Source organism: Ambystoma mexicanum, chromosome 3q (genome assembly GCF_040938575.1).
Source record: "Ambystoma mexicanum isolate Mex_15411 chromosome 3q, UKY_AmexF1_1, whole genome shotgun sequence".
NCBI lineage: Eukaryota > Metazoa > Chordata > Amphibia > Caudata > Ambystomatidae > Ambystoma > Ambystoma mexicanum.
This window is the reverse complement of record NC_090926.1, coordinates 1,263,718,603-1,264,006,960: the sequence shown is the minus strand read 5'-3', so window position 1 is coordinate 1,264,006,960 and position 288,358 is coordinate 1,263,718,603. Positions and strand designations below refer to the sequence as shown.

General features: G+C 47.1%; 1 protein-coding gene across 1 annotated transcript; it reads right to left on the bottom strand.

Moving 5' to 3' along the window:
- Positions 1 to 101,375: 101,375 nt before the first annotated feature.
- On the bottom strand, positions 101,376 to 262,463 carry AP1M2 (adaptor related protein complex 1 subunit mu 2). The gene is made up of 12 exons (XM_069604294.1): positions 262,283 to 262,463; positions 211,209 to 211,365; positions 201,054 to 201,121; positions 199,607 to 199,737; positions 199,214 to 199,361; positions 184,562 to 184,688; positions 163,532 to 163,674; positions 162,961 to 163,032; positions 142,450 to 142,608; positions 140,883 to 141,008; positions 108,373 to 108,448; positions 101,376 to 105,677 (listed from the first exon to the last, which is right to left on the bottom strand). The coding sequence occupies exons 1-12, from the start codon at positions 262,322 to 262,324 to the stop codon at positions 105,655 to 105,657; spliced, it is 1,272 nt and encodes a 423-aa protein (XP_069460395.1). The 5' UTR covers positions 262,325 to 262,463; the 3' UTR covers positions 101,376 to 105,654.
- Between the last annotated feature and the right edge of the window lie 25,895 nt (positions 262,464 to 288,358).

The following is a 288,358-nucleotide window of genomic DNA, read 5'->3' as shown; positions in this document are numbered from 1 at the left end:
AGAGGAAACAGACAAGGTTGCTATCATACTAGGTCCAGGGACAATTCTGATAGAGTAAGTGCGTAGAAGAAAATAGGATAGGGAAAGGGAGAGGAGGAGAGAACAGAGAGTAAGCAGTCAAAAAGAGGGGAGAGCAAATACAATTCCAGAAGTCAGTAGTAACTCATAATGTTGCAAACCTGGATACAAGATGAAGATGGGAACAGCATGATTCAGGGCCACCATGAGAAAGGGTGACGCACCGTCAATCAATGAAGACCATAAAAGTCAAATGTAGCATTGCCTACAAGACGGTGATGGTGAAACCACAATGTATCAGGACAGACTCCTGCAGAGGTAGGCTGGATGGCAGCACAGCACACAGCACTTTTGTAAATAAAAAACACACATATCAGTGTAAGAAACACTTAGATTTAGTTATTCAGTACATTATAAATGCCCGGGTCCCTGGTGCGTCAAAAGTAGATTATTATTCTAAGATGGCTGTGCAAAGCAGGACCTCTGTGCAAGCCCTTCTTTTATCTCTTCCGCTATCGCTTTGCCAATGCGGTTTCTGTTTATTTTCTAGGGCAGGCAGCCCACCAGATGACAACCAGTTTAACCCGGCTCGCTCCTCCCAGAGATCGCCTGGCCCTCTTCTCCTCGCTCACACCCGGCCACTGAGCCACTTCACGACGCCACTACATTTTACAGCTACTGTCCCTTTGAGCGGAAGGATCTGCAGTGAGTGCGCGCCTCCACTGCCCATGTCCCTTGCTATATAAGAAGGGAGATGAAGTCAAAACTCCTCTTTCTACCACAGTCAGCAGCAGCAACATCGCGAGACGGTTTGGTCGGGACAACTATCAGTCACAGAGACTGTCACCCGAAGGCCCTGGATGGGGATTGCTCAGTCTGGAGTTAATGATCTGGGGTCCTGATTCCGGTTACTTGTGTAGTGGTGCTACACTCTAAAGGCGCCGCGCAAGCCTGTCTGTTCAAAATGGCTGTGTTCCAAGTAACCCAGAGCTACTTGGACTAGATCAGTTCTGAAAGCTGTATATTTGAACTGAGCAAAGGCCTTGGATGATGGAAGTTGTTCCAGTGAAGTACTTAAAGGGAGCAAGGGCCCAGTGTAGGAAGTAGTTTCATGGGGCGTCAGGCCGTTTTTCCTCAGAAGATGTATAATCCCGTCTGCCCGTTTAGAGGTGGAGAGATTACCTGTGTGTTTGGGCCTCTGGCATGTCAGCGTTTCGTCCGCTGTACATCGTTGAGGTAAGCTGCGCGGGTACATTGGACAACTAGCTCTGGAAGCTTCCAGAAGCTGGCTTGTTCATGGCTTGTGACGGAGAAAGGAACTGAGCCCGGTTGAGGAGGATCCGGGGTGCACCATGAGTCATCCGAGAAAGAATATTGTCTAAACTGGAAAATGGGGATTTGAGCCCGGAAGAGTGGGATCCACGATACTGACTGTGATATAAAAAGGGATCTGAGCCTGGCTTAGGGGGATCCAGGGTGAGACACCCAAATTGAACACTCAAAAGAGGAGAGGAACTTTGTGTTTGTTTTGTTCTTGTACATCAGGCCCTCTGAGTCAAGAGACTTCGGAAAAGCAAGAGACTGCAGCACAGAAGGCCCTGATGCTGGTAATGGAACTGTGTCCTCGTGCCGAAGAAGCCAGAATGTGTGCTTTGCTCGAGTGAACCGCCTTGTCCCGTTCCCAAAATGTGGGGAAGGGAGGCCAACGGCCTGAACATCCTGACATATCATTTTGTGAACACTTCTTTCTTTTTCTTGAACACTATCCCTCACTATGTATGTTTAGCAGTAAGGATTGGCAATATTATTTTAGTATAGGCCCTTTTATTTGGACGAGACTCCACTAGGACTGCATTTTTATCATTTGATGGTCGTAGCTTGCTCCCATCATTAGATTTAGGTTTAGATAGGCGTTTATTACACCCTTGTTAAAGTTCAATAAACACCCTTGTGCTGTGGTCACTTGTGTTTGTCTTACTGTTGATACCATGCCTTCCTTACACTGGCCTTACCTTAGTACTTGCCAGGCCCATGGGACCTCTTCCCCCTTCCCCCCTCCCCACCTCCAGCGATTGTGCACTCACCACTCTGACCTGCACTTCCTTTCCCTCTTTAGCATTAGCGCATTCTACTCTGACCACCACTTCCCCCTTCTCACCACTTTTTCTTCATCCCTTTTCCTGCCCCTTTTGTCTTGTTGCACCTTGAAACACCATTTTCTGTATAGGCGCATTATAAATACCCAATACATAAAATAAAAGCCTTATGTTAGAGTCCCATCATCACTATGCCTAACTTTGATCAGGAATTTGTTCTTCATACAGATCATGGGCTAATTTAAAAGAGGGGGACAGAGGTGTTTGTCCCCCTCAACTTTGGTGGCACTGCAGATTGTACCCCAACCCCTCATTATTCAGCATACCTGCCAAACGAACCATGACTCACAAGAAAAGTTTTGAAGAACATGCAAAGAAGTCAGGCTAAAGAAAATGACGTTACTATGCAAAGTTGCAAAACAAACCTGTTTTCAGGTTGCAATGGCTTTAATGATGTAGGCTTCTCTAAACAAAAAACAAGGGAGGTCATGGGAGTCCCTCTGCCGGACATTAGTCCTGGTTACAAGAGACTTACCCAGAGTCTTTAGCTCACTATCTTTCACAGAGGAGAAATATCTAAAACTTATCCCTTTTTGCCCTGCCCTAGGGCAGTCCAGCACTGAAATGTTAAGCAATTCTCCTCTGAACAAGAGTACCAACACCATCCCCAGACACGTGTTTCGGTCTGTTTGGACGTCATCAGTAGGGTTTAGCTGTGCCTCTCTAAGAATAGTGAGCAAATGGTCCACGCCTGGATTCCCCTAGTCACTTAGGGTGAGACCCAATGTGTCACAGGTTTCCCCCCTTCTCACCTGTTTGTGTTCTTTCTTTGATGGAGTCTTCCTGCGTACGGTACGGGTCTTATATAAGCCAGCGCAAATGTCCTCGGCTCCCAGCTTGCGTACCGCGATCCGAGTCCTGGATCGTTCAGAATGTCCGGGAATCCTGGAAACTGCAAAGCTTACACTCGGCAGAGTGTACGTGGAGATCCGGGATGAAAAAGAAGGCAAGGGAAAGGAGGTAGGTGGAGGGTTTAATGGAGCCAGGAACCAGGAACAAGAAGTTAATGAGAGCGAACTTCGGCAGCACACGTCAACCACAGTAAACAGTAGCATTGAGACGCGCAGAGCCGCAGGGGCGTGGCTGCTTTATAGAACGTGATGCGTGCAACACGGAAACTGGTCCGCAGCGTTCCGCGGTCGGTGGCCATGTTAGATGTACTGCTGAGTGTAAGCCTCTATGGGTCAGGGACCAGGAAGTCCAGAAGGGACGAGTCCGATGGTTCATGACACAAAGTTACTTAAATATGCAAAATAAAAGGGGGGTCCTGGGAGTCCCTCTGCCGGACATTAGTCCTGGTTACGAGCGACTTACCCAGAGTCTTTAGCTCACCATCTTTCACAGAGGAAAAATATCTAAAACATATCAGTCTTTGTCCTGCCCTAGGGCAGTCCAGCACCGAAATGCTAAGCAATTCTCCTCTGAACAAGAGTACCAACAGCAACCCCAGACATGTGTTTCAGTCTGGTTGGACCTCATCAGTAGCGTGGAGCTGTGCCGCTCTAAGAATAGTGAGCAAGGGGTCCACGTCTGGATTCCCCTAGTAACTTAGGGTTATACCCAAAGTTACTTAAATATGCAAAAAACAAGGATGGTCCTGGGAGGCCCTCTGCTGGACATTAGTCCCAGTTACTAGAAATTTACCCAGAGTCTTTAGCTTACTATCTTTCACAGAGGAGAAATATCTAAAACATATCAGTCTTTGTCCTGCCCTAGGGCAGTCCAGCACCGAAATGCTAAGCAATTCTCCTCTGAACAAGCGTACCAACAGCAACCCCAGACACGTGTTTCGGTCTGTTTGGACCTCATTAGTAGGGCGGAGCTGTGCCTCTCTAAGAATAGTGAGCAAGGGGTCCACGTCTGAATTCCCCTAGTAACTTAGGGTGAGGCCCAAAGTTACTTAAATATACAAAAATCAAGGGTGGTCCTGGGAGTCCCTCTGCCGGACATTAGTCCTGGTTTTGAGAGACTTACCCAGAGTCTTTAGTTCACTCTCTTTCGCAGAGGAGAAATATCTAAAACATATCAGCATTTGTCCTGCCCTAGGGCTGTCCAGCACCAAAATGCTAAGCAATTCTCCTCTGAACAAGAGTACCAACAGTAACGCCAGAAACGTGTTTCGGTCTGGTTGGACCTCATCAGTAGGGTGGAGCTGAGCCGCTCTAAGAATAGTGTCTGGCAGAGGGACTCCAAGGACCCCTCTTGTTATTTGCGCTTCTCTACACAGTCACACACTTTGACCTCATGTGACCTCCTTAGCCCATTGCCATCTGTGGACTGGCCAGGCACTCACTTTTCCCAGGGACTTTGCATCCCCTGTTTACCTCCACACCATGAATAGATAGGAGGATACAGTTTCACTAATGGCACTCCCTCAGACCTGCCATTAGGGCCATGCAAATTCCTTAACTTGTCTGCATCTTTGTAAGGGCAGAGGGTTGTCTGCTGTGACTGCCAGCAATTCTTCTGATTTAACATTTGAGTGATGAGAGCTCATCGGGGCTTTTGCGTCAGAAAGCCCCCACATCCTACACCTGTAAATTTGCATCTTCTCTCAAGACACTTAAATATTGAGTCGCAAAATCACCCAGTGCCACATTTTTAAACAAATGTATTTCCATGATGTCATGGACAATGTTAGGGAGTATTACATAAGTTACTGTCTGTGACAGAACTTAGAAAAGCCCACCTTGGATGTACAGGGTTCTAACTCTTAGGTTTGGCCTGACCCACACAAAGGTTTGGTAGAATGGCGGAGCAGCCAGGCTTAGTCTAGGAGGCGAAGAGGGCTTTGGGAAGGTACAAAGAACTCTGAGCATACACTTGTTCAAGAAAACACTAACACACTTAAAGTTGTATAAAAAATTGTTATTTAATATATTAAATAAGGCACACTTTAATATGTGCAAGGTACGTAAGTACTAAATACAGCAACATACATAGAACACAATTGCAAGATTCTTAAGTAATAGACCATAGTTGTAGTAACTTTCAGAATAATTTGTACAGAAACACATCTCTTAGAAAAACCATCTGAAACATACATGCAAACATTTCGAGTTTATAACTCTTTATAACTGTGTTCCAGCTGGTCTAAAAGGGCTGGTTCACTCAAAAATGTTATTGTTTATGTCCCATTACTTGACTATGACCTAAAATATCTGGCCCTCACCTACAAAACCCAACAGGCCAATAAGTTCCTAAACAATGGAGGAGGGGGAGAAAGGATAAAGCAGGAGGGAAAACCCCAAACTCCTGAGACCCCGATCCCGGCCAGCATTCACAATGGGGGTGGAGAGGGAGGGAAGAATTAGACTGAAATGCTGAGTTGATGTATAACTGTATTTGTTTTGCGGCCATCCTGCCTTGGTTTAAAATAAACATATTTAAAAAAAAAAAAGGTGGGTCATATTCAATATGAAAACTATTTTGAAAGTTCCTATGTAACATTTTAAGGAAATGAGGCCCAGTCAGAAATGTTAAGCACTAGGAGGCATTAATTTTGTGAAATGAAGGAGCCTCCTGTGCGTATGCTAAGCTCTGCTCTTGCAGCAATATAAAGAAAGCACCCCTTACTGGGAGCTTTTGCTTATTACAGCTGGATGTCAGCTCTTGCCCTCTGCTTTTTTTCTTCTTTTGCCCACTTTCCTGGACTCCTCCAGCCCGGGGGAGCCCAGGAGACCTAAAGCGAAAGTCCTGGCAATCATAATAACCCCGCTGCACGCCGTGATGAGCGTGCAGCCAGCTATTTATAATCGCAGTGCCTTTTGTTTTTAAGTCTAAGAACTAAAGCGAAAGTACCAGCAATTATAAATACAACATTGGTAAATTTATAATTGCAGCGCCTTTCGTTTTGAGTTTCTCGGGCTCCCCCGGGCCGAAGAGCCCGGGAGACTCAAAACGAGCCGGCAATTATAAATACAACATTTTTGTATTCATAATTGCAGCACCTTTCGTTTTCAGTTTCCTCTGCTCTTATTATTAAAAGTCCACCGGCGGCCAGAGAAGTATTTATAATGGCTGAGCCTTTCATTTTACATTGTCTGTGTTTCCCTGAGCTTGGGGAGCATAGAAAACGTAAAATGAAAGTCAAGGCAATTACTGTGGCAGGCTTCTCTCTTCATGTTAAGATCTGCTCTCTGGCAGCAGTAAGCAAAAGCTCCCAGTAGAGGGTTTTTTGATTAGTGCTGCAAGAGCAGAGTTTAACATGAACAGAGGAGGCTGGTTGTTTTCACAAAATGGATGCCCCATTAAACAACTTTAACCCTCATTTCCCCAACATTTCACATAGGAACTTTCTTTAAAAATATTTGTTGATATATTTTTGATTATGGCACATCTTTTTAAACAATAACATTTTTGAATGAGCTACCCATTTAAAGAGTCCAACCCTAGCTTATTAGAGGCTTACAATGTTCAGAGGGGGCCCTATGCCACCAAAGGTTAGGCGTTCAGCAGGATAATCAGTATAGAGTATTCAGGGTTCAAAAGTGGAAGAGTTCAACAGGATCTCTTTTGGGTTTGCAGGTAGGTAAAGTTAGGTTTTTCAAGTCAAGGAAGCCTAGGGGTTTCCTTGTGAAGTTGCCTCAAGGACCAGTACCCTAAGGCAGGAGAGGGTACAATGGGTTGTCCACCCCAATGTATCACTTTGCCCTGGAGGGGTGCGAGACTACAGCCCCCAGGAATGCAGGATCAGCAAGCAAAGCTCCAGGGATTTACAGGGAGCAGGACAGTAACTTAAAATTAAGAACGTGTTGCTGCAGAATGGTTCCAGTGGAGAGGCGACAGCAGACCCGGTCACAGGTTTCCCGTTCTTGGCGACAGAAGAAGGGACTTTGGTGGATCTGGCAACAGCTATCTTTCAGTCGGACACACAGCAACTGATGTTCTCGGTTCTGGCTTGTTGGCACCTTTTCCAGGCTCGGGTGAAGGATGGATGTCACAATGGTAGACTCTTTTCCTTTTCTTGGTCCTCGTCTCATGTGAGGGGACTTTGGGGAGCTGGATCGAGTCTCTGCAGGTCAAGAAGATGCAGATTCATTCTTCGCGTGAAGATGCACAGTCCAGTGGCACAGGACCTCGGGTATTTGTAAATTGTAGGCTGTAAAGGTTGCAGCTCTTCCAGGGAGGGCACAACATGTAGTTTGTCCTGGGACTGGTTAGGCCCACCAGTCCTAGGGAGGAAGTTATCTCACTCCTGCTGCTCAGAATTGGAGGTCGGGACAGTAGCGGTTATTAAGCAGCTCTAGTGTTTGCTGGAAGCGGCTAGTGTCTTCTTCCTTCGGGCTTCTTCTTCTGTTCCACTGGTCGACTCGGAATTTAGACAGGAACACTGGCTGAGCCCATCAATCCTATCCCATGCAACATTCAAAACTTGGGGGTGGCTGTCCAATGGGAACTGCCAGCATCCCAGTCAGAACTGGTTTCTCTCAGACACTTTGTAGGACAAAAGACTTGGGGTTTTTGGTTGACCCTTCGCAGGCTTACCCTGGAAAGTCTGGCGAAGACAAAGGAACCAGAGGACCCTCCCCCACCCAGGTAGGTAGATGACCTAAGAAAGGACAAGCCATCTTGTTCAGGATTTAAAAAGTACAGACACCACTTTGGGTGAATGGTGTCCCTTGTGTCCCTTGTGTCCCCGACAGCAGCCGCAATGACAGCCTGTGTAAAAGTTCACAAAAAGTTGTGTAAAAGATACACTGCCGCCAGCCTGAAAAGAAGGACTTGTCACAGTAACTAAAGAGTTACTGGAGAAGTGAGAAAGGGAAGACAATATTTCTCCTGAGCACTACACATCAGGTGTGCTGATCTCACAAAAGAAAGCACAGGTAGGATACATGGTATCTTCTTGCCTTGGTAACAGGGTGTCCAAGGGAAAATAAAGAAACATTACAGTGGAAGCTTTAGGAGCGTCCAGTAACACTGCACACAGTAACACTGCACAGAAAGTGCTGTGTGCTACTTCAGTAAAATGTAGATGCCAGAAAAGATGGAGGAAAGCATGACTCCAAAACAATATACAAAAAAGAGGTAAAAAGGGTTCCCAAGATCAGAGTTAAAGAATGAGTGAGTGTGGAAAAAGTTTCCCACGCACTCAGGAGAAGACAAAAATCCAAGAGTCCATCAAAAAGAGCTCGGAGACTCACAGGTGGAGAGAATTTCACTCAAGAAGGAACATCTACTCCAACACTTGCCTGTCCAGCCCCTCCTCAAGAAGGAACATCTACTCCAACACTTGCCTGTCCAGCCCCTCCCAGCCCCCCCCATAATAAGGAACAGGAGAATCTAATCTACTCTTGGATGGATCACATTCATCCTGGAGAGTCCATCAGCATTCTTATGTTGGGTTCCTAGCTATGCATTATGGGGAAGTCAGACCCTTGCATGCTTTCTGACCACCTGAGCAGCTTGGGACTATCCCTCTTTATGTGCATCAGCCATTTCAGAGGTGGTCAGTTTGACTCCTGAAACTAGATCCATATAGGTATTGTCTAAACTTTGTCAATGACCACACAAGGGCAAAACATTCACGTTCCATTGCTGCCCACCTCTTTTCTCTATCTTTTGGTTTCTTGCTGATGAAGCAGATGGGGTGCTCACTGCCATCGTCATCCATTCTGGCTCAACACTGTCCCTGTCCCTGTATTGTTTGTATCCGTTTGCACCAGGAAGGGTTGTCCATATCTGTAGCTCCCAGGACTGGAGCTTGGCACAGAGCATCATCTTTCAGCCAAGCAAAAGCTTTCTGGCACTCCTCTGTCCATTTCACCTTCTTTGGGTACTTTGTAGAAGAGATGAAATCAAGGGAGCTGCTATTGTTCCATAGTCAGCTATGAAATTCCTACAGTAACCAGTGAGGCCTAAGAAGGCTCTCACCTGAGTCTGAGTAGTAGGGGCCTCCAGTCTTATCGTGCCCAAGGTAAACCACTGAGCTCTGACCAACTTGGCACTTGCTTGCTTTGATGGTCAGATTGCTGTGTTGAAGAGCCTGCAACATTTGTCCAAGATGGGAAAGATGTTCTTCCCATGTATTCACCAGCCTTTGGAAAGTAGCAGGTGCATTCTTCAGTCCAAAAGGCATTGCCTTGAATTGATAAAGGTCCTTCTGGAGTACAACATGCCGTCTTCTTCCTGGCATGGTCAGTCAGAGCTATTTGCTAATAGCTCAAGGTTAGTTCAAATGTGCTGAGGAATTTGGCTGAACCCAGCTTATCCACCAGCTCAACTGTTCTGTGCAATGGATGTGCATCAGTGTTGGTGACTGCATACACAGCCCTGTAATCCACACAGAATCTAAGTTCCTTAGTTCCTGCCTTTGGTACCAGCACCACTGGGCTACACTATGGATGGCTGGAGTGTTTGATTACTCCAAGGTCAAGCATTTTGTTGACCTCTTTCTTTATGTGATTTCTCACAGTACCGGACATCCTGTAACCATTGCCTTTTAGAGGCACACTATCAACATTACCAATGCCATGCTGGCTCCAAGGAGTTAGGCCTGGTGTAGTGGAAAACATGGGAGCAGGCCGAGTTAACATAGCTTTGCACTCCCCTTGCTGTTCCAGTGTCAGATTAGAAGAGAGTTTCACTCCTTCTATTGAGTAATCAGAAGGATGCTCTTGTACAGTGTCAGGTAGAGGTACACTCTCATCTTCTACTTGGCCAGAGGCTAGGAGCAAAGCACCTATCTCTGCCCTGGGGACATATGCCTTCTGGCGTTTGGTTTGAAAGACCATAGGGACCTCTTGGGGATTGGCCAAGTCCACCAAATAGTTAACCTCTCCATGTTTGCCGACAACCTTGAATGGTCCAGTCCACTTATCCTGTAAGACGTTGAGTCTTACTGGGACCATCACAATAACTTGCTTTTCTGGAGTAAACACCACCACATTAGCCTTCTTGTCATACCAGTATTTCACCAGGGCTTGTACAGCTTTGAAATTCTCTGTGGCTTCTGACATCATGAGTGCCATCCTCATCCTCAGGCCTAGCACATAGTCAGTGATGTTCACTGGCTTTGAAGGTGGAGATGCCTCCAGGACTTCCTTGACCAGAGCCAAAGGGCCTCCGACTTGATGTCCATAGAGAAGCTCAAAGAGGCTTAAGCCCGCTCCTGCTTGAGGTACTATGCAGTAGCACCTTGGAGCGTATCTCATGTGCAGAATGGAATTACCATAATAAATTACCTTCACCCAAATAACCAGACAGACTCAAAGAATATGGCAAAGTACTACTTTATTGTCAGCTCAAATAAAGTCGGGAAATCTGGTGACCATATGAAATGCAGCTCACTCACTCTCATCTAAGTTTTGATTACAAAAGTATTTATACTTCGATGTATGTCAACTATGATGTCATCCTACGTGGCAAATAATAAAACCTATCGAGCGGAGAGTTTAAGGGAGCATATATACCTATAGTATGCATAAGTTTATTAACATTAGTGGTTGCCCCTTATCTGGTAAATGTATGGGAGGAAAAGTCCTTGAGACTCCCTCCCCTCCATTCAACCCACGTGCAGCTTCCGATTTGTCCACCGGCCACCCATGCGCCTGTGGCCAGGGATGCGGGATGGCTGCGGGACGACCCATATGTATGTGCACATAGATCAGAATGCTGATCCCAGCCTCCATTTTGTACCACAACCAGACTCCATTTTGCACATGGTACCACAGGCATCATAGACAAAGGGTGCCTGCAGAGCTGCAGCTCTCCCCTCGAGACCGCGCACAGCGAGCCAGTCATCTCCCTCACCCTCCTCCCCTCGGAGTCCCTGCCGAAGGCCTGTTCCCACAGGAGTCTAGTCGCGAACAAGCTACATGACAAACACTGTATCTTTCACCTTCCGCAGTTCATCACTGACCTGGGAATGACAGGGCAAGGGCTTGGGTTTGAGGAAAACAATTTGTCTCCACAAACATGTCCCCACATTTATGGAATATATTGTGATTAACCCCTCAACCCTGCTCTCCTTTTGAAGTAACAGATATTGATCCTCCACCTGTGTGCCACCCTGGGTCACCCATACTGCTACTCCCTCTGTGAAGGGTATACACCCTCTCATGCAGGTGTGCATTAAGGGGCTAATTTCAGAAAATGAAACAAGAAGATCCACACCTATTTGTATTGCACACAAAGCTATTGGTTATATGTCTAGGCCCCATATTATTGAACAAATCTTGTTCTTCTCAAAACACTCACTGTAATGTATGATATGCCAATTCATTTGTTCAATGTAATCCAAGGTACACAATCCACTAGCCTTTCAAATATACATGTGTTCACAAATATGCCCAACTCGCATACTGTTCCAAATGAATATAATGCAAGATAGTGAAACCACAAGACTGTTGTAAATAGAATTTACTTTGTAACATGGTGCTCATGATAAACGTGAACGTGTAACCTATATTGTGATCATAACCTACCTAACACCAAGCGGTTTGCATACCGCGAAACGTGTCGTTTTTACCCAGGTTGTTTCCTTTTTTCCTGTCGCACTTATACTAATAAAGAAACTCTGTGCTGCCAGGATCTACAGTGGTGTTTTTTCCCCTTTTATTGCTGCAAGGACATTTGTACCCCACAGCTGCTCTCTGGAGTGCACTCCATTTGCTGCTTTTTTCAAAAGCTTCTCTTTGGAAATATATATATATATATATCAGCCACATTCGTTTACAAATGGATTCGTTTACAGAGATCAAAGGCTAGCACTGCCTGTTGGAGTACTCTGCTGTTAACACACTCAAGTATGCAGGTCAGAGGACATTATACCAAGAGTTCTGCATTCATTTAAAGGAACGCTTTGCTGCTTGAACGTGTGCTTTTTACTGCAGCATTTCCTGTGCCCTGTTTCTCCTCAGCACTGCGAGCGTAGCTCTTGCTGAGGCACTGTTTGCTTCCTGGAGGAGGCGGACCTGACTGCAGTCACGTGACGGACCACGTGACTTTGAAGGTCCTCTTAATCCCGGCACAACCGCCCGAGCGGGGGAGTTCTGCATTCATTTAAATTAACAAGGACTAATGTCTGGCAGAGGGACTCCCAGGACCCCCCTTGTTAATTTGCATATTTAAGTAATTTTGGGTCTCACACTAAGTTACTAGAGGAATCCAGACGTGGACCTCTTGCTCACTATTCTTAGAGAGGCACAGATCCACCCTACTGATGAGGTCCAACCAGACCGAAACACGTGTCTGGGGTTTCTGTTGGTACTCTTGTTCAGAGGAGAATTGCCTAGCATTTCGGTGCTGGACTGCCCCAAGGCAGGACAAAGACTGATATGTTTAGGATATTTGCTGGACTGCCCCAAGGCAGGACAAAGACTGATATGTTTAGGATATTTCTTCTCTGTGAAAGATAGTGAGCTAAAGACTCTGGGTAAGTCTCTCATAACCAGGACTAATGTCTGGCAGAGGGACTCCCAGGACCCCCCTTGTTAATTTGCATATTTAAGTAACTTTGGGTCTCACCCTAAGCTACTAGAGGAATCCAGATGTGGACCCCTTGCTCACTATTCTTAGAGAGGCACAGATCCACCCTACTGATGAGGTCCAACCAGACCGAAACACGTGTCTGGGGTTTCTGTTGGTACTCTTGTTCAGAGGAGAATTGCCTAGCATTTCGGTGCTGGACTGCCCCAGGGCAGGACAAAGACTGATATGTTTGGGATATTTCTTCTCTGTAAAAGATAGTGAGCTAAAGACTCTGGGTAAGTCTCTCGTAACCAGGACTAATGTCTGGCAGAGGGACTCCCAGGACCCCCCTTGTTAATTTGCATATTTAAGTAACTTTGGGTCTCACCCTAAGCTACTAGAGGAATCCAGACGTGGACCCCTTGCTCACTATTCTTAGAGAGGCACAGATCCACCCTACTGATGAGGTCCAACCGAACGAAACACGTGTCTGGGGTTTCTGTTGGTACTCTTGTTCAGAGGAGAATTGCCTAGCATTTCGGTGCTGGACTGCCCCAGGGCAGGACAAAGACTGATATGTTTGGGATATTTCTTCTCTGTGAAAGATAGTGAGCTAAAGACTCTGGGTAACCAGGACTAATGTCTGGCAGAGGGACTCCCAGGACCCCCCTTGTTAATTTGCATATTTAAGTAACTTTGGGTCTCACCCTAAGCTACTAGAGGAATCCAGACGTGGACCCCTTGCTCACTATTCTTAGAGAGGCACAGATCCACCCTACTGATGAGGTCCAACCAGACCGAAACACGTGTCTGGGGTTTCTGTTGGTACTCTTGTTCAGAGGAGAATTGCCTAGCATTTCGGTGCTGGACTGCCCCAGGGCAGGACAAAGACTGATATGTTTGGGATATTTCTTCTCTGTGAAAGATAGTGAGCTAAAGACTCTGGGTAAGTCTCTCGTAACCAGGACTAATGTCTGGCAGAGGGACTCCCAGGACCCCCCTTGTTAATTTGCATATTTAAGTAACTTTGGGTCTCACCCTAAGCTACTAGAGGAATCCAGACGTGGACCCCTTGCTCACTATTCTTAGAGAGGCACAGATCCACCCTACTGATGAGGTCCAACCGAACGAAACACGTGTCTGGGGTTTCTGTTGGTACTCTTGTTCAGAGGAGAATTGCCTAGCATTTCGGTGCTGGACTGCCCCAGGGCAGGACAAAGACTGATATGTTTGGGATATTTCTTCTCTGTGAAAGATAGTGAGCTAAAGACTCTGGGTAAGTCTCTCGTAACCAGGACTAATGTCTGGCAGAGGGACTCCCAGGACCCCCCTTGTTAATTTGCATATTTAAGTAACTTTGGGTCTCACCCTAAGCTACTAGAGGAATCCAGACGTGGACCCCTTGCTCACTATTCTTAGAGAGGCACAGATCCACCCTACTGATGAGGTCCAACCAGACCGAAACACGTGTCTGGGGTTTCTGTTGGTACTCTTGTTCAGAGGAGAATTGCCTAGCATTTCGGTGCTGGACTGCCCCAGGGCAGGACAAAGACTGATATGTTTGGGATATTTCTTCTCTGTGAAAGATAGTGAGCTAAAGACTCTGGGTAAGTCTCTCGTAACCAGGACTAATGTCTGGCAGAGGGACTCCCAGGACCCCCCTTGTTAATCTGCATTCATTTAAAGGAACGCTTTGCTGCTTGAACGTGTGCTTTTTACTGCAGCATTTCCTGTGCCCTGTTTATCCTCAGCACTGCGAGCGTAGCTCTTGCTGAGGCACTGTTTGCTTCCTGGAGGAGGCGGACCTGACTGCGATCACGTGACGGACCACGTGACTTTGAAGGTCCTCTTAATCCCGGCACAACCGCCCGAGCGGGGAGTTCTGCATTCATTTAAAGCATGGGTGCACAACATACGGCCCGCGGGCCAGTTGCGGCCCGCCATGCTCTTTTGTCCGGCCCGCGAGGCACAAAGACTTTCCTAATGGAGGGTGGCCCGGGCCGCCCTTAGGAAAGTCTTTGTTGTCTTCCGGGCCGGACAAAACATTGGCCCTCATTGGCTCAGCACACACACGCACCACGTCGCTCCTACGAGCCACGTAATGCGTGTGTGCTGCACCAATGGAAGGCCAGCACTACGGCTGGCGTGGTCCATAAGGCTTGATGCCGGAAGGCATTTCAGCCTTGGACCACGCCAGCCGTAGTACGATTCCAGCGTTCCAGCTTACCCGCCTTCCAGCCTTCCAGCACGTCTCCAGTAAGTGCTCTGTTTGTGTTTGTGTGTCGGGTTTGTTTTGCTTTATGTTTGTGTGTGTATGTTGAGATGCGGGGGTGGGGGGGGTGTCGGATGTGTATGAATGTTTGTATTTGAATGTATTTTGTGTGTATGTTGAGATGCGGGGGTGGGGGGGTGTCGGATGTGTATGAATGTTTGTATTTGAATGTATTTTGTGTGTGTATGTTGAGATGCGGGGGTGGGGGGGTGTCGGATGTGTATGAATGTTTGTATTTGAATGTATTTTGTGTGTATGTTGAGATGCAGGGGTGGGGGTGTGTGTCGGATGTGTGTGAATGTTTGTATTTGAATGTATTTTGTGTGTATGTTGAGATGCGGGGGTGGGGGGGTGTGTCGGATGTGTATGAATGTTTGTATTTGAATGTATTTTGTGTGTATGTTGAGATGTGGGGGTCGGGGGTGTGTCGGATGTGTATGAATGTTTGTATTTGAATGTATTTTGTGTGTATGTTGAGATGCGGGGTTGGGGGTGTGTGTCGGATGTGTATGAATGTTTGTATTTGAATGTATTTTGTGTGTATGTTGAGATGCGGGGGTGGGGGGGTTGTCGGATGTGTATGAATGTTTTGATTTGAATGTTTTTTGTGTGCTGAGTTGGGGGGTGGGGGTTCGGGTCTGTATGGGTGCATGTTTGTGTGTGTGCTGAGTTGGGGGGTCGGGGGTTTGGGTCTGTATGGGTGCATGCTTGAGAGTGTGTGTGCTGAGTTGGGGGGTGGGGGGTTTGGAGTTGGGGGGTGGGGGGTTCGGGTCTTTATGGGTGCATGTTTGTGTGTGTGCTGAGTTGGGGGGGTGGGGGTTCGGGTCTGTATGGGTGCTTGTTTGAGAGTGTGCTGATTTGGGGGGTGGGGGGTTCGGGTCTGTATGGGTGCATGTTTGTGTGTGTGCTGAGTTGGGGGGTGGGGGTTCGGGTCTGTATGGGTGCATGTTTGTGTGTGTGCTGAGTTGGGGGGTGGGGGGTTCGGGTCTGTATGGGTGCATGTTTGTGTGTGTGTGCTGAGTTGGGGGGTTCGGGTCTGTATGGGTGCATGCTTGAGTGTGTGTGTGCTGAGTTGGGGGGTGGGGGGTTTGGAGTTGGGGGGTGGGGGGTTTGGGTCTTTATGGGTGCATGTTTGTGTGTCTGCTGAGTTGGGGGGTGGGGGTTCGGGTCTGTATGGGTGCATGTTTGTGTGTGTGCTGAGTTGGGGGGTGGGGGTTCGGGTCTGTATGGGTGCATGCTTGTGTGTGTGCTGAGTTGGGGGGTGGGGGGTTCGGGTCTGTATGGGTGCATGCTTGAGAGTGTGTGTGCTGAGTTGGGGGGTGGGGGGTTGGGGGGTGGGGGATTTGGGTCTTTATGGGTGCATGTTTGTGTGTGTGCTGAGTTGGGGGGGTGGGGGGTTCGGGTCTGTATGGGTGCATGTTTGTGTGTGTGCTGAGTTGGGGGGTGGGGGGTTCGGGTCTGTATGGGTGCATGTTTGTGTGTGTGTGCTGAGTTGGGGGGTTTGGGTCTGTATGGGTGCATGCTTGAGAGTGTGTGTGCTGAGTTGGGGGGTGGGGGGTTTGGAGTTGGGGGTGGGGGGTTTGGGTCTTTATGGGTGCATGTTTGTGTGTGTGCTGAGTTGGGGGTGGGGGGTTTGGGTCTTTATGGGTGCATGTTTGTGTGTGTGCTGAGTTGGGGGGTGGGGGTTCGGGTCTGTATGGGTGCATGTTTGTGTGTGTGCTGAGTTGGGGGGTGGGGGTTCGTGTCTGTATGGGTGCATGCTTGTGTGTGTGCTGAGTTGGGGGGTGGGGGTTCGGGTCTGTATGGGTGCATGTTTGTGTGTGTGCTGAGTTGGGGGGTGGGGGTTCGGGTCTGTATGGGTGCATGCTTGAGAGTGTGTGTGCTGAGTTGGGGGGGTGCTTGTTTGAGAGTGTGCTGATTTGGGGGGGTGGGGGGTTTGGGTCTGTATGGGTGCATGTTTGTGTGTGTGCTGAGTTGGGGGTGGGGGGTTCGGGTCTGTATGGGTGCATGCTTGAGAGTGTGTGTGCTGAGTTGGGGGTGGGGGGTTTGGAGTTGGGGGGTGGGGGGTTCGGGCCTTTATGGGTGCATGTTTGTGTGTGTGCTGAGTTGGGGGTTAGGGGGCCATGGGGTGGGGGGTTTGGTTGGGGTGAGGAGGCCATGGGGCATAGTGTTTGGTTGGGGGTGAGGGGGCCATGGGGCATAGTGTTTGGTTGGGGGTGAGGGGGCCATGGGGCATAGTGTTTTGTTGGGGTTGAGGGACATGGGGCATAGTGTTTGGTTGGAGGTGAGGGGGCCATGGGGCATAGTGTTTGGTTGGGGGTGAGGGACATGGGGGATAGTGTTCGGTTGGGGGTGAGGGGGCCATAGGGCATTGTGTTTGGTTGGGTGTAAGGGGGCCATGGGGCATAGTGTTTGGTTGGGGGTGAGGGACATGGGGCATAGTGTTTGGTTGGGGGTGAGTGACATGGGGCATAGTGTTTGGATGGGGGTGAGGGGGCCATGGGGCATAGTGTTTGGTTGAGGGTGAGGGGGCCATAGGGCATTGTGTTTGGTTTGGGTGTAAGGGGGCCATGGGGCATAGTGTTTGGTTGGGGGTGAGGGAAATGGGGCATAGTGTTTGGTTGGGTGTAAGGGGGCCATGGGGCATAGTGTTTGGTTGGGGGTGAGGGACATGGGGCATAGTGTTTGGTTGGGGGTGAGGGGGACATGGGGCATAGTGTTTGGTTGGGGTTGAGGGGGACATGGGGCATAGTGTTTGGTTGGGGGTAAGCGGGCCCTGGGGCATAGTGTTTGGTTGGGGGTAAGCGGGCCCTGGGGCATAGTGTTGCACTCCAAGAGTGAACCCAATAATAAAGCTAAAACAGGCACGGTTAGGAGATGGTCATCTTTGGCTTTTTGAGGAAACCTGACTCAACGAAGGCCATACTCCTCTTGGGCAACACAAATAGCAAACTGTAGCAGTCCAAAATAACGGCATGTCCAACCTAGGGTCAATAAAATATATATAAGTTAATTAAACAGGCGAGATACAATAACTAAATAGAAATAAATTATAACAATGGAAAATGTGTAGTACAAAATGTAAGTTTGAAATGCAAATAAAAATCGTTACCCCTCAAAAACATTCTTTTTCCATGTGTTTAGTACAACTTAGGGGTTTAAAAAGCCTCCTGCCACGCCCCGCCTACCGCCCCGCCCACATTTACTTTTCGGCCCACTATAGCCCTCATGTAAGGTCATGTCAAAATCAGTTGTGCACCCCTGATTTAAAGGAACGCTTTGCTGCTTGAACGTGTGCTTTTTATTGCAGCATTTCCTGTGCCCTGTTTATCCTCAGCACTGCGAGCGTAGCTCTTGCTGCGGCACTGTTTGCTTCCTGGAGGAGGCGGACCTGACTGAGGTCACGTGACGGACCACGTGACTTTGAAGGTCCTCTTAATCCCGGCACAACTGCCCGAGCGTGGAGTTCTGCATTCATTTAAAGGAACGCTTTGCTGCTTGAACGTGTGCTTTTTACTGCAGCATTTCCTGTGCCCTGTTTATCCTCAGCACTGCGAGCGTAGCTCTTGCTGAGGCACTGTTTGCTTCCTGGAGGAGGCGGACCTGACTGCGGTCACGTGACGGACCACGTGACTTTGAAGGTCCTCTTAATCCCGGCACAACCGCCCGAGCGGGGAGTTCTGCATTCATTTAAAGCATGGGTGCACAACATACGGCCCGCGGGCCAGTTGCGGCCCGCCATGCTCTTGTGTCCGGCCCGCGAGGCACAAAGACTTTCCTAATGGAGGGTGGCCCGGGCCGCCCTTAGGAAAGTCTTTGTTGTCTTCCGGGCCGGACAAAACACTGGCCCTCATTGGCTCAGCACACACACGCACCATGTCGCTCCTACGAGCCACGTAATGCGTGTGTGCTGCACCAATGGAAGGCCAGCACTACGGCTGGCGTGGTCCATAAGGCTTGATGCCGGAAGGCATTTCAGCCTTGGACCACGCCAGCCGTAGTACGATTCCAGCGTTCCAGCTTACCTGCCTTCCAGCCTTCCAGCACGTCTCCAGGAAGTGCTCTGTTTGTGTTTGTGTGTCGGGTTTGTTTTGCTTTATGTTTGTGTGTGTATGTTGAGATGCGGGAGTGGGGGGGGTGTCGGATGTGTATGAATGTTTGTATTTGAATGTATTTTGTGTGTATGTTGAGATGCGGGGGTGGGGGGGTGTCGGATGTGTATGAATGTTTGTATTTGAATGTATTTTGTGTGTATGTTGTGATGTGGGGGTGGGGGGTGTGTCGGATGTGTATGAATGTTTGTATTTGAATGTATTTTGTGTGTATGTTGAGATGCGGGGGTGGGGGGGTGTGTCGGATATGTATGAATGTTTGTATTTGAATGTATTTTGTGTGTATGCTGAGATGTGGGGGTGCGGGGGTGTGTCGGATGTGTATGAATGTTTGTATGTGAATGTATTTTGTGTGTATGTTGAAAAGCGGGGGTGGGGGGGGTGTCGGATGTGTATGAATGTTTGTATTTGAATGTATTTTGTGTGTATGTTGTGATGTGGGGGTGGGGTGTGTGTCGGATGTGTATGAATGTTTGTATTTGAATGTATTTTGTGTGTATGTTGAGATGCGGGGGTGGGGGGTGTGTCGGATGTGTATGAATGTTTGTATTTGAATGTATTTTGTGTGTATGCTGAGATGTGGGGGTGGGGGGGTGTGTCGGATGTGTATGAATGTTTGTATGTGAATGTATTTTGTGTGTATGTTGAAAAGCGGGGGTGGGGGGGTGTGTCGGATGTGTATGAATGTTTGTATTTGAATGTATTTTGTGTGTATGCTGAGATGTGGGGGTGGGGGGGTGTGTCGGATGTGTATGAATGTTTGTATGTGAATGTATTTTGTTTGTATGTTGAAAAGCGGCGGTGGGGGGGTGTGTCGGATGTGTATGAATGTTTGTATTTGAATGTATTTTGTGTGTATGTTGAGATGTGGGGGTGGGGGGTGTGTCGGATGTGTATGAATGTTTGTATTTGAATGTATTTTGTGTGTATGTTGAGATGCGGGGGTGGGGGGGTGTGTCGGATGTGTATGAATGTTTGTATTTGAATTTATTTTGAGTGTATGTGGAGATGCAGGGGTGGGGGGGGTTGTCGGATATGTATGAATGTTTTGATTTGAATGTTTTTTGTGTGCTGATTTGGGGTTGGCGGTTCGGGTCTGTATGGGTGCATGTTTGTGTGTGTGCTTAGTTGGGGGGTGGGGGGTTCGGGTCTGTATGGGTGCATGCTTGAGAGTGTGTGTGCTGAGTTGGGGGGTGGGGGGTTTGGAGTTGGGGGGTGGGGGGTTTGGGTCTTTATGGGTGCATGTTTGTGTGTGCTGAGTTGGGGGGTGGGGGTTCGGGTCTGTATGGGTGCATGTTTGTGTGTGTGCTGAGTTGGGGGGTGGGGGTTCGGGTCTGTATGGGTGCATGCTTGAGAGTGTGTGTGCTGAGTTGGGGGTGGGGGGTTTTGGAGTTGGGGGCGTGGGGGGTTCGGGTCTTTATGGGGGCATGTTTGTGTGTGTGCTGAGTTGGGGGGGTTTGGGTCTGTATGGGTGCATGTTTGTGTGTGTGCTGAGTTGGGGGGTGGGGGTTCAGGTCTGTATGGGTGCATGCTTGAGAGTGTGTGTGCTGAGTTGGGGGGTGGGGGTTTGGGTCTGTATGGGTGCTTGTTTGAGAGTGTGCTGATTTGGGGCGGTGGGGGGTTTGGGTCTGTATGGGTGCATGTTTGTCTGTGTGCTGAGTTGGGGGGTGGGGGGTTCGGGTCTGTATGGGTGCATGCTTGAGAGTGTGTGTGCTGAGTTGGGGGTGGGGGGTTTGGAGTTGGGGGGGTTCGGGTCTTTATGGGTGCATGTTTGTGTGTGTGCTGAGTTGGGGTGAGGGGGCCATGGGGTGGGGGGTTTGGTTGGGGGTGAGGAGGCCATGGGGCATAGTGTTTGGTTGGGGGTGAGGGGGCCATGGGGCATAGTGTTTGGTTGGGGGTGAGGGGGACATGGGGCATAGTGTTTGGTTGGGGGTGAGGGGGCCATGGGGCATAGTGTTTTGTTGGGGGTGAGGGACATAGGGCATAGTGTTTGGTTGGAGGTGAGGGGGCCATGGGGCATAGTGTTTGGTTGGGGGTGAGGGACATGGGGGATAGTGTTTGGTTGGGGGTGAGGGGGCCATAGGGCATTGTGTTTGGTTTGGGTGTAAGGGGGCCATGGGACATAGTGTTTGGTTGGGGGTGAGGGACATGGGGCATTGTGTTTGGTTGGGTGTAAGGGGGCCATGGGGCATAGTGTTTGGTTGGGGGTGAGGGACATGGGGCATAGTGATTGGTTGGGGGTGAGTGACATGGGGCATAGTGTTTGGTTGGGGGTGAGGGGGCCATGGGGCATAGTGTTTGGTTGGGGGTGAGGGGGCCATAGGGCATTGTGTTAGGTTTGGGTGTAAGGGGGCCATGGGGCATAGTGTTTGGTTGGGGGTGAGGGACATGGGGCATAGTGTTTGGTTGGGGGTGAGGGACATGGGGCATAGTGTTTGGTTGGGAGTGAGGGGGACATGGGGCATAGTGTTTGGTTGGGGGTGAGGGGGACATGGGGCATAGTGTTTGGTTGGGGGTAAGGGGGCCCTGGGGCATAGTGTTTGGTTGGGGGTGAGGGGGCCATGGGGCATAGTGTTGCACTCCAAGAGTGAACCCAATAATAAAGCTAAAACAGGCACAGTTAGGAGATGGTCATCTTTGGTTTTTTGAGGAAACCTGACTCAACGAAGGCCATACTCCTCTTGGGCAACCCAAATAGCAAACTGTAGCAGTCCAAAATAACGGCATGTCCAACCTAGGGTCAATAAAATATATAAGTTAATTAAACAGGCGAGATACAATAACTAAATAGAAATAAATTATAACAATGGAAAATGTGTAGTAAAAAATGTAAGTTTGAAATGCAAATAAAAATCGTTACCCCTCAAAAACATTCTTTTTCCATGTGTTTAGTACAACTTAGGGGTTTAAAAAGCCTCCTGCCACGCTGTCGTGATAAGCTGCTCGGCGCTTGCAGTAACCTGCATTTGCACTAACCCACTGAGCTATCTTGTGTGTATTAGAGCCTATTCGAAGCGTGGAGGAAAATGCTGACATCAACCAGGACTCTCGAACTGGGTGAGCCTGCATGCTTGCAAGGGGTTAATTGCGAAGGCCTTTTCTGAAGACATAAAACATCTAGCATTTGCAAGAGGCTCTACGCAGCCCTTGGGAGCCAGGCACAGCTTTGCTCATCTTCGCTCTGCGAGTCAGGTGCACTGATAAGGCAAGAATGTCTGATCTTTTCAAAACACAGTGCCCGAAGCCTGGGAGCCAAGACTGGCTGTTTCCAGTCTTGTAACTTTCCAAGCAAAAAACATGTTTACTGCCGGGAAGGGAGAGCCTAGAAGCTTCTCGAAGAGCTGACACGTCATGATGATTGACGTGCAGCTCCTAATAAGAGAACTATACTTGGACCAGGGAAGGGGGGACTCATCCTGGGCTGTTGGAAAGACGCGCGTATCAAGAAGAACAGTGCCTGGACGACCAGCTGTGCACTATCAGGGCCGAGACTCCTAACATCACATCCCCGTTCTGGTGTAGGACTGTGGGGGCTTGGCCAGTCCTCCCCTCCTTTTCTGAGGAGTGCCGGGCACCTGTAGTGGCGAGGGTCCTGGGTGTAATCAGATCGTACCTTCATCTACATTTCATTAGGAGCGTAAGACCAAATAATTGCATATTCATCTGTGATTGATAATTGGCATTATATAGCTTGCACTTTCTATTTCCACATTATTATAAATTGCTGCTTAGTTTTCATTAGCCACTGTAGATAATAAATGCAAGCATCATATATTCTGTGATTGGCTTTTTTCCAGACTGAGATCATTGTGCGTCTTAAACCTTATTTGTGTGGGAAGGTAATTAGGAGTGATTTACTTTGCACAAAGGGCTGGATCCCAGGGAGGTGCGGGTACTGCTTATCACTACATTTGGCGCTGTGAGCAGGGTTTACGAGCACAATGCCATTCTGGAAAAAACATGCAAAAGATGAATGCAATGGGGAAGATAGTGCACTCTGTCACATTCCAGGATGGCCGGCATCAAATGCTTGTTCGGGTGTGGCAGATATTTTGCATCGGTACTCGGCACCGAGGGCATAGGACATGCTTGAAAATGATGTTTCCCCGGCGGTAATTAGTAAGTGCTTGGAGAGTTTACCGCTTGAGAGATGCAGAAGGGAGCTAAAGGCAGCAGGAAACATAGGCTGGTTATTCCTGCAGGCGCTCAGAAAGGTGCATGAGAATGAATTGCTTAAAGATGCGCAGATTCGCAAATTAACAGATGAGATTTCCCTGCTCAAAGAGCAACAAATTATTATGAGAGAGACCCTTGAATCGTCCGTTAAACGGGCTGATCAGATGGAGGACAGGTGTGCCTCTTTAGCTGTGCGTGTAGCCACGCACAAGCGCAGACAGCGGCGGGGCAATCCGTCAAAGATAAGGATTTGCGCGCTAATTAGGAAAGATAACTGGGACCCAAATTTATGGTCGGGTGAAGTCAGTGATAGTGAAACTGAGCAAGCATATGACTGGAATGAGTCTGTTGAAATTAGACTTGCTGAATTAAATTGTTCTGATGAAGAGGAGCTGGAATGTGCTCCAAAGAAATGTGTTTATCCAGCGTGGCCGTTAATCACTAACAAGTCAAAAGGCCAAGCTGAACAAATATTCAGAATACAAGGATTGTCCGCGATTATACACAGACAGAGCTTTTAGAGATTGCTAAGTTATTTAGACAGAAGCCAGGTGAAGCACTTCTGAGATGGTTCCTTCGCCTCTGGGACACGGGTGCCGATAGTATCTTCTTAACCCCAGAGGAACTGTTAAAGATGGGTTCACTCACTACTAATGTGATGTTGGGACAGATAGTGCGCGGTGCGCTCGGACAGCAAGGTTCTCATTCCTTGTTTAATTGGCTTCAGACTGCCTTAATGACTCTGTATGGGAGTCCAATGGATATGGAAGAGAGTTGGGGCGGTTGGCAATCACTAACTGAAGCAACAGATCAGCTTAGAGAGATGGGTTTGCAGTGTACACTGTACAGTCCAAATTTTGCAGGGCCTGACATGGAGTTGTTTACAGCTGGCATGCGTGCACGTTTGTTAAGAAATGCACCGAGTCACATGAAGGGCGCATTGCTTTCATTGCTGGGTCCAGCGCAGGGCAAAGCCATTGGTGAAGTGGCAATTAGAAAGGCTGGATGTGCGTAAAGCAGCGCGCCTAGTGGCTGCAAACAATGATTCAGAGAAAAAGCATGGTAAAAATGTAAAGTCTAAAGAGAAAGCTGATACTGTCGAGATCACACGCAGACAAATGTGGGTGGACCTGCTAAAAGCAGGAATTCCAAGGGAAGAGATAGATGGTAAACCCACATCTGTGCCGCTTGAGAAATGGAAAAAATTAAAAAGACAGGGATTGGAAAAAACTAAGCCCTCTGCACCCTCTGAAGAGGAGGTGTTGAAGCCCAAAGTGCGAGCAAAAGGTTACCCTGATTTGGCAAAGGACAAGTGGGAGGTCCCAGACCCCATTTTTGATTGAAGGGCTGGCTCTGTCTTTGAGGTACGGTTAATAAAGAGAACTAGTCCCAGATACAGACGCCCTTTTGTGCCACTTACCTTGTACTTGGATGAGAAAGTAAAACATGTTTTGGCTCTACTAGACACAGGAGCTGAGGTAACCATTCTGAATGGCAATCCCAGTACATTATCTGGTCCCAGAGTTTTGGTCAATGGTTATGGGGGAGCAGAAACTGTTGCAAAAGTCTTTAATGTAAAAATGTCAATTGGCGAGGGATTGCCTTTCACAGCAAATGTTTTGATTGCAGATATACCGGAGTACATCCTTGGCATGGATGTGTTGTTGGGCAAAAGTGTGACTACATATTTAGGCAAATTTGTTTTTGGCAATCGAAAAATCCATGTGAGAGTTATTAACCCCGTTGTGGTTGGGCATGCCAAATGGTCCCCCTTGCATTTACCTCCTCCTGCTGACCCAGTGTGCGTGAAACAGTACCGGTGGCCAGGAGGACATAAAGAGATTGGTGAAACTATTGAGTCATTGGTGAAAGCTGGCATAATGAGGCCGGCAGTCAGTCCATTCAACTCGCCGATCTGGCCTGTCCGCCGCCCGGATGGGGCATGGCGCCTGACAATTGATTACCGCATTTTGAACAAGAAGGTGCCGCCCTTAGCTGCGGCGGTGCCAGACATCATCACCCCGATTGAAAACCTTACGAGAGAAGTGGGTGAATGGCATGTGGTCCTTGACCTGGCCAATGCATTTTTCTCCATTGATATTGACACTGAATCACAAGACCAATTTGCTATCACGTGGGGAGACAGACAATTTACCTTTACTAAATTGCCCCAGGGGTATGTGCATAGTCCCACTCTGTGTCATGGATTAATTGCAAGAGACTTAAAGATGGTGCAATTGGATAATGTATTTATTGCTCATTACATTGATGACATCATGCTGACCAGTGTTGAGAAAGAACATGTAGAAAACACTGCTCAAAAGTTGATCACACACATGCAAAATCAGGGGTGGGCCATAAATCCCAAAAAGGTACAGGGGCCTGCTCAAGAGGTGAAATTTCTAGGTGCAATCTGGTCTGGGTCAGTTAAGAAAATTCCTGACCCGGTAATTGATATGGTTCAGCAGATGGCTCCACCAGCAGATAAAAAAGAGGCACAAAGATTCATTGGGTTAATGGGGTTTTGGAGAAATCACATACCTCATTTAAGCCTGATACTGAAACCCATTTACAAAGTCACCAGAAAGAAACATGACTTTACATGGGGCCTAGAGCAACAGACTTCCTTCACACAGGCTAAAGACGCATTGCAAAATTACATCACGCTGGGGCCCCTGACAAAAACTGATCCTTTTGAATTGGAAATTCTTGTCTACAATGACGTGGCTGTGTGGAGCTTGTGGCAAAAGCAAGGACAGAAAAGAGTGCCACAGGGGTTCTGGTCAAGGAAACTCACAGATCCTATGACAAGATACACTCCGCTTGAGAAACAAGTTGCTGCAGTGTACTGGGCTCTAGTTGAAACTGAAAGAATCACAGGCGAGCAACCAGTGACAATTTGCACAGAAATTCCAATCATGGGCTGGGTGCGTGACACTGCTGCAAATGGGAAAAGTGGCAGAGCACAAGACGCCACTCATGTCAAATGGAAATGGTATTTACAGCAACGTGCGAAAGCTGGCCGCACAGGGGTTTCCAGACTGCAAGAACAAATGCTGGAGGCGGTAGATCTGGAAGCGATGCCTGAACCAAACACCCCTGTGGCGTTGCCAGAATCTCCCTTCAAAGTCGCACCCGCCTATGATACATTGACAGAAGAAGAACAAAAGTCTGCATGGTTCACGGACGGCACCGCAAAGTATGATAAATGGCAAAGACACTGGCAAGCTGTCGCATTCCAGCCCCACCGAGAAACACTGCTAATGAGAGAAGGTGTGGGAGGATCAAGTCAGTATGCTGAACTGCAGGCAGTGGCCTCCGTGATTGAACAGGTGAAGGAAACAGAGACTGCATACATATACACAGACAGTTGGGCCACATATCAAGGCCTGACACATTGGGCACCGGCATGGAGAAGAGATGGTTGGCAGATCAAGAACACACCGATCTGGGGAGGGCCAGACATCTGGGAAGAGATGTGGTGCAAAGGTGAGAGGTGCAAAATCTGCATTGGGCATGTCGATGCACACATGCCCCCTGACACCTCACTGGCTGCCCTGTTCAACAATGAAGTGGACCAAATGGCAAAGATTCGCCCAGTGACAACACCGCAAGAAGCTGAGGTGCTGCAAGGGATGGCGGATTGGGCACACCAAACCTCAGGGCATCTAGGGCAAACAGGAACTTATCAATGGGCAAAAAAGAGACAATTGCCCATTACCATGGATCAAGCCATACAAGCTGCCTCCCAATGTTCCGTGTGCAGTGAAGTGAAGCACTACCCTCTGGAGAGGAAGCCTCAAGGCCCTTTGAGAAGAGGTGAAAGAGCTGCTAGCGTATGGCAAGTTGACTACATTGGCCCTTTACCGCCCGAGAATGGAAAGCATTATGTGTTGACCATGGTAGACACATACTCTGGACTGCTGTTAGCTTATCTAGTCGCCCATGCAGATCAACGGGCTACCTTGCAAGGCATGGAATACCTCATCAGACACTATGGCATCCCGGATGAAATCCAATCAGACCAAGGCAGCCATTTTGCTGGACACAATGTGCAAGACTGGGCACTAGAGCAAGGCATAAAATGGACACTGCACATCAGCCGATGCCCAGAATCCTCTGCTCTGGTGGAACGTAGCAATGGGCTGCTCAAGCAACAAATAAAGAAGCGGACTAAGACTCACACTCTCAAGGGGTGGTCCAAACATCTGGCACAAGCACTGTTTGAACTGAACAATCGTCCACTGGGAAATCGCCAGACACCCTTTGTGAGACTGACAAGTGCGAAAGTGGAATCTACAAAGACTCTTGTTGTGTGGAAAACCGACAAAGAAGCTAAGCTGCCTGTGCAAGCGACTGCAGGCAGCATTGGACTTGATCTATCTACCTGTGAAGATGATGTTATACCGGCGGGGCAAACCAAATCCATCTCACTGGGTATTGGCATCAAATTGCCGGCTGGCACTTATGGACGCATTGCTGCACGATCCAGCCTGGCAAAACAAGGCATTGACATATTGGGAGGTGTGATTGATCCTAATTATAGAGGGACTGTTTCGGTACTTTTACATAAACCTGGTGCATCTGCAGTACCATTAACCAAATATGACCGAATTGCACAATTGATTTGTGAACGAGCAGTTGTCCCCCTAGTAGTAGAAAGCAAGCAATCCCCAGACACTACATTGAGGGGGGAAGGAGGCTTCGGTAGCACGGGAAAAAAGGTGTGGGTGCACCATCCTAACAAAAAGCCTGAGGCTGGGGAAGTGTTAAGTCAAGGTGTTGGAAGTACTTATGTTGTACTTTTGCATAATTCTGATGTGCCTGTTTATATTCCCGCTACTAGGCTCACACCACGAACGTAGAGCAGTATGAAGGGGATGGGACTTGCCTTGCTGTGGGTGCTCCTGGCCTGCCAAACCAACGCTTTCTCTGTAAAGAGTGGGTTATTGCAAGACACTACATGGACTCTGAGAATCGCATGCACTACACCTGATGCTCCAGTCCTGCGTGATAACTACAACCGCACCGTAACCTGTGAGAAAAGCGTTACAAATGAGTATCCACATGGAACTGCAAGAGTTCTAGATTGGCACATTGTCGGACACCTTTTATCACTAACTCATATGACTGGCGCTTATGAAATCTTAGGTCCAAAGATTTCAGTGAATGGATCAAATAATTTGTTTGATGTTTCATGTTTCTTTTGCCCCAAGAACTGCAATGAGTGTACTCGCCAAGATTTTCTGGACTATAACTTTACCAAATGCCTTTCATACAATTGTACGTTGAAACAGCCTCTACCAGATGGTAGTATGGTGTTTGTATCAAAAACCAATATTGTATATGGTAGGCATCCCACTTGGAGGATGGTGTTTTTCAAATCACACAAAGTAGAAACTGTGAACATGCTAGATTTTCCAGTAGTAAGACAACAGTTAAATTGCAGACATGTGATGCAAGCTTCCATCATTTCAGAGGTACACTTAGACATAGACTTGTCACGGGGCAATGTCTCCTTAGTACTACCAAGCTGCTATAAATGGAGTCGATTTCTATGGCCCATCACCAAGTTGCGCGTAGCTAGGGGTTTAGATTAATTGATTGCGGGTGCAGCGGGAGTGGGAACGGGGGCTTTAAATGCTTTTGACATAGAAACTGTGCGCAACAAGTTAGCCACTATGGGTTCTGATGCCAGCGGCGCTATAAAACTTCTGGCCCAGTGGGGCCCATTGATAAGTCCTACCCTGCGCAACACTGCTACAAGTATTGGCAACCATTGGAAGTGGCAGAATTTCAGCTATGAAGACATTTCCTCTGCCATAGGACAGGTCAACAAAACTGTTGCACTGACACACGATGCATTTTATGGCAAACTTTGCTAAATCAGCAGGTGTTGGCTTTCCGCTCCGAATGGGGGCGACTATCTTCAACCCACTGGCACACAGCTTGCTTTTGATTGCATGAATAACACCTGCCATGCGTTAATGCAAGTTAGTAGGACCGCTTATGCTCTAGAAATATGGTGCCCTTTTATAGTATTGCCTATGAAAATCAATGGTTCCTGGTGGGTTCCGCAAATACGAGGGGAATGGTTAGAGAGCCAAAACTACACCATCCACAGTCACACCTGCATGCCCTGGGATCAGGGGTGGGTGTGTCCCCTAACTGGGAGGGTTCCGGACCCATGCATACATCCCGTAGCAGGGGAGTGCACCTGGATGCAATACCACATAAATGGGACTGACATCTTCCAGATAGATCAGCATAAAGCTTGCCTAGTTACTAATCATTCCTTGCTTATTAACACTTATAGGTTATTAGGGAATCCTCAAGTATTTTGCGTAGATCAAGTTGTGACTATCTTAGACATTGTTACTCATACCCTATATTCTTTAACCCAGTGGTCTCACACTACTCTGCATGCTGAGCTCACGCATTTCCTTAACTGGACTCTATCCTATGGAGTGATTACTGCCCGGCTTCAAGCTATTAGACAGTTTGCTCAAACTGCTTGGAAAGATTTCCAGACGCTAGCTACCTCAGTTATTTCTGCAGAGTACAAGCTAATAATAGACAGAAACCAATTGATCAAAACTGCTGACCATCTGCAATCAGTTACTACTCACCACTGGTGGGATATATTCACTGGATGGTCTCCCTCCTCCACTAAGCTGCTTAATATAATACTGCACCCATTGCTGTGGTTGCTGATTTCCCTAATATTCATACTTATCGTCTTCATTGGGCTCTTGCGCAGAATGTCTTTCCTTTATACTAGAATGACTGCGCTAGAGAAACGCTTAATTGGCCTACAGCACACTGTGCATGCTTCCAGATCATGGAACTGAGTCAGCATTTTCAGGCCTCACTTCGAAAGGGATGGAATGTCGTGATAAGCTGCTAGGCGCTTGCAGTGACCTGCATTTGCACTAACCCACTGAGCTATCTTGTGTGTATTAGAGCCTATTCGAAGCGTGGAGGAAAATGCTGACATCAACCAGGACTCTCGAACTGGGTGGGCCTGCATGCTTGCAAGGGGTTAATTGCGAAGGCCTTTTCTGAAGACATAAAACATCTAGCATTTGCAAGAGGCTCTATGCAGCCCTTGGGAGCCAGGCACAGCTTTGCTCGTCTTCGCTCTGCGAGTCAGGTGCACTGATAAGGCAAGAATGTCTGATCTTTTCAAAACACAGTGCCCGAAGCCTGGGAGCCAAGACTGGCTGTTTCCAGTCTTGTAACTTTCCAAGCAAAAAACATGTTTACTGCCGGGAAGGGAGAGCCTAGAAGCTTCTCGAAGAGCTGACACGTCATGATGATTGACGTGCAGCTCCTAATAAGAGAACTATACTTGGACCAGGGAAGGGGGGACTCATCCTGGGCTGTTGGAAAGACGCGCGTATCAAGAAGAACAGTGCCTGGACGACCAGCTGTGCACTATCAGGGCCGAGACTCCTAACATCACATCCCCGCTCTGGTGTAGGACTGTGGGGGCTTGGCCAGTCCTCCCCTCCTCTTCTGAGGAGTGCCGGGCACCTGTAGCGGCGAGGGTCCTGGGTGTGATCAGATCGTACCTTCATCTACATTTCATAAGGAGCGTAAGACCAAATAATTGCATATTCATCTGTGATTGATAATTGGCATTATATAGCTTGCACTTTCTATTTCCACATTATTATAAATTGCTGCTTAGTTTTCATTAGCCACTGTAGATAATAAATGCAAGCATCATATATTCTGTGTGATTGGCTTTTTTCCAGACTGAGATCATCGTGCGTCTTAAACCTTATTTGTGTGGGAAGGTAATTAGGAGTGATTTACTTTGCACAAAGGGCTGGATCCCAGGGAGGTGCGGGTACTGCTTATCACTACACACGCCCCGCCTACCGCCCCGCCCACATTTACTTTTCGGCCCACTATAGCCCTCATGTAAGGTCATGTCAAAATCAGTTGTGCACCCCTGATTTAAAGGAACGCTTTGCTGCTTGAACGTGTGCTTTTTACTGCAGCATTTCCTGTGCCCTGTTTATCCTCAGCACTGCGAGCGTAGCTCTTGCTGAGGCACTGTTTGCTTCCTGGAGGAGGCGGACCTGACTGCGGTCACGTGACGGACCACGTGACTTTGAAGGTCCTCTTAATCCCGGCACAACCGCCCGAGCGGGGAGTTCTGCATTCATTTAAAGGAACGCTTTGCTGCTTGAACGTGTGCTTTTTACTGCAGCATTTCCTGTGCCCTGTTTATCCTCAGCACTGCAAGCGTAGCTCTTGCTGAGGCACTGTTTGCTTCCTGGAGGAGGCGGACCTGACTGCGGTCACGTGACGGACCACGTGACTTTGAAGGTCCTCTTAATCCCGGCACAACCGCCCGAGCGGGGAGTTCTGCATTCATTTAAAGGAACGCTTTGCTGCTTGAACGTGTGCTTTTTACTGCAGCATTTCCTGTGCCCTGTTTATCCTCAGCACTGCAAGCGTAGCTCTTGCTGAGGCACTGTTTGCTTCCTGGAGGAGGCGGACCTGACTGCGGTCACGTGACGGACCACGTGACTTTGGAGGTCCTCTTAATCCCGGCACAACCACCCTTGCGGCGTTAAGCCCTGGAGGCAGTTAGGGCTGGAGCCGCTGTTGTGCTGTTTGGCTGTGACCTGTGAGTAACTTGAACTTGGGTCTTGCGCTGCATATTTCTTTCTCAAGCACCTCTTCATCTCTAAGGGTTTGGGGTGGAGAGTCAGACTCTGGCAGCTCCACAAGCTGTCGGGCGTTCCCTACCCTGAGATTGAGCGCCCCTCTTGGTTCTTTTGACAATTATGGCTATTCCTAAAATTAATATATTTTGATTACGTATTGACTAAGAACATTATCAATTCTAGTTCATAATACATCTGTTTTTACTATTTATTTTGGGGGGGTGGCTGCATAGATCCATTTCTTTCTGTATTTTTTATCTAAGTGTTTTTGGGACAATTGTCATTTTTGCCTGAGGTTGCCTCTGGTTTTTTAGTGCAATATTTTTAGATCTCAGTGTTCATAATTTTATCGACTGTTGTGTGCGTTGTTTTTGTGTATTTTAAAGAAAAAATGAATCATTGTAATTCAGGTTTACTTTTAGCTTAACCCTTTATTGTTATTTTCTTAAATCCCCTGTATTTCCCTCTTGGGTCTTGGTTCTCTCTGAATGACACGCAAGGGACTGCGAAGTCAGACAGCTATGGAGGCCTCACTGGCTTCGACTCCGTCTGCTATTTGTAATTTACCCTCCGTTTCATCAGTTACTACTCTGTTAGATGGTCCCTCTCCGGCTATACTGGGGAATTTACATCATGCCCCAGTAGATGCCCCTTATAACCCTTTACTCCTTAAAACCCTAGCCCAGGCTCAAATTCATGTCAGCGATAGGTCTGAGGTACTCAATGCTATGGGTATTATTCCACGCAATACAGCTTACAATAGCTGTATCTTTAATGGAACTCATGATATCTCGATAGATACACAGGAAGAACGTCTAGCAGCTACCTTAGACTCTAATCTTGCGGAAGGTGCTACTCTTCAAAAGGATAAGGGCCATTTGGATTACTCCAACAACAATATGGTTAATATTGTTCTTTCAACACCTGCCCACCCTCATCCCAGGACGCCTATATTATCTGTTATGGCAGCTGACTCTGGAGCTATTGCCTCTGCATTACCAATGGTGACGGTCAATGGGAACACTGTTTCTCCTCCCACTGAACCTTTGCCAGAGGTTAATTCCGCAACTCGGGGCATTAATCATACTTCGACTATCCATGTTAATTTGTCTACTAATGTGGCTGGAACTCCATACACTCATATACGGAAATCTATACCTATTTTGTTCAAAACTCCATTCAACAAATCCCATAATCCCACCCTCAAAACAAAATCCAATCTGGGTACCCAAGGGAAACCAATTCAAGGGAAAAATATTTCACACTTCTTTGGAAAGAGGACTACATCTAGTGCCCTTGTTAAATCTCTATACTCACTTCCAACAGTGTCTTCATTAGATCATACTAATCTAGTTGATGTAGTTAAGAAATTGGAGATTGAAGGCCCTTTAGCTCAGAATATTGACGACATCAGCATTATAGAATGTGCAGATAAGGCAATTGCTGATAGTCACCTGGGCTCCAATTGTAATAATACAAATAATGTCACCCAGCAAATCTGTGATGATTCCTTTGCAGGCTCTCCTTCTGATCTCATCAACTTTATTGATGAGTACACAGAGAAACAAAATTGGTTGAAAGAAAGGGGTCTACTCCCAGACTCAAAAAAGGATCAGGGCAGCGAATCTATCTTACATCATACTCTTAAAGAGGCAGATGAAGGAATTAAACTTTCTCAACCTACTATCTCGGCTCTGAATATGGTTCTGAGTTCCTTTGTGAGTTTGTATGATAATATATGGTCTGAGGTCAGATCTCACTCTCTCTTCCTATCGGAAATCTATTCTAGGTTAGAGGGCCTTGACAGATTTGAAGAGTTAGTTGAAATTATTAAGGAAGAACATCCACTTTTGTCCACACACAGTCCTGACCCAATCCCTTCTAATCAACTACCGTCTGAAGCCCAAACTGTACATAAAGGGCTCACTGTGACCACGCCAAGTGTACAAGAGGTAGTTTTAGTTAAGGGCCTGGGTCCTACGGTCCCTCAAGGCCCAGATTTGGATTCTTGTAGCCAACCTTCTATGATTTCGACAACTATTTCCGAGGGTATGCGAGAGGTCACTGGATCGAAGGCAGTAAATCCTACCCCTCACACCAAACTTACTATGGTATTAATGGAGGAGAAAGTCCAGGAGGAATCGGTTGGTCCACTTCATAATCTTATTGTTCAAGGTCTTCCCCTTGTGGGAAGGTCTTTAGAACCGGTAGATACATCTAAGGGTGCCCTTATCGCCTCTTCTCTGGAGTTCATATCTATTCCGACTTTAGAGAATCCATCTATTCCCATTGAACCCATCAAAGAAATCTTACATCAAAAAGTTTTGCCCTGTATAGGAAGGAAAAGGAAAATTACTCAGCAAATGAAGAAAACTAAAAATCAGAAGAACGTGAAAAATTTAAATTCCTATACGAACCAATTTTTTAAAAATCTCTTCTTGGCAAATACTTTAGCTTCCTCATCTACTACTCCCGTTCCAAAGGGGACCGGGAATTATGTTGAACCAGTGGTTTCTCTGACCCCTATTCCTACTACAGTGGCTACTGCGGCCACAGCTGATTTACTTCCCACTACAGCAGCTCCATCTCCCTTACCGGATGGTTTGGTTGATGGTCCCTTAACTAACAACATTCCTTCCCTAGTAGTGGGACCTAATATTGAGGGGGTTGTGGATTATGTGGCTTCTAGTACCTTGACAACAGCTCCAACTTTACTAGAGCCGACCTCCACTAATGCCTCTACTGTGCTAACCGCTAATATTATTGTCAAAGCAAAGGATTCCTCCTCTGCTGCAGTACTCCCAATTACTCCATCTAACTGCATATCAGGGTTAGATCAGAGTCATTCAGAGATTACTCTGCCAACGATTACAGCAAGCTTGGTTAACATTGATATGGTCAAACACTTATTCCGGGAGATACTGGCTCCTAAAACTGTATGTGGGGCAGTGCCGAAATCTAATATATGCCCGTCCCAGGATGGGGCTTCTTCTACCCCGCCCCTACCTTTGGAGCCATCGCTCACTGCTGTTACTGAGGGTCTCCCTGCTAATATTGAGCTTATAACGAGGGACGGTGATATGGGAGCTCGACTTGAGAGGGGTTCGTCTGCCCCTCTCTCTTTTAACCCAGCCTTTCCAAGTCTGCCTACTGTCGGCCCGATTATGGACCGTGAAGGTGTCCCCTCTGGGCCAGATTCTGCTCATTACAATACTTCCTTCAAATCATGTGAAAGATTTCCTGTGGGTCCAAATGTTATTCAAAATAGGACTATACTAAGAGGTGCTAGGGACCCCGACTTGGCGGTTGATTCTTTAACTCAGTTTACTAAAAAGATCTCCGATTCTCTACCTGATTTATCAGAATCAAAAGTTCCTCAGGATATTATACAGCTTACCAGCCTTTGGGGCCAAGATATGTTTAAATCGTGGTAATATTTTAAAGATCTTCCATCAACTCCCCTCGCTCTCGCTCATCTCTAGCTGTGACATGGATAGCATTTTTTTCCCCCCATTTATGATCGGGTAGATGTAAGTAATATCATTCTTAAATCAAGAGTGGTTTTGGACTTGATCATGGGGCATAGGGAAGGGTTAAAGCAACTTGGCTTTGAAGCAAATTTACTGGAATCCACTCAGCTCTCCAGTAATAATGGAGGGGGTGCAGAATATAGGGGTAATCTCACTATGGTATATCATCCGGAAAGAACCCCACAGCCCCAACGGAGGCAATTTATGCCCAAATCAAATGGAAACTTTCACAACTGGGCACAGGTCACCGCAGGTCTGTGGAAATTAGTACCTTCTGATTAATTCAGAACTTTCTCCAGATGTTCTTCCCGTGAATAGCTTTGGGTTTCTCTCCTGGAATTCTAGAGGCAATTCTCACCTCTTTACGAACTTAGACACTGTCACTCTGATTAGGGCTTCACATTGTTTCTTTCTCCAAGAAACCTGGATGCTCTCAACTCCCGTTTTAGATGGGTTTGATACCTTTTCTCAAAATGCTAAACCCAGCTTGGGAGGGAGACCATCGGGTGGTCTTCTTATAGGATTAAGAACTTCTTTAGGTTTTAGGACTAAGGTGCTTTTGGACATGCCTTTTGGTATCCTGGCCCTGGAGGTGTTCTCTCTTGATATAACGGTTATTCTACTTCTGGTTAATGTATACTGGCACAAGGGAATCTCTCCTCTTGTGCCGTTTTTGCAAAAGTTAACGGATATGCTTCTTTCTTGGAGATCTTTGTACCCTTGGGGTAAACTGATCCTGGCAGGTGATCTTAATTCGGATTGCTCTATTTCTTCCGAATCCAAATATGACGACTTGGGATTGGCTATAGAGGATGACTCTTGCCTAGGCCTGAAATTCGCACGGGGTCGTTGTTGGAATTTCGCCTTGGATTCAGTGGGTCTAACTTATCTGAATGGTTATTATGACGCTATTAATTTACCTCGCCCCACATGGCGTAGATCTTCATCAATATCTACCTTAGACTACGTGTTTGTAGATCACTCTCTCATTCCTTTCTCGTCTAATGTCGAGGTTTCTTTCAATTCATGGAGTGACCATGGTATCCTCTGGGTCTCATTTCTCTGTCCCTTTCCTACTAAGTTTGAGCCCACAGAGGGTCATACCCATCTCCAAACTGTGGGACAAGGGACAGGTGTACATTGGACTCCTCTCAATATCAGTGTACTTAATCGTAAACTGATTTCTTCTTTTAACCATACTTATTTCTGTTGGAAATTAGCAGTTTTCAATACAGTTCATTTTGATAGCTTTCTCAATGCTCTCCAGTGTAGTATTTAGGGCCAGTTTAGGAAAGGTGTTTCTAAAATATCTCACCCTCATAGATGTGACCAAGAATTGGCTAATGTAAAGGGTCTCACTAGGAATCTCATTAGAGATGTACAAGCCCTAGATATTGAATGGGCCGACAGAAAAACAAAAATTAAAACTATCCACCAAAAATATAAAAATTATTGTAAGTCTAGAAAAGCTACTATGCTACAAAATGACGCAGAGCATATGCTTGCAGTGCTCATAAAACAAGATCTGAGGGCATTTTGGGTTACGGTATCCAGCTTAGACAATGCGGCGGTGGCCGACCAGCTGAATGCCATCCCTGAGGTTCAATGGGTTGAGTATTATACTAAACTCTTTGACACTGGGGGTGAGGGATTAGTCTCCTGTCTTCTGGGGAACAACCCTCTAAGGACTCATGGAAGCCTCCTACTGACTCCGAGACAGTACTAGGACTCATCTCCAAAGCCAAGAAATCTAGGGCTCCAGGGCCTAATGGCCTCACTAACACATTTAAAGCTGAGCCAGATCTCTGGGCTAACCTTCTTTCTTTGCTCTTTCAAGATGTCGTTAATTCCGGGAAGGTACCCATTAGTTGGCAAACTGCTCATATTGTTCCAATCTTCAAAAGAGGCTTGCGTAACGAGGTCATAAATTATAGACCTATCTCGCTTATTGCTGCGGATTGTAAGCTTTTTGCCTCTTTGTTGCTCTCCCACCTTAACGTTTGGATCAGGGAAAATCATATTCTCCCCAAACAACAAACAGGCTTTAGGGCAGGCCACTCAACTAATCTCAATGGTCTTATTCTCAGCGCCCTGCAGACTTCCTCCTGGGGTAAATATGATGGTTCTCTTTACGTCGCGTCTATCGACCTGTCAAATGCATTTTACCTGGTTATCAGGTCAAGACTATGGGAAAAATTAACCAAATGGGCCATTCCAGCCGGGCTTTTAACTCTTATCATGGCTATGTATGAAAATTCTGGGGTCCATATCAGGCTGGACTTGGCAGGAACCCTTTCCAGAAGGATACGGACACGTATTGGGGTGAGACAGGGTTGCTCGTTAGCTCCCTGTCTCTTTATCCTCTATATGGCTGATGTTGATGACTTCCTGAGAAATGCAGGCTTGGTGAGTGCTAAACTAGGGGATCTGAGGCTCTCATGGTTGGCTTATGCCGACGACTTTCTTCTTTTTGATCAAACTAAAGTGGGCCTGCAGAGGCTCATTTGCAAATTTGAAGAATACGCTTAATGGGCTTAAGATTAACCCGAGCAAAACCCATACTATGGTCTTCTCAAAGGGGAGAATGGGGAATAACAAAGTATGGAAAATAGGTGGTGAAAATATAATTAGAGCAAATAAAATCGTCTATCTTGGTTATTTGATTTTGGCCCGATCCTTGGCGATCGAACTTAGACGATTTCTTAGACACAAATTGCTCCCTCTCATCTCCCAATCCCTTAGACTAGACAATAAATATGGCATGTTCTCCCTTAAGCCTGTAGTAGATTTCTTTAAGGGTAAGGTTACTCCAAAGCTTCTGTATGGAATGGAACTCCACTACTCGGCACTTCTGATTTTCTGGGACTCTCTTGAGGGTATTTATTGGAGGAAAATTCTGAAACTGCCAAATTCCATTCCAACAGTGGCTATTAGGTATGAACTAGGGTTAGTCTCATTCCGAGCCAGGATTCTCTGGAGGTTTCTTTCACTTTTTTCAGCTTTGCTTTCTCCTAAACCTGATACTCTCTATGCTGATGTGGGCCACATGATTTCTTCTCAGGGACCTTTAGTCCAGAATCTATATATTTTTTTTTTAACTTTGTTTATTTTAAATCAAGGCAGGATGATAATTACAGACAGTATAAGCAGTGGTTATTTAGGCGTGGTGAACCCCAGTCCTCTATCCCCCCCTGCGATTTCTCCCTCCCTCCCTCCCTCCTCCCCCTGTTCCATCTGTCCCATAGGCCCTGTAGGCGGGGTCCTCTCTCCCGGGCGGTCCGAATTGGGCCTCAGCGACTATGTGTCTTCCTCCGGGATCTCCTGATTTTTTAAGATCCAGCGAGCTCTGGTGGGTTTGTAGGTCAGGGCGGGGAAGCGCTGGTCGAATTCCAACACTGGGGCCCAGATATTCTGGAAACGATGAAGCGTTCCCGCTGGTGCTGCCGTCACCTTCTCCGCTATCAGAATGTCCCAAAGTTTGGTCCACCATTGGGCTATGTGCGGGCCTTCCGGGGTTTTCCAGGTTCGGGCCACCACCGTTTTCACAGCTAGTAGGCAGTGAATCACTAGTTTCACCCTGGGTCCGGAGCGCGGATAGGTCCCGGGAATTGGAGCACCCAGCAAAACCAGTTCTGGTTCCAAGGAAATCGTTGCTCCGGTAATTTGTGAGATGGACCCTAGGCAAGCTTTCCAGAATGGTTGGATCTTCGGGCAGTCCCACCACATGTGGAAGAAGGAGCCTGGGTGGCCGCATCCTCTCCAGCAAAAGTGATCCACCTGGGGGTTCATATGGTGAAGTCTGAGGGGCGGATAGTACCACCGCAGCGTGATCTTATACGCACATTGCCTATTGGTGATGCAGGTGGACGAGGTATGTGTTCTGGTCCATATGTCAACCCAGGTTTGGTCCTCTATCGGGTGACCCAGGTCCGCTTCCCATTGGGCCATGCAGCGGGTTCTCGTGGTCAGGAAGTCGCTTAGAAAGCGTCTGTACAGGGTGGATACTCTGCCGCGGGTTGGAAGATCTCCCAGGGTGAGTTCTAAGGCAGTAAGAGGGCGTGTTGCTGCTTGCAGGGTTTGGGGATGCGAGCACCAGTGGCGTAGTTGAATATATGTGAATCTATCCCGTTCCTGGAGTTGGAACTTCTCCTTGCATTGGGCGAATGTGAGAGGTCTCTCCCCCGTATACAGCTGGCCTATGGTTTCCAGCCCACCTTTGATCCAGTTACGAAAGTTGCGAGGATTCATACCCGGTGTGAACGTTGGATTATGAAAGACCGGGGAACATGGGCTCAGTCCTCTTGGCACTCCCTTTCGTTTTAGCGCCCAGTCCCAGGTGCTGAGGGTGTGTTTAGTTGATAGCAGGAGCTCTCCCCAATGGGTCCTGAGGGGGGGCGGGATGTGTGGTAGAAATCGCAGGGGTAGGGGTGCTTGTGATTGTTCCAGCTCCACCCATCTGGGGCGGTTTGTCATATTTTGCCAGGCCTGGACCTGGGCCAGTTGGGCTGCCACTCTGTAGGCCTGTAGGTCTGGGACCCCTAGCCCTCCCAATTTGGAGCTCCTCAGCATAGTTCTGAGAGGGATTCTCGCTTTCTTACCTCTCCAGATAAAGTTCAGCATTTTCCTCTGGATCCCTCTGAGAGTTGGCGTGGGGATTGCCACTGGTAGTGAAGCGCATGTGTATAGGAATCTCGGAAGGAGGTTCATCTTGCATGCAGTGATGCGCCCGAGCAGGGAGATCTCTTGGGTCTCCCAGCGCTTCAAGTCGCCTTCCAGTTCTTTGAAGAGTCGGGGAAAATTGGCTTTGTACGTATCCCTCGGGTCCGCCGGAATGTAGACCCCTAGATAGGGGATGGCGCTCTTTTCCCATGTTATTGGGCACATCCTAGTCAATGGTTCTCGTTCTGCTGTGGTGAGGCCAATACCCAAGGCGGATGATTTATCGAAGTTTATAGTGAAGCCTGAGACTTTGCCGTAGCTGGCGATTTCGTGTATCGCATGTTTGAGGGATGAGTGGGCCTCCAAAATCGTGAGCAAAATGTCATCCGTGTATAGGGCGAGTTTATGGTGCGTGGGGCCACTTTGTATGCCCTTGATGTGGTCATTCCGCCTAATTTTTTGTGCGAAGGGTTCCATGGTGAGAGCGAAGAGCAGGGGCGACAGTGGACAGCCTTGCCGGGTTCCGCATGACAAGGGGATTGGGGCCGAGTTGTGGCCGTTGATCCTCAGGCTTGTTTTAGGGCTGTCATAGTTGGCTAGCACCATCGTTTGGAAAGCTGGTCCGAAGCCGAAGGCCCCTAGGGTATGTCTCATAAATGTCCAATCCACCCTATCAAACGCCTTAGCTGCGTCGAGAGCCACTAGGACTAGTTTTTGGGAGTTCCGGGAGGCGAGGTCCACCAGGTTCAGGTTTCTCCGGATGTTGTCACCTGCCAAGGTCGGGGTGGATGATCTTCGGCAAGATGCGATTCAAGCGGGTTGCTAGAATTTTTGAGTATATGTTCGCATCGATATTTAAAAGTGCGATTGGTCTGTAGGATGTTATGCTTCTTGGGTCTTTTCCAGGTTTGGGCAGGAAGATGGTGGTTGATTCCTGCATCGATGGGGTCACCGCACCCGTTTCCCTGAAGGAGTTGAATAGGGTAGCCAGGTGGGGGGTCAGTTGTGCTCTGAACAGTTTATAGAACCTGGTTGAGAAGCCATCTGGGCCGGGGGCCCGTGTTTTCAGTGATTTGATGGCCTCCTCAACTTCCTCCCCTGTGATGGGCTCCTCCAGTTCATCTCTCGTTGCGACGGAGATCCGGGGCACTGCTGCCTGCTGCAGGTATTCCTGCTGTTGTGATAAGTTTCGTGGAGTTGCTTTCATGATTTGGGCCAAGTAATGTATTGCAAGGCGTTGCTTTTCGGGCTCTGAGTATAGTGTGACCCCGTTGGCATCACGCAGGCCCGTGATTGCGTTGATGCGTCTCTGCTTGGCTAGTTTGGCCACCAGAAACTTGTTCGCCTTGTTGCCCTTCGCGTAGTATGACTGTTTGGCCTTCGCCATTAGCTGAGCGGTTTGTTCCGCGTAGTGGGCTTCCAGTTTTTTCCGTGACGTACGGATGATCCTTTGTGTTTTGGGGGACCAGCCTTTCTCCTTGTGGAGTGCCTCGGCCTCTCTTAGTTCGTTTCCAGGGCCGTCCGGGTCTGACATCTGTCTCGATGGTAGGCCGCACCTTGGGCTATTAGGGAGCCCCTGATTACTGCCTTCATGGCGTCCCAGTTGTTCGCTAATGAGGTGTCTGAGGCTGGGTTTTCGTTAAAGAAGTTTCTTATTCCTGTTGCAATCTTGTCTCTGGTGGCCATGTCGTTGAGGATCGGGTCGTACAGCATCCATTTACGTGGGATGTTTCGGTTAGGATTATGAACCCGGAGTTCCAGGAGCACTGGGGCATGGTCGGATATCGCTCTTGTGCCGATGGTGACCTCTTTGACTAAGGGGAACGTATGCGGGGAGATCAGGAACAGGTCGATCCTTGAGAAGGTGCGATGCACAAAAGAGTAAAAGGAGAAATCTTTTTCGTCAGGGTGGAACACCCGCCAAGAGTCTATTATCTCCAGCGTCCTGAAGAATCGAAGGAGGCTGAGTGCTTGGACGAAGTCGCTTGGAGTCGGGGGGTGTGATCGGTCTTTGGTGGGGTCAGGAACCCCGTTGAAATCCCCGCCGACAATTGTTTGGCCCTCCACAAAGTTAGCGAGAGATGTGCCCAAGGAGTCAGAGTGACTGTCCAGTGTTGGGAGCGTATACTGAAATGAGGGTATATAGGTCTCCCATTAGGAGGCATTTAATCGCTGTAAATCGGCTTTCTGGGCATATTTTCGTTTCCAGAATCTGTGGGTTCAGATCTTTCCTGAAGAAAATCGCCGTACCTCCTTTTTTATTTGTGCCAGAGGCGAAGAATTGGAGCGGGAATAACGGGATCGAAGGCGGGATACATCTGCCGACAGCAGGTGGGTCTCTTGAAGCATAGCTATCGCTGCGTCTTCGTCGCGAAGTTTCAGTAGAATTGACTTTCGCTTGTTGGGGGAGTTCAGGCCGTTAACATTCATGGAAAGGATCCGAAGCGACTGAAGGTCCTCTGAAGACTCACTCCCCGTTCCTTGGGTTAGGGGGGGGGGTCAAGGGGTGGAGGCTCAACTGCCATGTCTGTTGGGGAAACTCTTGATATCATCCTGCACTTGAGGTTTTAACGCGGAGCCCCAACGGGGGGCCGCAACTTTAACAGGGAGGTAGACCGACATTGTCAGTACGGTCATACCTAAGGCCAACAGGGCCAACTGTCCCATCACGTATCGTGTACTGTGGGTTTCCAAGGAACAAAGGGTGGAAAGTATCCTTGGAGTGGGTATGAACCATGGGTGTGGCCCGCCGCCACCGTGTTCAAGGTTGGTGAGCTCGAAATCTAGGTGGCAGGTCCTACTACAAGCAGGGGCATCTATGTCCAGGCTTACTTGCTGATGGAGCCTGAAAATCGTGGAAGCGTCCCCGTTCATCTCTTTCTGTTGTTCCGCAGGGTCGACGACCATGGCGTGTGTTTGGGCTTTGGAGAGGGAAGCGGTCCAGAAACTTCTGTCCCCTCTGGGGTTGGCGTGGAAGGATCTTGGGGTGAGGTTGGGTGTAAGATTTTCTCAGCGTCCTCCAAGTGGCTGATTCGACGTAGGGTGCCGATATATGTAAACTGGAGAGCTGTCGGAAACAGCCATCTGTAACGGATCTGTTGCTCCTGGAGGAACAATGTCAGAGGCCGAAGTGCTCTTCTTTTCTGGAGGGTGAGTGGTGAGAAGTCCTGGTATATTTGAAGAGGAGTGCTCTGAAAAGTGATCTCATCTCCTTGGCGGCTGATCGCTGATATTGCCTCTTTCATCGTGAAGAAATGGACCCTGGTGATAACATCTGGGGGGGGGGATCCGAATCTGTCCCACGGCGCGGGTGGAGTCTGTGGGTCCGGTCCAGCAGGAGCTGGGATTTGTCCAGATCCGGGAGTAAGGCCTCGAAAAAGCTTCCCACGTAGTCCGCTAGTTTGTTGTCGGGGATAGAGGACGGGACGCCCCGAATGCCGAGGTTGTTTCGACGTGCCCTATTTTCCAGGTCTTCATGTTTGAACTCCAGGATCTCGTATTTGTGATGCAGGGAATCGATAGACTTTTGCACTTCCCCCAGTGTGGTAGCGTGATCCTGGGAATGGTCCTCCAGAATCTATATCTTAACGCTTTTAGTGATCTCTGTGACAAGACCCTGTTGGATATTTCGTCTGATAGGGACAGACAACTAACGAATCCTAACAAGGTCAAGGTGTGTCTTTCAGTCACGACTGGAGTAACACTATTGAAAAATTACATTCGTATCCCTCTTTGAGAGACTTACAATTTGACCATAAGAAAAGAGGCCTGCTGTCTTTTATTCTGAATCAATTTCCCAACAGATATTATCGCTCCATTCTCATTAAACTCAGATGGACTCTCCTCCCCACTCGGGAAGTTCTACATAAAAGGAAGGAGTTTTCTGATCTGGTCACAGTGTCTCTCTATTTCAAATATTAAGGATGGACTTGCTGTGGCTGGTTTTATCAAAGTTTTAGATTTATACGCCCCGTTGTTATGATTATGCTTGTTATGATTATGCTTGTCTTTATGAAATTTCTTTTTCAGTTTCTGCAGGTTTATTTCTAGTTTAGAATTTTGGAAATTTTAAATTTTAATGTTGGCATATTCTTTAATGCTGCACTGTACTTCGTACTGAACCTTTCAAATCTAAATTTTAATTTGTCCCTTATTCTCTGGAAATTTTAACTGGAAATTGGATCTATGTTTTAATGCTTGTTTGTATAATTGAAATTTAAATGTAATGAACGTCTTTCTACTTCTTATAAACCATATACAATAAAAAATGTTTTTAAAAATTGTGATCATACCTCACATATTATTCGATGTACCTGTAACCACACTGGCCTAATCCTACCTCGCGTTTTAATGATTTGTATGTAACCCCGCAAAGTAGACCAGCTAGAGGCCACAGGACCCTCTCTCCCTTCTTCTACAGCGTTGCATACTCAGTCCCCGCTAAACTCCCCCCTAAGGCTGGGCTGACAGCGAAAAGCCCTTGTTTTACTGATGCTGTAATGTTACAAATGTACCCCCCTCACCCTTTTGCTGAGCCCGCACCAAGTATCCACCTTCCCCTGACACATGATGCCACCATACAACTTGCTCTGGACCTCCCTACTCCAGTTAAAGAAATATGGTCAGCAAGCCCCTCATCCCACTGCCTTTTTGATGTACCAGCTATGTGCCCTCTGACCCGATAGTATCCCAGTTCACCCCAACCCCGACTGACCATGGTGGCAGTATATTTACTCTTGGACTAACATGCTATAAAGATGTCCCCCACTAGATCTAACAAAGCAGGACAATAGAGTTATCCCTGATAAGGCACCTGAACTCATGAAGCAGTCCCTTTATTGTATAATGTTTTTTATGATGATGAGATAAAAGCACCTATAGTTATGTGTTATTTCTCTTGCGATGTTAGACTGACAACCTTTAGGATTTGCAGGGCATTATGAAGTATAGTTAACACTGAATGAGTATGTGTGTGGCCGCAAGGGCAAATGTTAGTGCAGCCAAGATGTTCTCAATTCAGACGTCTCTTGATCCGGGACTCCACCCCGATGAGCCCAGCTGACCTACAAGCATCACCATGACACCACGCTGATCCTCACCAATCCTGAAGCTTCAACCCTATACATTCTATAATGCTTGCTCCCTTTTGCCCAATCTGATCGATTCATGCAATCCCTAGCCCCCACGTCATAGGTGACATGGTTTTGTAACATGTTTGCCAGAACGCTCTCGGAGTTTGCAGAGTTCTCTGCTTGCCCTATTTTGGTTTTGGATAAACTTGTTTTTTATCTTCATCCGCACTTCGTCTTGGTCTCATTCCCTCCTGGGGTGCGTCCAATATTGACGCTCATTGGGGAGCTTGGCGTTACATTTTTGGGGGACTCTCACTTTCATAGGCACGTCTCAAACTACCTCCAAATACATATAATACCGATTCTGAAAAATAATAGCAGTGTGTAGGCCTTTACAATGCTGTATAGCCTGCCGCTACATAGCCACTCATGATTGGTTGGCATACTCTCCCAACCTTGGACATTCGGCTTGCTAGCAGCAGGTGAACAGAACAAAACCCGGGTGCAGAGAACAACGTCAGACTACTGCCCACTTTGGTTAATTAGCCTACCATCTCTCATCAGTCAGACCATGAGCCAAGGCTTCTCCTTGTAGTTGACCTTGCAGACTGTTTTCTTCTCTGGGATTTCTAAGGGAGTCAGAGTACACCACTATCTTCGTCTGAGGCTTAATGAATAGACCTTGTTTTCGAATCTTGCACCATGTGTCAGCAGACCACGAATTTGTCAAATTTTGACCTGTTATTTGATTTAATTATGCTGGGTGCTATTACTCCTCTTGGCCTCTGGAGACTTGGTTGCTCTGCCGTGCATGTGTTTTCTTCACCTTTGATTGTCCACTACTTGGCACTTGCAAATGTTTTCGTTTCTGCTTAATCTAAGAGAAATGTGCCCTTCGTTCATGGCTTATCCTCGTTAACGCCCTTTGTACTTTGCAATTATGTCTTGCTGTGTAATCCTTAATCTCAGCAAAACAGATATTCTTTGTTCCTTGCATGAAGCTGTTTTCTGCAGCATTTCTGATCTGCAGCCCTGGCTTGTCTCTGAGGTAGTGTTGACACCATCCGACATCCATCTTTTCATCATGGCCGCTTTCCTCACGCTATAGTTGCTACTGCAGCAAGCTTCTATTTATTTCACCTACCTTGCTTTTCTGAATATATGCATTCACTACTCGTCTGGTTACTTATCTTCTTTGTATATATGGTTTCTTGGTCTCTGCATACATGTTTCTCTTGTTACTTCATTTACATTTTCATTCTTTAAGTAATCGCAAATCGTGGGAGTACGTCTTAGTATCTTCCCTTCTTGATGTCACTTTACTCTGATCTGACTTAATTTACAACTCCTCTATGTCCAATGGCGTATGCTGACATCCTTCCACCACATCAGTGCAAGGGTACTGTGAGAAACCTAGGGGTATTATCCCATGTAGGCCCCGATAATCCTCTATTAAAGGTGGCAAGGAGAGGGCCATCGGCTTTGGATACCAATCCTGGGGGTGGACAAGCGAGGGAGGATCACCTGGATAGTTGAGGCCCCTGTTGCTCTCAGGAGAATATCTTCAGAGAGACGAGGTATTCCAATGGGACGATAGGGGAAGATAACCCAGAAGCCTTTATGGCTTATGCAGGTCCCATTACCCCTAACCTAAGAGGGAGACACACTGATTATCCCAGAGCAACCACTTGGAAACGGGAAAGCAAGGTAAGACAAAAGACAATCTCAGTTCCAATGTTCTTTATTTTTCCCCAGTTCATATCATGGGATGGGTTATACAGGCCCAGTGTTGCATGTCTGGGTTGGTAAGAAAGGGAGTTATTTCATACAAAGAAAATCACCTTTTGTCTACCAAACTAGGGCCTACTACTTCTGCGAATTAACAAACTACCAGTACTGTCTATATTGGGACCTGCACTTTCTATCCCCAGACAATCCAGGATTTGTCACCTATGCCTTGTACCTAGCAAACCCGAGGGAGCTCACCATGTTTTGAACAAATGCATAGAATTCAGTCCTTTATACATGAACCTTCAAGGTTCACATGTCAGAAAATCATAATATGGTCATATTGCCTAAATACGGGGAACAAACCTGCACGCGTTTGTGGAAGTGCTTTGTTCAAGTGCTGTTGCGATTGTAGGACTCCAGGAGGAATGAATCATTGAATTGATGGACTTGATCTTGCATACAATCCTTTTCATCTCAGTGATAACGTACCTTTGTCCTTGTTCATAGGTGCTTTAATTTGCTGTTAACTCAAACAGTAAGTCCCGCCCACCACTCCCAGCATTCCAATTAAGCAAAGCGCGCGCACATTTGTGAAAGTGCTATGTTCAAGTGCTGTTACTGCTGTTGAGGCTGGGGGGTTGGTGGCTGAAAATTGAATGATAAGACTATCCTCTGTTGTTAATGCGCTAAGGTGCCGTCCCAGTGACAAGCTTTCGTGTTGTGTAACCTTATAGCTCGAAATACTGACTGGCGAGTGACTTTGTATAGACTAACAAGTTGGATCGGTTTGACTTACAACCACGTGTTTCTATAACTATTATTTCTTTGCTGGTTCATAGAGTGCCATCTGGACGATGCAGCGATATCACTGACCAATTGTTTACAATTTGAAATCTGATTATGCCATCTAAAAGAGAAACGTTAACATTGGTAGAGCGTCTGAAGCAGACGCCGTTGAAGGCTGCTCAAACTATGGGCCTCATTGTGAGTTGGGCGCAAAGGGATTACCGGCACCGGTAAGGACCCCGGTGCCGGTAATCCCTTTGCACCCTATTCCGAGTTCCCTTAGCGGGTCCCTTCCTTAACGCCTGGTTTGACCAGGTGTTAAGGACGGACCGTTAAGGGAATTTAGAGCTAATAACGGTACCGCAAATTGCGGTACTGTTATTAGCTACTTCCCCATTCCCATTGAGCCCTATGGGGGCTGAAATGGGAATGGGGAATGTTTTTTTCAGTGGGGACTTAACGGTCCCTCCAAGGTCGGAATGGACCAGTAAGTCCCCATTGAACCAGGTCGGACTCGGTACCCGTATAGGAGGTAGTCATGGCGCAAATAGCGCCATGATTACCTCCATACTCGGAATGAGGCCCATGTCTCCCATAAATCCTGGTCCTTTGAACATACGTGTACGAGACCATTCAGCGATAACAGACATTCAGCTGTTTTAAACAGCCGACATAGCAAAGATGACAACCAAAGGTGATAAGCCAATCGAGAAGCAACAAAAACAAGGAATGGTCAGTTCGAATACTGTCGATCATCAACGAATAATGGACATAATGATGGCAGGGTATCTGTTTGGACCCCAGGATATCAATGATGTCACCATGATCTCCTTGACTGACAATGCTATACCGACACAGCAATCAGAAGTAACATCAATACGAATATAAATAAAGATTTAACACTAGAAGTATTGCTAAAAGGCGACTCAGCATTTATGGCAGTAGCTGACGATCTAATTGAGATTAATTCGCCTACAAATAATGGCACTGACAACGTTATTGGGCAGGTTGAAAGTGCAAATCCTGCTGGGATTGTGAGCCAAGGGGCTGCTCATGGCACACAACAAGGTCATAGACAAACTCCAGTGTAGCTAGACGCTCCAGTTTCTGTACCAATGTTGAGTCCTTGACGTATTGCAAAGCAGCTAACTATGCGATCTTAATAGCCTATAATGTGTGAGACGTCTCCTAACAATTCTTCGCCTTTGTCCTTATCCTTTTCTAATCCGTCTGCATCAAAACAACTAATGCTACACAGTACGCATGACTCAGTAGAAGCCGATCCTAATGCCCTTCCACTGATATAATCCAGGCTGGTTGCGATGAATTTGGCCCTCACATCATTGATGAAACTGTGTGATGTAATGGACAATAAGCTGAAGATGCAAACAGAACCTTTAGATAAACTCAGGCAACTACAACAAAGTATACTATCCCACAATGCACATCAGGCATTGGGGGGTATTACAGAGCAACCAGTGAGGGAACATGGGCGTAGAAGTGACTAACCAGAATGAACCGAGGAGCCAACAGGCATGCAGTCCTAATCGGATAGAAGATAACACGGAAGTGTCAACACTGATTAACACAGATAACAGGAATAAATCTGTGACAAAATAAAATTAACCACAGGCTATTGAAATGGCCAGAGGACAAGGCCACACAAGCTCTCTGCAGCTCCGCTGCGAGAGAGACGCTCGAGGACCCCATGCTTCTTCCATGAAGAAGGAGAAGCCTCCGCAGCCCCTGCCGCCATTGTTCCCCACGCGGCCCCCTCTTCAATACACACAGCCTGGCAGTTGTGTCTGGGCACCATGGCAACGGCCAACATCCGCACCAGAGCGGAGTCACATGACCCGCGCCTGCAGCCCCTCCTCTCCCGCTTTAAAGGGAGAGGAGGACGGCTGCCAGGCGAAGCCGCACATCGGCGATGGCCAGAGGACAAGGCCACAAAAGCTCTATGCAGCTACGCTGCGAGAGAGACGCTCGAGGACCCCATGCTGCATCCATGAAGAAGGAGAAGCCTCCGCAGCCCCTGCCGCCATTAGTCCCCACGCGGCCCCCTCTTCAATACACACTGCCCGGCAGTTGTGTCTGGGCACCATGGCAACGGCCAACATCCGAACCAGAGCGGAGTCACATGATCCGCGCACCCGAGCCTGCAGCCCCTCCTCTCCCGCTTTAAAGGGAGAGGAGGACGGCCGCCAGGCGAAGCCGCACATCGGCGGAGGCCAGAGGACAAGGCCACACAAGCTCTCTGCAGCTCTCTGCTGCTCGAAGGCGCAGATGGCGCCCTTACGCCCTGCAGAAGGTAAGGTCAACAGCACCAATGCCCTCATGCTATACCCCTCATGTGCACCTACCCGGCTAGAAATTGCACGCCCCCCGCTTTACAACAGCAGGAATGCACGACTATGGTCTTGCACCCAGCCCACCAACCCTATAAGCCTTACCCCTACCCTGGGCTACTGAAATGCGAGGTTGGGCATAAGAAGCCAGCCGCCAGCGCACACGTGCGATGCCACCAAATGCGCCCTGAGCCCTAGGGTTGCCCCGCACTCCTCTGCCACGACAGATCATCAAGGGTCGTACCAACAAACATTACCTCATGACCAACAACCCTACCAATAACATTAATTTTGCCACTCAACCCTCGCCCCTCTGTCCTACTGCACTCATGCATGTAGCGCATACCGCTGACGCCCCCATGGCCACACTTGACCCTGTGCAGCTCAATGATGTGTGCTTATTGATCCTATTGTTGGCACCCCCAGTGATATTGTGCAGCTCAATGATATTTCTGTGCCTACTGACCCTATTGTTGACGCCCCCATGGCCACAACTGATTTTGTGCAGCTCAAGGATGTCTGTGTGCTTATTGATCCCACTATTGCCGCACCCTTGACCACACCACCTAGTACTTCTGACCCTCCATCATCACCCACTAGCCCACCTGTCCCCTTGCCTCCTACTATCTACACGCTAAGCTGCGCCCTGCTCAATGCCCACTCCGTACCAGCCCACGCCCTCGACATCAACGACCTGCTCATAAACGACAAGCTCGACCTCCTCATCCTCACCGAAACCTGGTTGAATGAAAGCTCAGGCCCGGCCTCATCACTTGCCATCCCCCCTGGATATTCCATCTTTAGGAAAGGCCGCACTTCTCAGAGAGGTGGAGGCATTGCCCTCATCGCCAGGGACACCCTTACCATCAGAGAAGCTGAAGGCATCCTTGATAGCAACAGCGACTACCTCCTTCTAAAAATCAATGTCTCACCTAACTGCACCATATCCATGCATTGTCTACAGACCCCCAGGCCCGTGTACTGACTTCCATGACACCATTATCCCTGCACTGTCTCACAACATCAAAAAGACCTCACAGGTTCTACTCCTCGGTGACCTCAACCTAGGGCTGAACGACCCCAAAGACTCCTCTGCGAAACACCTCAAGAAGGCACTCTCCAACCTCGGCTTTGCGCACTCTATTTCTCACCCCATGCACATCAAAGGACCCACCCTTGACTGGATCAGCCATCACAACTGCTCCCTTCTCATCACGGCCAACATCCCTATCCCCTGGTCTGACCATCATTACATCCAATTCAACCTCGGAACCAAAAAAGTGGCTCTCTCTCTCCGCCACCACCGTGCCTCGCCACCTACGCAAGGAGCTCACGCCTTCTCACAGTCGAGAACCTACCACCTTACCTCCTTAACCCAGCCCTTCAGGCCCCCTCATCGAATAACCCTGATACCTTAGCTGACACCTTCAAGGATGTCATCACGTCAGCCGTGGACGCCATTGCTCCCCTGACTCTCAAAAAAGCTAAGAAAGCTAAACATGCCAATTCATGGTTCTCCAAAGAACTCCTCGACCAACGTGCGCAAAAGAGGATTGCACTATCCACTTGGAAAGCAAACCCCTCTGAAGCCACTAAACAGAAGTTCAAAGCCATCTCCAAATCTTACAAGATTAACATCACTCTGGCAAAGGCTGCTTCCTTTAACGCCAGGATCGCTGATGCCGAGTCCGGATCTAAGGAACTATTCACCATCTTTAGGGAACTTGAAAAACCATCTGCCCCCCCCCACCCCCCAGTCATCAAAGATGACAAGTGGTGTAACAGCATTCAATCTGCCATGCTAGAGAAGCTCAACACCCTCCAAACAAAAATTAGTGGCGACCAAAAAGCTCTCTCCCACATTATAGCGAACATGCACACCAAGCCACCCACCAAGACCACATCATCCCCGTTGTTCGAATTCAAAGACATCACTGAGCAAGAGGTCATCACCCTGCTCAACTCTATCAAACCTTCCAATTGCAAAGGTGATGCCTGCCCAGCCAGCCTCATCAAAGACTCCGCACCTACCCTAGCCCTCTTCCTTACAGCCTTTATCAACTCCTCCTTCCAAACAGGCCATGTCCCAACAGGACTTAAGGAGTGGACGTACCCATGCTTCCTTAAGAAACCCTCACTCGACCCAACCGTCCCGGGGAACTACAGGAACATCACGACTGTACCATTCCTGCCCAAAATTTTGGACAAAGCAGCCTACCTGCAAGTCCACAAGTTCCTAGAGGACAACCGTCTCCTCGGCCTGCGGCAATCTGGGTTCCGTCCCCGACATGGCACTGAAACGGCCCTCCTAGACCTAAAGATCCAAATGGGTGATCTCAGAGATGCAGGCAAACCTGCCCTCCTACTACTCCTTGACCTATCCGCAGCGTTTGATCTGGTTGACCACAATATCTTGTGTCACCACCTAGCCACCCAAGCCAACTTCTCCCCTAAAGCCTGCCAGTGGATCACTTCCTTTCTCCAAGAAAGGGCCATGAAAGTCTTTTCTGAAGTTGCCGCTGCCACCCCTAGCCTCCTCACCTGTGGTGTCCCTCAGGGATCCTGTATCGCACCCACACTCTACAACCTCTTTACTAGGCCCCTGTTCAGCATCCTGGACTCCCTTGGCATTTCATATACCAACTATGCGATGATACGCAGGTACTCATCCCACTTACGGGCGACTACCTAGCAGACACCGACACCCTCACCTCAATCTACTCTACCATCCAATCCTGGATAGTGAGAATTGGCTTTGCATCAATAGCGAAAAGACCGAACTCCTTCTCATTGGGTTACCCTTCACTCTCGGTAACCTCGGAGATCAGTACGCCTCCTTCACTATTGACAACATTCCAATTAAGGTCTCGGACCATGTTAAGACACTCGGAGTCTACCTTGACTCCGACCCGTCGATGGATAGACAGGTCAATGCTATCGCTGCATACTCAGCATACTATTCCAAAGTCCTCAACGCAGCTAGGCCCTTCCTGGCCCGTCAAAGCTGCCTCACAATTGCCAGGACAATCATCGGGTCAAGACTAGACTACTGTAATGCCCTTCTTGTGGGGACATCCAACAAAAACCTGGCCAAACTCCAGCTAGCCCAAAACAATGCACTAAGGGCAGCCACCGGCACCGCAAAAAGAAACCATATCTCCGAAGTCAGAAGGCAAGTACACCCTGTCAAAGAGAGAATTTTCTTTAAAACTCTTGCCCTCACCCACAAATGCCTTCACGGACTTGCCCCTCCTTACCGGACTAACAGAATTACCAGGCACACCGCCACAAGACCTCTCAGATCCCTTTATGCCAACTCAATTGTTACGCCTACTACACGTAAAGTGCGCGCTGGGGGCTCCAGCTTCCCCACCCAAGCAGCCACGCACTGGAACGCTCTGCCACCTCACCTAAGACTCATTGAGTCCCACCTAGCCTTTCGTAAGGCTATCAAAACTAGACTTTTTGTCTAACTTGCCGAAATTGTATCATCTACTGCATATATGCCTGCCAATCTGTAACTAAGAGCCCTCCTGGCACCTTCCTGTAATCTTAAATCTGTGTATCCTCTGTAACAGCGCCTCGATGCCGTATGGGCTGCAAGTGCGCTTAACAAATGCAAATAAATAAGGACACAAGTACAGAAATTGGAAAAGCAGTTGAGGGTAGTGATCTTGCCCAAAAGAACTCTAAAGGGTCTAAACATAAAAAGAAAAAGTCCAATGTTAAGGAAAAAAATAATTAGGAGATTTTCACCATCACTAAAACACAATCTGTTGCAGTAAAGGGGTCAGTTGATCAGAAAAAGAAAACTAAAAACATTAAATCAACTGAAAAACACAACCAAACCCTCCTCAAAATTATTTCTGAAAAATCTTTCTAAACTGAAGACTCGACTTTCTGATGCAACTCAAGCAATTGGTTAAAAATATGCAACATTAGCAAGGACGAATAAAACAACAAAACTCAAACAGAACAGCAAGACTAATTTAGGAGTTATGAAAGAACCAGTAGATGAGCTGTTAGATGAAATTCAAATAAAAAAAACAATGTCAATGCAGAAGGGTGGTAAAGCAGAACTTGATCCACCATCAATAACGCAGACTGGTATAACAAGTCAGGGATTTAGGACTCTTGAACAGAGAAGGGAAAAAATAGCCAAATCCATGTCTCTATATTTTCAAAATTTTCAAGTAAGAACTTGATGTTGCAGCCACCTGTAGTTAATCAACACTTCCTCTAATCAAATGGTCAAAGGTTGCAGAATTTCAAATGGGGCCCTCTAACTAAAGAGGGCCAAGATCCCACAAAGGACAACAACAAATATAGAAATACTATACCGTTCCACAACTTGGTAATTCATTGCAGATCCAAACCAAATCCAACATATGATTTGAATAGGACCTGTATACTTAATATATTTAGCGACATTCCGAGTTTGGCTGACTTAGTTTCTGCTGATATAAATAGAGTGGAGTTTCTCAATTATATGGATTTATCTGCAGCCAGGTTGTGGATACAATCGAGGATTGTGCTAAACGCAATATGGCTAGCAAAACATGCCCTATATGACCTTGGCTTTATCCTGACCTATGAAGTGTCTCCAATGAGAAAGGTGATAGGTGAGAATGAAAACAAACAATTGGGCATCAACAGAACAAAAGAAAGATCATTGGACATAAAGATGGTATGCATACATAAACCAGCATAAGAGAGACAAGCAGTTGAATCCAGTACAAAATATCAAAAAACCGGCATCACACAATACTGGCCTGATGAATCGAGTTAGCTATTACAAGTTCAAAATCTACAAGAGGTTCAGCTAGTGAGTTGGAATACTAGAGGGCTCAGCCATCTTTTTAACTCAACATCACATGGATTGGAACAATATGATATAATAGTGTTCCTGGAGACTTGGAGACGCAAACCCCAATATGGAACAACTTTACCATTTTAGCATCCCAGGCTAAAACTCAAGCCATGGGTAGACACATGGCAGTTCTCCTGGTTGCTACAAAAGTATCATCTGGTTGAAAATTAGAGCGATGGGCTGAACCTAATCACTTTATACAACTGGTTAAGATATCAATGCAATCAAAGGTGATTGCCCTGGTAAATGTTTACTGGAACCATATGGGTATAGCAGTAAATACATTCTTCAAGGATATTTCAATGATACTTGATATGATCAATTCCAATGCACTATTATAGCTGCCATTTTAGTAGGTGATTTAAATATTCATTGTATGGTGGACAAAAAAAACATAGAAACAACTCAAAGATGGATATCACTGATGTCCGAAAGACAACTCTTAATGCTGAATGGAGCATTTTCAAATGATATCCCCCCACATCCCACATGACGCAGAAACAACCAAAAGGGAATTATGGACTATAAGTATATACGGATAGGGACATGTTTGCAAGTGAATCAGGTCCATAGTGATCATGACCACTTGACTGCATTGTGGCTGACTGTAATGGGAGGCCGCAATTGGTTATGATTTACGACCGACCACCTAAAATCCTTTTACAACTGTCTCATAAGCAAACCTAAATTACCATCTAGCGTAGTCATCAGGGATGGTTATTATGTGTCAACACTACAAATGTTCAAAGAAAAAACCCAGCCTATAGCAAAACCACAATTTAAGTATATTCACATACACGACAAAGCAACAAGGGAAGAAAAAAAGAAGTATCGTAGAGCGGTCAGAATGGATAGAAACCTACCTCTGGTCTGTAGATTGGAGAGACTAAAACATTTAAGAACAGCACACAAAAATTGGCAAAAAACTGATAAGGCTTATCTGTATCAGCAAGACGGGGAGGAAATGTTGCGAGAAATTGCCTCAAAGAATTTAGGGGCTATATGGCAACTTCTTAATCGAGCTATGTATATCACTCCGGCCCTACTGCAGATAAATGTAGTCACAGAAAAAGACTGGCATGAATACATTTCCAATTTATATGCATCCATTGATTAAAAACAAGTTGAACTAGTCTATCCATCAGATCATAAAATGGTGCTGGAGTTTAATCGTGAAGATTTTATATACTACATATCCAAACTTACTTTATCTAGAGCCCCAGGGCCTGATGGTTTGTCAAATTAGGGATCGTTTATTACCTAAGGCTTCTCCATCAGAATAACACTTTCTCCCTTAAACTCGATCTAAAAGGCAACATGAGTCAGCAAGAGGATCAATGCAGAGGTGTAAAGCAGGGTTGCGTTACAGCTCCTACCCTTTATAATCTATTTACTTATGATTTGCCATTGGCAATTGCTCAGGCACACAACTGTCCCCCGAAAATAGGTGATAAGCATTGCCCAGTCCTTGCATATGCGGACGACTTAGTGGTACTAGATCATACTTTCGGCGGCCTGAGGAGATCAGCTGAAGCGCTATGGTCTTACGCAAATCGCAATGGTCTGGAAATTAACCTGCAGAAAACCCAACTGATGCTATTCACCAAGAAATAAATAGCTCGTATTAGTCTTAAGATACATAATGTGGAAATCCTTTATACTCCAAACTATAGGTATTTGGGAATTGATATTGAAACTGTTGGTGAATTCCTACGCTGTAGACAGCACAGGAAGATCCGGGCAGCCCAAATTACATCTTTGGCCTACCGTTTCATTATCACTCAGTCAGGCTTTACAATCTGGGCGGCACGGCTTCTATACCAACAGGTTCTGGTTCCTATGATGATCTACGGCATAGAAGCCCTCCTTAATATGGACTTGAACTGGTTGCAGGTTATGGAAGGGAAATATTGGAGAAAGATCTTAGGTCTCCCAACCTGCATACCAATGGCCATAATTAGGCTGGAGCTTGGACTGATCTCATTAAAATACCTTGTACTTAAAAAAAAAAGGGCAGAGCTATATCTGAGGATGCAGAGTAGAAAGGGTAATCCTCTGGTTGACACACAGAGTGGAAACTTGTAAAGAAGCGGGTTCCTTTCCTCTTAAAGACAAGGTTGACATCTATTTGAAAGACACTGGGTGGTTCACGCGATCTGAAGGGTTTACGCTTAAAACTAAGAGGGCGCTTACAAAAAAAGCGGAGCTGCATGACTGGCTTGCTAATTATGCCCATCTGGAGAACCTAAAGTCCTACCAATTCAGTAGATTCATACTGTACTCTTACAAAGAACCGCAGTTCTACCTTAATCTCTGCCCTGCAGTCAGACTTAGGCATTTTATAACGTTACTAAGTGTGAACCATTTGCCGGTCCTGGTATGCATGGGTGTTATCAATCATCTACCTCAGTCTGAAAGACACTGTCGATTATGTTTAAGCCAGTCAATTGCAGAATCTGGGAGACATGTACTCACTGGCTGCCCGGAGTTACGCAGGACATACCAGGTTCACTATGGGAAATACATGCATAATCTTGAATCTATCTCAGAACTGGCTTTCTGGTGGAGCAGTGTAAACTCGCAGCATATAGGCCGTCTGCTGGCAATGTATAACGTATGGTTAGTAGTTGAAAGCCGACTGGGTATTTCTATCTGAAGTATTAGTGTCCAGTGGCTATACCTTCTCAATAGTCCAATAGGACTCCATAGGAATGGGGAAGTGAAAACACCAGAACCATGCTGTAATGGTGCTGGTGTTTCGACGTCCGTCTGCAGGCGGGTAGTGTTACACCTCCTGCCTGCAGAACTCTCAATCAGCCGGTCCGGAAAGAACAGGGGCGGCGGTTTTACCACCACCGTTCTTTCCGGACCGGCAGGGTCATAATGAGGCCCCTAGTCTTGACCACCGCCAATGCTACCTTGATTGGTCTGGCTTGTCCAGAAGGTTACCCTGTTCCAAGAAACTAGGCTGGCCATCAGAACCTCTGCCCACCAGGTCAGAGTTCAGAAATCCATCTTAATACGTGCGGCTCTTTCTTGTTTTGATGTTTTCCAATTTTCGAGTCAAGGTTAGTACCACAGGCTTGGCCTCACCTCCCCAACTCTGCCGTGCACACGGAAGAGTCACTGGCGTCCTTGAAATACAATGCAATCTTCACTTATGGGATCCCGCCTTTCTGCATGTCTTTCGCGTTCTGTCGGAAGCAACAACCTCCCGTAAGGGAGCCTTGGGGTTTTCGGCCCGCTGTTCTCGTCCCTGATGAGCCTTCATCCCAGAAGTTCTGCTCATTCTCGTTTTTCACCTTGCTCAGAGTTTCTCTTTAGGTGTAGCCTTTTATTCGTGTGAGGAGAGTTAAATGGTATCAGGTGTATGCACTTAGGGCAAAGTGCCTGGCTTTGCCTGACCCGATTAACGGTACTTGTCCATTACGATGTGAGAGAGTAAGTCTGGTTACTCTTAGTCACCCTCTTCCTCGGCCCAGTGTTTGTGCAAAAAAGGGAGGGGGGCGAGGGGAAGTTGGGACTTCACTAAATCCTAAGAAAATAGGATGGGGTAGATGAACAAAAGAGGGGGGAATACCGTGTCTCACCATTAGCTATCCACCCTTACTCTCCGAAGACCCCTCACCCAGGTGATCCTCCTACACTGGTCCACCTCCACCTGAGAGATTGATACTTGGGGACTAGCGGGTGAGACACCCTCTGGTTTCTCACATGTGCCACTAGCACAGTTTCTTCTGCCTTCTTACTCTGTTTCTTAAAACTGTCCTTCTTGCTTTCCACTTCGTGCCATTTTAGGAATCTTGCTTTTTCCTCCCTTTCCTGCTCTAGCCTCCTGCATGCTCCTCTCTCTCTCTCTCATGAGAAACTCACTGGGTAGCATAGCGCTGGCGAGCGGTCTCTCCGGGAAGCTATGGGTCGAGGTCAGGGTCTCACCACCTGCCCCTCAGACACCTTTGGGCCCGGCACATCGCCCAAGGGAATGAGCAATTGCACGGACACCGCCAGCAGGGTCCCATCTGCCTCACTCCGGCTCTCAGGAGACACGGTTCCCCAGCTGTTAGGAAAGATTTCGTAATTGTAGGTAATTTTCCTTCCATGTGGCAACCCCTAAATTTTTTGCTGTTGTTTTTCACCTTGTTCTCGACTTTGCCAGAGAAGTGCAGCCTTCTGCCGCACTCCTCTGGGCTTTCACTCCTTTCTTACGGGGAAACTGACATGCCGTTAAGACACTCAGTACTGGGAAACGCTGTTTTCCGTAGTTTCTTTTATCATGTTGCGGCTTTCGTGCAACATGACACAAGAGGGCACTGTAAGCTAAGTTACAGCTCTCTTGGGTCTCCAGCCTTCTACAGGCCCTAGATACTCGTTTAGGATTGTAACTGATCGGTGCAAGTGATTCAGGGATGGGAATGGTGGCAGCGATCGTTTCTTGTGTTTTGAGCTCCTTTTGGCGTTCTAAGCGCGTTTCTCGCGCTTAACCCAAAATGGTGGCCTGGCTCCCAAAATGGCCAGACCACGAGGCTCCTTTGTCCTGTCCACTGACCGTCTTGATCCCTTCACCTTCCCCAGGTCGAGCCGACCCGGGGCCTTCCTTATTTGGGCATGTACTTTCCCGTGAAACACAGATGCTTTCGCGGGCTTCTACATGTCTTGTGTGTGCCTCCAGGATGTGGGCTAGGATGTCTGGTCCCAATACACATCCTGGGTGCCAGAGAGTCTAGGGTGGTGTGAATGCCTGCGACCACCGTGGTCCGTGATTGGTCCACGAATGGTGTGAGTGTTGATGAGCGGATCTCCCATTGGGTCCCCTCCGTTTTGGCGCAAAGGGAACCATGGATAAGAGGGGGCTGGAAACACCACTACCATGTCGATCTCCTGAGTTCTCACGAACAAAGAAATACAGGAGCCAAGTATCCTGCAACCAAGAGGCTGAACCGAGGAATCGCTGGTGACCCGCTGAAGGACTGCTCCTCTGCACTGCTGTCGCCTTGTGAAACCCTTTTCACCTTTGATCGAACCAGAAGGCCTGTACTGGTACTTCGACCCTTGGAATAGCGGGGACAGCTATTTTCGGCATCTTCACCGTCTCCTGCTAGTAAGCCTTCGGAAGCGTCTCTGGGCCATCCAGCTGACTGACCAGCGTACACAGGAGTCTTGCTCTGTAACCGCCTCCAGGTTGTGTAGTATTTCAAGTCCTTGTCACTCTCACACGCTTCGTACACTTGGCGTTCCCAGGTCTGAAGTGAGTAGTGTACATTTGGCTCAGATACACACGGCTGCTCCGTTGCCCTGCTGTGGTAACAAACTGTGCGGGTTTCTTCGATTGGGACGTCTTTTACTCAACTCTGCTGCTGCAGACTCAACACGACGACGAGACGTTCCCTGCTCTTCTGAACCTGCCAGCTACTGAAACTGACGCGGCGAAGCCTGGGTCTGCTTGCATCGGGGACCGGTGAGTAGCTTAGCTAGGAACTGGTCGCCCTCCTGCAGGAGCCCATAGCTTTTCCCCGCTGTGTCAAAACAGCACCCTTTTCCATACTCGCGCTCTGCTTCTGCCCACAGTGGAGGCTGCGCTTGAGTCGCGGAACTTGTTCTTCATTTGTGCACTAAACTGAACAGCCTGATTTCCCTGGAAGAGATTCCCCTTTTGCCCGTTGGCACCAGCGTGTGCAGGTACTTTTGAGCACAAGGCTCCACTCTTCGCAGGGCTCGGACTTCCTTTTAGTTAGGTGCCTCTGAAGGCGAACTAGGTCTAAGCATTATTTCGCACTGCCTGTTTTCCTTCCCTTTTAGGTGGACTACACATTTCGTGCATATAACGCTTGAGACCTGTTGTATTTGTATATATATTGTATTGGTATGGTATGTGTTGGTTTACTAGAGTTGTATTGTGATTTCTCGCTACGGTCATAGTTTTAAAGGCCTTGGAATAAATGTGTATATATTTTTAATATAGCACCTGTTTGGAGTAGTTTGTAAGTGTCCTTGCTTTGTGTGCTCATTGCGGGCTTTCAGTCACCCTCACCCCTCTTGAGACCTAGTATTGACCGCCGTGATCGCTACCTTGATTGGTCTGGCTTGTCCAGAGGTTACCCTGTTCCAAGTAATTAGGTTGGCCTTCTGAACTTCTGCGCCACCAGGACAGAGTTCAGAAATCCGTCTTAACACCAGCCACACTGCAGCCCTCCTCAAACACTGGGCCAGCGTTGCAGCACCCGCACTCCTCCGGATCCTTCTTCCTGCAGCTCTGCGCTTCGTGGCTTCTCTGGTCCCGTATGCCTCCCCTGCTCGCTCATCCATTTGTGTAAAACAACACCTTTTATAGTGAAAAAACCCATCAATTGGAGTCAGGTGTAATTGGTCGCTATTAAATGGCTGAGCCTGCCTGGCTCTATTAATGGGACAACCCAAGCTCTTTCTAGGGTAGGTTGCCATTTTTCCCATGTTATTCCTATAGGTAATCTTTACTTTTAATTTTTATTTAATTTATGTGTATAGTTCAAAGAACTTTCATATAGTAAAAGTAAAAGAAAGAACACATCAAATGACTTACATCCATTATATACATTCATCATTTCAACAGTTCATTTCTTTTCCATATAGTATACAGCCATGTGTGCGTACAATTAATAATCCTTCCTTAGACGGCTATTTTCGAATCTCCTCTAGCCTGGTTTAGAGGGTCTATCAAGCTTCCCCGTGGCCACCACTAACTTCCAGACCTGATATAGAGCGATATGTACAGATTTTTAATTTTTTATTGTTATGGTTAAGTAATTCAACCTTTCAATATAAAAAACTATTCATTTCCTTTTTCCACACAAAATTAATACAGACAACATAAAACAATCATATTTTGCAAATTATAATTCAGAGAGTGTTTCAACATCATCTTATAACATTATTTTCAGATTTGCAGTTAAAATGTTGCTATCGATATGCATAAATCTAATATAAAATTCAATTATTATGTGTCTTTCCAGGGGGTTCAGATTTCTTAGACTTTACATTTTATATCCTCTTCCAATTTCGGCTCAATTATAAACTTTACAATTACAATTTGAACCATCAGATGTTTAGAATGATAAAGTTTGTGCCATAGCGATTCCACTGTCAATGTTCTGAAATCCTTAAAGAAGGGCCAGAAGAGTCTCATTCGTAATTTTTTCCAGCCATGCCATTCAGATAATAAATGTGACACAATAACGCTCTGATGTTGATTACAGCAAAATTTACCGAAATTGTCCATATTTAGGATTTCACCTGTTCTTGCCCGAATCTCTCTAGTCTGACACAACTTCAGTCGGAATCGTAAATAAATACATCTGTACTTCGGGCTAGGAAACTTTGTCAAATACGTCTCTGTAGATCTAAAAACAAATTCAACCAATATATTGTCTTTGAATTATTTCTGTTTTCTGCACGCTCTAATGGTGCACAGCCAATCAAATTGCCATCGTTTTATCTTAGCTCTTGTTGGATTTTTGATCAACAGATCCGTAGTGTCATCCGCTTCAGCCAACAGCAACACAATTCATGTTCTCCATTTTCTTGCAAAACCTTGTGCAGAATTCAACATATAATTCGCCAATGTTGATAAGATTGCAGTTGACTTATCAGCAAGTAAGCATTTCCTATAAAGGCAACATGCTTTCCAATCGAACATAATATGCAGCAAGGGCAAGCCTAATTTGAACCTTATTATGGACATAGGTTGACTCTTAGGCAGCTTTAAGACCGCTTTCCAATATAGCCCCTCTTGCCTGGTCCATGTTATCTCTGATCTGAGAGCTTTAGTGTCTGATCCATATAGGACAGTGGAGACCACTTTTTGAATATAATATGTTAGAATTCCTGAATATGAAAATTTACAGTATTTTGATTGGATTATATGCGATTGCGATATAGCAGATCTAATTTTGCCCTTCAGATCATCCAAATATGGTTGATCTGCGGTGTCATTATTTATCTTCACACCTAGATATTTATATTCACTTACATTTTCCAGGGTCAACCCATTCCTCGCCCACCTTTGTGTTCTCTTGTTTTTCGATCCTGGTGCTTTGCATTGCAAGTTCTTTGTCTTTTGCGTCTAAATGATTCAGCTTAGCATATTCACCCACGGCCGATAGCATGTTTTGTAGACCTCTGGGTGACTTGGAGAGTAAACCAAGATCATCCGCATAGAATAACCATGCAACGGTTGAGCTTCCTAGTCTTGACTTTCGCCAAGAGGGTGGAATAATACCAGTTTGCATTACCTCTTCGTAAATGTTATATAAAATATCAGCCCATATTTCAGGGTTTGCTTTTATGATGTAATTTGACAAATAATATTTTTTAATGTGATACAGTTCATAAATAAACTTTACACATAAAAAAACAAGGAAAATTAAAATAAAATAAAACAAAAATACAAAAAAGAAATACCAATACATACTATTTACACACATACAATTGTGCATTAATGTTGTCCCAATTACACTTGTTATCAAAAAAAGAACTATATGATCATATACACCAAGAGCAGGTACAACTTATAAGAGCATAAGCATTGAGTTGTGTTCCTTAGCACACACACGATGATACAAATAACAGCATGCCTAAGCGTCGAAACTGATAAAACCATAGCTCCATGAACACAATTCAATGTGCATTCCCAAACTCATAATGGGTAGTGACTTAAAAAAGAACAAGTACCAGGCCTATTGGACTCCATGGGAATGGGGTCTTACAGAATTCTGCCTCCGTAATTCCTGGGTCACCGGGGGTCGTAATGCCCTGGTGATTCCGGGAATCACAGAGGTGGAATGGTAATAAGAGTCCGGCGGTAACCTGCCAGTTTTTCCGGCACAGTTACCGCCGGACTCGTAATGAGGACCTAGGTCTCAGGAGGATAGCTCAGGGGCAATGTGCTCACCTTGGAAGCAAGACGACACAGAGCAACACAGGTTCAACCCCAGGTCTGCGCTTAGAAACCTCTGGGTATTAAGCGCGTTATAAATAACCTATCAGATCATATCAGGAGGGGTGTGGGTGATCGAAAGCCCACAATGAGCACACAGAGTAAACAACACTATAAATTACTCTCAGTCAGGTGTATATATCAAAAATACATATACAGTTATTAAAGGCCTTTTAAATCAAACACAAGCATATATCAACAGTAATAACTAAACCAACATAACACTACTTTGAAACATATATACAGTTACCAATGACCTAAAGGAATAGTGCACAGGAAGGGTCCACAACCTGTGAAGAAAGGGAGCAAACAGTGCAAATAACGTGTAGACAGTCCTCCACTTCTCAAACCCTGAGAGGCAGTCCATCCCCTACTAGGAGTGGAGCCTTGTGCTCAAAAGTACTTTCGGTGCTGATGCACGCTATGGTGTGGTTGAGCCAAAACAGGGTCTCTTGCAGGGGCTGTAGCAGCTCAGGAAGGTGGGTGAGGTGCTTTTCAGGGGCTGCGTTCCAGGGATGATTCTGTGGCGGGACAGTGGCAATTTTTCCACTCCTGATAAAGGGATCAGGCCAATTTGGCTGCAGCAGTCTGAGGGCACAGCAGCAAGGCACCCTCGAAGTTTGTCACCACAGCTGGGCGACATGTGACCGCGTATGCTCAGGTTCAGGGGTACTCTCCTAATTCCAGACATAGGAATTCTAGGTGTACGAAACTTGGCGGGAGAGTGCCTTATACCCAGAGCCTACAATCTCCAAATGCTCAAATGTCAACTCGAGGCGACAGCGGTTCCAGGGCAAAGGTCCCGTGCAAGCTGGTCAATTCACTGGGTGGTCCAGGAACACTTCCGAAAAGGCCTGCTTACAGGTTAAGGTGGAGGTGCCGAGAATAGTTAGTCCCACTATTTCAATAGGTCAAAGTGCCTTTGCAGACCATCCAAGTTCGATCAGAAACAGGGGGTCCAATGGGATGACAGTGGGCTCAGGATGCCAAACCTTCGAGCACCAGTGGTTCCTCTGCTCTGCTTCTTGGTTTCAGGATACTTGGCTCCCATCGTAATTTTGGTGAGCACTGAAGAGATCGACCTGGTTTTGGTGTAAGGGGCCTTCTCTTATCCAGAATCTCCTTTGCGCCAAAACAAAGAACCCAATGAGAGATCTGCTCACATACAGCCATCCCAGACGTGGAACAATCACGGACCACAGTGGTACCAGTCATTCCTAGCACACCAGACATCATGGCACCCAGGATGTGTTTTCGAACTAGACAGTCGAGCCCACATCCTCGGGGCACACACACAAGGCATGCAGAAGCCAGTGAAAGCTTCGGTTTGCGCAAAGATCTGCATGACCAAATAAGGGTTTTCCCAGGTCTGCTCGACCTGGGGATGGCAAAGGGACAAGATGACCAAAGGACAAAACAAAGGACCTTGTGGAAAGGCCATTTTGGAGCCAAGCCACTGTCCTGGGCCAAATGCGGTCAACGCTGTATGGACCACAAGAAAGGGTTAAAATATATGAAAAATAACCGTTACCACCAGCTCTGTCCAAAGGCACATCTGTAATTCTGCCGAAAAAACCTTTGAAGTTGTCTAGGGCCTTAAAAATGAATGGAAGACCCCAGCGCACTGTACTGTAAGGTACTTTGTGCACTGTAAACATGTTGATAACAACTAGCAACAAAATGAAAGACTAAGGGAAACAAAGTCTCCCAGTACTGACTGTCTTTAAGGACATATCAGTTTCCCCATGACAAAGTGAGCGAAAACCCAGGCGAGTACAGCAGAAGGTTGTGCTCCTCTGGAAAATGTCAGGCTAGGATGGTCAGACAACAGCAAAAAGTTGGAGGGTACACAACTTGAGGGAAAATTACACATAAATGGAAATATTTCCTAACACTCGCACAAAGCCGGGTGAATTGGCGAGCGACCTGAGAGACCAGCGTGTGTCAAAGTGAATCAAGTAGCAATATCATATCACAAGTGAAGGCTGCATGCATGTGGATGAGACGCGTAGAAAGGCAGACTCATGAGTGAACTTTAAAGTAAAATTCAGCGTCAAGATCAGCGATACAAAGTAACTGAGTGGTCCGGTGAAAGGAAGTAGCCCATTCGAAAGTGTTCATGAAAGGTGCATTGTATGAAGCTGAAGGAACCTTAAACAAGAGTGAATGTCAATAGTGAACCTTGAGTCAAAGTGGTGCTGCGGTGGTCTGTAACAAAACCCACGCACATTTGAAAGACGACACGGAGCAACACAGGTTCGATCCCTGGGGCCGCGCTTAGAAAGCTCTGGGTATTAAGCGCATTACAAATAACCTATCATATATCATACATCCGAAAGTGGTCCAAGCACAATTGAGGTAGACCTGAGATGTATTAAGCATGGGGAAGAGAGCACATTTGCAACTTGGGAACTGTATCATGGGAGGTCTGTGCCTGGCAGAGGGGGACTTAGGAGAACTATGTGGTGAAAGGTCTGAGCCCATTTTGGTTGAAACATTATTTTGGAAGTCAAAGAAAGGAACTTTAAATGTGGAAGGCCAGACGGGCCTCGATCCACGGTTTTGAACTGTGTACTGTTGGAAGTCAAACCAGAGTGTGCCATCCTGCCTACAAGGACCGCATTACCCCATGAGGCCTAAGGTTGGGAGGAGAGCTGGTTTAGCCATATTATCATTTGAACATTGACTTTTACTTTTGCAGACATTTTCTCCTTTTTACACTTTTTGTACGAGATAGGGCAGGCATTTGGTTTTTACCAGCATAGGCCATTTTGTTTTGACAGATTCCACTAGGACTTTTTTATTTATCGTTTGATGGTCGAGACTACTGAAGGTTTTAAAAATTGTATCCATTGTGTCAGTGTCAATACTTGTGATACCTTTCCTACACAGGAAGAAAAAAGAAAAAAACATACGTTAGCGGCGCAGAAGTAAAAGTGAAGTCCAGAAAAAAAAGGAAAGGGTGCGATCGACCCAGAAAGAAGGAAACAAGTGCAGGTATGCACGGATGAGTGAAAGAAGTGTTCAAGAGGCAGGATAAGGAAAAGACAGTGCATGTGTGCAGCCCAGAAGTAGGGGAGCGTGCAAGAGGCACAACAAAGTGAAAGGAATAAAAGACAGTGCAAGTGTGCACGACAAAGGGAAAGGAATATATGAAAGTTGTGCATAAAGCACCTGAAGATACAAAGTACAAAGGAAAGTAAAAGTAAGAAATAAAGAGATGGGTAAAGGATCAGAGTGGTCACGCTTAGGTAAAGCAAAGAGCCTGCCATTTTTTAAAGCCTCTGATTCTACACATCGAGATGTGCATGATTTTATCCAGGTGTATTCTGTCTGTGCTCAATGTAAAACCACCCCCGCTAGACCCGTAGGTCTTTAACAGCCATTGGCAGTACTCCAACGTCCCTGGACGATGTTGTCTATGGACTTCATCATGGAACTCTCATGGTTCAGGGGTACACAACACGATTTGGGTGGCGGTGGACCTTTCCTCCAAGATGGCCTTGTTTGTGCCCTGTTAGGATCTCCCTACAGCACCCATCCTGGCAGACATGTTCCTAAAACAAGTCTTCTGTTTTTTTGCTCTCCCGTCCATTATAGTTTCTGATCGGGGTTCACAGTTCACCTCCCATTTCTGGACTTCTCTTACCGCTGCTTCTGGGATAGAGGATTGGTACTCCATAGCCTACCATCCGCAAACGGACGGCCAGACTGAAAGGCTCAATGCGACTTTGGAGCAGTACCTCTGTTGTCTTCTCCTGCAGCAGGTGTTAGGTGCAGCAGAGTTTGCCTACAACAATTCACTGCACACTTCCACTGGTGTCTCGCAATTTTATGCTATGTATGGACAACACCCGCGGTGTCTGCCCATGGATCCGTTATTGCCCCCAAATCAACTGGCTGTTTCCGATTGCATCAGGGTACTCATGACGCTCCACAAGAACATTGGTGTCCACTTGCGTGAGGCCCGAGTCAAGACTTATGCTGATAAACACCGGTCTCTGGCCCCAGTTTATGAGTTGGGTATGAAGGTGTGGTTGTCCACAAAAAAAAAACCTACGGATATCTGGGCACCGTCCATTGCTTCTGCGATTTGTGGGTCCCTACTCGATCGTCCATGTCATCAGCCCTTTAGTGGTAAAACTGGCCCTGCCCCAGACCTGGAAAGTACATCCTGTGTTCCTTGTGTCTTTAGTGAAACCCTGTCATCTTGCTATGTGCGCCTTTCGTCTTGCTCCCCATTATTGCCTGTTCAGGGTTCAGAGGAGTTCGAGGTCAAGGCTATCCTGGATGCAGAGTTACGGGTGCTGTCAGATACTATCTTATTGACTAGAAGGGTTATGGACCGGATGTGGGAGCCTATCAGTAACATCAATGCTCCTCTTTTTTTGGCCTGTATTCATGCAAAACGGGGAGTGAATGTCCATTTGGGGGAGGATATGATCAGGAATCTGGGCAATGACATCCACTCACAAGGGCGTTTTCCTGTCGGGCGTCCCCGTACGGTCTCAATCCATGTTGCATAGGTGCATGGGAAATCATACACATTCAGTATTGAAAAGATGCTCTCCGTTCTGGTTTAGACTAGATACAGGTCATCATGGTGACCAGTCAAGCTTGCACGGACACAGCTTTCACCCAAAAGTGACTTATCAGCTGTCTGTCGCGTTGTACGGAAACGCATTTGTAGGGTTACTTAACCCCACCTCCAACAGCTGACGGGCGCTTCTGAATGAAGTTCTGACCCTTTTGGAGTTCTGCTATTCATAGTTCTTGTACTCTGTTCACTTGCTCAGCCCCTCGATTTCCGTCTTGTTGCCTTTCTGCTCCCCATCTGTCCCTCCCCGTTCTGCTGCTGTCTTCAGTGTTTGGACTCGGAATGCTTCACGGACCAGCCCTTTGAACTACATTTTGATTTGTTACCGCTTTCTTTGCCTGACCTGGAACTCCTCACGGAAGTGCTTAGAACTACGCTCGGATATGGTCTCTGCCTGCACGTTACATGACTTGGAACGCCACAAGGAACATTTTATTGGACTACGATCGGTTTGTCATTGCCTGCACGTTGCTGACCTCAGAAAGCCTTGCAGACTTCTTTGTCTAGCGCCTGGTTTCTGGACTTACCTTTGCATCCTAGGACATGGAAACATCATAGCCTGCATACTACATCCAATCAGCTGAATCCTGCAACACGTTATTGCTTCCTTGACCCCAAACTCCTTGCACCAGGACTGGAGATGCTTGCTGCCGGTGCTATAGGCGTCCTTGTTCCGCTGGAATAGGGTTGGTACTTGGAACTGGGCGTGCCTAGGTGTCCTCGTGCAGTCGGGCTAGTCCTGGATTACCTACTCTTCTCCTACCATCTACACTACGGAACTGTGTATGGACAACAGAAAGCTCCCAGGCTGGGATAGTGGTAAGAATGGTTTGTCTTCTGTATCATTATAGAGCTGTTTACCCTCTCCCTGTTCAGGTCCTAACTTTTTGATATTTGTCATAGAAACCGGTACTGGGACCCTGGGGACATTCCACCTTGATTGACCGGCTATTGATACAGGACTCCTTTTCAGGTGGCTCTGTTTCCTGTGGGTCTAGGGTTGTCAGTACACCAGTTACAGTTATTAATTGTTGCTCATTTCTGTCCCCTTCAGCCTGTGTATCCTGGTGTTGTCTCCTCTTCCGACTGCTTGATCTCTCAGTCTGTTTTATACCAGCAGAGAGTTACAACAGAAGGAATAATTCTTCTGCTACTGCGGGCATTCCAGACATCTCCTCCTTTCCTGAGGGAGAGCCTTTCATGCTGTGGGTTCTAACACTATGCTGATCTCCCTCGTTGGGGCTCAGGCCAACTTTATCTACTTTGTCTTCAACTTTCTTTATTAACATCGAAGACTTTCGATTGTGCACAGGATTTTGCTTGACCCGTTTCAGGACTACTTTGATTCACAATCCTTTGTCGCTTTTTCCTCCTCTCAGTTGGATACCTTACGGAGACCTCTGAGTGAGCATGCACGCGGTGCCGGACCACTCTGTCTAAGCAATCATATCTTGATTTCAAAGTTCAATCACTAATCTGTTGTCCAATTTTACTTGCATTGGTTATCACATGCGCTTCATACACTGTTCGCTTCAGCATTCACCATACAATGTTGCTGCTTGCAATCTTGGCTTCAACAAAGACCAGTCTGGTATCTGCCTCCCCAACTCACTGGCTGTGTTGATTTCACTGGCGCTGCTTTATTGTATGAGCCAAGGACAGTACCACGACAGCAGGTGATTCTCCCCGCCTCAATTATCAAGGCGGGAGATCCTGGGGTACCTCCAACACACAATGCAGGATTCTTCAGCCTGGTTTCCTGGTCTTACGCTTTCTATTCTCGAGGTTTCCTGAAAGTAACAGTTCCTTGTCGAAAAGGTGAAGGGCACTTCCCTCCTTACAATCCCCTTCTGTTTTGCCAACTTTTGCCTTGTGTCAAACTGGCATCTTGGAACTGCTGCTTCCTCATATGCTTTGCCTCGCTCAAAGTGTGCTCTCATGCTCCGCCTTTTATCCATGTGGGGAAATGTAATGGAAGTCAGGTGTGTGATGGTCAGTAATTGCCTGCCCCTGCCTATCGTATTGGGACATGTCAGGTATACGGCTCGGGTGTTAGTCCATTTTCTATCATAGTGATCTGTCTGTGAGAAACTGTTCATGTTGTGAAGGGGGGAGGGTTTGAGTTCCTAAGTATCCTACCTGGTAGGGTTGCATAAAAGGGTTACAGAGAAGGAGATGGCGTGTCCCAAAATCCAGTGTCTCACTCCTACTCCCCCAAGACCCCTCACCCTGGTAATCCTCCCACATTTGTCCACCCCTAGGAACTGGATCTAAAAGTGAATGCCGTGTCCTGGCCACCTGGATGACAGATCCCCGGGGACTAGCGAGTGAAACACACATCCACCTGATTCTGCTCCACCTGCTCCTCTACAACTCTATATAATAGTACCTGGCAGGAGAGTGAACCAGGCCTATTAGGATTAAAGTACAGATAAGAGAGCAGGATCTGGGACCCACAGCCCTAGAGGGAGAGCATCACTAGTCATCTTCGTGGCAGTAATGGCAGGGTAGTGAACCAGGTCTGCCAAAACAAATCACTAAAGGAACTGTGATAACGGGTCTGGGTCAGTATATGAGTAAGGTCAGGGGAAGGGAGACATTGCCCCTGTCATTGTGAACTGTGAGGCTAAAGCCAAGAAAGGCAAGGGGAATGGACACATTCCCCTGGTGTTGTGAAATCGTAGAACCAAGTTAAAAGAGTCCAGGGGAAGGGAGTAATTCCTCTGGCTTTGTGTCAAGATACCTGGAGAAGGGAGGCCTTCTCCAGGAACCCAATAATGAAGACGCAACTATGGACAACAAGGAATGTTCATGTTTGAATTGAGAACTTTACTGCTTTTTGGCATTACAACCTGGAACTTTGTTTTGTACCTTGGAAAGGGATTGAGACCTGGGGTAGGGGGGCATTCATTCAGGTAAAGATCCCACCCAACAAGTGGAACTGTGATGCACTGTTCAGAAGAAGGCAGCCATTCTTCTGGACCAAGAAGATCCACTACCTCTTTAGTTATATGTGTGAGGGACAGAAGGATTCCATATATCCATATATGTGATGTTAACGAATCAACAAATAACTACAACTTTTATAACAAATTAAAAATAACTAAAAGATATGGAATTCATGTTTTCAATTTGGGGGGGTCTCTCCCACAACCCCTGTTTCCCCAGCTTTATTATCCAACTCCAAACCCCTCCCCACCACTTTTAATCCCTTACCTCACCCGCCATATATATATGATCGATTTGTTGAATTCACTGTATACCGGACAGAAGTAGGGTGTTGACAAAGGACAGTGGACTATTTAGTCGCAACGGCATCCTGACAGATCCATTAGCACTTTTAATTGAGGTAGGGCAAACCCCTCTTAGAATTTTATTTATTTATTTAGTGGACATTTGTATAGTTCACATACAGCAAAATGTGTTTCCAGGCTCCAGAAGAAAAAGAGGGGAGGCAGAGGAAAAAACAGTAACGGTCCTACTAGGCCTTGTGACATTTGGATCGTGCAAGTGCAGTATCAAGAAGTGCAGGGGGTTAGATCAGGGCAAGGGGATGGGATAGGCGGAGAGTGAAGAAGAAGAAGTGTAGGGGGGAGGGGCCCAAGGGGCTGGGCAAGTGCTAAGGGGTCCCCAGAAATGCAAGTGCCAGGGGGAAGCAGGGTAGGGGGTAACTAGTGCAAGGGCTGGGGTGCACCATCCTCAGAAAGGCTAGTTGGGGACGGGTGCCCAAGGGCAAGTGCTGGTAAGAAGGGGTGAGGACTGTTCGAAGGAGGGCCTGACCCAAGGGATACAGGCAACCAGTCACAGTGGCAGGAGGAGACTTGCAGTGGTGGGGTGAGGGAAAGAAGAGGAGAAAAGGAAGGTCTTAAGAAGCTTCCGGAATTTAAGGAGATCCGGCTCAAGCCGGAGAGGGGCAGGGAGGGGAATTAAGTGAAAGAATATTTTTAATTTTCGCAAAAATGAAATAGACCTTTTAAGAAAGGCTGCCTTTTTAGAATGCTGAGAGTGGTCTTTCTAAATCTTAACTGTCACACCCCTACCGTACACACGAGTGTGGCTGACAGGCTGACCGATATGGGCAGGGGAAGACGGTTTCAGTTAAGTGTGTATTTGCATGCGTGTGTGTGTGTATGAAAGGGGACAGTTTGAAGGACTGTCTGCGTGTGTGTTTGCTTGTATTTGTATGTGAGGCAGGGGTTGGGGTGGGGCAGAAGTTGAAGGGGGAGTTTGGGGGTGAAACAGTCAATTTCAAGGGGTGGGAGTGGCTGATGTATTTCAAATATTAAAGGCCGAAAAAATCTGTCTTTTTTTTGTGCGCCCTTTAAAATTCGAGTGTGAGGAGCAGTCAGGGGCATTAGTAATGCTGACAGCAATCAAGCCAATGTTAATGGTAACTTCTTCTCACGGTATCCCCAGTCAGTTAATTCACAGAGAGTGGGAGAACAGGAGGGCATAGGGTGGAGGTGTGAGACAAGGACAGTACCATGGCCTGGTCAGGAGGGGAGCCAGGGCCTGTCCTAACCCTGAGGGGTACAGCCTTTCCAGAGGGGGACCCAACCCACTTTCCCAACCGTGGTACCAGCAGGATAGTTTGCAGACCCTTATCTTCAGCCTTGCCTCGAAGTACAATCTCACCAGTGGTTTTTCTCAGTTCCAGCTATCGCCAAAGCCAAAGGACGAGAGCAGGGAAGCAATGAACAGAACACCTGCTTGTGTGACATACAAACAGAAGGAGACAGCAAAGGCAACCACAGCAGCATGGAGACCCAATAACGGTAGCAAGGCAAGAAACAGACGCGGGCTGCAGCCGTGCACCGCTACAATGTGGAAATTCTCCACCAGGACAGGTACAATCTGCCAGTCAGTCAGCATCTGGAAGCAGCTATCCCCTATTCCACCAAGGACTATTCCCTCAAACTTCACAAGAGGGTCCCGAGGAGCAGACCCCGAAACACAAATGTGGACATTGACTTTTCAACGTCACTCTGGCCATTACGAAGCAAGGCCGCATGGATGAAGTGGGCAGGGCTTAGCTCCATTTTGAAGACTTCCTCATGCACATGCATATCCTGGAAGGGGAAGACATGTCTGGATTTGCTGATGAAAGCTTCCCAATCAGGATAGAGGGAGGGTACATTAAGTAAAGGGGCAGGAAACAGGAAGTGTGGGTTCTTCGGATGAGGTCAGCAGTGGGTTAGGATCAAGAGACCAGCAAGAGAAAGGAAGGAGTGGCAGCTTTTGGAGAAGATTATTGGTGAAGGCGAGGTATTGGTTTAGAAGTGAAGTGGTACTGCCGTATGCATTTTATTTGTGGCGAGTAAGGAGAGTGGATGTAAAGTGAATGGCAAAAGGTGAAAAGAGAGTGTTTGTGTATTAGGGCTGAGAGGAGAGTAGAAATGGGAGGAGAAGGGTAGTAGTGTGAGGGAGAGAGTAGTAGTGCGAAGAGGAGAGTAGTCGTGGAAAGTATACAAGTGGTAGTAGAGTTGAGGAATAGAGAAGTGTGGGAGAGGAGAAGTAACAAAGGGTAAGGACAAAGGGTAGGAGGAGTAAAAAATCAGACAACCAAAAAATTGGAGGGGGAGAAAGAAGAGGAGTTGAGAGAAAGAGCAGGAGGGAAGTGGCAGGCATGAATTAATTTAGCCGAATCCAAATGAGTACGTGCATGGCACTAAACCCCAATTCCCTATTAGAACATTTACTTGATTAGACCTGGGAAAGTTAGGAAGTCCCTGAGGGATATTAGATAGCTGGCATCTTAAGGAGACCCTTCTAGCAAAAGGTTAGACGGTATTGATTACCATTCAGAAGCATTAACTAGGGTTGCGGACACCTATTTTACCGAGGAATCCCATGGGAGATAAGCGAGAGCGGGACAGTCCTAGATCCCACAAAAAATAAAAAGCTTTGAACCATCCATGAGACTCAGATTGTTTCAGTGCCATCTATGACAAATGACAGTGTACCACTTCTAGCAGTGGTTTTAGCCCTAGAATAAAGAGATAGGCAAATAGGGAACTGAGACTAGTATCTCTACAAAGGGGTAAATGTAGGAAGTTTCTCGATTAACAAAAATACATGCCTTGAGGAGGCAGGACTCAGACATTCAGTTAATTCCCGCAAATTTACCAGACAGAGAACTTGAGAGCCAATTCCAAAGGGACTTGAAGAGCAGATCACCGATGGAAAGAGTCAATACATAACTGCCTATCTAACATGGTGGGCACACATACTAAACAAATGGAATGCTCTGCTCACCTAGATTTAAGGAGAAGAGGCGTTGCCCACAAGGAGAGTCAGTGAGCACACAAGGGCTTGTGAAAACAAAGAGAAAATATCAAGGCTGAGTACCCCCAAAAGGAAATACACCGAACCCGGGTTACAAAGGAACATACAAAGTATACAAAGATCTTTATTTTATACTGAACAGTTTCAAAGGACAAAAGTAACAGATAGCGATCGGCCCTCAGTACAACACAGCGAACTCCAGCATGGTTCGGTGTGCTCAGTGAGTGGGACTGTACATTAGAATAGTCGCACCTTATATAGCTTTGAAAACATGATGTCCAACCCCACTGTGGGTTACTATTCATTAATACATTACAGATCTAGGGTTTGTGCCGAGTTCACACATCTACACGTTTAGGGTTTAATTTTAATGTATTCACCAACAAGCCTCAATGGGTACAGTGTACTTTAGGATTTCTTATATAGACCTTTTCAAACATATATACAATTAGTTTAAACAAATGTCCCAGTTCAGTATTTGAATACATTGTTTGTAACATATGCTCGCGGATTAGCTTCATTGACATGAGTAATCCTTTACACACAGGTCAACGAAGGACAAGGTCTCAGTTCATGACCCTAACAAGTGGCCTGCAGGCAAGTTACACATCAGTTTATACATAGAGGTCAAGACGGCCATGTTACATTTTCGGAGTGGCACCGTCCACCATTTTAGGGTGACTTTGCAGAGAGAACCTAAAATGGCGGATTGACCTAAAATGGCGGCTTATATTGATTCTAAGGTCGGGACCTTGCAACACGAATTTCTTCGCAAGTGGCTTACAAGCAGCTTGGCGTCGGCCAATATACATATATTGATTATAATAGGAGGCACGGTATAATTTCCCATTTGACAAACCCTCCTTTTGGCCTATGTCACGTGCTAAACTACTGCTGATCTACTTGCAAACAACTCCATGTATCATCGTCCATGCACCCTGAATCACTGTAAGAAATATCTATTGCCACTAGATCAATTGCTAAGATTTTCTTTCTTTGGAGCTTTTATCTGGGGCATGTACCTTATGTCCTATTGTACCTATCGCCTGTGCGCAACATCCCCCTAGCATCGAACATATACTAGGCAAACACTTGGAAAAACAGCAAAGAAACAACAGAATTCCCAAAATGATCAGTAAGACCGACAACACCTTCCAACCAAGATCGCAAGAAGTCCCAGAACCAAGCGCCAAGATCCCAGTTTCCCTCGGGAACATGCACTTCTGAAATGAGGACGTGCAGATTCTGTATTGCCTTGAAGATAGTTGGGGAGGAATCTGGTACGAAAACACAGCAAGCGGTCCCCACTTATGTCACACTCCACCACATTCAGCCAGAATGACATCTAATTCCATCCGGTTCTGAAGTGCTACTAATCTTATTGCCTTCTGTTCTAATGTCATATTATAGAGCATGTCCATGGTCTGGTTGATGGTTCTCTCCAGTACTCTCGCTAGTCTTCTGATGTCCTCGGAATTTGCCATCTGTCCCCAAAATGGCACAAAGGATTTTGCTACATCTCCCAAGACCTGTGCTGCAGTGTCACCATTCTCGTCCCGCGGAGGACGAGCCTTTGAAACCTCTATAGTACTAGCTATGAATACCCCGGGTAACAGGATCCCTAAATAACAAGTTCCCTGCCAATCCCTGGGTAACCATGGAAATGCTACATTACCGCAAACAAAGTAGACAGGTTCGCCTACATACAGAGATCGGTCTTCCCCAGTCAAATTCGCAACGTTGGAACAGCCTTTAAACTTTCCCATTGACTGAGTACCATTCCTCTGTATGCAAAAAGAAACTGAATCGGGGCTATGGTTAACAGTGTACGAAGGAGGCATGGCATCCTTATTGCCCATTGGGCCCATCTTGAAGGACATCAAAGATTGAAAGGGACGAGACAGTCTATGTTGTGTCTTGACTGTCGTGTAGGCAGAAGATACCTCCGTCCACAAGTGTTGCACAGAGATAGTTCAAACCACTATCTGTACAACCTTTGAGGCCACAGGTGGGATGTTCTTCCGGAACCGCAGACTTCTGGGAACCCCTTGACCACTGCAAAAAATCACTGGTTAAGTATCAAGCCAAAACAACATCAACAAACCAAACAACAAAGAGTGGAGCGGTCTTACCAATGAATGACAGCAGCGATTCAGTTGAACCTATGAGGGGTTCCGGGACGCACCAGTGTCTCGCTCCCAGTATTGGATAGTAAGCTCAGGAGGATAGGTGGGGTTCCGAGTGAGCCCGGCCCATCTGCAGTTAGAATCCAAACAAGAAATCCAGGAAACGCAGTACCAAGGTATGTAGCAAAAATGGAAGTCCAAAATCAGTCCGTGATCCGTAACAAGAGTTCCAAAATTCAAGAGCTAGTAATCAGGGTAATCCAAAACAATCTTTGAAGCAATCCGAGGTCAGTTTCCACATGATCCAAACCAAAACGAACATAGCGCCAAAAAGTGTCCAAGAGAAACAGCTGTAAAGCACTAAACACTATGGTGCGAGTGTTTAAATAGTGGCGCTATGAGTGCCTTCCAGTCACGTGACCTGCGTCCGTATCAAGTGATTGTGTTTTAGTAACACGTGAGTGGGAGGCGTTGGTCATGTGCCACGGAAGCAGGAAGCGGGGCCAATCTCGCAGCCACCACAGAATGCGCCAATGGCATCTTCAGGGATGGGAGGGCTGTTGAAACACCCCCCCTGGAACACAGGAGTTCGAGGAGAGCACACGTGGGTCCCAGATCCGGGCAAAAGGATGGGGCAGAGTGGAGGTATGGGGACTGGAGGTTTGGGGAGGGACATTGGAAATACCGGGAGCCCCGAGGGACGTGACAGTCTATCAGAGGGCCTAATAGAAGCTTGCTCCTATTTCCAAAAAGCGAGCATCTCAGGGGAGTCAGAACATGCTTCTCAAAACTATTCAAATTAGTACCATCAAAGTTCCCCGAGATGCTATTGTTCCATCGGCCAAAGAACAGTGCTCTAAGAGAAGCATAACAAGCAGTTGTCAAAGGTAAAGGATGAATATACAACCTAGTCCCTTATCCCCATGTTGCGGTAAATGCGAGCAGACCCAACAGTTGGACCTATTAAAAATGGCATGTGTAGCATTCATGATAAGTAACAATGTATTGTTATGATATCTTTGTCTATGCTCGGAGTCTCTAGGAGACAGAGCTTGCAAATACACAAAAGGAGTAGGGACAGTGGGTAAATTTTCAGTTGGTAGCAAGGTGTTGAATGGATGCACTTCTTCCAGGTACCAGAGACTTAGCACAGTTACTATTATAAAACCAATCGACATTATTAAAAGACAGCAATATGTTTTCGGGGCCCAAGAGATTTGTCCATTTTCCCGGCAGGTCACACGATCATTTATCAGTTCAGTACGAGCAGTACCGGTTGCAGGCATTGCCGTCTTCAAACGAGAAACCCCAATGTTATTAGCTGGCGACCTCCCAGCCGCGTGACTTCTTAGTCCTTCCACAACCCTAGCCAACAGAATCCCCTTTTCCCAAACAATTACTTGGGCAAAAAACACGCCCTTGATGAAATTCCTTTCCTCTTTGAATGCACAGCCGAACCGTGCTGTAAGTCTATTTCCTTGGACGTAAATTGTACCTTGCTGTTCCCGGTACTGATTGATCCGAGAACAATGTGTCGTCACTTCCCATTGGAAGCGGTGTATCAAGAGCAAGTGAAGGCTCAAGATCCGGAACTACAGTTTCCGGAAGCAAAACTTTTGGAGAGTGTGGAGACGAAATGGCAGGTTCCCCAAGCCTCACGGGCTCAGAGCGATTCTCAGATGAACTCTCAACGCTATTTAATGCTTCGGGATCCTTGGTTGCAGCGTTAGTGAGGGCTTCTGTTTCCTCTTTATCGTGTGGCACTGGGTGAGGAAGTTTCTTGAGATGGATCCAATGTTTCCTGCCTGCGACACGCCCCGCCGTCTGCATGACCAGCAGGACCTGGAATGGGCCCGCCAACAAGGTGCAAGGCAAGAAGAACGCTCAAATGCCTTGGTGAGCACCCAATCCCCGGGCCGAATGCTGTGGCCCGGGCCGTCGTATCGCACAGGTACAGCCTCTCGCACCTGGTGATAAATCAAATACAGATGTTTAGTCAACTGGCTACAGTAGTCTGAAAGAAGTACATTTTCGACATTTCTTAAAGATCGACATTTCGGAAGGTTCCAGATATTGGCAGGTCTCCCCATTACCACCTCAAATGGAGAGAGCCCAGTCTTAGTTTGAGGGGTTGTACACGATCGGTAAGGCGTCCGGTCATTTAAGTTTGGTGCCGGCACACGTCTTAGCGAGCTTGTCTTGATGATGCTGTTGTGTCTGTCTACTAGTCCGGCGCTCTAAGCTTATCTGCCGAATGGAACCGTGTGCCGATCCGTAATGCCGCACATATCTGCAGAATTACAGCAGCGAAAAAATGTGGACCATTGCCCAACCAGATGACTCTTGGTAGCCCGAACCTAGGAGAATATTCTTTTAACATGGTTTTTGCAGTAGTCATGGCTGTAGCATCCTCAACAGGGAAAGCCTCGACCCATTTGCTAAAAGCACAGATGACAACTAGCACATACTTAAAATTATTGCAAAGTTCCATTTCAATAAAATCCAAGTGGATGACCTCAAAGGGGACAGAAGGTGGCCCGAAACCTCCCCTTGGAGTTGATGTTCCCTTTCCCACATTGTTCTGTAAGCAGATCATACAGTCTTGGACATAGCGCTGAGCTATTTTTGAAATCTTATCATTCGCCCAAACATTTTCTAACATTTGTAACCTTCTGGGCACATATATGTGTAGGGCCATTGGCCATAATGACCATCATTATCACGTATGCATCAGGAAGTAGCCATTTTCCTTCAACCACATCCACCCAACACCCATCATCATCATCATCAGGTTTCCCCAAGCCTCAGTCCACCTCTTGGATTCTTCTAGTGTGGCATCGGCTTGGATATCCCTTACGGACCCGACACCCTCATCCATTGCATAGGCATTTACAGTCTCTCTTGAAACATACATCTCCGTAGATAGATTGGTGGCGGTCTGTTTAGCTATCTGATCAGCGAAAGCATTCCCTTTTCCTATATCATCTATAACCTTTCGATGTGCTGCACATTTCACGACACCTAACTGAGTAGGGAGTGCAAGCGCTGAGAGCAGTTGTACTATTAGGGAGCCATGCTGGATCTTGGTACCATGTGAAGTTAAGAACCTTCTCTCTGACCAAAGTCTCCCAAAGTTGTGAACCACCCCAAAGGCATACTATCAGTATAGATGTTGACTAAGCCCTTCGGAAAATTCACAAGCTCGGGTCACTGCTAGAATCTCTGCGGCCTGCGCGGAGCTATGCGTGATTCTCTTGGTTTCCACGACCGTGCTCAATGTAGTGATTGCATACGCAGCTGTGGATGTACCATCCGAAAGTTTGAAGCAGGAGCCGTCACAAAACAGCTCCCCTTGTGGATTGTTCAAAGGAATGTCTTTCAGATCAATTCTACCCTTTGTCTCTTGTTTGGTAGCATACAGACAGTCATGTGACCCTTCATCACTGCAAGCAGTATCTTGCGGGAAAGGTAAGAGGTCAGCTAGATTAAGAACACAACACCTCTTAATTTGTATGCGAGGAGCAAACAAGATCAATTCATATCTCGTCAACCGTACGGAAGTGAGGTGTTCTGTTCAGTAGAACATCTACAGAGTGAGGCACGATCAGGGTTAGATCATGGCCTAAAACCATTCCCTCACTCTGTTTGATAGACGCAGCAGCAGCAGCAGCAGCGACAGCTCGCAAACCTCTCGGCAAAGCGCATGCTACAGGATCAAGGGCGGAAGAAAAGTAACTGCATGGCCTATTCTTCCCTCCATGTTCCTGCGTTAATACAGCCAAAGCACATACATCACATTCATGCACAAACACAAAGGCCTTTTCATAATTTGGGGTGCCCAAAACTGGTGCTGAGCATAATGCAGTTTTGGGCAGATCAAACGATTGCTGGTGTTCCGCGTTCCACGGCAATGGCGAAGAAATGCCCTTCTTCGTCAAAACCAACATCGGTTTGATCACTAGTGAAAAGTTTGGGATCCACAACCTACAGTAAGAAGCCATACCTATCAAGGCTCCAACTTCCTTCTGCGTATTTGGGACAGACATGCCAGAAATGTGTTTTATTCGTTCAGGTGTCAATCTTCTTCCCTCCTTTGACAGGAGATGGCCTAAATAGGCGACCTCCTGGCAACAATATTGAAACTTTTTAACCAAAGCTTTGTGACCATGTTTAGCCAGGTGAATAAGCAATAACAGTACCCCCTCCTTACAAGCGCTCTCAGAGTCAGCAGCTAAAAGCAAGTCATCAACATACTGAAGCAATGTACAAGAAGAGGGCAATTCAAGGGTAACAAGCTGTTCTTTCAAATCCCTACTAGAAATGCTAGGACTTTCCGTGTAACCTTGCGGTGCACAGGTAAAGGTGAACGAGCGTCCCCCTAAGGTGAACGCGAACATGTATCTACTGTCCTTGTGTATAGGAATACTAAAGAAAGCATTGTTCAGATCCACAACACTAAAGTAAGTAGCTGAAGCCGGAAACATAGTTAATATTGTCATCACATCAGGCACAATAGGAAATTGCGGAGCAACAACCTTGTTGATGGCACGTAGATCAATTATGAAACGAAATGGAATTGCATTATCGCCTTTTTTGTACACTGGTAAAATTGGACTATTGCACAAACTACCTGCAATTTCCTCAATCACCCCGCGGTGCACAAAATTGGAAACGATGCATTTCAAAGCTTGCTCGCCCACAACTGAAATCTTATATTGTAGAATACGTGGCAGCTTTATTCCATGCTTCAAGACTATCTTAATAGGCTCAATCTGTAAAACACCAACATCATTATTGTCAATTGCCCATAAACCTTCTGGTACATCTCTGAGTTCTGGTGGCAAAGGTCTGGTTAAGAATTGAGAGACAGAAAGTTGCTGTGGTGAAATCGTCAAACGCACTCCATCAGAAGAACAATGAATTACCGCATTTAATTCCTTCAACATATTTAACCCCAGCAAATTCTCTCCACAATTCGAAGTCAAAAGGAATGGACAGTGGTCCGTAAAGGGACCCAAAGAAATAGGTACCAGCGAAGAAACTGGACAAACAACTCGTGTGCCAGAAAACCCTAAAGAAACATTGGTTTGCCCTGACAGTGGAATGTTTGGAACCCGAGAATGATCAATGGAACACTTCTGTGCCCCTGTATCTACCAAGAATAGATGTTTCCTATTTCCCACTATCATTTCAACGTAGGGACCTTTCTGATTGACGGGAATAGGCGTAGGTTCCAACCCTGCTTCGGCAATCCTAACAAAACAGAATATCGTCAAAAGGAAGCTCTTCAGAGAGGTAAGCAGCAGAAGGATGATCAAATATGTTTCTAGTATCCACACTGGGTACCTGATTATCCTGTGAAAAAGGTTGCTGTGGATCTTGTGTAAACTGACCTCTACCAGGGCCCCCTACACCCGGGCGACCTCTGGATCGTCTACCGATATTTCCGAATGTGTTATTCGACCTTTGTCGAAGACGGGGCATTGTGCACGCCAATGACCCTCTTGCCGACAATAGGCACACTGGTTAATGTTCACAGAACCCAAGGGCACATTCCCTTGTGGAACATACGGCCCTCTAATCTGTGAACTACCCCCTCTAGGGCCTCTAACAATTTGCGGTAATAATACTTTAGTCTTTAAATCACCTTTTCTCTTCTCTACTCTTTCCTTTTCATTATTGACACGATTCTCGTAGTACTGAGCCATGTGCTTTGCCTGCCAAGCGCTCTCAGAAGATATAATTTGTGACTGGATGTCAGGCAGCAATCCACGCACACATTTGTCCACAAATAATCTTTTCCCAGACTCTGTGCCTAAGTTTTGTCCACTGAAATCCGAGAATACCTGTTTGAACCGATTAAAGAACTCGGTAGCACTCTCAGACTTCCCTTGGACACAGGCCGTAAGCCTGTCCCAAATAATTATTTTTTCGGGAATTATGGTTTTCAATTTTGCAATGATTCTATCAGGCAAGGTTAGTATCACCTGAGGCGGTCTCTCACCAGCTGGCCTTTCTCCATCGAGTCTAATTAGGTTAGCCCATGTATCCCCCAACCCTGGTATGTCATCTATAGTCCTAACCCGTTTCCACAAATCTACGGGCAGGAGTACAGGAAATAACAGATCAATATCACTCAAGGTAAATACTGAGGACTGTAAAACAGACTATTTGTTTACAGAATCCTGTCGGATTTTTCTTAATGTCAGGAATAGATTGTCTAATGGTATTCACTTCCTGTCTCGAGAACGGGATGTGAAAAAACTGTGATATATAATGTGCATGAATGGTCACAGCAACCGCATTCGTTGCAGGATCGGCAGCAATCTCAACCTTTGGGACAAATGTCGGAGGAACCTCTCTCATAGGCAACTGAGAAGTAGGCAACTCCGAATGCTTACTAAGCAACAGAGCCAAGTCGAGCGCTAAAGCAGTCGAATAAGTGTCAAGTGAAAAAGCTCTCTTATAAATACTCAATAACTCTGTGGGACAACTAATCTTTCTCTTTACACATTCATCCTGCAGGTACTCTATCATTACCTGTATCACTTTCCTCTGCATTTCTGGCATATACTGACTATATGTGTCATATACCTCAACTGGGGTTATCAACATGTCCAACATCCATCTAATCGCGTCTTTCGTACAAATCCGTACTTCCTCAGATATTGATTTACGACAAGGAAGGAACCGTTTCTGTACATACATACTACCCTCTTCGTCATCCTCATTCCGTAACCTTTCCAATTCCTTTCTATACTCAAATATCCTCTCAGCATGCTCATGTACTTTCTCCACAGTGTCTCTTGAAAACGCTAAAGTGTTCAGGTCCCTCAGCCCTTGTGGGAGATCTGCATTATTTAATTTTCCTCACATTACACATAAATGAATCCCTAAACCTTCAATGAAAACATTTTTCTCAGGAAAATTATCTATATTAGAAACAGTGGCAAGAACATTAGTTCGATCATCCCTCTCTATACAATGCTTAGCCCATGCAATCAAATCATGTTTCTTTTCTGGAGGTACAGTATTGCGATTAACAACCCTTGACCCTGCATCCTGATCGACTACAAGCGGTACAAGATCACTTGGAAGAGGGGGAGCAGGCAAATTCAATGGAGGTACGGTTACTGGTGCAATAGGAACAGGTGGAGGAACAACAACTAGAGGAAGGGGAACATTAGGAGGAGCAGGAACAAGAGGAACAACAGCAGGAAGAACAGGCATAGCAGCAGGAAGATGCAAAGCGGCAGGAAGAGGAATATACGGAGGTGGCGCAGAGGCACCAGGCCTTCGTTCATTTAACAATTTATCAATAAGTTCATCAGAAACATGGAAGTCTTTAGAAGGATAGATTTTCTGAATGCCAAGTGAGAAAGCCCTATCCATATTTCTAGCTGACTCAGACTGTTTATCTTGGTCATACAACGCTTTTTCGGCGTTCGTTTTATGACAGCGTGCATGCTTTTCTCCACTCTTAAGTTGCTGTAACGCTTCTTTTATCCAATTCTGCAAAACATCAAATGCTGCAGGTCTAGCCTTTTTCTTTAATAGAATTTACTCTAAATACTGAATACGAGGGATTTCAAAACTACCATTGATTGACCACTGAAGTTCGGAAGCATATCTGGTTTGTCTGTGCCAAATATCATTAAACACTATACTTCCAATGCCATGCTTACAGTACATAGTACAAGCTGGCTACCCCTCCTGTGGTGCCGGACGGCTAAATTCCAAAGATTGACTATCACTGCGGAATAATGACCTGAAGCAGGTAGACAATTTCCCAGGCATATCAAAATATTGGTGTTACCTGGTCAATAATTGTATTTGCAGATACAATACTCCAAAACAAATTATCAGGATACTTACGAATCGGGTCACGACTCACCTAATCAATCCTAAGGAGGTCCGATCGGATTTCAAAATTCTTACCCAACTAATTTTACCTTGTCTTTGGTGATTTCGGCAAATCTGCCCGCCTCGATAAGTGGACCCTCGTCAAGATGCCGTCTCGACCACACGCTAATCATCCAGGGATCGGGTCATGCAGCGCTGCTGAGGTGTCGTTTCTCTTTCAGAAGGGGCCCCTTATTTTGTCACACTGTCCGATCCCGGTCCAATAGCGTGAGTCAACCTTCGACAATCCGGCATCAATCTTGAGGGTCCCTGTTCGGGCACCAACTGTGAAAACAAAGAGAAAATATCGAGGCCGAGTACCCCCAAAAGGAAATACACCGAACACGGGTTACAAAGGAACATACAAAGATCTTTATTTTATACTGAACAATTTCAAAGGACATAAGTAACGGACAGCTATCGGCCCTCAGTACAAAACAGCGAACTCCAGCGTGGTTCGGTTTGCTCAGTGAGTGGGACTGTATATTAGAATAGTCGCACCTTGTATAGCTTTGAAAACATGATGTCCAACCCCGCTGTGGGTTAATATTCATTAATACATTACAGATCTAGGGTTTGTGCCGAGTTCACACATCTATACGTTTAGGGTTTACTTTTAATGTATTCACCAACAAGCCTCAATGGCTACAGTGTACTTTGGGATTTCTTATATAGACCTTCTCAAACATCTATACAATGCACTTTAAACAAATGTCTCAGTTCAGTATTTGAATACATTGTTCGTAACATATGCTCGCGGATTAGCTTCATTGACACGAGTAATCCTTTACACACAGGTCAATGAAGGACAAGGTCTCAGTTCATGACCCTAACAAGTGGCCTGCAGGCAAGTTACACATTAGTTTATACATAGAGGTCAAGACGGCAATGTTACATTTTCGGAGTGGCACCGTCCACCATTTTAGGGTGACTTTGCAGAGAGAACCTAAAATGGCGGATTGACCTAAAATGGCGGCTTACATTGATTCTAAGGTCGGGACCTTGCGAACACGAATTTCTTCGCAAGTGGCATACAAGCAGCTTGGCGTCGGCCAATATACATATATTCAATATAATAGGAGGCACGATATAATTTCCCGTTTGACAGGGTGGGACAATCACAGCCAAGGAATACCAAAAAGGAACGGGAAAGCCAATCAGACTCCTTATTGCTTCTATCAATCAGTCTATAACACATAGGATAAAGGCAGGCACAGTGTGGGAGTGGGTGGCATTGAGAGCTGGTGTTTGAGAGAGCGGGAGGAGGATGACGAGTGAGAGGGACACCTAGACGAGGACAAGACCTGGAGAATAAAAACCTGGAACTGACCAGGAAGGGGGCTGGTCCAGAGACCACTGGCATCCACTACCCAGGTGGAAGGGATCAGGCAAAAGGCATGTTGAGAATCAGCAGACAGCAGCTGACAGTGGCCAGTCCGAGTACTGCAAAGACCACTGAAGTGAGTCAGGAGTGCCATGTGCCCTTTGTTAAAATATCAGAAAGATGGGGCGGGGTTATGAGATGGATGCCCATTAGCAGCCTTAGTACCCTAGTGGGGTGCGAGTGACTGCACTGGATAATTCCCTCAGGGCAGCCCCCATTAGGCATTCTTTATAGAGCAGTGCATGGTCTTTTGGACTCGGGACAGGTGGTCCATTTGGAGCGGAGGATAAAAGTGTTTGTTTGGCCCATTTATATACTTAGTTTATAGAAAACATCCCCTCTTCCGTTGCATAAAGAAATCCATTCTTTGTTATCTTTAGCGTCTGGGTGACCAGGTCTGCAGGATGTCAAGAGACAGAACCTGGGCAGAGAGAATGTGCCCACCAGAAGCTGGACACTTACACCTATGACGCCTTTGGAACGGTTTGTTTTGCCTCATCTAAGATGGGGGCCTGTGTGAGCATAGCAGACTTCCGTTTCCACCGTGATGCTAGGAACACAGAGTTCATTTAGCTGGCATCCCCGCGGGCGCATACTTGTGCCTCAGTGTGCATGCGAGTTTTCACCTGGACGCATGGCAGTTTGCCTTCTGCTCTCAATTCACTTACCTGCAGCTTGGCCTCTCCCGTACCTCCTTGTTCATTAATCTTGATCCCATATTCTCCTCTTTTCACTGCCATAGTCTCCCGCTTTACATTCTGAACAGGTGAGATCTCCCGTGCTCTACTTCGCCATCTCTGAGGTTCCTATGCAAGGTATCAACACTCTACAACAAGGATTTCCCCCCAGGCTGGAGTTTTTTCTCCCTCAAGGTTAGGCACCCATCTGACACCATATGCCTCGTGGGTTTACCCCCAAACACAGTGGCTTCAGCCAGGGCTATCAGGAGATGTGGTGAGGCCTGGGGCAAAACATTTGGTGAGGCCCCCTTACATTTTTTTGGACTCAGCCAGCGGCGACACCTCTGCAAACAAGAGACTCGAGAAATCTCCCTTTGAGTTTGTGTGCAGGATCCCAAATATGGTTTATTAATACAACTCCAAATCAACTACAGCAAAGTTAGATTTATCTACTGAAGAAAGGTTTATTCCACACTAACTTTTGTATCATATGCATAAATATATATAGGATGGCATGAGCTCTCCACGCCGCCATCTCAAACTCTCTGAGGGTCAGCCACTTTTCCAAGCAAAGAGTTGTAGGCAGATCTTTCTTCTGCTGGGGCCTCCCTCTGAAAACAGCCTCCCTGCCGCTCTTAAACCTGAGCAGAACCATCTCCGGTTCTGGAAGCAACTCAAGACCTATCTCTGTGCTTCTGCCTTCTCTCTTCCTCTCCCTTGCTGATCACCTGCCTGATCCACTGGGCACTTGGTCAAGCTCTGAAGTCGGGTCCAGGGCCCTGTCTGTCCTGTTGCAATCCTGCACTGCCTCTTGGCTCCCCTGCACTTATGGTCTATATCTGTAACCCTACAGATACCCAGTATACCCAGTATACCCAGTATATCCTGGGTATCACTGATCTGGCCTGGCTGACCTCTTTCCTCTCTGATCGGCCCTCCCAGGTCCAACTTCGGTCCTTCCTTTCATCTATCTTCCTCTCTACCTGTGGTGTTCCCCAGGGGTCTAACCTCTCGCCCTGGCTTTTCATCCAATACCTGACAAGTCTCGCCCACTGCATTGCCACTTTCTGCTCAAATTTCCAGTGCTACACTGACAACACTCAACTCATTTTTAGGCTGCCCTCTGCCACCTCCTCTCCCTCCTCTGATTGCCGAACTGCCATTCAAGATTGGTGTGCCGCCAATGATCTTTGTCTGAATGCCAGCAAGACAGAGATCCTCCTCATTGGCACACATTCACCATCCTCTCCCCCCTCACTCTCAGCCTCCCTTGGACCTCCTCCTACCCCCCACCTGCGAGGCTTAGAACCTCAGGGTCATCTTTGACTCCACCCTTTCCTTCTCCGCCCACATCTCTGAGGTCTCTAAAAAGTCAAATTTCCGACTGCTCCTCCTCAGAGGTAATCTGCCTTTCCTCTCCTTCCCCCAGAAGCTCATGGTATCCCAAGCTCTGGTTCCGTCTAGCTTGGACTATTGTAACAGCCTCTATCTAAATCTACCTGCCTCTACTCTCCACCCTCTGCAACTAATCCAGAACAGGACTGCAAGACATGTCCTTGGCCTCAAGCCCTGTGATTGTATCTCTCCAGCTCTGAAATCTCTCCATTGGCTCCCAGTGGATGCAAGGATTAAATTAAAAACCTTTTGCATTGTCCACAAGGCTTTCTGGGGCCTGGGTCCAAAATACCTTCAGCTATCCCTCCGCAAATACCTCCCCTCTCGAGCTCTTCGCTCCTCTACCTCCAACTCCCTCAGCGTCAGTCGTTTTTCAAAGAAACAAGCTGGGGGTAGATCTCGGTCTTCGGCTGGGGCCGCCCTCTGGAACAGCCTCCCTGCCACTCTAAAACTTGAGGAGAACCATCTCCGGTTCCGGAAGCACCTCAAGACCTTCCTCTTTTCTTCTGCCTTGGCCCCCCGTCTCCCCTGCTGATCTGTTCTCTCTTGGCACTGTGCACCAGGCCGCCCTCTGTCCTTCGGGCCCAGGTACCTACTCACCCTGTCACCCTCCCGCACTGTCTCCGGGCCACCCCTTGCACTGGGGTCTGTATCTGTACCCATACAGCCACCCCCCTTTTCTTCCTGCACTTATCAGACCTACCCTGTCGGCTGCCTTAAACCTTGCACTTGGAAATTGCTGGCTGCACTACCACTGGTTGTTGCCTCTATTATTTATTTATTGTTATTTATCCGTTTCTCCTCTGCTTCGCACTTTCCACTCCTCCCCCATTTCCATGCACCTTTCCCCTCCCCCTCTCCCATGCACTTGCACGTTCTCAATGTCACTGGGCCTAGTAAGATCGCTGTTTCGTTCTCCCCAGTTTCCCCTCCCTTGCCTTGTTGCGCTCTGAAACACTTGTGTATGAGCACAATAGAAATAAAATATCATATCATACAGTCCCTCTCTTGCACTTATTCTCCACCGATTGGCTACAATTATGAGTACCCACACTTGCCACCCGTTGGCTGCACTCTTATTTTTCCTTTGTTCCTGCACTTCTGCTTCCTACCCCACCCTCTGCACTTCGCCTCTCCACCCTTCCCTGCTCTTGCACGCTCTGAAGGACACAAGGCCTAGTAATATCTGTGTTTTGTCCTACTCTTGTTTCCCCCCCTTACCTTGTCGCACCTAGAAACACTTGTGTATAGGCACGTTATAAATGCCATATCATTAAGGAGCACGCTGCCCCTGTGTGCGCATCAAAACACACATCATACACATTGACAAATGATGTACAGTGGAGGCTGGTACATTTCTGAACTTAAGAGGCTTAAATGTTTGTGCCAATTAGGCAGGATCAACAGTGCATAGTGAGGGAGCGCAAACCAAACAAGATAAATGTTTGAAAAATTGGGTAAAATTATGTATCTTACAGCACTTTCTTTGCAAAATTGGGTAGAAATCCATACAGTTTGCAATTCATTTTGTCTGGAAGCACATGGAAAATCCCAATAGTTGCAAATCACAAACCGTGCACAGGAACATTTTTCAATACATTTCATGCCACCTTTCCACACAAGATATGCTAGTATAAAAAATATATTCATGCTGGTTGTTCTCATGTATGTCCAGGCAGGCTGCATCAATATATGCCATTGTTACCATGTGCGGACTCCCAGCCAGTAAACATGTCATGCCACAGAAAGTATATCCAGGCTGACTGTGTACCATAAGTGTTATTACTGGATAGATTGGCCTACATTCAATTTGGGCAAATTTAGCCAAGTAGTATGTTTGCTTTAACCTTGATGCATAGCGCTGTGCATCAAGGGTAAAGCAATCAAAAAGAGCATTGGCAATGCTAACAGTTTGGGCATTCGTGCAGGCATGGGAAAGACACTTCTGTATTGGTAATAGCTGGCCATTAATAGTACCAGTGCAAAATGGTTTGAGTACCTGAGCAGCTAATAGCAGTGCCTGGCAAATGCCTAATACTTATACACAAGCCAAAACTGTTGGCTTTGCCAATACTTGTTTTTAACAGGACTTCAGCGAAGGACACGCAGGGTGTTTTTAAATCGAGTGGCCAAAGGCAGACCTGATTAAGACATTTCTATTACACGAGTTCCGTGTTTACAACTCCAATGAAGTCATGAACTCTCAGAAGACTCCTTTGAGAAAACACTTGCAGGCACATTGAGGGCAAAGTTTGATGGCAAGGCATGTTTAAAGGTAACTCAAAGAGTTCCAGAGGGGAGGTGTTTTGGGTGGGGAGGGCAGGAACTGGGTGAGGATGGACATAGGGATTATCATGGCTTTGAGAAGTCAGTGGGTGGGCAAATAACTAAACATCTACAAGTCCCTCCTCATATTGCTTTACTTCCTGTACTCGATGCGGTCATTGGGACGGATCGTCCCAGACCCAGCATCTGGCAAATAATTACTCACCAGATCGAAACTACAGCTCCACAATCTGGGAAATCTGTGCACTATATGTTTATTTTAGAATGCTCTGGTGTGTTCGTGCTGTAAACTATAGTGGGCAGGGATTTGAACCGTAGCCGCTAGGTTGCAAAGTGAGCACTTCCCCACAAGACCACTTGAGGATCTAAGCGGGAGCGCTGTGAAATCCCGTGTCAATGTTGCACTGCACTGGAAATATTGATGTGCATTTTTTAAGTTTAAAAAGGGGTGCAGATTTTGAACTTTGCTGATAAGTGGAAGTGATGAGTGGAAGAGGCTAATGTTCATGGGTGATTAAAACACCTGTCCAACACCCTCCTAATCCCCCCGTCGCTGGGCCCGGCCTCTTTCACTGCAGTAGGAGGGATGCCCCAGAAAAAACTATTTCCACCACTGTCTGTTCGCTAAAGCAATCGTTTTGGCTTATTGGTGGCACACCTAATAACCCAAACAAAAAGAATGCCATGTAGTGGCAGCACATCATTGAGCAGATCGGGCTTCAGCCACCTCCTGAAACGATGGGCTTTGTTGACTCGACCTGGCTCCATGGGCGACACCAGCCCCTGGCCACTTTGAGGCAGAAGGCCTTTTTCGATGTGTCGCCAGCCCGTGGCACTCGTTAAGGCGCAGCATCAGCATCAAACATGCAGAGCACAAAAACCTATCCATGCGATATCAGACCTGCTTTAATAAAGCCAAAGTCTTAACTTATGGTCTCAGCTTTTAGATGGCCCACCTCTCCAGAGGTTAGCATAGCACCATGAAAATAAACAGCCTCTGAATTGGGGTGAAAGGTACGACTAGTGACCAAAGGGAAGGTGAAATAGCTGTTCAGCTTCCTAGCTGGGCTCAGGGAATTCAGAGGGAAATGGGAGCAGGGCTGGGTAAAGATGTCTCAGGGCTGGTGGGGTCCCATTTCTTTTTTGATGTTTGGGGCACCCCTTACTGATTGGAACAATGGTCCAAGGCATCTGTGGAGGAGTGCTTAAATCAATAAGGAAGTCAAAATAATGCAGCAAGGAGTGATTAGAAGGGAAGCTGCAGATTGATCAGTAGCTTTCTGTGTCATAAGACTGCCAACATGGGGGTAGCTACTCGGGGGCCCATTTCAACTGTAAAAGGCGAAAGGCCCAGATGCCATCCCTCAGGGGGGAGACCGAAAGTGCAATGAGTTTATTGGCCCCACTCACTATCCGCTTTCAAAACGGTCATCCAGCCCCTGCCAGGTTGACCGCCAGAGCCGTGGTCAGACCGAACAGGACACAAACGTTAAATGGCACCTGGGCTTCGCTGTTAACAAAGGCCCTGCAATTACTGACATAAAACATTTCACTGTTAGCACCTGCTTCATATGCATACATTTTTAGGTCATTGAAATCGTGATGTGGGGTCAGGACTTGCATGCTAGGGGAGTGATTAGAAGGGAAGCGGTGACACGAGACATCTCATTCTCACAGCAGTCCTTAAATGTGATGTTTGAAGGAGAGAGTTAGCTGCTTGTAACATCGTAGCTTCACCAGAATAGTCTCATTCGAATGTGAAAAGATGTTAGATGCCCCTACACAAGGAAGCTTGCCCCTCCCTCACAGCTTCTGATGTGAACGTCACTCCCAACATTTCAAGTGTTAGTCCCCACCACCCGACATTTTAGCATAGGTGCACCTCTGATGCCAGGTACCCACCCCTTAATGAAGTGGCCCCCAGGGCGGCTAATTGTAGGGGTGGGGCTGAACACATTCACATAAAACAATTTCACCCAAGCATTTATCCACCAGTTACACAACTCCATACATACATGCATACATAAAACCAAACACAGCATTGACACAAACACCAACATGCACACATGCATTCATGCATACACATATACATACTAACTTAATGTAAATACACATATATACACATTTAATTTAAAATAAAAAACACTTACCTTACCTCAATGCACCCTTCAAAAGCATCCACGCAGCCAACACGTAGACATGCTGCCAGACAAGAGAGAACTCCTCTCCCATCAGCCAGCGTGATCATGCTGACAACATGAACACACTGACAGGAGAGGAGTCCTCGCCTGTCATTCAGCATGTCCACGTTGTCAGCTGAATAACGGGAGGCAGCTGACAAAATCAGTGCAGGGGCAGAGAGCAGACAGCACAGTCCCCTGTGTGAATAAAGGACACAGGAGACTGTGCTGCCTTCTCCTTAGGAAAGAGGTCGCGAGGCCCCAGTCCCCCCCCCCCCCCCCCTGCACCCTCCTCGTGGCAGCCCAGGCTTCAGCAGAATGTGGGCCGCATTGCTGCAGAAAAGAGCCAAGTACGCTAAAGGCACGACTTGTGCTTGATAGGTTAAGATGCCAAAAAGGAGTCATTCGATCCAGAGGCGTAGCCAGGATTGTTTTGCAAATGGGGCCTGAAGCTAATGTAGTTGGGCCCACTGTAGTGACATTAACATCTGCAAATGCCCACACAGCACTTACAGATTTTGGGTGGGCCTTGCCCACTCAGGCCCTACCCTGTCTACGCCTCTGATTCGATCTATTACAGAAATGGATCATGTGAACAGCTCTTGGGAGCCGTACAGACCCTAACCCCCAAAGTACAAGCGTTGGGACAAGAAAGTCCTAAGCTGGGGCAGATGGTTGAGATGCAAGACAATGTAATGTTGAATCCTCCCCTGGTTGGTCCCTTCGCTTGGCAAATTCGAAGGGGATTCTAAAAGTTGGAGCACATTCTTGAATCTCATTCAGTTTACCTTTAAATCTCTCCAATTCATGACACAAAGCCATGGTTGGCTATATGATCCCACTGATGAGCGTGGGAGCTCTGGCATGGGCTCTACCTCTTGTTATTGCATCTAGTCTCCTCCTTGAACAGCAGGGCCCCTTCATACGTCATTTATAGGGCATGTGTGTACTCTGTAAGGGTGCAGAAGTAAGGTTCAGACACAAAAGGTGACCGTTTATAACCAATAAAAGGATAGGAAAAACAACCTCTTTATCCTTAAAGTGAAGAGGGGGTTCCCTGCCTCAAAGGAATTTTATGTAAATGTCAGCATGTCATATAAATAGTCACTGCCGTGTCTTAAAACCCTGCTTCTGTCCCCAACACTAATATCTTAAACCTAATGTTCAAGGTTAATATATTCACAACAAAAAAAAAGTGATAATGACAGTTCTTGACAACAGAAAGTTCCCAATATCTCGGGTTGTCACATAAATAAAGCAAGTGCTCCTTTTCCACAAAGTAGTATTTGAATGACCTGGGATTAGATCCTTTCCACCTGAATTCCTTCTTGTTTCAGTTCACAAGACAGGACCTCATCACCTCCTTAGTACATGGAAAAAGAACACCAAAAGTATCCACAGTGCACACTCAGCCACGGGACTTGTCTCCCTTCCCTGAGATTTCCGAGCTTACACAAAGTTGTATAAAAGTTCAGCTTTTCACTGCTTTTTTGACTGAACTTTATCTTATTCTCAGCCTTTCAAATGGGTGCAGGCTTCGGAATCCACTGAGGGACTAGACTAGCTTGGTAAGCTCTCCTGCCAAGCATAAGTGGTTTTCTGGTCTGTCTCTGTTTCTCTCAGGGTCACACACACTTATGTGGGTGCCGGTCCTAGACTCGCAAAAATGTCTCTTGTCTGCTTGGTTTATTCTCTTGCCAAGCATACACCCGTTCCTTTCTCTCTGTTATTCTTAGGGTCCCAGACCCTCTTTTCTCTGTAGTTGATCACCTGTACCACCTGTCGGTCTGCCTTGTGTACCTGTTTGGGTGGTTCGTGTCTTCTGAGTCACAGTGCTCTGCTGTGAGGCTCTGGCAGCGTTCAGTCCCTTTTCGGGACGGGGGCAGCTCCACCAGTTACTGCTTCCCTCACGGACTGGGGATTTCACTTCTAGCAGCGGTCAGTTTATTCCCTTCCTCACCGGTAGCTTCTCTGGTCACCGCGTCCTTTTAGAGCTGTGGTTTTGCTCTGTGGCAGCTAGCTGGACTTTGGGACACCCGGAAGCTTTTTTGGGCAGCGGTCAGCGTAGTCGCTTTGTCCTAGACTACCTTTGTGCTCTCATTTGCCTCTGTGCACAGCATCTGGAAGTTAAGACTCCCTGCTGGTCGGGACGGTGTCTCACGGGTTTCATCCTCCTCCGAGGTCTCTCTCCATGTTGATTTCCCTCTGCTATTTTGTATTGCCTTTGACCAATCAAGTGCCGTGAGAGAATAGACTATTCACTCGAGTTCTCTAGAGTGATTTTTGTACTCCTGGTCAACTTCGTCACAGTACTTGCTTTGGAAGTATATGGAAAGCAAATTGGATTTTCAGTCAGGTCTAACATATTAGGTTGACTGACTTTACAACAAAAGATTTAGCGCTGGAGGGAATTATGGTTGAAGGGTTTAGCTTTGGAAAAAAGTGAGTGTTTACTGAAGCAGAGGCATGCCATATTCTCAGGGAATGTCCATCCCATATCCCATAAGGTTCTTTCTTTCCCATGCCATCCTCCCCAGGTGGATTATTGTATGGTGGATGCACTGCCCTGGCCCCATGGGAAATGTCTCCCCATAGGGAAGAAGGGATTATATCAGATTCATCACAACAACCAGAGTGGGCATGTATGGCACAAGGAAATCTACTAAATTGTTAATGAGTGACATCATCCCTGTCTCAGTATATAACCAGGTTAAAAAAACTTGCAGAGAAGACCCCTTAGATGGAAGAATCCTGTTTTTCATTATTTCAAAAGGCCCTCTGAGAAGAACTCAAAAGATTAGTTACCCAGAGTTCCATAACCAGAAAGGTTCCAAGAGCTCCTCACTATGGTCCTTCAAACTGAATTACAGATTTCAGGATTGGGGTTCGCCAACGGTCACTTATTGGAGAAGAAAGAGCCCATTTTAACAGCTAAGGTCTATGTATCACACAGATTGCAGAGTAATCTGGCTGAATCTTGGGAATTAGCCCCTCACCCTAAAACCAGGACAACAACCCATAATCCAACTAATAGAAGAGGCCAAATTATGGGTGGTGGGTAGGAATCACGCGCTCACATCAACAAAATCTATTACCTAAATTGTAATAATACTTTGAAGACGGACATTTCTACAAGTGCAAAAATTATAGTATAAAGAACATAAGTTTATTCGAAGGTTGGATAGCCGACACGCATTTCGATCTACGGGTCGGTCTGAAGGCTGCATTCAGTCCCATATACACAGTTTAAAAAAATAATACAGTTCAAGTTTGAGTTACACAACATATGTGATACAGACAAAAAGAATATAAAACAGTTTTATTTCAGTTCAGAAGAGCAGTTTCCGTGCCTCTGGATGCTCTAAAGCCAGACTGATGGTCCATGGAGGCAACCAGCAGATTCAGTGTGGAGGGTGAGCTGAGAGATAACCAGCTTCTCTAGGAGTTTGCCCAGGAAAGAGGCCATAGAGATAAGGCAGTAGTCCGCCAGAATAGAGGGGTCGGCAGAGGGTTTCTTAAGCAGAGGGTGCACAAGGGAGTGCTTAAGAGAAGTTGGGAAAACTCCAGTAGCAAAAGAGAGATTGCAGAGATCAGCCAAGACTGGAGCGAGCAAGTCAATGTTGTCCTTAATAGTTTTGCAAGGGCATGGGTGTGATGGTGGAAATGCATCGGATGGACAGGGCCTCCGTATCCTTGTCCTTTACTGCTTTTTATCGTGTGTTCTGTCGTGTTGTCCACGCAGGAGTTCCTGTGGGACTCCTGGCGCTGCAGCTCTCTCTCCTTTTGGTTTGGTGAACGGACCCGTGGGATACCCTTATGGCACACATGGGTAGGGGTACAACCCTGTGCCCCTAGTGTTTGTTTTTGGGCACCTGTGTGTGACCCACAGGGCAGGGTACGTGCTGGTGGCAGCTCTGTGCTGAAATGACTGGTGCCCTGAGCATCCTCCATTTTGGGATGTCCAGGCCCCGTCATTGGAATTGGTAGATTCCTGATGGAGACAAAATGGCCCCCGTGGCCTCTTGCCTTCCATCACCTGTTACCCTGATCTTCCCAAAGTCTCGGGAAGCCCTGCCTCTGTCCCTTTCCCGACTGGCTGTTGGGTGGAAGTTCCGTATATGGTAGTGTGAGGGAGTGCCGACCAGACTGGCTGGAGCCTAACAACCGTATGTTGTGGGTACGCCTGGGGGTGGGACCTGGGTGAATGGAGTGTGTGACGAATATACATTCTATGTTGTGACTGTCTAGTATCTGGTGTTTGACACAATGGTTGAGACAGCCCTGCCCGAAATCGGTATGAATGCAGCTTGGAATGTTGAATGGCTCGCTACTTGTCCCAATACACATAACTGGTTGTGAGTGTCTGAGAGAAGTGAATGGCCCGAATACCTTGTGTGCCTGCCTGCATGAATGAATGCCCGTAGTGCGACCCAGTGGAATGAATGGGAGATCAACAGTACATCTGGGGACCTCTCACTGCTAGGAATCGTGTTCAGAAGCTGAAGTCCACTACTACGAGTAACTGGTGTGAAGCTTAACCTTGAGCCCTGCTGGACAAAAAGAATTGCTGTTGCTCTCCTTTGCAATCTGAAAGCTGCTGTGCTTCAAGAACTGACCCAGAGAGGATCTGGTAAGGCGCCCTCTTCCCGAGCTACGAAGGACCATCGTGCACAGCTGATCTTTGCCTAAGCTCCCTGGTAGACAGACCTTAGACAGGCTGCCGACCCGATAAGGGGACTGCTGCGGAACTCCAAGGAGAAATGCCCGGACTGTTGTCCGCCACTGTCGCCGAAGGACGCTCTCGTCCGCATCGTCGCCGCTGTCTCCTGCTGGAGAAGGCCTGACGGTCGACGCGCCAAGGAGCATCCACCGGTGGGTTTCCCGCCACCCACAGACCAGAGATGCAGACGACTCGATGCCCTTGCTGGGCCACAGTTCTTCAACTCTTTGCAGTCCACAACTATCGACACCGAGGTGCCCCGCACCCCTCTTCCGGGCAGGACGTTTACGCTTCCCCGTCTGCTAGGAACGACGCGGCCACTTCACCGTCGTAGCTCGACCTGTTCTCCGGACGTTCGACGACCCGTGACTCCTGCCTGAAAGGGAGGACACTCCAGAAGGGTTGTCGATTTCCCCGACGCAGAACGCTACAACACCAAGGTACTTTGGGGTTGCAGAACTATGGGAAGTCGAAGGGTGAACAATATATGGACTGGGCTTGTATCTTTCTTCTACAGGTTGCCCAGGTGGGGGGGATCTTCACACAGAGCTGTGTTTAACGGTAGTTACCAGTATTCTGCCTATTGCTCAACCATCCTGCTTTCCTTCCTCTCTCTACTGCTGGTTTCCTCTTTATTTTGATCTGTGTGTCATTCTGACCATGTGCACTTTAATAAGATCTAATAACGTTAGTGGTACCACTTTAGAATTGTACATATTTACCATTGTTGCTTTTTGGAGTACAAAGTGAGTTATTGTGATCATGTATATGACTTTGAATATTAATTATATAAAGACTGTTTTAACCGATACAGTGTGTGGACATTCCTTCGTGGGTGCTTAGGGACTACACTGTACTTAAGAACCGTCTCGCATCACCTCCCGAGAAGCTAGGCCATGATTGCTCGACTACGTTACCATAATAGAGAATCTTGGCAGGGGTCTCTGTGCCTCCCCTCTACCATATAGAGAGCGGAAGTGTAGACCCTCCCCCTCCGGTCTTTACAATGGGTCCACCTCTTTGGATGAGGCCTTCAAAGACTGGACTTGTCTGGCGACCTCATTGGGTGCGACGGGAGTGAGAGAAGAGAGGGGAAGTAATGGAAGGGCAAAGGGAGGCTCCAGAGGTGTTGGTGTATGATGTGGTGTGGAAGGGAGTGAGGAAAGGAGGTCTTGGGTTTTTGCTGTGCAGTGTACTGCCAGGGCCAAGCAAAGGTCTTGGCTGGGTGTGACAGAAGAGGAGGCTGCTGCAGGATTTGCCAGTTCATTACAGACTTTGAAAAATGTGACTGTTTGATGCCGCAGAGATGTAGGCTTGAATAAAGACTCTTTTCTTGGTGTGGATGCAGAGTCGATATTGCCCTTGAATGAGGCGGCAGGCCAGTTTGACAGAGGGTCCGCCTGACTAATTTCATTTCCGTTCAGCTGCCCTACACTTGCGTTTAAGGGCAGCCAGATCAGAGTCATACCAAAAGTCGCACTTTTTAAAAGCCTTCAGTCGGACCCTAATGACAGGGGCAAGAGTATGAAGGGTGTTCGAGATAGAGAGATTGAAGTTAGCGAGGGCTGTGTCAGGGTGTGAGTCAGCCGTAGGAGTATGAGGCGGAGAGTAGGTGGAGGCAAAGGCAGCCTATGCCTCCCTTTCCATGGATCTGGTGACTTTGAAACAGAGTGGCCGCACCGGGTGTGCCGATACAAGGGGAGAGGAGAGCTTCAAGTGTGAAGAGAAGAGAGTGGTCCGTCCAAGAGAGAGTTTTAGTGAGAGGGATAGAGAAAGGGATGTTGCTGGAGATGAGAGCATCCAAAGAGTAGTCCGCTGTGTGCATGGAGCCATTGGGTAAGATAAAGAGGGAGAGAATTGTATAGGTTGCGGAAAGGTCCTGAGGAGTCAGAAGAGTCCATATGGCTGTTGAGGTCACCCAACAGGAGAAGTTGAGAGGAGGAGAGTAGAGAGGAGGCCAGGTCAGCCCATTCCGAGAGGAAGAGAGTGGACTGTCCTGGTGACCGATAGAAGGTGGCCATAAGGAGAGAAGATTTAGGAGCGAGTGAGAGCCTGCAGACTAGGCACTTGAAGTAGGCCTGTGTAGGGATGATGGACACTGGTATCCATTCTGGGAAGATCAGAATGGATACTCCCCATCCTGTCCCCATCCCCATCCTGTCCCCTTGGGCGTAGGCACAGAGAGAATCTTGTATCCTTCAGGGAGGAATGTGTCAAAGCTCTTGATAGAGCTTTCCTTAAACCAGGTCTCCATGATGGCGAGAACATCAAGATCCATGTGTTCAAGGAGGTTGCAGATGTCAGATGAGCGTTTGACAGCAGAGCGAGAGATAAGCATGGCAATATGGAGCAGATTGCAATCTTTGAAGGCCTTCTGCGGGGGCACATGGGACTGTCTCCACCCCCCCATTCCGAGGGTAGCAAGAGAGCCAGAGGGATAATGGAGGATGGCAGAGGAGCCAAGGCCGGCAAGGGTCCCGGGACAGTGAGGCAAGGCAAGGGCGCCTGTGCAGGGGAAGAGGAAGGTATAGTGGGCATGGGAGCCTGTCCAGGGGGAGAGGTAAGGTTTGAGAGGTGAGCTAGGAGCCTGTCAAAGAGAAGAAGGTTGGGTTTAGGACATTAACCATAATGGTTCCATTCCAATAGATATTAATGATGACCCTGGAAATGGCGAAGAGGTCAAGGAGGACCTCCCAGCGGGTGCCACCATTAATTAGAGAAGAGGAGATAGGAGAGAGAGGCGACCATGCATCAGATCCATAGGTCAGGTGAGGCAACGACTAAGAGGATGTCTATGAGAGTCTCTCTGGCAGAAGCCACGACATAGGTGTATGCAATAGGAAGGCATGGGTTGGAGCCCAGTATGTCCTTCTTAAGTTTCTCCCGTCCAGATTTATTGATCGGAGAGGGATAGGAAATAGAGAAGCAGTTAGATAAGATATGAGAGATAGTGACATAGCTAGCTGCAATGGTGAGGAGGACACTTACCAGGCTGGTGTACTCTGACAAATGGAGGGGGCTAGGGGTGGTGTGCAGGGCAATATACAGGGGGTGGGGGACAGAGGGTACGAGGGGGAAGCACTGAGGACAAGGTTGGACGTACAGGACGTTAATGCAGGATGTACTCAACAGCAAACGCAACGCTGTTTGTGAAAAGGTAGTAAAGTAACAGTTATGCACCCAGCAAAGAATTATTTAAAAACATAGTAGCAGCAAGTACACGGCCAAGTTCGATTTTCGCTAGGGCAGAAAGAAACAGTGCAGCATGTGCACGCAGCCAAGTTCGATTTTAGCTAAGGCAGAATGAGAGTATTGTGAGCAGAAAACAGGTGAGACGGAAGTGGTTGGGTGGAACAGTCAAAGGTGTGGAGGGTAGAAGTGCGCGTGTGGTTGTGGACGATGACCCTCAGGGAATTAGAAAGATTTTCACCTGGAATTCAGTGGACCATGAAAGCATAGTTGTGTTGCACCTCCTCTATATGATCACGTTGGTTAGGAGGGATGAGGGAGACCCCCAGACCCGGCCAGGCAACAGACAGGAACAGACAGGAGGCTTTAGAAACGGGGCCAGCTATCGCCTCATGGTGAAGCCCTATGGCTTTTGTTGAAGAGGAGTCAGCCAATCCCAGTCAGGCAGCAGAGCAAGGTATTCCTTTGCTTATTGTGACAAGGTGCGTTCGGCCATTTTGGAGGGTCTAATCACAAAGGCACTGATGTGTGCCACAAGAATTTAGTATGACAGTAGGCAACTCAGGGACACGGCATCCAAAGGTTTTCTTTTCAAAGATGATGAACACTGTTCTGTGTCGGGCGCACGCTCCGCTCACTTCGTTAAATGAAGATTTGTTTTAATTAGATTCCCAAATATGCTGAATAGCCGTTTGCTGTACAATGGCCTTGCATGACATTCCACTGCAACCCCACCACGGACCCAAAGGGAATCCCCCCCCCCCCCCACCCTAAGTTTCTTGCTTGGGGCAGTTTTCCCAACCAGAACACCTTCAAAAGACTCAAGGCAACTTGAATGCGTTTTAACTTCCTTTAATTAATCAACCATAATAAAACAACCAACGGAAACCCATGTGAGCTTTGCATTCCCACCGTCATAGCCTCTGGTGCCCACGACCATCCACGAGCCAGAGTAAGTCAGGTAGTACAGTTAAAAAAAAACTGGTGCGATGGTGGTTCCTCATTGTGGTTTCTTTTGCAGGCATCTTCGGTATCCCTGGATTGGTACCATCTACCACAAGGAAGTCCACATGTCCACTTCTCTATCAACTAGCACTTGTTCTCTTGTGGGGATTCAGCACGGTTTTCAAAAAAGAAATTCCATACTTTTTATTGCTTAAATTAAACAATTATGTACACAACTATTGTTTCACCCTCCTCGTTCGGAAAACAAATATATGCACAATTCTGCAATGGAAAGCCCAAAGGAAGGAATTCTGTGATTTTTCTGCATAGGAAAAGTGAAAAGTCTTTAGATAAAAAAGGACATTATATGACATCAATATTATTCAATATAAAACACATTGTACCTTCCTATCTCCCACACACTATAATGCTGAAACACAATTGTGAAGACCTACTACTACCTTGCGCTGCGATCATCTGCGATGCAACACCTATTTTCCCCAATCAAGGTACTCAAAGGACAATAAAACATCCAATATATTGCAATTTAATCTTCTCCAAGTATTCTGCAGTACACATTAGTAACACTACCCAGTTTACCCCAAACACGTTTAACTCAACCTAAATAAATCTTGCTAATCTATATAACTGGACGGTATTGAGGGACTGTCTTGTAATTCTTGCACTGAGGCCACCAGATGAAATTGATTTCTGTGTTAGTGTAGTATGGAGGAACATTTATTTCAGGTTGCAAGTTACTTGGTGTGGAGAATTATTTAAACAAGAGGTAAAATGACAGATTATTTGCTCACACATGGACATGGTCTGCAGGAAGGGCAGGCCTAAATCCAAAGCGGGAACAATATGTCCAACCTAATGCCGTCATCAATAAAATGGATCCAATGAATTTGAAAGGATATCTAGAGGCAACGCCTGCGCAACTATCATGTCATAGAGTGAGATATCGCTCCACTAAGTCCACTCGGTACAGGATGTTTTCATCCCTTTTGTGCATCTACAGGACGAGAAGGACTTCAATAACAAACTGGTTCCCTTACAAATTCTACTGGCCAAGCCAACACTATGTGCTGTACATGCCTTTTAGGAGCAGAATATGCTAGAACAAGTTATTTTCTTTCCATAAAGACCTATGAAAGTAAAGGTTATTTTAAACACCAGCTTTCATTTCGAACTATATCCAGCCAAAAAGAGTTCATGCTCGTAAACTGCAAGCAGCTCTGTGTAATTAAAGGGTGAGGAAGACCCATCACTGCAAGTAAAGGGGGGGGGGGGGTTACATTCTGCTAACACACGCCTATAGATAGTAGGATGCCGCACTATGGAAGGAACATGCACAATGAGAAAAGGGACATCAAAACCCACACAGTTTAACATAAGTGGGCACATGGAGAAGGATCACAACTATGTAATTGTTAAAACAAAAATTCTTCCATAAAAAAAGAATAATCAGAAAATTGACATATTTGTCTAAAGTGCTAACTAACATATCACCATTGCCCCAAGAACGGAGAGAAGTGGCAAGAGTAACACCTTTGTCATAAGAGAAGCAATGGGGGCTCCGAACCCTCCCAAGGGAGGGATTGAGCACGGATCCCCCCTAAGGGAAGGATTGCGCTCAGATCCCTCCCAAGAGAAGGATTGCGCTCTGATTCCTCCCAAGGAAAGAATTACGCTCGGATCCCTCCCAAGGGAAGGATTACGCTCGGATTCCTCCCAAGGGAAGGATTGCGCTCAGATCCCTCCCAAGAGAAGGATTGCGCTCTGATTCCTCCCAAGGAAAGGATTACGCTCGGATCCCTCCCAAGGGAAGGATTACGCTCGGATTCCTCCCAAGGGAAGGATTGCGCTCGGATCCCTCCCAAGGGAAGGATTGCGCTTGGATCCCTCCCAAGGGAAGGATTGCGCTTGGATCCCTTCTTGCGCTCGGATCCCTCCCAAGGGAAAGATTGCGCTTGGATCCCTCCCAAGGGAAGGATTGCACTTGGATCCCTCCCAAGGGAAAGATTGCGCTTGGATTCCTCCCAAGGAAAGGATTGCGCTCGGATCCCTTCTTGCGCTCGGATCCCTTCTTGCGCTCGGAACCCTCCCAAGCGAAGGATTGCGCTCGGATTCCTCCCAAGGAAAGTATTGCGCTCGGATTCCTCCCAAGGAAAGGATTGCGCTCGGATTCCTCCCAAGGAAAGGATTGCACTTGGATCCCTCCCAAGGGAAGGATTGGACAAAGTATCTTGAAGTGCAGAAGCATCAGGAAGAAGAGGCTGGCATTCTTGTCAGCTCTCTGAAAAAGGAGTTATGAATTCCAGAAACAGAGTAAATGGACAGGGTCAATCTTCTGGAAGAAACCCTCCTTAATATTGTTATAGCAGCAACAAGACAGGACTTTATTGGACACTGTACTTGCAACCGTATCCGAGATCGATCAGAGACTAAAGAAACATCACTATTTTTTTCTGTATTATGGTCTGCAATATAAACCCCACTCTCTAACTTTTTATTTGTCTTTCTTAACCAAGAATTTCCAGTTGTACTATTTCTGAAAAAATGAAAGAGCCTTGGTGTTTTTCATGGTGAAAAAAGACAGCGCTGAGAATCCTGATCTTACAGACCCTCCTATATAGGGTTTAAACCAGTGAGTAGTCAGACGGCCACAAAGGTAAAGGGAATCGTTTGAGATCCCCGAATATAAGAAGCAAAGGTCTACACCCAGATGCTAAGAAACAGGGAATTCAGGCCACACTGACAAAATGTGGCCCAATTGACAGCTTAAATAAGACAGAAGGATGAGGAATCAGGGTGCGATTGAGGACATTGTACAATTAACAATCCTGCAGAATTCTCTTCGCTTTGGGCCGCAGTGTAGTGCTGCACTAGTAGATTGCCTAGGTAGGAATTTATAGTTTAAAATTGTTGTTGTTCTAAATGACTGAAAATAGATATTCACCTGTTAACGAACCTGAAAAAAAGAGGGCCTGAAGCTTCATGAAATGGGGAGATTTCCCCTTCCAAGCGTGTGTCATGAGATTTCTGCAAACACTGGCTGGCTCTTGAAAAGCAAGGTGCGAAGAGAGCGAGACAGAGGACCGCACAGACAATTTGCCATCATCTTCCGGCTAGCAGTGCAAATCAGCCAGTTCAGCATGCTTACATGAAGGGAGGGGTGGAAGGGGGGGGTGGTTGAGGGAGGCAACTACTGCACACCTGTAAGAGGACAGGGGTAGGTCAGCTCATGATTGTGGGAGATTCTATGCTAGAGTGCAAGTGATACCATGCTTGGTACTACCGCTACCTGACCATAAGGGAAACCCAGCCGGAGGTTTGAGAAATTAAGGTTAGAAGGAATTGGGCTCTGTTGGTGCCGGCCTACTTTGGCTGCCCAGAGAGTTGCATCCAGTTGTTCCAAGGCGTTCTGTTGTGAACCACTGGCATATTTCACCTGAAGGACACATTGCTTGCTAAGGATAGTGATTAAAGCCCACTCACGTGTAGAGAGAACGACAAAGCAAGAGAAGTATACCACTCCTCCATGTACGAAGTTACAGCATCAGGCAGAAGAGACCTTCCCAGAGGCGGGGATAGACCCCCGCCCCCCCAGTCACCCTGTCCCCCGAATCTACAGAGCTTTTCCGTGCAACACAGAATACAGATTATAGAACTCTGCAAAAATGACATGTTTCAATCCCTCAACTTTCCAAATGTGTTCAAAAGTGCAGATTGAGGAAAAAGTCTGATATTCCAAACGTGAACAGAAAACGTAGACACATACGAGTTGGTGGATAAAACAGCCAACCCGACGCTATTTGGTATCATGTCATTTTGGTGCAGATGTGAAAAGTGCTAACAGTGTTTTTGAGTGCTCATCCAAACCCCTCCCAAATGTCAGGATAGCTACAGTATACCAGTAGAAAACATAGAAAGAGGACAACGTACGAAGAGTGGACATGCATCTGTACAACAGGTTTTCAACACTCCATTTTCACAGCACTCTCACTGCACACTCCAGGACAAGGCCTGGAACTACTGCAAGGCACCTGTAGGAAAAGAATAACATTCTTTAAAAAGTGCCATAAATACAAATGATGTGTCTGGTAATCCAGTTTATCCGAAAAGTCCAAGCACCAGATGTCACTTCAGTGCTGCCGCAGGGCTCCTTTAGTTTGTTCGAAGCTGATAATCTGTAAGGGTACAAAAAGATTAGGGTCAGAACACAGATAAGCGCGCCTAGAGGCTGGACAATCAGCACAAAGCAGTGCATGCGGTCTGAGGCTCCAAAAGGGACATCTGTCGGGGCAAGGATGGACACACTCCATCTGAAAGCAGGTCACTGGAATTAGTATGGCGCCAGGCTTGGCAGCCCTGTTTTCTGGGTCTGATGGCATTATTATTCCATTAAACAAGAGCGGCTCTTTCCTGTTCTATGGGAGGATGCGGAAAGCTTCACCACACAGAGGTCAGAAAGCCGCAAACACTTGAACAGCCTTGTATGAAGATCATTTCACAATGTCAACCCCTCCTCTGCCACCTGTAGGTGACCCATGTTGTGGGCTTGCTACTGGGCACACGGGCCAGCCCGATTATTGCTGGGGGCACACAGCAAGTACCAAACTTTGCCGGGTGCACCCAGGCTTCCAACATATGGCCATGAGCACACGGCTGGACAGTGGCCAAGGGGCACCCAGGCTACACACCCGGATCTGTGGTCACTGGTGGCCAGGGATGGACAGCATGGTTGAGAAGAAAGTGAGGGACTGTAGGGAGTGCGACAGTGCAGATAAGGGTAAAGTTGTTAGAGAGGTTCCGTTGAGTCCTGTCCAAGTCCCTAGTGAACCCTGGAAGAAACTCGCTGTTGATATCATTGGTCCTGTTCAAGGTTTGGGTGATGGTTTCAAATTATTGGTGGTGTTGGTGGACTACCACACCAAGTGGTTGGAGTATAAGGAATTAAGAGAAGCCACCACCAGTGAATTAATCACATTTTTTGAGGAAGTTTTTTTATAAGGAAGGTTTCCCCACAGATTATCACTGATAACAGGGTGCAGTTCTGTTCTCAAAAAACGAAGGAATTTTTACAGTGCTATGAGATCAAACATTCAAGAACACTTCTTTACCATCCTAGGGCAAATGGCATGGTTGAGAGGGCCAATAGTTTCATTAAAGGCGGCATTCAATTGGCTCTTAATTCCGGCATTGATTGGTCAAAACTGTTGAGGGAGATGGTTTGGAGTGATTGTATTAAGCCACGTTCCACTACCAAAATTTCACCATTTGTTTCATTGAAAGGGAAACAACCTGCCTCCAGATTATGCCCAGGATGGTTGGAGTTGGCCGGGGTGTGTGGAGGTTGATAGAGAGAAGATCATGAACCTAATATCCAAGGCTCAGAATGAAAATAAACAGAGGTTTGACACCACATTCCATGTCAAAGATGTGGAGTTTTTTTAAGGGGACTTTGTGACTATTAAAAATGCACTGAAAGCAAATTTCTGGGTCCTAAGAGAGTTACAGAAGTCAGAGGCAGTGTAGATATACTCGAAGGTGGGGAGTTTTGGTCAATATCCAGATTGGTGAAGAGCTCCATTAAATCCTATGATAAAGGTAGGGTGGGGAGTGATAAGGAAGAAGAAACCAGTGTTGACCAGAGAATGGTTGAATCACAAGTCACATCACAGTCCGATGAGAATGATTCAGGAATTGTTGTGCATTCAGACAAAGATCAGTCAACCATAGAGGGACAGAGCAAGAGAGCGACAAGAATGCTGCATCGATTCAAAGACTTATCTTGAGTAGCTTAATTGAGTTGTGGTGCATATGTAAGGGGGAAGGTGTGTTAAGTAATGGTTAATGCCTGATGTACTTAGAACCTGTTTGTGTTCATTTTGTTTCAATTGAAACTTGTTTGCCTTCCTTGTTGTTTCGTCTTCTGCCCGATGTGGATTTCACTTAATAAATTAATCTTAACCTTCATCGGTGTCCTGTTTAACTCAACACAGGCCCAAAATGAGATACGAGACAGAAGTGTCATTCGTGGAGTCTGCTGCCGTTCCAAGGCACATGCCGGCCGAGGCTCCTTTTATTGGCAGCCAGCCATGACACACTCTCAAAGGGGACATTACCACAGATCAGTCATTCAGGACTGGTTAAGCCTGTTTATAGGCGGTGGAAGCACAGGAGATCGGGGTGCATGGAATGTTTAAGAGCATAAGAAACATGAATACTTCCATGGCAAATGCAAGACTGATAGAAAATAAATACCAACCAATCTCAAAGATTACTATAATGCTGGGAGATATTTAGCTCCTCCTGTAGACTAATAGAGCCCACATTCCTTGCCACTAGCTCCACGCAACTCCCCAAGCCAACTGGTGTTTTTGTGCATTTGGGAGGGTGTATAAAAGAGCATTAGGGCATGTTTGGAAGACAAAGCATGTGCTCTCTACAATGGACAGAAAGTCATAGTTTGCATCTCGTGTGGAAGTTAGATTTGAAGAATGCTGTGTGGTAGCTCCTCGTGCCTTAGAGGTAGCTCCTCGTGCTGCTGAGGGAGCTCCTGCCCATCACAAGGAGCCGATTATACCTACCCTCATCAATTCCTCATTTCCATCCATCTAATGTCTAAAACGGGCTACTGTACTATGGAGAATACAAACATCAACAAAAGAGGTTGGGGACATGTTCCCCCTCTCCCACTGTCACCACCCCAAAAAGGAATCTGGGAAGATGATGGATGTGGGGAACTGAGGGGTCAGATCTCTCTTCGGGAACTCTGTAGAAGAATGGTTGGGCGTGTAGGACACAGAAATCGCTGACAAATCAATTGCAAATCTACCAATTTCCAGAAGAAATCCACATCCATGCAATATCCTGTCTCACCTCCACTCTGCGTGATGTACCGCACCCATGGCAGTGCTTGGTACCCACTCTTTTCAATGATCTTCATGTACCGGACCTAGAAAAACAGGAGGAAAGGAACAGTTAGTGCATTTCCTCCAAAACCATACACTTGACAGCCTTACTGTAGAGCAGTGGTTCTTGAGGAGATTGGGAGGTGGGGTGGAGAGGTAAAAGTTTACATATTAAAATCGGGTTAGTCGGAGTGTGCTCCTACATACAACGCTTCAGTCTTTGAAGTTACGTTAATCTTGTCCTCCCCCCATAGAGGACATTTCAAGTCCTGGTTCAGGTCCTCAATACACTTCATGATCTTGGGCAATTAGTATGTTGCTAAGAACGCACATCAAAACACTCCTTAGCCTATAAACCACCCCAGTCCTAAGCCGAACAACTTGCCCCTTATAGGTCTCTCCCGTATTCCTCCAAGCATCAGCATTTAGCGCTAGATCACACCTTAGCACGAGATTATACCTTTTGCTGGCGATTCCTCCACATTTGGGTAGGTCACACACCCCTTACTAGCCAAGCCTGCACTTTCACATTGCACCCTAGGTGTCAAACTAATCCTTTCTCCTGGCCGCACATTTACCCACTCCACTCCACTCCACTCCCTTGTCCACACCCGGCGGAAGACTGATTCAGGGCGATCGCAAAGTAGTTCTGAACTGTGGGACATTCTTTGAGGATTGCTTTTTTGGAAGCCCCTGCATTGAACGTTCTGGACTTTTTCTGCAAATATGATTTTATAGAAGGTGAAATCCTTGTGAACACAGGGCTATGGGACTACTCCACAGCTCAGTGACATGACGGAATGAAGGACAACCAATCTCAGGCAGTAGCCGACACATGCACCGAAATGCAATTATTCAAATATGTTCACGAAAACACCACCTTCAATTAATGTACATGTTCTGTGAATATAGGACAAGTAGATGAGGTGTTAAATGTTCAGCGACATGAATGGTGCCAACATTGTATGGCTTACACTGCATTCAGGGCCACTGGTTAGGCACCTTTGCTTGCCACTCGCAGTCAACAGGCTTCATCCAGTACCATTGGTTAGGCAGCAAATAAGCTACTGGCGAGTGATTTATAAGATGAAGTGAACAAATGGCACAATAAACTTCAATACATTGGCACAATAAAGACTTGTCATCTTTGTATTCGGGAGCCCACCATTTACCACATTAATGTAATCGTTGCTGGACTGCGATCAGACTAACCTGGTTTGGAAGCCAGGAAAATTGGAATACGCCATAGACCATTCGCCTTCTATGGGACTCGAGCAGAGCAAGCGTTGGACATGTGTATTGAGACCAATGTTTGGCCACCCAATCGCTACCAGTTCTCCGCCTGCCCAGAACAGTGGGCGTTGCAAAGCAGTCCCGGTTCTTCCCTTAGCAATCTCCCATTCCATTCCTTTGATCTCTTGCTGGAGCACCTTTTCCAGCACCCCATGCTTTCCCTCTGGTTGCCATTCACCTTGCCTTCCTCACACAAAGCCCTCCTCTTACGCCAATCTGCACAGTTCCCAGCAGACAGATGCAGATCCCATTGGCCAAAACCTTCAGCCAGTGTGTAACATCAAGGCTCAAGTTGAGTGGCTCCAAAAGTAACTGAGCCCAGCGAAAGGCCCCCCACACAGGTAGGTGGGGATCTTTGCTACAGTTGCAGTACTAGCTAAAAAAAGCAGATATAACTTCAGTACATTATTCCTGCCCAATTCTTCACCTTAGAAAGTCAGTTCAGCGGCAACTGGATTAATTTGCTACTCACAATTTTATCTGGCAGCATTACCGGATACATTCTACAAGCTAGGTTAGCCAACACCACTATATCGTGTGCAAAGAGGTCACATGCAGTCAGTAGAGAAAGGAAATTGGGGAGGGTCTGGAACACGAGTTGACCAGATGAAATGGCCCAGGAGATGGAATCTGGGAGAAATCCTTACTTCATGCTTCTGCATATCTCCTTATCTGTTAGGAGCCTGGTGTGGCCCAGGAAGGAGAGACAGGCTACTGGGATACATTTCGGGGGCCACAGGTAGAGACAGTAGTGGGAGCCCGCCACAGCATAAGAGCTGGATAAACATTTCTGCCACACCATCCAGAGGGCCCATTATTAGGAAGGACCGGGGAGAGAGTGCACCAGATCAGAATCCTGGGAGAGCAAGGAAGTCATGCAGCATCACTACACCGGCCACCTGGCGCCAAGAAGGTGGGCCCGGAAGTGCAGCTTTGGCAGGAGTAAAACAGTCAGAGGCTACTTCAGTGAGGAGGGAGACTGGGTCAGTGGCAAACGGTCGATCCCAGACACGCAGTGCAACCCGAACACAGGAGGTCCAGAAAGGGCAGGGTATAAAAAGGAAGGAGGAACGTAACGCAAGGTACCAGCTCGATAGGTGGAATTCTCAGACAGCATGGAGCAGATTGGAGAAGGAAGACCGAGATGGAAGGAGCGGTCGAGGTTAGTACAGAGGAAAAGGAAAGTGAAGAGGAGGAGCACCCAAGAGCACACGAGTGCGGTGAGTGCAGTTGGCTGCATCTCACTTTTGAAGGCAATTGCTGTCCTGGAAGTGATCGTGGAGCAACGGAGAAAGGAGGAATGACCAGAGAAATGCCTGCACAGTGCAGAGTGCGCATGGACGAGTGCGGTGAGCGCAGTTGGCTGTAGTTGTATGCAATTAGTGCAGAGATCTAGCCTCCCAGTAAAGCCTTCATGGTAAGATCTGTTTTTTCTTCTGTTTTTCTCCCCATCAACAGAATGGCTTACAATTTGAGAATGCCACAAAGACACTTCCGCCATCAAGATGCGCCATCAAGATGCTTGCATTCGCCAAGTCCCAGCTATTTGTCTGCTTTGCACCACCTCAAACTATCTTCATCCATGAGAGATCTGGTAAACAACGTGCAGGGGGAAACTGTAGCTGGCCTGGCTCCCAAGACTAGGCCCAGCCAACAGCCACTCTTGCACACCATCTCCTCCCAAGGGTACACTGAGTAACTTGGTGCTGGAGACAATTACAAACTATTTTCCCAAACTCCGACAATTGCAAACAAAAGCAGGGAGACGTTCGAACGGAAGGGGCAAATCATTCCACACATAATAAGCAAACTACAGCTCATGAACCTTGGACTCCTTTTTAAATGTGTTGAAATTTACTGTTACACTGATCATACAGCAACAAAAGAGACTGGATGGGAGTCATCCAACATCAAGGGATCTGCATATACACTTGGCAATTCAACGCATCAGAATGGAAGATAGCTAGACTCGCCAATCTCCTCTGCTTAGGTAGCTCACCCAATGGATTCTAACCAAACAGAAGTCAATATGATAGATTATTTATAATGCGCTTACTACCCAGAGTTTTCTAATCGGGGACCCAGATATCGAACCTGTGTTGCTCCGTGTCGTATTGCTTCCAAGGCGAGCACGTTGCCTCCTGAGATATAGCCTCCACATCAGCAGTAGCTCTACCCCAGTATTACAATTTCTAGTGGGGCTATACGATACCGTAAATAATAAGGTCACCTTTCATAGACAAGTGCTGAAGGATGTCTCAGCAAAATTAAACAACTTCATTATTATGTCACAGAAACAAAATAAAGATCAAACTGACGCCCATGAAGTCTTTAAACTTGATAGAGTCCGACAACTCATATGGAGAAAAAAACCTATAGAAGCCCACTCCAAGCATCAACCCTGCACCGTGAGGAAAGACTTGAGTGTTACCACCAACCTAGCCCTTCAGTATGAGCAAAAAGTCACTACGCCTTTGCTCAACAAAGGAAAGGTACACAAATGGAAAAAGAAAATATATACAAATCTAAAAAGGGGGAAAAACAAATCTATATAGAGGAGATCCCCCCTGAGCGACCTAAAAAGGGGAGGGCCCGGTTGTGGGTCAAAAGAAGGTCGAGGACTCTTGCAAGACATTTTCAATGTGTTTTTATTAAAGAAAAGGAAAATACCTACCGTTCCCTACTTTTATGGGGTGTCCCTACCTAACAAAACTAGCTACAGTGCTTGTCAGTTTTTCACTGGAAGGTCTTAAAAGAACAAGCCCACCGTCCAAACTAACCCTCACTGACTCTACCTATATTTTAACAACTAAACACAGGAGAGTGACTCCTTTTGCCCGAGTTTTGCCTTTAGCCAACGTTTGTTCAAGGTCTGATCTTTAAATAGTCTCTCGTGACTTGGTTGATCAATTCATACAGTTCTCCCAAGACTAAGCCTCGGTTTCGTCTCAAAATGATATTTTTTTGTATTGACAATTTCTCGCTTGACAGTGGTTTTCCTTCGCTTAAGATGATCCTCTGGTTTTGTTACAAAACATTATTCACTTCTTTTCCCAGGGTACGGTTATCCAACCATCAGATTCTCCCTCTTAAAGTTCTTTTCCTTCTTATACAGTTCACTCTTACCTCTGTGTTATATCTTTCTTTCAACATATATTACAGTTTATTCAGTTTTTCCTTCTCCTCCAAGTTTTCCCTCCTTCTTACTGGCATTCTCTTTATTTGTACTGTGACGAGTATGAATGCTTTAATAGCGATTCTCATTTACTTTCTTTCACTCACTGTTATCGTCTCTTTAGTTTGACTGTGCAGAATATAGAAACTCTCATAAAGATTCTTTCACTTCTCTTACTTCCAGTGGGATCGCCTCTTTATCGTCACTGAGATGAGTATGAACAATCTTGCAATGATTTTCTGTCTCCTGCTTTCCCCGTTACCAGACATGGGGGGAATACCTCACTGTGATTTCTATTTGTTCGGGTTTGAATTTCCCACTTGAAGAGAAGGGACAAATTCCCAGGATTCATCACACCCCCCATAGATGAAAAGGTGGAAAATCGTGTAGCAGCAGCGAAGTACCAACGGGGATAAAAAATGACATCACTACTTGCATGATCTGTCATCAAGAAACAGTTGACACCTCTGGAGGATCCATCCCAAGTCTAACAGACAAATGACCAGGGTTATTAGACCCGGTGTACACACTTTACACGATTTTCACACAATAATAAACAATTTTCAGATTAAGTTAAGTAACACAATATTTGAAGACAGAAGGAATTTTTCCAGTGATTTAATCCGAATAACAATTCTTGTTAAAATATTTATAAGACTTATCAATTTCCAAAACAATATCTCCACATAATACATTAATGTTTTGCCAGGTTAGTGTGCCTGTATCACCGTACAAAACAAACGCCATTATATCCATGAGGCATTGTATTGGGACAAAATAAAGACATCAACAAAGTGTAACAGGGGGAGACAGCGCATGCGCGCGCGACGCATGCAGACCTAATCGCACCAGCTCCTGGCGGCCGCGGCAAATATCCTACAATTCATCCCTCTTTTGCTAGAAAGGAACACCCCAGCGGCACAGAGGAGGCGGCAGACACAGCAGTGAAGCAGTCGCCACGTCCCTGAGGCGAATCGGTGCAGGGGACGCGAGAATCGACCTGAATTCGTCAGGCGGCGATCCACGGCCATTGTGGTGCGGGTGAAGCGACCGCCTACCCCCCTCCGCGGCACGGCAGACACTGGTGATTCCGAAAGCGGGGACGGAGGGCACACCCAGGAAGCAGCGTTAAGAGGCGGGCGGAACAACGCGCCATACTCCCTCCACGAACTTGGACGGCAACCTGCCTGTTGACCCGTGGCCACCCCCCCTGGAGATCCGACCCCCCAACCCCCATCAGCGAGACGCCAACGCGCAGGGTCAAGCTGCAGCACGACAGAAGGACCGTGTGCTGGGCTCCCCTGTGGATGGAAGTTACGCTACACATGTGCCCAGCAGTAACCAGGTACGAGAGTGAATAAGGTGGGGGAAATCGCCATATCTCCCCCCTTGGCCCCTTATACACTTGGGACAACAATAATACGGCTCTCCCCACGTGGCCTACGTACAGTGGAGCCGTACTTGAAGTGCGGTGGCAGGAGGCACCTCTCCCCACGAACATCGGAGCCACCTGCCCACGGTGGGCCCCCTCAGTCTCTTCTCCCTTGCGGTGCAACGACCGCAACTAGGGTAGACACGCAGCAGAACGACCCCCACGGGGCACCAACAACATGGGGCTGAGTCCCGCCCACGCTGCCCCCCCTCTCCTCCCCACACACCCGGCAGCTTTCGTGGAAAGGCCCATACCCACAGAGACTACGCGCCTTCCCACAGGGGAGCAACCATGAACACCCCCCCCCCCCCCACGGACTCCTGATCCTCCAACAGGCGCACCAGACTGGCCAGAACAGGGGATCAACAAACACTGATCTACATAGCCCCGCCGAGGCCCGGGAGCGAAGACAAAGTGGTGGAAGGTAGACGCCCGGCAAGCCCACCTCACCTTGGTTTCCACGTCAATCCCTGTGGGGCACCCACACGACCCACCCGGGCCCAAATCCTCATACTAATTACTGACTCGACCATGGGCAAGGACAAGGCCAAGAGACCCTGCAGAGTAAAATGGACCTGTACACAGTGGAGGGCCCCCCCCTCGCCAGGAGACACAAAGCTTGGCTGAAGCAAGTGTCGGAGTAGAAACTCAGGACCCCCAACTCTCCTTGAATGACCTAATGAAGGCAATTGGGGACTCGAGAACATCGCTAGAACTCAAGATAGGTGGAGTCTCCACGGAAGTATCTCTCCTACGCCAGGATCTCCGCAACCTATCGTCTAGGGTCGGAGAAGCAGAACAAAGTGTCGGACACAGAAGATAACGTCCGCCAGTTGGAACAACAACTCGCCATAATTGCCCAAAAGGTCAACCAACTCGAATACCGAGCCGAAGACAGTGAGGGCAGGGCACGACGCAATAACCTCAGGATTCTCGGGATCCCGAGAATCCTGAGGTTATTGCGTCGTGCCCTGCCCTCACTGTCTTCGGCTCGGTATTCGAGTTGGTTGACCTTTTGGGCAATTATCCCGGAGAAAGAGGAAGGCCCCAGTGTCGAACTTTTCCTAGAAGACTGGCTGACTCACATCTTTGCCCCCAAGAAACTGTCGAAATTCTTCTCCATTGAAAGAGCATATAGGTTACCCACTGGGCGACCTACCGCAGGAGCCCCGCCCAGAACTATAATTGCACGCCTCCTTAACTACCGGGACCGAGACGCCATCCTCCAGATGGCACGGGCCTCCGGCCCAATCACATACAACGGCTACAAAGTGGGGTTTTACCCGGACTATACTAAAGAGGTCCAGAAGGCCCGCCAGTCGTTTGACTCTGTTAAGAAGAAACTACACTCTGTCAATTAAGTTCGCCCTCTTCTTCCCGGCGTTGCTCAAGGTCCACCATGAGGGTACGACACCTATTCCACAACCCCAAAGAAGCATGGGATTGGCTCGAAACACAGATCCTCAATGGGCCCGCGGCCCGACGCACGCCCTCTGGACCGTCCGCTCGCAAACCCGTGCCTGGGCAGAACTCGCCACCTCTCACTCCGACAGACCCCGAAACAGAATCACCAAGGCGTCCCTCCAGGAATACCACAGAGAACGGATGAGGCCTGGGTATCGCAGCACTGAATTTGCTACGGGACACCATTGAAACTACACCACTGCGGCCGCCACCGCCTGGGCACCGCAGTTTCAGGCACAGTCCAGGTAACTCGACAGGAGCTACCACCCTAGGTCGGATCATCCCGACGAAGTTTAAGTTCACCAAGTTATAAGTTCAATGTTTGGGTGACAGGTGCTCCGAGTTGGGGAGGGAGGGGGGGCGGGGAGTACAGGGTGGGGGGAGTTTTGGGGATTCGAGGAAACGGAATCACGAGAAAAGAAAGCTGGAAACCGACGAGAGCAAACAAACACTGTTTTGGGCCAGGACCAGAGACACAAGTATCAGCCAGTCTTCAGGCACTCCAGTGCGAGGCAGCCCCCGGATGCCCCCCCCCCCCCCCCGAGAGGAAAACGACATACGCCCCCGGGAAAAATGCAACTGCCATTAATCCTCCCAGATACCCCAACAAATAGACTCACGATGACAGGATGAACTCCAACAAGGTGACAATACTGTCCTGGAACGTCAATGGCCTCGGCTCCAGCATAAAGCGGAGACTGGTGCTCCAGTACCTAAACCAACATTCACCGGACATTGCCTCTTAAATGAAACGCACTTGATAGGCAAAAACACCAACTTTTTCAAAAAATCTAATTACTCGAATGTCTACCATGCCGGATTCACGAAAGGAGCTAGGGGCACAATGATACTCGTCCACTAGAGAGTCCCTCTCCAGGTTAGGAAGATCAGGGCAGACCCCCGGGGCCGCTATGTACTGATGCTGGCGGACATCTGGGGTGAGACATGGGGCCTGGCAGCAATCTATGCCCCCCCCATGCTGATGAAAGAACTGCTCGCCGAGCTACAGAGCTTGCTTCTGGAGGAGGAGGCTGATATGTGGGTGCTCGGAGGGGACTTTAACGAAGTAATGGACATCACAGTCAACAGAACCTATAGGAGAGCTGGAACACGCCCCACCTTCACGCCGCTCGCCACGTTCCCCGAGACCTCAGGAATGGTGGACGCATGGCGCACACTTCATGGAGACGAGGCAGGGTTCTCCTTCTACTCAGGTGTCCACAAATCATTCTCCAGGATCGATTACGCCTTCATCCCCCGCAACATAACCCACAGGCTTCTCGACGCTGCATTTCCCGCGAGAGGGATTTCGGACCACTCTCCGCTTCTTTTAACTCTCAAGAACCCCTCCTGCCGCCCGGATCGTAATTGGCGCCTAAATACATACCATCTCCGTCTTCCTGAAATTGCGGAGGAGCTAGAAAAGAGGACAACGGAATATTTTGAACTTAATGAGGGCTCAGTGGACTGCCCGATTTCGATCTGGGAGGCATACAAAACAGTCCTACGAGGGGAGGTTATTTCCACAGTTTCTGCCTACAAAGCCAAGTCCAGAAGGTCAGGGAAGCAGAAGCACGCGTCTTGGAGTGTGAGCGACAAATCCTTATACAAAATACCCAAGAAGCAAAGGAAGCGATGCTCGCGGCGCAAGACGCCCTCAGTAACCTGTCCCTAGACAATGCAAGAACTGCTCACCAATTAGTCCGAAGCCAAATATATGAAAGGGGTGACAAAGCTCACAAGACTTTGGCCTGGTTGGAGAGACGCGTGCAGAGCAGGGGACACGTAAGGACAATCAGATCTCCGGATGGGACATTATTGACAGAAGACTCGGATATTGTCGAGGCATTCGCTACCTATTAAAAAAATCTTTATACCCCACCTATTGGGAATCCATCAGTCGAACCCTCGCGATACCTCGACCACATCGAGATTCCGATACTCCTGCAGCACCAATCTGATCTCCTGAATGCTGACATCACTGACACCGAGGTGCAAGATGCACTGGCAGAACTCCAACCCCGGAAAACTCTGGGCCCCAATGGATTCCCAACAGAAACGTGGAAATGCCTCGGTAGCACGCTACCTACCCACATGCACCACATGTTTCTACGCAGCAGGGAACTAGGAGTACTTCCTCCAGACCTCAGGAAGGCATGCATAGTTGCCATACATAAGCCTGGGAAACCCCCGGAGGAATGCGCCTCCTATCGTCCGATATCCTTGATCAATGGCGAAGCGAAGGTTCTCGCCAAAACACTCGCTAACAGACTATTGCAAGTGATTGAGACCCTCGTCTACCCAGACCAATGTGGTTTTATGCCCAATAAATCAACTTAGATGAACTTACGCAGAGTCCAACTGGCGCTGTCCGGGGCAAAGGAAACACCAGCCCCACTCGCCCTCCTGGCGGTGGACTTCGAAAAGGCGTTTGACTCTGTGGGGTGGGATGCCTTGTGGGAAATCATGGCTAGGATGAACCTGGGGCAGACATTTATATCCTGGGTAAAACTTCTATATGCAGCCCCGGAGGCCACGGTGAGGGTGAACAGCAGGTCCTCCAAATCATTCCCCCTGGGCCGGGGCACGAGACAGGGATGCCTGCTGTCTCCACTCCTCTTCCTCCTGGCCATCGAGCCACTAGCGATTGAGCTTAGAGCTAACACCAACTGGACCGGTTTCGTCTGGCCGGGAGGGGGAGAAGCCCGCCTTTCGCTCTATGCGGATGACCTGCTCATATACCTCAGTAACCCGAGGATCTCGTGCCCAGTGGTCTCCCTCATACTCAGGGAATACCAGCACTTTTCAGGCCTAAAGGTTAATGATGCCAAAACCATTTTCTTCCCGATTCAGGGTGGCGAGTCTGTGATCCCGGAGACCTGTCCATATCACGTCTCTATCAGGGAACTCAAATACCTGGGTATACGGCTCGACCCGACGCTTGATGGGCTCCCCCGACTTAATATACAACCAGTAATAGAGCGGTTTAACAGAGACACCCCCCATTGGCAATCTCTTCCCCTATCGCTAATGGGCCGGGCCACACTATTCAAAATGATGACCCTTCCCAGACTGTTGTATGTCCTCCAGAACGCCCCATTCCCCATCCCCCGAGAAACCTTTGCACTCATTGACAAGAACCTGCGCACACTGCTATGGGGTGGGAAACAATCCAGGATCGCCCTTGACACGCTCCAGAGATCGGTGTGGGAGGGAGGCATCGGTTTACCCTGCATACGCACCTATTACCTGGCCACACAGATAGGAGTAGTGAATGACTGGATGCACGCGGACCCCACACTGCCACACACCTGTATAGAGCTAGAGACCATGTCCCCGCTAACACCGCTCCAAATCCTTTATGTCACCCACGATCAACTCCCGGTGCTGCCCAAAATGACCCACCACATCCGGCGCGCTTGGCGGGCCGCACACAAACTAATCGGCTGGGAAGGACAGCCAACACTGTCGCAACCCATATGGCACAATGCGCTCCTCCCGGAACTAGTAAAAATGGGCTCCTTCGGTCACTGGCTGACAAAAGGAATACACACATTAGCACACGTGATACAAGAGGGTCGCCTCCTGAACTTTGAGACCATGCGCGAACAATTCGACCTGGCACCCATCGGCAGGTTTCGGCATGCGCAACTGTCCCACGCCATCCGCACCCAATTCCCCGACACGACGGTCGTACCCCCCCTGCTCTCCCATCGAGACCAATATTCTCCCGCAGCACATCTCTTCTAGGGTCACTTCCACTCTCTATCAGGCTCTTAACTCATTCGGGGCTGCACAACTCGACGGGCTAAAGGCAAAGTTGGAAATGGATCTGGGCCCCTTGGAACCTGAAGATTGGGTGGAGGCGTTAATGTCCCCCAGAGAAATCGGTATAGAATCCAAGCTCAGACTAATACAGCTGAGGATCCTCCATCGTTCATACCACTCACACTGCAATGGCCAGATGGGGTGGAATAGAAGACGGGACATGTGTTTGATGCAAAACTGAACCCGCTACCTTCTACCATATGATATGGGACTGTCAGGCGATACAGGCCTTCTGGGTGGGATGTGTCAACACAATCTCAGCCGCTCTGGCGACACCAATCCCTAGGGACCCCAAGATGGTACTCTTGGGCATTGGTGGTGAAGTAGACCTGTCCAAATATGAGAAAATGTTTTTGGCAATTGCGTTGGGGGCAGGCAAAAGACTTATCGCGGCCAACTGGGGATCTGCCGATCCACTGAGCCTGAACCGGTGGAGTAATGAGCTGGACAGGTGCGCAACATTAGAGCGCCGGATCTATAATGCAAGGGGCTGTCCCCGCAAATTCAAAAAATATGGGGTAAATGGCTGGATGCTCAATGAGCCCTGCGGGCGGGGGTACATCGGTAACGCTGCTAGCGTTGTTTGCCTGCCTTGTCCTAATTGATGTCTTACGGTCCTTGGCCCCGCGGGCCCTGTTATGGTTAATTGTCTTCAAAATGTATACCGCTGATCCATGTCTTATTCATGTACGTTTCTTTGTTATGTTGTTTAAAATCAATAAACAGTTATAAAGAAACAAAAGACAAAGTGTGACAAATCACAAAACAATTACAGTGTGTGTATTAAACACTGGGAAGGGGAGTCCCCTTTAATACACATTGATCCAGGCACACTAATCTAGCTAACTTGTGGAAGGTTCACATGATACTCCCTTTTGCCATCTTGGTCGTGTCCGATTCTCGACCCACTGCCACCCCGCACCCTCCCTCTCGTCGTTGGGCCAATATTTCCCCTCCTATGATTGCGGCCAACCTCGTGGCGACCTGGTCTTCTGGTCCTCCAAGAGAACTTGACTCATTGACCAAATCTCTTTGCATCGCAGACTATTTATTGACTCTGTTGAAAGCTTCAAAGCCCGGGGCTCGTCCTTCGGAACCCTGGTTTTCGGATGCACTCGCTGTGCTTCGCCGGCAGCACAGACAGGCTGAAGGTGTATGGCGCTCAGCTTACTGCCCCCTAGCACATCTGGCCTTCCGTAAGGCCATGTCTACCAATTGGCTATTTTTAAAACCAAGCAGGTCTACTTCTCCTCACACATAGTCTCGGGAGGATAGCTCAGGGGCAACATGCTCGCCTTGGAAGCAAAACGACACGAAGCAACACAGGTTCAATTCCCGGGTCTGTGCTTAGAAACCTCTGGGTATAAAGCACGTTATAAATAACATATCAATCCACTGTTAACTCTCCTCGAGAGCAGTTCAAAGCGGTGCAGGGTCCCTCGCCCTTGCCCTCAGCTAACAAGGTTACTCCCTCCCCTCAGCTTTGTAGTTCACGCTCTGTTTTTGAGATAAAATTCTTGCTATTCGACAGAAGATCTCTGATTCTCTAGCCACTTGCGAGCAGGAAGTTATCACTCCTGCAGGAGGATTCACCCAGCCTTATGGGAGGACCTCCCTTGGTTCACTGAAGCAGATATTATTACGGCTACTCTGAATTTGAAGTCCATCTCTCCAGCAGACCCATCCCTCTTAACACCCTGAGAGAGATTATTCCTTTTATCGCAGCCCGGGTGTTGTCATCGGTAAACTGTTCTTTAATTAGCAGTTCCATTTCTTCTTCACTTAAGCATGCTTTGGTGATCCTTTTTTTAAAAACTAACCTGGATCATCTTCTGCTTTCTAACTTTTGTCCTAGCCCTCTTATCTTTTCCTATCAAACTGGTTGAATCTCTGGTCACTCCTTCGCTCCTTTCTGGAGAGCTCTCACTTTCTGGATCCTTTCCAATCTGGATTCTGACTGGGTTAAGACATGGAATCTGTTTTGGTGTCCGTTACTGACAACTCTGAACATATTGTCGTTCAGGGAGTTACCAGTATTTTGATGCTCTTTGATCTCTATGCAGCGTTCGACAACACTGACCCAATCCACCTTGGTCCAGAGACTTGCCTTAGTGGGGAAATCGCTGGCCAGGTCCTTGATTGGTTCCGTTTTCTTGTTGACCGTTCTCAGTCATTCTTTCTCTCTCCTGTCCCCTCTGCCCCTCTGCTCCTCTTCCCCTAACCCGTGGGGTGCCCCAGGGCACTGCTGTGTCCCTCCTTCACTTTAATATCTACATCCTGCCTCTGATCTCTGCAATACACTCATTTAGCTTTCTGTGTTATTCATGCGCTGACGGCACCCACATCCTTACATGCTTGGATCTGGCGCACCCCTCTGTGACTGAGCGCTGTTGTCACGGCCTTTCTGCAATCTCTGCTTGGATGGGTCGAAATTGGCTCAGAGTTATCAGTAACAAGACTGAGGTCTTGATCGTCAGGGCCCCGCAGGAGGCATCACTGTGGTCCACCAGTTTTTGGTCATTTGAATTGGGCCCGCTACCGCAACCTTCTGCAGTAGTTAAAATAAAAACTGGTGTTAAGCTCTCAGCCTCCCTTTCCATGCTCCCCAAATAGGATCGTCTGTCAAGGGGTTCATTTTAAACCTCACACTTTGCGGAAGGTTCTTCCTTTTCTCCCATCGGGGCTTCGTCTCATGGTATTGTCAATGCTGGTTGCTGGGACACTTGATTATCGCAACTCCCTTTATTTGGCCCAACCAGTGTACCTTTTGCATCTCCTGCAGCTTTTGCAGAACTTGGCTGGCAGGCTAGCCACGGGAGCCTCTCGCTACACCTCAGCCTCCGGCCTTCTGCAATCGCTTCACTGGCTCCCTTTTACAAAACTGGTCCGGGCTTTCAACAGGAAAAATTCTGTTATATTCTATCATGCTCTTTTAAATCAGCCAGCATGGCTTGAATTGCTGTACCTCACGACAGGCAAGTCTGCATGGGGGGGGCATGTTCTTCCTCTGTGGTAGTAGCCCGGCTGTGGAACTCTTTCCCTTGTCTCTCCGTCTCACTGAGGACCACTTCCTTTTTCGGCGGGCCATTAAAACATGGTTGTTCGCAACCTAATCTTCTGGTGCCCTTTTTTGTCTCCGCTTGTAAGCTTGTGTCGGTTGCCTAGCGCCATGATACCCTTTGTGGTGAACGTTGCGCTTTATACATGTTCATAACATAATAGAAAAAACATCCAAGTCAGCCCCAATGATACACTGAACAGTTCTTTGACAAAAGACCATTATTAAGGCCAAGAAATGGCGGTGCTATTATATGCCCCAACATTAATATGAAGGGCAGAGCGCAACGCATTTGCCGAGAGGCTCTATTTGATGATCAAGATGGATCTCCTTTAAGCAAGATGAAAGTGTTCAGCATTTTTCACTCCATACCCACACTGTGGCAAATTTAGTGTTCAGACCGAGCAAGAGGATTTTGCATTAGATCTTCTTGACTCAATCTTACATGTAAAATCACAGTGAATCTCTAATGTAATTTTAAGAAAACAGAAGCCTTCTATCAAGAGGGTTGGACTTATACAGATTGAAGTTACAGGAAGGAGGACATCCGATAAGGGATCCTTTTGATGGGACTGTAATAGGTTCTGCATGAACCGTCTAAAAATCCACCGCCCTCAGAATCAACCCGGGTCCAGAATTGAGATGAAAACCTTTTTGCTGCATGTATCCGAGCCCACTATGAACAAATGACTTGTCTCCCATCAGCGTTGTCATTTTCTGGTGCCTCTTTTGTTTCAAGTCACCTTCAGCGAGAACACCTATATATTGTCAATATTCCCATGCATTGCGAGGTGCGACAGTTTTACTGCAGGAAACCTGGCTGGTTGATAGAACTCCAATGGAAGGCTAGAACGCTTTCTACCAACCAAAGAGGGAACAGTGAGCAGATCTTTGGGGGTTTATTACATCAGGGAACGATTAATACAATGACAACATGCCAGCAGGATTTTAGTTATTACTGGGCCATCTTTAAAATGAATTGAAGAATAACGCGTCTCTCTTGATTGAGTTACCACATCTCCCCGACAGCCATCTGCTCCCATGTGATCCTCCCTCACAACACCACACCCAGGGTAAGGATCAGGTAGCGGTTGCCGTTCCCTGTGCACATCGGAGGAGATTGTAGGTTGGGGGTGTGGGCGGGAGGGTCAGTGATGACTCCACAGGATTAATCACAGACTTAAGGGAACTGCTCGATTTGACGAATTGCTTCCCGATTAAATTTGGCAATGCACAGATTTCCTGGATTCCATACGCAGAGGACATAATTATCCTTGATGCCACTCCAATTCACCTCCAGTACAAATGAGATGCTTTAAAAAAAAAAATCTGAAACTGAAAATAATTTAAAAATAAACATGGCAAAATCAAAAACGTTAATGTTGTCTAGCACAATGAGACCAATAAGAACTAAATGGTAGCCAGGGGTAGCAAATTATGGATCATGTAGCATCTTTCTTATCTGGGGTTCGGCATTAGAGATCAAGCAAATAGTAAATGCTTTTGGGAGACCTTATGAATGAGCATTAAATCATTGATGGCCCAGATGAACAGTATAAACAGGAAATTCAGAAATGGTTTGTGCATTCCATGGATCCATTTTTATAAAATGAAGTGGTTCTCACCATAATATAGAGAGTGAAATTGAGTCATCATACTCTTTGGAAAGGTCTTGCCATAATAAAGGGACTTATTTGGAAACCAGTGTTGGGTCTACCCAAATCTTTACCGATATATCCTTGCTGAGAGTTGAATTGAGGTGGGCATCTCTAGAAGCTATCATTAGGTGGAGAAAGCTAAAAAAAAAAAAAAAATAGGAGTTTGAACCTCTGAAAACTATATTTGCGGTTATAAAACTATACACAAATGAGTCAGTAGTGGATGTGGAGCAGTTTATGTCTGAGGGTCTTTACTTTCTAAATTAAATTGGGTCAAATATAATTGATTTATCACACAATCCTAACCAAACTAAAAGAAAACTATTCAATCACGATTGGTCATGGAATACAAGTCTATTAGACTCGTACTTCCTCTGGACTACATCCCACAAAATGGGAGGGATTTGAAATGAAAAAAAAAACAGGACAGCACTAGAAAATGGTTTGTAAAAAGGAAGCGCTGAGGAGAAAGAGGAGCCGAAGAAAGGGGATAAGTAAAGAAAGCAACCGGCATAAGACACAATGTTCCTGGTTCACGGTTTCCCAACTGCATGTTTAACGGTGAGCAATACAATCCTAGGTGTCCATTGTCTCCCGGCCGAGCGTTCACTCACTGGAGTGACAAAGTTGTAATTGGTCCATGCTCAAGTGGCTTATACACATGCAGAGGAATTGAAAATAGTTCCACAAGCTTTTCTAGCAGCCAGGTCACAGGCTGGGGATATAGGACGCACCCGAGACCTGGTCCTTCCCAGAGGGTCCAAGATAGTAACAGGAAAGGGGAAGAGATGGGCGCCAGACCTGATAAAGGCTCAGACTGACCTACCCAATCCAAAATAAGACTGCTGAACCTGGCGAAGGCAAATAACCCCAGTATGGCCACAATCCATGGTTGCTGACACACGCAAACAACCAAGAGAGCCAACAGAGCCCTATGTGAAGTCGAGACACAAGTACGGTTGTTGGGGGTGGTTGTGTCAAGCAGTTGGAAAACATTGGAGTGACACAAGGAACATTAAGGAGGTGCTGGAGACAACAGGGTGAAAAGAGGCAGAAGGAGGGGTGGGTGGTAGAGAGGAGTATGAAGTGGAATTATTAGAAGTTTGAGGTGGTGCTAACATGTGGCATAGAAAGAGGCACCAGACAAAGCGGAGAGAACACAAAGTAAGAGATCGAATCCCTAGCCAGATACAATCAGAAGAAATAAGGAGGCCGGGTTGGACCAAGGCAGGAGGAACAAGACCCAGCCAAAGGGGACAGAGGAGGAATAGTTAGGATGATAGCAGGTGGGAAGCCCTAGGTTTTGTGGAAAGAGAAAGAGGGTGACTGGTCCGGAGGATAAGCAGGGCATTCGGAAGCAGGGGTGGCTCGTCCTTGCTTTACCTCACCCGGACAGAAGTGTTATGGTCAGGGAGAGAAGACTTACCTGTGAATTTCTAGTGTATCCGGTACGGTGGTTTCAGGACCCCTTGGAAATCGACACCACCACTTGGAGGCGAGTCATCATCAGACCCAGTGTGAGGGAATGGGTGTTTAATTTCAGCATTTTTCTGTTTTCATCCTTGGTCTGCCTTTTGTATAAATGAACTCTGACTAGAGTCTGATCATTTGCACATCCCCTGTGGTCTGCAGGACAGAACATACAGAGAAGGCGACCATTATAAAGTCAAGAGGGTGTTATGAGTAATGCCTGTGTGGGGGAATGTCCAGAAAAGAGGATGAGCAGAGGGTTAGGTGACAGAAGCTGCAAGGGCAGACTAGGTACATCACGGAAACCCAAATAGCCACTCGCCCCCAAGGTTATTGCCTCAGCTGCTGGAAACGACCTGCTCTAAACGAACAAGGACGGGCCCTTCACCCTAATCCTGAAAGTCTGAAGGATGCACAAGCCCCAGACCACACCATGCAAAACCACCTCAGAGACTGGGCCCCAGCTAAACCTGATGTACCATCCGGACAGTACACCCAGGAGAGCAAGCACAACTGAAGCCCGCGGATGTCAGCCAGGTTGCGTTTTTCTATTTTGCATGTTGCTATACCAAGGAGGGTAAATGCATTGGAACCAAAGGAACTCGCCGGTTAGCACTACCGTGGGATTTGAAAAATCTCAAAGACAGAAAGGGTCTATTGGTCTATACAGGGTTAGCCCCAAACGTTGAAACAAAAAAGTGAAAATCCCATCACATGTTTGCCTCCGCATCTTACTTTATTAGGAAATATGTACTTGTGTTTTACATAGGACAAGCCAAGCTCAAGAGCGATGGATCACAAGCGATGAAGGAACAGGGCTTTCAGTCTTTGGGAATTTCCCAGCGGCTTTGGAGCAGAGCAAGAATCGGTACAGAGTAACCCAAGTCACCACTATGAATTCCCTGAAGAGCAGGCTTTTTAGTGGTCAGGAAGCAGTGTAGTGGTTCCACTTACCGCTGGCATGGCGTTACAGTATGTTGGGGCATTGCAGGAGAAGGACCGTTACCTGGTCTTTTCCCTGTGGGATAGTGGAGTTTCCAGTCTAGCATGGGGCTGGTTCCTAGATGCCCATACACCAACCACCGTGTTAAGCTTGTTTGCAGTGTAGGCGGGCACCCGGGCGGTGATGGTCTTGCAGATGGGTGCAGGTCATTTTGAAAAGGATCCTGGCAGGGAGCGGGAGCAGCCATACTTATTGGCTATTCCAGTAGCGAAAGGAATACCTGGCCTTTTATCCCAACCACTCCTAGATGATGGTCAATAAATCCACATGAAACCATGTAACACTGGTGTCCAGTGTTCTGCGGATCCCTTACCTTAGACACTTCCCATCGGACCATCACAGAAATGGGAACTAAAAACTAGAATCATTCCATCTGTCCCCATCAGATTTATAAAGGAGTCTATTTGCTTAACCATCTAGGAAAATTGCAGTGTGCCTCGTTCACTTAATCGGTTCTTAAGTGCAAGTCAATGCTGAAACATGCCAACCATGTTGTTTCTCGTACAAAATGGAAGCAGATCAGTTTCTCGAACCTAGGAAGAGAACAGACTACAGGACCCAGACATTTAAGATCAGGAGTTCCTACTTTGTTATTAGTGCTTCGCCTGCAAGTCCTTAACCAGAAAACCTCATGGGCTCTTGGCTCGGTTCTCCCATATACACATTTATTTGATAAACTTTGAACCCCATTTTAAGACTCACATCTTTTTGAACCCATATCCCCCTAAGCAAGATTTTCTGGAGTATGACCCTGTAGTATGGCCGAGCAATGACGCACGTGACAGACAATTCAAACAAAGTGGTTTTATTAGTAGACGCAAGGTAAGTAGGAGTTTAATAAACGCCTATAATTTCCAGGGCAGCACTACAAATATGGATTGCTCTAAAGTCAAAAGTGCACCTGGTATGTCAACACCAAGTGGGGTTTTCCTATAGGTGGTGTCTACAACCTTAGCCAGTTCTGGTTCAAATTACAAAAGTACTCTTACAAGTCCTGGTGTCCCTTCGAGACTCCCAGGCCTAAAAAGCAACGTCTACAAAAGGATAATCAACAGAAAGTTCCAACACCTAATCATAACCAGTGTTTTAGCCTCCTGGCTACCCTATGTGAACTCCACATATTATCCAAAGCAAAAGCGCACCGCCAACCATTCAATGCCCAACCCTATTCTAGTGCAACAAAGAACCTTCCAGAGTAAATCTTGTTTTATCAGTTACTCACAGTCTGGTCTCTGCTTTCCCCACACATTTCTAGGCCTCTCCTAGGGTTCAAGCTTCCAGATTCCTTCTTCAGGGTTTCCTCCAGCCTGGCAACAATTACTTGGAGGCTTTTCTCAGCCCTGAGGTTTCACAGGTCTTGCAGTAGATCTCTCGCAGACCTTAGGTTTATCAGGTTTCTCAACCTGTCTCTCAGACCTTGGCTTCGCCAGGATGCACATCACGTCTCTCACAGACCTTGGGTTCAATGGTTATTTCTCAGCCTCCCACCATTCAGGCTTAAATCCGGGCACCTGGTATCCTCTAACCCACCAGCAATGGGCCTCAATCCTCTACTTTCCTTTCCCCAGGAATTGCTAGCAGACAGCCTTGGGTTCCAGTTACCCTAGGGATTTGGGAGGTGCCCTTCTATTCATCTGACCAGCCTTTCATCCCAGAGTTCCAGGGATGATCAGCTCGCTCACCTTCCTGCTTCGCCAGGCTTGCAATACCTTTCTCCAGCCCCTAGTCCTTGCAGTTCTCATCTCTCCCACTCTTCCTACAACCTCTCCACGACTGCAATACCTTTCTCCAGCCTCTAGTCCTTTCAGTTCTCCTCTCTCCCACTCTTCCTACAGCCTCTCCAGGCCTGGAATACCTTTCTCCAGCCCCTAGTCCTTTCAGTTCTCTCTCCCACTCTTCCTACATCCTCTCCAGGCCTGCACTACCCTTCTCCAGCCCCTAGTCCTTTCAGTTCTCTCTCACACTCTTCCTAAAGCCTCTCCAGGCCTGGAATACCTTTCTCCAGCCCCTAGTCCTTTCAGTTCTCTCTCACACTCTTCCTAAAGCCTCTCCAGGCTTGCAATTACTTCCTCCAGGCAAAAGCCTTCCTAGTGCTCTTCTCTTCAGCAATCTCCTCTTGTATCAAGGGAGTCCCAGCAAGCATAACTACTTTCTCTGAGCCCAAGAGACTGACAGAACATCCCGCAGCACATGTATATCTGGAATATTTACTAAAAGATGTTCCGATTGGCCATTTCCCCTAATTGCTCTGGTATTCCTCCCTGCAATTGGGCTTTCCTTTCAAATTTCCTCTTGTAATAGGCCCATTTGATTTAATGAATAATAGTTTCTATTTTGGTGTACTTTGTCCTATTTCTTTCCGCTGTGTGCAGTATTCCGTCCATATCCAAAGGACGTAGCATCTTTCACAGTCCTGGCACTGCAGCGACTGATGGGCAATGTGACGGACCGGGTTGTGTGGCTTCGCCGCTGGTTTCCGGTCCTGTACCACGTCCCCACCACTGCCTTGGGTTTTCGGTGGGAACGGGACGCCAGTGAGCTCCACAGCGTGCCCATCAGTGCATGGCAGCCCTGGAGGGGACAGGGTGATGGTGGGCGGCGGAGCAACCCAGTATTCCTAAAGGTTATGCACATAAGGCAGACAAGGAGACAGCTCTCCTGCTTGCATCCCCTGCGGGTACGTGATCAAGGCAGATGCCAACAGGCTCTGCTTCAGGGTTGAGCCGGGTGCCACAGAGGAGGGTACTGAAGGCACTGACCAGATTCCTGCATGTAAAACCCACAGACCTTGCATACAGAAGCGTACCTGATGGAGGAACTCTCCCAGAGAGTGGAGCAGGGAAACACGGTGGCAGCCTCATGCCAGTGGAATGTTGGGAGGGGGGTAGGAGCTTAGAGGAGGGGGGGGGCAGAGCTAGGAATTCTGGCTTGTTGATTGGTGGAGGGAGAAGGTGACCAGGTGGGAATAATAGTGGGTGGATAAAAGTGTAAAGACTGGAGAGGGGTTGGGGGGGGGTATCTGTACTTCTACCCCCTACATGGTAGGGTAAAAGCACATAACCACAGCAAGGCTTTCAATTTGGTATATGTGGTGAGCAGCCAGGCTTAAGCTTTCAAGAGGTGATGCAGCCAGGTTCTTATGTACAGTGGTTCCCCAAAGCCCCCCCAAAGGAATGTCCACACAATATGTTAGGTGATAACACAGCATCTTTATATAAAATAAGGTTTGCTACCCATACTAAATATACATATAAATAATAACACTTTGGACATGGAATGCCTATTCAGAGAATGGTAAATATATACACTATGTGGTACCACACACTACTTAAATTCAGTAAGAACTGCACTAACTGCAGACAGGTTAATTCTTAAATAAGGTGTTACCAGCATAGAATAGGAAAGAAAGGCAGGTTAATTATGAACTGTGGCAGGATGCTTTCTTTAGACTAGATAAGTAATGAGGATCCCCACACTTGGGCAAGCTGCAATAGAAATGTTAGGGAGTAATTTATGTTGTCTTTTACAGCTCAGTCTAATATTGTTCAATAAGGTTGTGCTTTTATTTATTTATTTTTTTTTAAAACGGTTCACTCTGCCAAAGCCAATCACACAGTAGGGAATTCATGCAGGCAGACAGCCAATCATGCTCATAGGCATTCAGGCCATTCACTCATAATATTGGGGCAAGTAACCAGCATTTCAGTACACTACACTGCATTCATGTCAGTTTCAGGCAGGGCTGTCTTATTCATTGTGTCACACAAACAGAAACCAGACACCTAAAACGGAGAATGTGAGGTTCACTTCAGACTCCATGCACAGATGTCCCACCCCCTAGTGTGTACCCACAACACAGTCCCTGGGAAAGCTCCAGTCAGTCTGACAGGAGGCAGCCCCAGAGCCACATATAGCATTTCCACTCAACAGCCAGTCAGGGGGAAAAGGAACAACAGAGACAAATATCGTCTTTACACCCAACAGCCATTCAGGAGGAAGGGACAGAGTCAGGGCTGCCCAGGACTCTGGGAAACAAGGTAAAAGGCAATAGAAACCAAGAGGGCACAGGGGCCATCTTGCCTTCTGTCAGGAATCCATGGATTCCTATGGCATGGCCTAGTTGTCCCAAAATGGAAGATACTCAGAGCCGTCAATCAGCATGTAGCTGCCACCAGCCCATTCCCTGCTCTGTGGGCAACACACAGGTGTCCAGAACACACACAAGGAGTACAAGGGTGTACCCCCACCCATGGGTGCCATAAAGGTATCCCATGGGTGATGTTCATCAAAAGATGAAAATGAAGACCTGCACTGCCAGAGGTCTGGGTGGGACTAAGGCAGAAAACAGAGAACACACACACACAGAAGTGGTAGGACAAGGTCAGGCGGCCCTGTGCCTCCATAAGGCATTTCCAGCATCACAAAAAGGGAGGGAAACATTAAGAGTCAGTGTCATTTATACTTCCTTTGCAGCAGGCAGAAGAGGAGATGGCCGAGTCGGTGGAGTACATCTGGGCCCATTGAGAAAAGGCCTAAGAGCAGAAAAACCAGGAAGTGAGGAATGGCAGAACTGGGTCCAGAACACTTGGAGAGGGATAAGACTCCAATGCTGTACTTGTGGCCACCCAGACTCTTGTACCTCAATAAACCTGAATATCTAGCATCAAGAGATGTGTAGAGTGCCAATTTATGACTCAAGTCTTTACAAGTGATGTCAGAAGTAGGATTGCGACAATGCCATGGTGAACCCGATTAAGACACTCACTGAAGGACAGCACCAGCTACAACAGGCCTTCCAGCTGTAAAACCAGCAAGCACAAGCTGGCAGACAGGCCTTCCAACAAGCAGTACAATTGCAGCAGGCACAACTATGGGATGCTACGACTGTGAGAATACAACCACAAGTACCTACTACAGTACTTCAAAAGTATAGTGCTGGCAAAGACACATCTCACTTCTTTGTGAATTTCAAAAGGTTGGTGAGGAACGCATTATGGCCACCAGAGAGGTGGGGACAATACATAGCCCTCCTGATGACTGGAGAGCTGCAGAGCATGTACCAGGCAGCTAATCCCACAGGAGACTCTGCTTAGGTGGACATGAAGGGAGTGATCCTTGAGAAATGCCGAGATGAGACCCATAGAGTAAGGTTCTGGAAACCAGGCTAAACCCCAGAAAGAGTCTCAGACAACTGTTCAATCACGTGAAAGACCTGGCTGATCGGTGGCTTCAAATAGCTACCACCACACTGAACGAAATGGCGGACCGCATTGTGCTCAAACAGTTTGTAGAACCCTTGTCTACCCCAGTACTGTGATGGGTCAAACGGCACCATGGACCCAGCCTGGTCAAGGCAGTAAACATAGGTTTGACATACAAGAAGGACAGCATGGGAAGAGTGATAATATTTATCCCAGGCAACAGAGGAACAATGGTCATAGCATCTACCACACCCTGACCAGGGAACGGAAGACCCGAGTCATCACCCCTGAGACGTAATGAATGGGAGCCATCGAAAACCAGACACGGCGGGGAGACCCAAGGGGGCACGATGAAACCAAGCATCCTGATGCCTCGCCAACTCCAATGTGGGGAGTGTAGGGAATGGGGGCATATTGCAAGACATTGTCTAAGGAAGGAAAAACCAGAAACGATGGAGGTCACTATTCAATGCCCTACCTGAAGCGGGGGCCCATGGTTCAGGCTGTGGCCCAGTTCACTCACCATATCCCCACATCTGTGTAGCTGAAGTAAACGGGATAGCAACCAGGGGGATTGTCTATTCAGGAAGTCTGCAGACCGCTGTCAACCAGAAGCTCGTAGGTGTGCCTTTGGGGAACCCACACATAAAAAGATGTGTGAATGGGGACGTGAAACCCTATCCCCTCAGATGTGAGCATTCAAATGGTAGGGAGGACGTGTTCCTAAAACCAGCAGTACTTTCTACCCTACCCCAAGCCCTAGCATTAGGATCCGATTCCCCTAACTTACAAAGGGTAATATAGAAAATTGAGGAAGGGTTGCTCAAACAGGCACCTTTTTGTAACTCATGCCTTCCTACCTACCCCTTCAAAAAACCCACAGAAGCCACAGGGAGAAACATTTGCATCAAAAACATTGGAAGGAACAGTCCACGTTACTGATCGCTGTAGACTTTTGATTGGATGAACAGGGGGGATAGTTTCAGATCTGCACCATAACTTCACCCCACCGTACAGGACTCCAGGGCCGCCGCAAGTTAACTAGGTACCCACTGGACCTCTCCCCAATTCTAGAATAAGAAGGGTCTGTTTCACAGAATACTCGCAAACGAGGATCGAGATCCGGTGTACCAGTTGCTTATTCTTCTAAAATACTAGAAAACCATACTAGGAGGAAGCACATACAGATGGGAGAGGACCATCTTGGCACAGAAAAGACCACCCAGAAAATCCTTCAACAGTTCTTTTGGCCCTATTCTGTCAACAATGTACGCGTGCCATTTGAAGAACAGGTCCAACATGCCGAAAACCCTTTTACATCCTATGCCCCTAATCACTGAACCGTTCCTTTGCATCAGCATGGATATCGTGGGACCCATGAGCCCTCCAGTGTAGGGCATACATATCTCTTGGTGATAGTAGACTATGCCACTGATATCCTGAAGCTTTTCCGTTGCAAACGAAGCATAACAGCCTAACAAGTCTAACGTCCTAATCGCCTTAGTGGATATTCCCCAAGGAGATTGTGACCGATCAAGGAACACATTTTATTTCCGCCATCATTCGACAAGTCCGTCACACTCCGCACAAAGAACATCTGAGAACAGTCATTAGCCACCCCCAGACTGACGATTTGTTTATAGGTTGAACCAGTTCACCAAGCAGATGCTTCAAATAACCATAGACCCGTGGTGACAGAAATTGGGATTGTATGACACACTGGTTACTAAGGACATTACGTAATACCCCCCCTACCCCCTGTCATCCACCGTTTTTGCCCCCTTTGGGTTGTTATTCGGAAGGCAACCCCGGTCACCCTTGGATATCCTAAAACGAGAATGAGTAGACCAACCTCCACAGGAAGTATGCTATGAAACTCACCGAACAGGTTGAGAGGCTTCAAAACATTGCACACACACACACACACACACACCTCCAACATGCCCAGAAAATACAGAATAGTCCAAAATGACTGAGGTCAAAAGGTCTGAGCACCAAAAGTACGACCCCCATTTGTTCGCATGCGTTTATGTGGGGGGGTAAAGTTAATAGAAAATGTATAGGCGTAAGGTGGGGGGGGTCTTATATATATATATATATATATATATATATATATATAAACAAAACGGGGGAGGGGGAAACAGACTTTTGGTAGTCACACTTTTCAACTCAGTCATTTCACGCAAATCCGAAAATACAAGTTATGGACTTTTCAACTAGACGAAAAGGTGATGGTGTTACCACCAACCACGGAGAACAAAATGCTGGCCTCCTGGAGAGTACCCTATACCATACAACAGGCGATTGGCCTGGTCACCTACAGAGTACGGTAAGATGACCGGAAGCCCACCATACAAAAATATCACATCAACCTAACGAAATGGGTAGAACCCACAACTACGGTAGCCATGATCAATACCAAAACACCCGACATCCCAGAGATGCACCCAGAACTGGAGGACGCAGTGGAAGCACTAGACAACAATCCTGAGCTCAATAGTAGCCAGCTGAACGAGCTGTCTAATCTCAGACTGTTTCGGATTACCTTTTGGACCTTGCAGGTTGATCCGGCCGAAACACAGTATAGCCTTTATACCCCACCAGGTCACAGAGTGCGGATGCAGCCATATAGGACACCAGAGGCTCGAGTCAGCGCGGTCGACAAAGAAATACAAAACATGCTGGAGTTTGGGGTCATCAAACCCTCCTGCCGTCAGTGGTGTTCCCCTATAATCATGGCACCGAAACCTGATGGGAGCATTAGGTTTTACAAGGATGTCCACCGTCTCAATAGCATCTCCAAATTGGACTCCTATCCAATGACCCGAACAGAGGATTTATTGGACAGACTGGGTAACACACAATACATACCCATGATGGATCTCACTAAGGCATACTGGCAGATACCCCAGCAACTAGAGGAGAAGGAGAAAACAGCCTTTGCCACACCGCAGGGACTGTTCCAGTTCACGGTGCTCTCCTTTGGTCTCCACAGCACATCCTCCACATTCCAGAGACTTATCAATAAAATCCTGAGGGGACACCACCAATGTGCCAGAGCATACTTGGATGACAGTCCACAAAGAGTCCTGGAGGGATCACATACCGCACCTCAGGAAGGTTTTCCATGCCCAACAAAGGCTGGTCTAAAGATCAATCCAAGGAAAAATGTCCCTTGCAGCCTTTGTCACCAAACCTCTGGGTTACCATGTAGAGGACGAGGTTCTAAGGCCACAACAGGACAAAACTGAGGCCCTTCAATGCATACCTTTCCCGGTGACACCTAGACACATTCAGACATTCCTTGGGTTTGTGGGGTACTACTGCCATTTCATTCCACACTTCGCCACCATGGTGGCACCCCTGACTGACATGTTAAAGAAATACCTGGCCAAGGCCCAGTTAGGGGGAACGGGGAAAACAGCCGAGAAGGCGTTCAGAGCACTGTAGGCCACCTTGGATTCTCAAGCCGTCCTTCACGTTCTAGATTTTCAAGCTTCTTTCTACCTACATACTGATGCCTCTGGGTCTGGCACAGGTGCTGTCTTGTTTCAAAACAAGGGTTTCTTAGAACTCCAAGTGTTGTTCATAAGCAAGAAACGGCAACCACAAACTTGCCCATGCCACTATTGAAAAAGAATGCTTGGCAGTAAAGTGGGCTACTGAATCATTACATCATTTAACCTTGGATATGGACTACACCCCCTTGGTCTGGCTGGTTCGCTATAAGGATACGAATCCCATAATCTTACAACGGTTTCAGCCTTTTTAATTTACTCTGATGAATCTTCTGGAATGCCAGTTGCCGCAGGCAAATTTCCTATATGGCTTTTCCGCCCTGCCCGAGTGGTAGGCCTTGAGAAGGACAGGAGAAGAGGGGGTGGGGAGAGGGGGAAGGATCCGTCATGGACCGGTTTTCATGGCTTTGCCACCAGCACCTGGTCCTGTAGCCACGTCCCCACCACCGCCTCATGACTGGATGCCGGTTTGCCAGTTTGCTCTGCAGCATCCCCGTCGGTACCCGGAGACCCCGGCTGGGACAAATTAGTTTGGAGCTCTGTAACATCCCCGCCGGTGCATGGCAGCCCCGGCAGGGGCAATGGTGGTGACACAGCAGCATCCACACCACTGCTCAGGGACCCCTCTTCCCCAGTGGGGACGCACACGTGCAAAACAGACGAGGACACAGCTCCTGCTGCTACTGGCGTCCCCACCAGGGACGTGATCAAGGCAGCCGCCAACAGGCACTGCTTCAGGATCAGGCCGTGTTCAAGAGATGAGGGCACTAAAAGCACAGGCCCAAGTCTCGCATGTAACACCCACAGACCCCGCAAACAAAACGTACATTATGCAGTAGCTCACCCAGAGAGTGGAGCAGGGCAAACATGATGGCGGCCTCACTCCAGTGGATTGCTGGGAGGGGGGAGTTTACAGATGAAGGGGGGCTGAGCCAGGAATTCTGGCTTGTTGATTGGTAGAGGGAGAAGGTGACCAGGTGGGGAAAAAAAGTGGTTACAAAATTGACTTCTCAGAAAGAAGCGTGGGTGTATAAAAGGGAGGGGAAAACTAACAGTGTGATTTATGCTTCCTTTGCAACAGGAGGAAAAGGAGACAGCGGAGTCAGTATGTCTGGGCCTATTGAGAAACTGCCTAGAGCGGAAAAAGCAGTAAGTGAGGAAAAAGTGGCAGAACTGGGTCCAGAATCGTTGGAGAGGGAAGAGACTAAAATGCTGTAATTGTGGCCACCCCAACTCGTACCTGGCTGAATCTTATACCTCAAAAAGCCTTAATATCGAGCATCAAGAGACATGTAGATTGCTTTGACCAAAGCGTTTACAGGCATGCTCTCAGCAGTTTCTTTCTGGTTGGGTTAGACAGCGCATTCTTGTTCAAGAGCTCAGCTGGCTTGCAGGGAGTCTATTGCTCTGTCACAGCTTCTGTTCTCCAGCAGGTCATTCTTGGAAATAGAACTCCCAGGTTTGAGAGTACACTGGGCGATCCTTAAAACAAAGTTACCATATCTCTACGGCATCAGCGAACTGGAGGGATCCCTCATCACCCACACTTTGAAGGGCACTATGGGTAGTGGCAGAACCACCACAGTCCCTGATGACTCACTGTCCACATGTTAAAATGGGTGTTTGGGCATCTCTCCATACTCGCTATCCTCTTCCCTGGTCAAGTGCGTAGAGCACAGGGGAGACAGACAGTGGGGTAAACGTGGCATGTGGTGTCCACCACAGACACCCATCCTTCTCTCAGCCCCATAAAGTAACCAAAGGCAAGTATCAAGAGGCCACTTATAACCCCCTCCCACCCCCCTATGCAACAACTGAATTCTGATGCAGTGGCGTCAGATGTTTTGCGTTTGATGCCCATTGATGGTGAAGGCCAGCACATTCCTTCATCTTTCTGGAGGTAAATAAAGGAGTGCCATTACATTTTGCAGTAGGAATACCATCAGTGGTAGGAATCTGGCATGGAGAACACACACATGATTAAAACGAGTTCCAAGGATTGCAACACAATCCAAATGAGGGAACGTTGACCTGTATCCAGATGTAGCAAATAGTTGGGGAAAGGAGCCTGCGCCAGATTATTTCCTGGAAGGAATCGTGCTGATGTTATTTTTCCTGAAACTACAAAAGGTTAGTCAACAAGGACAGAATTGCGGTATTGAAACAGAACCCCAGAACACTCGCTCAACAACATCTTGACATTGTGGCCACTCCCAGATTATTTCAACCCCAACCTTGACTCTCCTTCCCCTGCAAGTCTCCTCTACCCGTTTCTCTCTATACTATCCTTCCATTCTTCCCTCTGCCTCCCCTGGTCCTTTATCTTCACGTGCCCACCCCTAGCCAGTCTCTCTCCCCACCCCCTTTCCTTCGGTTTCTGCCTGCTCTCTCAAATCCACCACTTTCAACTCTAATCTTATTATCCCTTCTCGTCAGTTTCTATCCTTCCCCCATGTCGTTTGTTTTTCTTTTATTTATTTAGAAGTGCACATGGTTTAAATCAAACTTTGCACTCAAATTACAATTCGAAGACATTTTTCTATCATTGCATTACACATTAAAAACAAGAATAAAAAGCCATACAAATGCCTTCTATAAAATCCCATGAGAAATTAAAACATGTTCATGTGAATTAAATTCTAAGCTATACCACTTTAGATATTTGATTAATTCTCTGTAAGAATGGCATAAAGCTGTACATTAAATAAACCCATCAAATGTCCTTGTGTGATCCTTGACTAGAGACTATCCTTTAAAATAAAGAATTGATCATGAATAAAATTAAAAACAAAGCATAAGCAAATTCATTAACACGGAACATTCCATAACCAGGTTTATCATTTCCAATGTCTTCAACACAAAACCTGCATAACGCATTAATCCTCTTGCATTTGGCTCGGATGCAAATTGTTTGCATGCATTTAGAATATTAAAACAACATCTCATGAACATCTTCCTTAAAAAGGGTGAAGGCGATTCAACCAAATAAACAGTTCTCACTCAATTTGTTATGTTCCTAAGAAACGGTAAAGAAGATTTCAGAACTCTTGGTACAGTTGCCAGTTTCACACCAGTCCTTTGTTTTTTTTTTTCACTTCCCCAATCCTCCATGATATTCTCAAAAGGAGAATCCCTTATCAATTATAATTTTTTCACAACTTTACACAAGGGCCAGGTCATTCCTGTGCCCGTTTTTGCTAGCTCAAAGAGTGAGTTTTTCCAAGCCATCATTCAATTCTTACAGAGCTGTATTTTGCTCCAAGATAAATGGAAGTTTAGGGAGCAAAACCCCGGCATAAAATGAATCACCCAAATCGGAGCACAATTTGGTAAACCAAGCACGTTTCTCCAAATCAATCCATCAATTTTGGAAAGATCAAAACCCACCATACGGTGAAACCTGTATAACAAAGCTGGGATTACTTTCCCTTCATAAAATGCGATGAAGGGATTCAAAGGATTCAAAGAGACTCTCCCGTACCGATTATTCAAGAATTTCCTCTGGGCACGCATCTGCAGGGCCTTTTCTTTAAGTTTACCAATAAGAATTCTTTGGTTAGCTTACAGTGAAGTTCCTTCCCAACTTCAAGCTTATTTTTGTTTAGCCATCAGTTCAAACATTATCTCAGTCTTTTTGCACCAGTAAATTGAACCATTTTGGTTTTCATTGTGTTAACAACCAAGTCATTTTCTTGTGTGTATTTCTGGAATGCCCTTAACCTTTGGAGCGCAATTTCAGTTGCATCAAGGAAAATTATGTAATCCGTTGTACGATAAGCAAAATATTTTGACATCATTAACCTTGGGGGAGATCAAGGCATCCTTAACCAATTCACTGCCCATATTGGCAGTGTTCAAATTATATAAGGTAGTTGCTAGGATGCAACCCTGTGGTCCGCGACATGCCGTAATTGCATTGGAGACATGAACTTGTAAGTTTAAACTAAATTGTAGATTTGTGTTCAAGAGTGGAGCTCTGCCGAGATGTTTAAAAGATAGTTAGGCAATGCCCAGCTTTCCAGTTTTTACCAGAGCTTGTTCCAATTCACTTTATCAAATGCAAGTGAGAGGTCAATGCTGTCCATGAAAACGGGTACAAGCTAGTGACTCACCAGTGGACCGCTGAATCCAATTGCCAATATAGCCATGGAGCATGGTCCTTCCCCCTAGCCCCCTAGGAAACCAGTTTGGAATCTCTTCTGAATATTGTTTGCCTCTGCCCACCAATAAAGTTTCTTCAGAATGAGCGAGGAGAAAATGTTTGCAGCCACGTCCAAGAATGCCATTGGCCTGTAATTTGAGGGATCTATTTTCACCCCCTTCTTATAGATTGGAACAATTGTGGAAAGACACAGGGGTTTTATCCCCGTCGCTCCCCTATTATGCCTCATATTCAGGTCTCGATGATTCTGCATCCCGTCTCTCTACCCTTTACCGCTCTCTACCCTTTGCCTCATTTAGGTCTCGATGATTCTGCATCCCGTCTCTCTACCCTTTGCCTCATTTAGGTCTCGATGATTCTGCATCCAGTCTCTCTACTCTTTCTCGCTTTCTTCCAATCTCTTTTCAGTTGCTTTTGACTTTGAATCTTTTTTCTCACTTCCACCACCACCAGTCTCTACTGCCCCTCCTTTGCAATCTGTCTGTTGTGAGAATCAACTAAACACCCTTGTACTGGCAGACGGTGTCAAGAGGAATTATATGTGGTGATTGTCACACAATGCATAGCCATGATACAAGTTGTGTGTAAAAATCACCAAATCTGTGTCAGTCTCATGTTGATTCCACTCTCCTTTGAGAGAATACATTGTATGATTCTTACTAGCCGTCCCTACTCAAATGTTGCTTTTACGAACATCAGGACTTCACCTTATTTGCTTTATTACCACGGCCGGATGCTAAGGATTGGCCACTTCTAGGTCAAGATGCTTTGACATTGCTTGGTAGTATTTAATAGTTTTCATGTTATAAAAGCATACCGTACACGTTACACTCAAATATGACTGATTCATCAATTACCTCTGAATGATTTTGACCATACATTAATCAAGGCTACGAGCATCGCTTTCATTGGGTAGCACGTGCACACATCAGAAATATACCAAAATGTCGCCTCCAGAATTCTGACTGCTGAAAATTCAGATTTCTTTTTTGAAACTCCCCGCCGCCCCCCCCCCCCCCCTTACACATTATATATATAGTATGGGATATAATACAAGTATGGGGGAGTTGTGTCACCATTTTAGGCCATCAGACTTCTGGCGGACGCAGTAGTCACATAGACCGCACACATCAGTGTAGTAGGTTTAGCAAATACAATCTTGCACAGCGGACATCATGCTCCTCACACATTAGCCCTTGCATCTCCCCTTACTCACCTGAATTCCAGACACAGTGAAGTAGGGAATTTCAAACTTGACAGAAATTGGAGGCTTCCCTTCCAGTTCTTCCTTCTCCACACTGGGGAGGCAGAAGTGCGCCCTCATTAGATATTCCTTCCCGCCCTGTTCAGGAAACAGAGGTAGCACCTGAGATGGCTGTACAGGAACTAATGTGCGTCACTCACTTCTTTTAACATTAAAAGGAGGCCAACAAGGTAAGAGGGAAATTGCCATATGGAGAGGAACAAATAGGGCAGAGCAAGAGAAGCCAATCAAGTGGGTTGGAGCAGCAGATCAATAAAAAAGGTGAGATGGAGAAGGCAGAGGCAAAAGAAACAATTGTGCGTGGATAGAAATGTTGAGAAGAAGGGCAGAATGACAAAGGGGGAGGGAAAGTTAGAACCAGTGTGTAGGGGCAGGTTTAGGAGACTAGGACCACCTTTAGGCAAAGGATGTGCTGGTCACATATGTCCTGCTGCACAGAAGCCAGTCCGCCTGGCACCAGACAATAGGAGGATAATTCACTTCTTGTTCGATTTAGCCGATGAAGCTTGTCCAAGAGATACTAATCTCAATTAGGCAGCAATAGGGGCAACCTTTACCAGTCCTATGTTCTGAGACTCCAATATTTAGAGTGTTACCAAGATATGCAGTTCATTGAAGTCTGACAAATGATAACTCTGTATATTCCCAAATTCCCGAAAAATAACACAGCCAAACACAAGAATATAGCAGGAGCATGCTGCGATTAATATCATTTTGTATTATTTGCTCACCATGAAGCATACTGGAGGTACAGTCATATGCGACTTTGGTGATTGAAAATCTCATCTGCCTCTTGGGTCACCTAAGGGTTTCAAAGTGGCGAATTTTTAGGTTTTTCATAATGTGTGGGACTGACCTCAGACCTTGTGCTCTGAAGTCAATAAGGTCCTCGCTCGGCAAAGGGGAGAATGGAGTGCAGCCCTTGCAAAATTTACTCAACCACTCGCAGATTCGAGTAGCTTTTGTAAAGTAACATGCTGGCGAGTACAATGAAATGTTGGGATGTTTGCAGCAAAGGTCAAATAAAGGTTTCAAACAACCTTGCTTTGCAGTAAATGTCAAACGTTTCACAGTGCATAGTTGGCCTCCGGGTAGCAGCAGTGCGCCAAAAATGAACTGGGCTCACGTTGAAATGCACCATTTTATAGTAAGTGCTGGTAAAATGTGTGTTCCTGTTACCATGGGTCAATTGCAATAGTATTAGGTTGAGTTGGTAAACTAAGTCAGTCGACGTGAAGGTTTAGCAGGACTTTAAAGAATTTGCGGGACCTGCAGTGGGTGAGGGAAAATGATTTTGGCACAAAGATGGGAATGAAAAGTGCACAGACAAGGAGAATCAGAACGATCAGGGAATGATGCAGACCAACATGTGGAAGGGCGTGTTAGGGGGACAGAAGATCACAAGAGAGCCATAGGAGAAATTAAAATAAGGCAACTTTAACACATTGGCGTCCCATCAATGTTCGTGCTCGCCAAGGTGTGCAAAGGTAAATCCGGGGAGGATCACATGAACACTCACTGGGAAGGACTTGACCGTCCACACCACCATGTTCTTCTCTGGAACGTACTTGGCGCTTCCAACACTCGTCTTAAATTTGGGTGAATCTGCATCACTGGGAACCGGGATGAAGATCTCCACATTGTTGGCTACCGATTGCTTCTTAAACTGACCCTTTGCCTGAGAAATGAAAGCGCTTGTTTAATTTAATCAACTAGAGAATGTTGACAACAATCATTGGATTAGAATTCATTTCAAGCAACGTCAATTACTATGGAAAATGCAGCATTGCAATTTTTGGACTAAACTATGCAACAGAAGTGGGAAGTGAAGGGAGACATTTGGTGGCACGAGCGCGTCAAAAGCACAGCAGAAGAAGTGACGCAGGGAAGGGGGAAGTCTCTCCCATCATAATAAGTAACTGGGCAGAGGGGTAAACAAATGGATGGAAACAGTGAAATACATGCAAACAATAAGATGTTGATATTCAGCAATTCATTATTTCAACATTAAAGAAAGCTAAAAAAAGGGGCAGGTCAGTGAGGTTTGTGAAGGAGAAGGAGCCAGGATTCAAAGAACCAGGGATTTCATGGCCCTGAACATGGGGATTCAATAAGGAATGGTGCCCAAAATCCCTGTGGTCCATAGTTTTCCAGACTTACAACAACCACCACCTGAGTAGGGTACTTCGATCCTCATGGACCTCCTGGTGCCTTTATTGCTTTTGGACCTCTCCTCGGTCTGTTCTGCTATCTTGGCTTCCAAGGAAGCCACCCTCAATGCATTTGCCACCTACTGGTCTTCTACTCCTTTTCAATCACTTGAAGTATCGGCAAAGCCTATTCATCTGCCAGCAAGCCTGGATGACTAGTCAGTCCATGGTCCCATCCTCTTTATGCCTCATATCAACACACACATCTCCATCACCTCTTTACAGACAACACCCCAATTGCATTTCACTCCTTCCTTGAACAATCCTTGCACATCTGCAACTGCCTCTCCACCAATTGACAAAGGATGGTGCTGCGCTCCCTGATCTTTCTCTACATCACCTCACCCCATCAATCAGGCCTTGCAACCTATCGATTCTCTATGATAGCAGCCCGAAAGTAACGGTACTCTTCAGCCTTCTATCTCCATTCACCGCCTCTGTAGAGGATGGCTCTCTGTACAACACTGGTCCCTCTCCAGAATCCTTCTCTTGATCTAGGACTCCATCAATGAATGATTCCCGACTACATACATAACTCCACCTCCCAATACACCCCTCCTCACACTCTACGATCTGAATTCTGCTCTATTCCTCGATAGTTCTCTGCTAGCTCATGCTTGTGTTACAATACTCTATTTGCTCCTCATCACGCCTCTAGAGCATAACGATCATGATCAAGGAACTCATTTCTTGAACTCGAAACATACCATGGCATCATTCCCCATTATCTCTTGTACATATTTCGTGACTCATTTACAAATGTTTCTGTTCCAAGCAGCAGGTTATCCCCTAAACAAATAAATACTCCTCCTTTGAATACCTCGTCTGGGGTCGGTCGGTCGCTCTCGCTCTCTCTCTCCTCCCCCCGACCCCCCTGTGTTCCGTTCAAATGAAAAGAAACTTAATGTCCTGTCCCCCCTTCCCCCTCCCTTTTCCCCAGCTCATGAGTCTTCCTTGTCTGTGGCATTGCTGTTGTGAACCGCGGTAGGTTGCGTGACGTTCTTCAGTAGTCATGCTTAGATCAGTGAAGGTCTAGTGATGTGTCAGGCATGGGAAGTTGGTGATGAATCATATGGTATTCCGGTCCTGATAGCGCAAACTGGGCGCAACTAACTTTGTTGCGTTGGGTCATCTGTGACTGGGCTTGTGACATATTGCTTGGTAAAGTCGCACCACGCTTCTTCATGTCGTGCGGCTCTGTCGTGAAGTGCTGACATTATTTTCTCCATTGTATAGATGTTTGTGGCAATCTGTATCCAGTCCTTTTTGTCTGGAAGGCCGCCAAAAGCAGAGGGGAGACTAGTACTTTCATCCTTCTCAGTTAGTCATCCTCTTCCTCGAGGCCAAAAAGGATCAGGAGTGGATAGTTCTCTCTCTATGCCATCCAATTTTTTAATCCATCCCAGGACTTCTTGCCAATAGATGCGGACCTTGGGGCATGTCCACCACATGTGCCAGTAATCGGCATCATTACTGCATAGTCGCCAGCATTTCGGGCTGGAGGTTTGAAACATTTTGGACAGCCTGTATGGATCATACTGCCACCTATGGAGTAATTTTATTGCGTGTAGTTTATATTGGACTGTAACTGATATTGTGGAGGGTGTTTCACAAATTTTGTCCCAGGCCTGCTGATCAGGTCCCTTTCCCATCTACCCTTGAGGCGGAGACTTGGTGTTTCATCTTTAGCGATTAGGGCCCTGTACATTCGTGTTATTAAGCCTTTAGAAGTATTGGTTGTGTCCAGAATCATCTCAAAGGGCGTGAGTTCTCTTCTCTGTGTGGTGGTTTCCCATTCGCTACTGGATAGTACGCCTTTCAGCCTTAAATACAAGAAAACCGGGATCAGGTGTATTTGGAGAGCCTTCTCTAGTTCCGTGATTGAAATGAATTTCCCTTTCCTCCACAGTTGGCCGACTCTCTCCAGGCCAGCATCAAACCAGGTCTGGTATCTGGGATTTCCTCTCTGATCCCTGGTGACCAGAGATGGCTCAGAGGCGAGGGCCATGTACTGACCCCGGACATTGCTTTACCTTTCTTCCATATGTTCCACATCATCCCCAAAAATGGGTGTTCACGCAACCTTTTTATGAGCTTTGGTCTGGGGACCCATAACCATTCTGCTAGTGTTGCAGGGGTTAGGTTGTTGTCCAGCTGGACCCATTGAAGGTCCTTTCTATCTCGCAGGTGCGGGATCAGATCTCTTGAGTTGTGTGGCCTGGTAATAGCGTTCTATGTCCGGAAGGCCTACTCCTCCCAGCTCCTTTGATAGTGTTAGGATGTCGTAGGGGATCCTGGGTTTCTTTCCATTCCATAGGAATTCCAGTATGACCTTAACTTGTCTGAAGAAGTGTTCAGGGATCGTGATGGGCAGGACCTGAAAAGGATACAGAAAACGTGGGAGACTCACCATTTTGATTGCGTTTAGGCACCCCATCCAGGAGATAGTGAGTGGTTTCCATTTTCTGAGGTCAGCTTTAAGGGATTCAAGAAGTTGAGGAAAATTTGCTTCTTAAAGGTCGTCGAGGTGTCTCGTTAGGTTGATCCCCAAGTATCTCAGTGTTGGGCCTCCAATGACCAGCCCAAGGCATTCGAGAACTATTTGCTGGCCTGGGGATGGTTCCTGGAGTGGGAAGAAGATGGATTTGTTTTGGTTCATTTTGAAGCCTGAGAGTGTTCCATATTCTTCTATTAATTGGATCGCTCGTGGAATTGAAGATGCTGGCTTTATCACATGGAGCAGGATGTCATCTGCGTATAAGGCCAGTTTATATTCTCTGCTGTTTACTTGCATTCCTTCGACGATGGTATATGCTTGAAGCTTTTGGGCAAGAGGTTCCAGTGAAAGCGCAAAGAGTATTGCCGAGAGGGGGCAACCTTGTCTCGTTCCTCTACCGAGTGGAAACCAGCGGGAGAATTGGGAGTTTACTGCCACTGATGCTCTTGGGGTAGTGTAGACAGCTTTGATTCCTCGGCAGAGTGTGGGACCCAAGCCTATTTTCTTTAACGTGGCCTCCAGGAAATGCCATTCGACTCCGTCGAACGCCTTCTCAGCATCGATTGAGAATAACGCTGATGTGTTTGGCGATTTATGGGCCTCATGAATTGCCTCACCCTTTTCAACCTCTTCTTCCAAACTCCTCCTCCTTGGGGACTTCAACACCCATCTCGACTCTACTGAATCATCATCCTCCCAGTTCCGGGTCCCCCTGTGCCAGTTTCTTGCTCACTATTCTTCCTTCTAGCCCTACCCACTGTGCCAGCCATACTCTGGTGACATCCCACTCTCCTGGTCCAATCACTAGCTCCTTTCCACCCACCTTGGGCCCCTTGGCCCTCTAACCGAACCACTCCCTGCACTGCCATCCTCCTTCGCCGTCATTCAACCAATGAAGCAAGGGTCAGTTGCTGCTTTTGCCTTCACCTTCATCCCCCTCCAACCCCTGTCCCCGACTCTCCCTCTGACTCTGTCCTTGCTAATCTGCATCCTTCCAGCTCCAACACCCTTGAACATCCTTGTCCCTGCCATGAGCAAACACCTGGTATGACTCCGATATTGCATCTCTGAAACACAAGTGCAGAGTTGCTGAACGGAAGTGGCAGACCTTGCGCTTCTGCTCTGGCACACTGGCCTGCCACCTGGTCCAAAGGTAATATCGCTCCTCTATCCGCTCCAAAAAGCAGCACACATCCAAGCCCACATCTCTGGAGTCACCAATAGGGCAGACCTTTTCAAAATCTGGAAGGAACACAACAGTCCACTTGCAGTTTCCACCGCACTCCTTTCCCAGGCTCTCTGCACTACCTTGTCCTCCCACTTCACACCCAAAACATCATGTCTGAACTCTCCTCCACCCCATCACCATCACCTTGCCCGTCCACCTGCTCACTTGCTCCCCTACCTCCTCCTCCCACTTACTCACTCTCCTTCGGTCCTATAGCACCGGATGAGGTCTCTAAAGCGGTCAGCTCTATGAAGGCCTCCTCAAACAGGTGCTTCCTTGCTCCTCTAGAACCATTAAGGACAACATCTCCTCTCTCGCTCCAGCGCTTGCCGAATTCTGTAACCACTCTGCCTCTGGCGCTTTCCCCTCAAGCATTCCCTTGTGCGCCCTTCTCTTGAAAAAGAAGTCTGCCGACCCCTCCTTAACTATCACCCTATCTACACTACCCCCTTCCTGGGTAAACTCTTGGAAAAGTTGGTCTGCCCCCCACCTGACCCTCCACACCGATCTTGGTGCTTGCCTTCAGGACCATCAATCTGGATTCCAGGCATCCAGAAGCACGGAAACTGCTTTCCAGAACACCTGTGAAACCATGCTCACAAATCTCGACTTCAACACTCCTGCTGCATTCTCCTCCATCTCTCCTCTGCCTTTGACATGGTCAACCATTCCATACTCATAAAATGACTGACACCCTCTGCATTACTGACCAGGCACTGGATTGGTTGACCTCTTTCCTCACTAAGCACCCTTCCGAGCTGCAATTGGGCCCCTTCTCCACCGCTACCCTCTCTACCGATGATGTCCCCGAGGGCTCTATCTTATTGTCATGGCTCTTTGATATCTCTCTTGCCCCTCTTACTCACCTGATCTCTTCCGTTCCTCCTCATTTCCAGTGTTTTGCCAATGGCACTCAGTTTTCCTTCAAACTTCCCTCCACCTTCCCTTCTTCCTCCTACCTCATCCCCAACAGTTTGTCCGCCATTCAGACATGGTGTACAAAAAATGATCTCTTTCTCAATGCCAGTAATATGGAGATCCTCCTCATCAGGACACATGTGCCCTCTTTTCATCTTACCCTCTGGCCACCTTCTTTGGGCCCTCAACCCCCACCATCTTGTGAGTTCAAAAACTTCGAGGTCATCTGCACCTCCACTCTCTCCTTCACTCCTCATATCATGGACCTTACCAAAAAGTCCCACTTCCAGCTCCACCTCCTCAGAGGCACTCTTATTTTTCTAACCTTCCCCCAGAAGCTCTAAGTCTCCCCCGCTCTGGCCCTCTCCAGGCTGGACTTTTGCAACAGCCTCTTTCTCAATCTCCCCCTCGCCTCACTTTGCCCCATTCAGCTAATCCAGAATATGGCATTCAAGATTTATCCTTGGCCTCAAGCTCAGGGACCACATCTCTGCAGCCCTAGAATCTCTCCGGTGGCTGCAAGGATCAAATTCAAGACACTTTGCACCATCCACAAGGCCTTCTAGGGCCTGGGACCACACCATTTCCAACTTTCCCTTCTTAAATACTCCCCTGCTAGAGCCCTATATTCCCCTAATTCCAACTCTCTATCAAACGCTTCATTATGCAGAGAGTGGGGGGAGAAGGGGTAGGTCTCTTTCCTCGGCTCGTGCCTCCCTTTGGAACAGCCCCCCCCCCCTGACTTGAGTCGGACCTCCTTAAGTTCTGGAAACTGCGCAAAACTCTGCTCTTCTCTACCCCTTTCCCTTCCTTGCTAATCACCCCACTGCTGCTGTGTCAGTTGGCCTGATCCTCATGAACCTCAGAGGATCTCAGGCCCTTCCACCTAGTCAATTCCAGCACTCCCCTCCCCCGACTGCACTGTCATGCGGCTCCACATACCATCCTTGAGAGTCACCTGTACTAGCGCTTAACCTGAGGCTCTCCTTGTTGCCTCCCTCAGCACTTCCCTCCCGCACCTTCTCCATCCACTCCTCTGCTCCTCCTTCCAACCCCTTCACCTGCACTTCTCTTCAATGCCCTTGCACGGTTGAATGCCACAAGCCTAGCTAGTAGAACCACGGCTGTTTGTATATAGATCACTGCTGTCTTTAGTTTTCACCACTGTTATTTCCCCTGTTCCATTCCCAGTTATCCTTGTGGCGGTTTGAAACACAATTCTGTTGTATAAAACACCGTACAAATTCTCAATAAAATACACAAATAAAAATAAAAAAAAGCCCATTTGTTAAATGAGAAATATGTGAGTTGGTGTGCAGGAAAACCGTAGGGCTTTGCAGAGAAGCAGAGGGGTTAGAGGCATGGGGAAAGAAGGGCGGAGCCTTTCATGATGGAGTGGTGAGGAAATAAGAAATGGGAATGAGAGCGAAGCAATGGACATCCAACACCGACAGAGAAGGAAGCATTGAAGTACTACGTTCCAACAAGGAAGTTTGAGTTATTTTGTTTTGCGACACCTCATCCGGTACCATGGAGCTCTACCCATCCCCCTCATTCGGCATTATTCATTCAATGTCTGTAAAACATATCCCAGGCTTTGAGTGGTCTGAGGTACAATCCACTCTCGGTAGTGGGTAGCAGGTTGTAGTTTATTTTAAAAGTCACTCCAGCCTCATGAACATTGCTCTCTGGAACGCCAGATCCATCTGCAACAAGACTGCAGCCGTTTTAGACATGTTCTTTCGTCTCAACCTTCATTTCCTATGTCTAACTGTAACCTGGATCCCCCCCCACAACACTACTGTCCAGCTTCCCTAACCACCTCCTCATCCTCCTTCTCTCACATATCTCGTGCCACTGGCCGTGGCGGAGGGATTGGCCTCCTCCACCACCCTAAATACCTTTCCTCTACCTCCTCACCACCTCTTCTTTCCCTTCCTTCAAATTTCTTTACACATCTTTCTCCTCCCCTCACCCCATCTCCTTTCTAATCATCTATCGTCCCCCTGGCCCTCTTTCTTCTATGAAGACCTCGATCACCTCCTTTCGCTTATCTCTCCCTTCCACTCTCCTCTAACTGTACTCACCGACTTTAATCTTCACCTCTCTTCTCCCCCTCATTCCTCAGCCCTTTTCTCCATCCTCGACTCCTACCTCCTTTCCCCTCTTCCTTCTTCCCCTACTCATTCCTCTGGCTCCACTCTAGACCTCATCTTCAATTCTTCCTACTCCTCTTCTCCCCTGCCCCCCCATCTCTACTCTTCCTATCTATCTCTCCGATCATGCTTTACTCTCCTCCCTTACTCCCCTTCCACATCCCTACTCTACTATGCCCTCTCCTTCCATCTTCTCACGGCGTGCAACTTTGACCCTTCCCTCTTTTTCGACACTTGCTCTTCTTCTCTCCATGATTTCTCTTCACTGTCAGCCAATGATGCACTATCCACTCTTTCCCCTTCCATCTCTTCCTCCCTTGATCAACTTTACCCCTTTTCTTTCTTCCATTTAACCCGGAAACCCTCTCAACCATGGCTCACTCCTCAACTTCTCCCTATGCGGTGTCTCCTCTGACGTCTTGAGACACTGGCTCAAATCTCCTTCACTTTCCAACCAAACCTCATATTTCTCTTACCACTCTCCTTCACTTTCCAACCAAACCTCCTATTTCTCTTACCACTCTCTACAACTCTTGTCTTGCCTCGGCTAAATGCTCCTACTATTCTAACCTTCTCCACTCCCAAGCCTCCCACCCTCGCCATATATGCCAAACTCTCTCTTGACTTCTCTCCCCTCCTACCCCTGATCCCTCTACCTCTTCTACCCTTTCTCCCTCTGACTTTGCCAACTTCCTCTCCTTCAAGATTCTTGCCCTTCGGCAAAAAAAATCAACTGCTCTAAATATTCCCCCTTCTCCCCCCCCAACCCCCTCATCCTGCATGTCCGACTTCTCACCTGTCTCCCCCTCTGACGTCTCCACCTTCCTTTCCAAAGCCCACCCCACGTCCGCCCCAACTGACCCTCTCCCTTCCCTAAGATCTACCCTCTTCTTATTCCCTACTTAACATCCTTCTTCAACACCTGCCTTTCCTCAGCCACCTTCCCCTCTGCTTGCACGCCACGATCATCCCTATTTTGAGGAAACCTTTGGCTGATCCCCTTTCTCACCTCTAACTTCCGTCCTATCTCTCTTCTTCCATTCCTCTCTAAGCTTCTCAAGCGCGTCGCCTACTCTCAGCTCTCATCCTTTGTCACCAATCTCTCTCTCCTACCTCCCCTCTCAATCTGGCTTCCGTCCTAAACACTCCTGAAACTGCGCTTACCTACATCCTTAACTCCCTCCTCTCTGTTCCACACTCTAAGCAATCCTCTGTTCTTATTCTTCTTGACCTCTGCTGCCTTCGACACGGTCGATCACCCCCTTCTCAAAACTCTTTCTTCCTTTGGATTCAAAGGCCCTGTTCTTAACTGGCTATCCACTTACCTCTCCTCCCGCTCTTTTACTGTTTCCTGGGGAGGCCGGTCCTCTCCAACCCAGCCTCTGGAGTACGGAGTACCTCAAGGTTCGGTGCTTGGACCTTCCCTTTTCTCACTCTACGCCTCCCTCCTTGCCCCGGTTATATCCTCGTTTGGCATTTCCCACCATTTCTATGCTGACGACACAACTCTTCCTTTCTTTCTCTTCCTTCTCAACTTACCTCCACCTGAAACTCTCTTCCTGTCTTACTGCCATAAAGAACTGGATGTCTTCCCGCTTTCTCTCCCTCAACACTGACAAGACTGAAGTCGTATTGTTCCCCTCCAACTCTCTTCCCCCTCCCTCTCCTCCACTTTTCATTCACTTTCCTCCTACTAATCTCCCCATCTCTCTCTCCATGCTCGTAACCTAGGCATTCACTTTGACTCCTCTCTCTCTTTCTCCCACCATATCTCTCTCACTTCTCGTGCCCGTCGCTACCACCTCTTCAATATTCGCAGAGTCCGCCCCTCTCTCACCTTTCATGTTACTAAACTTTTAATCTCCTCCCTAATCTTCTATTGCCTCTTCTACTGCTCCTCCTTACTCTTTGGACTACCCACTTCTCATCTCGCCCCCCTTAAATCCATCTACCATTCTGCCATCCGTACCCTCTGTCTTCTTACCTCCCATGACTCCATCTCTGCTCCCCTCTCCTCCCTTGGCTGGTTTCCATTTCACTCCGAACTTAAATTTCACTTTCTCTGCCTAGTCTTTAAATCTCTCCATGGTCTTTCTCCGACTTACCTCTCCTCCCTCTTCTCTTTCTACACTCCCTCCCGTTCCCTTCGTTCTGCTGACCACTTCCTTCTCACCGTACCTCTGTCCCCTTGTGCCCCCTCCCGTTTCCGCTCCTTCCAGCCCCTAGCCCCCCTGCACTGGAACTCCCTACCTCGCTCAATCTGCTCTATTCCTACCTTCTCCTCATTCTGCACTTCCCTTAAATCTCTCCATTCCCCGCCATGAAACCCTTCCCCCTTCTTGCTCCCCCTCCTTCCTTTATCTTTTCCCCTCGATTATCTCCCTCCCCTACCACCCCACTCTCAGCCTTTACCTTTCCCCCCCCTCCTCCTCACCCCCACTCTCCCTCACATTCCTTCCTACTGCACCCCTTTCCCTATTCCCTTCAGTTTAATTCCTCTTCTTACTGCTTTGTTGGACTGATTCATAATTGTAATTTGCTTCTACCATTATATGTACCAAATTGTTAAATTGTGCAGTGTTTTGGTGTAAAGTGCTATATAAACTACAAAGACCAAATACAACATAATCGAAAGTAGTCATGTTGACCTGCCATGCTTCGCAGTAGTCTCGTCTACAACCATACCCCACATGTACCCTGGGCCCAAGGATGGTAACCTATTCATTACCACTGTTCGGGAATGCATTGGCGCTACCTCCCATCAGCCATTCCCACATGCCCCTTGTCCATTTTACTGATCCTAGGGCAGCAATTTAATTATTTATCTCGATCATCAAGACATTTTCAGAAGGCCAGAACATGTAAAATAAAAGCGCTTGCTCGGTCACACTGGCACGTGTTGGATTCATCAAGTTCATCGGTCACCCCCAGCCCCCCAAACTAATGAATACCTTTCCCGGGTGGCAAGTCCGAATTCCTATTTAGGGCCATCTTTTTTCCCCTCTGTCTTTGTGGTGCTCGAGGAACTTCTCCTGAAGTCCACCTGCCATTATATTCCTTTATGCCTTACTTAAGATATGTATAGGGCCTGATTCACAGATCATGTTCCAATGGGGTTTCACCATTATAAAATACTTCGGTGAATTAGGCCAACAGTATTGGGTCACCCATGGGTCACCCGTTCTCATGGATGCCTCCAAGCCTCCCTATTTGAGCTGTAGGGGGATTTGTTACCCTACACAGGTTTTAGGAAGTGGGTTGGTGGCAGCTAGACTTTGATTTTGGGTGAAAGCCATTTTGCTGCGTTGGTAGCCCAATGCACTTTTTGCTCAACTGCTCCCAGTCATTTTGTGATGGAGGGCTTCTTTTGTTCAGGGCAACAACGAGGTAGGCGCAAAAGAAATGGCGGTTCCGACCACATGGGATCTTTGTAAGCACATCATGGATTGCCTAAATATTGGTACCAACTGGTCTAGATACCTGGACTATCTCTCTCCCTTTCAGCGGGGGTGGCTTTGGATTAGTGGCAGTTCGGTTGGTCATCCGACCCATGGCCCCCAGCCCTTCTTTAGGAATTGGCTGGCTGGTCTTTGGCAAGCCTATTTATGCAACAATATTTAGGCATGGCTCTGCCCCTGCTTCTCTCCCTCTCTTGCTTTTTGGTTGTTTCTTTCTTCTAGGTGGCAGGTCTGCTGACCTGCTGATGGAGGTTTCTCCCACTTCCCACATTTTTAAAGCCCTCCCATGGCAAATCCCGATAAGTGTAGTGGCTTGGGCATATTCCAGGTTGGATCGTTTGCCACTGGAGGTCCAGTCGAGCTTTCTGCAGACACCTAGTGACTCCCCACATCTTCTGGGTCAAGCCCTTCACTCTGGAACCATTTCGTGGGCCGTTTACCTCTGCATGCTGCCATGACTATCCGCTTGACTGGGCGTCACGTTGTGTCCAGAGGGGTGCTGAGATTTCACCACTCTACAATTTTGGCAGCTTGGGATGACGGAAGGTGCCTCCACCCATTGCCCCTATTGTGGGATCATTTGGAGTGGAGCTGCTTTTGTTCATTCAGCCGTCGGGAGCAGTGTTCGTGGGTTCCCATGGCCTCTTCTCCAAGCTTTGTTTTATTATTATATTTGCATTCATTTTAATGGTACACCCTGTGGGTGGGAGGAGGGGAGGGAGTTATCATTAATGTAAGGTATTCTTCTAGGCCTTAAAGAATTTCAGCACATTTTTCTGACTGGTAACGTTATGAGTTTCCCTTTTTCTCCCATCCCCTTCCATTTGTGGTAGGCACCGCTCAACAGTTCTAGCGCCTTCCCCAGATACTAGGGTTGGGTTGTAGCTTTAGGACACTGTACCTCATTACTGCTTGCTAGGCTGTATGGGTCCCTGGTTCTCCCCACTCCCTTGTTTAGTTTGGGTGCTCAACTCTGGTAGGGGGCCCACCCATATACATTGGGTTAGGATTCCAAGTCAAAAGGCAAACAATGCCCTGACCCGGCCCTAATGCAATTTGGCATAGGGATAGCCCAATTTTCATACCCGCTTGAACAGCCCACAGTCGTATCATCCAAACAGCACGGATCGCTAAAGAGGATAGGATTCAGATTTGCGTCTAGAGGGTGTTCAGCATGTCTGTCGAGCCACTATGGCTCAAATACACCCAACGGGGCAGTGCCCCATCGCCACTTTATGTAGATTTGCCTTAACAAGCCAATTGGATGTGCGAGGACTCCTATGGAGTCCTCACAAAGACCTTACCTAAAGTCTCCTAGGTGGCCAGGGCATGGCCGACGCTTTCTGATCTTGACCTTGGGGTGGCGTTCTGCAGGAGGATCACCTGGGAGGAGAAAGGGCCCAGGGGAATAAGAACTCCGTTGGGTGAGACGCTGTATTTGTCTCCCTTTAGGAAAGACTTCTCCTCAATCCCAATGCATGTAATGGCTTTTTGTCATAGCACCCCCCCCCCCCATTTGAACCTCTTAATATGGGTAAAAACAGTCATAAACCCTTAGGAATTGAGTTAAAGGCAAGTCCTTCCAAAATCTGGTAAATTTATAGGGCTAGAATCTCTCATAACTCCCAAAAGGTACATTGAAACGAAGTCTGAATAATAACAATTCAAACTCTAAAAGAACTTTATTCTTCTATACAATCCAGTCTTGCAATTGATACTTAGGCCATTCCTTTGAATAATTATTACTGGGAACAGAAATAAGTTCAAGGCCATAAATCAAGTTATAAAAATGAATTTTTCTATTAGGGACATCATCCCATAACCCCTGAAGTACTGGGACGAGGAAGAGGGCTAAAGAGGCACAAACCTGCAAAGTGCAGCTTGTTAATGGGAATGACTCACACTTGAGGGGGATTGGGAGGCTTAAAAGGCCCTCGTAGGTGCAGGAAATTAGAGAGCAGTGGGAGCAGAGTGAGCAGTGGAAGCAGTGTGAGCAGTGGGAGCAGCAGAAGCAGGGACTGGAGGAGGGAGAAGATGTTGGGACCACTGCTGAGCAGAAAGCAGTAGCCAGTCCCGAGAGGGTCTTTGCCTCCAGAAGCCTTAATTGCAGAGGTTGCAAAGCGGGAAGCAAAAGTGCGCAAAGCTTTCTTCCCAAACAGGCCGTCTCTGGTGGCAGGCGAGCACCGGAGAGCCCGGTGCAAAGGATGCTCCGGTTGCAAGTGGCGCAAGCGGTGGCAGACCAAAACCAGCAGATTGCCGGATCACGAGGAGCGGCAGAAGCAAAGTACTGGTGAGCAGCGAGAGAATGGAATGCGCACGCCTTACCCGGTGAGCTCTCCAACTGAAAGTGACACCGGAGTGCTCTATAACCGCTTGCATGCTCGATACAGGTGGTGTTTTCATATTAGAAAACAATTGCGTATGTGTGAAGTTAATACAAAAATCTATTTTGAATATCGTTCCATCAGAAAACACTACTATGCAAAACCAAATGACCATGCAAGTTTATTTACAACCCAGCAACAAGGTGGGGCAATGGTTCTATGCGATTCCGAATTTTTAAGACTGAACACAAAGCAGGCAGATTAATTTCAGCCAAATTACATGCTCCCCTCCCCACACCAAACCCCTCCCATGAAGACTATCCCACCCCACCTTACACTCCCACCCTCTTCTGCATTGTTTGCAGACTTATTTTGGGGGCGGGGTTTCACCCCATCAGCCCCTTTGCCTCTGTTCCCCCGCCCATCTCATTCACCCTCACCAAACACAGTCTCACCAGCTTCCCGCCCCCACCACAATCTTTCCCCCTCCTCCAATATCCAGCCACAAACACAAAACGTACCTGATCAGTCCAGAGGTTTCCGCTCCCATCAGCCATGGCAGGCCCTGTGTGCACTCCTCAGCACAGCTGTGCCCATGGTGTGCACCTGGCAGGCCCTGCGTGTTCGGGAGCATCCAGAGTAAGGTAAGTGACAGAGAGTGGTGTGAGGATCTGGGTATGGGTTTAGGGTAGGTGAAGGGCATTTTTCATGATTGGTTTAGAAACACTGAATAAATCGCTTTTATGAGGTCTTTCTAAAATCAATCATGAATAGGGTCGGAAAAAAGCTAACTTTCTTTACTCAGTTCAAGGGAAACACTCCTAGACCCCAACGCAGACAATCATTACCCAAAAGAAAGTAGCAACCAGGCATTTTAACCCAACAGATCTTGCCAAAGTCAGGAGGTGACAAATGAAGGCTCTAAAGGTTGTAAAGCTTATTGCCCATATTTGAAGAAATAAATATAAAAAGCTGGCATAAGCCCTCATTGCCAAAGAAAAAGAAGAATAAAACAATATCCTTATCAGTGCTTGGTTAATAAAGCAGTGGGGAAACAAGAGTGGCAAGAAAACTGTCCTCCTGCAAAAGTTGTTCAGAAGCAGAGGAGCACAACGTGCAAAGGTATTTTTGAAAAGTACAAAAATAATACTAAAGAGCACCAATGCGAGTCTTGCCGTCCCTAAAGAATTGCTTTAAGCCTGATGTTGTGAAGTAATGAACACTGCAAAGCTGATCTTAACCACAGAGCCACTTATAGGATGTAAATCACTGTTTGGGCAGGAGAGTATACCTGAATGGTGAACTTTAAAGTAGTAGGCCTGGCAAAGGAGTAAACCAGGTGTGATTGAAGTAGTAGGCCTGGCATTGAAGTAAACCAGGTAGAAGTTGATGAAAAGCTGTGAAGTGGTGTTAGGAATTTATCCTGACAAACTTTCATTGCTGAATCAAGAACTGTATAAAACCGCTGCAGAAATGTTGTTTATCTTCAGAAATAATAGGTTGTTGCAAGAAGCATCCTGACACAGATAATTAATGTTTATACTGAGAAGCTAAGGCAATATTCTTTGTTTATGTGAAGATTACTTTGAGACTTACTGTTACAAGTAGAAGCAAAAGAGCTTTGGTTGAATCCCTGAAGTGTTGGAACTTTTTGTTGTCATGTTGGAGTCACAAAGAACTGTGTTGAAACTTGTTACAAAACAACATTTTCTTACTTTGTAACTGTGGAACAGAATCCTGCTTAAATCTTGGGAAGGGAAATTCACTCAGATTATAAAGGAGAGACTGGTATCATATGGTGAATGCAAAGGTAGTCTCGGGAGGATAGCTCAGGGGCAATGTGCTCGCCTTTGAAGCAAGACGATACGCACACAGGTTCGATCCACGGGTCTGCGCTTATAAACCTCTGGGTATTAAGCGCATCATAAATAACCCATCATATATTAGATCATTATATTTGTGTTGCCTTTGAATTGCCATGCATTACCTTGTTGAGTTACTGTATGTATAAATGTGAAGGACAGATCTTTGTTGGAGTGTTTCCATTAGTTTATTTTAGGCAGGTAAATCCTCGCCATGGTAGTGATAGTAAGGCTTTTATACAACGTTGTGAGTTAATAAAAGGGCATTTTTGGGAGAAAAAAAAATTCACAAAGTTGTCGTCCTCATATTTCTGAACCCGCACAGATGCTAGACTCTGCAACTCGAGGGTCATTAGTCCCATTTCCACTGCGATCAAGGCTATTGGCATTCTATGGGATAGACCTATGCCCCTCCTCCATAAGTGCCATTTGACCTTGCCATCCATTCTGTTTTCTACAGCACCCTGTAAGTGGTCCTCATAGTGGAATTGGACAGTCCTTTTGCCTTATAAAGAGTGAACACCATACCTCTGGACTGTAACTGTCAAGGGGATGACAGACTGTCAGTCTAGAAAAATGGATACCTCTATTATGTGACCGCAAACGTATTTTGATGGCCGTGGGCCAACAGTCTAATGCACGATATGACAGAATATAGGTTTCCGAGTTTGCCAATGAACGGCCATTTTGTTTTCTAACCATTGTTCATTGCTTTCTGTTCTTATTGCTTCGCAGTACATTTTCTGCTTACACTGCCCGACTGTAAAACATTGTTGTCTGCACGTAAAAGGACAAAGCCGCAGGGCCGCAAGGATAACAAAAGTTCGTTGAAACACAACGTAGGCAGCGCCAGGAAGAATGCCCAGCTCCCTCCTGACTGTAGCCTTGAAGCAGAGCTGCAGGGCATTTAATCATTTCACAGCTGCCAGCCAGTCTCGTTATATAGTAGAATATGTTAGAATAAAGCAGCTAAAGGCTTGAATTATGCTCTTCTTACGGCCCCCCTTTGCTGAGCCCCGTTAGAGCGTGTCGGCTCCCAGGACACGAATAGCACCTCATAGATAGCAAGGTCTGGAATGCAATGCTTCCCCCCGTATGTAGCTCGCTTCCAAGAACAGAAGCGCTGTGTTCTGTTCAACAACTGAAAGAGGCCTCTGCACTCACTAATTGCAAATTGTTACTAGAATAGATATTTGAAGGTGTCATAGCTGTCGAAAGTGTCCATCATCACACCAAGTTCAAAGAAACCCAATAAAGGGGGGTGTTAAACATGTCATAGCTGATTGTTTTATATGCATTTTGTATATATCTAACTGATGTACGTAATTCACTCGCTTGCGTCCCTCGAGGTCTAGAGATGCACGTCACGGGACGCGAGACCGAGTTGGCCAACTGAGACTTTTGCTTTGCAATAAACCCTAGCTTTGGGAATACAACCTTGTGTCTGGCGTATCTATCGTGTGTGGTGACTCACCTTGTTTCCATAGACGTAAGGGACCACCTAGGGGCCCCTTTCAAGACTCCTCCAAAACCAAATCTCAGGTCAATTGAAACAGAGGGTTATGTTTAATTAAGCCCATGGGTGGAGTTCTTAATAGAGATTACAACATTTGCAGGCTTCCCCAAGGACCATGATACCCTTCCCTTGCTCCCCCAAAACAAGGCTGTCTTCTTGGTGCAGAAACAGTGACTCAGTTTCGGGTGTTTATAGTGCCCTGCAACTCATTCTTGTCTGAGTGTAGTCTTTCTTGGCTTGGTGGCGTCACAATGTTGCATTAGTCCATTATGATTTGTATAATTCCCAGAACCTTGGGCACACATCTGCCCCTTGTTGTCCAGTGACGACTGGGCTCAGCTGGTTATTTTCACAATCATTCAGTCATAGTCTGGTGTTTCTCTACAACTGTGCGACTTCTCAGGGCTAAGGTTTTGGAGGCTCAATCGCAATCTTCTCAATCCACCCCCCTTACTCTTCTCCTCTCGTTTACTCTCTTTAGACGCTTATGAATCCATTGCTCTCCTGGCTGATTTAGGAACTGAAGTGTCATTAAAAATGCAGAACACTTAAACCAATAATTACTGCAGAAAGACTACGAAATAAGCGGGCATGAAACCATGAACGATTTAAGGGAGGTATGGGTGGCTGATAACTTTATTTCCATTACTGCGGTTGCCCCGAGATATATCAAATACTCTGGACTTCTAGCCTGTCAAGTCAGGTACCCATTCACAGGTACCTGCTTTTTTAGCTACACAACTGTGTTTTGCATGCATCAGTCGAGCAATTCCATTATACACGTTTTACTCCATTTAAGTTGTTCAGACTATCATTGAGCAATACTATTCCAGCTAGAAAATGTACACTCAGCCCATGCTACAAAGTGGGGTTAGTTACATCAAGACCCACGTATTTGCTATAGACTAGGTAAATGTACATTGTTCCTTAGGAGCTGCACCCAAGACTTTGGCTTCTCCGATAAATGCACGTGGCAGACAAACTAATTGTTCAATTAATGAGCTAAACGACAACATGCCGACCTAGAACACACTTTGCCCATAGGCAGGCTGGCCTAGTACATGCCTGTTGCATGCTTGCAATTATCAATAACACGCCTGGTCATGGCTATTTCATTATACTGGTTTAAGATGCCTCTGGTCCATGGGTCCATTTCCACTACTCCATTTATCTGGTCCGATCATTACCTCTTGACGTGTTGTTTGGAGCTCCCTGTTAAACCAGTAAGAGTGCATACCACGGCACACATAGTTAAATCGCGTAATTTTAAGAACATTACTTCAGATATTTTACAGACTTATGTAGAATCACTCATGGATAAAACAAGAGAACAGGATAACCCTGAGAGGCTCACAGAAGTCTATAATGAAGTCATGTTGGAGATGTTGGATAAGCATGCTCCTCTAAAAGAGGAAACAGTCAAAGACTTGCCTAATCGCCATAAGTGGTTCACTCCCTTGCTGGCTGAACTCAAAGCCAACATAAGACAGGCAGAACACACCTGGCATAAAGATATATCCAATGAGAATTTGTTAGCATGGAAACTCATTGAAAAGCAATATAAGGCATTGATCATAGAGACCAAGAAATCTCATTACGATGATCAGATAAACCAGGCTGGAGAGAAGACAAAAGGAACTTTTCCGTCTCTTTAGAACTTGGGAGAAACCCTTGGTCTGTAACTCCGATATCAAAACCTACTATTGATGATTGCAATAGAGTTCAGAAGGCTTTCGCAGATAAGCTGTTGAAAGCCCAAAAGAAAATTGAACAGGAAACATTGACTTTCTCCCCCTTCTATACCTGCTGCTCTAGGCACCTTTCATTTTACCGAACCTAACTCAGCTGAAATCCTGGAGCTATTAAAAAACATGCACCCCACCAACTGCCCAGGGGAAATTTTTCCGTCAAAATACATACTGGAACAACGAGAATTGTTTGCCCCATTTCTTTGTCGGTTTGTTGGCTCATGCGTCCGCACTTGTTCTATTCCTCAATCTATAAAAAGTGTGGCAGTCACTCCGCTACTAAAAAAAACCTGGTCTGGATCCGTTGGACGTAGCCAACTTAAGACCAATTACAAATACCCTGTTTTTCCTAAAACTAATTGATAAGGTAGCTCCCACACAGCTCCAATCATACGTATTTAACACCGGTAAGCTACATGTGAAGCAATCAGGTTTCAGGAGCTTTCATGGAACTGAATCTGCGCTTTTAGATCTACAAACACACATGTTTGGCAAACTGGAGAACAGCAAGTCGGGGCTGCTGATATTACTAGATCTCTCGGCAGCCTTCGACTTGCTGGATCATAAAATTTTACTTAAAAGGATGGCGACTGTCGGAGGTTTATCCAGCAACGCCATCATCTGGATTAGATCATTCTTGGATGGCCGCCAGTCTTGTGTTTACTGGGGTGATTGTGTTTCCGAGCCACAAACAATAACATGTGGAGTCCTCCCCCCAGGGGGCATGCCTCTCACCTTTGTTGTTTAATATTTATATATTACCTCTATGCGTTGAGTTGGAAACTTTGGGGATCTTTTTCTGCAATTATGCAGATGATTTCCAGTTGGTTTTGGACATAACCGGGAGCTATGAAGTCGATCAACAAACTCTGACTGCAACTTATCATGTTATTAAACAATGGATGTCAGTGAACTGGCTCTGTCTGAACGCCGCTAAAACTGAGCTGATGCTTTTTGGACCACAACACACTCAATCCAAACTGAATCAAAAATATAAGTGCTTTTCCAATGAAGGCAATCAAATCAAAACTGTGCAGAAAGTCAAAACCTTGGGCACCTTCATGGAGGATAGCCTTGACAGCGAAGCACATGTCACAGCCATCTCCTCTAATACCAATTACCATCTTAAGGTATTGAGACAAGTTGCCCCGCTAATATCAGTGGAAAACCGCATAAAACTCGTAAGAGCAGTAATTCTGCCACGTGTTGACTATTGTAATGTTTTGCTAGGAGGAGCCAGCAAAACAAATGTTCAACAGTTGCAGAAAATTCAAAATCCAGCGGTTCGAATCATTTTCCAGATGAAAAGCTCCGAACCTACCAGCGCTGCTAGAAGAAAGCTGCATTGGCGCCCGGTGGCAGCTCGTATTCAATTTAAATTGCTTACTACATGCCATACATGTATCTTTGGAAATGCCCCTTCATATTTGAAGGCGAGGATTAATATTTATCATCCGAATAGATGCTTAAGATCTATGCAGGGCTGTTTGTTGGTGCTGCCACGAACTAAAAGATCTCGTGGATTGGGACGGGCCCTTCATGTTCGGGGGCACAAGCATGGAATGCGCTACCAACCAAGACACGTAAAATTGAGGATCATCTTTTCCGCAAACAGATAGACTATTCTGTTCAATTAGGATCTACGTTAGCTTTCTCCACCACTTTTGTCTTTCGGTGCCTGGATGCCTACGGGCCTTGGCGCCTTATAAATCTGAATAACATAACATGGGTCAGCTAGCGCATACAACAGTTCTAAAATTCTTGTACCTCCCGAGAGAGGAGTTACCCTCAGGCCTAGACTTGAATTTCGGCAGGTCCGTCTCTGTCCTTTCAGCAAGTCCAATTAAATTTGATAACAGGGATTATAATAGCCCTTAGACATGGGACAAATCCAACATGATACTCTAAATAAAATCTTGATTATTGTGTGGGTCCGCTGATCCAGACCACACCAGTTCTGTGACCCAGAACATGCTCTTTATGTTCCTCCACCAAATACTTAACCCACACTTCTTCTGTTGCCCACCAACATACCCGTTCAGTAGGTCCACTGGCTCGAGTCTATGGTTCGACTCACCCAGAACACTCTCGTTCAGTGGCCTTGCTCACTCACCTTGATCATGATCTCCACTCGGCTGTGTGAAAACTTCTCAATGACAGACTCTATCCAGATGAGCGGCTTCACCTGCAGGGAGAGAGCACGGTGTCAGTATTGACAGGTGTCTGGGACTGAAGGCCAGACTGATAGAGGACAGCAGGATGGGTGTCAGCAAAGGAAAGACACACAGTTGATCAGCATTTGACCTTCACTCGGGTGGAAAGCACGACGACAAGGAGCACCACAGGTTCGATCCCCGGGTCCGCGCTTAGAAATCTCCGGGAATTCAGCGCTTTATAAATAACCTATCATATCATTATAATGGACAACCCCATTAATGGGGTTTGAATACCCAGTAGATATTAGTGTTTTTGTTGAAAAATGGCCCTAACCCCAGCAGGACTCATTCACACTTTCAATGAATAGAAGAACCCAGATCACTCATGGATGCCACCCCTATACAGGATGGTATAGTATATCCCTTTTTACAGAGAACCCGATTTCTGAACCATCACACCAGTGTTCGTTCAGACAAGGCTTCCCAAGATGATGGGTGATGCCCTTGCTGTCAGAGGGCAGGGCCTACCTGCGTGTTGAGCCGGTAGGACATGAGCTCGAAGTCTCCATCCGGTGGGATGAAAGAGATGGTGCGGTCATTTTCAAATCGCGAAAGCCGGACACACTGGTGGAACTTCACATCCTCCAGCTCCACCGACTTGTTCTTGTTTCCTAAAAAGAGAGGGGCATGATGTGATTAACCCCAGTCTCCACATGACGAAGCTGAAAGTCATCTTTACGTGGGGTCAAGCCAATGCCAAGAAGTGAGCCCCTAAAAGACCCATTCATCAAGAGCAGCTGAAACCACTAAGCTATCTGATCCAGACAGTGCTTTTGCCTATGGGCCACCAAGCGCCCACAAATTGTCGAGCGGTTATTTAAAGCGTCACTTCTCATTTTGCACCACAGAATAATTAGAAGAGAATACTTGAGAGGAGATCTACTTGATGGGACATAATCTACTTAAAGTTTTATGACAGTTCACTTATGCTTCACTTAAAAGGCTCTTCATCTACACATGATGATCCAGTCTTTTTAGTTTTTCTTAAGTAAGTAAAACTTTCATTAGTCAAATCATAATGTTTATAAGCAGGTGCTACTCCAGATCAACAGCTTAATATACCCACCTCCAATGACCATGCAAGAGCTAAAAACAGAGTGAAGCACCCAACTTCATCTTCTATCAGTAAATATAAGCAAATGCGAGCTGGCAAGTGGGTAGTGTAGAAACGCAAGATATCTTAGCAAAAAGAGGATCAAACAGAAATACAATAGGGGCAGCCAGGTTCTTATATTCTGGCACCATCTCATTTGCCAGAATGTGCCAGCCAAAGATAAAAGGTTTAATCTTGCCAAGTAAGATATCCATCTTTATAATAGGTTCACTCAAAGTGAACCTACTGGTATTAAAGAGCATCTAAACAAAGTCGTGGGTCAGTCCACAGTAACCCGTGTCTAGTGGAACCGAATAACCTGATAAGATCAAGTCAACAAAGCCAACTCGGCACAAGCCAAGAGGCTCTACCCTGGTTACTGTACAGAAGAACAGGTTACAAGTAAAAGGCGTTTGATGAGGACAATGGAGTTACCTGAGAGGAACGGTCTAATAAGGGTACATTTATTCAAGATGCTGGAGCTCAATTTCCTCATACTATTTTAGCAGACATAATGCTGGCAGATATCGCCTTCGCTGAGTAACAAGAGATGGTAGCGATGCTCAGAATATCTTTGAGCCATGACTCTCTTGCTAACTTATGTAGGCACCCAGAAAGTAGACTCAAGCTCCGAGGTGCGGATGTAAAGATGACCCCTGGTCTCAGAGTGACACATGAATGAATAATGAAGTTTGGTTTAAGGATAAAGCAAACTGGCGGTAAATCCTGAGAAGATGATAGCTTAATAAAGCTAAGAATTGTATTGAATAGCAATCTTTAGATTTCAGGCGCCTTTGAAATAATTCTTCAGGGTCCAATGAGAGTAGCTCAATTTCAAACTTTGCTTTATTTTTGTTTTACAATTATCATTTGACATGGATTACCAAAATTTGTTTCTAATTTGTGTGTCATATTTCTAAGCTTCTTTCTTTAGTTTTTTCAGAAGTAAAATATTAAAAATTACAAAAATGTAAACTTAAGATAATTGAATTCAAAACAAACATTTTGACCATCAAGGCCATTAGCAATCTGACCTCCTGAGGAGCCACGCCCAAGTGTGAAACACGTGTAGAGGTTTTTTGGAAAAGTTTAAAGAAAAATTTGACCAAAAGATTGAAAAATGAAACCAAGTAATTGTCAAACAAAAATAAAGCAAAGTTTGAAACTGAGCGACTCATTGAGGACTCTAAAGAACTATTTCTAAGGTGCATGAAATCTAAAGATTGCTATTCAAGAATGTATATACATTGCTGGGCAAACATGGCAGTTAATCTTTGGTCAAGCAACAAGAAACCCCCCCAAAAAACTATTTTAAAAAAGTAGCTTGCCTGGATAAAGCGTGCATGTTTGCAATAATCCATAAAGCTAAGGATGATGCAGAGGGTCTTGAACTTGATCCTCGCTACAGCCGGGAGCCAGTGGAGAGATTTTAGGGCTGGAGAGATGCTGTCCCTGGGCTTGAGAACAAGGATAAGTCTTGCAGTCCTGTTCTAGATTAGTTGAAGGGGGGCGAAGGGAGGAGTTAGGCAGATTGGGGAAGAGGCTGTTGCAGTAGTCCTGCCTGGAGAGGATCCGAGCTCTGGACACATTGATTTTATGGGGGAAGGTGAGGAAAGGGAAAATGCATATGGTGCAGCTGAAAGGGGGCCTTTTTGGCAAGGTCTGTGATGAGAGTAGAGAAGGAGAGAGGAGTCCAATATGAGACCAAGGTTTTTTTGCCTTACAGGAGGGCACCCAAGGAGAGTGGCCAGAGTGTGGCAGGGAAAGAGGGAGCAGGTAGTCCCAAGGAGAAGGATCTCTGGCCTACTGGCATTAAGGCAGATCGTTAGCAGTGCACCAACCATGCCTGAATAGCAGACAGGCAATCAGGAACGAGAGAGGAAGATGTCGAGTGTCATAATTAGGAGAGAAGGTGGAGATCAAATGGGATAGAGGGGCCAGGTAGAGGTTGAAAAGCCAAGGGGGGGGGGGGGGGGGGAGAGAGAGAGAGAAAGAGAGAGAGAAAGAGAGAGAGAAAGAGAGAGAGAAAGAGAGAGAGAAAGAGAGAGAGAAAGAGAGAGAGAGAGAGAAAGAGAGAGAGAGAAAGAGAGAGTAAGAGAGAGTAAGAGAGAGAGTAAGAGAAAGAGAAAGAAAAAGGGAAAGAGGGAGAGAGAGAAAGAGAGAAAAAGAAAAGCCAGTGCTCCTGTGAGAACTCTGTGAGCAGGTGACGTTCCACCCGGCATGTCTGCCCCTGGCCCGCAGACTGGTACTGTGCCATTCCAGTAACAGTGCTGGTAGGAATTCCCCAACACCGAAGCAAACGCTCTGGCCCCAGCACCACCACAACATGAAGCAGTAAATAAGATGTTTTAAACCAGCAAGAACAAAACACTTCTCCACCCCCACCCCGACCCCGACAAAAAGGAATCCAAAAGTATTTATTCAATATAAATTGTTGCAAAAGCAGTTATGAAATACAAAAAAGAAACTAAAAATTATTCAGAAAGAAGACTTTGAGAAGTTAAACTTTAGAAAGTGTTTTTTTTATCATATAGATCCATTTAGTCTATGCTAGGGAAGTAACAGTTGTGCAGCTACAGCCCACGTTCACCCCCAGAAGGGGTATCTTGATACCATTCCAGGGTTCGATATTGAGATTCAAGGAGCATGAGCTAAAACCAGCGCCTGGGTGTCGGGCATCACCCTGCGAGCAGGAGCTACTGCAGGAAGGCACCAGTTGGGGCTAGGAGCCAAAGGTAGCTCCTGGTAGTAGTTAATGTCAAGCAAACCATGCTCTACTATGCTAGAAGCAGGAGCTATAGATCTCCCAGATCCCCTCCATTTAGAACCCAACCCATGCTACTCGCTTTATCGACCTCTGAAGGATGAAGGGCTGAGTGGGCCTGCCGGGATTCGAACCTGTGACCATGTGGTCAAACACAGGCCCCTGTAGCGAATACATTAGTCCAGCAGCAGCACAGGTTAACCAGTCTCTGCATAGAAAGGAGAAGACGTTGAAACATGGACTGTTGCACCATTTGAAGTGCATTTTAGTACGTATAGGGGCCCCTTTTTTGCAATGAAAATTTTTTGACAGGTGGGAACACCCCCCTGGTTGTCCTTATTCCCATCCTATTTTGATATGGGTTTGATTTCTTTTGATGTCAATTAATTTTTAATATCAAAATGTTTCAATATTAAATTGTATATCGTGTGTGCGCTGTGCTTGGTCGAGGGCAAAGTGAATTATGAGGAGTTAGACGGCGAGTGTTAGGGTTTGTTAGGCGGCGATGATGCAGGAGTGGGTGGTGCTGCGTGTTTGAGAGTTTGGTAGGAATGGAATATAAAGCTAGGCAGACTGGGTGAAGGTACAGTGCTAAGAGTTCTATAAATATATATCTAGGCGCGTTAAATGATGTCAGAACTTGATAGGGGTTTTAAAATATAATTCCAAAGTGATCACTGACATGATTTTATAAGGATTCTATATAAAAGGTGTGCGAGAGAGTGAGAGAGACTACATGAGAATAGCCTGCTCTGAAAAAGTTGCTGGCAGGGGTTACACACACTGATTGGGAGAGACTGAACGAAATAAAAATATATAACATTTCCACCACCAAAATCAAAGGTCTATGCGCGGCTGTGGGCAATGCATTTCCCTCAAACTCCAAGTGTTTTGTAAAAAGCTTAATTTAATGCATTTGTGCTGTGCTGAAAGATAGCGCGCTGCCCCCCGCGGAATTTGAGCTTAGACGACAGGGTGCAGCCTGTGGATCGGGGTTCTTGTCATGCACAAGAGGTTTGACCAAGTATTTTAATTAGGTGCTACGAAATGACACTGTCAGGAGACACTGGGCTGAGTATCTCGGGCTCACTCAATTTAAAGTGATAATATCAAACATTTAAAAATGATGGGCATTCATGATAATGCCCCAGGCCCCCGCACGTGCACATCTCCTGATAAACCCAGAACTTTAAATAGCTATTAGAATAGGCGGGACAAATTGGCAATGTCAAGAGATCCAAGGCAGAGTATCGCGTGCTCACACAAGGAGCCAATGTGGGACATTAAAAAATAATGTAGCGCTAATGTTGTGAGCCGAGTGTCACGAGGGGAAAAAGAACTACAAAGCCCCTTCTACAAAAAGATGTAACTTGTTCTATAAAAGAGAGGTCCCCTGAACCATTGTTACAGCGCCGGGCTTGCACAACTGGATGTGTGAGGTACTGCCACCCCAGCAAAAGTGAAAATCTAACACGGACAGCCCCCTCCAGGTGCAGCTCCCAGTGGAACCCGGCTTACTGGGCCAATGGTGAGCAGGAGAGGGCTGGTGCGGGAGCCCTTTGGAAACCTACTATGAAGGCAGATAACTCGGCCGGAGCAGGAAGACACCGCCCCAGGCCCAGCTCATCATCTTACCTTGACTTTGAGGAATTGAACGACACAGTGTGAATAAGGTAAGAGACATCCCCCGGGAAGGCTGGGTGAGGGTTTGCATATATTTTTCAAAAGATTTATCGAACAGCAGGGCATTGTGCTTTTAAAATGTGAACGGCAGTGTTAGGCCTAGTCAATCTGTGTTAGCAGGTATTGACAACTCTAAAAGCTAGAGACAACAAGCGTGACATTTGTCATGTAAAGACATGTGTTTCTTTGCAGACTTTGCAATGTTTTAGGGTCTTGGGGGCTTTTGTGCGGGGTCAGAGTTAATTACCAACCACTAACCAAATACTTTGTTGCAAGCAATGTGTGTGAGCATGTTTTTTAAATATCCGCAAGATAGTTAACAGCTCTACTTCAGTTAAGCGATGCCCGCACCTGGCTTCAACGCAACGACCTCTGAAACCGGTGACCCTGAGCATTGTGATCTGATGACACACGTACCCCTCAACTCTTACATGTAAAATGTACATAATGTATTTACTGTATATAATTGGTTACCTTTCCACCCTTACATGTATAGAATGTACATAATGTAATTACTGTATACAATTTATGTTACCAACAACCTGTAATATGCAACCTGTAACCAGGTTCTAAGCATTCTTGTTATTGTGTGCGCCCAGCTACCCAAGGGTTTTCTGGCGCCCTATAAATAAACAGTATTTGAAAGCTAGACTTTTGAGAGCTTCAGCCATTTCTGGTATGGGGTGTTTAAACTACAGAGCCGCCTTTGCTAAAGAAGTCGGTTTGCATTGTTCACCAAACTCAAATAGCACACGTCTGGATATTTTACTGCTAGCTGCTGCACCTCTACCCCATCACACAACTGTTGTCGTCAATTACGTGCTGATCAAGCGATACCAACTCACATTTCTATGAGGCTGTAGTGAACATTTACAATAGCCAAAGTAGAAATATATTTTGATAAACTTAAGCGTGGTGATGGTTCAGAGGATAGCTCAGCATGTTAAGCACAGGCAGAAAGGTGTGTTCATGTGTATTATTACAATCACAAATTCCAGCAAAGTGTGGGTGCATGTGCGTCAGTTTTAAAAACACAAATGTGTGTTAGATACGTAATATTGTGTGTTACATATTTATTTTAAACACAGGGGCTATTTCAAATTTGCTGGAGAGCACAGTTGACCATCAGACAGTGCAACCATTTGGACCATTAAGGACAGGTTAGCCACTTGGACCATTAAGGACAGCCGCAGTATTGCAGCAGCGATCCCGCTGCTGTCCCTACCGGTCCAAATGGCCGCACTGTGCCTGCTGGTTACATTGTCACTATTGTATTGTTTTCTCAACGGTGTGTCATGATTTTAAAATATAACAGTGCCTTTTTATCAAGAATGTTCAGTTTGTAAATGTGTCACAGATCACACAACCGGTTGAAATGTTCTAATCTGCTGAGATTCAGAATCTTATATTCTGACTCGGGTATAAATATTAACATTTAAGCCACGGATTCTATATTTCTCTGTTTTTATAGAAATGCCTAAAACACCAGGATGGCATAGCATCGCAATCTCTGGATGTGAATTGTAGAGTGACTGATTCAGCAATTTACGGATGGCAGGATGCAGGGTGGGGTGGTGCTTTTGGCAGATGGTTCAAGAAATCTTGGATGTAACGAGATGAATGGAATGATGCAACATGTTTCTACTGGGGCTTTTGAGGGCTACGGGACGGGGTCTGTCCTGCATGGATCAACACATTTGGAATGTTTTAATGACACCGAAACGGGGTACCCTCTTTTGTTACAGCATCAGCAAGGGTCATGTGATTTGGGGACCCCAACGCTGCAGAGTTCGTTTGTAAATTCAACACTAGACCCGCGTGGGTCTGCAGGTCTCCCATTGCTTTGTCATCACCAAGTGCTGTACGCTGGAGGAGCTGCTGCCACCAAGCCATCGACCACAGAGTTTTGAAAACCGACACCACAGAGTGTGAAGCACTGTTTTTGATTTATCCAGAGGAATGTCGGGGGCAGGGCCTAAGATCAAAGTAGTTTCTGGTTCACCCATCGGGGTCTGAAGGGTTGCTGGGACCCCGTAACATGGAGTTCTTCCTTTGTTTCATCCAAAGGGTTCCGTGGCTCCAACACCCCAAATTTTTCTCCTATTTCTGAAAAATTGTGCTGTGGAATGCCTGACAAAGTGTTTTTTTACAGGTGCGCTGGGCTGGGGCGCTATATGCTGAGTGAAATTATAACTTCTAAAGCCATGTTGTGCATGATAGTTTTATACAGTTTTCAAGATGTATAATGCAGTATTTTTTTTTTTATTTACAGCTTTTTTTACAATTCGGTGCAAGTTTCGACATAGCACTTAAACGACTGATAGAAGCGTGCAGCCGTAGTAAGGTTTGCTTTATCAACTTTTAGAAGCTTGAAAGGTGAACCATTCAAAGTGATTTAAACTCACGGAGAGGCTCATAATTGGGTATCTGCACATGCTTCGTGCACGGTGGCAGGCCCTTCTCGCTGCAGCAAGTTATTTTGTCCAAAAACATTTAGAAAAACCCCACTCCGTGAAATCACATGCTGCTCAAAAATATTATTTGGTTTTACAGCTGCTGGCAACCTAATTTCTACACCCTGCAACAGCAGTTTAAACACCTTCAGTTTGCAGAATGAATGCCAGAGAGTCTCAACAAGAATTGTTTATTACCAAGCGTGTTGAAAATGATTGTGGACGATTTGATGACCGAGGGGGGTCAGAATGCTGAACAAGAAAAAGCCGTCGTATTGTGGAAAACTTATTGAACAAGGAGAAGATTAAAAAAAAAACACTAAAATAGTGTTATTGACTGTTAAATGGGATAAACAGTAACTATCCACGATAGCCCGCCAGATGTATCTGACCAAAACGCACTTTTAATGGAAGATTTTGAAGACTGATATCTCCTGGTTGATTTAGAAACAGCAACTCTAGAGGATTATAGATTTTCGCCAGATTACCCGCTGTTTGTATTCCAAGTAGACATCTAAAAAACAAAATTAAGCACAATATCGCATCAGTACCCTGTTGCGCTTTCACAATGTCGACACGCATACCAAGAAACATTGTGCTGTTGAAAATGCTTGTATATGCACTCCCCTCGACAATGTAAGCCCATTCTAGCCGCTGCCTCAGACAATCTGGTGGCCGCTATTGCAGATTGCTCAGAACACTTAACAAGGGACACGTGCCCCTAAAACCGCCAAATAAGTGTGTTGAAAAAGAAGGGCATAAAAAAAAACTGTAATAAGCAAATATCGGTAGGGGCTGAAAGAAAAGTGGTCTTGCAGGCCAGCGGATTCATAGAATAGCTCATTGGCATAGCCCTACCGCTAATCAACAGCTTGCTCGGGGCCCAATAATGACCATGCCCATGAAATGTATCCTGTGGACAATCGCCAGTTAGAAAACTTGACGCCCCACAGCTCCGCTGGATTGGGATACACGAAAAGTTGCTAGCATGCGTCTCGACTCGGAAATTAAGTATGTTTTGAACAGATCTGATTTATCGGCGCATGATAAAGTGGCAGTGTATTGGACTATTCTGCACAAATGCTTCAACCATAACTGACTGTCACGCCGAGACTCTGCGATGTCTATGAATACCTCCGTCCCCAAGCACCAGTGAGAGAGAGAAAAAAATAAATAAATAAAATAAAAAAAAAAAAATACTCCCTCACCAGTTATTGAGGCCACAGATACGAAGGGGCAGGAACACGGGTACCAGGTAGCTGTAAGGAAAATGGTTAGGCAAAGGTAAGTACAATACCAAGAATTACGTATCAGATCAAGAATAGAAGGAGAGGGCAACACCTACCTAACTTGCAGGATGAGTCAGGATTGAGGGCCCCACATTGTGCAATGGTCGTGGTAGCTGGGGGGAGTAATAGGAGGGCACTGGAACCTAGAAACCTGTGAGGTTGGAGCACCCGACGCTGAGCACAACTGGAGTCCAAAAGCAACCTCGAGCTTAGATGATGGGGAAAGTACCGGGAGGGCACTGGACCCTAGAACCCCTTGAGGTTGAAGCACCTGACATTGAGCACAGCTGGAGCACAAAAGCAAACTTGAGCCTATGAAGAATTCCAGAGAGTAGTCCAAATGTTCAAAGCCAAAAAGTCCAAAGTCCGTGAAAAAACAATGTCCAAAGCACCAAATCCAAGACACAGGCATTGGCAATCCTGTAATACACAAAAACAAGGTCCAAAAGCCGGGAAAACAGGATCCAAACATGACAAACGCCACTTGTAATGCTGAACAACAGCTGAGAAGCGTGGCAGAGTAGTTTCAGCGTTCTTTTAAGCCGGTACTTTGACCACGTGACCGCATCCCCATTGAACCATGCGAGTGGTGTTGTGTGTCACGTGACCCGTACAACCGGGAAGTGGCAACGGGATTGGCTGGGCGGACCGGCCTCTTGGTGTCACGTGAGTGATGTCGAATGACACGTGACCCGGAAGTAGAGCCGACGAAAGCTGGCACGCCCAGCGCCACCGTGGCCATAATCTCCATGATGCTGTGCATCGCTTCCATAGCGCTGGGCTCCTGATGCAGCGGAATTTGGAGGGGCACAACCAGGAGGGATCCCTGCTACAGGTATCGTGTTGCGGAGTGGCCTGCTGCGGTGTGGTCTGGGTTGTGTGTGATCGAGTGGTGTGTTTCGTGACACTGACACAGCGATGCAGAGAAAAGCAATTAAACTTTATACATGCTGCCCGAGGAATCTAGCGGTGCGAGGGAACCGATTTGGTTGTGGTTGATCCTGATTTAGCCAGCGCTCTAAACCCAACGCGGAACTATTGCTACATAAGATGAAACGTATGGATGTGGTCGCGTGGCCCGATAGGGTAGAGTTTATTTATAAAGTCAAGGTCTTAAGGGGTTCAAACTTGCACGATCTAGCAGGAAGGGTTACAAACTGAAAGTGAGCGTCCCCCAAAATACAGTGATAACTCCCCAACGAGAGTCAATAATGGACACACCCCGGGAGGGAATGAGACCAAGACCAAGTGCGGGTGAAGATAAAAAGTAAAGTTCATCCAAAACGAAATAGGACAAGCAGAGAACTCTGCAAACACAGAGAGCGCTCTGCTCAAACATCAGAAAATACACATTCCATTACAAAATCATGCCGTCTATGACGTGTGCTATAGGGGATATAATAAGTTGAAATCATTGGATGAAGGGGACAGGACTGTATCCATGCTGTAGGGGCGGTGCTCCCGGATTGGCTGGCATAGACCTGGTTACTTCATAGAGCACATGGGTCAGCTGGGCTAATCTGGATGGGGTGCAGGGTCAGGCGAGATGTTCAAGTCGTGAAGATATAAACTACTTAAACATTTTCCCTTGTGGCCACACATACCTTGAACATTATCTATACATTTTGACATATAAGAGTTATATTACTAGACATTTGACCTGGACGATAAAAATGAGAGTCCAGGTGCCTGGCCTATTCACAATATTATGTTGTCACATTCGTTAACCATTCCTTTAGATCCCATGAAAGAATGGTTTATTGTTTGTTATCGTGAGAGGAATATATGTAGGATTAGTGAGCGGGGGTGGCACACCGATGAGGGGCATTAAACTGTTACATCAAAAGGCTTTGGGTTGAGTGGCTTGTTGCCCATATTTTTTTAACCAGAGTCTGGGGGTGTGGAGCAAGTTTATGGTGACATCGTTGTAGCATCAGGGCATCAGTGAGACAAGAGCATTAAGCCATGATCCCATCATGAGGGGGGAGAATGTTGGGGGGCTGAATGTGCGGCGCTGCAAGAGAGGGGTGGGGGGGGAGAAGGATGCGAGCGCTTAGGCTTGGTCTCGTTCGATTTGTGGGATCATATGCGAATGATTAGGATGGAATAAACCCAGGATATTGGCACTACATGTACAACAAATAATGAACGAGCTCCGATTACATTTTATGCTGTGCCTTCGCATTTACCATGATCATCTGCTGCAAAAAATAACTCCATTTACATTAGCCTTGTGGCTTTGCTGTTTATTGTACGTATGAACATCGTAAACCATCTGAACACATTTGTGAATATACATAGTATTAAAAACCAGTGAGCATGTTGATTATATAGTTTGCATCATATCAAGCGAGCCACTTGGCATATCTTACATTAACGTATGTCTTTGGTAAGAAATGATGCGTAACCAACAATATAGGACCAGGACATAGATCATAACTTTGTGTACAGTGCAATTGATTGAGATACATGAATAAAGGATTGTTTTGTTATATGACATAGATTCGGCCCCATAACACATAACCGCAGAAGGGGATTTACAGCGGGGATTAGCATTGTGGGTGAAACAGGGTGGCACACAGGCATGGGGTATGCATCTGTTACTTCAAAAGAGGAGTGAGGTTGGGGGTGGGGGGGGTTATCCACAGCATCTATTTTAAATGTAGGGTCTGCAAGTGATTGGACATGTTTGGGGAGATGATTGTTTCTCCCAGACCTAAACTCTTTCCCGGTCATTCCCAGGTCAATGATGGACGGAGGAAGGCAAAAGATTACAGTGTTTGTCTTGTAGCGTGTTTGAGCCTAGTCTCCCGTGAGACCAGAGCTGCTGCAGGGACACAGAGGGGAGGAGGGTGAGGGAGATAACTGGCTCACTGTGTGCGATCTCGAAGGGGAGAGCTGCAGCCCTGCAGGCTGGTTTTGTTTATGCATCCTGCTTTAACATGTACAAAATGGAGTTGGGGTTTGGTTCAAAATTTAGTCAATAATCTGTCTTCTGGCAGGGCTTTGCATCCGTATGGGTCGTCCCGCGACTATCCGGCACCTTTGGCCACAGGCGCATGGGTAGCTGTTGGGCGAGTATAATGTGCAAGCGGGTCGGAATGGAGGGGGGGGAAGGGGACCAAAATACCTCTCCTCCCATACAAAACCGACACCCCACTTCTACAATAAATGCCCCCCCCCCCCACAATCGGCTGGAACGAGTTTATGCAGGCGGTGGCTGATTTAAATATACCGGCTTTGGTCATGGGTAATGTTGCCTGTGGGCTCGCACAACTCCTTGCCAACACAGCACGTTAAGCACACCCATAAGCAGCCCCCGCTCATCCAGCCCCGACAGCGTTCTCCATTCTTACATTTGAGTGATGAAGAACATACAGTGTTGACGGCAGGTCATGGCTTTAGAGTCTTGTACCAGCACAGTAATATAGCGCAAATACTTTGCGATGCTTCTTACATAGTCTGTTAAAACTCTGGGGTGTATATGGGGTGGTGCGGGAAGCGTGCCAAACTGTAAAACACTGTTAACACACCCCCCTCCAGCCACAGTGGTATCCAGTGTGTTCCACCCCAGGTCCTGCGGGTCGGTGTTCCCCTCCAGGCTTACAGGGCAATTTCTGGGTAGACGGCTGCAACATGCATCTCTGGCATACACACTGTGAAATGTTTTTCGTGCGCGTCTATGCTTGTGCAGAAATCCTCTTACATGTAGAGATCAAAAAGTAGGTTTCTCTGCGCGTTGAACTCAAGAACGCCATCAAAAACGCTACACAACAGCAGCGAATGTGTGGTGGTCAGGTTTCCTTCAAACTATCGCAGCGTATAGGTTTCCGGTCCTCGCAAGGTTGAAATGCCCCACTGATGCATTAGTTATCGGGTCTTAGATCAAAGGCCAGTAAGGCATAGGCGAGAGCATATTCGTTGCGTGTAAATGGAACCGCCACATGTATTCCCCGAGTGTGTTCAGAAGTCCAAAGTTAAGGGTATACGCTTTGGCGGGGATCGAAAACACCATCCATGTGCAGCGCCGCATAGCTCATGTTACAGTGTTTGAACCCGAAGGGGTTTTTATCGTATGCCCCATCGTGGGCCATTGTTTCAACAATCCCCATGATTATTGTTTTAGGGAGCTGCAAACAGGTTGTCTTGACTGGTACTGCGGCTACCGGTATGCTGAAGACTTTTAGAACGAATCTCTCCACAGAGTATTTCACGTTAGATAGCTGGAGCACCTCTGTATGCACCAGTCTAACAGTCAGTGAGACGCGTACATGCTTCATGCATAAATTTGCCAATACAATGACTAGTTTGTATTGCTCTGCATCCCTAGTCATGAGGCAGAAAGCATCTGTATTTCTGGATAGTTTCACTTTAAGATCAACGCTGTTAATCAATAGTTTATCCTGAAAGAATAGTTTGGCGTGTAGGCGGCCTGGTAAATCAAATTCTCTGCTGGTCCTGGCATGATGGGCTCTTAACAAATCCCTTGTTATCACCAACCAGATGTCATGATTCCTGCCCCTCATGTCCCCAGCCCTCAAGAGGTCAGGCTGGAGCCAGGCCACGATCACCTACATGGCCCTCAAGGGCCTCTCCATCCCTCCAAAGACCCACTTGGAGTCAGACTTGGCGCTTGTGGCACCAGACCCACTCATTCACATAGGATAACATTGGGGATTGGACTTGTAGTGCATTGATGGGGACAAGATGGATGCCCCCACATATTTCAGTTCCCAGAACTGCATGTGCAGTCTAGTCTTTTGGGTGTGGTTCAGCCCAGAGACACCTGGGATACCCAGACACTATTTAAGCCACGCCCAGGCTGAGAAACATGTTTTGTGTGTTCTGCACCTCCTCGTGTTCGGATCGGTCTCTAGTAGGCCTGCATCTTTCTTCTGCGCTCAGCTCCTGCAAGAACAAGAACACCGTTAGGAACAGCCTTACCTTGCGGCGCTTCTGCCCATCATTCATCGCTCCTTCTGTTCTGCTGGCATCTTCGGCATTGTCATTCCCATCCCGGCAAGCCGCTTCCTAAGGAAAAGGGAAAAGAACAGAAAAAAGGCATTAGTAAGCATTCAGCAAATGTCATCTTATTTTTAAAGACTGTACGAGCTTCAAACGCTTAACTGAATCCCAGCCGCTCTGGGGGAACTCTGTCTCTGGAACCTCTAATCCATCTGCAAGAGGGAAAAGACACTCCAGATTAGCGTGGCAACATCTAGAGGCGCTGCATACCGCGCTTACTCACTGCATTTCTTCATAACCGGCATCCACGCTGAAAACGTCGCGGCACTTAAGACACAGAAAAAGAACTCAGTTCAATGCAAATACAAAAGGGGTGCATCAAGCATCGGGCTCACTCACCTTCAGCGCTACTCATCTCAGCAGCATGTCGCCATTCCCGGACGCCGGCCATCATCTAAGGAAGGAAAGGAACGAAGTTAGAGAACTGTTCAAAAGACTCATACTTACCTGTCGGACTCCTGCCAGTGAAGTAACTAGGCAGCAAATAGCCTGCATCAATCAACGCGCCCCTGCGCTGAAAGCAGGACGGAGAGCACACTTTCCAAGAAAACAAGGTGAGCTTTGGATCAAAGGGAAGGGTTGGACCCCGGGGAAGAAGGGGTTCAAGCACACAGAGACAATAGGGAGTTAAACTCTACCAATCCTGTGTTTCAGGCCCAGTCTCCAGTCGAGTAGACTCCAGGGAAGGGTTTGAGGTCGTAAGAGGTCAGAACAGGCTGAGTGACATCCCTGTGGATACCAGGTAAGCGTTACACTAGAGCGGTGCTGTCGAAATGCCCTGAGTTATCGAGGTAAAAGAGACCGGCTGACAGCTGTTTGTCCAGGACATTGCTGCTATAATTTAACAGGTTCTCTATGAAGTTGTTACGCTCCCCTGTCTCTGCGCAGGCGATGGGGCACGGTGGCAGCCCTCCCGGTGGGGAGGTCGCTCGGGTCTGACTTCGCCCCCTGCACTTATGTGGTGACTGGTGGTAATAGGTGATGCTGCTCGGGACTGCTCCTGCGTGGAGAATAGGGGGCATGAGTATGCCAGCTTGTGCGCCTGATCCCCTTCCAGACCCCTTCTCCCAAACTGTGGTACCCATGGGAGGCATTGATCCTGGAAAGCTCACCTGTTGATTAGTTTTGGCGAGCACTTTGTAATGCCTCTTCTGGCAGGGGCGCTTGTCTGATCTGGACAGAGTTCCTTCACTGGTCCCTTGCATGTGGTAGTCCAGTCCTGCTGCGACTAAGCCACTATACTTCAGGTAAGTGTCTGTTTGCCTTGGTCTTTCCTCGTCTGTTTTGTTGTATTGTAAAGTTTGTCCGTTCCACTTTGATATTTGCTCTTTTGCCTTCTTCCCTTGCAGATGATGTTGCCGGCCCGGCAGAAGCTGCAAAGCTCGATGTGACAGTCGGAGGGAATGAGGAACGAAGCTGCAGTGGTACAGTAGCTGGTAAATTGTTAACTAGGGGGCGCGCGGGGTTCAAATACGGCGCGGCCCTAGGACGGATGTTCTAACCTTGTCTTTCTTCTTCACAGGGTCCGAGTTTGTGGATGCAGAGTATGGTGCTGCAGAGTCAGGATCAAGATCTCTGGATGTCAGGAGATGAGTCTGCAGATGAAGCGATGAAGCACCGGTCTCCTGGAGGTGAGTATGCAAGAGAACGCCTGGTTTCCAAAAAGTAAGTAAACTGGTCCAAGTGGCAGGGAGCGTCACGTTGCACGCGAGTGCACATTAACGGGAAGCACCGGCCTTAAGGATGGAGCAGCTTATATAGCTGAGTTTCTGAAGCCACGTCCACCAGGTTCAGCCTGACTGCCACACCCGATGAGTTAGCACATGAGGATGTTCTCTGGAATAAAGGCTATCAGGTTCTGGAAAGTTCTTGTAAAATAAAGGCACTCCTGCACAGAAATAAAGTGTTCCTGCTCACATCTCTATATGAGCCTGGCGCCAGGACTGAGTCCTGCCAGGGCTCCTGTGTTTATAGGTCCCAAAACGGACATAATTGACTCAAGTGACCCATTGCCCCCATCACTAGATGGTGTGGTTTGGTGTTCTGGGGTCTGTGGCCATGACAATAGGCTCAGTAGGTGTTCATGTTATTGCTCTGCATTATCAGTCAATCGCTGAGCGGCACATCCCCCCGATTGATCATGCTGGCTATTGGGTAAGAGATTGTGCACACTCGCGCTGTAGCAGCGGTGTCGGTTCCATCAGCCTTTGTTATTTTACAGGTTAGATGTAGCAGCGTATCGATCAAATCCAGATACATATCGGTGGAACCAGATACAAAATATTCTATGGGGCCTAGCGGTGATAGAGCCAACAGCTGTGCTCTGTGTAGGACGGCCATTGTTCTTTAGAAAATATCACTACCCTTGTGTTTTTTTAGGAATAACAAGTTTCTTTTTCCTCATCCGTTGGTGCGCAGCGGTGATTTGATCAGTTTTTCCAGTTGGGTCTTGGGGGACCGTGCAACACGGATGCCGATCTGTACCTCTAAATGCTTCTACGCGATTTATAAATAAGCCCCAACCCTTCTTTTTCTGTCTGGCTAGCCGCTCAGCAACCACCGTTGTCACACTTCCTATGACATCTTTTGTAATATGGCTGTCCGCCGTTTTCACGTGTGGTTTAATAAATTCAAAGCTGCGCCGTAGAAAGAGCATTGCGCGTCTAAAAAAAAAAAAAAAGGACTTTTAAAAGATACCGCAGAGTCTCACCCCATAAAAGATGGGGGCTGTGCTAAAATACGGTTGATCACCGTAACTGGCTTGGTTCATGTAATATTCCATGTAAGCCCTTGGTCTCCATAGTTCTTCACCACTGCCATTATAGCACTGCTTTCATTAGTCTTTCAGCCTGAGCGTCTGAAGTGCAACCGCAGCCCGATATTTACATATTTAAATTAAACAAACAAACTGCCCCAATTGCATCTTATCTGTAGGTTGATGGTGTCAAAGTGTTTTTTTATGCACACAGGGAGATACTCTGGTTTGCTGTACTGAATGTTCACAATCTCGTTGCCGTTTCCTTTAATCTCCACAGTTCTAAGCAGTGGGCGTAGCTGTCCCCCAGCCTTTCATACTCCACGATGTCGCTATAAAGCAATAATCTATAAAAATCCTGTTAATATATTGGCACAGGTTTTGTCCCACGGTTCTTTACTTCCACTGTGTTGCACAGTTCCCAATATGCTGCGCAGTCTCCCAGTTGTTGAAAACCTAACAGCTGGGTCTGGGCCCTGTAGAAAAACTTTCCGCTGGTGCAGGTCTAGATGTAGCGTGGTTTCCTCATACTCGGGGATGCTTGCTACAGCCTTGTTGAGGACTCAGACAAGTTCCTGTATATTTGGATAATGTCGCATGGGAAATCCGCCCAGCCAAAGCCTTGGGAGGGTTTGTTCGTATTATGATAAACAGCTTCCCCTGGGGCCGATATGACCCACGATGTGAACCACAGTGAGCACAACTGTCCATTAATCCTCCAGATTTACGGGTTTGGCCAGCTTTACAGTAAAGTTGGAGATTTTGTTCCCTGGAAATGTCTTGGCTGAAGCGTGGCTTGGAAGCACAATATAAAAAGATGCAGACTCCATTTTGAACACAGCTACACGCTCGTGGACCCTAGGGATACAGCGGGTACTCAACTGTTGAATTTGTCAGGCCCTCCCAGCCATTTAACCAAATATTGTTTTTTGGCTCCAAAACCTTTACTTTTTCTTTTTGTGGTTTTTACGATTGTATAAATGCGCTGCTGGATTTTACTGACTCTCGATCTCATCCATAAACACCCTGAACACCCCCCCTGAACAATCATTTAATATAAATGAACACCCTCGATTTCAACCAGACCATCCATAATAAAGATCTTGTCGCTGTAGTTCTGCTCATAACCCTTTGTGAAGATGGCCTTGTGTTTCGAGATCCGCACATGATCCCCCTTTTTTGGTCTTTTAAAAAGTCTTTCGCCATACAGTTTTTTTTCCAGACAACCAGAGAATTCTGCTGTTTCACACGCCTGTATGGTTTTAATAGAACTAGGATGAGTGTGGTTCTACACATTTATAAATGCAGTTAGCACCTCCACATATCTGCAGGTGTTTTTAGTTGTAAAAAGAAAATCGCGTCGTGTTTTAAAAAGGTGCGTATAAAACATTCTACAATAGAGGCTTTAACTACAGAGTGTGTTACTAAGTGGTTTATTTTAAAACGCTTTACCGGCATCTGTCTGTAGTTTAGCGGGGACTTTGCCGGTGTTAAATATGCACTTAAAAGCCAGTGCTACGCTGTGCTCCATCTTGTTCTTCAAAGCCTCAACATAGGCTCACATTTTACGATGCAGGTCTTCAACCTCGCCATAACTGCCAACACCTCCTTCATCATAATATATTTTTGACCACTTCAGGCCGGACATGTCTCCACATAACAACTCAACATAAAGACAGTCATTTTTTTATAAACAACGGTTTTTATTCGCATTTAAAAATGACAATTTCATTCAAAATATATTTCACATTGAAACATTAATTAAAATAACACCTACGAATACCGCACAACCACATTGTATGCCGCTGCTTCGTTAAGCTCTTGTGTTGCTATATATATATATATTTTATCCCCGCCCAGTTGGGAACTGTTTTTTCAATGATGTTTCTAGCACCCATGGGACACATGCGACTAAACTGCTTCATTTTCAACAGCGGGTTATTAGCAGATTCTATAGCCCATAAGGTTTTAGATCCGCATTATTCAGTTCTCGCTCCGATCCTCATCAGTGTCAGAGGTTGCGTCAGTCACAACAGGTCTATAACGCATTTTAGGCTCAACACAAAACATTTTACGTAGCAAATTATCTGCGTAAACTTTTTCCAGACACTTGTGAGCATCCTGCTGTGGATCATTAATTTTATGTCCATAGCACCATCTGTAAAATATTAAACATGCCCCCATTACATTGGCCGTAATCCCCTGGGAGGCACGAATATCAGCGCGAAGAGGGGTCTGCATGTCGATCTTCATTAGTAAAATAGAATCCTTGTACACATCGATATCCACCAGGCTTTCTGATACCAACCAGGCTTTCAATTTGTTTTGAACAACGAACACATTGAATAGTGGCATTGTCTTTAAGGCTGTTGGTCTCCAGCAGCGAAAGACAGGCCTTACACAGGCTACTTTCAAAATACACTGTGGTTTAAAACCGGCTCGAACAACAAGCGCAATAAATATTAATAGTCTCTGCTGTAGTCTGGTTCGCCCCACCGCCGCACACTTGGCCCAGTTTTTCATCAGATTTCGAGAGGCCAGAAGCGGTATCCGTTGTCATTGCTGCGTCCGCCGACATCGCCGTAGCTTTGCAGTCCTCATCTGCAGGTTTTACGTCAACCGCAAATGCTTGCTCCAAAACAACCTGGTCATTGTCCCAAAGCTCTTCGGGTTCATAGCCGGCCATTAGATCCTGCATCCCTTCGTACACCAGCAAACCTACGGGCCTTCCTGGGGGTGTTCGCCCCTCATCGTGACAGTAGCTGCTCACAATTGATGCTTCGGGAATAGTTCCTGAAAAGCTCAAAAGAGCTGTGTTTTCTAGCCCATCGCAGAGCCGTATATATCTGGTTAGTCCACCCATCCCCCGTGCCACCATCGAGTCTTAAACTGGCCCTTTTTAAGCTAATTTTATATTAACATTATATAAAAAGGTATTTTGATAAAGAAATTTATATCAAAAATGTTAGTTGCGATATAAAAATGACCGATAATTTGATATAAAAAATATCAGATATCAAAAAACATCCAACTTTATATTCCATCTCTATCAAACTCACACACGCAGCACCACCCATTCCTGCATCTAACTCCTCACAACTCACTTTGCCCTCGACCGAACAGCGCAAACGGGCTCTCACATATTTCATTTTGATATACAACTTATATCAAACCGTATCAAAGTAAACAAACACTTTCTATAGCAGTTTATACAAACGGATATCAAATCGCTATAAAATTTGATTTCAAAACATTTTGATATAAAAAATTGACATCAATTTCCATATAAAAAAGAAATCAAACCCACATCAAAATGGGGGGGGTCGGAATAAGGAGTTCCCACATGTCACAAATGTTACATTGGAAAAAAGGGCCCCCCTACATCTACTCATTTTGTAAAGCTAGTCTAGTCATGACTCACTCAAGCTTTGGATCCATAATACTGTAAGCACATGTGGTTATTAGAATCCTGCTATTTATTATACGATTAGGAGGTTAAATGGAATCTGAGTCAGCAAAGCCATTACCTTTTTAGTTTTTGCCATCATGTGGTGCTGTAAGCACTGCCAATAAGTCAAAACTATTGCAGTGTGAAGTAAAGGCAGAAGAGGGACGGGATGCGAAGAGGAACACAGCCTCTTAGTGTTCTTTGGGTTTTTACCCACCCATTCATCGCCCCGGTCCATGCCCGCCCTGGCCATTTCCGCCCACTGCTGTAAGCTAGCGTTGTGCTTTTGAAGGGGACACCAATTCCATTTCTCGCCACTCTCCGGGAAGGTACTTGCTCAATTGCAGCTGTACACAAGCTCAAGGTGTTATGGAAATTACTTACTCAAGTGTGCTTCCAGCCTCTTGATTTATGGGTAATGTGTGTTTCTTGCTCTGTATTCCTGTTAAAAACACATATTAGCAATGCTAACAGTTTATTGGGCTTAAGCCACAATATGCCCATGAACTAAAAGCATTTGCCAGCTGTGGCCATCTGAAGGTCATTTATGGCAGTGTGTTGCAGGTACACATACCATGCCTAGACAAAAGCCAGAACCTTTGGCTTAGCTAGTGCTGCATTTATTGAACAGTAAGGTGGTCAATGCGGCTTTTATTAAATACAGTGGGCGGCTTTGTACCTCAAGGCTGTTAGAGCAGGTGCAGAATCCTCCAGGTGGGTTAGTGGTGGCTGTACTCATCGAGATTCAGATGCCCCCATTTGCTATTGGGAATTAAGGAGGTACATTTTCCAATGCACCTCTCAGTCACCAAAAATAGCCCAGGAGTACTGCCACACCACGAGGAGCGGGATACTACAACAAATCTACTACGGGCTGCGGTGTCACCACTGATCTCAAAATGGGGGAGAATACTAGGGTATAGAGCGGGAGGACTCCAGAACGACATCTTCTGAATAGACTCCCGGAGGAGTTCCCCACAGTACTTACGTCCAGTCAACTCAAATAGGACCTTCTCGTTGAGTCCAAGCCGCAGTTCCGGCATCCCGGAAAGGAATACCTTCAGCTTCACACTGCCGACAATCTCGCTGAGCAGGACGCTGCCGTTGGCATTCACCTAAAGGTGGCGGAGAAGGGTACAAGAGCAAGCCAAATCAACCCAAGGAGAACGTCACAAGACAGCATCCCAAACTCAACCAGTTGGACTCCCTAAGGGACAGTGCATTTTGATAAATGCCAATTTATGGGATACACAAAACAAACCCAAGACACTTTCATGGGTCACTTTTCCGTCACAATTTGATCCCCAATCCTGGTGACGTTACCACCATGCAGCCCTCATTGTCGCGCCTTGGGAACTTGTGCAATCACCAGATAACAGAGATGAAGTTTAACATAAATCATTGGTATGTTGTATCACTAGTTCACTTTTCAAGGGCATACCTTTAGTTCAAAGGATCCTGAAAAGGCATCCTGCGGTCTACAAACTTTAGATGCAAAAAAATAGGTGTTCTTAGTCAAGCGTTCGTATGACCATGCATAAGACAAGCTGTAAATACATGCCAAAGCATCTATATACCCAAGTGACCCTACTTAATGTATGTGTCTTAAAGTGCTGGATGCTTCAGGCATGCATCATTTTACATTCTGGCACTTGTAGTTTTCAATTCAGGAGGTGGAAATAAAGTAGCAATGACGCCCTTTGTTGGACATGTTTTTGGAAGGACTTCTATATGATCAGACTGCTTTTCCGGGCAATGTGTGTACTTTGCAAGGACACCCTACAAAGTCAGCATTAGTGTAGACCTTGAAAGCCCAAACTTACCTTCCAATCTTTACGAGGTACAAATATACATGTCACCAAGAGCGAAAATTGCAGAGTTAGTTCAAATCCCTTCTTCACTGTTTTACCAAAATGAATGATCCTGAGCAAATAATGTAGTCTCACTGTGGCTTAAATGCAACAAATGAAGACTGCCTTACAATGGGGTGGATTTAATTATTTTAGTGACAAAGTGGTATCCCCTTGTACTCCTCTATTACTTGTTAGTGTCCCCAAATGCCATCACTTAGAATTGTGCTATTGATGTATTGCCCCCCGCCCCCTCCCCCAGTTCCAGATTGATTTTACAGGAAGGTGTATGGGTTCACCAGCTGGTCAGTGTGCCCGGGATTCTAGTATAGAGGACCAACTGTGGCATTATCAACACTAACGTCTTCCTCTGTTGCTGCCAATCACAGACGTTTCTTGGGCCGTGCGGATTACTGCACCGTAGGCTGTTCCCCGTTATTTAATGTTATTGCGTCTTGTATATTATGCCGTCTTCCATGTTCACGGATTATGGAAGTTCAAGGAACTGCAAGAAGCAGCATAGAGGACTATTGTAGGTGCAGCTGGAGCAGGGCTCGGTTGGTTGGTTGCAATGTTGATGTGTGCAGATCTGAAAAGGACGACCCTGGAGCGTACTCGATATTTTACCAGGTGTTTGTGTACTCCGAGGGGCAAAATAAATTGTGTGGGTGTCCGAGTGTGGAGAGTTGTGTTGGTGGATCTGTGGTATTTATAGAAATTTAGTGCAGGCACACGGCTGTGGGTGGTGCACATTCCATTGTATAACCTGTGTTTGGTGGAGGGGGTTCTGTGTTGCCAGTTAGGACGAGAGGTAGGATGGCTTTGAAATTATTGTTACCATATCTTTCTCCTGTTAGTGCAGAATCTGAGAGTATGGACAAAGCATGCAGGCATAGTAAATTTCGATTTTTCCAAATGTACTTTAGACGCCGTCAGCCCACAGAAAAAATTAAGCGTTTTGGTTATGTTTCCACCGGTGACTCACAAGGGAGCCAAGGACTAGAAGAGCGATGGACCAGAAGAGGGCGAATCACCAGAGAGGCAAGGACCAAAAGGAGCATCTCACAAAGGCATACAGTTGCCAGATGACTACATATCAGAGGGTTCGAAATTGAGATTCGAGCAGCAGAAGCTAAAACAAGCTCCTAGTGTTGGGCATCACCCTGTATGCATCTTTTAGTTTTTTGTACATTGTGTATGAACCATTGTGTTTAAATCTGTGTGAGGCGTGCTTTAATGTATCTTTATTAACATTCTCAAATACTCAAAGTTAATGTCACATTTACATGTTTGGAAGGCACTGTGAGAAACCAGAAGGTGTCTCACCCACTAGTCCATGTAGATCGGTCATCCAGGTGGCCAGGACACAGCCACCGCTTATGGATTCAGTTTCCAGGGGCAGACCCGTGAGGGAGGATCACCTGGGTGAGGGGTCTTGGAGGAGTGGGACAAAGGATGGTGAGAAGTGGTAGCCCCTTCCTTGTAAACACCTTTACCCCATCCTACCAGGTAGTATAGATAGGAACTCAGATCCCCCCCGACCCCTTTTTTCCTACACAAACACATCCACACGGACAGCTCGCTTTGGGAGAAAACAGACTAACACTCGAGAAGTATACCGGATGTGTCCCAATACAGTGGTCAGGCAAGTATACCGGATGTGTCCCAATACAGTGGTCAGGCAATTACTGACAGACACTCACAGCGGACTTCCATTAAGCTTCCCCACATGGATAAAAGGCGGAGCATGAAAGCACACTCTGAGCGAGGTAAAGCACACGAGGAAACAGCAGTTTTGAGATGGCAGCTGAATGAGGGACGAAAGACGCCGAACTAAGAGGTTTGCAAGGAGGGAAATTCCCTTGACCTTTCTGGAAATAAACCGTTAAGATCAAGAGACACCAGGATTGGCCAGCTACAGGCCCGAAGACAAGTCTGAAGATTCCTGCATTGTGTGTCGGAAGTACCTGTGCTTCTCCCACATGACTAATCGAGTCAAGGAGAAACAGCAGCCGCTGTGGCACCCTCCTTGGCTCCAAGAACAAAGTAGCACCAGAGAAATCAACACAGCCGGTGAGTTGGTGGGGAGACCGATACAAGACTGGTCTGTGTTGAAGCCAAAGTTGCAAGCAGCAACATTGTATACTGAGCGCTGCAATGAACATTGTTAAAATGCATGTGATGAAAGACACGAGTAAAGGTGAACTGCTGATGAATGTTTGAACTTTGAAAGGATACAATATCGTTGACAGAGTGGTCCGTGTGCATGCTCAATCGAAGGTCTCTGTAAGGTATCCAGCCGAGAGGCAGCGAAAGTGAAAGTAAAGAATTGTAATCGAAGTGGTCTTGCAACGGGTCAAGCTAAATCCTGAGCATAATCGAACGTCTTCAATATTTTATATAGAAAAGGAAAGATTGGAATAGGAGATAAAATGGCCCGAGCACGATTGAGGGAGATCAATTAAGAACATTGTGTTAAAGTGCATCTGAGCCAGCGGAGGGGGACCCGGGGTGAACAGTAAATCACCCGAGAAACTGTGTATATGAAATCCTGAGAAGAAAGGATCTTTGGTGTTTAGTTGTGTCGCATCAGGCCCTCTGAAATAAGAGGCTTTGAATGGTAAAGAGACTTTGGCAAAGAAGAGAAGCCAGAGAGTGTGCTAAGCTCGAGTGTGCCGTCTTGTCCCATGCTGAAAATGTTGGGATGCAGAGCCAAAGGCTCAAATATCCTGACATATCATTTCTTGAACACTTTTCATTTGCATAACATGGTTTCCCCACACCATTTGTATTTAGAAATAAGGATTGGCAATAGGTGTATTAATATAGGCCCTTTTATTTTGACAAGACTCTACTAGGGCTGCAGTATTATTATTTGATGGGCGTAGCTTGCTCCGTTTAATAAACACCTTTGAACTGTGATCACTTGTGTCAATCTTACTGTTTGATACCATGCCTTCCTTACAGCACTAGTTGGCCCTAAGAGCCAAAAGTAGCTTCTGGTAGCTGTTGGTTTCAAGCTAACCACGCTCTACTGTGCTAGAAGCGGGAGCTAAATAGCTCTCAGCTCCACTCAATTTCGAATCCTGCCTCATGAGGGGCATTCTACACCACCCTTGGCCTTTCCTTCAACATAGTTTTACTCCAGTCCATTTTGTTCCATTGAATGGACTTCGGCCAGAAGATAACTGGCAACTACGAAGTGTCTGGATTTCAAGGTACGGGAATGGTGGGCCTGCCCAAAGTATTGCATTTCGGCTTAATTAGTGATATTTACACACACATATATTCATTATGAGGACAAGATAAAGTTATAATATAGCATGAATATTAAAGTGGCATCTGTTGCAGCTGGATTGACATCCTGTACTATGGATGTAGGAAAATGCCATGTTTACATGCTGACACCGTTTAGGGTTATGCAGCACTAATTGTTCACAATATGTTAAATTCTGATTTTAATTGTGCGTTTTAATGTAGATGATCACCCCTAGATAACATTGAGAAAAAAGAATGTGTTAACGATCTGCATCTCAAATTTTATCTTCTGTAATTTGTGTGCACATATGGACCAAAGGCATTGGTTAATATATTGTTTGGATATTTCTGTCAGGGATTAATAGAGTGCCTTCCTTAATTACTCCAGGTATTGTCTAGTGAATACCCAGTGCACCAAGACACAATGAAGATTTGAAACCAAAGGTCAAGCCCCGCCTTGCACTGCACCTCCAGGCTTCTCCCCACTACTCCTCCCACCATCCCCGCCAGCCTCTTTTTGGATGTAGCCAGAGTACCACTTGTTCTTTTTTCCCCACCTCCAACACTGCCTTTCTACAAAAATGGATTTCCACATGTTCTCACTACACCTTGTGGTTTAATAAATAAATGGAGGGGCATGACTGTAGAAGCTGGACTTAGGTTGAAATCCTGCTGGCAGAATTACAAAAAAGCATGTCCTGTTTTGTTATCTGCAAGCACAGTGTACACCAGCAAACAATGGAATGGCCAGTGAAGTATTGGAACAAAACCAGCACAATTTAGAAGTTAATCTCGGCTATACAGCATGGGTTGCGTGAGAAACCCGAGGGTATTCTCCCAGATACTCCCCATGGATCTTTTCTCAGGTGGCCAGGGAAAGGCCATTGCTTTTGGATCCTGACCCTGGGGGTGGAGAAGCGAGGGAAGATCACCTGGGTGGATGGTTCTTGGAGATGGGAGTGGGGTGCCCACAGGAGATACCTGGTATTCCCCTTTCCCTATTAAAGACAAACCTAACCCTCCTCCAGCATTCATGGGCTACTGTAAGCAAGCTCTCCTCATTTTCCCACATCTTACTTATGACAGTACTGGTACGTGGAAGAGGCGACAGAGGATTGAACACTATAAACCCATTTCACCACTCTAGTACTGGGACAAGAAAGATGCCTGTAAAGTACTGTGAGGGTCAGGCATCTCCCTTTAATTAGAGTCAGGCAAGCCCAACTGAGAATCCACGCCTGCAACTTGTCAAGTGGTTAAAATGTGTATAAAGGGAGAGCCAACAGCAGAGAGAGCAACAGGGAGGCCTGTGTGGGAGAGACTAGCAGGGGACCCTTTTTGTGAGGACACATCCATGGTGGGACCTGAGGCAGAACCAGGATGCCAGCTGACACCCCAGAGGGACCTGTGTAGCCCAAGGCGAGATGGGCAGTTAGGCTGCCCCAAGCGTGGGAGCCTCCGTATGTGAACGAGCAACTGGAGCTGCAAGTGAGCAGGCAGAAGACAGGATGCTGTTCTTGTTCGTGCAGAGGCAGCAGAGTTGCCAGCGTGTGCAGAAGTGCTCTTACTGTGCGGGCGGGGCTCGCAGATGCCAGCCCGCTGACCTGCAAAGCAGAAGGAAGACGCAGGAGCCACCGGGGAGGAATGCAGAGGACCGGTGAGTCTCGGGGAAAGCCTAAACTGGGGCGCTCCTTGTGGGATGCACATAGGTAATGAAGTAAAGGATTGAAGAAAAACTTGAAACAAAGCTGAAGTATGCATATTGAATGCCGAACTGGATGAAACCTTGACATTAAGCATATTGAATGCCGAACTGGATGAAACCTTGACATTAAGCATATTGAATACCGAACTGGATGAAACCTTGACATTAAGCATATTGAATACCGAACTGGATGAAACCTTGACATTAAGCATATTGAATACCGAACTGGATGAAACCTTGACATTAAGCATATTGAATACCGAACTGGATGAAACCTTGACATTAAGCATATTGAATACCGAACTGGATGAAACCTTGACATTAAGCATATTGAATACCGAACTGGATGAAACCTTGACATTAAGCATATTGAATACCGAACTGGATGAAACCTTGACATTAAGCATATTGAATACCGAACTGGATGAAACCTTGACATTAAGCATATTGAATACCGAACTGGATGAAACCTTGACATTAAGCATATTGAATGCTGAAGTGAATAATGCTTTATGGGAAACGCAGAATAGCAGATGACAGCCAAAGGGAAAGTGCCATGTGAAAGCAACCTACGGAATGAGTGCAAGTGTGAAAGAGTGTCATAGAAAGGTGGGGCATGAATAAGACCAACACACGGTGAACTCTATGAACAAATGCAGTGCGGCAAGGCCAAAGACTGGCAAGAAGTGAGTGACACGTTATGGCAAAGCCGCGAGGATAACCAGAAGGAGTCTAAAACTGCACATAAAGCCAAGAGGCCCACAAAGAGGAACTAAGTGAATGCGACTCTCTACACAGGACAGGTACAGAAGAGCCTAGGGATCCTGGTTGTGCGACCTGTGATGGGTGGACTGTGTGGTCCGATAACTGCGCCTTGAGCAGTGAGCCCTAAATTGTGAAAACCAAAGACATCGTGAAACAAGCCAAGGAAAAGCATTGTAAGCAAACTGGTGATGCATTCCAGAAGGAGGGTCAGGTTGACCTTGAGTTGTGTTGAACGTTTTGAAAAGACTGAAACATGTACAAGTGGCTGAGTTAAAGTCTTAGAGAAAGGAACCCTTAGACTTGAGTAACTACAGGTGTTGTCCTGAGAACAAAGCCTCAAGGCCTGTTTCTTTTGAACTGTGTTTCTTGGAACTTGGGGAATGGAATCACGAGGATTGTGGGGAACTGTATTGCCTTGAACTTGAGAAAGGTCATCTTGAGACTTCACTGAGCTTTTGTTTACTTGGGGAAAGGGGAGCTGAAAAGGAAGCTAAGAGCTTGAAGAAGTTCAGAACGTTATGTTAATCACCATTTCACATTGGTTAGCCTTAGTTGTGAGGGCACAAATATGTTTTGGACACAGAAACACTTAAGTTGCACTCTGTCTCATACGTTACTTAGTTTCATTCAGGCAGGGAAATCCCACCTTAGCATAGGGCAAGTAAGGCCTTCTGAATTATTTTATTTTAAAACTTTATATCGGTTGTCTGTGTCTTGCTTCATGATGCCTTCACAGCTGATAAAACAGAGACTCTATTCATGCATGAAGAAAGTAACATTGACAGAATACAGGTGGCCTTTGAATCTGTGTGTGTGTGTATGTTTGTGTCTTGGTGGTGGTGGGAGCGGAGGAGGAGGAGGAGGAGCAGGGAAGGAGGGCGTGTGCGAGTCAGGAGAGGGTTTTTTATTTAGTGGGTAGCCTACATCCAATTTGTATCAAGGATTATTGCGGTCTCGTCAAATAGCGCTGGATCATAAAACTGTAGAAAATTGCAGCCAGGAACTATTTAAACAAGCATTGACAATGCCAATACGTTTAGCTTTTCATGATGTGATTGTGCGATCAGAGCCTCTTGCGCCTCAGCTTGTCAGACCGATTGCCTGTCACCTCGCTAATCTCTTCATCCTGTACTTCGACTGCCTGCTTTCCCTCTACTTTAAAAACTGCCATGGCCATCCCTCTCCTAAATAAAAGCAAGGTGCTGTTCCAAACCTGCCAATCAACTTTCAACCTTTGTCACTTCTCCCTCACTATTCTGTTTTGGAAAGAATGGTATTTAACTGCCTTACTACCTTTCTTGACACACACAACTGCTGTGCCCCCGCTCCCTCCCAGGCTGGTTTGCACTCCTGCCATGCAATTGAAACTGCTCTCATGAATGCCTCCAATTTCATTGCCTGTGGCAAACATCGAAACCTATCCTATCTCAATCAGCCTCTTTGCAGACGTTAATACCATTGAACACTTGCATCTCCTCGATACCCCTTCTCGGCTTGGAATTCATGATCGAGCCCTTGTCTGGATCGAGTACTACCTGGCACATCCTCAATTCTCTGTTTCCTGTAGAAACACCCTTCAACTCACTCCTCTTATTGTTGGTTTCTGCAAGGCCATGTCCTGGTGTCAGAATGTACCAAAGTATTAACTGAAAAGGATACAATACTCAAAAGGATACAGGAGGTAGGGTCCCTGTTCACACGATTTGATAGTCGTGAAGTCAATAAAAGACCTTCCAAATGATACAACCCTCTGGCTGATAAAACAGGCAGAGCGATGGATCACTGGAAAGGGCGTGGGTAAGGTATAGTAATCCAGCCTAGGACAAATTAAAGTATCATGAATAACTGCTCCAATCTGAGTATGATGAATTAGATAATGACAGGAATGTTCACACTGACCTTTAGATTTGGGTAGAATAATCCAGAAGTCTCTTGATGGATTTGAATGAAGAACAAACGACAAGGAAGGGAAAATTAGTAAGGGAGACTTATCCCGAACGGAACGAGGCTCACGCTAGATACGGGTTGAATTCACCACAGGATAGCGTCCAAAGTTCAGTTCAATGTCACCTTCCAATAATCCTTGAAAGGCTTCCTTCCCACTATAGGGATCAATCCTTCTGTTAATTCCACAGATGCAGGAGTTAGAAGTACACGCGGTTATAAACAGCCGCGAAGAAAATAACGTTTGAAGACAACGTGCGCGTGTGGATTTTACACGCGGGCAGGATTCGCGCAGTCTGGGCCAGCCGCGTGTGAAGACAACGTGCGCGTGTGGATTTACACGCGGGCAGGATTTACGCAGTCCGGGCCAGCCGCGTATGAAGACAGAGAGCGCGTGTGGTTTTTACACGCGGGCAGGATTCACGCAGCCTTGGCCAGCCGCACTTGAAGACAAAGAGCGCGTGTGGATTTTACACGCGGGCAGGATTCACGCAGCCTTAGCCAGGCGCGCTTGAATACAGAGAGCGCGTGTGGAATAACACGCGGGCGGTGTTCCCGCAGTCCGGAACAGCCGCGTTTAGAGACAGCGTGAGCGTGTGGAATTACACGCGGGCAGGATTCCCGCAGTCCGGACCAGCCACGCTTGAAGACAGAGAACGCGTGTGAATTATCACGCGAAGGGATAGCTCCAGGAATCAGCGTGTGGCGGAACACACGCTATCGAAGGCCCAAAAGTAGCTGTAGAAATATGCCAGGATGCAGATCAGAGGTTCAGCTACACAACGCCAATAGAGACGATCAGAAGCAGCGAGTGAAGCTTCTACGCTGCTTAAATACGTAATACCGTAGTTCACGTGACGAAGCAAAAGTCACGTGAAGTTAGCGACGTGAAAAGTGCAAACGTCGTTTTCCCGGTAACGTATCGAATAACCTCCATTTGGAGTAGAATGGTCTAGCTGTTCTACGAGCGTAGCATCCAGCATGCATGACACCTGGGTCCTCTCCTGCTCACACTGTACACTTCTGCTCTCGGGCCATCTTCTCAGTGGGGTTCTCGTATCAACTCTTTGCAGATGGCACCCAAATCCTTGTCTCCATTCCTGAACTCTACACAGACTCTCTGAACTCCCTCACTGCACCCCTACTTCCTCCTATTGCCAATAGGCTGGCTGGCTAATTATGCAAAACAAGGCAACATTCAAATTTCCCCTACTAGTGCATAAATCCATCCACTGTAAGGCACTGCTGTACCTTTCCTATTCCATCAACCCCTACAAACCCGCTCTTGCAGCCTTTGCTCTGCATTGTCCACTACTCTTGTGGCACCTCCCCCATCCTATGCTTCCTCTCTTTCACTCTTCTTGCTTGGAAATACCCCCGGCCCACCTCAGCAATTTGAAACGCAGGCCAGATCGATGTATTCAAAAGCAAATGGAAAGCCCACATCCTGGCTTCAGAGCTAGGTTTCCAGCCTTGCTCGTTGCACCTTCCCTCACTCGACTCTTTCCTCTCTTTTCTATACCACACTAGCACTTAATAGTTTAAGGTCACAGCTCATGATTACCTGGCTAGACTGCCTACCCTGCTGACACTTATCCTAAATTTGAGCTTTTTTTTAGCATCTTAAGTGTTTGCCAGGGTTTTCAATTTATGGAGGTACAAAATATCCTCTATTAAATTTATTTTACATTATATCAGCGCTCTAAGCCCAAGGGCATCTAGGCGCTAGTTACAGAACAGTAGACATTGACTGTGTGGTCATTCAACATCAGAAGGATGAGGGAGTTCGGAGACTGTTCATACAGGCAAGCCCTAGTTAGAGAGCCATGTTTTCAAGTGTATGCAGAAGGCCCAATAGGATTGTACAGCTCTCAGGGCCGGTGATAGGGCGGTCCAATCGCTGCCAGGACTGGGAAGCTGGAGCCAGACCAAATCTTGGTGTAATGAGGCGGTTGGCATATGCAGATCTGGTCGGTCTCATCGATTGTGCTCTTGTGAATTTCTGAGTGAGGTAGGGAGAGGCAGAGTTTGAGAGGCACATGTGTGCGATTGATAGCGTTTTGAATGGAATGTGTTCGCGTATCGGGAGCCAGTGAGCAGAGTTTCTTACAGCAGAAAGATGATCTCGCCGTGGTATTCAAGGTTGTATGCTGTCAAATTACCAATTCAAATTGTGGAGAAGCATATGAACACACTGATGTTAATGACAGGTTTCCCCATGGGTTTGGAGGGCCGTTTAGACAAAGACAACACATCTTTGCCCATTTAAGTACTCAGCCTATATTTCATCAAATTGGATTGTGGCATTTTTTGGGTAAAGATGGTCTCTATGTATTGATGTTATGTATCTAGGTAGCACTTGGGATTAGAAGTTATTTTGGCCAATAAGGTGCACATTTATTAATATGACATTTTGCGGAAAATTTCAGAATACTATGGTTTCCTAAGGAGGTTTTACGTTTTCCTCATCTCTTTAATTCAATATTAGATATTTATTCTAGTACTGAGTATTTCTATATAGCTTTAATAGGCGTCAGGAAGTTGGAACCTATTGCTCCTGACGAAAGGTAGAATTATAGACTTGAAATGAGTGGCGTTGTCTTGCATTACTACTACGGGGCAGCCAACATAGATGTGGACTTCACCCAGTAACATTTTAGTATCCTATGTATTGTTGGTATAATCAAGATTTTTTTTTAAACAGATTTTGCAAATTGTATATACAAACATTTTACTTGACAATATTTATGTAGTTTAGAATATACATTTATTTTATTTCATGCATTTAGAATATGTTGTGTAATAAGACTACAAAAATGTATTTCTTAATTTCTTCCCTTATGAAAATTGTTTTTCCCCTCAAATAAATTTCTTATAAAGTTCACTTATGATGAATATGAATACATGTTACAAATTCTATAATACTGTGTTTTCTATTACATGTTTTGGAGTCACAGATTTTGTGTACCACCTATGATGTATATTGACTGGTTTTAGCTGAAAACCCATAGATGCAATCACCAATATATATATATATATTTTTGAAATATCTTGACAGATTGATTACATTTTCCCACCTGTCTCTTATTAAATTTAATGTGCAATCTCAATATATACTTTGTACCTGAGCGGGCCAGGCCCACTCACAATCTTTGAATGCCCGCCCCAAGCTGAGCAGCAGTGGCAGCGGAGAGATGAGGCAATACGCTGCACACATCAGGAAGCTCTCTCGCCTTCATGGTTCCTGTCTGCGTGGACACCGGAGATCAAGAGAGGAGCATAGAGTACACAGCTGGCTGGTAAACCGGTAAGGGAAACAAGTCTTTACGTGTGTGCTTGCATGGGCATCAAATATGTATGCATGTATGAATGCGTTCTTGTGTGCATGCAAGAGTGTCTGCGTAAGCACATCTATGTGTGTGGGGGTGTCTGTGTGGGGGTGTCTGTGTGGGGGTCGGGGTGTGTGGGTGTCGGGGTGGGTGGGTGTTTGTTGGTGGGTGGGTGTGTGTTGGTGGGTGGGTGTGGGTTGGTGGGTGTGTGTTGGTGGGTGGGTGTGTGTTGGTGGGTGGGTGTGTGTTGGTGGGTGGGTGTGTGTGTGTGTGTGTGGGTCGGTGGGTGGGTGTGTGTCGGTGGGTGGGTGTGTGTCGGTGGGTGTGTGTCGGTGGGTGTGTGTCGGTGGGTGTGTGTTGGTGGGTGTGTGTTGGTGGGTGGGTGGGTGTGTGTTGGTGGGTGGGTGTGTGTGTTGGTGGGTGGGTGTTGGTGGGTGGGTGGGTGTTGGTGGGTGGGTGGGTGGGTGGGTGGGTGGGTGGTTGTTGGTGGGTGGGTGTTGGTGGGTGGGTGTGTCTGTGTTGGTGGGTGGGTGTTGGGGGGGTGGGTGGTTGGTGTGTGTGCTGGTGTGTGTGCTGGTGTGTGTGTTGGGGCCAGACATTTATTTTCTTACAGTCTCACAGACATTTCCTACATACCTGGCACGTTTTACTGCTGTTTCTGGGTAAAGCCAACTTGACAAGTGCCACCACGTGGAGGAGGGGTCGGTGTAGTGGATGTAATACAATGGTGCAGTTAGCCAGAACATGTTATTTATTGTGGCATGGCATAATTTACCCACATTAAGGGAGAGGTCAACATGACCGGTGTTCTTACATTGGGGGGCATTTGTGCAGCCAGCAAGGGAATGCTTCCTTAGTGTGGTGTTGCATTTTGTACTGGCGTTAAGGGCAACATCAAGATGAGGAGTGTTGGTGTGGGGTAGGGTGGAAGAGGAGAGCATTTGTGCAGCAAGGCTTTTTTAGGGCCTGTAACAAATCTTGTCAGTTCATCCCTCCCCCCCATAGCGAGCGTTCCCCTGTGAGGGTTGAGAGGCAAGCCAGCTCTGCAAGACCCTCCATAGGTGTCTGGGCAAGTGGGACCCCCCCCCCAACCCCTCAGGGACAAGGACTCCCAGTCCGATAAGGACCTCCAAGACCGGAAAACGTCTGACTACATGGGACTCGTACAACCTAATTTTATTTCTGTTTTGACTCCATCAAATCAGGCAATGCTGATTTAATCTGAGCGCCAAAGACACAGGAGAAGGACAACTTTTTTTTGTTCTTGAGGAAGTATTTAAATAGAAGACTAACTGTGAATGGAGAAAAGGCTACGCCTACGTGCAAGGGTGGGGTGCAATCCCTACGCAGAGCTGAGCTCTCCGGAGGAGATGGGACATCAATAAGGGTCAGAGCCATGCTGGGCCACAGAGCTCGCTGCAGCATGGATCGCTAGCTGGACATGTAAAGCTAGTGTTTTCTCTGAGCTCGAGATACAGCTCGGGGGAAGAGGTGGAAAACTGAGAAGCACCCGTTTCCTTTGGTAGCACGACCATGGACAAGTCATGGTGGGCTCGGAGCCCAGCAACCAACACAGAGACCAGCTCATTCGGGAGATCCTGGATCCCCAAGGTTGATGCCCAAAGGATGAGTCAAGCTGCAACAGGGAGGCCAACACTCCCACAGAGAGACTACCACTAAGAGGTACTAACACTTTGAATACAGATAGGAAAGTCGACCAGGTTACAGGACCCTGAGAAACCAGAAGGGGCAAGTGCTTTATGTGAAAGCAGAGAGAAAGCAAGACACACATTTTGCATCAAGGTGGGGAAGGCCAACGAGGTTGCAGGAGTCTGAAAAAATCCCGAGTAGGCAAATGCCCTGTACAAGCTACGTGAATTGAGAAAAAAACAAGTGTCAGAATGCCGTAGGACTTTGGGGAGTCCAAGAGCTCTGAGGCTGTCAAAGAAAACTGTGTCAAAAAGGTACCTTGGAGCGGTCTTGAGAAAGACCCCGTTAGCCCAAGGAAGGCAGAACCATAAGTAGGAACTTTTATTTGGACACAGTCTGTAAGAAAGCTGTGAACTTGTTTTTGATATGAATTAACTTGAAACCATCTACAGACTTTTCAAGTGATTGGGCCAGGCAAGGTCCTTGCTTTGGCATCTCTTTTTAGTTCAGTTTTCCAAAGTGGTAGGGCCAGATTAGTTGGATAGGATATTGGAACAAGCACCGTTTTCTTTGATGAGCACCATTAGTTTTAGTTTACAGGTAGTGAACTTCCCTCAAAGAAATAGGGCAAGTTAGGAGTTCTCTTTTACTTTTATTAAAGATCCTAAAAACACATTTTGAGTTATGCCGGGTTAGGCCTGCAGCCAATCACAAATGAACCAGCCTCATGTAAGGCCCTACCCTCTCATTCTTTCAGATCAATGTTCTTCCTGCACTCCTATGCCACACCGGAGGAGGGGAACTTCTATGGCTGGAGTTCCACTTCACCAGTGAGGCCATTGACAGCCAGGCATGCACCTGGCAATCGGGTGCTGGCATGTCATCAATATGGCAGCAAGAGATTATATCTGCAACTGAATGGGCAAGTAGCGGGTGCATTTCCAGACATGCGAGTTAACTCGGGAGGATAGCTTACGGGCAACTTGCTCGCCTTGGAAGCAAGACGACATGGCGCTCCACAGGTTCGATCCCCGGGTCCGTGCTTAGAAACCTCTGGGGATTAAGTGTGTTATAAATAACCTAGCATACCTACACACAAACCTAATTTACAAGCAGAAGACATAATGCACACCACTCACCAGCAGATTAACCGATTCGATGACATCGATAAAGACTTCATTCTTCTTGTACTTGAGGCCTTCAGACCGCCAAGACACTGCATTGGTAACTGTGGTCGGCACACGGGATTTGGCAGTCTCCAGCTTGTTACCCTGCTGTGTGATGTACCTGGTGGTGGAACAGACAAAAAAAGGGATCACATAAGACGCGAGAACGGCCGGTACCTGGTACAAAGATATACCCCACCACTCAATTAGGAGTGGTCAACATCTCACACTTCCTGTTCATTGGGCCAGACAACAGCTCATTGAATCAGAATATATATGATTGTTTTAGGTAAGCTGTTTTTTTAATGAGTATGATTCAAGCATTGCCTTGCCCCAACACCCACCACTGTCCGGAGGGACACTCACTCTTGCAGGATTTTGCTTTCAGTTGTTTGTGGGAAGCCGAAATCCATCAGTTCGTCGAGCAGCTCGTAAACGATGACAAAATTATCACGGATACTCTCCTCCTCCACCTCCTTGAAGTACTCAGTGAAGACCTAGAAGGGGGTACAACCCAAGACCCCAGGAGACAACAAGAATTGAGACCGGCTTCAATACTGCATCACTGTCACTGTCCCGCACACGCAGAGTGCACGCAGGAGGCACCAGCTTCCCTACTATGGCGGCAACCTTATGGAACAACCTCTCCGCTCAGATCAATCGACTCACACACGGCCTTAAATACCAAACTCTTCATTTAAGACCCTGTCTTTCTAGGTTTTGCACTTCTACTGTTGCACCTTATATAGGAGAATATCTGTGTTGCCTCCTGTTACCTAGACTAGACTATTAGTAACCTACTGTAACGTCCTATGTGTATCCTCTGTAACCACGCGAATGTAGTTACATTTACTCTTTGGGGCCGCTTACTGTAACCCTCAATGCAAGCCTTCTTAAAATGTCCTTATAGCGTCTCGTTGCCTCTGGGCTGTAGTGCGCTTTACAAATGCTAAAATAAATATATCCCCTCAACATCTGGGCACTCTCCATTCCTCTCTTCATAAATATTCAGTTAAAGACTTTAGCCGCATACACTGGTGGATCACCCCTTACAACGGTTGCACACCAGGTAATCAAATAACCCCTAAAATCATGCAATGAATCAGAAAGAATGCACAAAAATCCTGATTCTACCCCACGACGACATGAAAAGGTCAGTGCAAAATAAATAAATAAATAAATCACAATTTAGAACTGAAAAGCATAATTAAACTCTTATCAGTTAGTGCACTGCCGGAATACCATCAAACATTGCCCAAAAATCATGACTATCCTCAGTGCCATCAATGAAGGTCTTGGAATCAAGCCAATGCAGCGCAACACAGGTTTGAATCCCGACCCCGCACTTAGAAACCAATCTCTGGTATTAAGCGCATTATAAAAGATTATAATTAATTTTTCCAAAAATCAAGATTTTGATCCAGAAACCATTGAAAGGTTCCTAGCCAGAATTAAGCAAAATCAAGTTTACAGATAGACTGCTACAGCACGCCATCCCTACATGAAGTATCCCCCCCCATGTAAATCATGAAATCCCCCCAAATGCCTTTCTTCCGAGGTGCTTCATGCCCCACCCAAGTCATTGTCATTGCACCCGACATATTATTGCCCCAGACCTACCAACCTACCAGAAGCGATCCCCTTATAAAAGAAATACCCATTTATTTATGCTCTTGCCCCCAGTATCCTTTGCTACCGGCGAGGAGACCGGGCTTGTTTAGAGCCCTGATTACATTGGGGGCTGTTTCTTCGCTCTGGAATCATCACAACAGTACCCTCCTACCAATTCATAGGCACGCAAGTACTACCTTACCTCTACCAGCTTGTATAGGAAGGAATACACCAGGGACGCGTTGGCATTCTTATTGCTAGTTGCTACCACTGGTCCAGAGGCAGGGTGTTAAGGGCATTGCAACTAAGTTGGCAACACAGGTCATAGAAGAGACTGGTGTTGTAGGTAATCAAGGCATTTTGGAGCTGCTTACAACTGATTGCCAATGGGATTTAATGTGCTTTTTTTTCTAACACTGTATTGTCACCAAGAGTATTCAAGTTTTGAAGTCTGGGTACCCATTTAGGACACGTGTAAGTGGTGAGGACTAGGGAAGGAAGGTCAAGTGATTGGCTTATGGGTCAATCAAGAAGCTGGAGCGGGGTATAAGTGTATAAATTAAGCAACAGTACACCTTGCTAAAAGGTTTGGGGAAAAGAAAGGAAAGAGTGAGTAGACCCACGGGAACGAGTGAATGATGGAACATGACCTGCATTTAGGTAGGCAAGGCCTGGGGTTAGCTATATATCAAAAAGGAGCAAAAATGCAAGACGGTAGGGAAGAGGACCAGTAAGGAGAAAGATGGCGAGGGAGAGTATTGATTTAAATGAAATGATATTTTATTTATATCGCGCTCGCACACAAGTGTTTCAGAGCGCGACCAGGCAAAAAGGGAGGGGAACAAAAAAAAAGAAAAAAAAAAAAAAAAGAAAAAAAAAAGGGATCTTACTAGGCCCAGTGACATCTAAGTAAGCGTAAGTGTATGGAAGTAGTAGAAAGTGCGGAGGAGAGAAAAACAGAATGAATATTAAATAAAATAAATAAAGGGCGATAAAGCCCTGGTAGTGCAGCCAGTAATTGGCAGGTGAAAGTTGGTCAGATAAAGTATATCTGATAAGTGCAGAAGAAAAGTGGGAGGGGGTCTGTAGGGGTACAGAACCCTAGTGCAAAGGGTGGCCTGGAGCAGTGAAGGGGGGTGGCAGGGTGAGCAGGTACCTAGGCCCGAATAACAGTGGGTGGCCAGGTGCACAATACCAAGAGAAGAAACCGATCAACAGGGAAGAAGGGGGGCAGAGGCAAAGAGGAAGGTCTTGAGATGCTTCCGGAACCGGAGATGGTTTTCCTCACGTTTCAAGGTGGTCGGGAGACTTTTCCAAAGGAAGGCACCAGCAGAGGACCGATCTACCCACAGCTTGTTTCTTTGCGAAACGACCAACCCTGAGGGAGTTAGAAGCAGAGGAGCAAAGGGCTCGAGAGCGAAGGTATTTACACAGGGATAGTTAAAGGTATTTTGGACCCAGGCCCCAGAAAGCCTTGTGGACAATGCAGAGAGTTTTAAAAGTAATCCTTGCATCCACTGGGAGCCAATGAAGGGATTTCAGGGCTGGAGAGATACGGTCCCAGGGCTTGAGGTCAAGGACCGTATCTTTGCTGTCCTCTTCTGGATTAATTTTAAAGGGCAGAGAGTGGAGGCAGGTAGATTTAGAAAGAGGCTGTTACAGTAATCCAGTCTGGAGAGAACCAGAGCTTAGGAGACAGTGTGCTTTTGAGGGAAGAAGAGGAAAGGCAGAGTACCTCTAAGGAGGTGCAATAAAAAGTTTGACTTTTTGGAGATAACCCAGAGGTTCTTGGCCACGCAGGTGGGGGTAGGAGGAGGGCTAAGCGAGGCCGGCCAGAGAGTGAGAAGAAAGGATGGAGATGGTGTACCAATAAGGAGGATCTCAGTCTTGTTGGCATTTAGACCTAGATCGTTGGCGGCACACCAATTTTGAATAGCGATTAGACAGAGATGAGGGAAGGCGAGGAGGAGGCTGAGGGAAGCCTGAAAAGTGTTGGGTGTCATCAGCCTAGCACTGGAAAGTTGAGCAGAAAATGGAGATGCAGTAGGCGAGGTTGCCAGGTATTGGTTGAAAAGCCAGGGCGAGAGGTTAGACCCCTGGGGGACACCACATGTGGAGAGGGAGATAGAAGATAGAAAAGACCCAAGTTGTACCTGGGAGGGTCGATCAGAGAGAAAGGAGGTTAGCCAGGTCAGAGCCTGATCAGTGATACCCAGGTTGTCTGAGAGATGACTGAGCAGGGTGGTGTGGTTGACTGTGTCGAATGCAGAGGAGAGATCAAGTAAGATTAGGACAGAGGGAATGTTAGAATCGAGGTTGGAGAGTAGTTCTTCATGGATGTTCAGGAGAGCAGTTTCTGTGCTTCTGGCAGCTCTGAAGCCAGATTGGTGGTCATGGAGGGAGCCAACAGAGTCGGAGTGAAGATTAAGCTGTGAGATGGCCAACTTTTCCAGGAGCTTACCCAAAAAGGGAGTAATGGAAATTGGGCGGTAGATTGCTGAACATGATGGATCAGAAGTGGATTTCTTGAGGAGAGGATGCACAAGGGAGTGCTTAAGAGGGGAAGAGACAGAGGCAAAAGAGGTTGCAGAAATTGGCATGGGCCAGAGCAAGGGGGTCAATGTGGTCCTTAATCGTTTGAGGAACAGCAATGGACCTATTTTGATGAGGTTTTCATAGATCGGACTTGTCAAGCTACCTCATCAGGGGAGGAAAGGAGGAGTGCGGGGGTAGCTGAAGGAGAGTCAGAAAGATGAGAAGGAGAGGGAGGAGGATGGGGAGAGAAGGAGAGAGTCCTGGGTTTTACAGAGCAAGTGAGAGGCAAGGGCCTTGCAAAGAGCCTGGGAGGTGAGAGGAGGGGTGAAGACTGCAGCAGGGTTGGCCAGCACCTTGCAGATTTTGAATAGTTTGGCCAAATTGTTAGATGATGCAGAGATGCGGCTTGTATGTGGACTCTCTCCTTAGTGCGGACAGTGAGTCGGGATTGCCTTTGGAGCAGGTGGCAGGCCAGTTTGTCAGAGGATGAGAAAGAAGCCCTCCATTTCCTCTCAGCCACCCTACACTTCCGTTTAAGTGTAGCTAGTTCAGAGTCACACCAAGAATTGCACTTGGACTTCAAACGGATCCTCACGACGGGGGCAAGAGCAGCAGAAATACAGGAGTAGAAAAGAGAGAGGGCCATGTCAGGGTATAAGTCAGCCTGGGGTGGGGGGATGGGTGGGAGAAGTTTGCAGCGAAGGCCTCCACTGACACACGCTTCACGGGATGAATGTCTGAGAAGGTGGGTGTCAATCTAGGAGTAGGCTTGGGGGGGAAGGAGATGGAAAGATGAGAGGAGAGGAGGTAGTGATCACTCCAGGAGAGAGGAGTTTGAAATTTGAAGTTTAGTTTATTTGTAAAGCACAGCCAGGCCCTTGGGCAACCGGGCGCATATTCTTAGAAACAGGTTACGATATATATACACAATATAAACAAATTACATACATACAATAAAGCAGCAGATTACAATTTACAAGTTATAATACAAGTACAGTAAAGTGTATATACACAGGTGAGAAATATTACCAGTTGGTAGCAAATCTAAGTGAAAGGCGCTTCATAGGTTCTGCGTGAATAGCCAAGATTTGGTATTATTCTTGAAAGTTAGGAACAAAGGCTCAGTTCTGATGGAGGTGGGCAGTGAGTTCCAGAGTTTTGAAGCTAGGACAGGGAAGCTCACACCACCCGCTTTTTGGAGTTTAAAATCTAGGCAGGATTAGGCTGTGAGTTTGAGCTGATCTAGTGGGTCGAGAGGAGGTGTGGAGTGTAAGGCGAGAGGAGAGGTAAGGAGGGGCATTGTTGTCCAAGCATTTATGAGTCAAGGCTAGTGTTTTCAGGGCAATTCTTTGTTTTACCGGGAGGCATCGTAAATCAGATCAGACGTTAGATATATGAGACCATCTGGGGATATTGAGAGCTGCCTTTATGGCATAATTTTGGATAGTTTGCAGTTTGAGGTTAGACTGGCTAGCCCCCAAGTAGAGGGCACTGCAGTAGTCGATTTTGGACATAATGAGTGTTCTTGCAAGGGTAATGCAGTTATGAGTGTTCAGAAAAGGTCTGCAGGTGGTGATAAGTTTGCAAGTATAGGCCGATGCCGACCTTAATGCATTTGTTTGTCTGTTCAGGGAGATGGTAGAGTCCAGATAGACGCCTAGAGTTTTAGTGTCTTTAGAGACCATGATGTCATTACCGTCAATGATGAAAGACTTGTAGGCTCAGTCTAATTTGTTGAGACGTTGAGTTGAACCTAGTAGGACCTCTGTCTTGTCGTCATTGAGGCATAGTTCATGTTGCTCCATCCAGGCCTGAATGACCAGATAGACATCGCTCAAGGAATTGGTGTCGGCTGTGTAATCACCAGTGATGGGAATGGGTATTTGGGTGTCATCCGCGTAGTTGGTATAGGAGACACCCAGATAATCAAGCACATCAAAAAGGGGTTTGGTGAACACGTTGTAAAGCGTGGGCGATACACATGAGCCTTGAGGGACGCCGCAGTGAATAGGTAAGGGGGGTAGAGAGGGGGAGGCTGGATGAGATCATGGCATCAAGTGTGTGCCCAGCAGAGTGAGACGAGCCAGGGGGGAAGGATAGAGAGGGAGAATGAATCGCAGAGGTCACAAAAGAGTGCAGATGTGGGACAGATGGAATCAAGATGGATGTTGAGGTCACCAAGGAGAAGAGGACGAGTGGTTGAGGCCAAGAGGGAGGAGGAGAGGTCAGCCCACTCAGAGAGGAAAGAGGTGATATGACCAGGGGGCTGGTAGAGGGTAGAAACAGTAAGAGAGCGTCTAGGAGAGAGAGAGAGCGAGAGCCTGCAGACTTGGCATTCAAAAGAGGAGTAAGCTTGAGTGGGAATGAGAGAGGCAGGAATCCACTCAGGGAAGATTAGGGCTACAACCCCTCCAGGCCAGTTGGATCTGGGGGCTGAGAGTATTTTGTAGCCGTTAGGGAGGAGAGTGTCAAAACTCGTGACAGAGCTGGCCGTGTACCAAGTCTCGGTGAGACCGAGGACATCAAGGTGGAGTTCTTCATGGAGGCGACAGATGTCAGAGGAGTGTTTAACAGCCAAGTGAGAATTGAGAGTGGCGAGATGGAGAAGGTTATAGAGCTGAAGATCAAGTAACAATACTGGATCACACAGCCGCGCTCCGTTGGACCCAACCAGGGTGAAGAATTATCTTGAATTAAAGTAAATTCTATAATGTATCCAAGGTAGTACATGTATTCAAAAATAAAGAAAGTCTGTTGTTGCTTTACAAAAATAATGATTTATCCAAAGAAAAATTCAAAATGGAGCTATCACTAATCCATTCTTAGTGAGGAAGCAGTTGCCATAACTTGTTAATAGGTCAGACTTAATATGCCAATGCATTTCGGAAAGCAATTTCCTTCTTCAGGGCAAGTCTGTTACATTGTAGGTAAGTAGGATACACCAATTAGTTTCATCATAGTGGTTAAGAAATACAGCAGAAATAAACATGAGCAAGAAAACAATTTCCATAACAGTGAAAACATAACACATACCATTCAGTTGAAATTTTCATGGGTGATGCAAAGAAAGAAAGAGAAGCATAATGAGTAAAACGTGCAGTTTCACATCACAAAGCCAAAAAGGAATGTGTATAACATCTACTACCTGTATGTAAAACATGAAGGGCGTTCGTAACGAGTGCCCAAAAGTAGTGCCAATGCCGTATATCCTGCTGCTGTAATGCAGGATAAAAGCATGATTACTGGAGGATTACGTGTGTAAAATAATCAGGGTGATCCGAACGGATCAACCGCTTACCAAAAGCAACACAGATCGTCAGTGTTCTGCTGTACGCGGCCGAGCAGAGTCTCCGACTGGCGTGAACAGCCATTGCCGAGGCAACGGTTCTTTTATTTACCACGTGATTGCCTAGCGTCGTAGCGAGGCTGGTAGCCACGAAGAATTGTGTTAAATGGGTGAATCCGTACTCGAAAATGTAAACCAGATAATTGTTGGGTTAACTGTACTAATATCAGGCACATTCTAATGTTACTAAAACCAAAAAATGAAACAAAAATCAAAATAGAAATAGAAAAAATACTCGGTGGATGAAACCATGGATAACTTGCATATAGGACACTATGCAAGAACCCAATCGGGGTAAAACACATACCATGTGAAACACAGAACAATACATTAGGAACAATACATTGGGTATAGTGTAGCAACCTTGTCACCGAAGGTGTCACCATCTGGTGGCACCTTAGGACCCAGACAATAAGTCCAGGAAGTGCGGCAAGGTTGTTACTTGATTATACTAAAAATGCTCCATGGAGTCTCAACGGTAGGAACCATTCACAAAATTGGATGGTCTCAATGATGAAATTAACTACCATTGCTACATTTGAGATGTGTTGTTTCTTACCATTTCTATCATTGTACCCATTGATGAATTCCAGCACTTTGCATGAATATTTTCTCTAGTTCTCTCCATTACTGCTTTGTGATCCAATTTTCTGAATGGTTCCTACCGTTACGACTCCATGGAGCATTTTTAGTATAATCAAGTAACAACCTTGCTGCACTTCCTGGACTTATTGTCTGGGACCTAAGGTGCCGCCAGATGGTGACACCTTCGGCGATAAGGTTGCTACACTATACCCAATGTATTGTTCCTAATGTATTGTTCTGTGTTTCTCATGGTATGTGTTTTACCCCGATTGGGTTCTTGCACAGTGTCCTATATGCAAGTTATCCATGGTTTCATCCATAGAGTATTTTTTCTATTTCTATTATTGATTTTTTCGTTTTTTGGTTTTAGTTACATTAGAATGTGCCCGATTAGTACAGTTAACCCAACAATCATCTGGTTTACATTTTCGAGCACTGATTCACCCATTTAACACAATGCTTCGTGGCTACCAGCCTCGCTACGACGCTAGGCAGTCACGTGGTACATAAAAGAACCGTTGCCTCGGCAATGGCTGTATATGCGAGTCGGAGACCCTGCTCGGCCGCGTACAGCAGCACACTGTGTTGCTTTTGGTAAGCTGTTGATCCGTTCGGATCACCCTGATTATTATCTTACACACGTAATCCTCCAGCAATCATGCTTTTATCCTGCATTACAGCAGCAGGATCTACGGCATTGGCACTACTTTTGGGCACTTGTTACGAACGCCCTTCATGTTTGACATACAGGTAGTAGATGTTATACACATTCCTTTTGGCTTTGTGATGTGAAACTGCACGTTTTACTCATTATGCTTACTCTTTCTTTCTTTAGTACATCACCCATGAAAAGTTGAACTGAATGGTATGTGTTATGTTTTCACCGTTATGGAAATTATGTTTTCTTGCTCATGTTTATTTCTGCTGTATTTCTTAACCACTATGTATCCTACTTACCTACAATGTAACAGACTTGACTCCCTGAAGAAGGAAATTGCTTTCCGAAACACATTGGCATATTAAGTCTGACCTATTAACGAGTTATGGCAACTGCTTCCTCACTAAGAATGGATTAGTGATAGCTCTATTTTGAATTTTTCTTTAGATAAATCATTTTTGTAAACCAACAACAGACTCTTTATTTTTGAATACATGTACTACCTTGGATACATTGTAGAATTTACTTTCATTCGAGATAATTCTTCGCCCTGGTAGGGTCCAACGGAGTGCGGCTGTATGATCCAGTATTGTTCCTTGATCTTCAGCTCTATATGTATTTTGAGTCAGGGTGTCTCCAGACTTATCACAGCCAGCTCCCTTTTAAATACATTTTTTGAACAAGACCGATTGTTACTACTTTGGCATTAATTAATTCAAGAAGATTCGTTACTCAGTGGTGCCCACTCATTTTCCTCTTTGAGATTGAGAAGGTTACCAGCCTTAAAGACCTCCGGGAGGGGTACAGATCAGTGGTACACCCTGCAGAGGTTTGGAAGGAGTTTGAGATGGAGCAGAGGAGAATGTGGAGGAGGGCAAGGTAGCCAGGAGAAGAGTGTAGGGGACAGCTGGAGATGAAAAGGAAGTTGATGAGGTGAGGCAACCACATATCAAAAGAGGAGGAAATTAGCCTGAGGGCTTTGCACCAAAACAGTGCCATTTAGATGGTAATGAAGAAGACTCTGGAGGAGTCGAAGAGATCCATACGGACTTCCCAATGGGTACCACCATTAATGGGAGAGGAGGAGACAAGCCAGAGCATAGAGATCACATGAGAGGTCTAGAGATCTGGTGAAGGAACGAAAAAGAGGATGTCAGTGAGGGTTTGTCTGGCAGAGGTGCTGGAATAGGTATCAGCGATGGGGAGACGAGGGTTGGAAGCCAAGATATCCTTTTTAATAGAGAATAAGTACAGAGAATATGCATTGCAGAGAAGCAATACGGTATGAAGGCAAGCCAGGCGAAGAGAGGAAAGAAAGTTGAAGCTAGTTTGAGAGATTTATGTCCATGAAAAGTTTGAAGTGATGGATTTGATCAATATCGGGACAGGTCAAATCTGAAAGAGGTTTGAAACAAGGAGGTTTGTTGGCCCCTTTGATTTTTAGCCTCTTTATTTCCGATAATTAGGGCTGCCTTTCTTGGCATTCAATGTTTTCCACCTAAGGTAGACCGCACACGTCAACTATTTGTTCTACGCGGACAATATGGTCCTTATGGACCATACGCCAATTCGGCCTGCAGCACCAACTGGCTGACCTAGAAATCTACACTAAACTGAACAATCTCCGTATCAACGTAGCAAAAACTAAAATATTTGCCTTTCAACAGAAGGAATGCAAGTTGAAGGAGAATTTCAGTTGGGTGTTGAGTATTAACGTCCTTGACCAGGTAGATACCTGTATGTATTTGGGTTTTTCTTTGTTTAAGAAAGAACACCCGCATTAACTCTTTGCCTTTAATAAGCAAAGGAGGACGTCATTAGCTGTGCAGGCAGGGTACATAATTAAGAAATGTGGTCATTTCTCTCTGGCTCCAGCTAGGTAGTTTTATTGTAAGAAGGTAGCACCAGTTATGACTTACGGGACAGAGACTACTTTGTTTAGCTTAACTGGATGTTAGGTGAAATAAGAGGGAGTTGTTTGGAGGAGAATTTTGAAGCTCCCACAACATGTTCCTACCCGGGCTATAAAATACAGGGGGGGGGGCTGGGGGTAATGTTCTTGGAAACAATAGCAACCTGGAAAATGCACATTTCCTGAGAAAAATTCAGTCTGCTGAACTTTCATCCATTTGGTGGTTGCTTAAACACCCAATGCTAAACAAATTGTCCTCGCCGTTTGAGTGGCGGTATGATCAGTGCTTAACTAACCTGTGCAATAGGGACGTATCCATTCAGTTTTTAATTAATCACCCGTAAAGGTGAAATTTAGATTGTGGGAGAGAGACTGGATTAAAACAATTGAATTGGTGCGAGAAGTTCACCTTTTTTCTGGCTTGTTGTCGACTGAAGACCATATGGTATAATGCCTCAATATCCAAGTGTCCGGGGGAGTTTTGGCATATGGAATGTCAGTGCCTTCGCATGAACCTTTTCCTGACGCAGAATATTTTAGGAGGTGGCATAGAGCATGGATTGAGAAAATCTAGGTTCCGTAAAAAGGAGGGTTTAGTGGAAACTGTCATCCATTTGCTGTTGGACTGCTCCATGCTCGCTCCCCAACGTGATCATTCTTTGTCACATGTAACAAAAGATTAAGCTTTTACATGCTTTTTACAGAAAAACCTTTTAAATGGAGTTTGACTGCTATTCGCTTTCTACGCGAGGTGCCTTCAACTGTGGATGGGTGAACAAATTAATAATAAGTTAACAGAATTGATATCAGTTTATGAATATTCAGTTTTCTGATGCATTTTTAATATGTGATGTTTTCATTGATTATATGTGATTTTACCGACGGACTTTACAGAGTGGTACAGGTACATTTTGTTGCAGGCAATATACTGAAAAACACTTGATTTATTAAAATTTTGGGTGTCCCCCCCTACCCATACCCCCTGATTTTCTACCCACATAACACCACCCCATTCCCCATCCCGACTCATTTTAACCCCTTACCCCACTACCCTTTATATATTTAATGTTTCAGTATTATGGTCCACTCTGAAATATTTAATAAATTGACTGGGTACAGTGTTCGGTTTGTATGCTAGATGTTTAAGTTCCTTAGTAAACTATACCACTAAATAACTAATTATATAAAAGAATACCTGCAATTGCGGTTGACCAAGGAAGCAGCATTTGAGGAAACGCTTGGATGGCTCATGAATGAGGTCAAGACCACAGGTGGAGAAGCGGGGCAGAGAGAAAGAGTGACTAAGGTACGTAAAGGATACGGTAGAGGTTGCTGTGCTTGATCCACAAGAAGTGGACCTTGCCGTGGGTTAGCAAGGGCGTCATTGCACCCTCCTCCTCTTTCTGCATCATCAAGGGCATGAAGTGGTCGATCTCGGCCATGCTGACGTCGCCTTTGTAATTCCGGGAGATCAGGGCCTGCAGGAAAACAGCATGACACTTACACACACTTTACTATACAATGACCTCGAGGGAGGTCGCTTTTCACAACGTACAAGAATTATTCATCAGCCAAAACATAGAAACGTGGAAGGCCTGAATCACCCAAGTATTTGCTGAAGTTCATTCTAGTGCGCTTGCACTTATGCATTTCACATCCAACATGGCGGCCATTCCCCTAGAGCCCTACCGCATACCTGGAAAAAGTGACAAGGCATCAGAGTATTGGATGTCAGTGTGCGGATGGGGGTCTTGGGATAGGATTTGAGTCCATTGGGGGTGTTTGCAATCTGAACCCGTGACTTCCCATAGTGTGCTATCCATATCTGAGCCCTTTCCTTCCCATACTGTGCTATCCATATCTGAACACCTCCCTTGCCATACTGTGCTATCCATATCTGCACCCCTGCCTTGCCCTACTGTGCTATCCATATCTGAACCCCTGCTTTGCCATACTGTGCTATTGTAACGCTCACCTGATTCTCGCAGAGGCGCCGGTCTTGACTGGGCAGCTACCGTATCTTCAAAGGTGATGTGTAGCGCCCGGTTGGCTCTTTGGGCTGGACCTCTGTGCACTGTATGCCTGACGTGTAGAGTAAGATGTCTTAGGTAAGTGAATGCCGAGCTCTCCATCTGCCTCGGGGCAGGGTGCTGTAACCAGTTTCTTCACTGGATAGGTAGCGCAGGCCTCTTGACTTCAGAGGACTGCTGTCCGTCGTTTACTGCACGAACGGTAAGTTTCGAGTCATTCAAATGTCTTTAAAGTCTTTAGTAATGATGTCTCTTGTTTTGCAGGGTTCCGGCGATGGCGGATGACGGGCTGAAGTGAGTTGAAGATGGAGCCCGTGTGATGAATAGAAGCGCCTGGAAGCACGTAAGTAAGCGCTTGTTGCCTGCTTCACTATGCGCTCTAACTGTCTTTTTATTTTGCAGGTACGAGTTCGGAGCGGCTGCAGGGTGCCGGAATACCCACTGGATTAGATGTGGAAAGGAGTAATGGCACGTGAGTATTAAAGTTCCCCAATGTCTTTAAACGCACCTTGTTTTGTCTTTCAGATGCGGGATGCAGCGCCGAAGGCCTCCGGAGCGTGCGAAGAGTTGGTAAACTTTTGTCTTTCAGATGCCGGAATGCAGTGTGAAGACCTCCGGAGCGCACGAAGAGTAGGTAAGCCTTTGCCTTTCAGATGCCGGAATGCTAACCTGTTCTTTCTTGTCTTTATAGGTGTTGCTGAAGACTGGATTCAGGATGGTAAGCCTTTGCCTTTCAGATGCCGGAATGCTAACCTGTTCTTTCTTGTCTTTATAGGTGTTGCTGAAGACTGGATTCAGGATGGTAAGCCTTTTTCCTTAGGCCCAGGACCGGATGCAGAAGACACGATGAGCGTTCTGCTGCAGAGGTTGCAGAATAACGCAAAGCAAGATTCATCCACCGGGTGTGGTTTAAATAGCCTCCTGTAGTGCTTAGGTGTCTCCTTCCACAGCCACGCCTAAGTAAGAAAAGAGTTCCTGGTAAGAAAAGAGTTCCTGCCTTCCAGAAGAGTTCCAGTGTTCTGAATCTAGGGAGTGGCTCCAGCCCCACCCAACAGGAAAAGTAGTTCCAAACAGAAGAGGATCAGAGGCTCAACTGGCAGGCAAGTAAGCAGCATGGTCTGCTGAAGGTAAGTCCACCCAAGCATTATGAGCCCGGCGCTTCCAGCGCTGGGACTGGGCATATTTATGAGCCTGGTGCCATTGGCGCCAGGACTGGGTCCAAAAGGTCCCAATTGGGACTGGTTGACACTCGGAACCTGGGTTATGGATCTGCTTCCAAGGGAGTTGGGAAAACCCTGACCTTTTGGAAGCAGAGATCATGACAGCTATCCATATCTGAACCCCTGTCTCGCCATACTGTGCTATCCATATCTGAACCCTTGCCTTCCCATATCTGAACCCTTCCCATACTGTGCTATCCATATCTGAACCCTTCCCATACTGTGCTATCCATATCTGCACCCTGCCTTGCCATACTGTGCTATCCATATCTGAACCCCTGCTTTGCCATACTGTGTTATCCATATCTGAACCCCTGCCTTCCCATATCTGAACCCTTCCCATACTGTGCTATCAATATCTGAACCCCTGCCTTGCCATACTGTGCTATCCATATCTGAACCCTTGCCTTCCCATATCTGAACCCTTCCCATACTGTGCTATCCATATCTGAACCCCTGCCTTCCCATATCTGAACCCTTCCCATACTGTGCTATCCATATCTGACCCCTGCCTTGCCATACTGTGCTATCCATATCTGAACCCTTGCCTTCCCATATCTGAACCCTTCCCATACTGTGCTATCCATATCTGAACCCCTGCCTTCCCATATCTGAATCCTTCCCATACTGTGCTATCCATATCTGACCCCTGCCTTGCCATACTGTGCCATCCATATCTGAACCCTTGCCTTCCCATATCTGAACCCTTCCCATACTGTGCTATCCATATCTGAACCCTTGCCTTCCCATCCATATCTGAACCCTTGCCTTGCCATACTGTGCTATCCATATCTGAACCCTTGCCTTCCCATATCTGAACCCTTCCCATACTGTGCTATCCATATCTGAATCCCCTGCCTTGCCATACTGTGCTATCCATATCTGCACCCCTGTTTTGCCCTACTGTGCTATCCATATCTGAACCCCCGTTTTGCCCTACTGTGCTATCCATATCTGAACCCCTGTTTTGCCCTACTGTGCTATCCATATCTGAACCCCTGCCTTGCCATACTGTGCTATCCATATCTGAACCCCCTGCCTTCCCATACTGTGCTATCCATATCCCTACTTGGCTTTTCTCCTGTTCAGTAGAAGGGAAGTTGGCCTGGGGGGGGGGGGGGGGGGGGCGCGCTTTTCGCCCCAGTTTATTACTTCCTGTCAAAACGAACCTGAATATTCATCCCGGATGTTCTTCCGCCTGGAAAACAGACCAGGCTTTTGTTAATTGTTCTCTTCCTTCAAAAGGCAACTTCTGCAGAACTATGAGAAACGTCTGCATGCTTCACTCCAAAATCATAAAAGAACACAGGTTGCTGAAATACCTCAATTATGCCAACTCCATCATAGATGGGAACCTAATCAAGGTTTCGAAAGAAGTAAAAACCCTAGGAATATACCTCGACTCCTCCCTAACCTTCCACAAACAGGTTAGCTCGATGGCATCCTCTACGGCCTACACATGTAAGCTCATAAGAGCAGCCAAACCCTTCCTCTCCACCCACAGCTGCACTACACTTGCCAGAGCATTGGTATTATCCAAACTGGACTACTGTAACGCCCTCTACATAGGAGCCACCAAAAAAATCACCAACAAAATTCAGACGCTACAAAACAACGCCCTTAGGGCAGCACTCAATATTCCCAGGAGGGAACACATTTCCAATATCAGGAAATCCCATAACTGGCTCAGCACAACAGACAAAATCCTGCTTAAAGTAGCATCGCTCACCCACAAATGCCTGAATAATGCTGCCCCACGCTATCTGGCAGACAGAATATGCAAACACAGCCCCATCAGACCCACCAGAACCTCCAATGCTAATCTGCTCACCGTCCCCAGGTTTAAACGCACTAAAATGGGTGGCAACAGCTTCCAGGTGAAAGTACCCCAACACTGGAACTCCCTACCACCATCGCTCAGAACTCCCCAACCTTACTCACTTTTTAGACGCAACTACATCCATTGGTTAAAGAACACGAACCACTAACACCTCTAACACCACACGGCTGCTCTCCGCGTTGCATGCTTTAAGAGAATCTGTAAATTTGTAATACTAAACTTGTATATATTTGTAATTCTTTAAATACATCTACTGCATTCTCTCCTGCCAAACTGTACACATGTTCCTTCATCGTCACACTGTAATTATGTAATGTAAAGTATAATTATGTAATGTAAAGTATAAGCATCCTGTAACCAAGCTTTGAATCACCTTGCTGCTCATGCGCCCTCATACCCTCGGGTCTGGTGCGCAATACAAATGAATAAACTAAACTCTGGACACCCAGGAAACATACATTGTGACTAAGAAGGAATAAAAACACAGGACACACGACAAGCAAACTGGCACACAGGGCTGCTGCAGGCAACAGCAACATTTCCTGGGCATGGGGGTGGGGGGGGTTGACGGGGGTTGGGGGCAACTCAAATAAGAAGCCAGATCTCCCCACTAGCAACGGGCCAATATGTACAGAGGACTTCATACAGACACACGTACAAAGGCAACACCACTGAAAGGTTCACAGAGGAGGAGACATGTTCTACCCAGAAGGAATCGCTCAAGATCGGCACATCCTCATACACAGAGCCTGTAACAATGGATGAATTAAAAAAAGAAAGAAATGTGAAGACTAAAAGCAATCAGGGCACCAGACGCAGCAGAATCACTCATAAACCACTAGCAGAGCCATTAACCAGCACTCTATAGTCTGGTCACTTCCCAGACACTGTCTGAAGGGCTAGCCGCCCTCGATAGAGCCACACAGGCCCAGTGAGATCTGTGTAAGGAGCAACCTCAGCAGGTCAGTCTTCTGAACTTCTCACATCACCAGTGACATTTCACATAAGAGGCAGACAAGAGCTTGGCCCAAACCCCTTGCATGCTAGGATCAGAAGATCACAGAACACAGAAACAGGCTGAACACATGGACTCGCTTTACAGATCTCCAACACTGGGATCTGGGACTAGAACTGCAGGGTGGGTTAGGTGCTGTGAGGGGAGAGGGGGAGGTCAAATATGCTAAAGAACAACCATATACAATCCGATCAGCTGCAAGGTGAAGATTAACTGCATGCAACTGGAGCCCTCAGACAGGAAGGAGGGGGCGAGACAGGTTAGCAATCACAGCCCAGCCGTGCTCAATGCCCATCAATGGCCCGTCTAGGTGGCACGCAGAATCCCAGGACCGGCGCAGACATAAAATGCCTCCTATATGCAAATGACCCGATCATTTATTACAATAGTGATTTAGTGTAAATAACCCGTCACATACAAAAGACAAATATACAATTATAATAAAAAAAATCCATGAATACAATTCAACCTCCAACCATAAAAACACTCGATCACAAAAAATCTAAAATGAATCAGCCCAACATTAAAACCATTAGTTCCCCAAGTCTAGGAGAACCTGAATTCTTCACAATAGTTTAATTAAAAAGGGACATATTTAGCTTGTAATTATTAGCCATCAAACATCTCCTCCAAAGGGTTTTACTCTTTATATGATCCATCAAGTGTAAATATTCAGCCAAGTATGGCATATACCAGTCACTCAACTTACTACAGCTCCATTGTGCCAACTCCAGATTACATGCTACACCACGTATCCTACACCCCCTTTCTTCAATTGGTCTCCCCATTCTCGGCTCCCAGACCTCTAATACTGGTATTGGGGTGTCATAATAAATCTTCTCATTGCTGGGGTTTTTGTCAAATATTTTTGTGGTGTCAAGCAGGTGTTTTTACTGCTGCAAATTCCTCATACAATTTCAATCCACACAAATGTACACGATTGTGTCCCCAATCCCACAATGTTACCTTTTCCCTAAACTCTCATTAGCATCGATAATAAAACTTGCCCCCAAATCTCTGGTTTATTTTTTCAGAACCAGATTCGGTAGCCCGTCTGGACCGGGGGCCTGCAATCCCTTTAATTTTTAAAATCTTTCTTTTAAAAATAATATCCAGTTTGCCAAATGTATTATATGTCCTCTGGCCCTTAGTCTGTATGTTGGAGGGCTCCAATTTAATACTGTTGTACGTTTTTTGTATAAACCGAGACCATGTTTGCTCGTCAATAGGGTGGATTTTTTTTTCGATTCATACCGCCGCATTTCATTAAAAGGTTCTCCACATTTTTTTAGCATCAGTTCTAGTTATTATTTCAAACATCCTTTGTCGTTGCGCATTCCTACTACTCGTGCGATATCTTTTGAGACAATTTCTGTATACATTGTCTTCTCTTTATTCAAGCCGACTTCTTCACACTGTCAAGTTGTTGCCTCAAGATGCATCTAACATTTTGTCCGAGAAGATATTTAGCCTCTCCAATTACTGGGTCTTAATTTCCGTTTTTATGTATTCCCACTTTAAGGTTATATCTACCACCTACCGGTATTACCTCTTGTATCATACTCTTCTACCAGTCAATGACGATTCCAGCCGAGAAGCCCTTTCTGTCAAAGTTTGTCTCAGTCATATACATGGCCATGTGGCTATTCATGTGGCCTCTATGTTCTTGTCAGACCATGTTATATGAACATTGCTGGCATTAAGTTCAAAATCCCCAATTTTTCCATCTAGCCTATTAGATTAACCAAAGTCCAATGCAAGGGAGACCGTGGCGTGATCACGGTTATTGTTAAACCCGGAGTATATAGCCTGTGTCAAATCAAGCACACCATTGCTTCTGAAGAAATTGTCTAAAATGGCCGCCCACCGTTAGCCTTTGAAGGCAAGCGTCCCCAGCCAGCACGATCCTCCCCGCAATGAGAGACGACGGACTCTACCAAGTCGGGAATAAAGCCAAGACAGAGTGCGGGTGAGCTTAAATGGGAGTTTATCAATCAGAATAGGGCATGCAAAGAACTCTGCAAACTCCGAGAGCGCTCTGTCTGACAATAGCAAAGACAGGCGTATTTATTTACAAAAAACGTCATCAGTACCTACATACTATAAGGGGCACAAGTTCAATGGGATTGGGTGGCGATGACTAGCTATAGGTGCTGCTGCGATGTAGTTGGCCTTGGCTGGAGGACGTCACTGGTCAGCCTCGTGGGTTGGGCTCGGCCTGGCAGGTCAGCTGAGTTCATCCGGGCGGTGTTGTTGTGCCATTGTGGCCAGTGTCAGAGATGAATGTCTTTTCCTGACTTATTTGCCCTATGCCATGCACACCGCAGTCATTCAGTCATTGCAATGTTATCTTCTTTAGTAAATCAATAGGTTATTCTACAGGTTAATGCAACACAGGAGGAATGCACCTTGTGAGGGGTTTGATGGTGATTTATCCGTGCATGGTTACCAGTGTCCTGTTTGACCGGTACCATAGGTCGTGGGGCCAAGTCTCCGGGCATGGGACGGGCGGTACATGTCTTTCTGTCTCGTTAGAAGTTATTATGAATGGGCTGTTGTGTGTTACCACAGTATTGGGTGTCTTCGTTGCACCGGGTCATAAGTCTGAGGTGTTCCGGGGGGTTGTGGGGTTTACGAGGGGGCGCCTTGGATTTGTGTACTGAAGCGGAGGTTTACTGCTGGGCTGTAAATAATGCAGGTGGCAGGCCGTGGCCTTGGGTGCTGTAGCGGGGACTACAAATCTTTGAAGCGGCTCCAGCCTAGTTGGGGGAGGTGGAGCAGCGTGGCGCAGGCCTTAGCTCTCTTATTTGGCAGACTTTGCAGGGTGGGGGGGAAATGGCCTTGCACATATTCACAAAGGTATTTTTCTCGTGTGTTGCCGACTTTTGGTGAGAACATCATAAACATTTGAACATTCTTATAATACTCATTTGGATCACTTGAAAACATACATTTCAACTCACTACATGTCTCTCGAATATAGCCAGTCTAAGCACCTTACTAGTACATTATATTTTAACAACTACAGCATTTAGTAATATGCATATATATTTGCATTACGTGAGGTAGTAGTGTGGTTGGTGGAGCATAGAGAACGAGACCCGCCATTGTACGCGGCGGTAATGGCATATAAGGGCTGTAGATATGTACACATGACTGGCGCATTTGCCCGCGTCTTTTCACACGAGCCTTATGTACAGTTGCATTCGTCCTCCCCTGCACTCTAGCAGCATTAGTTCAGTTATGGCGCGGGACCGCGGGGTGTACGGTTTTCAATGATACATATAGAGAATAATCCCCCGGAATGCTTTTTATCATTTGCACACCCCTGCAGGGATGTGAGTCCTTCATTGCTGGTGTCATGTAAACATGCGTTTCTTACAATAATTACACAACTGTACAGGTTTCTTTAGTAGAAGTAGTTTTATGGAAAGGATACACGTATTACAAATAGTTTTTGACATTCGTATTTGGCTATATTTCTGCTTTCATCGGATGACCATTCTACAGTTCTCCCCATCACCCAGGCCTCGCTGACCGGGTCATGCTGGGAGCAGTTATACACTGGACGGTGAAATGTTACAGTGTTAGTATCTTATGCTAGCTCATGTCCGTTTTGCTCGTGGGAACGGGCTCACAGCGGATCTGCCAGGGTGCTGCGGCGACAGGGATAATTGAAACTCTCCGAGGGTGGGGGCCGCGCTACAGTGCGCTGAGCTCACACCATCTTTGATAGACAAAATGGTTTCTGGGCCTAGCTAAATTCAATACGTGTGGGCAATGTCTTCAGCAGGTGAACCCTCCACCACCTGGGCCCGGGTGGTCTGAGGGGACGCCCAATGAGCCATGGCCCTCACCTGGGGAGGGGATGTAGGCAAGGAGGGTTTTTTGGACCACTCCTCCCCTACACCTTTCATGCATTATTTCCAGGAACATCACCTTTTATTCTCCCGTTCAACATGGTCAGTCCATGCTCTTTTGCAAACTGCATCCACTTCTACCCTGCTTATTTAGGGGTCTTCTACTAGCTGTATTTGTGCCAGTCAAACCGGTTTGTTCTTTTATACAACCAGCGTTTAGGTCCATCTGAATGAGAACCAAAGGATTTCCAGGGACCACAACCACTCGGCTATAATTGCTCCCAACGGGTCAAGAATATCCAACATGAGCAACCCCCAGTGGAAAAAAAATGTACACTTAAACCAGCAACACATTCCTAATATCCCACCACCTCTACAACTAAAGTGTTGTCTTCAGACCCAGTCATCGCAAGTTTCCTAGCCGAGTAGTCGTTATTCAAACCGGTAATCAGATCCCCTTTTGGTCCCTTACTTCCTTTATGGCCCGCAATTGAAACAGGTTATAAACATCAATCATATTCTCATGTACAAGCCAAGGTTCCTGAAGAAGGAATATGTCACATGCATTTAGCAGTTCATGACCCCCCCCCTCCCCCCCCCAGTTGCATTCAAAGAAGTGGTTGTAGCCACCAGTAAGTCTGAATTTTTACAGATCACGGATGATGTAACTTTTTCAGGGGTGGAGGGGGGGTAAGACTGGAGCTAGATGCCCAAACCCAATCAGGTTTGTAGCGCCCACGAGTTCAATTTCATCCATTATGGCTTTTCTGTGGCAATCACGCCTTGAAACACTTGTGTATAGGCGCGTTATAAGTGCCATATCCTAGGTCATCAGTCAAACCCCGTTTTCCATTACGGACATCAAAAGTATCCCCTAACTAATGGTGCGACGCATTCGATTGGGCTGTTCCGGCCAAATAAAAGCCAAATGTGCATTTAGTGAGCATTCATCATGGTAACAAAGACTGAAGCCCATAATAACGAACAACGGGAGAGGGCGTGTCTCCTGCTCCCCTAGTGGCCTTATGGGCGGCACGGGGTGTCCCCAAATCCATTGAATGCACAGCAGGGGAAAACAACCAAAACCCCAAAAGGTCGAGTTACAAAACGAACACAAGTGGGCTTCGCAATTTTTTTTAACTCAAGCTATTGGGATTTGGTTTTTTCAACATAGATCCCGGTTGGGCACACATTTTTAAATTGCGATATTTCATTAACTGGAGATGTGCTACGCCTAGAATAACTAGGCTCCAGGAGTTTGAGAGTTTCCACATCATAGGCCATCCTAAGCAGCTTGTCGCGAGACCCTATCAATTCAGCAGTATCCTGGGTAGAACTATGCACAATTGCCTTAGGGGCATTAGAGTCTTCCATTCGTTCCACATATTCGAGATCATTGGATTGGAGGACTCCAATTGCGGAATTGCACCGATTCTCTTCAATACTGCTTGCCTGTTTCACCATTTATCCTTATACTTTGAGAATCTACTGCTCAATAAGACCTTTTCCCTGCCGGCCAATGTCACACTCTTTAGGGCAAACAGTAGTTACTTTGGAACACTCGTCATCACTCTAGACCCGCCCCTTGCTTCAGTTTGCTCTAGTAGGAGTCCCACATCTGCCACAGAAGACAAGTCACTCATGTTATCCAAGCCACCGGAAGACTCAATCCTTCTCCTCAAGATTGTGGGTGGGTGTGTTAAGTAACCAACTAGTCAAGACCCTGCTCCTTTTTTCCAGTCTTTTCTGCTTCCTGTTTCCTAGCTTTTTTTTGTTTTCGCTAGAACCCTTTCTTCTGTAGGGTCAGTGTCTTTATTTTTCCCGGTCGCAATCTGATCTGCTTGCGCGTGCGTAGTTTTGGAGGTGACCAATCTTTTCTGCCTTCGTCTTTCTTTGCGAGAGGGCCAGATAATTCCATTGCTCCCTTTCGAAGTGTTCAAAGCCATCTGCGCTAAATCATGGTCATCATGTTGGTCATCAGCACAGGCTGCTTCAGCTATCGTTTCCGCTTCTACCTCTGGGATCGAGGTTACTTTTTGCGGTCCTGCCGTAGTAGGCTCAATCTTTTTTGAGCAGTTTTCTGCCCATCTTCAATTCGGGGGATTACTTTCCCTGTGCAGCAATCTTTGTGCATTTTATCAGGTGAGGGACAGTAAGATTTTAATGGCAAACTCCATGATGCCAATTGATGATATTTTCTGTCGATGGTACCTCTGCAAAAATCAAGGCGAAATGGAAAGGCGGGAAGACTGCAATCCTACATCGACCATTACCTCTACTTCCCCAGGCAAGCTGAACTCCACGCCTAGAACCTTGTTACGAGTGGGCAGTCCATTGTTTTTCTTTGTATAGAATAGCAAAGCTCTAATAAAGAGTTATTAATTATTGCAGTGGATTAGACTGAATGAGTGGTCGTCTATTGCCAGATTCCATTACTCTAGTCACACTCCTCTGGGATAGGATGCACTTCTTTGTCAAGACGTTAGTAATCTTGCCCCTATGATCGTTTGTAGTGTGAGCCCCGTGGTGCTCGCAGGGCACATCCTTCAGGCCTGGAACCTTGGGTGCAGCCATTTTCCCATTAAATGGTCTTTTCCCGTATTCCGTTGAGCTTATAGGACGACGATTTTTTTAGTTCTACGTGCCGGCCTCTTGAATTATGTCTGGCTGGCAGCCCGTCTCTCAAAATGCTGTAAGCCTGCGAAGTGCTGAAGGAAATTGAATAAAGTTGTAAAGATTCTTACATGTAATGTCTGTACCGATCGGCTCCCCGCCAAACCGCTTTGCAGTTTCAAGAACTTGCTTACAGTACTAGACCCGATTATGCTGTGTGACGAAGCACCAACAGAACACACAAAAGCCGCACCTACAAGCGACATGTGGGTGTGTGGCGAATGCTTAGTATCAACTCAATCACATTATTTGCTATAATGCACGAAAATGAGCGATTGTAGCCAGCCATCATAACACCTTTTTCTAGCTATGATCTTCAGTGTACAGCGAGGAGCCAGGAATGTGGCTCAGAGACACAGGACCTTTGTTTCGGTTATAGATTGTTATTAAATGATAAAGGGGTTGGAAAATGCCTTACTATCCCTAATTTAGGAGGAGTTTCCATAGCTCAATCAAAACGAATGGGTCTGTCCTTAGTCCAAAGCAAAATAAATATATGCAAAGGATTTTGTCTCCGTTTCTCAAAGTGCACAAGTTCAACACAAATGTCCAAGTGGACAATGTTCACAGTTCCAGGGAATGGCTCCCTTCCCCAGATTCATTGTCTCCAAAGCAAAACGTTCAAACAAAGAATAAGCAAGTTCCTTGTAACCCAAAAGGACAACTCCATCCTCTTGGTGGGTACAATATTCCTAAGGAAATGGCTCCCTTCCCCTCATTTCTCTTTGCATTCAAGCCAGTTAAAAATCGCAAGGGCATAAGTCTTCCTTAAAATTCTCTTTCGCTGTATTACAAATTTGGTGCAGGTCCCAGACTCGCTGGTCACCTGGTGTACTTCCCTGCCAGGCTATTTTCCACAGTTACAACAACAATTCACAACCTTGAGATGCTCAGGGTCCCAGACCCCCAGTTTGGGCTTTCATTCTCATATATGTTCCTCCCCCTCTCTCCCCCTCTCCCTCTCCCCTCTCTCCCCTTCCCTCTTTCTCTTCCCCCTCTCTCTCTCCCCTCTTTCTCTCCCCCCTCCCTCCCTCCCTCCCTCTCTCCCTCTCTCCCCCCTTCCCTCACCCCCCTTCCCTCTCCCCCCTTCCAACCTCTATCAATGCCCCCCAAACGCTCTCCAGAACTGCCAAACAATTGAGCAGGCCCATGCAGTGCGACAGCAAACGCACTTCTAGTCATTGGGTTGAAACTGAATGTGTACTGTGATTAATCAGATGATCACTCCTCTCCCAGAGGTAGCGCTCCTCGTGTGGCCGGGGGACAGCAGCCACTACCTGATCTTGATTCTGGGTGTGACTATATGAGGGAGGACCAGATGATGGTGGTGGTGGTGGGCGGTGGGGGAGGGGGGAGAAACGGGGTGAGGGGGATGGCATGACTGGAGAAAGTCACATACCGCCCGCCCCTGCGCCCCCCCCGCCCTGCCACTACCCCCGTTTCCTCTTCCTCATGCCTTGAGGACATATTGCAACACCCTCCCTCAACCATTTTATGCTGGGGCTTTATTCCACCCAGTCAGCCCTCAGGGTCCGCCTTCGGTGTCTCTGGCTGGTCTGCCTGGAGTGTCCTAGAAGCCTTATCCCCCACTGCAGGGGTTCTTCCATGCATCTTCAATGGGTGCGCACCATGTGCAGAGGCTCTCCCGCTCAAGTCCTGTGCCGGGGGCAGGCGAGAGCTAGCATTCTTCCTTCTTCCGTGCCAGGTCAGGCTCCATCTGCACCACAGGCGCTGGTTGGGCTGCGGTAGCGGTCCACCTCCTGGCCTTGCTCACACCTCTCCTGTTGTCAGCCTGCTTGTGGGCTTCAGGATCCCACTTGATCTCGGTCTTCCTTTTCTGCACACCTGCCTCTGTGACAGCTGCCAACACAACATCGCCACCTCCCGTTGGCATCCACCGGGGCCACTAAACATTTTTTTTTATATATATATATATATATATATATATATATATATATATATATATATATATATATATATACACACACATCTTTCCACAGTGAAGGAGTGGATTCTGTCATTCGTTTAGGGATCGCCCGATTCTCCCCTGGCCCCCTCTATTCTGGTGCCTCTCCCCACCTTCTGGAACGGTGGATCATGGCGTGAGGACACTAACCCCACCAACGACCCTTTGAAGCAGAAGCCTGTCTGCTGCATCACACTGCACAGCAGCGCCTGCCTCTTGTCCTGGGTTTTGATTTTTTTGAGTAAATCTGGTTTTGGAGGTACTAAGGTTTAATCCTGTAATTGAATAAGTTATAAGTAGCAAATATTGAAGGATCTGCGTTTCATCAAAGTAAATTACCTCCTAGTAATTTACATTGTGCAGTTCCATGAATTGTTTGTATAATGGGGTCCATCCTACCTCTCTACCATCCCACCTTCTTTATACACATTGCCTCTTAACATATGTATACATATTAGTTACACCGCAATTTCAGTGAAGTAAATGACAAGACTAAAGCCTCTATGCAACTTCTGCTTCACCTTTGGATGAAATTCCTTCTTATTTTAGGCTGATAGCAAAGGGGACAGAGGAAATATTTATCAAGGCAATAATCATTCATCCCTGGAGCATGGATTTATCCCATACCTAAAGCATGCACTGGTAGTTTCCACTAACAAAGGCTTAATTTGGATGCAGCGCGATTGTAATACTGTCCTTTCTTCTTGCTCCCTTTATGAAACTGTTGAAGTCCTTTGTTAGCCACCAGCTTAGGTCTTTTAGAGGACCGACAGATTCTTGATCTCATGCAACTTGGTTTTCACCCTCTCATGGGCGATGAATCCATATTGCATTCAGTCTTAGATGATCTAACCAGGATCAGGGATCATGGCAGGTCTAATTTTATTGGACCTGGCCGCCGCGTTCCATACTATTGACCATCAAATCCTTCCATCTAGACAACACAGCATCTGTATCAATGTCAGGGTTTATGATTGGTTTGTATCCGTTCTAGATTCACACAAACAATCCATCTCTTGATCACCTTGTATGTCATCCCCTTTGGCTGTTACTTGTGAGGTTCCTCAGGGCTCTGTATTGTCCCCCACCCCTTCTTATTAATATGCATGTTCTGCCACTAGCCCACCTTATTTGTTCATTTGGAATACATAATGTCTACTACGCTGATGACACACTGATCCTTTTCAGCTGGATCTAGAGCAAAGTGGCACGGCAAGTAGATTGAAAACTTGTCCGATCACATATGTTGTAACCCTTCCAGTGCATTAGGTATGAAGCACACCTTGACGGAATCGTGAATCACAAAAATACTCCACTTCATATTCTTGTTCACCGTCCTCCTGTACTAGAGGAGGGATGGCTGCAACCAAATGATGAGCATGTCGTTCTAGTAAGGCCGAAGAAGGCAAGTATGAAATACCAGATGGATCCTCCTCCAGGTAGGAGGAAATTGGAGAACGCAGGCAACATTATTAATGCACCGAAGGCGCTTGAAAGGTCCAAAACACTGAGGGGCCAATTTAGACAGCAAAGATGCCATGGAAAAGTTGTGGAGGCCAACCAGACCAGATCACCTATGGCTTATACAAGAGCATCTTGTCTGCCAGCATTACATGGAATCTCTGGAACTGGTAAGCATATTCTTAACTTGATGACAAGTGGGCTGCAGAACAGATATCCATTGGTCCCACGTGGGCACTCTGGTTTCAGGGACCAGGGATTCCGGTAGACTAACGTGGTTGATGCCCATAAGTCACAATAAAATGGAACGTTTTTAATGGAAGTATGATAGGCATTGTTATAGGCGTACTCTGCCAGGGGAAGTAGTACAGACCAGTTGTAGTTGTTGCAAAACAGCATAGATACTGCTCCAAGACTATTTGTCCCCTCAGTTTGTCCATTAGACTGGAGGTGGTAATCAGAAGATAAATCACACTTGATGTTGAATGCAGTACACACATGAGCCCAAAATGTTGACATAAAATTGGGGACCTCTGTTCGAAACAATTGAGGAAGGCAGGCCACCAAAATGGAAGATCTCTTGGAGAAACACCCTTGCCATTTCCAAGGCAGTAGGCAATTTGGGCACGGCAGTAAAATTAGCCATCTTAGAGAATCTGTCCACTGTTACCATGATTGTGGTCTTTCCGTTGGATGGGGGTAATTCAAAGATGAAGTCTGTTGCTACTGCTTCCCAGGGTCTTGTGGAAACCGGTAAAGGTAGTAGCTTTCATACGGTCCTCTGTGGAATGATCTTGTTTTGAGCGCATATTACACACGTCTGTATGATTCTGAATGTCGCAATGTCGCGATGCCGCTTAAGCCACCATAAATAACGAGAAATGGCCATCCTGGTGCAAGTTGCTCCTCTATGGCCCAATACTGGATGGTCATGGAACAATTGTAAACTATGTTTCTGGAGATGCACTGTGGGTAGGTATATCTTTTTACCCTTAAAGAGAACACCTTGATGCACATACAACCTGTTCATGGGTGTGCCAAACAGTGGACTAGATCTGGTGTCCCAGAGTAGCTGTTGAAAAAAAAAACAAAAATTTAAAAAGATTGAACCATGAAAATGAACATCTTGGAAGGTAGAATCTTTTCAGTCATGTTAACAATTCTGTTGTCTATAGACTTCTTCTGGGGAAAACTGGACTTGATGTCTGGCACCCATCAAAAGATGCCTCCATTCGATACAAGCTCAAGGCCAACAATTATTTTTCGGGCCCTGAATAATTGATTATCATAGTTAATGATAGAGATAAACAACATTGTCCTCTAACGTCCAGACAAGGCTGTAATTCGGACATCTCTCTTTTGGGAACAAAAAACATCAACAAAAAAAATAAATAAAATAATAATAATAATACAAATAAAAAGGCTCCCCTAGATGCCTTTGAGGAGCCAATTAATCCATTACTTAAGTTTCTGTCCAGATATTCTCGTAAGGCCTTCTTTTCCGACTCCGACAAGATGAACATCCTGCCCAAAGGAATGGTGTTACCAGAAGTAGATCTATGGCGCAGTCCTCTTCCCCGAGAGGAGGCAGTTGTACATCCAAGTCTTCAATTAACACAGAAGAGAAGTGATTGTTTTCTGGAGGCAAGGCATTTATATTTTTCAGGGTCGCACTACATGAATGTTCTGTTCCTAGTGAATCTGCATCAGTAATGCAGTGTTGTACACAGTCTTCCCGAGCCTGAGCCACTGTACCCGCTCTCCAATTAATATAAGGGTTGTGTCTCTTGAGCCATGGTATTCCAAGAATAAGTGGATAATGAACTGTCTTTATGAAGTCAAATGTCAGTAGTTCATGAGGATTTCTTATTCTTTAAGTCACATCTTCAGTCCGATAGATAGGATCTGAAGTAAAAAGGTACACCATCCACTCCTTCAATGGGCATAGAACGCCCTTTCTTAACAATAGGAATTCGATGTTCTGTGGTCCATAAAAATACCTGCCGCACCACAATCCAATAAGGTTGGAACTATCAGACAGTGATTATGGTCGATCAATAGTTGAACCTTAAATTCCAGCAAAGCGGTGTCAAAGGAAGGCGTTTCAATTCCTATCATCCTAGTGGGATACACAACTTCATCCCATCCCTTGATTCCTACAAGGGACAGGAGTTGGTGTTTCCCGGTCTCTGGACAGGAGCTCCAGAGCAGCCCTTCACTAGATGACCTTTCATACCACAATACATGCAAAGGCCTAAAGACCTCCTCCTTTGTCTTTCTGCGTCAGACAACGGACCTCTAGTCATACCTATTTGCATAGGTTCTGCATCTTAGGTAGATGGAAGGGACGACAAGGGAGGACCCTTTGCATAATGACAAGAGGCCCTATATTTCTTGCACTCAATCTTGCATTCTTGTAGTCTATAATCCACCTGTAACACCAAAGTCACCAGTTTGGCAAATTACCTGGGTCGAGGGACTCGAGCTAGTTCGTTCTTTAAATCCTCATGAAGCCCCCTCCGAAAGAGGGTAGCCCTGGTCTCTTCGGACCAACCGGTCTCATCAGCCAATTATTTTAGTGAAATAGGTCATGATATCAGTGGAACCCTGGACATAATACAATATTTTTTCTTGAGCCGTATACACCGTCTGGCCTCTCGAACATCTCTTTTACTAATACCAGGAATGCATCGCAGTTATTCAGGCCGGGAGTTCTGGAGGTTCCAAGTGGGGTTACCCAGGCCAATGCGCCTCCTATCATGTTGGTAACCCAGTAACCCCACCTTTGACTGGTCTGAGAAAATGCGTCAGGAATAGGGTTCCTGACACCAAGCTTACATTTTGAAACAACATGTTACTCCCAGGACGTTATCTGGCAACCCCATTGGACCAGGAGATACGGTCCCGGTTAGTAGCCAAGCATCCATTCCTGTGTATAGAAGAATAATTCCGAGATGGCCACTGTATCAGTTGCGGTCCCGTTTTCCTTTCCGGCAGACCACGTGACCGCTTTATGTACCCAATTCACTACTTAATGACACGTCGGGCATCACCGCATGTCTTGCAGTCGAACATCTACAGATGATCTACGGAGAGCATCCTGTCCACGGAAGAGACCAAGACAAGCCACAGCTATAGGTATTTAGCCCAAGCCTTTCTTCCTTACGAGGGCATTGTCTCGGATACAGAAACCATCATCCACACGTAAAAGGCATACAATTACGCTTCCCTGATTCCCAGCGAAACGGTGGTTCTGGTCTTACTGTTCTGACAAAATTGTTGCCAATGCCAGGTGTGGCATCCTAAGACAGTGATCATTGTTTACGGGCACCCAGGAAACTGCCTGCTGAGTATGCCTTGCACCTTTTTTTCTGTAGATCCCCTTGCCTGTGTAAGCTGCATGGTTCCAGAGTCTGGGGAATCCTTGTTTGACAGAATGGTGACGTCTAAAGGTGAATTGTATGAAGCAATGGTCTAAGTGCTCCTTCAGTTTTCTAGGTGAACCGTCAATTTTTAGGGCAGCTGCACCTCCAGTTAGATCATCAAGTGGTACCCTTTCTCTGGTGACCAGGGCTTGTCTTGTCAAACGGGAAATTATATCGTGCCTCCTATTGTGATGAATATATGTATATTGGCCTACGGCAAGCTGCTTGTAAGCCACTTGCGAAGAAATCCGTGTTGCAAGGTCCCGACCTTAGAATCAATGCAAGCCGCCATTTTAGGTAAATCCGCCATTTTAGGTTCTCTCTGCAAAGTCACCCTGTGAGCTAAAATGGTGGACAGTGTCATTCCGAAAATGTAACATGGCCATGTTGACCTCTATGTATAAACTATGTGTAACTTGCCTGCAGGCCACTTGTTAGGGTCATGAACTGAGACCTTGTCCTTCGTTGACCTGTGTGTAAAGGATTACTTGCGCTAACAAAGCTAAACCGCAAGCACATGTTAAACACAATGTATTCAAATACTCAAATGTGAACACTTGTTCGACTACATTGTATAGATGTTTGAGAAGGTCTCGATAAGAAATCCTTAAGTACATTGTTGCCATTGAGGCTTGTTGGCGAATGTATTAAAGGCAAACCCTAAGTGTACAGATGTGTGAACTCGGCACGAACCCTAGATCCGTAATGTATTAACCCACAGTAGGGTTGGACATCATGTTTTCAAAAGGTATATAAAAAGGTGCTACTATTCTAATGTACAGTCCCACTCACTGAGCACACCGAACCATGCTGGAGTTAGCTATCAGCCCTCAGTACAACACAGCGATCTGTTATTTTTGTCTGTTCAGTATAAAGTAAAGATCTTTGTAACCCGTGTTCGGTGTATTTCCTTTTGGGGGTACTCAGCCTCGATATTTGCGCTTTGTTTTCACAGTTGGCACCCGAATAGGGACCCTCAAGATTGATGCCGGATTGTCGAAGGTTGACACAAGCTATCGGACCGGGATCGGACGGTGTGACAAAATAAGGGGCCCCTTCTGAAAGAGACGCGACACCTCAGCAGCGCTGCACGATCCGATAACCTGGACGATTAGCTTGTGGTCCGAGACGGCATCTTGACGAGGGTCCACTTATCAAGGCGGGCAGATTTGCCGGAATCTCCAAACACGAGGCAAGATTAATTAGGTAAGAATTTTGAAATCTGATCAGACCTCCTTAGGATTGATCAGGTGAGTCGTGACCCGATTCTTGTATCCTGATAATTTGTTTTGGCGCATTGTATCTGCAAATACAATTCTTGACCAGGTAACACCAATAATTTGATATGCCTGGGAAATTGTCTACCTGCTTCAGGGCGTTATTCCGCAGTGATAGGCAATCTTTGGAATTTAGCCATCTGGCACCACAGGAGGGGTCGCCGGCTTGTACTATGTACTGTAAGCATGGCATTGGAAGTATAGTGTTTAATGATATTTGGCACAGACAAACCAGACATGCCTCCGAACTTCAGTGGCCAATCAATGGTAGTTTTGAAATCCCTCGTATTGAGTATTTAGAGTCTATTTTGTTAAAGAAAAAGGCTAGACCTGCAGCATTTGACGTTTTGCAGAATTGGAAAAAAGAAGCGTTGCAGCAGCTTAAGAGTAAAGAAAAACATGCGCGCCATCATAAAACGAACCCTGAAAAAGTGTTGTTATATGACCAAGATAAGCAGTCTGAGTCAGCTAGGAATATGGATAGGGCTTTCTCACTTGGCATTCAGAAAATCTATCCTTCTAAAGATTTTCATTTTTCTGATGAATTTATTGACAAATTGTTAAATGAATGAAGGCCTGGTGCCTCTGCGCCACCTCCGTATGTTCCTCTTCCTGCCACTTTGCCTCTTCCTGCCATTATTCCTGCTCTTCCTGCTGTTGTTCCTGCTCCTCTTGTTGTTCCTCCACCTGTTCCTCCATCTCTTCCTATTGCACCAGTAATAGTGCCTCCATTGAATTTGCCTGCTCCCCCTCTTCCAAGTGGTCCTGCACTGCTTGTAGTTGATCAGGGTGCGGGGTCGAGGGTTGTCACTCGCCATACTGTACCTCCAGAGAAGAAACGTGATTTGATTGCATAGGCTAAGCATTGTATGGAGAGAGATGATCGAGCTAATGTCTTTGCCATACTTTCTAATATGGACAATGTTCCTGAAAAAAAAAATGTTTTTATTGAGGGATTAGGGATACACTTATGTGTAATGTGGGGCAAATTAAATAATGCAGATCTCCCACAAGGGTTGAGGGATATGAACACATTAGCGTTTTCAAGAGACACTGTGGAGAAAGTACATGAGCATGTCGAGAGGATATTTGAGTATAGGAAGGAGTTGGAAAGGTTACAGAACGAGGATGACGATGGGGAAAAAGTATGTATGTACAGAAACGGTTCCTTCCTTGTCGTAAATCGATGCCCGAAGAAACACGAATTTGTACGAAAGACGCAATTAGATGGATCTCAGATATGTCCATAACTCCAGTTGAGGTATATGACACAAAGCCAGTATACGCCAGAAGTGCAGAGGAAAGTGATACAGGTAATGGTAGAGTACCTGCAGGATGAATGTGTAAAGAGAAAGATTTGTTGTCCCACAGAGTTATTGAGTATTTATAAAGAGAGCTTTTTCACTTGACACGTCGACTGCTTTAGCGCTCGACTTGGCTCCGTTGCTTAGAGCATTCGGAGTTGCCCACTTCTCAGTTGCCTATGAGAGAGGTTCCTCCAACATTTGTCCCGAAGGTTGAGATTGCGGCTAATTGAAAACCATAATTCCCGAAAGGAGAATTATCTGGGACAAGCTTACGGCCTGTGTCCAAGGGAAGTCTGAGGGTGCTACCGAGTTCTTTAATCGGTTCGAAAAGGTATTCTCGGATTTCAGTGGACAAGAGTTTAGGCACAGAGTCTGGGAAAAGATTATTTGTGGACAAATTTGTGCGTGGATTGCTGCCGGACATCCAGTCACAAATTATGTCTTCTGAGAGAGCTTGGCAGGCGAAGTCCCAATCAGAAGTATTGCACATGGGCCAGTACTATGAGAATCGTGTCAATAATGAAAAGGAAAGAGTCAAGAAGAGGAAAGGTGATTTGAAGACTAAAGTATTGTTACAGAAAATTGTTAGAAGCCCTAGAGGGGGGTCGTTCGCAGATTAGAAGTCAGTATGTTCCCCAAGGGAATGTGCCCTTGGGTCCTGTGAACATTAACCAGTGTGCCTATTGTAGCCAAGAAGGTCATTGGCGTGCACAATGCCCGATCCTTCGACAAAGGTCAAATAATGCATTCGTAAATATGGGTAGACGATCCAGAGGTCGTCCGGGTGCAGGGGGCCCTGGTAGAGATCAGTTTGCACAGGATCTACAGCAACCTTTTTCACAGGATAATCGGGTACCAAGTGTGGATACTAGAAAGATATTTGATCATCCTTCTGCTGCATATCTCTCCGAAGAGCTTCCTTTTGACGATATTCTTTTTCATTAGGATTGCCCGAAGCAGGGTTTGGAACCTACGCCTATTCCCGTTAATCAGAAAAGTCCCTACGTTGAAATGTTAGTGGGAAATAGGAAACATCTATTCTTGATAGATACAGGGGCACAGAAGTGTTCCATTGATCATTCTCGGGTTCCAAACATTCCACTGTCAGGGCAAACCAATGTTTCTGTAGGGTTTTCTGGCACACCAGTCGTTTGTCCAGTTTCTTCGCCGGTACTATTTCTTTGGGTCCCTTTACGGACCATTGTCCATTCCTTTTGATGTCGAATTGTGGAGAGAATTTGCTGGGGTTGAATCCGTTGAAAGAATTGAATGCGGTAATTCATTGTTCTTCTGACGGAGTGCGTTTGACGATTTCACCACAGCAACTTTGTCTCTCAATTCTTAACCAGACCTTTGCCACCAGAATTCAGTGATGTACCAGAGTGTTTATGGGCAGTTGATGACAATGTCGTTGGTGTTTTACAGATCGAGCTTGTTAAAATAGTCTTGAAACATGTAATAAAGCTGCCACGTATTCCACAATATAAGATTTCAGTTGAGGGCGAGCATGCTTTGAAATGCATCGTTTCTGATTTTGTACATCGAGGGGTGATTGAGGAAATTGCAGGTAGTTTGTGCAATAATCCAATTTTGCCCGTTTACAAAAAAGGCGATAATGCAATTCCTTTTCATTTCATAATTGATCTACGTGCCATCAACAAGGTCGTCGCTCCGCAATTTCCAATTGTGCCTGATGGGACGACAATATTAACTATGATTCCGGCCACAGCTACTTTAGTGTTGTGGATCTGAAGAATGCTTTCTTTAGTATTCCTATACACAAGGACAGTAGATATTTGTTAACGTTCACCTTTGGGGGGTGGGAGGGACGCTCGTTCACCTTTACCCATGCACCGCAAGGTTACACCGAAAGTCCTGGCATTTATAGTAGGGCTTTGAAAGAACAGCTCGATACCCTTGAATTGCCCTCATCTTGTACATTGATGACTTGCTTTTAGCTGCAGACTCAGAGTGTTTTGTAAGGAGGGCACTGTGTTATTGCTTATTCATCTAGCTAAACATGGTCACAAAGCTTCGGTTAAAAGGTTTCAATATTGTTGTCAGGAGGTCGCCTATTTAGGCTATCTCCTGTCAAAGGAGGGAAGAAGATTGACACCTGAAAGAATAAAACACATTTCTGGCATGTATGTCCCAAATACGCAGAAATAAGTTAGAGCCTTGATATGTATGGCTTCTTACTGTAGGTTGTGGATCCCAAACGTGATTAAGCCGATGTTGCCTTTGACGAAGAAGGGCATTTCTCCGCCATTGCCGTGGAACATGGAACACCAGCAGTCATTTGATCTGCTCAAGACTGCATTGTGCTCGGCACCGGTTTTGGGCACACCAAACTATGAAAAGACCTTTGTGTTTGTGCATGAATGTGATGGATGTGCTTTGGCTGTATGAACACAGGAACATGGAGGGAAGAATAGGCCATGCGGTTACTTTTCTTCTGCCCTTGATCCTGTAGCATGCGCTTTGCCAAGATGTTTGCGAGCTGTCGCTGCTGCGTCTGTAAAACAGAGTGAGCATGATAGGCCATGATCTAACCCTGATGGTGCCTCACTCTGTAGATGTTCTACTGAACAGAACTCAAACGCAACACCTCACTTCCGCACGGTTGACGAGATTTGAATTGATCTTGTTTGCTCCTCACATACAAATTAAGAGGTGTTGTGTTCTTAATCCGGCTGAACTCTTACCTTTCCCGCAAGGTACTGCTTGCAGTGACGAAGAGTCACATCACTGTATACTACCGAGCAAGAGACAAAGGGTAGAATTGATCTAAAAGACACTCCTTTGAATAATCCATAAGGGGAGCTGTTTTGCGATGGCTCCTGCTTCAAAGTCCAGGATGGTACATCCACAGCTGCTTATGCAATCACTACATTGATCACGGTTGTGGAAACCAAGAGAATCACGCATAACTCCGCGCAGGTCGCAGAGATTATAGCATTGACCCAAGCTTGTGAACTTTCCGAAGGGCTTACAGTAAACATATATATTGATAGTCAGTATGTCTTTGGGGTGGTTCACAACTTTGGTAGACTGGTCAGAAAGAGGGTTCTTAACCTCACATGGTACAAAGATTCAGCATGACTCCCTAATAGTACAACTGCTCTCAGCGCTTACGCTCCCTACTCAGTTAGCGGTCGTGAAATGTGCAGCACATCGAAAGATTATAGATGATATAGGAAAAGGGAATGCTTTCGCTTATCAGATAGCTAAACAGACTGCCACCAATCTCTTTACGGAGATGTATGCTTCAAGGGAGACTGTAAATGCCTATGCAATGGATGAAGGTATTGGGTGTGTAAGGGATATCCAAGCCGATGCCACGTTAGGCGAATCCAAGAGGTGGGCTCAGGGCTTGGGGAAACTGATGATGATGGGTGTTGGGTGGATGTAGTTGAAGGAAAATGGCTACTTCCTGACGCATACGTGATCATGATGGTCGTCATGGCTCATGGCCCCTACACATATATGTGCCCAGAAGATTACAAAAATGTTGGAGAAAGTTTGGGTGAATGACAAAATCTCTTAAATAGCTCAGCACTATGTCCAAGACAGCATGATCTGTTTACAGCACAATGTGGGAAAGGGAACATCAACTCCGAGGGGAAGTTTTGGTCCACCTTCTGTCCCCTTTGAGGTAATTTACTTTGATTTTATTGAAATGGAACGGTGTAATAATTTGAAATATGTGTTAGTTGTCATCTGTGCTTTCAGCAAATGGGTCGAGGCTTTCCCCGTCAAAGACGCTACAGCCATGACTACTGCGAAAACCATGTTAAAAAAATATTTTCCCAGGTTTGGGCTACCAAGAGTCATCTGGTCGGACAATGGACAAACGGTTCCATTCGGCCAGACACGCTCACTGTGCCGGACTAGTAGAAAGACACAATGGCATCATCAAGAACAAGCTCGCTAAGACGTGTGCCGGCACCAAACTAAAATGGCCGGACGCCTTACCGATCGTGTTACTAGCTATGCGTACAACCCCTCAAACTGGGCTTTCTCCATTTGAGGTGGTAATGGGGAGACCTGCCAATATCTGGAACCTTCCGAAATGTCAATCTTTAAAGAATGTCGAAAAAATGTACTTCTTTCAGATTACTGTAGCCAGTTGACTAAAAACCTGTATTTGATTTATCACCAGGTGCGAGAGGCTTTACCTGTGCGATACGAGGGCCCGGACCACAGTATTCGGCCCGGAGATTGGGTGCTCATCAAGGCATTTGAGCGTTCTTGCCTTGCACCTCGTTGGCGGGGCCCATTGCAGGTCCTGCTGGTCACAGACGGCAGTGCGTGTCGCAGGCTGAAAAAACTGGATCCACGCGACTCATCTCAAGAAACTTCCTCACCCAGTGCCACACGATACAGAAGAAACAGAACCCCTCGCTAATGCTGCAACCAACGATCCCGAAGCAGAAAATAGCGTCGAGAGTGCATTGGAGAATCTCTCTGAGCACGTGAGGCTTGGGGAACCTGCCATTTTGTCTCCACACTCTCCAAAAAAGTTTTGCTTCCAGAAACTGTCGTTCCGGATCTTGAACCTTCACTTGCTCTCGATACGCTGCTTCCAAAGGGAAGTGACGACACATTGTTCTCGGATCAATCAGTACCAGTAACAGCAAGGTATAATTTACGTCCAAAGAAATAGACTTACGGCACGGTTCGGCTGTGCATTTGGAGAAGGAGAAGAATCATCAAGGGCTTGCTTTTTGCTCAAATAATTGTTTGTAAAAAGGGGATTCTGTTGGCTAGGGTTGTGGAAGGACTAAGAAGTTGCGCGGCCGGGAGGTCGCCAGCTAATAACATTGGGGTTTTTCGTTTGAAGACTGCAATGCCTGCAACCGCAACCGCTCGTACGGGACTGATAAATGATCGTGTAACCGGCCGGGAAAATAGACAAATCCCTTGGGCCTCGAAAACATATTGCTGTCTTTTTATAATGATAATTGGTTTTATAATAGTAACTGTGCTAAGTCTTTGGTACCTGGAAGAAATGCATCCATTAGAGACCTTGATACAGACTGAAAATGTACCCACTGTCCCTACTCCTTTTGTGCATTTGCATACTCTGTCTCCTAGAGACTCTCAGCATAGACAAAGATATTACAACAATACCTTGTTACTTATCATGAATGCTACACATGCCATTTTTAATAGGTCCAACTGTTGGGTCTGCTCGCATTTACCGCAACATGGGGATAAGGGGCTAGGTTAGTATATTCATCCTTTACCTTTGACAGCTGCTTGTTATGCTTCTCTTAGAGCACTGTTCTTTGGCCGATGAAACGGTAGCTTCTCGGGGAACTTTGATGGCACTAATTTGAATAGTTTTGAGAAACGTGTTCTGACTCCCCTGGGATGCTCGCTTTTCGCAAATAGAAGTAAGCCAAACGTTGCTTCTATTATGCCCTCTGATAGACTGTCTCGTCCCTTTCAATCTTTGATTTCCTTCAGGATGGCTCTGATAGGCAATAAGGATGCCATGCCTCCTTCATACACTATTAACCATAGTCCCTATTCAGTTTCTTTCCGCATACAAAGGAATGTTACTCAGTCAATGGGAGATTTTAAAGGTTGTGCCAACGTTGCGAATTTGACTGGGGAAGACAGATCTTTGTATGTAGGCGAACCCGTCTACTTTGTTTGCGGTAATGTAGCATTTCCATGGTTACCCAGGGATTGGCAAGGAACTTGTTATTTAGGGATCCCGTTACCCGGGGTGTTGATAGCTAGTACTGTAGAGATTTCAAAGGCTCATCCTCGGCGGGACGAGAATGGTGACACTCCAGCACAGGTCTTGGGAGATGTAGCAAAATCATTTGTGCCATTTTGGGGGCAGATAGCGAATTCCGAGGACATCAGAAGACTAGCAAGAGTACTGGAGAGAACCACCAACCGGACCACGGACATACTCTACAATATGACATTAGAACAAAAAGCAATAAGGTTAGTAGCACTTCAGAACCGGATGGCATTAGATGTCATTCTGGCTGAACGTGGTGGAGTGTGTAAATTAGTGGGGTCCGCTTGCTGTGTTTTCGTGCCAGATTCCTCCCCAACTATCTTTAAGGCAATACAAAATCTGCATGTCCTTAGTTCAGAAGGCATGTTCCCGAGGGAAACTGGGATATTAGCGCTTGGTTCTGGGACTTCTTGCGATCTTGGGGTTGGAAGGTGCTGTAGGCCTTACTGATCATTTTGGGAATTCTGTTTCTTTGCTGTTGTATCCAGTGTTTACCTAGTATATGTTGGATGCAAGGGCGATGTTGCGCACAGGCGATAGGTACAATAGGACATAAGGTACATGCCCCAGATAAAAGGAATATGTGTTAAAAGAAATCTTAGCAACTGATCTAATGGCAATAGATATTTCTGACAGTGATTCAGGGTGCATGGACGATGATACATGGAGTTGTTTGCAAGAAGATCAGAAGTAGTTTAGCACTTGGCATGGGCCAAAAGGAGGGTTTGTCAAACGGGAAATTATATTGTGCCTCCTATTGTGGTGAATATATGTATATTGGCCTATGCCAAGCTACTTGTAAGCCACTTGCGAAGAAATCCGTGTTGCAAGGTCCCGACCTTAGAATCAATGTAAGCCGCCATTTTAGGTCAATCCGCCATTTTAGGTTCTCTCTGCAAAGTCACCCTGTGAGCTAAAATGGTGGACAGTGTCATTCCGAAAATGTAAAATGGCCATCTTGACCTCTATGTATAAACTAATGTGTAACTTGCCTGCAGGCCACTTGTTAGGGTCATGAACTGAGACCTTGTCCTTCGTTGACCTGTGTGTAAAGGATTACTTGCGCTAACAAAGCTAAACCGCAAGCACATGTTAAACACAATGTATTCAAATACTCAAATGTGAACACTTGTTTGACTACATTGTATAGCTGTTTGAGAAGGTCTCTATAGGAAATCCTAAAGTACATTGTTGCCATTGAGGCTTGTTGGCGAATGTATTAAAGGCAAACCCTAAGTGTACAGATGTGTGAACTCTGCACAAACCCTCTATCTGTAATGTATTAACTAGCATTAACCCACAGTAGGGTTGGACATCATGTTTCCAAAGGTATACTATTCTAATGTACAGTCCCACTCATTGAGCACACCGAACCATGCTGGAGTTCGCTGTGTTGTTCTGAGGGCTGATAGCTATCTGTTGTTTTTGTCCTTTGAAACTGTTCAGTATAAAATAAAGATCTTTGTATGTTCCTTTGTAACCAGTGTTCGGTGTATTTCCTTTTGGGGTACTCAGCCTCGATATTTTCTTTGTTCTCACAGTCTAAGGGTCTGATTCTCTAGCTGTAAAGCCTGGACTTCATCAGTGAGACCCTGCACTGCATCCATAAACTCTTGCCTTTGCTCCATGTTATCCAGGGAGGATTGGTGTCGCCAACTGTCAGAATCTCGAAGTGAATTTCATCTCACGTCTTGTTTTTATCAACTTCTGGAGTCGTAGAAGCAGGGTCTTTCTCTGGGAGTGGCCAGGCTGACACCACAGTGATCATATACAAAGTGATCAGCAAGGCTGGATCCAATATACAGAGGGGAAACCCTCTACGGTAGAAAATTCCTGCCTTGTGCAGCAGAATGTTGCAGGCAAGGAAGGATATTCCACTCAGCAACAGCAAACCCAGCCAAGCTTCGGCAGCCAGACAACATAGGAATCCAAAATAGTAAGTCAAGTAGTGGCAGAAATGAAGAGCAGAAGTTCAAGGCAAGGACAGAAGGAACAAGGCAGAGGACTGGAAAACTAAATGAGCATCGTAGCAACTCACCGGAGGGCAGAGAAAAGGTTGTGACGCGAGGTTGCTTCGGCTGCTGAAATCAATCCTTTCTGCATATGTCACGCCATAACATCCCAGAGAATGTGATGTTCAAACAACTAGACGCAGTATTTCAAAGACTGCACAGTGGGACAGGACAACCTGCACATTTATGGCAATGCCCGACATTGGGCATTTTCCCTCCCAGACAAAGGAACGAGTTGCTCCAGTGTCTACAAGGAACACAAATGTCTTGCCTCCATCATTAACTGGACCCTTGGTTCATCTTGGGGGTCCGGTGTCACTGATAGTACTGAACAAATCAGGTCACTCTGTGGGCTGTCCTATTGTGGATATAAATTCATCCCTGTACTTGTGAAAGGATTTCCTCCTACCACAGTTACACTCCCTAGTATAGGTGCAGGTGTTTGCTGTATTCCTACATTTGTGTTCCATTGTGGTACCATGGCCTGTTGTGTCTGTGCTTGCTGTTTCTGTACCCATCAGGCTTGTATAGGCACTTGCTGTGGTTGCCCTTGTGGTGATTGCATTTGTTATGGAGCTTTCTGTGTTTGCTGTGGTTGTGGCGCACATGCCCAATTCTGCGTGTGATCTTTGGCATAATAGTCCCATAGTTCTGTAGTATATTGTGGAACATAGCCCAGTCCCCCCCCACCCCACCTCTTGGAGATTGCCAATTTTGCTGCATGCCCATGTTTTGTCTATATGTCTCATCCCGCAATTCCAATATTGTTGCAGCCCTCCACCATTAAATCCTCCTCTGGTCCATTCCCTCACCTTCTTGGCCAAATATTGTACCCACTCTGATCAATAGGGTATACTTCATTACTTTGCTGCACTGGTCGCATCTATTGTTTCACCACACCCTCATTATTCATAAATAACGCTCCCTCTATGGCTAGTTTTCACAATTGTTTTGGAACCAACTTCTCTTCCTCCTGCTTTCTATGCTCGGCTTTCTTCTTATTCTTCTTTTGTAACAATCGGCAATGGTGCACAATAGTCAGCTGCATTTCTGGCCATAGCTTCACTTCCATCCCTACCCGTTTCTTCATTTGCCTTTGTACTGGCACTTTGGCCATAAAATTTGGTAAAATAAGGCCACTGTTTTGTCCAATGGTGGTCTCATCTAGAGACACCTCTCTTGAATAAAGGCAACAGGATCGTCATCCTCACCCATCCTCCTAGTGACGATTGCACCCATATCTGATGTATTGGGGGATTGTACTCCGAGCGCTCACCATACATCTGGTCTGCGATTATTAAATGGCGCTCCATTGTGTATCATGTTTTGTGCAGTCACACCCGCATATCCTGCTCACTTCCAAATGGCATAAGCCCCCTCTGCTAGGATGACTGCTAGCAGGCCTTTTATGTCACTTATAGCTAGCGTAATTTCTGATGTCATTCTTTCTAACTCATAAATCCATTTTCCTGCACCTGTAGTCAAACTAGGTCATTTACATTTCAAATTATCCTTGTCCATTTGTGGCCACGGAATATATTGTGGCCGTCCTCCTACTTTCGGCAAGAATGGGAAATGTGAAAACCCTGATCCATAATCATACTCACCTATGCTTTGTGTCTTCCAGGTGGGGCTAGTCTCGCACATTTGTGTCCATTCTGGTTGTGACCTTAATCTTCTTACATAAGGTGGGGGATACATCCCCTGCCTCTGTGCGACCGTACCTGGTTGCTCAGTCTATGGTGTCAGTTCTTGTGTTTTTTCTTTAGGGTCCACCAAGTCTAAACATTTAACCCCCATTCTCTACACTCAAATCTTTTGAGAAACTACCTGGCCCTCTCTTTGCACTCTCGGTTTCTTCCTCCGACATCATTATGCCCACTTTCCACATCAAGATCTAGTCTACTTAAAGACTGCGTTCTATGCTCATCTGTTAATGTGTCACCTGACCCTCCTCCTGCTTTCCTTCGATAAAGATCCTTCAACATCCTCTTGGGTTTTATTCCCATCTTCGTCTCTCATTTGCCTACATCAATCCCCAGTCCTCTTACCTACGTTTTCTGCTTCATGTTCGCCAGCCCATGTCTTTATTTTCGGTATCTCTTACACCTGCCCGTGGAGCTGTAGTGACCCCCCCTCTCTTTCGCAAATTGTTCTCGTGCTTTGATCAGCACTATGCCTCTATGAAATAATCTCATTGTCTTCTACTTCTCATCTCTCTTGTTCCTCTGCCTTATTTTTCAACCTGAATACTTTCATTCTCTGTATTTCTATCTCCTCTTGTTTATTCTCTTCTAGTCTCCCCTTTTCTTTCCTTGCACCATCTTAGTACTTCCTTTTGCATCTTCTCTTTTTCCTTCTCTTTGTAGTTTCTTGTGTTCTCTTTCTTTCCCCACATTTCTCGAACCCCATCAATGGCCTTATCATTTAACTTAAGAAATATCTGTCCTCCCATCCATTCATTCTATAGTATTGTTACTTCCTTAGCTAATCTTTCACGTCCCTTTGTCTCCTTGCTTCTTCCTCCATCTCCACTTGTCTGTCCTTTCTCTCATCACGCTGTTCACTTTCATCATATGTTAGCATATATTTGCGTTCTCTACTTTGGCTTTCTTCCGCATTGTCCTCACTGTTTTAAGCAGGGGGCTTGTATGTTGGATTAACATACCCCGCTGCTGTTTTCAATTCCTTTAAAGGATAAAATCCCTGCTCTTCAGTATCTGTGCTACTGTTTTGAGAAGGTGAAAGATGAGTTTTTTCAGGAGTTGAAAGAGGAGATGAAGGAGTTATATCCTCCTCCTTATGCCGATTAAGCATCTTCTTTCTCGCTCCGATACATTTGCAACAAACAGCATGCTCCGAGAATATCCTGCCCCCCAAATTGATTTAGGAAAACAAAGACATCTTCGTACCCTTTCTCCTCAGAATGGTTGATGCTTCATTTATAGACAGTAAGGTTTCAGTTACTCCACCGATTAAAAAGCTGGACAAGGCCAGCAGGATTCGCCCAACCACCGCCCAATAACAAACTGCAACTTCCTATTGAAAATTCTTGACAAGGCAGCAACTAGGCAACTCCAAGCATTTGTGGATGGAAACAACCTCCTAGATAAACAGCAATCGGGCTTCAGAGGATCACATAGTATGGAAACTGCTTTGTTAGACCTTCAAACCAACATGCTTAACATCATGGTGGTATTTTTGGATCTGTCTGGGGTCTTTGATTTGCTTGACCACCAACAACTCCAAAGGGCCTTAGAACCTTCTGGAGGCTGCTCTCAGGAGGATATAGGCTGGGTTGCCGCCTTCCTTGCTGAATGGTGCTCTAATATATACTGGGGTGACCAAACTTCATTGGCCACATCCATCAATTGTGGCGTGCCTCACGGGGCAAATTTGTATTCCCTTTTGTTCAATTTATACCTGCGGTGTCTCTGCACCCTTCTTAACTTATGGGTGTATTTTACCACCTACGCCGACGACACCCAACTGGTGATCGAACTGAGTGGCTGCCATAATACAGAAAATAATAAGATTGCTAACTTCTACAATATTATAGAGGCTTGGATGAAGGCAAATTGGCTCTGCTTGAATGGAAGCAAGACCGAGCTTATGATGTTCAGCTCTCCTCAGGCTAGGTCAAGACTTAGCCCGGATTACACTTCCTTCAGGATTAGAGATTCACTCATCCTGGTCTCGGGGAAAGTTAAAACCCTGGGTATATACTTGGAAACGTCCCTAGGGCGGAAGCACATGTGGCCTACCTAACGAAAAAATGCCAGTACTACCAGTACTACCCAAGACTGCTCAAACATACTAGACCTTATTTGAGTGAAAAGAATTGCGCAACTATTGCCAGGGCTACTACCTTCTCCTGATTGGATTATGGCAATGCCCTTCTGGCGGGAGCTAACAAGGGATGCATCGCGCATTGTCAAATCCTACAAAATAATGCGGCGAGAACCATCAGACAGAAAACCAGAAGGGAGCCCAATTCTGCAGATAGAAAGTCCCTCCACTGGTTAGCCTTAGAGGAACGTATTGCCTTCAAATCCATGATTAGCGTACATCATTGTATCTATGGAGTAGCCCCTGCCTACTTGAAAGAACAAATAACCCTTTGCACACCGGGTGCATCCTTGAGATACAAGGCTCACAGTCTAATTGTACAAACAGGCACCAAAAGAGCGAACGGCCTAGGGCGCTATTTTCAAACATGGAACAAGCTCCCCTGCTCTTTGAGATTAGAGACAAACCATTCAATCTTCAGAAAGAAATTAAAAACATTATTACTCAGGTAAGCAATTAGCCCTACTGCATCAATAACCCTGCTTCCTGTTTTTTGTAACCTGTTGTCCGTGTCTTTATGTATGCGCCCCGATGCCTGCGGCCTTTGGTGCAATATAAGCAAATAAAAATAATAAATAATTTGCCACAACTTTAAATGGTAAATCTTTTCTGTAACTTCTTCCCCTTGAATGTAGCATGCAACTATGTTGTAATTTGCCATACTGCTGTTTTTTTTTTTTTAACAATGAACCCTTTTGAGGCAATGGCATGAGTGTTTCATTAGTCGTACCTCTGACTCACTCCGCATGATACCGTCTTATCGTGGGTGTGTATCTCAGCAGTGTACTGCATAGGTGTAGAAAATGAGTGCCCCAAATGGTGACAAGTCGATCTCGACTGTCAGTTACCAGATCTTTATTCGTTTTATCAAATATACCGCACCGCCTAATTTGAGCAGGCACTATCAATCACTGCTTATTACCCAAAAACAGTTTAACCACTTTAAAACTCTATGCAATGATGTTCTTTGTGTCTTAATTTACACTTTCTATAAATTTTAACTGTTTCGTTTTTTTAATTGATGTTCTAAGAATCTCTTCTTTATTTCATAATAATTCCCCTTTGATTTGAACCCTCCTGGTTGACGTCAATCTCTTGATTTAAAAATCTGATTACCTAATTTTTTACTATCGTGTTATCTCTTAATCTAGACACAATAAAAGTTTTATACACACATTTTTATAACCCCATACACATGTGCACGTTTACATTTTCTGCGTACACCTTCCTTTCCTATCTTAAGTAAAGGAATCTCCTCTCACTTTTTACCCCATGCGCACTCTTCTTCTTGGCCTTGCTTCAGGAGTCCTTAAATAATACCCACATTTGGAGTTTGTGCGTATCCTTCTGCCCCCCTTGGAACCAAGAATCAAGGCATCTATTTCTTTTCTCCCCAGAAATCCTGTTACTTCTATACATATATTTGCAATATGGCCCCTCCCCCTATTTTTTCCACCTTCGATGTTCTACTTACATCTGTGGCTCAACTCGAGGCCCTCAACATCAATTCTTGCCAAATTGACCAGTTCGCCTTCAGTCCGCGGGGCACCCGAGGCGAACTTTCATCAAGAGGGGCACCTGCTGGCCGATTATTCTCACACATGTGTATTTGCGCGCCGATCTCCAGAGGAAGCACCACTGTCTTCTGGTGGAATCGATCAAAAGTCTTAGAGTCTAGATCTGGGCCTAGGTCGATTAGACCAGAACCATCTGCACCACTACCAAAATGTGCTCTAGCACCTTGAAGCGTCTCATGTGCTAGATGGAATAACCAGTAATGATCTTGAACCCAACTAATCAGACAGACTCAAAGTAGTACTTTGCCACATTCTTTATCCCAAAAAAATAAAGTAGGGCAATCTGGTGAATAACGGTCAGTAATCCACGCACACGCACCCAAATGTGATTATACAAGGGTTTTATTCCTCGATATGTGCCATCTGTGATGTCATCCTACATGGCAAACTAAAACCTATCGAAGATAGGGATTGGTTAAGGGAACATATGTACCTATAGTATATGTAAGTTTTAATACATTCATTGGCTGCTCCTTATCTGGTGGGTACGCCTCGAACGAATAAATACGTATAATACTGATAAAATGGCAGTAGGCTGGCCTTTGCAACATTGTATAGCATGTTGCTACATAGATCCTCCGATTGGTTGGCATGCTTTCCCAACTCGACTCGTTAGCAAAACGAAACTCCGGTGCCGCAAGCAACATCAAGACTACTCCCCACTTTCCCAATGAGTCCATCGTCTCTCGTCAGTCAGGGCCCAAGCCAGGGCTTCTTCTTTGTAGTTGACCTCAAAGCCTGCTCTCTGCTTTGGGACAGTCAAGGGAGTGCATGCACGTCATTATATTTGTTTGGGCTTAATGAATAGTCCTAGTTTTGAACTTCGAAATAAAATGTGTCCATCTTGACAATTTACTATTTGATTGAATTGGGTGTCATTACCCTTCTTAGCCTCTAGAGACTTGCTCAGTCCATCTTACATGGCTTTTCTACATCTTTCATTGTCCAGTACTAAGAGCCTTCGCCTTTGCTTAATCTGAAAGAAATAGGTCTTATGTACATGGCTAATCCTTTTGACTCCCCTTGTGCCTTGCAATTATTCCTTAAAGTAGAATCCTTGATCCCAGGCCAATATACACCTCTTTATTTCTCACACAAAGCGGTTTTCCAAGCGGCTCCTGATTCTGCAGCTCTGGTCTGTCTCCGAGGTCCATCTTTCCATCATGGCCGCTCTAGTCACGTTATGTTTATCTCTGCAACAAGCTTCATACGTCTCATCTACCTTGTGTTTCAGAGTACATACATATATTAATTAGCAGGTTATTTTATCTTCTTTGCAAATATGACATTTCTTCATATTCGATTACAGGTTTTTCTCGTTACTTCAGTTAAATCCTTTTTCTTTTAGTATTTCCAGATCGTTTCAGTAAGTCTCAGTATCTTTCCTCTACGACTTCACTCTGCTTGCCAGATTTCACTTATAGCTCTAGGTTGTCCAATGGTGTCTGCAGACATCCTTCTACCCTCTCAGTGCGAGGGTACATTCGATAAGGTTGTCTGAGTGGATATTGTCTCTCATACACTCAATGCAGCATTGGGATGACACCTGGTGTCCCACATAGGGCTCTTCTACTGTTCCAATATGACAGAGATGAAGGGGCGGGAGCAAGGGATAACATGTCCACCTGCTTCTCTACAGTAAGCTTGTTTATTGCCCTAAATAATTACCTCCTAAGGGAGCAGCAAGCTTGCTTATTGGCCTGAATAACGGCTTCCTAAGGCAGCAATATGATTGCTCATAGCTCTAAATAATGGCCTCCTAAGGGAGTAGCAAGCTTGCTTATTAGCCTGAATAACGGCTTCCTAAGGCAGCAATATGCTTGCTCATAGCTCTAAATAACGGCCTCCTAAGGCAGTAGTCAGATGAACAGAGGCACAATCAAGCCATGTACAGATTTTATGGAGCAGAAAGGCAGCTGGAGCAGCAGCCTGCCCACTGTATATTCGGGGTGTGAAAGATAGTCCTATAGCAGGGAGAAGGGTGCGCAGCTGATGCAATCATGTACAAAAGGAATATGGTGAGGAGTGGGGATGTGGCTCCATGGTAGGAGTGAAGGAGCTGCGTTGGGGCGGATGAAGTGATCATTGAAAAGAGGTGACTCCCCTCTGAACTGTGGGAGTTCGAGCTAGCCTGAAGCATGGACAGATGTATTCTGACCATGTGGGTGAAGAAGGCCCATATTTTATTCCCCTTAGACCTTGCGTCTGGAGCTTCTCGCCATGCAACAGCCACATGAAATGGCTAGGTTTTCAGCCAGGTAGGGCGTTGCATTGGTAGTTCTAGACTGCAGGGGATGCAACAGAACTTGAAGAGGCTGCCGATGAGATGGGGCAGCCCATGCCAGTCCACCAGGGGGGAATATTGTAATCACCTCCTTCTCTCTGACCGACCTTCCCAAGTTCAACTGGTCCCTTTTCTCTCCTCCATCTCACTCTCCACCTGTGGTGTCCCTCAAGGTTCTATCCTCTCGCCTTGGCTTTTCAATATCTACCTGGCCCCTCTAGCACATTTGATCTCAACCTTCTCTCCTAACATCCAGTGGTATGCAGATGACACTCAGTTCTCCTTCAAACTTCCCTCCTCTTCGCCCCTCATTTCTGACTTTCCTATTCAGGCAAGGTGTGCTGCTAATGAGCACTGCCTTAAAGCCAGTAAGACTGAGATCCATCTCATTGGAACCCCTGCTCCTTTCCCTCCCACACTCTGTCCACCCTCCATGAGCGCCCTCCCCTCGCCTTCCTGCGAGGCAAAAAAACCTTGGTGTCATCTTCGACTCCTCACATCACTGACCTTGCTGAGAAGGTCCACTATCAGCTGCACCTCCTCAGAGGCATTCTCCCTTTCATTACCTTCCCCCAGAAACTCAATGTTTTCAGAGCTCTGGTCCTTTCCAGGTTGGACGGCTGCAACATCCTCTTCCTCAACCTATGTAACTCCTCCCTTCACCCCCTTTAATTAATCCTTAATAGGACGGCAAGACTTATCCTTGGCCTTAAGCCCAGGGACTGCATTTCTCGTAGACAGGGCAAGGCTCACCCAAAATCTGTAAATGCCTACTCAGGGCTGTATGGGTTTTTACAGATGTTACTATCACTGCAGTGGGCCCAACTACCTTAGCTTCAGGCCCCACTTGTTAGACAAACCTGCTACACACCTACATCTCTACAGCCCTAAAATCTCTCCACTGGCTCTCAGGTTGCTGCGATGATCAAGTTAAAGACCTTCCGAATCACCCACAAGGGTTTCTGGGGCCGGGGGTCCTGCTACATCCAACTCTTCCTTAATACTTACCCGCTGTAGCCCTTCGGTCCTGTAGTTCCAACTCTGCAGATCAGTTTTTTTCAAAGCAGAGAGTTGGGAGGGGGGGTTGGAACTCTCTCCTCTGAAGGTGCCTCCCTGCCCCTCTCAGACTTCAGCCGGATCTTCTTAAGTTCTGGAAGCTTCTCAAGACCTTCCTTTTCTCTTCCTCCTTCCCTCCCCCACTCCTCTGCTAATTTCCCTGTCTGCCACTTGACTGGCTGTGCCTGGTTCCTTCAGATTCTTACAGGGCACCAGGACCTCCACGTTCAGTCAACCCATGCACTTGGTCTACCCAGAGTCCCCTAGCCACCATCCCAACTTGCACATCCTGGTGGTGCCTGCACTACCCGAGCTATTAGCACTGTGGGGTAAAACACAGCCCCAGAGTGACCGAGATGGAGAGGCCATGCTAGGCCCCACTGTGAGAAGGAAGCTGGCTAATGTAGAGTCCCATTGAAATATAAAAGCAAGTACAAAACAGTGACTGCGACTTAAGGCCTAGTGGGAAATGGGCCTAGTTCAATTCTACTAAAAATGGATAGGTGTGCACGTGAACAGGAATCTAGCCGAGAGCTTAAAACTGCTGGATATTGCCAATGAATGGGAAATGACATGTTTTACTGCTGCTATGTCAGAGGTTTTAGGAATTAAGAAGCAAATGTTACTTTAGCTGACTGATTTTAGGAATTATATTTTAAGAATATAGTTAGTATTGCTGAGTTTAATACTTTTTTTACTGCACCGCTTGATAGGTTTCTACTATTGCACAATGTTGCACAGTTAACGGGAAGCATCTTCCTGATTATTTTTGAAGCATCTTAGTCTGGTTTTTTTTGTCCTTTACTGCTCTGTGTCCCGCTTCCAGGCTGAATTTAAATGTTTGCCCTGGAGCGGACGTGCTTTGCGGAGGCGCCAAAGGCGCGCAAAAGGCCAGCGCGTCTGGGCGCCTACGGATGTCGTCCAGGGAGGGCCGGGCTATGTTCAACTCTAAAGAACATATTGGTGCCTGCAAAGTAAGCTATCATATCTCTAGTAATAGTTACTCCCGAGCTGAATTAGTTGGCCTGACTCCTGCTCTCTGACAGGGAAATGGATATTGACAGGGGAAAATGGCGGTGTGGTAAGGAACACACTTTAGGTGAGGGGAAGAAAGAGGTTTCGGCTATAGCCTGTGTGCTGGTTAACGCCAGATCCGCGAGCGCGCACAAATATGATTTATATTCCATTCTGAGGGATACAGCGCTACATTTTTTGTTCATTACGGAGACGTGGTTTTCCGTGAGCTCCAACCCTTTGTGCCAACTTATGCCGCCTTTCTATGCTGTTCTGTGTGCCAAATGGCCGCTCCCGCCCGAGGAGCAGTGGAGGCCTAGCAATTATTTATCGTGATTCGTATCAATTTTTCGCCATCCCAGTGGTTCATTCTCTGCCCTGTGAACTACTGCTGATTAGAGCACTGGTTAATGCTAATACCACAATCCACTTTCTATTGTTATATAGACCACCTTCAACTAGCCCCGTGGACTTTGCTATCAATTTTGGTCCACTGATGGCCAATCTCAGTTTGCTGCACCCAAATTTGGTGGTGTTGGGCGATTTCAACTTGCATCTTAATGATCCTTTGGACCACTATGCGGAACTTGGAGACATGCTTATCGGATCTTTCCTTGGTCCGTTGTAACCACCTTCCCACTCATGAGAGCAGTAATACGCTGGACCTTATTTTTGCTCAGGCAGAAATGATCTACAGTTGCATTCCGGTCGCTGTGACTTGGTCAGACCATTTCTTGATTCCAATTTTGGTCCATGTTCCGCTCTGTCTTTTGAAAGCTTCTCATGGGGTTCAGCTTCAAGGAAGGTGGCATAAGGTTAATCAGATTGAGATGACAGAGTGACTTTTTGAGAAATGTTGGACTCTCAATGAGAACAGGCAGGACTCCCTGTCTTTTTTTTCTTAATTCTTTGGAGTCAGTTGCTGACATAGTAGCTCCCAGTCTTCCTCATTTTGGCAGACGGAAGCATTCAGAGGAATGGTATTCTGCAGAGCTCAGATACCAGAAACAGCTATGTAGGCGTCTGGAGAGGCACCGGTGACAGAATTACAGGATTGACTCTCACATCCCGTATAAGCAAGCAGTCTCTTAGCATCAGATGCTCCGGTCTAGCAAAGCTAACTACTATGCCACCCAAATAACCGAGGCAGCGTGTGCCTCTCAAGAGTTATTTGGAGTGGATAAAGAGCTTTCTGTATGCTCAGTGGTATATCCGGATGCACAATTTAGGTGTGATGAAATTAGCACCTGACTTTCAGAAAGAATTCTTGATATCCATGAGAGTATTGCAGATAAGCAGTCCGCAGGAGACACTGGATTTCTGCCTTAGTAACGTCTCAGCCGTTCTCTCTCCGGCCAATGTTTTCAAACTCTATCCAGTTTGTGAAGATACTATTTGGCTACTCCCTCTGATCTTAGATCGGCTTCACCCTTTGATGCGGATCCTCTTCCCATCCTGAAAGCCCTTCCTCAAAAAAAGGACCATGGGGATGCTGGCCGATGCACTGCAATATTCTTTTTCAATGGGCACTGTGCCAGCCATCCTTAAACATGCTGTGGTCCACCCACTTTAAAAAAAAAAGCTAATCTTGATCCTGGCATCCCTGCCAATATTAGGCCCATTTCCTTGCTTCCAGCAATCATTAAGATGGAGGCTGTGATCACGCCTCAGATTTCGAGATTTCTGGAAAGCAAGGACTGTCTCCACCCCAAGATGGAGACGGAGTCTGTAATGATATCACTGCTGGACAATCTTGTGATGCTTCAGAACTGCGGAGAGACCGGAGTTCTTATCCTCCTGGATCTCTCCACAGCCTTTGATACAGAGAACCACCAAATTCTATTGCCCAGGCTGAAACATGTTGGTGTTACTGGCTCAAGTCCTTTCTGGAGGGACGATCTCAGACAGTTTCCTTTAAGCGTGATTCTCTTCTCTGGTAGAACTTTTTTGCGGAGTCCCACAGGGGTCGGCCCCATCTTCCCTCTTGTTCAACTTGTATGTTCGCATTTTGGCCGATCTCATAACAGAGTGTAGTGTACTCTCTTATTCCTACGCAGATGATACACAGTTGATTTTCAGGATGGACTCTCCTCAGACTGCACCCCCCAACCAGTTGTGTGACCGCCTAGAAAAAGTGAGTTCCTGGACAACAGCCAATTGGCTTTAGCTAAATGGGAACAAAACTCAGGTATTAGTAGTTGGATCCCAGGTTAGGGACCACCTTTGGAATTTTCAATATTGGCCCGACTCCCTTGGTGCTTGCCCCGTCCCCTGTGCCTTAGTTAAGAGCCTGGGTGTGAAAAGCCCAGATGTCCCCCATTTGCGGGTCCGGCTTTGGAAAATTTAAAACTTTGAGAAAAATTCTTACTCTGCTTCCCCCGGAAAATCATACCACGCTGGTTTCATCCTCGATAATGGGGTCTATAGATTGCTGCAATGGTATTTATCTGAGACAGCCGAACTAACAGATTCAGCGACTGCAGGTCCTACAGAACGCAGCAGCGTGTTTAGCGGTTAAAGTTCCCCGACTGACTCCATCCACTGCTCTTCTTCACCATCTTCACTGGCTGCCTGTGGAAGCACTGATCAAGTTTAATATTCTGTGTATTGTACACAGAGCTCTCTACAGTGTTGGTCCTCGGTACCTAAGGAAGAAGTTGGTCAGGTACGCTCCTGCAAGAAGTCTTCACTCGGAATCACAGGCTCTCCTGAAGATTCCTAACTTTCGTCCTAAGCGGCTAGGTGGCTGCTCCTTTTCTGTACTTGCCCCCAGCCTGTGGAATGCCCTTCTGTTACACCTGAGAGTTCAGACTGAATACTTTCCTTTTAGGAAAGCACTTAAGACTCATCTCTTTAGCACTCTGTTTATTTAGCCTTTTAAGGTATGCTTTGGTAAAACTGCTCTCTCCCGCCCAGCGCCTAGATGCCTTTGGGCCATAGTTCACGCTTTATAAATCCTAATATGAAGTGCTGCAGATGCTGACTTCATGTAAACTGGCAAAAGGCACTTTGACAGATTCAAAACTTCAGCAATACACATGGGAAAAGATACATTGAAATGCTGGGCATGTGAATAATACCAAAGGAGGAAATGTGCCTTACATTTCAAAAGTGAAGCCAAGTGACAGTTTTCGGAGAAGAACACTTACTTTTCACAAATAAACTGACATTTTAATGGAAAGGCTTAATTGATGGAGAAGTGAAAAATGATTTTCTATGCAACTGTGGCCTATGTGTCAATAATACCAAAAGTAAATGTATATCTGTCAGAACTGTTTGTAAAGAAAGATTATAAACAGCATGCCCAGAAATAACGCTAAATGTTCAATTAAGCACATCTTGTTGATTTAAAGCTGTATTTTCTGAAGCATGGATGCAGCTTGTGTTTTCCCCACTGAACTGAAAGGTCTGTGCCTTTGAAACTTTAGCTCAAGACCTGTGGGCTGGACCCACCAGGAAAAGCAGGTCTGGTTTAGTTATAAATACAAATAATTAGATCAGAATTGTGGAAGTTGCAGATAACACGGCCAGCAGAAATGACCTTTAAGGTCCAGTCTCCCATTAGCTTTGCATTAGTATACAACAGAAGTGACCTTTTAGGGCTGACGCAACCTCCAAAATGGTTTCAGAGCCACCAATGGATTTTCAAACATTGTGTAGGAAACACCCTGCTGATAAACAGGTGTTCGGAAATGAATCTTTAAAAAAAGGTTGGGACTGCTGTGAAGCTGAGAGGCACATGTGATGCGTTGCCTTAGGATTAACATTGGGCCACCCAGTGAGCTCGTTCTGGACTCATATGAAAGGGGATAAGAAGCCCGTCAGTACCATGTAGATATAAATCTTGTGTGATGTATACAATTTGAATTATAAAGACAATTATGATTCCAGCCTTCTCATAATTCCGAAGAAACGGAAAGGTGCTTGCTGTGGTGATAGGTTATGGAAGGAGGGTTTGAATCTTGAAAGGGTCAGATGTGTGACTATTTCGGCTCAGGAGCAAATTGATAAAAATGGTAGCTCCTCCCAGAAAGGGCGTGCCGAGATAAGATTAGTATTTTTTGACAATCTATAAAATATATAACTCAAATATATATATGCGTGCAGTTAACTGCAAAGGTAAGGCAGCTGCCATGTTGAGTTTTCGGACACTGAAAACGTTAACCCCACTTGTCATTTTGGGATGATGAATCTTTATTCTCCCTCGGCCTCCATCATCCACACCTCCCAGCTCCTTGTCCTATCAGCCGGCGTATTGAGGAGGGAGGAGGAGGAGGAGGAAGCGAGCTGGTCCATCCGTAGCGTGGGACTTGGTAATGATGGAGTGTCACCAGCCCTATAAGAGATCAGTTTTCAATATGAGGGGGACTTGGGACTTACTTTTTGGGCTGTTGCCTTCGTTTGGACTTTTCCCTTGACTTTCCCACTCTATTGCTGGAGATAGTCTACTTCTGGACTTTGAGGGAACAACTAGCAGAGAGAGACTAGGAGAGCTACCAAGGCCCTAAAGATTGCTTGGGATAGAGAGACTGCGAAATCTAGAAGCTAGCTGGGCCCGCTATAGGAGGAGCCAGAGGAGGACTGGGTTGCTGAGGACTACCCATGACCGAAGCCTTTGAAATCTGTGCTGTCCTCAAAGGAGCCCCGCTGTTTCCCTGGATGCCCCACCCATAGCCAAGGCCTCCCATGTAAGTAGAGTAATCCAAATGCCAACAAAGTAAGTGTGTGTGTGTATATATGGGGGTAACCTGCCAGCATTAGTCTCCATCTCGCAGAGCGGCTAAGGGGGTGAAACTGGGTGGACCCCTGGAACATTTTATTAAATTTAACTCAAATGAATTCCACCATAGAAAAATCACCCAATCCATTTAAATTGAATTGTGTTGGGAACTGCCTGCCTTAATCCTTTCCATTAAATTGTGGCGAGGGGGTCAAACTGTAGATTCTTAACTCATTGGATTTTAAGTTAAATCAATTTATTCCCATATAGAAAATCACGGGATAAGAGAGTTTGAAACCAACAAAGTTCATGCCAGTGTGTTAGAGCCGGTATGGACAACAAGTACTTGGGTGAATATTTTTCTAAAACCCATGACTTCTGTAGAGAAGGGGGGTGTCCATAATCCCAAAATAGGTACCCCTAAAACTCTGCCATTCAAGTGAATGTAGAGTGTGCTAAACGAAATGTTCCCCATGTATTCGCTTGCATCCCAAATCAGAATCACAAGGCCCTGAATTGTATGCAAATAAAAAGCCCAAAACGATTTTCCCCATCGAGTTCCTTTTCTAAACCTTGCCTTTTTAAGAAAAAGCCAAAATTATTTTGCCACTGTATTCCCACTCCCTGTACCTTGCCTTCAAATCAAAGGGGTCATATATAACTGAGGCCTGGGGGTGGGGGTTGCTGGGAGAGAAGAGCCTTGTGATAGCCCAAGTAATCACTGGGGGTTGTTTAAAATTTCTGTATGGTTAATGTGCAAGAAATCCTCTCTACGTTTTGATGTAAAGTCTTTAAATTCAACATGTGTTCGTGGTAGTGATTGAAAGCCCATTAGAAATATAGGTCAGTCAATTGGTGCAAGTAATTTGAAATTGTGATGTGTTGGTGGCCAACGTTTGTGTGACCAGTCCATTATTCTTTGTCAAACCTTAAATAAAAATATATTCTTACAGTACACCGGCCCGGTTCCTGGCTCACTGGGGGTAAGGAGGGTATTGGTTGGATGACGTCAGATAGGTTGGAGGCCTCACTAAAGTTGAATCTGTATAAGCACTTTGCTATGTGCCACCTTGCTTGGGGGGGGTGGGGAGAACATTGAGTTGAGAGTGACCACCCAATAAATCGTGATAGCATGTGGACATCATCTCCCCTGCACTCCCTGCATTCCCCAGGCTCTGTCCACCTTGAGTCCTCTGGCACTCGCATAGCCCATTGGCACTTCTGCCCTGACCTGCACTTCCCCCTTCTCCTCTCCCTCGCACTTCTTGCAACTGAACTTGCACAATCCGAATGTCACAAGGCCTAGTATGACCATTTTTGCTTTTGTCATCCCTGTCCCCCACCCCCTTTGTCTTGTTGCGCCTCAAAACACTTGTGCACATTATAAACACCTAATAATTAAATATATCACCTTTTGGGAGTTACTAGAGTGGGGAGTTACTTTTGAAGCGCTCGGTTTATCGTCATGAAGGCATCTGGTGAGCAAAAGCTTAATGGCGTCTTCCTGGACCCTGCCCGAGCAAGTCCGGGTGTGAGGTCACAACTTCAGCAAGGAGTCCAGTCGCCCAGTCTGTAGTAGGCTCCTATTGAAAAGGGTAGATGAGAATGAGGTGCGCGAGTGTGACATGGAGGGACTTGCGCCAAAAGATATCAAGTAGACCAGGCAGATGGTAGCACTATGGACTGGCGTCATAGTGCGCCCGATGGGCTTTCCGCAGGCAATAACCAACATGCAGTGAAGTTCTTCGTTACAACAGATGGGACAGCCACCGGGTAGGAGCAAAGCTAGCATGCCTGGTGCAGAAGCCGCGACTTCTGCCTGATGTCAAGATGGCCGACAGAGCTTTTCAAGGCTTGCAAGGCCAGACACCAGACAGCTGAAGTAAGCGAGAGTATGGTATACCAGACCTTCTCCCACAGCTCCACACAAGTGAACGAGGCAAACCGCCAAAGCTAGACCATGGGAAGGAGATTTATGAGACCCAAGGCAGTTCAGAAGCAACCGAGGCAGCTAGCCAGCCAGTCTGGACACTAGCCGCAACCTACAGCACACCAGACCACATAGGAAAGTGAATAGACACATCCCCGAGAAGCCCACCCAATTTCCTAGACATTGAAAAGCCGAGAGGCCTGAGAAGAAGAGAGTGCCAGAAACCTGGGCCTGCCACAAAGGCAGCTGGGTGCTATATTCTGGTAGGGCAGAGCTAGGCACCAGATCCCTGCAAGCAGAAACTGAGCCAGGCCCGCCAACCCTGGACTGATTGCAAATTAGGATTACTGTGGTATTTATGGAGGGCGGACCTAGAGAGCACCATAGCAAGGTAGTGGGGTGAATACCTGAGGCCAATGTAAGAAGCGTCGCCGGGCAAATGGCCGCCAGGTGGCGACATTTCTCTAATAATGCATCCCCCAGAAACTCTCACACCTTGCCCAAATATTCTAGGATTGGAGGTAATAATATACAATGATACCCTTCCTAGAATATTTAGGATCTGGGGAAAATAAATAATAGTTTAAGTCTTCTACCGGGCGACTTTCACCCATTATCACATGGAACCGGCACTTTATCCCTAGATGGTCTTTAGAACTGAGTTCCAGAGGCAGATGGGCACTCCTCTTAAACAGGGGGATCCATGAGGCACTTAAGATTACCCATACTGACAAGGGTTTATTTGAGGTTTTGTTTATGGTTTAATAAAAAACATTTACAAAAGGTTTTTACATTTCAACAAATTGAATAGATCTAAACACAATCCCACTCCGTTTTCATATAAGATACAACACATAAAATGAACACGTTCACGAATGCACGAACATCTTCAAGGTTAGTTTGTAATACACGGAGATCCCAAAACACGTGCATTTTACTAAAAGGTGGTTGTATGCTGCCAACCACATCGCAGTATTGAACATTACCCCTGATATAGTGCCAATATACAGCATAAAATATGCCAATTACAACCCTAGCTGTACCGTACAGACACTTCACTGGTAGAAGAGTGGCATTAGTACAACAGAAACAAGTTAGAGATTAAAAAAAAAAAAACTATTTACAATAAAAAGGCCAGCAATCAAATTGCACTCAATTCATTGCACAAATGTCCCGTAGAGTTTATATACGAGTACTAGAACCTAATACACGTTGCATATCACCGTAGACTGGTCAGCAGGAAGTCAGAGAGCTAGTTATATGTTCGCATCTCTGCAGTCTTGAATCACTAGTTCACCATAGACTGGTCAGCAGGAGGTTAGTGAGGTAGCTATAATTTGGCATCGCTGCAGTCAGGAATCACTAGTTCACCATAGACTGGTCAGCAGGAAGTTAGTGAGCTAGTTATAATTTGCCATCGCTGCAGTCTTGAATCACTAGTTCACCATAGACTGGTCAGCAGGAGGTTAGTGAGGTAGCTATAATTTGGCATCGCTGCAGTCAGGAATCACTAGTTCACCATAGACTGGTCAGCAGGAAGTTAGTGAGCTAGTTATAATTTGCCATCGCTGCAGTCTTGAATCACTAGTTCACCATAGCCTGGTCAGCAGGAAGTTAGTGAGGTAGCTATATTTTGGCATCGCTGCAGTCTTGAATCACTAGTTCACCATAGACTGGTCAGCAGGAAGTTAGTGAGCTAGTTATAATTTGCCATCGCTACAATCAGGAATCACTAGTTCACCATAGCCTGGTCAGCAGGAAGTTAGTGAGGTAGCTATATTTTGGCATCGCTGCAGTCTTGAATCACTAGTTCACCATAGCCTGGTCAGCAGGAAGTCAGTGAGCTAGTTATAATTTGCCATCGCTACAGTCAGGAATCACTAGTTCACCATAGCCTGGTCAGCAGGAAGTTAGTGAGGTAGCTATATTTTGGCATCGCTGCAGTCTTGAATCACTAGTTCACCATAGCCTGGTCAGCAGGAAGTCAGTGAGCTAGTTATAATTTGCCATCGCTACAGTCAGGAATCACTAGTTCACCATAGCCTGGTCAGCAGGAAGTTAGTGAGGTAGCTATATTTTGGCATCGCTACAGTCAGGAATCACTAGTTCACCATAGCCTGGTCAGCAGGAAGTTAGTGAGGTAGCTATAATTTGGCATTGCTACAGTCAGGAATCACTAGTTCAGTTTCGATCGCTTTCAATAACTGCACAAGTCAAACATGAAGGTTTATAGCCGCCCCAACATTATCCTAGTCCAGAGGGACTCAAGCGAGGCCTCACATTCGACGCTGGTAAATCTCATGAACAGGTCTGGTCGCACCGCCCCAACACTAAGTCTTTGAGGGTTTCAGTAGTAAAGGGGGTAGCGGCAGTTCACCGCACGTTCGCAGTACCTACGCCTTGGTCGTGTTTACAATTGATGAAGTTTGAAACGCATGTAACGCCTGCGGGTGATGTTACACGGAGACATAGGTACGTGCAACGCAGAACTCTTTTCCGAGGGTGCTTCGCGTACGTACTGTAGGCGCTGTATCATCGATTGGACTGATCCAGTCCCTTTCAAATAACTATTTTTTTGACGTCAGCTGGTCCAGTGCACACGTCACGGGTCGCAACATGTAGTTCTTTCGGCAGACCTTGCATTTCCCCCATGGAATTTCCTAAAGGGTTTCCTAGATCTCTCCCAAATAGGAACAGCTTTTCCGGTTACTAAACATCCCTGTTTATGTCTGTGGGGGGTGGGAGGGGTGGTCCCCCTCCTGCTCCCCCCACAGGCATTTATCCCAACCCTACCCTGACTGAAAAGAAATGAGTTGGGAACATACTTTGGGTGTCACGCGTCTTGTTGGTCAGCCCCTAGTGCTGACAGGAGCGGGGGGCGAGGGATGTTCCCCGCCCCATCAGTTTGCCCTTAGTTGCCCACACGTGGCTGTGCACCGACTACATACAGCCCATTACATGGCAGTGCCCCCCGTCTCCATATACAATCACTTTAATGCCCCCCCCCCCCTTTAGAGGCCAGAATTCGCAGCTCAGTTTCTGCAGAAGGGTCCAGCACCCCCTCCTCTCCAGATGGGAAGCGCCAGAACCCTGGACGCAAGCCCTATAGCCCGTGTAAAGCAGCGCATCCTGAAGGTGACGAAGGGTGAGCGCAGCGAGTGGAGGAGGCACCCCGATAACCGGGGCAGGGGCCTTCCTCCTTTTCGCGCTCTTGCCCCTCCCCCCCCCCAGGGGTAGGGGAGAGGCCGGCAAAGGAGCCAGAGAAAAGGGCGCCAAGAACCCCGGAAAGCCCGCGAAGGGCAACAAAGGAAGGGGGCGGGGCTTGGCGCATAAATACAGCGGGCGCCCGGCTTAGGAGCATTGCATCTCTTCCAGCAGCCGGGCGCCCGCCAAGAGAGGAGGACTTCGTTTTCCCACCCTCCCACCCTACAGTATGACAGAGCCTGGACGTCGTTGTCGCAGGATGGACAGGCGGGTTGTGGCAACCTATGATAAGACAAAGACTCCGAATGAGCCATTGCTAAACCGGAAGGGGCTTCGCCCAGTCTAGACAGCGCCTCCTGGGAGCCTAAACGGCGGGGGTGTCTGGCGGTAGCAATTGGGGCTCAACTTCCCCCCAACAAACGGCGCTCTCCCAGTCCGCAAAGACCTGCAGGGGCAGGCGGTTTCTCAGACTCGAAGGCCTTGGGGGAGTTGTGCCTGCAAACAATATGGAGGTAAAGGGGGAAGCAGGACGAGGAGCAGTCGCCACACCTGTTGGAACTAATTTTTAATACCTGTTTGCAGTGGTTATGTATATGTAAAAATAAATCTGCGGCCTTGTTATGCCAAACAAAGGAAATGTCTCATGCAGCACCTTACTGGAGGGGAAACGAAAGGGGCTGACAAAATGAGTAGTGTTGGAGACAAACGGCATAACTATTGGACAAATGCCCAGGTTATGGAATTGCACAATCATGGCCACCTGGGAAATGCGACGGCCGAAAAGGCCGATTTTTTGTATTTTTTAACACCCCTTACACTAATATATATATATAATATAGGGTGGGTTATAGTATAATAATTGGGGGGGCGGGCTTGCTGGGGTCTCATATTCATATATATATATATATATATATATATATATATATATATATATATAGTGTAAAGGGTTAAAAAAAAAAAAGTCACCATTTTCGGCCGTCGCTTATTCTGACACAGGCTTCCCCCAGAGATCCTTAACAACACTATTCCGTATTAGACAGACAGTCCAGCAGATCTCACGAGTGCCCCCAGTGGCGTGTTGTGAAGTAACAGATGAGATAAGGCGACTCCGGGCCCAGGGAAGCGAGGGCTCTTTAGTTTAGTGGAGTGAGTCCATGTTGTGGAAATGCCCTCCGCCTGAGCCAGGCACTCGCCATTGGCTGTGCCACGGGAGGGGCCCTGGAATGCCGCCAAACTGGTCACGCCACTCTCCCTCTGCAAGGGCAGGGAAACCCGAAGGACCCAAGGTGCACATCGATGCACTACTAGTGTGCAAGGCGCCTCCCCACAGCGCCGACACTTTAAAACTAGCCTTACAGGCAAGTAAGGTCCTCTGTGTGCCAGCGGGGGAAGGCGAAGCAAGGGTTAATACAGTGCCCACACGCCGCCCACCCAGCCTGGGAAACACTACAGGCCAACTACCGCAGAGTAGATCTAAAAAGATCCTTCCACAGATCCCTCCAGGCGGGTGGAAAGTGCTTTAAGGTACCGACTCTTAGAAGCATCAAAGTGCAGGCAGCCCACAGCTCGCCAGATGTTTTGGACTACGGCACCCACAATACCTCGCCATTGACTGTGCTGCCCGGGGCTGATGGGAGTTGTAGTTCGAAACATCCGAGGACTGAAGATACCCGATGTACAGGTAAACCACTTTCCACTCCAGCGAGGAACATCGTCCCCAATCACAGGCGATACATTCCAGCTGTGTTAAAGTGAAGGAAGTAGAACAAGTCACCCATGCCATAGGGCGCCCAGGAGGCGGCATGGGGCAAACCACCGAGCAAAGCATTGTGGGTGTGCAGAATACCGCAAAGGCACTTTCCATTACGGGGCAGCCTGTGTTCTGCATCGCTTTACCAACCCGGGGCAAACAGCTCTCAAGGGTGGACTCAACTGCATACGTGTTCCACCCTTCCTTGCTGGTGATCTTCACTGCAGTGTAGTTCAGCAGGATCAACACACACCACTAACATTATGCAGTGGTCCAAGCGAGCGGGAACGGCCCGGAGCGGAGTTCCGCTACTTTCATTTTTTTTTACTGTTAGTGGTGTTTGTTGATCCTGGTCGAATGCCGCACGCAAAGACATGGAGGCCGGGCAGAATTCGTGCCACAGGGAATGGGCGTTCCTCTTCAGCGGGCAACCCTCGCGGGGTGCACACACCGGGTAGAGCCTCCCTGAGGACAGGGCGCGTGTTCCAAGATTATAAACCCACGCAAGACTTCTATACTGGGCGACTGTGGCTACAGGTGCAGAAACCTGCTCCTGGAAGGGCCCTCCCTGGCGGCGGGGGCAGCCCAGGTGCTATACCGGGGGCCACGCGCATGCTGGTAAGCCCCCCACCTCCTGCACGGGCGCTCCCCCCGATTCTAAGCTAATCACCTTGCATCCGCTAGCGACCAGGAGGAAAAGGCTTGAAGCCAGCCCTGGACTTTCCTGCTGCAAAAGCGTCCCGCATCCAGACGCCAGAAATAATCAAAAGCATTCTGGCCGGTGCAGCCTTACCCGTCAGACACACTTTTATACCAGGGGTTTCAAACAGGAAAGGACAGCACTGGGAACCAGAGGCCCACTTTGCTCACCCTTGCAGGTTGGGTGTAGTTGATGGCCGAACATGTCTGCAGCATGCGCATTAACCCACTGAGTTATTCCATGAGTTTGCAACCGCTGCATGGAATCTTTGAAACCGGTGCATTGCCCCTTCGAGCTATCCTACCAGGAAGGAAGTACGTTACCCACACGTTACACATATTTTCGCCGCAGGTGCACAAACGCATTGAGCTATCCTGTCAGGTTAGCAAAGTGCGCCCCAAAGGTTGCAGACACACTTCTGCATCAGGTACACGGAGCTCCTCCCGTGCCCCACCCCGGCTCACCTTGCCCTTGAGGTCTAGAATGAAGATAGCTGAGGCTGACATGGTGGGGGGTCCAGGTGGAGAGTTTGAAGTCAGGGGTCTGAAGGTGATATGGGCCTCCCCAAGTTTGCTAGGACTCTTCCTGCCCTTGCACTGCTTCCTGCTTCCGGGCTCGGCTTCTGCTGACGCCAATAGACACAGGTGCACATACACTCCAGGTGAGCCATGTCCTTAAAGGGAAGGGTGACCTGGCGCATGCCCTCCGACAATAAATGATCCAGGGACTCTGTGCTCTTAAAGGCAGCGCCTGGGGAGTGCTGTCCCTCCACAGGTAGAGCCAGGTGAGAAGAGCTCTAAACAGGGAAGGTGATGGGATAGGTGTCCTCCGACGGGTAGAGAGCCCGGCCAGCTGCTCTCTTAAAGGCATGACGGGTGCATTCCTGCCTTTTGACAGGTAGAGGGCGATGCCAACAGGTGGGATCCTGGCGAGGTGGGCTCTTACAGGTGGGTACGGGCCATTAAAGCACGCAGGCAAGCAGATATCCTAGCGAGCACAGCTCTTAAAGGGATCAAGACAGGGCGAGCTTCTGCCATACACGCGGTGCATTTTGGGAGTTGTAGTACAGATTAGCTGTCTAAACGAATGGGATGAAAGCACCACCTGATCCCATTTGTTAGTAAACAAGAAAGCCCGGGAGTACAGGGAATCGCCCAGGCAGCAAAGTCCACAGGGCTCCCACTGGGCTTTGTTACTTACTTTGTGACCACTGATAAGAACTAAGGCGGCGTTGGCTATTTGCACCAGAAAGGCCCCAAAAATAAATACATATTCAATATTCAAATCGGTGCCTCATTTCGGGACACAGACCCTTAAACGGTCTCATTTCTGTTATGTGCTGTTATTGTGACTCGCACAAAAGAGGTGTTCCATGTATACAGAGTACAGCGCTTTGAAACACAGTGTGCATAGGCGCTATAGAAATAAACGATCATATCACATCATAATGTTTCCTTACACTGCATTTGAATTCTCGGGATGACTGGGTTAACACACAAGCAGTCAAACCTATCACAGTGTTCTTTGTATAATCATAATAATGTGAGCTTTACACAAATCAATAGCAAACTAAAAGTCATCATCGTAACACTAGGACACACGAGTGTCAATTCCCCATAGCAAACACACATAAACCAAACCAAGAACACACAACGACACAATGCAATAACACTATATGTTAAGACGGATTTCTGAACTCTGTCCTGGTGGCGCAGAAGTTCAGAAGGCCAACCTAATTACTTGGAACAGGGTAACCTCTGGACGAGCCAGACCAATCAAGGTAGCGATCGCGGCGGTCAAGACTAGGGCTCAAGAGGGGTGAGGGTGACTGAAAGCCCGCAATGAGCACACCAAGCAAGATCACTTACAAATTACTCCAAACAGGTGTTATATAAAAAATATATACACATTTAGTTTAAGGCCTTTAAAACAACGACCGTAGCGAGAAAATCACAATATAACAATGTTAAACCAACACATACCATATCAAAACAATATATATACAAATACGACAGTCGCAAGCGTTATATGCACGAAATGTGTAGTCCACCTGCAAGGGAAGGAAAACAGGCAGTGCGATACAATGCTTTAGACTCAGTTCGCCTTCAGAGGCACCTAACTAGATGGAAGTCCGAGCCCTGCGAAGAGTGGAGCCTTGTGCTCAAACTACCTGCACGCGCTGGTGCCAACGGGCAAAAGGAGAAGCTCTTCGAAGGAAGTCAGGCAGTTCAGTTTAGTGCTTACAGAAGAAGAACAAGTTCCACGACTCAAGCGCAGCCTCCACAGTGGGCAGAAGCAGAGTGCGAGTACGGCAAAAGGGTGCTGTTTTACACAGCGGGGAAAAGCAATGGGCTCCTGCAGGAGGGCGACCAGATCCTAGCTAAACTGCTCACCGGTCCCCGATGCAAGCAGACCCAGGCTTCTCCGCGTCAGTTTCAGCAGCTGGCAGGTTCAGAAGAGCAGGGAACGCCTCGTCGTCGCGTTGAGTAAAAAGACGTCCCAATCGAAGAAACCTGCACAGTTTGTTACCACAGCAGGGCAACGGAGCGGCCGTGTGTATCTGAGCCAAATGTACACTACTCACTTCAGTCTTGGGAACGCCAAGTGTACGAAGCGTGTGAGAGTGACCAGGACTCGAAATACAACGCAACCTGGCGGCGGTTACAGAGCAAGACTCCCGTGTAAGCTGGTCAGTCAACTGGATGGCCCAGAGACGCTTCCGAAGGCTTACTGGCAGGAGATGGTGAAGATGCCGAGAATAGCTGTTCCCGCTATTCCAAAGGTCGAAGTACCAGTACAGGCCTTCTGGTTCGATCCAAGGTGAAAAAGGGTTTCACAAGGCGACAGCAGTGCAGAGGAGAAGTCCTTCAGCGGGTCACCAGCGATTCCTCGTCCAGCCTCTTGGTTGCAGGATACTTGGCTCCTGTATTCCTTCGTTCGTGAGAACTCAGTAGATCGACATGGTAGTGGTGTTTTCAGCCCCCTCTTATCCACGGTTCCCTTCGCGCCAAAACGGAGGGGACCCAATGGGAGATCCGCTCATTAACACTCACACCATTCGTGGACCAATCACGGACCACGGTGGTCCCAGGCATTCACACCACCCTAGACTCTCTGGCACCCAGGATGTGTATTGGGACCAGACATCCCCGCCTACACCCTGGAGGCACACAAACGACATGTAGAAGCCCGCGAAAGCATCCGTGTTTTGCGGGAAAGTACATGCCCAAATAAGGAAGGCCCCGGGTTGGCTCGACCTGGGGAAGGTGAAGGGAGCAAGACGGTCAGCGGACAGGACAAAGGAGCCTCGTGGTCTGGCCATTTTGGGAGCCAGGCCACCATTTTGGGTGAAGCGCAGAAAACACGCTTAGAACGCCAAAAGGAGCTCAAAATACAAAGAAACGATCGCTGCCACCATTCCCGTCCCTGAATTACTTGCACCGATCAGATACAATCCTAAACGAGTATCTAGGGCCTGTAGAAGGCTAGAGACCCAAGAGAGCTGTAACTTAGCTTACAGTGCCCTCTTGTGTCATGTTGCACTAAAGCCGCAACATGATAAAAGAAACTACGGGAAACAGCGTTCCCCGGTACTGACGGTCTTAAGGGCATGTCAGTTTCCCCATAAGAAAAGGAGCGAAAGCCCAGAGGAGTGCAGCAGAAGGCTGCACTTCTCTGGCAAAGTCAAGAACAAGGTGAAAAACAACAGCAAAAAGTTTCGGGGTTGCCACATGGAAGGAAAATTACCTACAATTACGAAATCTTTCCTAACACTCGCCCCTCCCAGACTATGGACAGGGGGAACTAATCCACCCCTGGATGAGTCTCTTGTTCAGGTCGGTTAAACATTCTGGACAACCCATCAGCATTGCTATGTTGGACACCTGGCCTATGCTCAATAGTGAAGTCAAAGCCTTGTAGACTTATGGACCACCTAAGCAACTTTGGATTCTCCCCCTTCATGTTCATTAGCCACTTTAACGGCTTATGGTCAGTTTGCACAGTGAAGTGGGTCCCATAGAGGTAGGGCCTCAGCTTCATTAGGGCCCACACAACAGAGAAACATTCTTTCTCTACCGTGGACCATCTGAGCTCTCTGTCCTTAAGCTGGCGGCTAATAAAACCAATAGGGTGTTCCTTACCCTTCTCATCTACTTGTGATAGTACAGCTCCTATCCCAGTGTCAGAGGCGTCCGTCTGCACGATAAAACGTCTTTGATAATCAGGGGCCCTGAGGACAGGGGCCTGGCACAAGGAGTCTTTTAAGCCATTGAAGGCCTTCTCACACTCGTCGGTCCAAGTTACCTTCTTGGGTTTCTTCGGAGTTGTGAGGGCAGTCAGAGGGGCAGCTATGGTGCCATAGTCTGCCACAAAATTGCGGTAATACCCCGTGAGTCCTAAGAAGGTTCTCACTTGGGTTTGTGTAGTGGGGGTAGGCCAGTCTTGTACTGCTTGTACTTTACTGGGAAGAGGCTGTATCCTCCCTCCACCTACTTCATGTCCAAGGTAAACCACTGAGCCTTGTCCAATCTGGCATTTACTAGCCTTTATGGTCAAGTGTGCTTTCTGAAGATCCTGGAGCACAATCCCGAGGTGTTTCACATGGTCTTCCCAGGTGGCACTGAAAACTGCTATATCATCCAGATATGCAAGACAGAATTCGTCCAACCCATTCAACACATGATTCACAAGCCTCTGGAAAGTGGCAGGTGCATTCTTCAACCCGAACGGCATTACCCGGAATTGGTAAAGGCCGTCTGGAGTAGAAAATGCTGTCTTCTCCTTGGCATGCTCTGCTAAAACTATTTGCCAATAGCCAGCAGTGAGGTCAAACGTGCTGAGGTACTTGGAGGCACCCAAAGTATCCACCAGCTCATCTGTTCGAGGCAAGGGGTGTGCATCTGTCTTGGTGACAGCATTCAGAGCCCTGTAATCCACGCAGAACCTCAATTCAGAAGTGCCTGCCTTTGGAACCAAAACCACAGGGCTGGACCAAGGACTACTAGAGGGTTCAATCACCCCAAGGTCTAACATCTTGTTGACCTCGGTCTTAATATAAGACCGTACTTTTTCTGACATCCTGTATCCCCTACTTTTGGTAGGTACACTGTCTCCTGTGTCAATGTTATGTTTGCACCAAGGTGTCAAACCAGGCGACTGTGAAAACAGGGGGGAAAACTGCCTAAGCAAACTTTTCACCTCAGCCTGCTGATCAGAAGTCAGGTGAGGGGCCACTCGGACACCCTCAAAGGAGCTATCTGAAGGACCGCTTTGGAACAGGTCGGGGAGAGGTTCAGACTCCTCTTCCTCAACATCTGAAGCTAGTAGCAGTGCTGCGATTTCGACTCTTGGGACGAAAGCCTTCAGCCTATTCACGTGAAACACTTTTGGAGCCTGTCCAGGCCTTCCAAGGTCCACTAAATAGTTAACCTCACCCAGGGGTTCCACCACTGTGTAAGGGCCTGACCATTTGTCCTGTAAAGCTCGAGGCCTTATGGGATTCATGATCAGGACTTGCTGACCAGGTGTAAAGTTGATGAGGGAAGCTTTCTGGTCATACCAATGTTTCACCAGCGCTTGTCCTGCCTTCAATTTATCACTAGCCAAGCCCATGAGAAGTACCATCCGTTTTCTGAGCCCTAGCACATAATCAACTACGTTGGTAGTAACAGGGGGAGTGGGCATCTCCCATCCCTCTTTGACGATGGCTAAGGGTCCCCGTACGGGATGACCGAACAGAAGTTCGAAGGGGCTGAAGCCAACACCCTCCTGTGGTACCTCTCGGTAGACAAAGAGTAAGCATGGTAACAGAAGATCCCATTTTCTTCTCTGAGGCTCCTCCAGAGCCCCAATCATGCTCTTTAACGTTCTGTTGAAACGTTCCACCAGACCATTGGTCTGGGGGTGGTATACAGAAGCGAACTTGTAGGTGACCCCACATTCTTTCCACATAGCCTGCATATACTTCGACATAAAGTTGCTGCCACGATCCGACACAACTTCTTTAGGGAAGCCAACCCTAGTAAATATGCCAAGTAAAGCTTTTGCAACTGACTTGGCAGTTACAGTTTTCAATGGGATGGCCTCAGGATATCTGGTTGCATGGTCGACCAGCACCAGGATAAACCTATTGCCTGAGGATGTTTGCGGGTCAAGGGGACCAACGATGTCGATCCCTACCCTTTCAAATGGTACCCCCACAATTGGGAGCGGTACCTACGGAGCTTGGATTGTCGCGCCAACCTTACCAGACAACTGGCAGGAGGCACAACTCCTGCAGTGACTTTCTACTTGCACCCCCATCTTGGGCCAGTAGAAGTGCATGGATAACCTTTGCTTGGTCCTCTTCATACCAAGGTGACCAGCAAGGGGAACTTCATGCGCCAACTGCAGGAGGAAGGGCCTAACAGCAAGGGGAACCACCAACCTCCTATGGTCTCCTTCTGTAGACTCTGTGGGCTCACTATACAGGAGTCCACCTTCCCAATAAATCCTTTGCGTCCCAGGAGGTTCACCCTCAAGCTGGGAGCAGGCCTGTCTCCTTAGGCCTTCCAGAGATGGGCACTCACGTTGGCCTTTACTGAATTCGTCCCTATCAGGACCTCCTTCAACTAACAAGTCTTTTAGTTCAGGATGATCGTTGGGGTCAAATACTTCAGGCATCGCCACCTCCTCGTCAGGCCCGGGCGATTGACCAACTTCCTCCACCGCAGTGGTAGGCGAGCTCGGGGGAATATTCTCTTTCCCTCGTCTTGACTTGTCGACTCCTTTCGCCTTGGGTTTCCCCTTCGGCTGGGGCAGCTTATTGGTCTTGGCCAATGCTGCCCGTGCTTGAGACCGTGTGTAGGGTCTTTCGGCAGTGTCTCCTACGAGCCCTAAAGCTCTGAGATCATTACCTAACAAGACCTTTCCCGGGACGTTTCTCTGAATGCTCACTGGAATCCTGACTGCTGTACCATTTAAAGTAAGATTTACAGGTATTACTGGGAACATACGGAGTGGGCCGTCAGCCAACTTAGTGGGCATCAGAGTAGCTCTGGCAACTTCCTCTGAGTCTACCAAGGTAGAATCCACTACAGTGCGACTGCACCCACTATCCCTAAGAGCTGGAGTATCTACTCCATTGATCAGCACACTGTCTTTAAAGTAGTGCTTGGTATTATCCGTAATCCTAGCATAAGCCTGTGCGACTTTAGGCTCCCAGGAACCCAGGGACACTAAAACTACCTCAGCCTCTATCCCGCTGGGAAATGAGTCTGAGGAGAAGGATGCTCCTGTAATCTCTTCTTCCTCGTAGGAGGAGAAGGCCAGATTAGCGGAGTGGACCCCCAAAGGTCTAACTTTACACCGGGGATCCCCCTTCACATGGTCAGTTGCTCCACAAGCAAAACAAGATCCATTGGGTCTGTTTACATAGGGAGGCTTATTGTAACCAGAGTTTTGTCTCGGAGGCTGACCTCCACTACCCTGTGAGTTCTCTTGTGTCTTACCCTTACTTTTCTTTTTGTGGCCCTTATGAGAAGAAGATTTAGCAGATTCTCCACCCTCCATATCTTTGGACTTTTTCCCTTCCTCCTGCTTACCAGGATGAGTTTTGTCCTTATGGGACACTCAATGTGACACCCATAAATCTGCTGCAATGGCCAGCTTCTTAGGATTTATTTCCTTCGAATCGGCCAAATGCTGCTTAAGCTCCGGGGAAGAAGAAGCAAAAATGTGTTCCAGCATGACAAGATTTATCATGCCTTCGAAGGTAGAAACCTTATAACCTTCGACCCAGCCAGTCAAGTTTTTCAAGGATTCAGTGACATAAGATACCCAAGTACCACCTTCCTTTTTCTTATACTCTCTGAAACGTTTCAAATATTGGGCCGGAGTCTTCCCAAACTTTAAAATGAGAGTTTGCTTTAACATTGCGAAATCAGCTCGCTCAGCCTTCGACATTTCCATAATGGCACTACAGCCAGAATGGGGCAGTCTGCTGAGTAACCAGGCAATCTTATCAGCATTGTCAACTTGTTGAACTTCGCATGCATACTCAAACGCATTCAGCCAGTCCATAATGTCATTCCTTTCTTCATACACACTGAGCAGATCTTTCGGTAACCGTGGATGAGAGGAAGCCCCAGACCCATGTCCAGGACCCTTGGACCCATTTGCAAACTGAAGCTTGGCCAGTTCCAACTGGTGATCCCTGTCTTTTTGTTTTTCTGCCTGTTCGATTTTTAGTTTGGCTATGCTGAATTCAAGCTCCTGCTGCCTAAACCGCAGCTCTTGCTTCTTGAATTCAAGCATAGCCTCCCCATCAGCACTGGCAGAGGAAACATTAGACATCTCGTCCTCCCTGTCCTCGTGGTCGCGATGGATCAGTGCAGCGGCAGAACCGTCAGTTCTACCAGTGAGAGCAGCCCCACCACCTTCCGCACTGTCCTCAGAAGTTATAGCGTCAAGCTGCGCTTCTTGCCACGCCACAATTCTTTGGATCATTTCCAATTTCGTGCCTTGAGAGGAAACACCTCTCTCCGCACACATCTTTTTCAATGTTTCTGATTTGGAAGCATTTAAAGTTAACAAGGTATTTGTTTCCATACTGTTAGATAGGACTATGGCCTTTTTAAAGTTATACTACAACAATTCACTACGTGTCCTGGTTGGAATAACCTGAAATGCCTTAGTTTGTGCGCAACACTGGATACCTTCAGTCGTATCCCACCGCTATACACCAATTTGTTAAGACGGATTTCTGAACTCTGTCCTGGTGGCGCAGAAGTTCAGAAGGCCAACCTAATTACTTGGAACAGGTTAACCTCTGGACGAGCCAGACCAATCAAGGTAGCGATCGCGGCGGTCAAGACTAGGTCTCAAGAGGGGTGAGGGTGACTGAAAGCCCGCAATGAGCACACCAAGCAAGATCACATACAAACTACTCCAAACAGGTGTTATATAAAAAATATATACACATTTATTTTAAGGCCTTTAAAACAACGACCGTAGCGAGAAAATCACAATATAACAATGTTAAACCAACACATACCATATCAAAACAATATATATACAAATACGACAGTCGCAAGCGTTATATGCACGAAATGTGTAGTCCACCTGCAAGGGAAGGAAAACAGGCAGTGCGATACAATGCTTTAGACTCAGTTCGCCTTCAGAGGCACCTAACTAGATGGAAGTCCGAGCCCTGCGAAGAGTGGAGCCTTGTGCTCAAAGTACCTGCACGTGCTGGTGCCAACGGGCAAAAGGAGAAGCTCTTCGAAGGAAGTCAGGCAGTTCAGTTTAGTGCTTACAGAATAAGAACAAGTTCCGCGACTCAAGCGCAGCCTCCACAGTGGGCAGAAGCAGAGCGCGAGTACGGCAAAAGGGTGCTGTTTTACACAGCGGGGAAAAGCAATGGGCTCCTGCAGGAGGGCGACCAGATCCTAGCTAAACTACTCACCGGTCCCCGATGCAAGCAGACCCAGGCTTCTCCGCGTCAGTTTCAGCAGCTGGCAGGTTCAGAAGAGCAGGGAACGCCTCGTCGTCGTGTTGAGTAAAAAGACGTCCCAATCGAAGAAACCTGCACAGTTTGTTACCACAGCAGGGCAACGGAGCGGCCGTGTGTATCTGAGCCAAATGTACACTACTCACTTCAGACTTGGGAACGCCAAGTGTACGAAGCGTGTGAGAGTGACCAGGACTCGAAATACAACACAACCTGGCGGCGGTTACAGAGCAAGACTCCCGTGTAAGCTGGTCAGTCAACTGGATGGCCCAGAGACGCTTCCGAAGGCTTACTGGCAGGAGATGGTGAAGATGCCGAGAATAGCTGTTCCCGCTATTCCAAAGGTCGAAGTACCAGTACAGGCCTTCTGGTTCGATCCAAGGTGAAAAAGGGTTTCACAAGGCGACAGCAGTGCAGAGGAGAAGTCCTTCAGTGGGTCACCAGCGATTCCTCGGTCCAGCCTCTTGGTTGCAGGATACTTGGCTCCTGTATTCCTTCGTTCGTGAGAACTCAGGAGATCGACATGGTAGTGGTGTTACCAGCCCCCTCTTATCCACGGTTCCCTTCGCGCCAAAACGGAGGGGACCCAATGGGAGATCCGCTCATTAACACTCACACCATTCGTGGACCAATCACGGACCACGGTGGTCCCAGGCATTCACACCACCCTAGACTCTCTGGCACCCAGGATGTGTATTGGGACCAGACATCCCAGCCCACACCCTGGAGGCACACAAACGACATGTAGAAACCCGCGAAAGCATCCGTGTTTCGCGGGAAAGTACATGCCCAAATAAGGAAGGCCCCGGGTCGGCTCGACCTGGGGAAGGTGAAGGGAGCAAGACGGTCAGCGGACAGGACAAAGAAGCCTCGTGGTCTGGCCATTTTGGGAGCCAGGCCACCATTTTGGGTGAAGCGCAGAAAACACGCTTAGAACGCCAAAAGGAGCTCAAAATACAAAGAAACGATCGCTGCCACCATTCCCGTCCCTGAATTACTTGCACCGATCAGATACAATCCTAAATGAGTATCTAGGGCCTGTAGAAGGCTAGAGACCCAAGAGAGCTGTAACTTAGCTTACAGTGCCCTCTTGTGTCATGTTGCACTAAAGCCGCAACATGATAAAAGAAACTCCGGGAAACAGCGTTCCCCGGTACTGACTGTCTTAAGGGCATGTCAGTTTCCCCATAAGAAAAGGAGCGAAAGCCCAGAGGAGTGCAGCAGAAGGCTGCACTTCTCTGGCAAAGTCAAGAACAAGGTGAAAAACAACCGCAAAAAGTTTAGGGGTTGCCACATGGAAGGAAAATTACCTACAATTACGAAATCTTTCCTAACACTATACAAGGACGACGATTCATCACGAAAAACTACACAACTAGTAGTCACATGCGTACAATACACAGTCAGTAAGAAGCTCACATAATACTTGTAGAAGAATAACACATTCGTGGCTCTAATTCAGAAACCCCACAAGAGAGCTGATGTGAACACGTTCCCGGTACACATGGCCATCTTAAGCACTTTTGGGGCCCTGGGCACGGACATCTTTGGGGCCCCCCCCTCCACCAAACCAAACGAATTTAGGGATCAAGAATACTGGTCGCACCCCCACCCGTTGCGCTCACAACTGATAGGTTGATATGCTGTCTCGCAGCCCCCCCTTACCCTCTTCATTCTTGCTCTAATCAGAATGATAAACGAGTAGCATTTGAAGACCAACATTAGCAGTCTACGAATAGGTTTACTGTTCTAGTACCTACAGGAAGGTATGCAGCCTCTAGTACTAATGCAGGACCACGTGTAAAAGGTACATGTAACCCAGAAAAGACAGAGAAACAGAGAACTCACATAAGTTACCGCACAGAATGCAAGCTCGCTCATGCATGGATAGAGGAGACCAACTGGAACGAAGGAGAAAGCTACAGACACCATAGCATGGATAGTGGAGGCAGATTAGAAGCTACCAGGAAGGTGTCTCTAGCCAGACAGACTGAGATAAGAAGTGGGATATGGTTTTCAAATAGTGTTGCCATGGAGATCAAAAGAACAAATGCCTGTGGTGTGCGATATAAATATGCTCACTATTAAAGTGGAAGCAACTCTCTAGCCAGTGAAACCATGAGTGAGATCATACCCTGAGAAGTAAATCACCCGGAAGGGCTGACAATTTTGAAAGGTTTAGGGACTGTCAATGTAAGATTAAATGAGATGCCCAGGATCACACATTGGTTAAGGGCTGAAGGGGTGAAGCTGGGATTTTTGCCAACTCTGCAATTTCTTCATTTGAACACTTTCTTTTCCAGTTCTTACCATTAACTAAAACAATTTCATTTTTATAAAAACGGACTTGAAATGTACACAAATCACATTACCAAACATGATCATTTTTAACAAAATATTATAGGCGGGTTCTATGCAAAATGGGAATGGTTCTAGCTTCATTCTCTCCATCATCAAGGGAAGTATACAAGTACCAGCATACCAATCAATGTGATTTAACACATGTAATCTGGGTTTGTCTTTTGTATTTTAAAGCTTTAAATACTTCCAAAACAATGGCTTTTGACATTTTAAATTATAAACGTGCATAAAAACCTTTGGCTTTTACCAAAAAGCTAACTATTTTTTGTGTCAAACAAGCAGACCTTGAAATATGCTTGCCTAAGACCTGCAACATCTGGTCCACTTTCTTCTGTCTACCACCCCTTCCACTCAAATGGTCTACATAAGAAGAAAGATCGAGTAATGGGCTAAACGATGCCAGAAGCATGCAAGAAGGCAAACCGCACAGAAGACTGCAAAGTAATGGAAGATATATTAGATGATTTGACCAGGATCACTGTATCGTCTGCTAGCAAAGCCAGGATACAAGCATGAACACTTTCGTTCCATAGTCTTGAATTTGGATACTATCACCTCTTGGACTAACAGTTTATGCTCATCTTTGGAGGGGATTGCCTAGGTTTTAGAACACCTCACCTGAAAAAACAATTTCTAGACCTTCACCATACGGATGACATGTTAGTTTTTATAACATTCCCTATCTAGTTCAGGTACATTGCTGGGTATCCAGTTAAAATTTCGAATGCACAATTTCGAATGCCTGTATGTCGAAAAAAAAGCCCAAAAAAATGTCGAATATATATTTTTTTATTTTATATGTTTTTTTGGGGGTTTAGTTAGTAAAAAATGGGTCAATAAAAAAAAAAAAAAGGAGGTTGAGGGGCAACCCACCCACCCATTAAAAAATAAATAAATAAAAGAAATAAAATTCGACTTTTTTTTTCCAGCATTTTTCATTCGAGAAAAAGGCATTCGAAATCGTGACATTCAAAAATGTCACTATAAACCATATTACTGATACCATCAGATGTTGTTCTGCAAAACCAAGTACATATGCAGGCAGTTTTATAAACTTCAGACATAGGAAAAGCTCAGCCAGCCTTGCTGGAATATGATGTTCTAATTTTGCATATGAACACATATCTCTGCAATGGGTGCTTCACGCACTAGCTAACTTCTGAACCATTGTCATACTCAATTTATCAATATGCATTTCACTGTTGCCTATTGCACATGATCAACATAATTCCCACAGGAAGGAAAGAATGCTACAAAGTTGTGCCGTAAGGAACACACAAACTATGTATACCACAGTGAACACAGAAAGCAATACATGATGAATTGATCAAGGCAGAATGTACTCGTCAAAACAGAAAGGCAATGGGTTTAAGGACTCAGTAGCACCCCATAAAATATCCTGATGTGTGCTATTTAAGACTGGTTAACAATGTAATCTTATTTCTTCAGATCAGACAGCCTTTTTGGGGGCCCCCTCCAAGGTGGGGGCCCTGGGCAAGTGCCCCTTTTGCCCTCCCATAAAGACGTCTCTGCCGGTACAGTGCCAGCTGGGCAGTGCCAAGATGGAGCATTCAGCCCGTAGGCCCGAAAGGTGTCGGTCTTAATGGACTCAGATGGGTGCCAGTCCCATCGGGTGATTTTCCTCTCACCATCTCCCCGTGTTTCATGTCACCTTCAAAGTTGGGGTACCGCTCTGTCTGTTGAAAGAGGCCCTTAACCAGATGGTCATAGTTTTGAGCAGTTGGCGGAATAGTCCTCTCGGCGCTTCTGCACACACATTTCAGAAGTCTACTAACTGGATTTCCTCCGGATTTTATGTATAATTAGCCTACCTCTCAGCACCATACCGCACAAAAAAGTTAGGCCGAGCTCTAATTGGACAGAGTCAATCGGACGAGAAGGACGTAAACACAAGGTCTTCCGCCAGAATGCTCCCTCAATGGGTTCCAACCAGGAGAGATCAGGTAGTGTCAAGGCCTCAAGACCATACAATACTGCATGGCAAAAATATTGTTTATACAACTGGATAAAACCCGCAAAGGAAAACCCAGCCTGAGCCCTTGCCGCGGATGATATTTGTGCCGTGAGCTGACAGAGCCTACAGAGTTTGTTCTCTATCAGTTTGCCAGAGCCAGAAGGTCCCACTTCAACTCCCAGGTACTTATGAGATGCTGTGTAGCTCAGTGAACCAAGGTCTCTTTCCATTCTTACCCTCTTAACTCTCCTGTTAGCATAATGTGGGATTTCTCTAGATTGATGGGCAGAACGTTTTCGGTCGCAAATTTACTCAATTCGTTGCACAATAATTCAGATTTTCAACACAGTCGTTCCAGAAAGTCATAATTCTATTAAAGACACAGAGGTTCGGATTATGCTTCTCTTTCCATTTTACTATTTCAGCCGCAAAGTACAACCAATAATATGTATAATAACAAAATTAAAAAAAACTACAACCATTGAAATAGAGTCTTTGGTAGTTCTGATATTATTGGTCCTCAAACTGACCATGTGACAACTTAACGAATCAGCATAGTCCTTCTCCATGACCACACTGTCCCTTCTCATCCACTTCCTATTTCTTTGCTCGGTCGAAATTGCGTGCACTGATCTTCACAATCCCGCCAAGTACGCGAAAAGACGTCCTCAATATCCTGTTTGCTTGGTATACACCAACAAACGTATTAGAAAACGGTAGAAAACAAATATATCTGGGGACTGCAAGTCGACAGAGGGTGGGACAATTGTAAAATCAACCACAGTTTCCATGTGCTATAGCTTTATGCATGCAAAAAAAATTTAACACTTTAACATATTCATCATCAAATCCACTTGAATATTTATAAACTCTAAAATCAGTTCAATACATATTCCTCCAATTCATTGCTATTACGATTGATAGGTTGGAATAATCCTTCGCCTCCATGTCTTTAATAGAATTATGACTTTCTGGAACGAATGTGTTGAAAATCTGAATACTATTTCAAGACCGGAGTCTCAGCTTATGCTTGTTCAAAGCTTACTCACCAGTAACGATGCCACACTCTCCGTTGCTTTAAAGTAGAATGTCTTAAAAGTCGATTAATTCGACCAATCTGCTTACCTCATAATGTCTTCTACTCTGGCTCCTATGTTAAATGCCTTGGTAGCCATCGCTCCCCTCGTTGAGTGAGCCCCATACTTTACTATGTCAATGCCTGCCCCATCACCCATCTGAGCCATCTGGCGATGGTGGCCGGTGTTACGTCTTTGAAATGTTTACAAATCGCTATTAATAACTGTGATACTACTGGTGGTCTCAATTCCCTCGTCATCTCCTCGCATGCTGATAAGCATCTGGCCAGGCATAATTTAGGTTGACCCAGAAAAGATTCCTATGATATGGATTTCCGCCCTGTCTTAGTCCTCCTCGTTATGAGGAAGGTCACGCTGTTCGGTGAAACACTCTCCCTATTGATCTCCAGCGCTCTAATGTCTGATGACAAGACAGTAGACATAGGCGCATGCATAGTTTGCCGGACATGGCCTTCCTGGATAAATCCTGGTTATCCGGCCATGATAGAACAAGTTTCAATACTGTGTCTGCATCCCATAATTAAATTTATATTTCTCTCGGAGGTCTAGACATCTTCACTCCCCTTAATAGTCTACAAATCAGGGGGTGACTCCTATCGCAATCGCTTCGATTCTGGGGTGCCCTGCTGATATCGCAGACCTGGCCGTATGGATATTTCTATATGCTTTCCCCTGAGCTGCCAACTGTGCTAAGAAATTGGCCACATGAGCTACATCTGTTCCATCGGGATGACTGTCCCCCTCCGAACACCAGCTACTCCATCTAGTCCATGCAGACTTATAAGCTCTGTGTGTTCCTGGGGCCCAGGATTCGTTAATGTTGATTTCAGCCTCATTCGATAATCCTGGCCTAACCCAAGATCTCTTGAAATCGCCCATGCAATTAGATTGAGCTTGCTGAACCTCACTTAAGGATGGCTGAGGCCTCTGGGGTCCCGTACGATGAATTCATACCTGGTCAGAGCCACCGGGTTGTGGTATGATAATTCCAGTAGACTGGGTAACCACACCTGCTGCCTCCAGTCTGGCGTAACTAGAACTAGAGATGCTTTCTGCCGCCTCACCTGGGCTAGCGCCCTTCGCTATCATGGAGAATAGAGGGAATGGGTAATTTGTTTGTTGAACCCTTGATTGAAGGAAGGCGTCTGTTGCTTCTGCCTTTGGGTCCGGTCTCCAGCTGAAGAACCGAGGTAGTTGCTTGTTCAACCTCGATGTAAATAGGTTGACCTGGCATGGCCCCCATCGAGTCATCAGTTCTTGTAAAAGCTCCTCTTCCAGCTTCCAATCGTTGGCGTCCCTGAGGTATCTGGAGTTCCAGTCGGCCTCCTCGTTCTGATGGCCCGGTAAATACTCTGCCGTCACTGACATTTTCTTCTGAAGACATTGTTCTCAGAAATGTTTTGCCAGTTCCGCCAATAATTTGGATCACATCCCTCCCAGTCTGTTTATGTACCTGACTGCCGAGACGTTGTCCATCTTGAGTAAGAGACAACATTGTGCTTTCTCTTGAGTCCAGCATTTCACTGCGAAAGACCCTGCCAGTAATTCTAGACAGTTGATGTGGAGAGTTGTCTCCTGGTCTGACGGTCTGACTACCTGTCGACGGATTCCCGCATCAGGCTCCCCAACCCCATCTACTGGCGTTGGATTCAATGATCAGGTCCGGGGATGAGTCAAATTTGGCTCACCTGTTCCATGCATCCATGTGGCGAAGCCACCATTCTTCCCATACTTCGTGGGAGTTGATGGCGTTCGTTTCGTATTATGCACCCCTCCTGAGGTGTCTGATCTTTAATCTCTGAAGTGCTCTGTAATGTAGCAGCCCTGGGAATATAGCTTGGATTGATGACGCTAGTCATCCCACTAACACTGCAATGTCTCTCAGCGGCATCTCCCTTCTCGCCAGGGTGTGTCTTATCTGTTTCTTTATATCATTCACCTTGGTAATGGGTAGGCTGAGGGATCCCTGCGTCGAGTCCACTATAAACCCCAGAAACTCCATTGTCTGTTCGGTCAATATTCTGAATTTCTCCTAATTTATTGGGAAGCCCAGATCTTGTAGTAATTTTGCCGTTGTCTGCACCTGCATCTGAAGTGAATCTCTGCTGTAATACATCAAGCGTATATCGTCCAGGTATATTATGGGTCTTATTCCCTGACTCCTGAGGTGAGTCACTACTGGCTTCATTATTTTGGTGAAGCACCATGGTGCGGATGCCAGTCCGAAGGGAAGGCATCAAATTTCCCATGTCGACTCGCCCCAGATAAATCTTAGGAATTTGCAGTGTTCCGTTGCTATGGGTATCGTTAAATATGCATCTTTTAGATCTATTCTGGCGAGCCGATCGCCTTGAATTAGCACCTCTTAACATGTGTATCCCTTCCATTTTGAAGTGTTTGTACACGACAAATTCGTTCAAACCCTTCAGATTTATGATTGGTCTTACTTTGTGTTTCCCCTTCACAAGGAAAATGTTGCTTATGAAACCTCTTGAGGCATTTCTGCTTTCTAGCCCTCTCAGTTTTTCCTCTAGTAATAGTCTGTCCTCTTTGTTTAGCTCTAACCCCCTTAGAGGACTCCTCGGCTGTGGTATCGTGTGAAAGTCTATGTGAAAACCTTGCACGGTTTCTAGTATCCATGTATCTTCAGATATAGCGTACCCATTTTTTATAAATTCTGCTATCCTCCCCCCTACTGCTGGGGTAACTAAGTGTGGGCTGTTTGCTCTAACCTGTGGTGTTTTGTAGACGCTCTCCATGTCCTCAGCCTCTCCGCCTTCCTCTGCCCCTTGAGGGGAAGAAAGGACTCTGCCTTCGATCCTCTTGGTCTCGCTGCTGCGCTCTATCATTGTAGGATCTATTGAATGGGAACCGGCCAGCAGAGCGACCCCTGCCTCCGTGGACCCTCCCAGATATCTGCCTTCCAAAAACTCTTTTGAGTGATGCTTGCGCTTTATCCAGCGCCGTATATGTGTTTGGGAACTTTGTTAGTTCCTTGATGAAGGAGTCTCGGAAGAGCTTCCCCTCCGCTGTCGACGCTGACTCTGATGAAGCTAGTTCACTTAGTTTTGGATCTATCTTCACTAGAAGTGATCTTCGTCTCTCGGTGCTAATCGCATGATTAGCGTTACCTAGCCTACAGATTGCCCTCTGGACCCACCCAATTAAAATCGCCGGCTCCACTGGTTCCCCCTTTTCTCTGGCTTCTCCGCCTGTCTGCAATTTCTTGGTGAGTGGCCCCACCATGTCCAGCATCTTGTCCTGGCATGATCGCCAGGACCTATCCAGACTTTTCCTGACATCTTTGGTATACTTGCTTATGAAGGTGATCATCTTCTCATCAATCTCGGGTGTCTCGGCGGCACCCTTCGGCAGGTGAGGTCTTGGGCATTCTTCCCTAATCTTACTCCTAGCCTGTTTTGCTAGGGGTGCTCTCAAGCGTTTCCTCAGGTAGACACTATTTTCTTTGGCAGCTCCCATTCGGAAGAACGGGGATGGATCAGTGCTTCTGGGTCAAAGTCGTCCCCTGCACCGTCCTCCTCTGTCTCCTCTTTCTTCTTTTTCATTGGCGCTTTATGGCCTTCTTCCTCTGAGGATGATATTGAATATACCTCCTCCTCTGAATAGTCATCCTCCCAATCCTCATCTCCTTCATCTGAAGTATCGGAGGATTTATCCTGCCACCTGCTAGGCCCAGCCTTGGATCTCTCTCTCCTTCTCTTACCGCCCTTCTTCTTAGGTAGTGTTCCCGGGGAGGGGGGAGGCTTCATCTGCTGTGCGGGCTGTCTTTCTGCCCCCTTTCATCCTCCCCTGTGCTTTCAGCCCTTTAATCTCCTCAATCCCCCCTGAGACCATGAGCCAATCCTCCATCAGAGCTATTTGCTGTGCTCCTTGCCCCAACAAGGCCACAGGGCTTTTTGCAGGATCGGAGTAATCTCCGAGTGGCTCCTCTTTTGGCTAATGCAAGCCTTGCCCTCATCACTGGAGGAGCTCATGTGAGCACAGAACACTGGGGATTATATTATGCCAGGAATATTCATGAATAATCTCTTATGATTGTAAATATATTTAATTCTGATAAATCATCTGACTTGTCTAATATATATATATATATATTCACAGGTTTTACCTGGGACTGTGTCCGTCAATATGAGAGTTGAGGTACCTCTCCGTAGCCTGCAGGGGCACTGCGTTCGCCGATTGCGATCTCATAGAACGTTGTGCCCGGAAGAAACTATCGGATTATATCTTTTGAAATGCCGGAGGATATAAATAATGTATGTGGGTGCTTACTGAGCTATCAATGGCAGAGTTTATCCTGTATTAACGGTCAGTGGAATGTAGGGAGCGCCGGAACTACATGAGCTTGTCATGCTCCCCCTTCTGTGTCCGTACTGCCCTCTGCGGGTCTCCCTTTGAGGTTGCAGTCGCCGGAGCACCAGCCCCGTCACGACTGCAACTTCAAACACACAAAGAAAAAGCGAATAAGCTACGCCAACTCCTGTACGCTGAGTTCGCGCGCGTGTGTGTAAGTCTGGCAATATTAACAGGCCGATTCATGGAATAATTTGCGAGGCGCAAGTGGGCAAAAACGTGCAAATCGCAGTGGAATAGCGAAAATCGCAGTGCAAGTGCGAAAATCGCACGAGAAGCAGCGCACATCGATTCATGGAAGTCCGTGCGCGAGAAAACCAGCGGATGTGTGATAAAAAAGTGCGCGGCGCACGTTGGCGCACAGGCCATCTAACAGCGTGCGCCATGTCACAGCGAAAATCGCACAGGCCAGAGCGAAAATCGCACATAGCGCGGCGCACGCAACAAAAGTAGGCGGAACACGGGCGTAACACTCGGAATGGGGAACAACTTGCCAAAACGTGGGCGTCACGGGGGAAGTACAGGGCACAAGTGCGCGGAACGCCCACACGCTAGCCTACAACACATATTCATGGAATAGAATAGGGCAAAAAAGCGCACGCTCAAACCAGCGCACAGGCACAAACACGACCGCCACAAGAAAGCAGGCGGTAGCGTCTCTGCGGCTGTAAGAAATGTGCGCCAAAAGGTGCGCCAACAAATAGCAACTATATACTGCCATGATGAATGTCCTATACTGTGGCCCTCCAGGACAAATGATGTGCAAAGGGGTACCCACAAACATGGACCCGCTGACAAAAAATACGTGTGCGTGTATACCGGGGTGCGCGGGAAGTCTCACACGCGAATGGGCCAGTGCGAGCAGGGTACGTGTATTACATGGGTGCGCGGGAAGTTCCACACGCGATTCCATCAGGGTACGTGTATTTAAGGGGTGCGCGGGAATTTCCACACGCGAATGGGCCTGTGCGAGCAGGGTACGTGTATTACATGGGTGCGCGGGAAGTTCCACACGCGATTCCATCAGGGTACGTGGATTTCAGGGGTGCGCGGGAAGTTCCACACGCGAATGGGCCAGTGCGAGCAGGGTACGTGTATTACATGGGTGCGCGGGAAGTTCCACACGCGATTCCATCAGGGTACGTGTATTTCAGGGGTGCGCCGGAAGTTCCACACGCGAATGGGCCAGTGCGAGCAGGGTACGTGTATTACATGGGTGCGCGTACATGGGTGCGCGGGAAGTTCCACACGCGATTCCATCAGGGTACGTGTATTTCAGGGGTGCGCGGGAAGTTTCACACGCGAATGGGCCAGTGCGAGCAGGGTACGTGTATTACATGGGTGCGTGGGAAGTTACACACGCGATAGTCCCAGTGCGAGCAGGGTACGTGTCTTTCAGGGGTGCGCGGGAAGTTCCACACGCGAATTCTGCAGGGTACGTGCATTTCAGGGGTGCGCGGGAAGTTCCACACGCGAATGGGCCAGTGCGAGCAGGGTACGTGTATTACATGGGTGCGCGGGAAGTTGCACACGCTATTCCATCAGGGTACGTTTATTTCAGGGGTTCTGGGGAGTACTACACGTGAATTGGCCTTGTGGGTCCTCCCAGGTGTACGCTCCACAACCTCCACGGCCCCTGCAGGCAGCCCACACCACGGGGGACTACCCTGCACCCCTGCTCATGTCCCGCAGGCAGCCCATCCACCATGGGCATGCCCCCAGCCAACCCACATGTCACCTTGCACTACTGATCAACAATGCATGTCTCCCACCACCCCCACCCCCCTGCCACCATGGCCAGCCTCCACCAGGCCCCCACTCATGTCCCCCTGCACCCCCACCCCCCAGCATCCAGGGTCACCCTCCACCAGGCCCCCACTCATGTCCCCCTGCACCCCCACCCCCGGCAGTGCAGGGTCACCCTCCACCAGGCCCCCACTCATGTCCCCCTGCACCCCCACCCCCCAGCATCCAGGGTCACCCTCCACCAGGCCCCCCACTCATGTCTCCCACCACCCCCACCCCCCGGCAGTGCAGGGTCACCCTCCACCAGGCCCCCACTCATGTCCCCCTGCACCCCCACCCCCCAGCATCCAGGGTCACCCTCCACCAGGCCCCCACTCATGTCTCCCACCACCCCCACCCCCTGGAAGTGCAGGGTCACCCTCCACCAGGCCCCCACTCATGTCTCCCACCACCCCCACCCCCCTGCCACCATGGGCAGCCCCCACCAGGCCCCCACTCATGTCTCCCACCACCCCCACCCCCCGGCAGTGCAGGGTCACCCTCCACCAGGCCCCCACTCATGTCCCCCTGCACCCCCACCCCCCAGCATCCAGGGTCACCCTCCACCAGGCCCCCACTCATGTCCCCCTGCACCCCCACCCCCCAGCATCCAGGGTCACCCTCCACCAGGCCCCCACTCATGTCTCCCACCACCCCCACCCCCCGGCAGTGCAGGGGCAGCCTCCACCAGGCCCCCACTCATGTCCCCCTGCACCCCCACCCCCCGGCAGTGCAGTGTCACCCTCCACCAGGCCCCCACTCATGTCCCCCTGCACCCCCACCCCCCAGCATCCAGGGTCACCCTCCACCAGGCCCCCACTCATGTCTCCCACCACCCCCACCCCCCGGCAGTGCAGGGTCACCCTCCACCAGGCCCCCACTCATGTCCCCCTGCACCCCCACCCCCCAGCATCCAGGGTCACCCTCCACCAGGCCCCTGCTCATGTCCCCCTGCACCCCCACCCCTCAGCATCCAGGGTCACCCTCCACCAGGCCCCCACTCATGTCTCCCACCACCCCCACCCCCCGGCAGTGCAGGGGCAGCCTCCCCCAGGCCCCCACTCATGTCCCCCTGCACCCCCACCCCCCGGCAGTGCAGGGTCACCCTCCACCAGGCCCCCACTCATGTCCCCCTGCACCCCCACCCCCCAGCATCCAGGGTCACCCTCCACCAGGCCCCCACTCATGTCTCCCACCACCCCCACCACCCGGCAGTGCAGGGTCACCCTCCACCAGGCCCCCACTCATGTCTCCCACCACCCCCACCCCCCTGCCACCATGGGCAGCCCCCACCAGGCCCCCACTCATGTCTCCCACCACCCCCACCCCCCGGCAGTGCAGGGTCACCCTCCACCAGGCCCCCACTCATGTCCCCCTGCACCCCCACCCCCCAGCATCCAGGGTCACCCTCCACCAGGCCCCCACTCATGTCTCCCTGCACCCCCACCCCCCAGCATCCAGGGTCACCCTCCACCAGGCCCCCACTCATGTCTGCCACCACCCCCACCCCCCGGCAGTGCAGGGTCACCCTCCACCAGGCCCCCACTCATGTCTCCCACCACCCCCACCCCCCGGCAGTGCAGGGGCAGCCTCCACCAGGCCCCCACTCATGTGTCCCACCACCCCCACCCCCCGGCAGTGCAGGGTCACCCTCCACCAGGCCCCCACTCATGTCCCCCTGGACCCCCACCCCCCAGCATCCAGGGTCACCCTCCACCAGGCCCCCACTCATGTCCCCCTGCACCCCCACCCCCCAGCATCCAGGGTCACCCTCCACCAGGCCCCCACTCATGTCTCCCACCAACCCCACCCCCCGGCAGTGCAGGGGCAGCCTCCACCAGGCCCCCACTCGTGTCCCCCTGCACCCCCACCCCCGGCAGTGCAGGGTCACCCTCCACAAGGCCCCCACTCATGTCCCCCTGCACCCCCACCCCCCAGCATCCAGGGTCACCCTCCACCAGGCCCCCACTCATGTCTCCCACCACCCCCACCCCCCGGCAGTGCAGGGTCACCCTCCACCAGGCCCCCACTCATGTCTCCCACCACCCCCACCCCCCTACCACCATGGGCAGCCCCCACCAGGCCCCCACTCATGTTTCCCACCACCCCCACCCCCTGGCAGTGCAGGGTCACCCTCCACCAGGCCCCCACTCATGTCCCCCTGCACCCCCACCCCCCAGCATCCAGGGTCACCCTACACCAGGCCCCCACTCATGTCTCCCTGCACCCCCACCCCCCAGCATCCAGGGTCACCCTCCACCAGGCCCCCACTCATGTCTCCCACCACCCCCACCCCCCGGCAGTGCAGGATCACCCTCCACCAGGCCCCCACTCATGTCTCCCACCCCCCCACCCCCCGGCAGTGCAGGGGCAGCCTCCACCAGGCCCCCACTCATGTGTCCCACCACCCCCACCCCCCGGCAGTGCAGGGTCACCCTCCACCAGGCCCCCACTCATGTCCCCCTGCACCCCCACCCCCCAGCATCCAGGGTCACCCTCCACCAGGCCCCCACTCATGTCTCCCACCACCCCCACCCCCCGGCAGTGCAGGGTCACCCTCCACCAGGCCCCCACTCATGTCTCCCACCACCCCCACCCCCCTGCCACCATGGGCAGCCCCCACCAGGCCCCCACTCATGTCTCCCACCACCCCCACCCCCCGGCAGTGCAGGGTCACCCTCCACCAGGCCCCCACTCATGTCCCCCTGCACCCCCACCCCCCAGCATCCAGGGTCACCCTCCACCAGGCCCCCACTCATGTCCCCCTGCACCCCCACCCCCCAGCATCCAGGGTCACCCTCCACCAGGCCCCCACTCATGTCTCCCACCACCCCCACCCCCCGGCAGGGCAGAGGCAGCCTCCACCAGGCCCCCACTCATGTCCCCCTGCACCCCCACCCCCCGGCAGTGCAGTGTCACCCTCCACCAGGCCCCCACTCATGTCCCCCTGCACCCCCACCCCCCAGCATCCAAGGTCCCCCTCCACCAGGCCCCCACTCATGTCTCCCACCACCCCCACCCCCCGGCAGTGCAGGGTCACCCTCCACCAGGCCCCCACTCATGTCTCCCACCACCCCCACCCCCCTGCCACCATGGGCAGCCCCCACCAGGCCCCCACTCATGTCTCCCACCACCCCCACCCCCCGGCAGTGCAGGGTCACCCTCCACCAGGCCCCCACTCATGTCCCCCTGCACCCCCACCCCCCAGCATCCAGGGTCACCCTCCACCAGGCCCCCACTCATGTCCCCCTGCACCCCCACCCCCCAGCATCCAGGGTCACCCTCCACCAGGCCCCCACTCATGTCTCCCACCACCCCCACCCCCCGGCAGTGCAGGGGCAGCCTCCACCAGGCCCCCACTCATGTCCCCCTGCACCCCCACCCCCCGGCAGTGCAGGGTCACCCTCCACCAGGCCCCCACTCATGTCCCCCTGCACCCCCACCCCCCAGCATCCAGGGTCACCCTCCACCAGGCCCCCACTCATGTCTCCCACCACCCCCACCCCCCGGCAGTGCAGGGTCACCCTCCACCAGGCCCCCACTCATGTCTCCCACCACCCCCACCCCCCTGCCACCATGGGCAGCCCCCACCAGGCCCCCACTCATGTCTCCCACCACCCCCACCCCCCGGCAGTGCAGGGTCACCCTCCACCAGGCCCCCACTCATGTCCCCCTGCACCCCCACCCCCCAGCATCCAGGGTCACCCTCCACCAGGCCCCCACTCATGTCTCCCTGCACCCCCACCCCCCAGCATCCAGGGTCACCCTCCACCAGGCCCCCACTCATGTCTGCCACCACCCCCACCCCCCGGCAGTGCAGGGTCACCCTCCACCAGGCCCCCACTCATGTGTCCCACCACCCTCACCCCCCTGCCACCATGTGCAGCCCCCACCAGGTCCTCACAATCCCCAATCATGTGGGTAATGGTCAGCGTCCACAGCCAAAAAGCCCTACCAAGTAACCCATTCACCCACATGGAAATGGAAATCACATGTTACACCCCCAATGTTCATGGTGGCAGGGGGGTGGGGGTGGTGGGAGACATGAGTGGGGGCCTGGTGGAGGGTGACCCTGCACTGCCGGGTGGTGGGGGTGGTGGGAGACATGAGTGGGGGCCTGGTGGAGGGTGACCCTGGATGCTGGGGGGTGGGGGTGCAGGGGGACATGAGTGGGGGCCTGGTGGAGGGTGACCCTGCACTGCCGGGGGGTGGGGGTGGTGGGAGACATGACTGGGGGCCTTGTGGGGGCTGGCCATGGTGGCAGGGGGGTGGGGGTGGTGGGAGACATGAGTGGGGGCCTGGTGGAGGGTGACCCTGCACTGCCGGGGGGTGGGGGTGGTGGGAGACATGAGTGGGGGCCTGCTGGAGGCTGCCCCTGCTCTGCTGGGGGGTGGGGGTGGTGGGAGACATGAGTGGGGGCCTGGTGGAGGGTGACCCTGGATGCTGGGGGGTGGGGGTGCAGGGGTACATGAGTGGGGGCCTGGTGGAGGGTGACCCTGCACTGCCGGGGGGTGGGGGTGGTGGGAGACATGAGTGGGGGCCTGGTGGGGGCTGCCCATGGTGGCAGGGGGGTGGGGGTGGTGGGAGACATGAGTGGGGGCCTGGTGGAGGGTGACCCTGCACTGCCGGGTGGTGGGGGTGATGGGAGACATGAGTGGGGGCATGGTGGAGGGTGACCCTGCACTGCCGGGGGGTGGGGGTGGTGGGAGACATGAGTGGGGGCCTGGTGGAGGGTGACCCTGGATGCTGGGGGGTGGGGGTGCAGGGGTACATGAGTGGGGGCCTTGTGGGGGCTGGCCATGGTGGCAGGGGGGTGGGGGTGGTGGGAGACATGAGTGGGGGCCTGGTGGAGGGTGACCCTGGATGCTGGGGGGTGGGGGTGCAGGGGGACATGAGTGGGGGCCTGGTGGAGGGTGACCCTGCACTGCCGGGGGGTGGGGGTGGTGGGAGACATGAATGGGGGCCTTGTGGGGGCTGGCCATGGTGGCAGGGGGTGGGGGTGGTGGGAGACATGAGTGGGGGCCTGGTGGAGGGTGACCCTGCACTGCCGGGGGGTGGGGGTGGTGGGAGACATGAGTGGGGGCCTGGTGGAGGGTGACCCTGGATGCTGGGGGGTGGGGGTGCAGGGGTACATGAGTGGGGGCCTGGTGGAGGGTGACCCTGCACTGCCGGGGGGTGGGGGTGGTGGGAGACATGAGTGGGGGCCTTGTGGGGGCTGGCCATGGTGGCAGGGGGGTGGGGGTGGTGGGAGACATGAGTGGGGGCCTGGTGGAGGGTGACCCTGGATGCTGGGGGGTGGGGGTGCAGGGGGACATGAGTGGGGGCCTGGTGGAGGGTGACCATGCACTGCCGGGGGGTGGGGGTGGTGGGAGACATGACTGGGGGCCTTGTGGGGGCTGGCCATGGTGGCAGGGGGGGTGGGGGTGGTGGGAGACATGAGTGGGGGCCTGGTGGAGGG

Coding starts and splice junctions, on each gene's coding strand:
- AP1M2 (XM_069604294.1), bottom strand. CDS start 262,324: ATGTCAGCCTCAGCTATCTTCATTCTAGACCTCAAGGGCAAG. Junction 141,009..142,449: donor GGACGGTCAAGTCCTTCCCA/GTGAGTGTTCAT, acceptor TTTCCTGAACAG/GGCGGGAAGGAATATCTAAT. Junction 108,449..140,882: donor TCACTGTGTCTGGAATTCAG/GTGAGTAAGGGG, acceptor CTGTTTTTCTAG/GTCCGGTACATGAAGATCAT.